At 35.2% G+C, this 273,163-nt stretch overlaps 1 protein-coding gene, 1 long non-coding RNA gene and 15 other non-coding genes across 19 annotated transcripts; 15 read left to right on the forward strand and 2 right to left on the reverse strand.

Annotated features, from left to right (window-relative positions):
• Positions 1-10,481: 10,481 nt before the first annotated feature.
• LOC149803698 (voltage-dependent calcium channel gamma-7 subunit-like) lies at positions 10,482-183,513 on the reverse strand. Of its 3 annotated transcripts, XR_016420248.1 has the most exons (6): positions 183,328-183,459; positions 125,997-127,151; positions 44,745-44,825; positions 24,914-25,051; positions 11,985-15,156; positions 10,482-11,908 (listed from the first exon to the last, which is right to left on the reverse strand). XR_016420248.1 is itself a non-coding variant. In XM_089953485.1 (5 exons), the coding sequence occupies exons 2-5, from the start codon at positions 126,229-126,231 to the stop codon at positions 14,903-14,905; spliced, it is 708 nt and encodes a 235-aa protein (XP_089809611.1). In that variant the 5' UTR covers positions 126,232-127,151; positions 183,328-183,459; the 3' UTR covers positions 10,482-14,902. The 3 variants fall into 3 exon arrangements, 2 of the variants coding, with proteins under 2 accessions (XP_089809611.1, XP_089809612.1); XM_089953485.1 differs by having other exon boundaries at positions 10,482-15,156; XM_089953486.1 differs by lacking the exon at positions 125,997-127,151 and having other exon boundaries at positions 10,482-15,156; positions 183,328-183,513.
• LOC149803699 (uncharacterized) lies at positions 99,083-101,288 on the reverse strand. Its single transcript, XR_016420249.1, has 2 exons — positions 100,903-101,288; positions 99,083-100,429 (listed from the first exon to the last, which is right to left on the reverse strand). It is a non-coding gene; the product is annotated as an uncharacterized LOC149803699 (long non-coding RNA).
• Positions 183,514-202,813: 19,300 nt separating the features above from the next.
• Trnae-cuc (transfer RNA glutamic acid (anticodon CUC)) lies at positions 202,814-202,885 on the forward strand. Its single transcript has one exon. It is a non-coding gene; the product is annotated as a tRNA-Glu (tRNA).
• Positions 202,886-206,010: 3,125 nt separating this feature from the next.
• On the forward strand, positions 206,011-206,082 carry Trnae-cuc (transfer RNA glutamic acid (anticodon CUC)). The gene has a single exon. It is a non-coding gene; the product is annotated as a tRNA-Glu (tRNA).
• Positions 206,083-211,634: 5,552 nt separating this feature from the next.
• Trnae-cuc (transfer RNA glutamic acid (anticodon CUC)) lies at positions 211,635-211,706 on the forward strand. The gene has a single exon. It is a non-coding gene; the product is annotated as a tRNA-Glu (tRNA).
• Positions 211,707-214,844: 3,138 nt separating this feature from the next.
• Trnae-cuc (transfer RNA glutamic acid (anticodon CUC)) lies at positions 214,845-214,916 on the forward strand. The gene has a single exon. It is a non-coding gene; the product is annotated as a tRNA-Glu (tRNA).
• Positions 214,917-218,020: 3,104 nt separating this feature from the next.
• Positions 218,021-218,092, forward strand: Trnae-cuc (transfer RNA glutamic acid (anticodon CUC)). The gene has a single exon. It is a non-coding gene; the product is annotated as a tRNA-Glu (tRNA).
• A 3,104-nt stretch (positions 218,093-221,196) lies between these two features.
• On the forward strand, positions 221,197-221,268 carry Trnae-cuc (transfer RNA glutamic acid (anticodon CUC)). The gene has a single exon. It is a non-coding gene; the product is annotated as a tRNA-Glu (tRNA).
• A 3,106-nt stretch (positions 221,269-224,374) lies between these two features.
• Positions 224,375-224,446, forward strand: Trnae-cuc (transfer RNA glutamic acid (anticodon CUC)). Its single transcript has one exon. It is a non-coding gene; the product is annotated as a tRNA-Glu (tRNA).
• Positions 224,447-227,538: 3,092 nt separating this feature from the next.
• Positions 227,539-227,610, forward strand: Trnae-cuc (transfer RNA glutamic acid (anticodon CUC)). Its single transcript has one exon. It is a non-coding gene; the product is annotated as a tRNA-Glu (tRNA).
• A 12,011-nt stretch (positions 227,611-239,621) lies between these two features.
• Positions 239,622-239,693, forward strand: Trnae-cuc (transfer RNA glutamic acid (anticodon CUC)). Its single transcript has one exon. It is a non-coding gene; the product is annotated as a tRNA-Glu (tRNA).
• A 12,003-nt stretch (positions 239,694-251,696) lies between these two features.
• On the forward strand, positions 251,697-251,768 carry Trnae-cuc (transfer RNA glutamic acid (anticodon CUC)). Its single transcript has one exon. It is a non-coding gene; the product is annotated as a tRNA-Glu (tRNA).
• Positions 251,769-254,924: 3,156 nt separating this feature from the next.
• On the forward strand, positions 254,925-254,996 carry Trnae-cuc (transfer RNA glutamic acid (anticodon CUC)). The gene has a single exon. It is a non-coding gene; the product is annotated as a tRNA-Glu (tRNA).
• Positions 254,997-258,126: 3,130 nt separating this feature from the next.
• Positions 258,127-258,198, forward strand: Trnae-cuc (transfer RNA glutamic acid (anticodon CUC)). The gene has a single exon. It is a non-coding gene; the product is annotated as a tRNA-Glu (tRNA).
• Positions 258,199-261,340: 3,142 nt separating this feature from the next.
• On the forward strand, positions 261,341-261,412 carry Trnae-cuc (transfer RNA glutamic acid (anticodon CUC)). Its single transcript has one exon. It is a non-coding gene; the product is annotated as a tRNA-Glu (tRNA).
• Positions 261,413-264,555: 3,143 nt separating this feature from the next.
• On the forward strand, positions 264,556-264,627 carry Trnae-cuc (transfer RNA glutamic acid (anticodon CUC)). The gene has a single exon. It is a non-coding gene; the product is annotated as a tRNA-Glu (tRNA).
• Positions 264,628-270,692: 6,065 nt separating this feature from the next.
• Positions 270,693-270,764, forward strand: Trnae-cuc (transfer RNA glutamic acid (anticodon CUC)). The gene has a single exon. It is a non-coding gene; the product is annotated as a tRNA-Glu (tRNA).
• The last annotated feature ends 2,399 nt before the right edge of the window (positions 270,765-273,163 follow it).

The following is a 273,163-nucleotide window of genomic DNA, read 5'->3' on the forward strand; positions in this document are numbered from 1 at the left end:
TTGTGAGTAGTAATGATTTTTCCAGAGCCTCTTTGCTCTGAGAACTGGAAGAATCCCGTCGTTGTTAAAAAGGGAAAGCAATTTTCCATGACTTTAGAAAACATGTTGCATGTGCATTTCGCATGACCATAAACGATAAATGCAGGAAGGAATGTATCTTTATCACAACGCCATTTTCTCAGGATGTGCTCCGGAATGCAAGATTAAATGGGCTCTGTCAAGTGCTAAATTATCGATGTAAGATGTAGTAGAAGGAAATGAGCACTGCCATGCGCTAAATCATAAATGTTAGCTGTAGTAGGTGGAAATGGGCTCTGTAATGAGCTAAATCTACTATACTTGCATGATGTACTTAATACAAAAATATAAATAAAATAATATGTGTGCACATCATATCATGGTTTTTTTTCCCAGGAAGTGCTCTCTTATAAAATTTTTATGGTGTGCTTAATGTTCGAAGTTTTGGCCTGTCATGTTTGCAAGTTAGAAAAAATCTTTATTGATATTTGAGTTCAAGGACTACCCTTATTTGTAAACATAGATAGTTCTGGAAGTGAAAATGAATCCATAACTTGGTCATTTTACTCTTCTTTAGGTTTTTATATTAGGTTCTGGTAAACAAATATTCATTTCCGTTTCCGTTTAGCCTGTGGAATTGTTTACTATTGTGCCCAGATAAATTTGAGATCAATCATTTATTGAAATTGTTCCTTAGAATTATATAGTGTTCATTGAATTTGTTTACAGCAATTCCTGGAAATGCGGTGACAGTAAATATATGGACCGAACACAATATTAAGATACCAAAAGTGATGTCCTATTATATGTATTATTCAGATAAGCACCACATTGTTCATCGACATAACATATTGTTTCCACCGAATAAGAGATATTCTGTTGTCGATCTATTTGTTGTCCTTTGATCTCAGATGTTATTATTGCAATTAAGAAATAAGTCGACATTGAAGAAAACAATATAATGCCTTTGAAGCTAAACGACATGGCTACATGGATAAACGTACCCTGGATGGCCGTTATTAAATCTTACATATTCCTTTGCCGGACATTTGAGTGTTCCAACTCTTTCTCATGTTTTGCAAATGACTTTTGTGAAATAAATATTTTGTAAGTAAATACAGATATGGCATATATTTACGTTGAATTCAGCATCTTATATGAGTCTCTAGGGCTTATGCAATTGCTAATAACTTGTATACGTATAGTATGTATTAATGTTAATGTTAACTTTGGGTGCTCTTTAAGAAGTATACATTTCTCTGACCTATGTGTCACTACAAAGCAATTTCGCTTAAAAAAATGAAGTTTGTCTGATTAATGTTTACAACTTATCAATATCTTGAAATTACCAAAACACTATATAGATGGTCCAATGTGGGGTGTCGGGTTGTTGTGCCGAGACTGTGGTAGGTAGTGATAGGGTGCTTCCAATATTTATTTAAATTATTATAGAAGTCCAACCCAGGCTCGATTTTGGTTGGAAATTAAATTAGTGAAAGATATATGTAAATCTCCGAGCCCCCAGTCAGCAATGCCGACGGTCGAATGATTGAATATACAAAAATGTGAAATTCAACGAATAAGAATTTAAATACAATTCAATAGTCAAATGATTAAATTTCCCAAATTTCCTGATCATGTGAGAGACTATTGCATCATTTGATTTGTAGTTTGAGATATCTTTCCATCTGTCCTTGTATTCTACTTATCAGTGTATTATTCTTTCCTATTCCTCCAATTCCTTCTCCTATTCCTCACGACTTTCTCTAAATTATTTCTCCTTCTCGACTTCTCTGTATTCCTCCTCTTTGTCTACTTCCTCATGCCCGACTCCTTTTCCTCCTCCTCATCGACTCGCTCTCTACTGACTAGACTTGTCGACTCCGACTGCTCTGCTAGTTTCACTTCCGTCTCCCCTCTTAGAGACTCGTGACTAAACCAGAAGTTCTGTCCCCTAAAAAGCTCCCTGTGAAAACACATGGACGGTACAATATTTTCCTAAGCCCTCTCATCCCACACTACACCCAGCCTATCATCAGATAACGGCTATTACATTTATTCGGTCACGCATTATGTTCACATTGAAATACTCATTTGTTATTGTTTGGTAAAACAAAGTCGTAATAAAAACATTGAAACAATTACTTCTCATACATACATCAATAAATTTCAGCATATCAGTACATATTCCTAATCCCTTTATGCTAAACAATATCACAGCAATCAGACACATTTCTTTGCATTACAACTCATACAAATTACACAAATATTCAAATCTCCATGCATCCATATTAACTAACCTTACATACTTCAACCATTTTCAAAATTCACAGTTCAAGCATGTGTAAAATGAAACATATCACATGAATAAACATGAATAAATGCACTAGATTACTACGAAGTATCTAATAGTGAATTACAAGCTAACAATCTACATAATTTTCTACATAATACTCAAATACGCCTATAAATGAACACTGCAAAGGTAATTCGACGTATTAAACGAACCAAGTAATTAGGTATACATAGTGCCCATAATTACAATTACAATGCCGTAATATTCTGCAAAAATCGAGCAAATGACCTACTGACCTTTGCGAACCATTGTCTTTCCTTATAATCTCCTCTCTAAGTTTACCCGCCAAATTACGAGTGGCTTTCTCGGAGTAATCATATTTGCTCAGCAATCTTCCCACGAGAACTAAATTTTCGCTTGCTAGTTAGAAGCTATAATTCGGATAGAAATTGTTACCACACCCTCCGTCACAATTCCGATTGTATGTCTCTTTGACCGGATCCAATCAACTTAGCGGACAATGTCCTTCTTGCTGTCTGTCCACATGAGGACGGATTTAGAACACGCCCCGTTTCTTGCGGGTTCCTCTGGTCTTTGGACAAAGCTGTAACACGTAGTTGGGAAGTCGCTAGATCTATTACGCCTATGCCGAGTCAAGATGCGGGGTCGTCTCTTTGATCACGGTAACCTTGCGCAAGAGATTAACTCTAGCCTGTGACATATTCAGACATCAAACACGGCTTGTAATAATAATACCCTAGTTTATACAAGACTTACGAATTGGGGTTGAGCAATCGTGACATCCAGTCGCTGCTAAAACCGCGCATTGTACTAATCTTTTCTTAACAACAGGTAGATTATCTTCACGATATCAATGTAGTGCTTCAACTTAAATCTCCAAGATATCCAAATTCAATCAGAACAAACTTAGAGGTTAGAGCGTCCGCCTCGGATGCTAAAGGTCGCGGGTTAGAAGCCCGGTCGAGTCATACCAAAGACTTATAAAAAGACTTACTAACAGCTGCCTCGCTATGCACTCAGCTTTAAGAGGTTAGTGTTAGAACTTGTTGGCCTGGTATCAGGATAATGTGACTGGGTGGGACATTATGCTACATGTCTGTGGCATGATGCGCCAGTGCCAGACATCACTATAAACTATCACACTGCAGACATCGTAGCAATATGACCGAAAACTTGTTAGTGCTACTTTAACAATCCAAATTTATATTAAGTTTCAAGCAATTCTTCAATTCGAAATCAATCTACGTTCCAGATATCATACTAGATGCAATATCATTTATTCTGACCTCTCCAGTACCACAAGTGGTTAGGGCGTCCGAGATGGTACGTAGCGGTGTCGAACCCAGCTGAGTCACACCAAAGACATAAAAATGGTATTAGCAGCTACCTAGGACAGGTCGGCCTTGTGTCAGGATAAAGTGACTGGACGGAACATGTCTTCTGCATGATGCCCCAGTGCTTTGCTATAAACTGCCACACTGCAGATATCGTAACGATATGACTGAACAATTGTTAAAAACTACGTTAAAAATACAATCACACCCACCCACCCACCCTCCCACCCACCCCACACACAAGCATACACACACGTCATATATTATTTCAAGGTATAGCAGTTGACGGTGAGTTGCAAGTCTTAAGATACTCCGCTGTTTGGAGGGTGATCTTGCCACTTGCATTAAAAAAGTGAATCACATGCCTGGTCTCTGTAAAGGTCACAAAGTAACAGATCATGGAATATTCATCCCTTTCCATATCTTAACTGATCAGAAAAATACAAAGAAATCAGCTTCCTGAAGACAATTGTATGTATATGCTTATAACTCAAACTGTATTAATAGCACATGTCCACCGTTTTTGTAAATTATTACACGCAAATCATAAGATTGAATCACACTGTCATTTTCATCTACAATGTACGCATACCCATGAACGATGCTACCAAGACTCCAGTACGGGATTTATTACTCGGCAACGTAATGTCTACACATTTAAGCTGAATTTATTCTGGTTTCAGAGAGTAAACGTTTAACACATTAACCTCTGGAGGTTTTTGTCGTTTTCGCCTAAATTCGAGTAGGAAACACATTTTGAAAGCTATTTCTGAATACATCCTAATAAATCAACTTTCAGATGATCTTCCAACAACATAATGCCTAGTTGTGTAAGAACATCCTTTTTCATTGGCTATTTGGCTCGCGCATGAGCAGAAGGGTAAAAGTTGGACTGTTTTGGGGTGTGGTATTTTTTTTTTTTTGCTTAACGGACCCATTAATTTTGTATCGAGACCACTCATTATTCCAAATGCCCATTTTATCCTACTGTTTGCAAAAGTTAATCTGTCTGTTTGCAGTTCATACCGTTTCTGCATTCGATCTGAGACCAAAAAGTCTAAACTCCGGAACACAAAATCAGATTCCGACCACGGGCCAATTTTGGGTGGAAAACAATCGGGTCCAAAAATGAGTTTTTTTCCCTCTGTATTTTGCAGTGCAACTAGAAATTAGAGATTATTTGGTATCATTGTAGAGATACATTTGTCTACCTTTCTATAATTCCACCCACATTAGTGTATCATACATGACCATGACGCTACAGAGCTCGGCAGTAGACTACTACTTCCTGCCACGTAAACTCGTCACCAGGGGTAATGTGTTAAGTGTATACTGGAGTGTTCTTCGTCGTAGCTGTAGCTTGACGTAGCTGATTAGTTGTTTAGCTACCCTCGCACATGTCTGGGCAGATCGTTTAAGGCTTGCATTCAAACGTTATCTGAAGCGTGTAGAAGATCTGCCACATTACAATATTTGCCTGGCAAACTTTACTGTGATCAAGTCCTCTTCTAACATATCAAAAACCTTTTGTCAAATTTGCAGAACCCGCAGCATTACTTAGTTCTTGTTTCACTTTAGTGTTCACTCTTTTTTTGTTCGGCTGCAATTTAGAATGGCATGCAATCGCGTATTTATACAGGTGATACAAATTGCAACGTGCAGCGCTCTTTGGATATTAACGTTTTGCTTATCTAGACGTTTTGTGCTTGATTACAGCAGGTATTCGAATGCATTATTTTTTTATTTATTTATTATTCCGCTATACAGATCCAAAAACCTATTGGCAGAAATGATAACACTAAAAGTATCATATAACAACTGATTTAAAAATAGATTGACATCTACGTTTTGCTGGTACAAATAACAGCGATAATAACCCGTGTATTTGTCCTTTCAGGAATAATACTGTATTTTTTAAGAGAGATTTTTTTTTATAAACGGCAATAGTGTTAGCCATAATATATTTCGTGTGCTTCCCAAAAATAGTTCCAAGTTTTTTGTACCCTATTCAAAAGATTTCCTGATGTTCAGATGAAGTTTTGTGCAGTGTAATAAATGTTTGCGTCTCAGATTCCTTTTTGGAATATTGCAGACTATTTGACTTACTGAACAAGGACAGTCAAACGATTGTGTACACTTACAAAAAGAATAAAATAGTCAATAATCTATATCCAGCTCTGTAAGGGTCGGAAATTAAAACATTTTCAGATTTGCTCTAAGTTGTTGTTGACAAAATCCAAACCTGATTTAAAACACATGAACTTCAAAACTTTGTGTTGAGCCGTTTTAATTGGATGGATCCAAACATAATAGAGAGGGACCAAATTTCTCAACATTTATTCACGTCTGCACCTTACAAATGATAGAATGTAGTTATGGCTGATATATTAACAAAGATTTAGCAAGTGCGTTTTATCAACGCCCAGATTTGCATTGTTTGGGATATAGTGGCCTTAACATGAATATTAATACAGAGGTACTTAGTCAGTCGCACACCCAAATCTTTCACACAACTCTCATCCAACTCTCATATTCCATTAAGTATCTCATTCATATAGGAATTGTATCGCTGGTAAACCTGATATCACAATACGACTCGTCACTCATGTCTGTCTCGAGAAGCAAGCAGTCGGTTATCTGTCAGATATATATATATATATATATATATATATATATATATATATATATATATATATATATATATATTCATGAAACTGTATATCATCAGAAAATAAAAGGAAGTCATTTATGTACAATACAAGTATTTATTTGGGATCCAAAACAGGATCCTGTTTGACCTCGTACCAATCTGAATTGTGATCATTTACAAAATCTCTTTGATATCTGTCACACAAGTACGAGTTAAACCTTCGCAATGTTACCTGTCACACAACAGGCGTATGGCGTATTTTAAAGCAACTTGTCAGACACGAAATGAAATGCCCCTAAAAAATCAATAAAATTTGCATCAACAAGTGACTTACTATAAATTTCTTTTAAACTAAATTAGTAAAACTTGCTAAATAGATTACTACATGCTTTTCTTCACATTATAGAGACTAAATTTGAATAATGTTTATCTTCAAAACAATTTTCAAACACTTTGGCTAGGACTAGCAACAGCAACAAATGTTAATAATTTGCGACCCAGTCTATATCACCTGATCTAAAAACTGTAATACCACCGGCTTTCTCTAACACATCAGGAAAAAATATCGGACTTGATAGACATGCTAAAAGTTTGCACACAGGTGTCCATTATTCATCAGTGGATGTTTTACAAATATTATTACCAAAACGATATATCGCATTATTCAGGCTTGAGACTGCTTGCATCAATACATTTAATATATATACTGCTGAAATGGTCAATGGATATAATTATCCGATCAATGATCCACAAGACTGGAGTTGTGAGACTTTTAAAGAAATTATTGTTCATGTATACAAAGTCTAAAGTAAAAGTCGAAACTCCGTCCGTAATTGTCTCTCACAGTAGTAATCAGATGATAATCATGCCGAACTAGAACACTTCCCCTTTTTGTCTCAGAGTAGTAATCAGATGATAATCATTCCAAATTAAAACACTTCCCTCTTTCTCTCGCAGTAGTAATCAGATGATAATCATGCCACACTAGAACACTTCCCCCTTTCTCTCAAAGCAGTAATCAGATGCTAATCGTGCCAAACTAGAACACTTTCCCTTTCTCTCACATTTCTAATCAGATGCTAATCATGCCAAATTAGAAAACTTCTTCTTTTCCCTCACAATAGTAATCAGATGATAATCATGCCAAAATAGAACACTTCCCTTTTGTTTCACAGTAGTAATCAGATGACAATCATGCCAAGCTAGAACATTTGTTCGTTATCTCACAGTAGTAATCAGATGATAATCATTCCAAACTAGAACACTTCCCCTTTTCTCTTACAGTAGTAATCAGATGATAATCATGCCACACTAGAACACTTCCCCTTTTCTGTCACAGTGGTAATCAGATGATAATCATGCCAAAATAGAACAATTCCCCTTTTTCTCACATTTCTAATCAGATGATAATCATGCCAAATTAGAAAACTTCTTCTTTTCACTCACCGTAGTAATCAGATGATAATCATGCCAAAATAGAACACTTCCCTTTTGTTTCACAGTAGCAATCAGATGATAATCATGCCAAGCTAGACATTTTTTCTTCCTCTCACATTAGTAACCAGATGATAATCATGCCAAACTAGAACACTTCCCCCTTTCTCTCACAGTAGCAATCAGATGATAATCATGCCACACTAGAACACTCCCCCCTTCCTCTCACAGTAGTAATCAGATGATAATCATTCCAAACTAGAACACTTCCCACTTTCTCTCACAGTAGTAATCAGATGATAATCATGCCACACTAGAACACGTCTCCTTTTCTGTCACAGTAGTAATCAGATGATAATCATTCCAAACTAGAACACTTCCCCCTTTCTCTCAAAGTAGTAATCAGATGATAATCATGCCAAACTAGAACACTTCTCCTTTTCTGTCACAGTAGTAATCAGATGATAATCATTCCAAACTAGAACGCTTACCCCTTTCTCTCAAAGTAGTAATCTGATGATAATCATGCCAAATTAGAACAGTTCCCCTTTCTCTCACACTTTTAATCAAATGATAATCATGACACACTAGAACACTTCACCCTTTCTGTCACAGTAGTAATCAGATGATAATCATGCCACGCTAGAACACTTCTCCTTTTCTGTCACAATAGTAATCATATGATAATCATTCCAATATAGAACGCTTCCCCCTTTCTCTCAAAGTAGTAATCAGATGATAATCATGCCAAACTAGAAAACTTCCCCTTTTCTCTCACACTAGTAATCAGATCATAATCATGCCACACTAGAACACTTCCTCTTTTCTCTCACAGCAGTAATCAGATGATAATCGTACCAAAACTAGAATACCACACTTTTTAAGTTTTTCAACTAATACACATTCAATAATAACCGAATTTAAGTGTTCATAATACAATTATTAAAAGCTTCAGTTCTAAAAATCTTTGCACACTTTTAAAATATGTGTAATGCAGTTCAAATAAACTGTTTTTATTATTATCTAAAATCAGTTTCTAGACCCCGACTATATGCACTTTCACGCATATGCATTAAATGATGCAGTTTGAAAGAACGTGTACTTCACATTCATGTCTCGAAGGGGATCGATATTTTTAAAAGAGGTTGAAGTCATTATTTTTTCGCCCAGAGTCATATTTAGTGTTTGGCCTTTAACCTAAAGTATTGCTTTCAGTTTGTCTGGGAGACCTAAAGAAAGAAATTAGAAGCGAGAAACATGGGTGGGGAGGCTTTTAGCAAAAAGAAATGTGCGAGACGAAATGAAGAGAGAAAAATAAATCAGTATTTTTAATTTTATTGAATGTAAGGACTGAATATGTTAAAGATAAAAAATATGGGATTTGGTGAAGGTGCTGAAAAGTAAAGGTATTAATGTATAAAAATGGTAAAAAATATAAAGATTTAGCATATTTAAGATTAATTAATGTGAAAAACACAAGTTACACAACAAATTACAAACATGGGAATATATATATATATATATATATATATATATATATATATATATATATATATATATATATATATATATATATATATATATGTGTGTGTGTGTGTGTGTGTGTGTGTGTGTGTGTGTGTGTGTGTGTGTTTGTGTGTGAGAGAGAGTGAGTGAGTATGCATGTGTGTGTGTGTTTGTTTATGTGTGTATGTGAGGGTTGATCAATGCATTATTGAAGAGACACTGTAACGAAAAAACTACTTAACTGTTTACAATAATTTTAGTTGTTTTTCTCAAAGTAATTTCCTTTCAATTTAATACAATTATCCACTCTAGTGCCCTATGTCCTGTCACGTGAATGAACTCGCAGGTGATTGCAGCCGTTAGTTTTTCACTCCTTTCATAATGGTTTTCTGGTAATGAACCGTTAAAGTCTGGAAAACCTCAGAAGTCGCAAGGACCTAAATACTGGTGGGTGACTTAAAGTTTGAAAGCCAAGTTGTATAGTCTACAGTACAAACTTACATGTGTGTACGGGAACGTTTCGCTGGTACAAAATGAAGACATCCCTCAGTCTCGACAGTTCTAACGAATAACCCGACATAAACTATATATGTGGCTTGGTACTGTTCATTTAGTTACGTGTTCTATGAGACCATGTGGTTCATGTTATTCTTTGTTTGTTGAAAAACATAAATTATATTATATTCGACAGAAATTACTATTTCTTTTGAAGTAGATGACCTTAGTCTGCTTTTACTTGTATCATCTGCAACAGCCCATACCATCTTTAAAACCTTTCATTCATCTGCTAATTCCGGATTGAGCATGTCCTTTAGGCCCAAAAATATATTTCATGTCCGATTTTCCATAAAAGTTTATAATCGCTCACTGTTCGAAAACGGACACATCTGCAATTTGCCACCGTGTCTCCTTATATGATGTCGAAATGGACGAAGTCGCTTAGCACATGATGTTATCAGTTTCAGAATAACGTCACGTCCGATATTGGAACGTATTTACTTATAAACGGATAACGTTTCTGACACTGAGTTGCTTTGTTTAGAATATATTTCGTTTGTTCTATAGCGTTTACATCAACCCTCATGTGTGTGTCTGTGTGTGTATGTATGTGTATGTGTGTGTCTGTCTGTCTGTGTGTGAGTGAAATTGGGAAAAGATATTATTCAGTACAGCGAAGTAATGATCGGACTTGCGTTACAGAAAACAAATATTAACAATAGGGCATAACCTAAGATTTTAATACGTTAGGTATGGTGATGCTTTACTGTAGCAATCGCTTAAATAGGCAAACGTTAATATAATTTCGGTAAAACTATACAGTTTTTATTTCAAACTCTGATACATAATACAAGGGGTATTTCAAATGTTCTGAATACTTTGTTATAATCGCATTAACTAGCTAATGAATTTAATGTCACCTGATAGACAAAACAAGGTTATATAGAATGATTTCCTGGCACACGTGCAGCACACCGGCCACCTGCAGATATACACTTATACAATAGCATAGGCAAATGAGTAACTGGTCAAAGGAGAATCATTCTCCAACTGAGTAAAGAGCATACTGTGAAATTAGACTGCCCTTAAGGTACTCTCTGACTGTACCTCTGAAATTGACGAATAAGTACCAGCATAAATCCTTCATCATGACATACGTCATAACGGAGCACAGTATCTGAACTGTGCAGCATCCTCCATACAGTCTTGATTCAGCTTCCAAGTGAATTTGGGCTGAATCCCGTTATCAACGATCCGCTGAGATGCAGACGGTTTGTAAGCCGCGGTGTCGTTGAAAGTGCATTTTGAAAGTGTATGTACAAAAAGACCAAAGATATATACAAAATTGCATTTGCTAATTGCATAATCAGAATGAGAAAGTGCTGATGTGCATTGGGACTAGTTTGAGGGTAGGAAATGAAGAGATGTTTGCTAACACAAACAAATGCTTTGTTGTACAGCGCACCGATAATCAGAACTTTTAAAATACCCCTTGAATGTCATATGTACTCTTAGCATTACTTACTGTAGATGTTTTACTGATAGAGTTCTGGACTCAATTTGACTTTTACTGTTGTTGTTGTTGTAGAGTTTATCGCCATTTTAAGCACAATATAGGCTATACATGGCGGCCAGTATAACTGGTGGAAGAAGAACCCTGGACAATCCCGTGAAGAACCACCGATACACGAGAAGCTACTGGCAGGCTTTCTCATTTACCCACGTTAGCCGAGCATGAGACTCGAACCCACTCAGACAGAGGTGAAATGGCAGTGTTCCAGAACGGTGTGCGCTTTAGACCACTCGACCACTCGGTCACTTGGGGCCCCCGATTTGGCTTTTAATGTTTCAAATGTAATATACGTCGAAAATAAAATACTGAGATGAAACTACGACAACACAATGCAAACACGTTGCTCATGCAGGTGCAGGGCAGTTATAGGATTGATTCAGGTGCACAAAACAATTGGTGTTTGTCATTAAATATTGATAAATAATTCCATACATGAACTTCTTGAAAACAGGATATGAACGATTTGATACTGGTGTACAATGTCTAAATGTATCTGATCAATGATAAAGAAGTTCAAAAACAATCTCCAAGGTTTAGTAGCGTAAGCATTGGTCCTTCTGTCTCCTTCACAGACTGACCTGAAACCTTGGTCCTTCTGTCTCCTTCACAGACTGACCTGAAACCTTGGTCCTTCTGTCTCCTTCACAGACTGACCTGAAACCTTGGTCCTTCGGTCTCTTCCACAGACGGATCTAAAGCTACTTAGTTCAGTTGTATCTTTCCTTGATGTTCGATTATTTCGCTAAGAGCCTCTTTGCTCCTCGTGCGAATGTGCAACACTCTGACGAACAACATTGCTTCCCTTTAACTCAAAACGTCCGTATAATGTAAATGGTGATAACAGTCTGTATTTATAATACAAAGGTTAGAAATTGAATGTTTAAGGAATAAAAATGGCAAATATCAGACATACAAATGCATCAAGTAAGTAAAATGGCAAGAAAAAGTTGCACAATGAAACAAAATATTTCATTAAATAAAACATTCAAACACATACCTTAAAAAATACTATCTGAGTAGGTAAATTAAACAAATCGTTATTCTCTCAGTTTCCAAATTTACAACGAAATATTTTACTTACAAACTGGAGCATTCTAATGCATAAGTTGTACAATTATTTGTACCATTTAAAACATTAGGCTTCTCTTTTTCCCATCAGATGCTTTTAATTGGTTAGAAACGTAAAAACATGTCAATTTACAATTTTATTAAAGACGAGAAAAACATTATTCCTAGCAAGCAACCGGATTCAAGTGTTTGCCTTTTTCAAAAAAGTGAAACGAAATCTTTCAGTAAATTATTTCGCTATCTAACAGATCCCATATTCACAACGCACTGCAAAGAAAAAGGTATTGTTTTCTTTCAAGTGGCCTTCCTGCGAATTTCGTATTCGTTTTCAGACTCTCTACCCCGGTTTGCATTTAGACGCACAAACAATAACAATGCTTGTTTCATTGTATTTACTCACACTGCATTCAATTTCAATATTTCATGTAACTATTTAGATATAATTTAAGTAATGTAACAAGAAGACTCTTCAATATTATTTTCATTATGTCATTTTCTAAATCTTGCCCTTGTCAGATGTTATGTACTGTATGTATTTGAAATAATAGCTTTATTTTCTCAGGAAATGGCCATTGGGGTTGATATAATGCAATAAAGTTCATGTTAGAATGTGCACACCCATATCTTCAATAAATTCAAAGGCATTTATTATCAACGAAATTATTTGCTCAGAATTATGAAGCACGAGTTGTTTCAATTGTTGGTGTTCCCCCCCCCCCCTTTCTTCCCGCCGTCCAAAATGGCTAAAATCATCATGCACAGAGTTAGACAATGCATTCCATGTGTATGATTAGGGATATGGGAGTGTAGGAAGACGAATGATAAATGGGAAACATACAATATCACTGACGGTCTGGCCTCAGACTTTACATTTCTTACAGTCAAACTTGAACTTTGCAGTAAATTATATTATTCTATTTACTAAAGTTTGTTTTTTCAGTCAAAATCGTCACAAAATTCCTTAAAGATTTGCAATTACGTCTCAGTTGACTCTTTGTGTAAATATGTTCACTGTAGTGTTTTCATTTTACTCTTAAGGTGTTATGTCCAGCGAGATAAAATATATGTAACCATTCTAAAACGATTAGTTACTTATCACCAGCAAACTTGAAGAATTTGTCGGGACTTTTTTCTCAAACCTTTAACGTTAGAAATATCGTGACGCTATTTTCGTAAGGTAATTAAATTCGTTGATTTTAGATGGATTTAAGCTAAGCTGTTACTTAGCAAAATTAACCGTGGTTCCCCGTTTCATATTAAATTTTTAAAAAAGAAAACATCGATATTGGCTGCATCAGGATTCATTAATATACCCTCAATTTCATCACAATACACTAAATTGCTGATTTACATGTTAACTAGTTCGTAAGAAACATACTGATTAAGCCTCGTTTGGCATCTCATTTCAAAACACATAATGCCACCCTAGTTGACAGCAGTTATAGTTCGATTTTATCCTATATAACTACATATATTTAAACAAAAATGTTTTACTATTTTCGATGCCCACAGCTAGCCGCATCCATTATCTGTTTTAGTTTCGGATTTGTCCTATGGAAGAATTAAGTCGGTCAGTGCTGTCCAACCTTTTGGACACCATGGGCTACTGAAAAATATTTTTCTTGAAGCTGAGGTCCGCAGCAGAAAACTGAAAAGCAACGACAATATAGCTGCTCGAGCTCTGGCGGGCCATTTAAAATCATGCGGCCTGTGGGCCACGGGTTGGACAGCACTGCAGTAGGTGATTATCCACGAAACATTATACTATTAAACTACAGTTTATCTACATTGCTTGTATCTACTCTATTACTTTAGCCTTCAATTTGGTAAGATATTTTTCTTATTTCCTCTCCTATCATTTTACTTTTAAGGCTGTTATTTTAAATAAACAGTTGCTTCTTAAATTATTTTTAGCATAGAAACAAAACGTTAGTACTTCATTTTGGGATCTAATAGATCAGAACGAAATTCTGGATTCTATTCGGTAACAGTTTAAATGTATGGAATGATTTTGTTCTTTAATCTCTGGACTTCTTCTTGTAAGATTAGTTTTTGTACATTTTTCATTACTGATTTGATATTTTTAAGAGCTATGATCACTGTCGTATAAGACCTCATAAAGGAAAGTCTTCCTTTTCATGTACAGAGGCACGCGCACCACCTATTAATGTGAGTTAACTTGCCAATATTACATCTATTACCTCTATTTTCGTTAATGTTTTTGTCAATGGGCTGACTTTTAATGCAGAAGCATGATTTTTAATGTCTCAAATGTCGCGGGAAAGACTATGCTTCTTATAAAAAGATAGCCAACATACGTTTGACAGTAATCCGAATATATTCCGATGAAACGTGATATTTCTTTTCCATTCAAGCTGAAACTAAGACAAAACTGAAATACAAATGTTTACATATTCCGAGTATTTATGAGCAAGATTATGTACGTTCAAAGGTATGTCTTCCCTGTACGTAATAGAAGTTTCTGAAACAGTTCCACAAACACTCTACCGCTTGAGTTGCATCGGCTCATCCTCCTCTGCCATTTTGTTCTCCATACCTGAGATATCTGGCTTCCGCTTGTGAGAAAGAAACAGGAATACGAGGCCTGCCGCCACGTAAAAAACAAACACAATCCATGAAATGACGAAAGAGTAGCCGTACCAATGAACAGCAGCTTTTGGTATGCGCCCCGGGAGATTGTCGGTAGCATACTCTGTTGTCCGGATGAACACTTCATTGGTAACGATTACGCAGGCAGCTGAAGAAATACAAGAAGAATTCATATAAACCTTTAGGCATAAGAGATGTCATGGAATGGAATTTATTCAAAACTGTCAGTAAGGCATACAAAATGTATGTATGTATGTATGTATGTATGTATGTATGTATGTATGTATGACGCTGACTTGTTTGAATCTGCATTAGCTCGTACGTGTTTTCTTTCTTTTTATATTGTATGCGCTTCAGCTGTAGATAATTTTAATGTTAAATGCTTCTGTACTCAGATACCATTCTCTTAATTAGCTGTTTCCTTCTACAATAGGTACTCAGAATTAGCCTTTGAATCCCTACTTTCCATAAACATCTACAATTCCGTACTATGGTCCGACGATGCTACACAAAGAACCAGAAAGGAAACACATTTTTTTTCCACGAATTTCTTTAGCCAAACGTCTCTGAACACATGTTGAAAATATTATCAAAACCTTAAGTAAAGGCGGTTCTTGCACTTAAAATACTTTCAATCCACCTTAATGATAAATAAATGTAAACAAAGTGCAACGCATCAATCTTAGGCATGCATTCGTTAGGTTTAACGGCTTGTTTGTTTTGAATATGAGATACGGCGATGAAATAATTGCCAATATAATCCCGAAACTTCTTTTACTGTTCATGTTTCTTGAAGAGCCAAATTAATGTGTTTCAAAATAAGGTTCCTAACTAAAATTTGCTGTGTTGTATTGTGATTAAATCCGAATTCAATGCACTGATCTTTAGAAGAATTCATATGGTGCATAAACTTTCAATATTTAAAGTCTTAGAAAACCTAAAATATTACTCGAGACGTCCTAAACGCTGAGATCATTGGCATCTTGGATTCTTCGTCGGGATTCGAACGTGAAATCAGTAGAACATTTTGTTATTAGGACTACTAAAATTGTATTCTTGGATTCTTCTTAGATCATTTTTGGATTTGATTCTATAAAACCATAAGTTCATATTTTTTTCATTTTTACAGAACTTTTTCAGGGAAATAAATTATTGTATATTTGTGAAATCTTGTTGTTTTCACTCTTTCTTGTGTTACTGTTTATTCGAGCTTAAACAGATGCCATAAGACGTTGGGGCTCGTCCGGAATAATGTTGAATTATGGATAAAATCTTTCAGAAAACTTTGTTTTTTGAAATTTGAATTCCTCTAGTTTTTAAAATCTTAGTGAATTCGGCAAACTTTTTCTAAATTGTCATCAAAAGTAAAATCTTTCTTTCAAATCCTACCCAGGTACAATTATATCTTTTCAAGAACGATGATTTGATTCAACTTGCCAGAAAATACGATCTTTCTGAAGTAAATGCTTCCTTAACGAAACAGAACATAAGAAATATTTTGGTTCATAATTCGGTAAAAAGAATGTTTTGGATAAAAGTGATCTGGTTTCAGTCAGTAAGTGTGTATCAGACTGTGACATAAAAATGAAGGAATTAGAATTAAAATACAAGATGGAATTGGAGTTGAGGAAGCTGAAGCTTCAGAAAGATAAAGAAAAACAAATGCAAATGCAGTTGCAATTGAAAAAAAAGAAAAAGAACAAATGAAATTGGAGAAAGAGAAAGAACAAATGAAATTGGAGACAGAAACAAAACAAACGTTATTACAAAAAAAACAACAAAGTTACACTTTAAGAAAGAGGACAGAGAGAGAGGAAAGAGAGAAAGACAAACAAATGCATTTGCAAGCAGAAGAAAAAGAGAAAGAAAGGCAAATGCAGTTACAAGAAAAACAAATGTAATTAGATAAGGAGGAAAGAGAAAAAAAGAGGGAATACCAATGTAGAATGAAAGAAATGGAACTGGCAAGTGAAAAGCACATTCATACTTTAAATCCAAATTTAAGTTTTGATGTTGCAAAGAATATTAGATTAACACCCCCTTTCAGAGAAAAAGAAGTAGACAACTATTTTACTCGTTTAGAAACAGTTACTGAAAATTTGAAATGGCCAAGGGAGCATTGGACTCAGTTTTTATAATGTGTACTCACTGACAAGGCTAGTGATATTTGCAATTCACTGTCAGTTCATCAAGGTGGTAACTATGATGTGGTTAAAGAATGCATCCTAAGGGGGTTATAAGTTAGTCCCTGAACCGTATCGGCAAAAATTCAGAAACTATAGAAAAGAAGCTGGACAGACTCATGTCGAATTTGCTAAAGAAAAAGAGCAGTTATTTGATAAATCGTGCTTAGCCAAGAATGTTGAACGCAATTATGAAAATCTCAAAAAACTTGTATTACTTAAAGATTTCAAAAACTGTGTCCATAGTGACATTAAGTCTTATTTTGATGAACATCAGATTGAAACGTTAGAAAATGCTGCTCGAGTGGCTGATGAGTATTCTTTAACTCATAAAGTTCCTTTTGTAAATAAGACTTATACAAGCCCTTCTAAAACTTACACTGCACAACTTCCAAAAATCAAACTTCAGAGAAGCGTGATTGAATATCATTGTCTCTTCCTATGCGTACCTATTTCAAGAAAAAAGGACACATTATTTCTGACTGCTACAAATTGAAAAATAGGTGTCAGAATCAAGACAGACCTATTTCAAATGCCCTTATTTCTAAGAGGTCAGTGTCACGGTCATGTATTGAATGCAATACATTTGTTGGGTCTAATAAACCCCAGTCTGATTTGATTATGGAGAATTATGAACAATTCATATTGAAGGGTTCTAAATCACTCTTGGGTGATTCGGCCAATAGAAACCCTATTAAAATATTAAGAGACACAGAAGCTTCTCAGAGTCTTTTATTGTCTGGTACTTTGCCATTATCTGATAAGTCTTCTAATGAGAGTGTTCTTATGCAGGGAGTAGAGTGCGGCTTTGATAATGTTCCTCTCCATTGTGTAAATTTGTCATCATACTATTATTCAGGGCAGGTGACAGTCGGAACTGTCTCTGTTTTAGCCGTTGAGGGAATTCATTTATTACTAGGCAACCACCTAGCTGGAGACAAAGTTGTGGTTAATCAGCTTGTAACTAACAAGCCTTGCTTGGATCAAAAAGTCGGTCCAATTGAAAAAGAATTCCATGATGTACTTCCAGCTTGTGCAGTAACCAGAGCTATGGCAAAGAAAGCTCTTGAGAATGATGTTGATAAGGAAAGTATTCTTGTGGCTGACACAAGTATTGGTCAGGCTTTTGATGAGGTCACTTTCACTCCTTGTTTGGATCAATCAGAAGGGTATTGATCAAAGTAATCCTCTTTTAACGACTCGTTCTCTTGATCACTTGTCGACGAACAAGAAAAAGATCATGAGATCTCCTATTTGCTTGAGAAGGCCATTAGTGACTCTGAAGTTACTGAAGTTCCTGTCTATTATTTCATTAAAAATGGAATTCGTATGAGAAAATGGTGTCCTCCCGAGGTACCTGCCGATGACTAATGGTCAGTGAACTATCAAATTGTAGTTGCAAAACCTTTAAAGAAAGGAAATACTTAGCCTGGCCCGTGAAACTCCATTGGCTGGTCATTTAGGGATCAATAAAACTTATCACAAGGTCTTAACTCACTTCTATTGGCCAAAAATCAAAAGTGATATTGGTAAATACTGTCACACCTGTCAAATGGTAGGAATAACAAAATCAGAAAATTCCCAAGGCTCATCTACATATTCCTGCCTTTGACGAACCATTCAGTAGAGTTATGGTAGATTGTGTTGGTCCCTGACATAAGACCAAGTCAGGTAACCAATACCTGTTGACCATTATGTGTGCGTCAACAAGGTTTCCAGAGGCAATTCCCTTTAGGAATATAAATCTAAAATGATAGTAAAAGCTTTGATAAAGTCTTTTACTCAGTTTGGCCTTCCGACTCTGTCCTATCGGGTCAAGGATAAAAATTTAGGTCTGGAACTTTCCATTGTATTCTGCTTGAATTTGTTATTCAGCAATTCAAGTCAGAAGTGAAATTACGGTTTGACAGAACTACAATGGAGAGAACTTTTGAGTTTTGTAATAATGGTGTTTTGTTTCTCTTGCTCATTCTTCAAATTTGTCTTCAGTTTATATATTTCGGCCCTTGAACAGTTAAGAAGAAAATGAATAAGTTACATTATAATATTGGTGCTTGTGGGGTCTAAATAAATTATAGGAGTACCAGTATATTGAAAGAGATAGCCCGGTTAAACATGCAATTAATTTAGTTGTACCTGTCCCACTCAGTGAAGATTTAAGTGAAGGAATATCATCGGATTCTACGGACATTGGAGTAGTAGATCTTCGGAATTCATAAATTATGAAAGATCTGGACCAGAAACTTTCACATTTGCAAGGGCAAGAATGAAATGAACTTAAACAGTTATTATGTGAATATGCGCACTTATTTCCAGATGTTCCTACAAGGACAAACATAATTTGCCCTGACGTTGAAATTGTAAATTCCAAACATGTCAAACAACACCCATACAGGATGAACACTCTCAAACAGGAACACTTGAAAAAAGAAATTCAATATTTGCTGGATAATGATTTTATAGAGTTCAGTAAAAGTGACTTAAGTTCACCATGCATACTTATTCCTAAACCAGATAAATCTTTCCGTATGTGTACTGATTATATGAAGGTGAATAGTGTGACAAACATAGATTCATTTCCAGTACTAAGAATCGATGACTGTATTGATAAGATCGTGAATGCCAAGTATGTCACCAAATTTGGCCTTCTAAAAGAATTTTGGCAGCTTCCACTAACGGAAAAAAAGAAAATTTCGGCATTTGTGATTCCAGATGGACTTTACCAATATAAAGTAATGCCGTTTGGGATAAAAGGATCGCCAAGTACATTTCAACCCCTCGTGACTATGATTAATTCTGGTCTAGACAAGTGTGATGCTTACATCGATGCTGTCATCATCAACAACGACACCTGGAAAGAACATTTAGCAACAATTCGGAAATTCTTTGACAGACTCACTGATGCATGTTTGACAATTTATTTATCTAAAATTGAGTTCTGTCGTGCAAGTGCAACTTTCCTAGGACACATGGTAGGATATGGACAAGGTAAACCTATAGATGCTAAGGTCAAGGCTATCTCTGAGTTTCCCGCGCCTGTATATAAAATGCAAGTGATGCGATTTTTAGGTATGGCCGGATACAATCGAAAATTTTGTTCCAATTTTTATATAATTGCTGAACCACTGACAAATTTATTATGAAAAACAAGTTCCTTTGGACTGAAAAATGTCGGGAGGCTTTTGACAAGTTTAAAGCCATACTTAAAAGCGCGCCAGTTCCTCCAGCTCTATATTGCAGCTAATCTTTTAAACTGTCTATTGATGCAAGTGATGTTGGCGTAGGAGCAGTTTTGATTCAAGAAGATGAATGCGGTATTGATTATCCAGTGTGCTATTTTTCCAAGAAATTAAATAAGCACCAAAGGAATTATTCAACAATCGAGAAGGAATGTTTGGCTTTGATATTGGCATTACAACATTTTGAAGTTTACCTTAGTTCAGCTCCTTCTTCGATTGTTCTATTTAGTGACCATAACCCCCTTACTTTTATCGGCAAGATGAAAAATAAAAATCAAAGACTATTAAGGTAGATTTATTTTGTTACAGGAATATAATCTTGACATCAGACACACCAAGAGGACCTATAATTTAATAGCAGACGCACTTTCCCGTGTATAACAATATATTATTTCATGTACACTGTGTAATTTATATAGTTCTTTTATAATTAGTCTGTGGTAAAAAGAAAGCTTTATGCATACGTTTTTCTTTTTTGTTATGGGGGAGTGTTATGCATATTTGATTTAATTATATCTGATTTAGTATATATTTATTTAAATTTATTTGTTTGTCAGTTTTATTCTTCATTACATGACATTGTAATGTAAATTTATTCACTAGAGATGATACATGTTTTAGAAAACAATTTGAAGTTAGTTTATAAACACCAGGTGTTGATCTAAATCCTCACCTTGTTTCAGAATTTGTAGCAACCTTCGTAAACAAGTTCTATTTATTTTAAAATGATTGGTTGTTTCCAAGGTCATGATGGGACTTTGTCTTTAGGATATAAACAATTTTTTTATATATATTATTTCTTAGAGTAAAAATTATTGGTTTTCATCAGGGTCACACTCGGTAAACATGATCTAACACGTACCTGCTTCAATAAACTTCCAGAAGATGATCACGTGACCCTTATTTACGTTTTAGAAAGACCGTATAACGTATGTTTTCGAGAATTAATCTCATTAGGGGCTGGGCTGTTAAACTGTTAGTTGTATGTTGTGCTTCTTTGGAGTTATTTCAAATTACTTGGTTTGGAGTTATTTCATATTACTTGGATTCAAAAGAATAAGTTCTGTTATTTTTCTGGAAAATAAGTGTAATATTGTGGAACAAGAACATCTTTTTAAAAATAAAAAATTATTCAGCTATCGAAACCGGAGTGATAATTCTTGTTTCTACAAGGAACTGTAGACTTCAACACCACCGATTGCAGCATACGTCATTGTCTTCCATCTTGGATTCTTCGTCGGGATTCGAACGTGAAATCAGTAGAACATTTTCTTATTAGGACAATTAAAAAATTTTTCCTGGATTATTCTTGGATTATTTTTGGATTTGATTCTATAAAAAACGTAGGTTCATATTTTTTAACTTTTACAGAATTTATCCAGGGAAATAATTTGTTGTATATTTTTCAAAGCTTGTTTTCACTCTTTCTTGTGTTACTGTTTATTCGAGCCTAAACAAGTGACATAAGAGCTAATTTATACAAGAAGCTACTATCGGAAGTAAGATCTAGACGTTGATAAAATAATGGCGTTTTAACAGTGCATGCTTGTAAGAAAAGCTGGTAAAACTAAAATATTCAGATCAATGTATCTGCAAGAAGGACTGGATGAGTGAATATATCATACAGAGACCCTACCATATGTTTTTATATTTTTTTATCATAGAGATTTCTGTACACCTCTGGAGATGTGGTATAACATTTGATGGTACACTCATCTGTTACAAATTCCAGCAACACCGAATATCTTTAAAATTTAGTTCAAAGGCGCTCTTTGACGATGGAACATATTTTCCATGGCCTTTGAAACCGTAACGACGCATATGCACTTCAGTAATCGTGGAGTTGATTATATCTCGATCGCCAGATTAAAATATTAAAATTCATCAATGACAGGAATGTATTTTACTTTATGGCTGGCTACTCGTAAATTTAAGCTTTTATTATTTACGACCGCTCCGGTGGCATAATGGTTAGAGCGTCCGTCTCGGATGCGGGAGGTCGTGGGTTTGAATTACAGGCCGAGTCATACCAAATACTTATAAAAATGATACTGATAGCTGCCTCGCTTGGAGGTCGGCATTAAGAGGTTAGTGGTAGGACTGGTCGACCTGGTGTCAAGATAATGTGACTGTGTGGGACATCATGCTACATGTCTGCGGCATGATGCCCTAGTGCTAGACATCACAATAAAGTGCCACACGGCAGACATAGTAACGATATGACTAAAAAATTTTAAAAACTACGTTAAAAAATTCAAATCACACACACACACACACACACACACACACTTATATTTATGAAGACTAACATTTTGCGCTGAAGGTGTTAACCAAAAGTCTATTAAACACACCTCAATACAATGAAAATTATTAGTTTTATGTATTATATTTATTATTATTTATTATTATATTTTCATTTTGAATTTGCTTCCTTAAATGTAATAAACTTCCGTTAACGCGATAAATTGTTTCATTTGCGATTGTTACGATAATGGCAATTTAATACACCAACGGGTTGAAGATTTCTTTAAATGCAATCAACTTCCATAAATGTAATAAAGTTCCATAAATGCAAATAAACTTCCATAAATGCAATACACTGCATTACATTGACATTTTTTACATTTATGAGAATTTATTGCTATACTTAATTATAACATTCCCGTAAATGTAAAAGCGTTTTCAAGATCTTTCTTTGAAAGTAATACATCCCGTAAGTCTAATGAATTATACTAACATCAATTATAATTATGTTATACTCATAAATGTAATGAACTCGCGTAAACAAGATGTATTGCATTGGCAGTTAGTATAATTACGGAAGCTAGTTATATATTTCATGTTACGATAAACTGTTGATAGCCAAATGGATACATTTGCAGAAACCGCACTGCACCACGTATCCTTGCGGTTTTATTCAAAGTTCACTAATGTCAGCCACTTTGAAGGTATCCTTACTTATAAAAACAAACAACCCTTCCGAATGATCTGTAGTTGAAGACTAATGTCATTGCCCCCATCTTATCCCAAAACATGAAATTTGTGAATTTGAAAATAAAAGCACCTTGCTTCTTCCATGTAATGTCAAGACTTTTGTATTTCCTACATGCATCTCAGTGTAATAAAATGCTGCAAAAAAAGCGCATTTAACTATTTTTTTATATTTACTGTGTAAACGCGAATACACCATGCAGTTTTCCCTACAGATAAAATTTTCATAAAGATAGCATTCATAACCGTTCATTATCTATAGCAAACTTATTGTATAGATCATCTTTTTAATGGGGGAAATTGCACATAATTCCTTTAGAATGTACGTTTGATACAACGTTAGGAGATTTTAAATGTACATTTATCATAAGAATTATAGCTACAAATAACACATAAATGTAAGCAAGCTGTGAGTTATGCGATATGAAAGAAGAAAGTCTTTTAATTTATTTGGGGAATGTAGATATGTTCAAGATTTGTATTTCGAAATTGCGTGATATTCTGAGCCAACAGAATATAACATTAAATTAAAATTAGTTTAATATATATATATATATATATATATATATATATATATATATATATATATATATATATATATATATATATATATATATGCCTACGATTCAATATTTGCTTTGTGGATGCTACCTTTTGCACAATAACAAAAACCCAACCTCCCACTCCCACCCCCAAAATAAAACAAACAAAAAACAAAACATTTCCTCAGTATTTACAAAAACGAGGCGTAAAGTAGTCATTCAACATAAAACGAAAGGACACGGTTAGCGCCTTTCTAACGTACATTCTGTTGCTGAGAAGGTATTTTTAGCATAGGGTAACACACTCTGGTCTACATGATATGGTAGTTTCAACACAGGGTAAAACACTATGATCCACATTATATGGTATTTCCAGCATCGGATAACACACTCTCGTCTACATACAATTGAAATTATCGTTCAAAGAATATGGAAAGAAACTCTATGATATGAATTTTTCACGCAGTGGTGTACATATGTCGCACAGTTAGTTTACCCATGTGAGAAAAGCATGTGATTCGCCAACCCTATACGAGTACACTCACTGACGCTATATGCATTCTATGTAATAAACGTCTACAATTTTTCCGGCACCTGTATTGCTGAAAGAAACATTTTTCAGGGCTATAAACAGCGATTCGATTTTGCTGAACAGACCTGTCTTAGTTCTGTTTTCTTTTCATTTGCATCAGACTTGGCTGTAACTGTATATTAATTTATTCACAGGCATATAGTCTGCGTACAGGATACATTGGGATCATATGACTGTCATAATCTAGTTCAAGGATAGCAATGTGACTGTGGCAACAAAACTCGGCATGCTAAAAAGTACAGAAGAAACGAAAGAAAGAAACAACGAATGCACTTCATTTAAAAGCTTTCCAAAATCAAGAAAATATATAAATCCATGTGCAGGGAAAATGTGCAAACCAAAACAAAGGTAATTTTACCTGTCATGATATGAAGTAATGCAGTTAGGCGTTTGATGATATATCTCGGCCTCCTGATGGTATAAAACGCAAATAAGTGTACCAAGGCCATCAGACACAAGCCGATTATACTAAATGCACATCCTGTTCGCATGTAATCTGTAAAGAAAGCAAAGAACAGTCTACATAAATAAATAAATTAGGGTAAAGTTGATAAATGTTCATTATTGGATGCGACAAGCAAATTCAATAGCCAAAGTATTATTAATACAACCAATAATAATAACGAGAAGATGCAATTTATGTTAAATAATATATAAATGATACACAATGCCTAGTTAATAATTCATTCTGCAATAAAAGATTTCAAAATGCAAACAATTTCCGCCATAGTATGCAACACGAAAAAGAAAACTATCCTGTCGAAGTGAAATGAACAGAAACGCAAAATAAAGTTACATTACACATACTGGGATGCGTAAGTAGTATAGATGTGTTATTCTGGATCAATCAACCAGTTTAAACATGTTGAAACAGGTTTAATACAGTCATTTTGTAAATTTAAAATACGGTGTGCTTGTATTAGAACATTACCTGGGTACTTATACCATGTACATATGCAGACAAAATCCCCAAATTCCGTGACCACTAATATCTATTTTCATTAATTACATTATGAAATCCAGTAAGGGAGATATTATTTCAATATATTGCATTCGTAGATTAGAACATAAAAAGCATCCAGTAAACAAATACTATGGAGTCTACTAGAATTTTATAGGCATATAACATAGTGCTTTTAGGTTCTGGCAACCGGCCAGGACAGCCGGCAAAACGTTTTGAATGTGTCCTATGAATGATGTCTGCAGCAAGGCTATACAATCTTGTGTTTGAGAGTCCTTCACTAACCTAGGCAGCATTATCAACCAGAAGGGTGACACAGACGCAGACGTTAAGGCAAGGATCGGAAAGGCGAGAGCAGCTTTCATACAGCTCAAGCATATCTGGAGCTCCAAAGAAATTTCCTTCACTACCAAGATCAGACTGTTCAATTCTATCGCGAAGTCAGCCTTACTGTATCGAACAGAGATCTCAAGCACCACCAGGTCGACCTAAAGAGAGTTCAGAACTTCACCAACAGCTGCCTAAGAAGAATTCTCCAGATCCGCTGGCCAGACACCATCAGCAACGCCAACCTGTGGCAGAGAACCTCCCAGCTTCTGGTAGAGGACGAGATCAAGAAGAAGAGGTGGGATTGGATAGGACACACCCTACGTAAGCCGCCAAGCAACATTGCCAGACAGGCATTGAGGTGGAACCCTCAAGGCAAGCGGAGAAGGGGCCGACCAAGAAACACCTGGCGACGTGACCTTGAGGCGGACATCATTAAGCTGGGTCACAGATGGAGTCAGCTTTAGAGGATGGCACAGGACAGACGTCTCTGGCGATCTTTTGTGGGTGGCCTATACCCCGGCAGTGGTGACGGGAAAAACTGACTAGGTAATGATACCATACAAAATACGTGGCAAAGCCTTATTGACAGGGCGTTACACAAAATCACAGAGGAGGAGAGGTATTCATCGGACTGTTGGTGAAGTAAAGTGATCATCCGATAAGCATCCGGTCACTAGGTGTATACTTTTGCACACTGAATAAAATGCATTATGCCAAACATCAAAGTTTAAAATGTTAAATGATATAATGATGAAATATATTTTCTGTTTTACATCACTATGTCTAAAGACATATTTGGATATCTCTGAAAATTACTAGTTGAACTGATATTGAAATGCCCTTAAAGAAACAAACTTGTGAAGTACATTTAACATTTGTATTTAAATAAATCAAAATCGTTCAATATTGATATTCTGTAGACTTATATAATTATAAACACCCACACACACATGTGTGTGTGTGTGTGTGCTTAAATAAATCAAAAGACTTAAATCACTGATCAAACAATATCAGAGTTATCAAAAAAATTACAGCAATCTTTCACACCTTTTCAAATAGAATGTAACATAAATGTAGGAACATGCAAACTTTAAACAGGATCATAACGAAAAGTTATATACATTCATTTAATATAAATCTGAACGAATATCGATTATGCATTGGTAACAATACAATTTAAAGACATTTAACCATATTTAAAAAAGATCATCTGTAGAAAAATATATAATTTAGCTCTTTGAAAGTTCAGTCTAACTTAACTATCAGGCATATAAAGAGATAAGGTCATACGGAGACCAAGATGAGTAAAGAATTTTTTTATCTCAGAAGAAGGCCTCTAAATATATCGATACGAAAATAAATGGATAATGCCATTAGATATTGAATCGAACATTTCCATGCCAAAGTTGAACAGGAAATGGAAAAAAAAAAAAACAAGACGAAAATTTCTTACATAGCTTTGTTTCCATGGGTTAAAATATAAGACACATACATAAATAGTATGCATGGTTGGTGTCTTTCGATCCTCTGAAATCTCTGTTAATTACACCAGATGCTCTTGCGGACGGAAATCAAAATACTACTTAGATTGATACCAATCATACTTTAAACAATATCATATAGAATATGATGATATTAAATTAATTAACAAAATGAATTTTGATATATCTGTAAATGTGTACGAACCATTGGAAGGGGAGAAAGTGGCATGGATGTCCATGACGCGGAAGCTAGTGCACCTGAAACCTGAGAGAAACTACATAATTCCTGTTTGAATTGCTGAATCACTTTCGCTTTTGTTGGTGTTAACGGCGCTTTAAGACATTATAAGCCAATAAAATGCATTGGAAATTAGAGGTAACATCATTTTCCTAGAACACACCGATGTAGCAGACACGGAGCTGTAGAAAATGCCGAAACAGATAGACAGATGAGTGTTGACGTGTTAATTTACGTTTCAATGTAGTGGTATGAAATATTATTCAGCTGGATGGTGGTATTTAGGTCGATTAAACAAGTTTTCAAAATTGTTGTCATTTAGTTAAACCCACACTAGAACGAAGATACTTTCGTACAAATAAATGCTCAATTCCATTATAAGCCAGACAAATATTTGAAAACAGAAGAATAGTTTACAACGTAGATAACTCTTTACAAAGAATGCGCAAAGAAGACATAGTTGTAAAATGTGAAATTTATTTACACCAATCAACAGATAAGTATTTTTATCATGAGTTCAAAAGTGTTATCGTTTCACAGGTGCGAGTGACAGACGATCCTCACCAAAGGTGGATACGGAGTTTACAACACAATCGTGAACAAAACAAAGAGATAAACACATTCCATTAGATTTTTTGTCTCTCAATGAACCCACCATAGTCATAAACCGATAGCTAGTTTACAGATTCATATATTGTACTAAAATAGTTAACAATAAGTTAGTTAAGATTGCAAAAATTTTCCATGGATAAATAAGATAATAAATTAAATAGCAAAATATATGGTGTTGAAAGAGAAAGGCGAAAGTCATTTTAACTCAACGAACATGTTATATTTGATGAGGAAAATAACGGAAAACAAAGAGAAAGCAATCCCTAAATAGATAAATATAGAGGTTCCTCATGTATCTAGTGCATTCTGAATATGAGATATCACAAATACATACAAACGTCCTCCTAAGCCACATAAGCAAAACGATCAATAGGAATGAGTAAAACTTCGCACAGGACAACGAATAGAGATGCAAATAATTCGGCAAGGATTTCATGAATGACGCATAACTATATGCAAAGATTTCAATCCTTGAATGAAATAGCTTCTCCTTAGATGTAAACACTGCAGTCATTATTAAACGATTTGAACATATTGCATATTGAATAATACGTACCAACACATTAAAGACGCCATACAACATTAGGCAAGCAATCCGAGGGAGCTTGGCATTGGATCTGGCGCAAGAAAGAGGAACAATAGAAAAGCTAATCGGTTCCGTGCTGAGTATAATCAACTCTATCCGCGCACCCAAAACGCTGTACGAAAAAGGACCCCCTTCTGATGGTAGAACTAGTTACAGTGATTTACTATATTTAAATATTGCCATGTATGCAATCCACAGTGACTGCTTGAAAAGGCTAATTGGTAAGTGTGAACAGAATGGTGACATCCAAAAGACTAATGCTAGTCTGGAAAGTCCGGTGAACAGTGTATGGTGACCAAACAAGACAGATTACATTTTCTGGGAAGAAGAAACATACAACAGAGCTATGAATATATATGTTGTGAGATATCCCATAGGTCGTGTGAAAGCAGGGAAGGATATCTGAGAAAAAAATCTAGAAAATGGATGCAAACAGGCTTTAGCAATGGACAAGGAACCAGAAAAGAGACTCATCTACAGTCTGCAGTTGTGGCAAAATATGTAAAAATGAGAGGAGACATAACAATCACTGCACCAGGATACACACCACAGAGTCCAGACACTCCATTTGCAAGAAGACGAAAACGAGTTCAGAAATGAGAGGGGAGAATATAGATGTTTCGATGGGTATTCAGGGAAGAGCTGCAACAGCAAACTAGAGTATAAGCCAACTTCAACTAAGAGCGCAATGGCCTTTGAAATTAAACAAAATAGCATGGGGACAGTTTGACGAGGGCGTAGACCAACTATTGGGAAGTAACATGGGCAGGACGTTCTGACAAAAAGGTCGAAGCAAAGGCCACATCATCTACAGATTGGGAAACGATTGGTTTGGGATGGAAGAACAGAAGCAGAGAAATACTTTTCCAAAATGAAAACCGTAGACTTCATAGGATTGCAAACATAAGAACAGAGCTGCGTAGGATTAAAAGAAGGTCTTCACATTGCCGTCGATGTAAAGAAAAAGAGGCTGAGTAACCACAGAGATAACCCACGTGAACGACTGAAGATAATGAGACAAGCAGGGAATATCATACGAAACAGATGGGAAAGTATGCAAAAGAGAGCTCACTTCATCGCCAATGCTTTTGGTTTTCTCAAAACCGCCAGGAGACAAATAATCAACGAGACTTTAATATTCGAAAGAGGAGATTGCAAAATACTTGGTAAAACCCCACAGTGATCCAGATAGAGGGAAAGACTCTGGAGAGCAGCTCAGACTTTGAAACCCAGAAGAATCAATAGTTCCAAAGAACAATTCAGAACCAAAACTGCAAGAAGTGAAGGACATTATTAAAGATGCACGGCAGCATCAGCTCCTGAACAAAATGGTAACCCTTAAAAGATTCACAAAGTACTGTCCATGACTGACCAGAAGACTTTGGATGCTAATATAGGTCATACAGAGAAGATAGATGAAAGTTAACATACAGCATACTTGGCTGCTTGCAGAGGGCAGCTTTATTCGAAACGAAACAAGTTCGTCAGGTCAATATCACTTCTAATCATGGAAATGAGGATAAACCTAGCCCTCCTTGCTTGGCGTCTGATGACATACGTGCTGACAAACTAGTGCGTCGATACTTTATTTCAGAATGGTGGAGTTCCAGGAGTACTTGAGCACACAAATGTCTTAAGTAAGATCATCCAGGATGTCTAGGTAAACTAATGCTATCTGACAGTGTTGTGGTCTAGGATAACAAATGCTATCAGACAGTGTTGAGCTTAAGGAAAATAAATGCTATCTGACAGTGTTGAGGTTAACCCTCGCCAACGCATATGGTGGCATTCCATACAAGCTGGTGAACCTCACTCTAGATCAATATTATGTACCAGAGAAGTTTAGGAACATGCGTCCAAAAACTACCTTGAAAACTTGAAAATGAGCTTCACCGTATCGGGCTTCACAAAAGTATGGTAGAGGGTGGAAGCTGATATAATAAATGAGTGTACCATTTCGGAGATACTATTTTCAGCTTCAGTGATATTCCTTGTGAAGTCAGCAGGATAGATGAGACGACGACCAATTATGTCATCTGGAGTTCGGCAGCAGCCTACAAGGTCATTCATGGATGATATAACAATTACGTCCAAGTGGGTACAAGAAGGTACATGGATGTTAGATAATCTTCGAGATATGATTTACTGGGCCAGGTCAATTTTCAGGCATATAAGTCAGGAGGGCTGGTCCTGAGGAAAGGGAAGGTGCAAGATAGATACAGGTTCAAAACAAGGAGAGAAAGTGACACAAACACTGAGCCAGTAACCAATTAGTAGCCTAAGCAAGTGGCTAAGACTTCCATATATATCAGTGAGAGTATGGCAAACATGAAGCGACAAGTCCAAGACTGGATGGAATCTATAGAACAGTTTGGGTTACCAGGGACGTATAAGGCCTGCTTTTACTAAGAATCCATTGGCCACTTTCAGTATATATAGAGTATTTAATACACATATGATACGATCAATGGGATTTAAATGAGCTACAGTATTACTTGCTTGTATAGTACAGTGAGCAATCTTATGTTGCCATTATCATTAGCAGCAGACGGGTTCAAGATGACTAAGGCCAGGCTGGAGATGATGTTGCAAGACAGTGCAGATAGGAAGGTGGGACAAGTAGCAGTGGATTTACGGACAGGTATAATGTTAGTGGTATCAAAAGCAGTTTAAAAAGCAGAATCCAGGCTGATATATAATGACATAGTAGGCACAGTATCAACAGGAATGTATGGGCATGGAGGTCTGAAAAGATGAGACTGTACAATAATCAGAAGTGGATCACGATATGGAAAAAAGTCAGTTGAAGAAACAAAATCCAGACTGTGACACAGTGACATAGTAAGCACAGTAGAAATAGGAAGGGCTTTGCTACAAAGTCTGAAAATATCTGCATGGCAAGCAGCAAACACCAAAGAATGCGTGCCATGATCAAAAGAGAGGTACCATTTTCAGAAGAGGAAGATGGCAAGTTAAGCTGTCAGCATGAGAAAGCAGGCGATTTGCTACCCTGGAAAGCTGCGAGGTACTGGGAATTGTCGTGTGGCTAGATCTGGATGGTTGATGCCAGGAAAATCAGCTTTCTATTGCGCTCTCAGTGTATGATGTACTCGAAAAACCCAATAAACATGAAGACGTGACCCCAAACAATAATTTTGTGGGATACATGCACATTACGAGCACGTGCTGTAATCCTGCAATGTAGCTTTGATAGATAATCGTTATCACTGGCTCTATGATGAAGTGCCTGATGAGATTGAGGCCAGTATGTATATGGCCATGTGAAAGAAACATTAAACGAAATTCGGTCACAACCTCATCATAGTTGTGAGGGAGGACGAGACGCAAAGGCATAATACTGAAGGAAGAAGCATCGTGACAATAACACCGGATTGGGAAATGCAGGCAGTTGTCAAAGGACAGCTGATGTTCCCAAGGGACATATAAATCCAACGTCATGCCTGGTATTGTACCGCGATCAGGTGGTAATAAACGGGTGGTTTTGTTGGAATAGCCAATACTATGGGAAGCTAGAACGTTGTAGAAGCTTGAGAGGAAATGGGCTTTGTATCAGCCACTCGCCCATGAAGTGTCAGGAGAATGAATGCAAGGCGTTGAATATACCTGTGGAAATAGGATCCCATGGCTTTAAAACAGAGACCTTTTCGCAAGCCTTAGGTGTCATCGGGATTAAAGGACTTAGCCGCTGAAATTTAGTCATCAGAATCGGCAACAGGTCAAAGAGCCCTCAGATTGGGCATAGCGAAAGAGATAGGAGCAATGAAACAGCTACTATCTTCCTGGCTCAATGTGATCAACGCAGTCACCGCACCCCTGCGGAGCGTTGTGGATCAAAGCCGAAACGGTTTAGGAAATGGGACCTCCACCTTTTGATGAAACTGGTTGCAGTGCAGAACTGTATTAATACTTTCTACTTGAAAACACTTCTTCAGGAATGTATTACTAATACCTTAAAATGCATTATTATGGTGTTTAGCACTTGTGTAAGTTTGTAGAAATCGTGTGTTTTATCTGAACATTTGATATGCAATGTTGTTATAGATTGATAATGGAAAAATTGGTGGAATGAACATGAGAGCATATATACGAGTAAGATATTTATTATAGATCAAAACTAATAGCACGAAAGGTCAATATTAAAGTAAATGATCAAATGCCTAAAGACACCAGTCTTTATGTTTAGAGCTTGACGCAAGACATGCTGGTTAACATGCTCTAGATGGACGACTGATATATACATTAAATGGGTAGAAGAAATATCTTCTCCACATCAAAGATATTTACCTTACTTTGGATTTGAAGATTCAAAAACACTGCATCAACATTTTAAGGACCAACCTTTAGCTCAAGAGATTTTCACTCTGCTGAAAATGACTTGTCAGAGTTAAAAAAAGAGGTGGATAATGACGATAAACTAGTACTAACTGATGTGACAAACAAGAAAATCAAACTAACAAAACGAATTTACAGGGGATTTAAAGTGGAAACATTTTTTAAATTAGCTGCAATTTGAATTTTACTACAAGTTAAATAAGTAATACTGTGATTTTTTGAGACTGTAATTGATCAATTCAGATTCATTGAGCATCTATCTTGAAACAGAATTCTTCAAGTGACATAAATGACAACTAAGGAAGCATCAAATTATATGACGTCATAAGGCATTGGATAGTTTTGTAAGCATTTTTGCTATATGTGAGCTATTTCAAATGGATTTATGAAACTCGTCGAATAATTTTTAAATCGTTTGCTCGCTAAATGGAAAAGATTGAAGATTTTCGATTCGTGTCGTGAAATTCATTTGAATCAAGCACAAATAAAATATTTACTGAATTCTACCAATTTGGATTTTTGTTGGTGATTTACACTGTGTACGATGTGTTTGATACATCTGACATCAAAGCACTATTTGCAGTGATTCCCACTTCGACTGTATTCAGCTACAAATTGAGGTAATAATAACCATACAAAATTAAAATAGTCATTGTTTTATTCTTTTAACTAGTGTAAAAGAAGATATTAACTTTGAATTCCAATGAAAACTTCTAACACCCAAAAACATAAGATAGTCTCTACAACGATTTAGATAGCTTAAAGTTTCTGTTATTAAGTGTATTTGTATTATACATATTAAAGTTTCTGTTATTAAGCGTATTTGTATTATACATAACAAAATTCTCTCAAGGAGTGAGTCTTTTGTAAGAAAGCTTTCCGTTTGCGTACGAGATATTAGCACAACAAAAAATGTAGCATTCCCAACTTAAAACCCTTCTCGTCAAAGTGTATACTTTATTTTAAATTTCTGTAGTAAATATGTCTCTTTCGGTTTCTTTTCTACGTCCACGTATAGGCTGTACCGTTGAATGTTTATTGTATATGGTTCTGCAATAGGTTTCCTTTGCACTTCTACCTAGAAACGTAATTGGGCTTTGGTCCACAAGTGCTCATAATGGGACATAATAACATGTTTGTTGTCGAAAGAAAATATGTATGTACATTAGATAGGATTTACAACTATTAGGTACCGTTGAACACCAAGTCAAATTGGATACAGTACACAAACCAACATACAACAAGAAAGCAAAATATAAAATGGCGTGTTAAACATACTGATAACTGCATGGAAGAAAACATAGACTACATTATACAAGGATATCGAAATAGCTCAAATGACAACAAGGAGAATTTTACACACACAGATACAAAATATTAAATCAGACATGATATTGAACCATCAATTGATTTATATTGAAGGTGACTAAACTTCTCAAACCCTGAACGTGTTAGTGGTGATAATTTATACGAATATCCTGTAATGTGTTAGTGGTGATAATTTATACGTAGATCCTGTAATTTTGAGTTCTCTTAATCTATCTGGTCAAACAACGGACAAATGTTATCACTGGCTAAACACTTGATACAAACACGGCCGGTTTACAGTCTTCCAGGGCCCTAAGCACTAAAATTATTACCCTGCTCCCCACCCCTTCGTACAAAATAAACATCTCCAAACAAGTAACAATATTAAGAGCTAAAAAGGTGGGAAAATACCGGTGTTGCCATCATTCCTTCCGTTTTATCATCAACAATTAATTTGAATTTTTTATGTGAGCACAAGTTTGGTTGGTGCCTTATTTACGGGCTTAGCGTTCTTAATGGGTAGTCCTGCCCTGGATACAAGAAAGATAGCGAACACATAAAAACGTAATAGAATTCCTTCCGAAAAAGATAGAAGAGGGCATGAAAATATTTAAATCACTGAAAGCATTGAAATTAAAAGAGAACAAATTATTGGAAATATTATACAGATGGAGAGAAAATTCTCAAAGAAAACAATGCAATTATTAATTAAAAATATTAGAGAATAATTACCGCTGACTAAAAGATTGAAAGAACTTTGTAAAGTAAAGGCTGTAATGATTGTTACTTTAACATAAGCGATAGCACTCATTATATCATCACTTGTTCTGTCTCAAATATATTGAAATATTTGTAACTCTTCCTGCTCCACCACAACCATCGACTAAACCTACACCTGCCAACCTAACCGCTTTTTAGTTAATCAGTGTTGACATAAAAAAAGGCTTGAACAATTGAGCCATTATTTAAGTTAGCGAATTCATTTGCATTAGTAGACTTGAGTATTATTAGTAGCTTCAAGAGTTTGCTACTTTACCGTTTTTGTCAAATTGTTTCTCTTTCTGCAAGTCATATTACTTGTTTCGGCATGTGTGGGCATCTTATTTGCATTGTTCATCAAATGTATAAACAAGGAATATAGTAGGAAATTAGAAAGCTTGTCAAAATAGATGAATTCATAAACAATTTCAGAAATCAAACTGAAACGCATTTTATGTGGCCATTAGTACCAATATAAATTATTCCTTGTTTACGTCATTACCAACAGAGCTTTAGAAGTCTGCATCACTTGTCCCTTAACGTCCAAGTATCGGATAAGACGTTCGGAACGGCACAGCATGTGCAAAGCACAACATCATCACCATAGACCTTCTATTCTACAATCATTTGAAGTAATTTATTTTACTTTTGAAATTTCTTTTCGTACTGTAACATATTACACTATTACTCTGGAACGCAGTTCTTGACTCAAATGACATGGTAGGGTTTGAGCCCTTTGAGACTAGTCCAGTATATTGTATCCGATGAAAAATGTCATACGATATATGGTAATTATCAACAATCATACTCCATTTTCACTTCGAATCTGGTATGTATTGTTTAAAGTTTTACCATCATGTTATTTTTTTATCGTGGAACAACCTACTTTTCATAAAATTATTAGCTCAATGAACTTTTTAATAGCGTCTGATACTGTCTCAACATATTATGCAATAGAGATTATTTTTGTAACTGTCTTACTGAAACAAATCACCGTTGATCATATGTTTTCATTTGATATTGATATACCTTCATCGGTTGACATTTTGCAGAAATAAATAAGCCCAGCCAGTAGGTTCCACTTTGTCATTTCTTATGTATATCTTTATTATGTGTTTAACTTTTATCCATTATTGTATATTATAAGGGTCACATGTAAACAACATATTACATAGCTAACGTTTGTCCATGATAGAGATTATATTTTAAGATAATGTTCATTTGTAAACAGCGTGTTTACTTAGATGTGAGTTGGGACATTGGTTTTTCCCTTGACAGGTTGTTTGTTAAAATTTAAGAAAAGAGACCCTACCTTATTAATGAATGTGATATAAATTTCAATTGAAAATGATCCGAAACCAGGCTATTTTGTAATGTCGTAAATCAGGCGATAGTCTTTATATAAAAATGACTAAATTAACAGTTATTCATTCCTATACTAAAATCAGTCGTTTGGAATCACTTTCAGTTGAGTTTAGATATAATTTGAGAAGAAATTTGTATTTATATTTATCATTGGCATTACAAAGTACTCATTGATTTTGGAATAAAACATTACTTTTGGATTATTGTGAATTCATTCAAAGTCATATTGGATTATAACATGGTGATACAGCACTATTGGCACATCGGCACATTCAATATTATTGATACATCGACACATTCAAAATTGCAATTCATTCAGAGCAAGTTTTAAAATTCTAACGTCGGCATCTATTTTAGCAAAAACCGTTGCAAATGAATATCTTGTCGTGTGACCAAATAAATTGATTTATACATCTGATGTATTTTCTATGATTTTCTTTCTTCCTTGCTCTTGTCAGGTTATGTTTGTTGATCTCTTGCCTTTGTTTTCTCAATCAGAGTTGCCAAACATCAACCCAGTTTCCGTTTTCATGTAACTTATTTGTACATTGCTGTCTTATGTGTTCTGTTTAATGCCATATACTTCAAATACTATTTAATCAGAGTCAGCTAAAGATTGATGGATGTTTCCTTATTTCTTTCTTTTCTCTTGCAATAGAATCCTTACACTTTCTGTTGTAAACTATATCATTAATCAAAATGTTTCTTGTTCAGGATTTCACTAGTAAATATATTTGTAAACGCATCATCTATGCCATCTCTTGTTTCCATCTTCGCAGCCCAAGAGTACTTTGAGAAATCATTTATCACTGTCAGCGTTATCAAGATATATTACTCATCAATCAGACTAATTAACTCGTTTGTACAATTTTTCCTCACTTGTCTGCGTTATTCGTCTTTCAATACAGCGTATTTCCTTTCCTTTTTGTCCGATTTATATATGTGGCAACGGGACGTTTGGGGTTTTAGAAAAGAAGTTTTAAATACAGCGCTTTGTAAGCCACTTTAAAAGGAATAAAAACATTAAGATAATACTTTACGCCTAATAAAATATCTTGATGTGTAATCAACTGACGAACTGAAGATGATTTGTCTTTAGGTGCAATCAACAGGCCATCAGAAGATCGATTGTCTTGATGTGCAATTAACAGACCAACATAAGATCAATTGTCTTTAGGTGTAATGAACAGGCCCACAGAATATCAATTGTCCTGATGTGTAATCAATGGACTAACAGATGATCAATTGTCTTGGTGCATAATAACAAAGACAAACAGACGATCAATTTCTTGGTGTGTAATCAACTATATAACAAACGATCAATTTTCTTTATGTGTAATCATCCGGTTAACTGTAGATCAATTGTCTTGATGTGTAATTAACGGGCCAACTGAAGATATTTTGTCTTTATGTGCAATCAAAGGACAACAGAATATCAATCATCTTTATGTATAATCATCAAGCCAACAAAGAATCAATTGTCTTGATGTGTAATCAACATACAAGAGAAGATCATTTGTTCTTATTATAATCTACAGGCCAACAGAAGATTGTCTTTATATGTAATCAAAAGGCCAACAGAAGATCAAATGTCTTTTTGTGTAAACAATAGGCCAACAGAAGTTCAGCTGTCTTTATATGTAATCAACGGGACAACTGAAGATCAATTGTCTTGAAGTGTAATCAACAGGTCAAGAGAAGACCAACTGTTATTATGTATAATCAACAGGCCAAACATACGATCAATTGTCTTCATGTGTAGTTAACAGGCAAACAGAAGAGCAATTGTCTTTATGTGTAATCATTAGGCCAACAAAATATAAATTGTCTTGATGTGTAATCAACAGGCCAACAAAATATAAATTGTCTTGATGTGTAATTAACATGCCAACAGAAGATCAATTGTCTTGATGTGTAATTAACAGGCCAACTAAAATGTGTAATCAAAAAGCCAACTGACGATTCATTGTGTTTATGTGTAATCAATAGGCCAACAGAAGATCATTTGTCTTGATGTGTAATCAACTGGCCAACAGAAGATCAATTGTCTTTATGTGTAATCAACAGGCCAACAAAAGATCAGTTGTCTTGATGTGTAATCAACAGGCCAACAGAAGATCACTTGTTCTTTGGTGTAGTCTACAGGTCAACAAAACTTCAAATGTCTTGATGTGTAATCTACAGACCAAGAGAAGATCAATTGTCTTGATATGTAATCAACAGGTCAACAAAAGATCAATTGTCTTTATGTGTCATCAACAGGCCAAAAGACGATTAATTGTCTTTATGTGTAATCCACAGGCCAACAGGAGATCAATTGTCTTGATATGTAATCAACTGTTCAAGAGAAGATCAATTGTTCTTAGGTGTAATCAACAGGCCAACAGAAGGTCGATTCTCTTTATGTGCAATCAACAGGACAACATACGACCAATTGTCTTCATGTGTAGTTAACAGGCCAACAGAAGATCAATTTTCTTTACTGGTAATCAACAGGCCACCAGAGATTAAATTGTCTTTATGTGTAATCAACTGGCAAACAGAAGATCGATTATCGTTATGTGTAATCAACAGGCCAGCAGAAGATCAATTGTCTTAATGTGTAATCAATAGGTCAAGGGGAGATCAATTGTTTTAGGTTTAATCAACAGGCCAATAGAAGATCAATGGTATTGATGTGTAATCTACAGACCAACGGAAAATCATTTGTCTTTATGTGTAATTAACATGCCATCATAAGAACAACGGTCTTTAAGTGTAATTAACAGGCTTACTGAAAATCAATTGTCTTTATGTGTTATGTACAGGCCAAAAGACGATCAATTGTCTTTATGTGTAATCCACAGGCCAACAGGAGATCAGTTGTCTTAATATGTCATAAACTGGTCAAGAGAAGGTCAATTGTTTTTAGGCGTAATCAACAGGCCAAAAAAAGATCGATTCTCTGTATGTGTAATCAACAGGCCAACAGACGACCAATTTTCTTTACGGGTAATGAACAGGCCTACATAGGATCAATTGTCTTTATGTGTAATCAACAGGCCAAGAGAAGATCAATTGTCTTAATGTGTAATCAAGAGGTCAAGGGGAGATCAATTGTTATTAGGTGTAATCAACAGGCCAATAGAGGATCAATTTTCTTGATGTGTAATCTACAGGCCCACAGAGCATCAGTTGTCTTGATATGTAATCAACAGGCCAACAGAACATCATTTGTTCTTAGGTGTAATCTACAGGCCAACAGAAAATAAATTGTCTTGATGTGTAATCTACAGACCAACAGAAGATCAGTTTTCTTGATGTGTAATCAACAGGCCAACAGAAGATCAATTAACTTTATGTGTAATTAACAGGTCAATCGAAGATCAATTGTTCTTATTTGTAATCAACAGGCCAACGTAATATTGATTGTCTTGATGTGTAATCAACATGCCAACATAGATCGATTTTCTTTATGTCTAATCAACAGCCCAACAGAAGATCAATTGTATTTAAGCGCGATCAACAGGCCAACAGAAAGTTCAACTGTCCTTACGTGTAATCAACAGGCTAACAGAGATCAATTTTCTTAAGGTGTAATAAACAGGACAACAGAGATCAATTGTCTTTACGCGTAATCAAATTGCCAATAGAAAATTCCTCTACAACAGGTTCTTTTATTCTCAATGATAGGCAAATTTCCAATGTATGAATGATTTTATATATATATGAACTCTATTGCATTTCCAATGTTTGTTCTAAAATGTGTACTTTATATCCCGATTCACAATTTGATACCTTAAATTCTAACTGTGTTCTCTATAAATTCTATGTGTCTTTTCATTCAGTGATTGTAGATTGGGATTTTTAAGTAGTACCGTGAATTAAACCAAATATAAATTTATGAATTTGCTCACATCAAATGCGTATTCCTGTCTCATACTGTGCCGTTTAATTCATCTTGCTATCGGGGTTTTGTTTCTTGCCTGTGTTATCATCAGGATACTAATATGCATATCAGAATATTTTCTAAACTATTGCCGGATATCATTTTGATATGTGAAATACAATAATCAGCATTTTTATTCCTCTTTAATGTTATTTTATAACATAACTGTGTCGTGATCATATTTACATCCCATCTTAACTTGGAAATAAACACACATTATCTATATTGATAAGGACATTATGATGTAATCATGAAATATCCTTTATTACCTCTAAAAAGTGAGTGATTATGCAAGTAAATAATATAGATATTACTAGATTGGTCCAGTTACGTCGGCGCGTATTTTTATTTTGAAAATAAATATGAGTGGTTCTTTATGTCAGTGTCAGATACAAAAACAATACATGTTATAGTTTAGTGACTTGGTGACACTTTTGTTTATAAGAAATATGAGTGGTCCAAAAGTGCTATCATCTGAGAATACAAGACTTTAAATTTCCAAACTGACTGATTTTAATCGGATTAAAGCGGTTCAGGCTGACTAACTTAAATCGGATTAAAGCGGTTCAAACTGACTAAAAAGTCTACGATGGTCATATCTATAATAATTATACTCTACCTCAGTCTTTACAAATTCTGATGGATTCAGAATTTTTTTTGCAGAGATGTATTACTCCAAGGCAGAATTAAGCAGGTAAATCAAGAACTGAATGTACTAAATGTATTATAGACACTCTGCATGATACGAATAACATAACTGCATAATTTTTGTCTCATCTAGAAAACATTCGAGGTAATTATTGCATGAAGAATCATCTGCTTTGTAAATTTTTGAGGAAACTTTTTAACCTGGATTTTAATGAACTGTCAGCTGTGGAATCAGTATGCAACTGCCTTCAATATATTGTCGAAATATATCTCATACCTACATGTAATATGACTGCCTTCAATATATGTTTGAGATGCATCTCATACCTACAAGTAACACGACTTGGAAGTTACTATATAAAATGTAAAATAACAGAGAGTTCAAAGCGCCTAAAGTAGAAGAAAGACCACGCCCCAAACATACAACCTAAAGTCCTTGTTTCTGATAAACGCACTTTCGACGAAAGTTTCCTTAGCATAACGACAACATGACTAATCTGATATAAACATGGTCACATTTTAGACTGGATTCTTCATAGACGTGATGATAACATTCTACGGTCCTCCCTGGTATCCCATGAACTTGCATCAAATCACCTCTGCATTATATGCCATCTTGACGTATCAGTCCCTAACCCTCCACCTTTATCTGCTACTAAAAGAAACATCCGTATGATAAATAGAACCAGACTAAAGCATGACATCCAAGCAAACCTAACAACTTGCTTACCTCCTACCGCAGAACAACCCAATAACTCAATGCGTTCATTGCTCGACAAACATGCTCCAACTACCAAGTGCAGAGTATCAATTCGAAAGTATTATCCATGGTATAGCAGTGTTAGGGTAAAGCTTCACACTGCTAAACGAGACCGCCGTAAAGCTGAGAGGTTTTGGCTTTACACCAGACTCACTATTCATAAGCAAATCTATAAAGCCGCAAAGAAGAATGTCACAAATATAGTTCATGCAGCGAAATCAGCCCACTACACTACTAAGATCATGGAAAGCTGCAGCTGCAAAGAGCTCTTCGAGATTACTAACAAGCTAATGTCAAGGAACACATGTACACCACTTCCAACTACCTTCTCTCCAGTCGACCTTCCGGACATGTTTGCAAATTTCTTCCGTGACAAAGTACAAACCATTAGAGATAAGCTTGACACCACAATTTCAATTGACTCGTTGTCACCATACAGTTGGGATACAGAATTTGAGCGGCAACCATTAGCAGCATTTGAACCTGTCTCTATGGATTTCGTACGTACAATCCTGATGAAGAGTGCACCAAAGTCATGTGAACTTGATCCAATTCCAACAACACTGCTGCTTGAGTGCTTAGATTCAGTATTGCCTTCACTAACTGATGTTATTAATAAATTTCTCTCTCATCCGGGGAATTCCCATCATTTATCAAAACTGCCATTGTAAAGCCTCTACTGAAGAAATCAACACTAGACTATAACGATTTAAAGAACTACCGCCCAGTTTCTAATCTCCCATTCTTATAAAGATTTTATCGAAAAGGTTGTTCTATCCCAGCTTGTATCTCATCTGAATTGAAACAGTCTTTTCAGCAATGTACAATCTGCATATCGCCTTTGCCACAGTACTGAAACTACTCTTCTAAAAGTAGTCAATGACATTCTCTCTGCTTTGGATAGCGGAAAGATTACAGTCCTCACCCTCCTTGATTTGTCTGCAGCATTTGACACAATATACCATGATATATTACTTCACCGTCTCTAGCATGTATTTGGCATTCATGATACAGCCTTACTGTGGTTCAAGTCCTACTTAGTGAACAGGACACAAATTGTGTCTGCAAATGGAATACACTCCAACCCAGTTAATCTATGTTGTGGTGTTCCACAGGGGTCTGTTCTTGGACCTGTTCTCTTCATTCTATACACTCAGTGCAATAGATCATCTTCCAGTGTCTCACCAATTGTACGCTGATGACACCCAAATATACAAATCTAGTCACCCAACTGAAGCTGATGCTACCATCCAAGGTGTAGAGAGGTGCATTTCTGATGTGAAATCATGGATGACATGTAACAAGCTGCAGATGAATGATGATAAAACTGAGGCCATTCTGAACACAACACAAAGACTTCCTTATTCACATCCTTTACCTCAAACAATAAATATTAGAACACCTACATTAAATTCACACAATCAGTACGAAACTTAGGTGTTACTCTAGACAGTACTCTCACGTTGCACCAACATGACATGAACATATGCAAAGCTGCATATTTTGAGCTCAGACGCATCAGCTCAATTCGCAAATATCTTTCAGTTGATGCCACTAAAACACTTGTGTGTTCATTAGTACTTTCAAGACTGGACTATTGTAACTCATTTATGTCTGGTTCATCTCAATATCTACTTCAGAAACTTCAAAAAGTTCAAAACACAGCTGCTTGGATCATACTTAGAGTACCACGATCAGATCACACATCCCCGCTGCTCTGTGCCTTACACTGGCTATCCATTCGATCCAGAATCAAACACAAAATTTGTTCTCTGTGCTACGTTTCATTGACGGACTCCAGTCCAACAGACCGATCCAACCTCACCCATGTGTACACACCAGCAAGATACTTACGCTCCTCTTCTGACAATCGTATACTCATTATTCCCACTATGAAAACAAAGTCATATGGACAGCGTTCTTTTGCATACCAGGGCCCAGCAACGTGGAATGAATTTCCCACTGAACATAGACACAAAGACACAGTGATCACATTCAAGGGTGCCCGTAAAACTCACTTATTTCGACTGCAAGAACAAACTTAAAGACCTAATAATGTTTCCTACCTTAAATATGTTCAGCATGTTTTTTATGTTTTCTAATTTCATGGTGTTTGTTTTTGTAAACATATGTTTTTATGTTATAGTTGTTATCTAATGTTGTAAAGCGCTTAGAGCTTCTAAAGAGTACGCGCTATACAAAGTCCTCATTATTATTAATATTCCGATATATGGTACACAAATAAAGGTTTCGAATTTACATGTGTTTCAGTTTTAATGAGAAGTCAGGTTACATATTAGGTAAATGTCATATAAGTTGGAGAGGTTTCACCACAATCTCCATGTGAAGAACTGACGATAAAAATGCAGGCCTAACTTAACTTTTGTTGCAACATTCGGTTCTTGGTTTCTTTAAGACAAAGTCCAATTATTATTCATCGTGCATACCACGCATAATTTGCCAGGTATAACACGGGAGGAAAATATTCAGGAACATAATTAACATTAACCCAAAATTATTTTATATATAGTACCGATGCACCCAATGTGCCTGCATGTTCTGCAGCCTTCATACTACCAGGTTTCTAAGCATTACCTTTCTTTCAAAAGTTACAGTTTTATTGTAGCTAAAAAAAGACTTCAGTATTATGAAAATAATATGGTTTGTATATACGGTCATCAAATGATGAGAACTTCTAAATATTTTAAGTTCAACCTATCACTTGAAAAACTAATAATTCTCTACACTCAGTGCATTATATCTATTGATAGTACTTCATTTGAGTAACCGCATCCAAGGGCGATATCTGCGTCAAGCTTCTAGTCGATACAAAGTTTCGTAATATAAGAAGGGTACGAACCTAATATTTGGTTGTCTATGGACTCGTCGTACATAATCTCTTGTCTCGTGGGGAAGAAATTGTGTACTTCACAATCCGTTTCTGCAAGAAAAAGACAAGTATAATTAATATAAGCGCTATGAAGCGCACTTTTTATGGTTTCAAAACATGCCAAGCAACGTGCTATTTCTGTTGCACAAACAATAGCACATACATACATACATACATACATACATATCTTACTTATTGGTCAAAACAGCTTGGTTCTTTGTGTCATAGACACGATAAACCCTTCTTTGAATTTTTTATACAACTTTGTTGGTCTGACGGCAGAACTAAATATATATGTATTCTCAGGTTTATTTCTTCTATTGTTTTGTCTCATATTTGTAGATTTTCCCCTGTCATTTAAACATTTATGAGTCAAGAATTACTCTAGACCTTTGAATCTAGTGTCTGTTTTGTGGATGCAAGTTGTTTTGTCGCCTAAGGAAGAGCATAGTTTTTGTTTCAACATAGGGAAACTGTTTTACATTTGCGACAACAACATAATTTTGTGTTTGTAAATATTTATTTTCTTAATGCTTCCAAGTTTGCCTCAGTAAATGCAGATCGAGATAAAGACGCAAGTGGACAGTGATATGAAGTTATGAGATTTTAAATTGAATGCCATTATAAAACTGTACACAAGGACAAAGTATTTGTGTTTTGTGGATATCTCCTTTTCAGAATGTTCTAGAAAACGGATACTGTCAGTTGATTCATAGACCTTGAAAGGAATATCTTGCTGAACCGTTGTACTGCTGCGTTATCTTGAAAGAGAGAAACTGCTCAAATGTTTATATTTAATTATTTAATAGACAATTAAGGTTAAGTAATGAAATTCCCTATTGTTAATAATATTATAAATGTATGCCCTAGATGGACATTCAAACTTAATTTTGAGGACTATCAAGGAAGCATGTTTCTGTAAGAGTAGCTTGAACTTAAAACGGGATTCGTGCAATAGCAAATGTTGCTCTTGTACACAGATATAAAATTATACAAAGATATATAAAGGTTGAAAATCACCTAAATATTTATGCTGATGTATACTTATTTATTTTCTTATTGTTGAGAATGTTCTCAAGATTTTTCTTGGCTTGCCGTTTCATTTTTAAAAAAATACGTCTGTGCTGACAGCAGACATATCTTTAAAGATATGTTCCCTCTAAGGCTGACCTGGAATTGCTGCTTTCTGTGATCTTTGTTTGCTCCTTAGATGAAAATAAAAACTGCAGAGATAAGACGTGTATTTTCTTAGCATAATTATGGCAACTATACAATTAGGGAGTCATCGTAGTAGAGTGGTTGCAGGGTAAAGCTTCCAGCAAATTAGCCTAGGTAATGGAGTAGAGCAATCCCAATATATCGGTGTTTCAAACCTATTGTTATTATGGATCATGCAATTATTATATCAAGATTTTAATGTCTTAATGAAAATAGAAGACTGACTATAATTCGTTAGTATGTGTATTATGAAGTAAGGAATTATCAGTATTACCCAAAGAATTCCTACGAATGACAGTAGAGAAAGAATGAATATCAGATTGCCTTTCAGACATGTACTAAGATCGATAAAGGAAGGCGTTATGTCGATACTTCTTGGATAATTCTATTAGTTTGTTGTAATAGACAACATCTGCATTGGAAGTTAAGTTTATATGAAATTTTAATTTGTCTGTTCTGACACGTTTATGCGCAATTTTTATAAGAACTAAGCCTCTTCTGGATTTGTTTTTTCGTAGTATTTTCGTCTTTACATTTTTTTTTAGAATATGGTGCAATTTGAAACATATCGTGTATTATCGCATAGTTGGTAAACATTACAAACAGTGTGTGCAGTTTAATGTTTTTGACATGTCAGCATGTTAATATAGAAATTTATGCTAATCGGATTGGTCCAATGTAGTCATGAAATTCTTTCGCAGTATTAACATTACTGATTGGCTGCGATCGTGAGAAATTTCCTTGCCCCGCCATCTGGAACATTACTTGCAGTATTGCTATCAACAAGTTGGCGGCCATCGTTCAATCTATTGCTATCGGGGTATTGGGAACAAATGATTACGTCTGTCTATTCTACACGGGATCGGTTTGCAAGTGAAATTAACATTGCAAATCATCAGATAGAGGGTGAGGATCCAAAGCTTTTATTCGCACCCCATTACAATGATAAACTTGGTTTAAATGTCAACATATAGAAGTAAATAAACTCACTTCGCTTTGAAATGAATGTCGACAAATGCCGGTATCCCAGCTGACAGAAAGATATCCAATCACATCATTCCTCCAAAACAAATAATGCATATTGCAAATATCTGGTCACAAAACATTAAGTTTTTAATCAGTATTAAACACAGCAGCACATTGATAGTATGGTTTGAGTACAATTTCTACATCAAGTAATCATCCCTTCATATGATTACCCATCAACTGGAATGCTACTGTAGTGGAATCACCACTCTTTTGGTGGAAACACAGTAAACAGTCTCAGAGGAAACTATGTATATGGGGCGTCAACTACTTAGAACGAGAGAACTATGTGAAATCACACAGGAATTTCCACTATATATACAGTCTTGGAAAACGATGTTGTCAAATGTACCAATGATTTGGAAGAACGGTTCATCTTTGTATTATAATTTGTAAAAACAAAACTACTTCTTAATGCTACTGTTTATCGAACCGTGCAGTGTATGACTACTTTTCAAGCCCAAGAATTTAACGGTCTGATCTAGAATTTAGTGTCAGTTATTCTTTTAACAGAACTCTTTCCGCTCACGTAAAGACTATGTGAAAAACATAATGCCAAATGGGTAATGATTTAATATTACATATACTAATCTCGTTGAATAATTTCCAGATTTTGCGAGCCAAAAGCTGGGAATTATTGAAATCGTTTCATAAATTAAATACTAAATCATTATCTATTTGCGATCCTCTATTTATTAGTTCATTTATCGGCTCAAATTCGTTGTGTATCTGCCGAAATGAATACATAAATTGCTTCACCTAGGAAACAGCGAATAAAGACATTGATTTCTACTTTAAGTTCCTGTGCTTAGGTTGTACCTAATGAATGCAGTATGTAAGTAGGTAGCCCTATATAGCCATATATCAATGCGACTTTTGCTTCGTAGATCAATATAAAGTAGTCGTGTTTAAACGAAAAACTTGAGGTTAACATCTTAAAAAATTTAGGACTTTGTTATAAAACCAAGTCGAGTTTTAAAAGCATGCTCACTCAGTTTAATGCTGGTTTTGACATTTACCTCGTTTTTTGGCAAGATATGATAGAAAGACACATTTATTATTAACTATTTTACAAGAAAAAGAGCCAGCTTATGAAATTAAGTTTGCAACTTTGAGGTACAGAAAATGGAAGCAGCAATTAATCTCCGAGTCACAGTAAGGATATAGATGTTTTAGCTTATTTAATTTTTTTGCAAACGCAGCCATAAGATGTCTTGATTATTTTTTGCAAAACTGAACACTGAATTCGTGATACACTGATATGACTCAGGCAAAGGAATAGGCAATATAAAATGAATTTATAGGATAGCACGTACTAATTTATCAAGTTCAAAGCATGAAAGGTAATTAAGTGTCATGTGATTTTCATCCCACCCAAAAATAAAGCATATTCTTATAAAACAATTAGCCCTGGATTAAGGACGGACAAATTCTATTTTTTAACAAAAGCCATCCATAATATCTTTGTGTTAGGATAGATATTACATCGGCCCTATGTATCATTTCCTTAAAAAAAAATGACCCATAGGAACAACAGAAAAACAGAAGGTGGTATTAATGAGGCCAGGCATGAGTTACGGAGCAATGTTACCTACAGTATCTGATACTTTGGTCTACAATTAGGAAAGATGCTTCCTGGTCGAGGACGTCCGCATCAGGTAAGAAAGCAAAATGGTTGTTGTGATATTCAGTAAGTAGTGGAGTCATAGTGTTCATTATAGTGAATATACATGCAATCCATTTAATCTTTCCCGTGAAAATTTATACATACCTCCAGTACGCACAATCTTCTCGTTATCTATGCTTTTTTTCATATCAGTGCCGCAGAATAAAATTCTTTCAAAAAACGTTTGGTTGTTTTATATGAGGTGATAAAATTTCACTTTACATTTCCCCAAAGTGTGTAAGGTTTAAATATGTTATACTTAAATTTCCTTGCAAATCACAACCTTGAAAATAAACGATTGCATTTACATTTAAGAGTTGCTTTTATTAATATGTGTTCTTTGGATCGTGAACAAGAACCTATATACTATTCTTTTTTTCTTGTGAGTTCAGCTGATCCTTGGTCTGAACATCAAATTGTTTATCTTGATTTTTGACCAAAGCTGAGTTGATAATATCAAGTGAGACTAAAGTCTTTTACATTATGCTTTTTAGGAATGGCGTAAAGAATGTTACGAGTAACTGCTTCGAAAAGTCTATAATCAATTAGATACTTTTACGTTTAAGTTTTGTCCTTACATCGATGACCATCCAGTGTAATTTTAGACAGGAAGCGGAGATAAAGATGGTACAACGATTAAGTAAAATTATTAAGTTTATTGATGATCAACTGATTATTGGCTCAAGCAAGAAATACTTTCTTACCAATGAGTTTACAGGAATGACTTGTTCAGGTAAATGACGTTAATACAGTGTAGCTCGTATATGGTTACAATAACCAAAATGAATATGTCATTAGTGTCTGAAAACTGACATATTTGTCTGTCCCTGAAATATAAATTACCTTGAAAACTATGTTCGTTACCTGGCGTGTACCAAACAAATTGGTATCGACCAGCAGGTTTTAATGTTGTGTTTTTTAAAGGATAAACCTGAAGATAATAAGTCAAATATACGTGCAATAATAAAAAATTTCCCCTGTACAATTTCTTTGTTTTTCTTCTGTTACCGGTGTCAAAATGGTCGGCATATGGTTTACAACTATACCATGACAAATAAACCAACGCTCCATGAAACAACAAATTGCTTCCTTCCTGAGATAACCAGCAACAGGATATCCTGATATGTTTATTGACATTGATCTGTTTTATATTTTGCTTCCCATTTTATAATTAATTTACTCTAAATATTGTAACACGCAAGAAGGTTTTACTATCGAGCGATTGAAACAACTGCTGCTGGAGTCTGACTTGAGGTTCATGTTTCCCCAACAGGGATCTAATGACAGCAGTGTTTTTCAACTAAAAGGGCCCTAAAAGCCTAAATGATATCATAACGTTTCTCTAATCGCATAAAGACCACACATCACGCAACATTAATTTCATGATTGCATGTTTAAATGTTTGTTTTTTTTCGGGGATGGAGTTGCTATCTCGAATTGTTAATAAATTATTGAGGGTCAATATTAAGAAATTAAACTACGCTACCATAAAGTCTCGTGAATAAAGTGTATGTCTAACTTACGCTCCTAACAATTAGCTAATTACTCGGTATAAGAAACATCTTCCCAACGCAGATTACCCATAAGCAGCAATTAATCACTTAAATCTAATAAGTTTATGAGAATTAAATACTAATAGCAATATATAGATTTATTGCAATATATTTTATGGATATTTGTTTTTAAATTCATATTTAGTTGGCAGCTATGGCAAATATTGTGTTGATGTGCCCTTAAACGTCACTACATTTATGCATACAAGTTACTATAACATCAGTTGTAGGGCATGTATTATTTTACAAACTACCGGAACATATCAGAAAAACGAAATGAGAGCGTTTTTCCTTTATACAGTTTTATGAGAACTACTACTGCTGGTCAAACTCATTGCTATCTTAACGATATGATAATATTTAAAACAAAAGTTCTGAGACACATAAATGATGTCTAGGATCATGCAACGATTTATATTGTATTTGTACTAGTTTTCTTCTGATTGGATTATAGATTGAGCTGTTTGAGGAACATACAAAATTGGCCTCATCCTATAAGTTGCAACAGTGTTTATCTGCAAAAAGCTTTTCCATTTTTTTTTTATAGAAAATGCAATACGTTTTGTCCCAAGTTAACCCGTAAAGTCAATGTCAACGCTCATCTGAATTTCCATCAGATGGTTCTTCGTGCAAAGAAATGAATACATCAATGCAATTATGCTTACAGTACATGCAACACTAACATGACAAATATGTACTAAACGCAGGGTTGATTTCATGCACAGCGGGCATATACACTATTGCAGTTGCTAGAAGAACTCGATATAATTGGAAGCCATTTGCACGTATTCAAACGATATTTGAGATTGCATGTGTTGTGATTATGCAATTAGTTTAATGAGATTACGAACCGCTGATTACAATCCAATTGTTAATATTATATAAATTCAATCTAAATTCAATTAGAGACAAGAGAAGTCGTAAAAAGTTAATTTAATCTCAAACGATAAAGGCATTACTCGTAACTGGAAACACTAGTCATTATGCAGGCCAAATACCGTCAACATCTCTTTCCACAACACATTAATAGATATCTTAGATGTTATTTCTTTCCCGCCTTTCATGTTTCATACATCATTATCTGTAAACAATTTACGAAACCACAAACGTGTTTTTCCAGGATTGATTTATATTTATTCTTGTTATTTTTAAGGAAATTCGAGGCTGTTTGCTTTGTTACTGACGTTTTGTGGATAAACATCATTGTATGTTAACGCTTTCAGAGTATATCTAGACTACATGGTGTTTCTGCGTGTATGTGTGTGTGGTCGTGTGTGTGTGTTTGTGAATCTAAACTTATGGGAGGGATATATAGCCCAGATTTCTTACGCCATATGATGTAGTGCATAAAGTGTTGCAGATTTATGGCTAAAGAATATATGTGATACCAATTTCTCGTATTCTCAAGATGACTCACTAAAATGCATTCCCTTGGAGGGTCTTCACTTTGATTATAAGTTATAATTGACGTTTCAGGGAATTTTACATTCAAAATTGTCGCATAAGTACGAATAATTGTTTTTAAATTTTTCAATAAATGTAATAAATCATAATTCTTTACCTTGGTTATTTAAATGACACTTTCTATTTTTCTTCTTTTGGAACGTTCATTGCAGTGATGTTATTATTATGCACACCAGTATGAATAGACTACCAGTTAATTAAACAAAGACATTCATTTAGTGGCCATATGCGCAATTCTTTATTCTTTAAACACGTTTATCGTCTGTTTTTTTCTTTCTCTTTTTTTGACCAATTTGTTCACAATTACCGTTGCTTTCTTTTGTATTTGATTCATTAAAATGAATTATATTTTGGTACGTGAACTCATTTAAGGGAGATATATCATATTGTATGACCAGATAAGCAGTCCTCGTAAAAAGGACCCCAAATCAAACGTCGGGTTCTGTCCCGTCAAGTAATGCCTATTAAATTTGCAGTCCTTTCCCATGAGGTCCCCAGTAAAACGTTAGGTTCAGTATCATAAAAATGACCATTAGATGTTTAGTCCTTGTCAATGTGACTCTCAATGAAACAGGTTTCCTTTTCTTATAAATATCACTTAAAACTATGCCCATTCGATGTAAAGTCCTCGTAAAGTCCATGTTATACGATCTAATCTGCGTATTGATCTTGTCTGGTGTGACGCTGAAACGATGGTTCAGAGAGCACGAGTTCATCTTATGCAAACGTTAGACGCATGGATAAGAAACATAGTACAGCATTAGAATCAGGAGCTAGCTTCCTTAAAAACAAAGGCGATTCAATGACATGGTATATTATCGACTTGAGACATCCATATCAGAAGCCACATGACTTTCTTATGTAAAGTTGCACCTTACTTTAATCGGTAATCGTTTTTTAAAGGATCGGCGACTGTTTCTTTGGAGATAATGGTCGCACGGCCTCTTTTCTAAGAATACTTCCACACATTATCGTATGCTTGTATCGCTTTCAGTCCAACTGACATTTAAGCTCGATATCCTCTAGAAGACAGAAGACATTTTACAGTTTCACTGGATATAATCCAAACGACAGACGACATTATCAGGTCGATAGACCACAATAGATTACATTGGCTGCCAAGGAGTCACATTACTCTCTCTCTCTCTCTCTCTCTCTCTCTCTCTCTCTCTCTCTCTCTCTCTCTCTCTCTATATATATATATATATATATATATATATATATATATATATATATATATATATATATATATATATATATATATATATATATATATATATATATTCTTATGTTGTTACGTGTTTAGGCTCGAATAAACAGTAACACAAGAAAGAGTGAAAACAACATGCTTTGAAAAATGTAACAAATAATTTATATCCCTGGAAAAATACTGGCCAAATAGAAAAATAAGAACTTACTGTTTTAAGAATCAAATCCAAAAAGTAATCCAAGAATACTCCACGAATACAATCTTAGAATTCCTAATATTGAAATGTTCTAATGAAATCATGTTCGAGTCCCGACGAAGAATCCAAGATGGAAGGCGATGACGTATGCTGTATCCTGTATTGTGTTGTGGTCTACAGTTCCTTGTAGAACACAAGAAGTAATTCGGTGGTTGAAATCGAATAAGATTTTTAAGAAATGTCTTTGTTCAAGAATTCTGTATGAGTACTCAAAATATTTTCAGAGAAACGAATTAATCCTTTTGAATCCAAATAATTTGAATGAACATTACAATGTAATTCTCAAAATGACACATCAAAATAAATATCTTTACATCTCAGTGTTTGGAAGCCTAACTGAGAATATTTCTCTAAACAATGGTTTAAAACTTGAATTTTACGCAAAACAGATGCACGGATGAGGGTCACGTGATCTCGTTTACATTTTAAAAAAATCACGTAGCCCGTGTATGTCCTTGATAAGAACCAATCATTTTACTCCGAGAATAAAAGTTGTTTAATTCACTAAAAACTATTTACAGTTCGAGGGTCACGTAACCATCACAGCTTCGATCTCAACCTTATTATTCCCACAATAAAAATAATTAAAAAAAAAAAAAACTAGTTGACGTGACTGTTACTAAACTTGAACTAAGGTCGAGAACCAGGTCAGCCTTATGTGTTTACAGAATGAACAGTCAAGGTCAAACTATTTTCTGGAAAAAGTACGCGTTCCTAGAAAACAAAACTACATTATTTTGACATATAATGAAATTTAAAAATAAATAGAAAGATTTTAAAACTTGCAAACAATTAAGTCAGATATGAATTAAATCAAATATACATTATATATATATATATATATATATATATATATATATATATATATATATATATATATATATATATATATATATATATATATATATATATATATATATATATATATATATATATATATATATATATATGTGTGTGTGTGTGTGTGTGTGTGTGTGTGTGTGTGTGTGTGTGTGTGTGTGTGTGTATGCAGTTCTTATGACCTTTAAATAGACTGAATAATTTACACATGAATCTGGAAATCTCAACCTGGCAGCATTTGAGTGCCACAACAAAAAATACGAAATGCATGGAAACATCATTCTATCACATTTGCAGTGTTCGCGTGCGCTTGTGTGTGTCTGTGCGTTGGAATAAAACCATCACATGTAATGTCTTGTTGCTCCCATTGATGTGTTAGCTGATACAACATGTTCCTTCAGTGCAAAGATGCCGTATTCAAGTCGCATAACATTATTTTAAAACAAGAAATGTAAGAGCATTTAAAAATTTGACAAATAGTATCCACATAATGCTGATTGGCCAATCAGCATCCATAGTCTGACATCACTTGTGACGAATCAAAATTATAATTATTTCTGAAATACTCACATGCCTTTAGAAATTTAGTAATTTAAAATGTTTTATTTTAATAACAGTCATTCTGATCCAGATTATATCTGACTAAATACTTACACATGACTTTATATTCATTGGACATATGTTTTCCAGTCAATTGCTGTTGTTACGTCAGTGAACATAGAGCGACATAGTTTTTATACAAATCCGCAATACAAGAATAAACAAACGTAAAACTGCAATGAATAATGGATTCACTGTAAAAATACTAACCTGCTCTTAATCCCACCCTGGAAAATGTTTGCATAAGGAATATAAAAATGTCACCAACTGCAGTCCATTTTCACTCTTGTTACCAAAACTGGTTTGCGCTACAGCCTATGCGAATCCAGGTTACACTTAATCCAAACACATTTCCATTATAGAAAAATATTGCGCTGCTCAATCCCAGTGCACTATCCATACTAAAATCTCCCATTTCCCATAAATGTATTTCATAGCATGAATCCATTTTAGGCAAACACAGGATAACTGAAGTTGGTCCACCATTTCACATCGAAAACCATAACTGGAATGCCGTATTTAACACCAAAGAGCGGGGGAAAATAATCACGTGCATACAACGTGAGTCTTCACTGGTCAATTTAATATAGTCATTCATGGACACGGGACATGATTATTGCTTCTGAGTCATTACCCACAAGTTTAGTCCCATTATATTTTGGGATATTTCCTCTCTTTTCATGATGTTGTTTTTTGATGTAGATTTAAACATTCTTGGTATTGGTTTAAAAGGTGATTATGAGCATCATTTTGGGATTATCGGTGTGCGTTTTGGCAACACTGCACAGTGTCTGGTATTAAAGGATTCCCGAAAGTGAAATCTGTGACCCATGACATATTTTTTTATTATTTGTTTACAGTTTAGTCTCTAACAGTTGCCCTATGACAAGAACTTCGCCTTTAGTTGATCTTTGAAGATTTTCAGTTTAATATATGACACTGGAAAGTTCAATGCCGATTTGGAAACCCTGGAAAGTTTAGAGCTGCTAAGCAAACGTAGATACTATAAATAAAGTAATAATTGTGACATGAAATCTTAAAATTATAATTTGAATGGGATGCACATTAATTAAGACGGACATCAGAGTTTGATATTTTTGTATACCGACAGTATATGGAATCGTATGAAAATATGGAATTAAAATGTGAAAATTGTAATTTTTCTTTAAATTTTGCAAATTAAAACTGTTTTTTTCCCTCTTAAATATCACAATTTATTGTCTCTGTGGGTTAATGCTTATTATTATCACAATGTATACATTACGATACCATACAAAAGTTCAAATGGTGTATTGTATTCAAATTATGTCAGATAAAATGTCGTTGAGAGTCAAAACGAACCCGTTATTAAGAGCACGTGAAGGCATCTTTCTGATTTATACTGTGTTTGTAGTTCGTTTACACTGTTTGTCGTGGTTCAAAGCAGTTACTTTATATGTTTATGGAGGTGTGATATGCGAGTAATACATATCTGCTAATCTGGCCAACAATAATTGTTTATAACCATATTTACATTGTACTGCCAACGCATGTTCTTCACTGTCCACTGTCTGGCTTAGAACATCCTGAAACTTGTTGCCAAGTTTTATAATATCCTCTCTTTGCTCTATTGTCAAGTTTACCACCAGCTGAACGCAGCGTCACCTTCACATGCTGTTGGTGGAAAATCAATATCCACACCATTTGTCTTGTCTGCTTGCGTCGGCAGCAGCACAGCACGCTTATATCCGCGCAGAAAGTGTACATGATAGGTTACCGTACCGAGCCTATCGGATACAGATACCTGTTAGTTAACATCGTTTACCTTTCGGACCATACGATAAGGTCCCTGCCATTGTGACTTCATGTAGGACGAACATGATGGCAAAAGAATAAGGACTTCATCCCCTGGACTAAATTATCTTGTCTTCATGTGACGATCGTACAATGCCCTGATTTTCCTTTGGCGATTTATCTTTGAGAAGAATTCCGATGTCGTCCATCTTCTCATGCATATTCACAATATGCTCCACAGCTGAGTTCTTACATTCATCTTTTTCTCCCATAAGCAAGCCTCGAACATTCGGCATTGGCCCTCTACTTGGCCAACCATGCAACACGACTGGGTCTTTCTCAAAGGGTGCGAATCCAGTCTCCTCATGTGGGTCTTCGCGGTATGCGAACAACAAATATGGTAGCATCTCATTCCATTCATTATTGTTTTCTGTACAGAATGTCCGCAAAATTGACTTCAACGTCCCGTTAAAACGTTCCACCGTTTTATTCGCTTGTGGGTGATAAGGCGATGTTGTAACTCCACGGATACCCAATAGATCATATAACTATTTCAATAAGGTGCTAGTGAAGTTGATCCCTTTGTCTGTTAATACGACCCTTGGAAAACCAACAGAGCTAAACAGTACAATCAGTGCTCTACCTACACTCTTAGTCTTCATATCCTTCAAAGGAAAAGCTTCGGGATACCTCGTTGCATCATCAACCACCATCAGAATGTATTTGTGTCCAGATTTCGTTCTAAATAACGGTCCAACAATACCCATTGTAATTTTTGAGAACGGTACTGTTATCACATGTGGGCAAACCATTTGTGCTTTTTCACCTGCAGTCCGGTTTGCTGTCATCTGCCATTAATGTCACGATACACAATATCGTTTTACATCCGAAAACATTCTAATCCAAAATAAAAATTGGGGAATCCTCTCTTTTGTTTTCTCCAAACCCATGTGACCTGCTAGGAGTCGATCGTGTGCCAGCTTCATTACCATTTTTCGTAGTCTTGCTGGTACAAGACTTTGCTCCCCTCCACGCGAACAAACAACAGATTGGCATTTCCTCCGCAAAATATCATTATCAACTTCAATGTCATCACGCTGATCAGTATCTTCTGTCTCCATGATGTTGTTGACAACTTCATTCGTATCCTCATTCTCACATAGGTCAGTATTTTCCACAGTCCTATCATCGTCGAGTCCTTTTACCTACGACCTCGTAACAACAAGTGACCCTTTCTTGCTAAATATATCCATCCCCAATAGGGCTTCAGCCGCTAAATGTGAAACAAGTCCCACTTGCACTGGTTCCTTATAATGCAGTGTGTTTATATTTACTACAGACAACTGTGCGGTAAATGGCTGACCCACTGCTGTGTATAACGTAACTTTGTGCCCCTCCAGCTTGCAACTCTCGTCATAAGATCTTCTCTTATCAAGGTCATAGCAGAGCCAGTGTCCTTCACAAACATGATCTTGCTCCCATTTACGCCTCCTGTTTCCGAAAAAAGCCGTTCACCAATTGTTGGATTAACAAAGCAAGTAGCTGGGCTGCCACGATATTTCATATCATCTGTTAGACAACACCCTGCAATATGTCTTCATTGCTTGCATCGATATCACTGCCCTTATTTGTGGACTGGTCATTCGTCGATGTTAGTTTCGCTTGCTGCTCTGAATATTCGTCTTATTACTATTTACATTTATCTTTTGAAAAAACATTCTTCTGCCATTGTTGTTGTACTTTATTGGGAATATAATCTTCCGCAGCTTCTTCAGCTGGACTAGAGCCCTTGTTCCTCCTAATCCACTGTGCTTGATCTTGTGGCAAGGCTTTCAAGAAACGTTCCTCACGAAGACAAATAATTGGGTCACGATCCTCCAAGAAACGCTTTATGTGCTGACCAATCCTGGTCATCAGACCACGATACATCTCGGTGCTTTCCTTTTTCATGCTCACCAACGCAGTGAAATGTTCATGCAGTCTCTTTCCAAAGCGATCAGTCAGTCCTTTCCTGAGTTCCAGGTAATCGCCACAAGCTTGAGTTGCAATATATCTAGCCTCACCTGTCAAAAGAGTTCTTAGCTGTAATACTTTCAACTCGTCAGATCACTTAGCAAGCTTCGCAATAGATTCAAACGCTGCTAGGAAAGTCACAATATCTTCTCCTCGTTCATGGTTATATGCATGAAGCTTTAACTTAAAAGGCATGGAAAATGTTTTTTCTGTCACGTTTTCTTGATGTTTTACTCTTTCTAACTCAAATTCCAAACGCTTCATTTCTAATCTTATATCATCTCTTTCCATTCAAACCCCTTCTGTCTTAACTCCAATTTTCTTTCGTTTTTCTTTGCACTAGGATTTTGCATTGTTTCCTTTTGGTGGTTGCATGTGCTCAAGGTTAAGTTCATCTTCATACTCCAGAATCTCTGTAGCTGTAAATTCGTCCTGAAGCAATCGTTGCGCCCTCAACTTCGACGTCATCAGAAACCGACATAATGATAAACTATATGTAACTACTGTAAGTTCTATCACTGTATTCACATCCACTGGGCTAGTTTTTCTTTTCTACGAATTTATGGCTTTATACGTGTACGCTCGTTACAGTGATACACACTTTGCACTTACCAATCAACAACTGTACATTATACACACAGTACTACCAGTCACTTCTAGTATCATACACAGATTAGCTGAATTCACAGCTTTCAGAATTGTCAAACAAACTTTCAACGTATTGAATAATTCCAAATAAATCACACAGAATTCTACCACTGCCACCAAAATGTTATATTCGGGTTCAAAGGACAAACAAACATGAAGTAAGTGTCCTACAACATTATGTAAAATAAAGCTAAAATCTTCGCAGAAACTAAAAAAAAAAACCAATGTCGCTTACAGTAACAAGCCCAACTAAAAACTACCTGCTCTACCAATCTGCTCGTTTTAGTAAGGGTAAGAGATTAGTTATCTTAATTAATTTCACAGTTGTGCCTTATCCAAGGGCATGAACTAGTTCAGGCTCAGTTAGCCATTGGAAGATAAACAAAAGAACGGAAAGTGTTGACAGTCTCTGGTATCAAATATCAGAATGCTGGGAATAATGTTCTGGCCAACTGTTACTGCTAACAGCTAGAATCTGATACAGTATTTAGGATAAAATCATACTTATAACACACACACACACACACACACACACACATATATATATATATATATATATATATATATATATATATATATATATATATATATATATATATATATATATATATATATATATATATATATATATATATATATATATATATATATATATATATATATATATATAGTAGTGTTGAAGCTGATTTCTAAATTTTGCCCCAAAAGAATTTCTTGTCAATTCTCTTCAATTTTTTAAGAACAGTTTTTAACTCTATTCCATGCAATAATATCTTGACTTTTTACTGCCTATCGTGTACTTGAAAATGACTGCACACTTCCTAACGGGTTCGTGTTTAAATATATTCTTTTAGCAAATCCGAAAAAAATAAATAGACTGGAAACTAATTTGTATTCCGTCTTACGTTCGAAAACTCTACTGAATTCTGCAATACCAAAGAGGCTGATCATATGTCTGTTAAATGAATTATCTTGATATGCAGACGGGAGAAAGCGAAAACGTGTTGATATAGTCAGTAGGTTAAGGTCAGGAGGATGCCTAATTTAGCCATTACTGACTCTTAGAACTGATAAAGATTTCTTTCTCAAATATATTAGTTCCTCTGTGTGTTTTGACTCCACCCTTATCGTTTCGTAACTTGGACCATTAGTACAAGAACGAGTAGGTATATTAAATTCATTATAATTGGAGGTTCTCTAAAGTAGCACACACACACCGCAACTATTGCATTACACTTAATGCTGACTCTGTTTCCTATTCACTTTGAGAACTGAAGAATACTGGCTGTATAAGTGAGAAGGACGTCATAGGGAAATATACGTTAAGTGAAAAGTGACAATAGGAAATTGAGACACCATTTGGATATTACAAAAAAGGTTGGTTCGGGGAAGTGACCGTAGTGCAAGGTTGAACTGTATTTTTTATCATTACTAATGCCTTCTGGCCAGGAACAAACCATTTGTTATACTTAAAGAATGAATAAAGAAAGGCTCAAAACAGTTTTGTAGTCTTATGTTTTGTGCATCAAGCTGAGATCACCAAATGCGCTACTTCAAACTTATGAAAATTCCGTTAACATCTCGATTAAGCTGTACCTAATTGCAGGTGAAAGAAAGAGACTTAAAGGCGCCACATTTATAACTTTGCCACAGCATCATTCCCTTCAAACTATCGGCCCTGTCCCGTAAAGAATGAATAAATCATGAATTCATGGGGAGAATTGGCCCTCTGAAACACTACATCATTTTCTTTAAATTAAAAAAGTTTAGATCTCTTTTTCATTGTAGTAATAAATATAAAACACATTACACCGTTGAAAAATTGAGACGTCATAGATTTAGTGATTACTTTTCAATCAAAACTGATTGTGTTGCCAAGTATATGATCAAGTTTCGCCAATGTTTCACCATTTTGCTGGTGTAATGAATATTGGGTTTGTTTTCAAACAACCGTCGAAATCGAATTCGATTATTACTTGAGTATTTGCATGATTGATGTGTTTTGTAAAATTAATCAATACAGTCCATACTTTGATAATCGTGTTTCGATGTTCTCATCCACTTTACAAATATTAAAAATGTGCTGTATGGCGAATCTATTCAGTTCAGTTCATTACCATAGCTGATTTTGCAGGGGGGGGGGGGAAGGAAAAGGAGAGGGAGAGAAGAAAAGCTTGGGTTACACATAGGTTCTTATTAGCGATGCATATTCGACTTTAATTGACTTTCGAAGTCGATCAGATAATGTTTGCAAGTAGGTGCTACAAGTCCATGATCATTTTACCAAATTTAAACTTGTTTACCATATATAAAAACTCCAGCTGAAATGGCCTGATGTCTAAGAGGTTAGTTTTACATACGTGGTCCTCAGCTTATCCTTCGTACTGACTATAGTTGAAACTTTACAGCTGAAATTATTACAACGCTGAGAAACATCTGATTGAATTGCACAGTCATACATGGTAGATTAGATATCCTCGTATACAAGATGACTTATTACATGTTTATATTTTCCATCTGTTTAATGTTATTCACTACATAATTTAATATATCTTTGAATTTTACGGGATTTTTTAAACAATATAACACGCGCTTAATTACATTTTTGCATATTTTGTTGTACATTTTAGGGGGGTGCTATATAGATAGTACGTACTTCAGAGGGGGGTGGGGTTGTAAGGTGAACTTGTTTGCATTTGCAATATACACAGTTAAGAGAATGTTACCATACCTCTATGTTGTTTTCATGTATTGTGGCTGAAATTTCTTTACATATTGTTCTTGTGTAAATTGTACATGATCTACGCACACAACTAACCAAAATGGTCGCTATCATGTGCTCGAAAAAGCATCCTGAATTACTCTAAAGCACGCTATCTTTAGCAGTTATTAAATAAGAATAACGACCTTTGCCAGAGAAGTTGGTGCCAGCTTCTTAACGCGAATGATTGATTTACAGTATATATATATATATATATATATATATATATATATATATATATATATATATATATATATATATATATATATATATATATATATATATATATATATATATATATATATATTCAAGTAAAGCCAAGCAGTACGCTCTATAACACAAATTACACCCATCAATCAAACGTCAAAATAACTGCAATTACCAAGTTCTGTTAATAATTAAGATATACAATATGTTTTTAATAGGCATGGTAACCAGTGAGGACATACCAGTGTAGCAGGCCAAATTAACCCCTGCCCAGATTAAACCCGGGTATAGTTTGGCCCAGGACAGAGTATACCCCGGGGGATAAAGTGTACTAGGCTAAACTATGCCCGGAGGTGTAAAATAGCCTGGGCCAGACCATACCTCTTCAGGCCAGAATATGCCCCACTTGTATATTAAATTAATATTTACTTATCGTTCTGGTCTTTACTTGTAGCAGGAAAACATGAACAACAAGCATCACCGCCTTTTCTGAGTTTATTGAGGTATGTTTTAGCTTCAGGTTAAAGAAATAAGAATAACATTGTGATTTATAAACTAGAACATATTGATGGGAGTGTTGGAAATATAATAGTTAATCAATACAATTGGACTGGAAGAATGTGAGGTATATATTGCATCATGATTCTTGATTCCTTCTTCAAGTTGTCCACAAAAAGTTCAAATTGCTGTGCTTTGACACTACCACGATAGTGTACCACATGATTAACACTGTCTCTGGACATGAAGAGTGTATATATATATATATATATATATATATATATATATATATATATATATATATATATATATATATATATATATATATATATATATATATATATATATATGTATATATATATATGTGTATAGATATATATAGATATATATATCTATATCTATGTATATATATCTATATATATATATATATATATATATATATATATATATATATATATATATATATATATATATATATATATATATATATATATATATGTATATATATATATATATATATATATATATATATATATATATATATATATATATGTATATGTATATATATATATATATATATATATATATATATATATATATATATATATATATATATATATATATATATATATATATATATATATATATATATATATATATATATATATATATATATAATCTTATCTTGTATGCATATACCTTGACCCATCTCATTTCTGTCTGCGCCGTTTCCAGCCTCGGATTCAGCCAATGTGGGTATGTGAGAAAGCTTGCCAGTAGCTTCTCGTGGGTCGGTGGTTCTTTCCGGGGTTTTCCCGGGTTCTTCCTCCACCATTAATACTGGCCGCCATGTATAGCCTATCGTGTGCTGAAAAATGGCGTTAAGCCCCACAACAACAACAACAACAACAAAAATATACCTTGACAGACCACGAAAACGACTGAGACATGTCACTTAACTTACCTGACAAAGCTGAATCCTTAATAAAATGTTGAAAAATTAAGTAATTCTTGTGTATGTCGCTCAACACTATTGATATCATGGGGGTATAATTTGGCCTGAGGGGTATGAATTTGCCTAGGTTATAATATACCCCAGGGGTATAAATTGGCCCAGGCCATAATATACCCGGGTATAATCTAGCCTAGGCCGCTTTAACCCCAGGTATACTCCGGACTGGGGGTATGCTATTGCCTGTTACACCGGTATAATCGTTTTCTTTTATAGTCGAACCCTATGCAAAACACCATTATAATAATTTGTTCAAATTTTATTCTAATTTTGATATCATTATGTATGATTTTAAGATTGATGTTATGCATGAAAGATTTTGTTTCATTTCATTTACGTGACAGCGAAAGAACATTTGACGTCTCCTGAAAATAAATATACAAGTTCGATAATATTTCAATATTTCGACGATGTTACTAAATCCAGTCTGAAGCGTGGTATTCAATACACATTTACCGTTTCGCCGCATGACAATAAGTAACCGATTTATTTTTGCAAATATTAGCTACCATAGAAGTTAGCTTCCTCTTGTGGAAGACGGGAATCAGGGTCAATACTCGGATAAATCGACATATCATTCTTTAAACAATACATTTGTATGATGTAGTCCAATACATATGGTAAACATTTAAATGTGGAAATTGCCCAAAGAATGTTGTGTTTGAATTCGCGGCATTTCGTTCGAGCTATTGTATTGAAAATCAATGCTTATCTGATCGATTTTGTCCTCACAAACGTTTGTGTCTATTTACACTGATTGAACGAAATGTTAAAGATGGAAAAAAACTACAGCTCGAAGGGGGTATATTGACTGTTCGGTTATAATCAAGTTTCAAACGGAGATCTCGGTGAATATTTGAATTGTCCTTCAAACATGCGTAACACAGAATTTGTTTAAAATTGCATCTGTAAATTTTAATCCCAGCGTATTAATTTGAACAGATTTGATTCAAACAAAACTGCAGGTAAAGTACATGATGAAATATTTTGCAGATTAATGTCTTTATTTTACAAACATCATAGGAATTTCATAGCTCTTATCCCAAACAGTTTGCGAAATTGCTATATAATTACCGACAAAATTCAGTAATTCATCCTATTAAAATATTGTTCATCTTTGCATTAGGATTTTGAATATACATTGCCAAGATAAGCAGTCATTTTTCATAATTAATGTTCTTTTTAGTACCAAAATTTGTGATGATGAACTTTTACCTCGCATGTAGCGCCATCTGCGGATATGACATACAAATTACATGATTAGAAATATAATAAATTTGATTCAAGCTTGCACGTTCAAATCTAAAACAATCTCTTAAGATTTCTTCGGGGTAATATAGAGAATATAACATAATGGATATCTTACGACGCAATTTAAATTGGCAATTTATGAAAGTTGACATGTGCGTGGTCATCCGAGAATCCTCGATTGTGCTCCAGGCAAGGAATTGCTATGACCAAGGAATGATGGATTAGTTTAGATATTAATACGATCCAGCATACGAGAATTTGTTATCAGTCGTCAATTGTTGTCGAGACAGAGCAACATTCTTTGACTGCTCTAGTCTGTAGCATTCTACACCTTGAATTTAACCAATGTAAAAAATATTGTTTCATATTGAAAACGTCATGGCCCAGTCTGTTGACCAAAATAATTAGACGGATACATACAAATGTTCTTGAGCACATGATTATTTAAACTTCAAAAGTCTTGATATTTGTGGGGGGGGGGGGGAGAGGAGGCCACTGAAACTATACTTTCTACATTTGTCTGTGTTTGAGATCGTATTCCAACCAATTTTGAACGTATGTTTGTCAGAAGATATTTTATGAATCACAACAATAACTAAGACACATTGGCTGTTATTGCATCATTATGTATTCCACAAGAACAAACTATTCGTTCCCAGATTTCCCCTGAAGATTTACTGACACTGAAGAGTCCTACTTGCATTCATCAGAAACATTATTTAGGCCTAAACAGAACAACAAATGTGTAATGGGTTCGGCCACTTGGCATTTGCCCAGGGTGACAGAGCATATAGGTATGGTAAAGGTTACTGTTTGAACTAAATAGTGCTGCAGTGTCGCTGAAATGTAATTATTTTAAGAAAAGATAAGATAGGAAAGATGGTCTTGTTGGAACTAAACATGTAACTAATGGACTATATTACAAATAAATGTAGGAAACTTAAGAAAATACTTAAATAATTTATTTCGTGTAGTGATACGGTGAACAGCGTAAGTGGTATAACTCATATTTTGTCAAATAAACTTTCCTGGTGTAATCATAGCAAAGTATTTAATTGTGATCTCCAACGTTTACTTTGTCTATTAAAAAAGATTATTCCAGAAACACGTTAGTCATCATCTTATTATTTATCTAATGATAAATAAAACGGTCTTGTTCCTGCATATTATGTCTTTTACTTTTCCATGAGAAACATGTTACAGGCAAACTGTGAATTCCATAACTTTTCCGACTTCATCTTGTATGCTGATATTCAATATGTTAACTATATTCTTCTGTAATTGCTTTACTTGGCCATTAGCACTGTTTGTATCAAAGACCCCCTCAAAACCTTTTAGGAGGTAGGGACTCTAGAGGACGATTAATCAGAACAATTGATTTGATAAAATAAAATGTATAAATGGTTACATTTCAATACCCCACAAACAATATCTGATTCGGTTGATGTCAAGGTTGACTGGTAGTTTATTTTATAACTTTGTTCTTCAGCAAGAAAGTTAAAGGTGTAGTTTAAACTTTCAAATTTTTAAGCTTCTACTTTGCCATTTATAGCTGTTACTCCCTAATTTACCTTTTGCATTTACTTTTAAAGGTTGTAACATACATCGTGAATTACAACTCATTGTTTCATTCTTGTCATTTGCACAAAAGATGGTCTTTCTGAGTTCATAGTGAATTGTGTGATGTCCAACACCAAAATATATTCTCTGCTTGCCTGTTCTCATAATGTAATATAATTTTTCAGGCTTAAATCGATCATTTTCACTAAACAGGAGAAAATAGAATTAGTGGTTTTTATATATAAATATTGTAGAAATCCTTAAACAGAAAATAGAATCCATGATAAAAGGTTGTTCAAATGTATGATTGACAGATTGAATAGTTGAAGAAAGACATCTGCAGAAACGGACTCAGAATAACATATGTATTGCAAGAACAGTTGGTATGTGTTGAACGTAGAAGAGCACGAATTGCTAGACGCCTACGAGTGATGTAGATATATTTTAGAGAAACATCAGATCAAAAGCTAGAGAAAATGCCATTAGGAGAAAGACTAAAAGAACTGTTAACGAAAAGGTGCAAGCTTAGCAACTATAATTATTTTTTGTTTGGGTGGGGTATTGCTCCATCCAGAGGAAAGGATGATTCAATTATTTTCACAATTAGAAAAGTCATAAGAAATACTGGTAATTATTTATTTGAAGAAAACAACAAAGCAGCCCCATCTTTGCCTGTAATTATTGGCAGTGTAATAAGCTGGCCTCTGAAAACAGCTATACAGGTTGTTTCTATCATTTATCATGTGCTGCTTTACTTATCGTGGCATTAACGTGATGGGCTTTTGCATTTCTGATCAGAGGTGCAGACACGCGTCCAAGAGGATGAAAAGTTAGTAAACGTCATCGCTATAAACTATTTCAAAATGTAAACTATAGTCTTGTGTCATCGGAATGTATAAGACTCGAATCGTTGTAGTAGGTTTGAGAGTAGGACCACCGACATCATAAACCTTCTATTCTAGATAATTTTAATTTCTTTCTTCCCCTCATTTTTTTTTCCTCTACTGTTTTCTCTCTGACTGTCACAGTTTATCGCCTTTTGAATACCGCTCCTACGTACCTCGTATTTGTGCTGGGGCGGGGGGCTTGAATCCACATTTTAAAAACTCTTTAGACCTATGTATATTGCTGATGTATCTAACGCTGAAGCCATTTTCATAGCCATATCATTTGATAACTGACTCCTTCGCCACCAAAATAATGATCAAATTTTACATTTAATCAATTATACCTTTTGGACAATTCGACGCAAATATAGGTCGCAACCAGAATAATTGTCTCCTAAAGTATACAACTATTCTTTGTCCCTTCAGATCTATCTTGGAAAGTAGAACTCGCTTCTGATCTGGACGTTGATATTCATAGAGCGTCCGCCTATGATGCTGATGATTTGATTAAAACTGGATATGTAATCATCTGCTAATCCCTTACCCTCTTAAAGAGGGGGCGCTCACCAGTTATTATGTCCTTGTGAGAGCGTGACGTAAGTAATGTGAAGTTGTTTGCACTCGTAACGTGCACAATGGAGAGAATATTGACATAACTATTTGCTATGTTGATGAACCGTGGTTAACATTTCTTTTTATATTGTACTGGTGGAAACTGCGCACGATCTAAGCACACAGTAAACCAAAAGTGGTTCTCATTTATGCTTGTAGAAATAATGTGAATATGTCAAAAGAGTATTCACTTTAGCAGTTATTAAAATAGGGAAAACGAATTTTGACAAAGTCTGCAATACCAGCTTCTGAAAGTGCAATGAATGAATTACAAAATATCATAAACGTAAAAGGTTTATAGGCTTTTTTGTGCAATTTACCCCTGAAGTACAGGAAGTGAAAATGACCAAGTCGGAACATGAAGTTTTTGAGAGGATCACAAATGAAGTAAACCCAAGCTGTGTGCTCTAGAACTCAAATTACATTAATAAATCGCACACCAAAATGAAGGGAATTAAACGTTCTTTTAACAGGATCTAGGATACGCTATGTCATTTATACATAGCAGGTACAAAGCGTTAGGAACCCAGGGAAAATTATTTTTCTTTGAAATTCTAACCCTATGCAAAAATAAGAAACTGTGGACAGCCACCTTAAAACAAATCTGAAAATGTATACAATTATTTTTCCTATTTGCATATTATTACGTATGATGTTCTGATCAAAGTGATACATTAACACTGACGTTATGCATGAAAATAAGATAAGTATTGTTCTTGCTTAAACAATATGCCTTGATGCAGTTTTGTTTGAACACTGACCTTAATTAAAATGAAATTAGAAGTCTTAGAATACAAGAGTGAGATCAACTTAAATTTAAAACTGTTGCATTAAGCAAAAGAAATATATAGTGAAAATGTTTATTTTCATCTATTTATAAGACACAAATGATGAGAAAGCAAATTCGCCTTTCGTCCATATTAAACAATAAGCAAATATTGTAGCCATCAAGCTTTGACTTATATATATATATATATATATATATATATATATATATATATATATATATATATATAGAGAGAGAGAGAGAGAGAGAGAGAGAGAGAGAGAGAGAGAGAGAGAGAGAGAGAGAGAGGAGAGAGAAAGAGAGAGGGGGAGAGAGAAAGAAAGAAAGAAGGAAAGAAAGAAAAAGATAATGGATCCGCACAAAGTTTAGCACAAGACAAAAATAAAAATCACTGGTTTAGTTTGTAAATTAATGTCAGCTCCCAAATTGTTAATCCCGTGGGGTTTTTAATCTCTTTAATTCAATTCGCCTTTGACTAGCCGATGTTGTTTTCACTACCAATCGCTCTCTTATTAAATTTGCTAGAATATTTTTATGTTCTGACAGATGTTCTGTTGGTCTTAAGAGTTGTAATAATATTTCACTAGACTTGTCCTTACAGTCGTATTGATAAGTCACTATACATGTCATTACAGTCGTATCAATGCCATTAGTCATGTCTTTACATTCAGCGTCTGCCTCTGATGTGGGAGGTCATGGGTTCGAACCGCCGTTTGAGTCATACCAAAGACTTGTAAAAATGGTACTAGCATCGTTATGCGCTCATCATTAAGAGGTGAGTGTTAGCTATAAACTGCCACACTGCATACATCGTAGTGATATGAATGAAACATTATTCAAGTTATGACAAAAATCCAAATAAAACACACACACACACACACACACACACACACACACACACGTCGTAACAGTCGTATTATTATGCCAATAGACATGTCTTCACAGTTTATATGTCATTAAACAGGTGTGAAATGTTTTGCAAAATGAGAATATATTAAGATATGAGATAGTTTTCTTTCATTTCAGAAACCTGAAATTTAAATTTGTTTAAAAACAAAATTTAAACCTGTTTTTGTCAGTAAGTTAAACGATATTTATTCCCTCAAATATATTTATCTATGTATGTATTGTATTGGAAATAGAAGGAAGAAAAGGCATTTTAGTAATATTTTATTATTTTAAGTCACTTGCATATGATATCATGATAATCCATTATGGCAAGAGCTACCATTCCTGAAAAATCATTAAATTCTCATAACTTCAAATCTACTTGACAGATTTTGATCAAAATTTTCACCATTGTTTATGTCACAAAATCTGCTTGAATTGTATATGGTTGTTCATACAGCTTAACAATAAACATCAAGTTCACACTGAAAACAGGGAAATGCCGTAATTTCAGCTAAACTTAAGAGAAACGAATGTGTAAATGTTACAAAGATATATATATATATATATATATATATATATATATATATATATATATATATATATATATATATATATATATATATATATATATATGATAGCGGAATCTCGGGCTGATTTAGCGGGTGATAACGACAAAGTAAAACATTGGAAACAATTCTCATTGTTATTATTACTATTATTATTATTATTATTATTATCATTGGTGTTGTTGTTGTTGTTGTATCTACAGCTTGCTGCTAATGTTGTTCCCGCTGCTGAGACCAAACAATTGGCACTAAAAATGATATCGTACTGAATACTAATTTCGAGGAATATTTGACTTATTTCAGACAGTCTTTATAAACAAAGTTTTGGTTTATTTCAGACAGGTTTTATAAATAAAGTGTGTCATTATTTCAGATAGTGCTCACAAATAAAGCGTTGCCATTATTTTGGATAGTTATATACAAATAAGTGTTCACAAATAAAGTGTGCCATTATTTCAGGTAGTGTTTATAAACAAAGTTTGTCGTTATTTCAGATAGTGTTTACAAAGAAAGTGTACTTTTATTTCAGATAGTGTTTGCAAAGGTGTGCCTTTATTTCAGATAATATTTACTAAGAAGGTGAGCCATTGTTTCAGATAATGTTTGCAACGAAAGTTTGCTTTGCTTCCGATAGTGTTTACAGTAAAGTATGCAATTGTTTCCGATAGTGGTTACAAAGAAGGTGTGCCATTAAAGTGCATACTTGTGCACTTAATTGAGGCTTACATTTCACTTATGATATTTGTTAAGAAACAAGATGCAGATATAATGATTGGTTTTGACAATCGCATCGCTTACTGACAGTGCAATTTACACGTACGGTGTATTAATGTTGACGTTTTAATCATGGTATCGGCCACATTGGCCAATACAAGAGATAACATCTGCTCAAGGGAAATAGAGAACTGATAAGGACAACGGAAAATGTTGGCGGCGAATAGTGACGGGGATTCTTATTAATCCAGTAGCATAGTCAATATCTTAGCAATCCTGTAAATTCAATGAGTGTAATTATGTCAATGATTCGTGACACTGACATGATTACACTTTTTCCATTAAAATGTGTTGTTTTTTTTCCTACGCATTAATGTATAGGCATAATAAAGGAACTATAGAAAAGAGGCAGGACTGAAAAGCGCATGCTCAACGTAATGGATTACCTTTTCGGTGCTGAATAATGGATTATTATTATTATTATTATTATTATTATTATCATCATAATCATCATCGTATTATTGTTGTTATTATTATTTTTATTAGTATTATTGTTATTCTTATTATTATTATTTGTTGCTGTTACTATTATTTATTGTTTATCTCATGTTATCAAGAGAAAGATGTTTGCATAATGTTACCGAAATATAAGTATAAAATAATTAACCAATGAATTAAATGCATCTAAAAAAAACTTAAATGTGTCATGACTGAGTCAATATTGAATGGAAGCACCTTGCCGGGACGGATATATTGAATTAGGTGTTCGATGATCTGCGCTTTTGAAAATATGTTAGTGCAGTTCTGATTACACAGGTGTCATTCTGGTGCGTTTGTGTATGAATTAGTGCGTAAAGTAGAATTACCACATTCATAATGTTAGTGAATGAAGAATTCTTACATTAAATTAAAAATACTTAAATACAGGGTTGGGTAATGACTACAAAGAAAATGACAGGCGGCTTGTAAATAACAAACGATAAGATAATATTCATGTCTGGATGAATACTTGAATTGCAAGCCATTGACCAAACAAGTCAGGCGGATCTAGTCTACTTATCTGTCTGGCAGTATGGATTACATACTGTTGTCGGAAAGAAGAACCCCATAAATTCAATAAAATCTGGGAGATAATGTAACAGGGAGAGAAGAACCTAATATGTAATATGATGTCCTAGATGGTTGTACTGAGACAAGTGCTGAATTTAACAAAGACGTGGAATCTCTGAATGTCGATTGTATATTTGCAGTTCGTTGATTGTATATTTGCAGTGGGTCCATTGTATATTTGCAGTAGGTCCATTGTATATTTGCAGTTGTATCAAGACTCCCAATATTAAGTAGAGTCAGAATGCATCATGCGCTGTCTCTTTTGCACACAACAAAGTGTTCAATCGATATCCATGCAGCACATAAAGCCGCACTTTGTCGATTAGAGCAAGTTCAATTGGAATAAAGTCTCTATCGTGCTTGTCTATCGGAATCGATCTAAACCGTATATACTCGCTTATAAATCAAGTCAAAATGCAACAACAAAGATCTAATCTGCCATATCATAATGCGCTTGCACATTAGGGTTTATTTTGCTTGTCGTACTGGTTCCTCCAAACAAATTGCATAGATCCAGATCTGTTGGTGCATTATAAAAAGGCAGATCTGGTTCTGTGCCATTTGCAGTTGGACTCGTCGTATAAGTGAGTAAAAACGGTATCTTGATTCTGTCTCGGTTTCCATAATTTTTCAATAAAAAGAGTTAGCGCTTGGCTTTCTATGTTTAACTCCGAAGTTGATTAAGGCCAGGTTCACATAGTACATCTGGTTTTACAAATTTGTGCATGATCTGCACGAATTATCTTCAGAAATTTTGAAATAGAATGTCGTTCCCAAAAATGTAATGAAGATAACGAAGAATCAAACTATCGTACCTAAATTTTAAGTTAAGAGTGCAACGTTTTTGAGGAGTGTTCTTGTCCTCGTCGAATTCACGTATACCTACAATCCACGCGGCAACAAACCACATATCGACCAATAGTCGTGATAACATCTTAATTAATGTTTTCCTTCATCATACTAATAAATTATCAACATTGTAACTACAGATCCAACGTTATATCAAGATATTTCTAACAGCCAGCTGAACGCGTTTTTAACCCACTCGACCAATGTTTGGAAATCACTTATTTTAGATCCTGACCAAACGAGCTGCATCATCGAGAAACAAAATGAATATCGACAACCATGCACTGAACACTGACAACCCTAAACCCTAACATAAATATCAACTGCCATATACTGAACATTGACGACACTAAACCCTAAACTGAATTTCGATTACCATGCACTGAACACTTACGACCCTAAACCCTAAATTGAAAATCGACTACTATGCACTGAACATCGACTACCCAAAACCCTAAAATGAATATCGACTACCATGCGCTGAACAATGTCGACCTTGTACCATAAACTGAATATCGACTACCATGCACTGAATACTGATGACCCTAACACATAAAATGAGCATCGACTACTATGCACTGAACATTGACGACCCTAAACCCTAAACTGAATATCGAATGTCATACATTAAACATTGACGATCTTAAGCCACAAACTGAATATCAACTACCTTGCACTGAACAATGAAAACCCTAAACCCTAAACTGGATATCGACTACAATGCACTGAACACTGACGATCCTAAACCCTAAAATGAATATAGACTACCGTGCACTGAACGCTGACGACCCTAAACCCTACACGGAATATCGACAAGCCTGAAGTGAACGAATCACAGCAATGGATTTTACAATTATTTCAGCCCTTACGGTTTTTAATTAAGGTCTTTACAGCGGTCCAGTATGATCATGCGTCCATTACCATATTGTCATATGGTTTAGGGATGGTTGATTTCAAAATCCTATAATTATAACGACATTTTTCCACACATGAATTAATTTTTGAACAATACTTATGAATTGTTGGTACTTATTTCCGTAAGTTTCCAGCTCCTTTGTTATTTAACAAATGTACCCAACAGTTCTTCATTTATATTCATGAAGCCCGCATCTTTTCCATTCTGATTATTTTGCATTCTTTGAGATACAAAACTTGGACTCGATTATTCATTAAAATTTCCATCCTTGTCCCTAATGTCGACAAAATGCCCGTAAGACCATACGTTGAATTGATGTTTTAAATCAATCACATCTTATCTTTTATCGGAAATGCCCATTGTCCCGTGTTTTATCCTATGCTTGTTCTAAAATCCAATTCAGCGTAGCTTTAAGTCAGTTCTTAGCAGCATTTTCGGGCTCTGGAGTTTTCATAAGCAGCTTATAATGATCAGACATCAATAAAAAGCCATTAATAATCCTAGCTTCTTTTCAAGCCAGGTAACAAGGCTGGGTCCCAAAATTGCAACCTCTTATTATTGACTTCCAGATACAACATCGTTACACAGGCAAAGGCTCCTCTCAACGTATATTTGCAGTGATAAATATTAAGTGGAAATATAACGTTTAATAGAAAATTGCAATGTCATCTGTACTTGCATATAGGTCGAGTCAAACTGCAAACAACAAAGATCCTAATGTGCCGTAGCATCAAAAGAACTCAGATCAGGGTTATGATGTTTGTGGTACTGAGTAATACTCACAAACTTAACAGACCCAGATCAGCCGGCGCAATATTGGATGGCACATCTGGGTTTGTGCAATTTGCAGTTGGACTCGACTTATAAGAGAGTACATACAGTATAACAAGAATACTTCGTATGCAAGTTTAATACCCAAAAGGTATGAAATCATAATTGTCCAATTGCGATAATTTGAAGCTATGTAATCTGAAGTGAAAAACGATGCAAGAATCTTTCATTAAAATGAAACATTTCCTGTGAGATATATAAATACAGACACTACTTCTACGTGATCTTCGTCCCATCGAATAACAGCTTCTCCAATGTATAGGTTTCTGGTTTCGATGAACCAAATTGTTTCTGAGATAAAGTCTCGGGGATAAAACATTTTCCAGACACGATCAACAAAAAAGTCGTGTTTTTGTCCAACAGAATTGTGAGTACTTTCAGTCTAGAATGAGTGTGATGAGATGTTTGTACTTCAACAAAGAAACCCTGGAAGTGACTTGAGAACTGCTGTGGAGTCGCATGTGTTAACCATATCGAATCTTTACATTACAAAACTAATGTCAATCAACGTTTCCCAATAAATATATCGGATTCGATGAATACGTTACAGACAGCTAAACATACTCTCGCTCTTCCAACACGTATATTTGCTGCATGGTGTATACATGAGTAAGGTGCAGAAACATAAAGTAGAGATTACTATACATACGTATATATGTATACATGTAGAGCCAGTGGCTAAAACATGTAAGCTGAGACTTTTCAAGAGCAATGTTCTGAGTACCCTAGCATAATAAGCAGAATCTTGGAAAATGACCAAAACCGTAACCTTAAGTCATAAGTTAGAAGTGTTCCAAAAGAGATGCCTACGCATAATTCTTAACATCTATTGACCATATCAAGACTCTATGGTCTTAATATAAGTATTAGAAAAAAGTGAGAAGCAACAAGCCTTGTAAAATTCAACAAAAATGTATTTCCTATGAATGTAGAGTGAACAAGCAAAAAGAACTTACGGTATTGAGAATTAAACCCCAATCAATCCTAAAATTACCAACCTATGTCCCAATTATTAAAGTTCTGAAAGATCTTTAGGGGTATTCCAAACAATTTGCAACGCGGAAGGTGTTGATGTGCCTGTAATGACCTGTAGTCTCTCCAATGTACCAATGGCCTGAATTGTGATGATGTGCCAACAGTCTTTGTTGAATCACAGTAATATAATCCACGGTTTCCTCGTCTGATTTAACTATAATTCCCAGTTAATATCTCTTTCCAAGAATAGTATAGAGCACTTTTTATTTCCAGAGAAGAACAATTAGAATTAAATAATTTCAGCTAAAATCAAACACTGACACTACAAATGTTTCTGCTCAATTTCTTATAGTAGGATGAATAATTGCTAGATAAACAAGATTATATACAATTAAACAAATTAAAACACAAAAGATAAGCCATGATGTGGGACAAAAGTTAATTTCCAACTAAAGAGACCTGGTAGATGACAGTGGAGAAGAAGATGAAGGAACAAAAGTGTACATGGAGAACACACGATATTATTAATGACATGGGAAAATGGGAACCAGCCTGGAAATGGGTGATCATAAAATAGAGTATATTTGGGTTTGGCTGACCAGGATTGGTTAATAATGTATGTTATGTTTTAGGTGTGATTTGGGTGTGTGAATTGGATTTTTAACGTAGCTTTAACAATTTTTTGTCATATTGCTACGATGTATGCCGTGTGACAGCTTATAGTGATGTCTAGCACTGGGGCATCATGCCGCAGACATGATGTCCCACCCAGTCACATTATCCTGACACCAGGCCGACCAGTCCTACCAAAAACCGAGGCAGCTGTTAGTACCAGTCTTTGGTATGACTCTGCCGGGATCGAACCCACGACCTCCGCTTCCGAGGCGGACGCTCTAACCACTAGGCCATCGGAGCGATCTATGTTTTGAGAGCTTGTCCTAGTTGTAAGTGGAAAACATATATAGAGACATTGTTTTATTGATGAAATTTCAGCCCATTAACAGTCTTGAGTTTGGAACACTCATTACTTCAATTAGCACCTGACTCTTTGGTGCGGAATTGAAAGCACATGATTCAAACACATGCAGGTCCAGAAAATGCCGCGGCTCATATCCTTTTCCTTTATACAGAAACTGACATCCAGGTTTCATCTAAACTGATAAATATAGGTTTGATCATGAGCACTCAGAAATTTTAAGCTATTGGATTTTTAATAGCATGATGTTTGCATAGGTTTATTATGGGAACTAAATTAGTACCGTGAGTCCTAGAACACTTAGAGATACGTGCATGAGACAGACCACGGTGGCGAGCTCTGTTTACGGCCTTAAACGTTACTCCGTGTGAACAGGATTAAAGAAAATATATTAATAATTAATAAAAAGTTCTCTCAATCTAAAGATGAAGAGAATGTATACCCGTATTATTCCAATATTTTTAAAGGGGTCGAGCATTTACTTCTTGTTGCAATTCTTAAAAATTACAGTCTATCAACTGTTGTCTAAACTGCATAACAAATATATCAACATCGCAAATATCCGGTGATATCCACACAGAACCAAGCTCATATTTATAAAGTTTCTGTCTAACATAATTTGCCGAAGTTATTCTCTCGCTATCATCTCATGCCTTTAACGTCATGTATCATTGCAAGGGACATCTATAGCTATCTACATGCAAAATAATTAGTACTAATATTTTAAACATCTAATATAATAGTCAATGTATATATTATAATGTCCATATTCACCAAGAGGTCCGTTGTTTAAAGATTGTATTTCAGGAGACAAATAAAATATACAGGACTGTTGATGGAATTTCTCTACAGAGTTTCTTTTCTTGTATCGCCAAATCTCATATGAATGGAGAAGAATGGACTTAATACGAACATCAAATAATTTTGAACACTATGTTCGGTGATGAAGATTCGAGTTTCTTATGACGTTTTCAATGGAATTAAAACTATTAGCCTGTAAAACAAGTCTTTGAAGTGCTGTTGACAAATTCAATCTGCTCGAAAGCATTATTCCGAAATAATTGTATTACGTTACAAGTTTGATATTCTCATTACCATATATCCACCTTTTAAACTTCTTACATCTCCCAGAGTTTCTTTGAAAAAAAAATATTTGTCTTGTTCATGCTTAACAGTAAAACCCCATTTTACACAAAAGAGCTCCTGTGTGTCTATCTCTTTGTATTTTTTAAAAACAAAAGTATCAGCACACATACACAAGTCATCATCACAAAGTAACAGAATCATATTTTGCTTTTGATTGTCAGCCAAGAGTTTCGTTCATGATTTATAATAAATCATATTTAAAAGGTGGTAACAGATAAAGTTTAATGTAGAACCTTTAATTATATTTATTTAGATACATTATATTTCCATACTTCATTTAAACAAATTATTTCATGGAATCTTACAAATGAAATGAAATCAAATTTACACAATTTTCTTTTCATGCACTTCATATTCCAAGCTATTAGACTGACAAGGTGATTATACATTTGGAAGGCATGCTGGAATTTAGTATTTTCTGAGCATAATTGATTAAATTTGTTACTAGTATTTATGAAATTACATGAATTTGTATCATCAGCAATATTAGAATGAAAAACTAGTTATTCGCTATCTTCGGAGTTTTGATGACCACCGCCAATTCTGGGCCGGCATTGCCATGATCTTTCTGTGTACATTCTACAACACTACAAGACAATGCAGGGAAATACCGTATGTATACATGTTGTCCTTAGTACTGACTTTGTCGAAAGTCAATCTTTGTACGATACCATCCTTCTTCAAATGATCTGAGAATTAACTCTTTCAGCTCGTCCCTTACCATTTGCAAAAAATTTGTCACTAATTTCCATTCCCGGTCCTTTCAATTCATGTAGTCTGGATATAGCAAGATTTCTGTTCCTGTGTTGTTCACGATTATAATGTCGCTTTTAGCCATATGTGCGTTTTTTCATATTCTCTCTCTCTCTCACACACACACACACACACACAATATATATATATATATATATATATATATATATATATATATATATATATATATATATATATATATATATATATATATATATATATATATATATATATATATATATATATATATATATATATATATATATATAGTTGAAGATTATGGATGCCTCATGGGAATAGTAAGCGAGAGTTTCAGATGTATATCCTGCCTACCTCAGTACCTGCCTACCTATTTTTAATACTACCGAAATACCTACCTACCAACCTACAAATGTACGCACGTGTGTGCGTGCGCGACGACAGACACACATACATGCATGCATACATACTTACATACATACATACATACACAAACCATGAATTGGTACACATTATAATGATTTACTGACTAAAAATAGAAAATATGATGACATAACTTTTATGATGGTACTGATTCTCTTTTCCATCCCTCCCCTGCTTTCATCCGTTTGAGACTCAGCGACAAGGAAGAAAGGGGGTAGGTGGCGTAGACCACTACTGCCTAGAGTATTGGTCCTGTCAGTCGACAATGCCTACACCCAACGCTGTAGAGTGAACTGTCATTTATAATTTAGCTTTTGTATCTGGGAGAAAATTAAATTTGGGTGAAACACTTCAGCTGCGTTCTGCTTTCAGTATCGATTTATATCACTGATATTGCTCTGCATCGAACAATTTAGCATTAAATAAATTTGGCGTTTACATTCGCCTTATCAAAACACCGTCTGGGTATCATCTCAAGATCTCACCAGCTAGTTTCGTATTTCGACGTTCTCATCATTTTAACATATTCACACAGAAAATAAATCTGTAATCTGGTTTACGTTTTCTTTGAGTTATACTTGAAAATGGATTGGCTTGTTTTGTGACAACTTTTCATAGTTAGACTAGAACAGGAGGCATCAAATTCATAACTTCGGCTTAAGATAAACAGGTAACTTACGTGTCTATGTATATCTGCTACAGATGTCAATAACTCACAATCGAGGCAATGGATGAGTATTGACAAACATACCAAATTGGTATAACTGAACAATATTGATGCTTAAAATGGGCATTGAAAGAGGGGTTGGGTTAATGTTGGTTCAGTATAAACGTATACCTTAATTAACGTCACAAAGCATGCTTTCCATAAACTTGATTGACAATTTTTTTAATTGTATCTTCAATATAGAATCATCCTATTTTTTCCAATATATTATCATCTGATGAAAATTCACAAAACGCTGTCCACTGAGACCCCAATAGGGCTCAGCGCAGAATATAATATCATAACATAATCGCTTAACGTATGTTGAAAAAAACACCACATTATCGCATAACATGAGAACCAGGCTGAGAAACGTTTCTAGAAACAAAGCACATGACATAATGACAAAAGGGCACGGCTGAGAAAGGTATGTCGACATCCAGGTATCCAAAATCACAGAAACCAGCCAGAAAAAGTCCATTGGGGACAAGAACTATTCTATCAGTGCAAAGTCCGGTGCAATTAACCGCGCAGAGCGGTTAGATTAAGGATTGGTTAAATAACGGCAAAGATGTGTAGACATCAAGCCATAAATTGATTACCCTTTGCTTTGATTTGGAGAATTTAAAGCCAAAGGCGGAACCTTTTTTGAGGTCTTAAAAGTAATAAAGGGATCGATAATAAAAACATTCATTTTGAAGGCCTTGTTTGAAAAGGGGTCATAAGTGGTTAAAGTTGTACATGCTGAAACTTATTTTTACGCATTTTGTGGTTGGGTAAAAGTTACCATTTTTTTTCATTTAAGATTATTTTACCAACTACTGTGACAGAAAAATTTAAAATGTATGTAGGAGTCAGAAATTCCGTGTCATAATTATGAATACATAGTGTGGCAAAGTATGCACTTATTTAGTGTCCACCCCTTAAACACATAAAAAGTTATGTCCATATAAGATCTTTTGGTTCAGAAGTCAATCTGCGTATTAATGTTTATAATCTACTGATTTGATGTAATGGTTCTGTCACATGTACGCATATTATGCCTTCATGTTCGATGTAAACACTCCATTTATCTTGCAATTTATTCTAGCTATGATTGTGAATGAATGATCTGAAGGGCAGTACTATTATGCTGGCCATAATGACTGTTTGTTTTGTTTTCCGCAGGATTGTTTATTGTTGTTGTTGTTGGTGATGATGCCGGCCTTTTCGGTTCACAAAGGTGTAAATCAGAAGAATTCAAAGATCCTTTACTAATTGCAATGCTGAAAGTTATAACAAAAAGAAACAAATTCATTATTTAATCAATTAATATTAACCTTAAATTGACTAACTATATACTGGTATGTATATCTATATTGTGTGTTTAATCTGTGTCCATGTTTATAAATTGTAGTAATCATTTATAAACAAAATATTATATAAACAAATTTTGTCCATGAGTGTAGATTCTATTTTAAGATGATTACACGTATATAGAGCCAGCCTTGATAATGAACCTGTTTACAGTTTGGTGTGATTGAGTATTGCCACATATGTCACGTGGGGAAGTATTGTGAAATATGTCAGGTATGATGAACTGTGACATAAAGTCCAAGGACTGTCGTTGGGATGTATATAAGGTGGAAGAAGAGAACACTACATTTATTCATAATTCTTATTTGCATTGCAGTTATAATTTTATTTTAAGTCTGCAGACATGCTAAATATCGTGTTTACATTTAATTTGAGAGGAATTATTTATTTACATTATTGGAATTGCAAAGTGCTCATATGTCTGTGTTTACTAAGTAGTATTTTTGGATTATTTTGAATTCGTTCTATGGAATTCTGGATAATGCCATTGTGAGACATAAACACTGTTATCAATTGAGAACATTCAAGGCTATAGCTACATCAGCACATTCAAGGCATGAAATTCATTTGGAACACACTATTCTGTTGGACTGGTGATAGCACTTTTAAGATTCATTTGGATATAACTCACAATACTGTAAGTTCCTCTAATCATTTTATACATTAGAAAATTAAATCATTTGTTAAGATTAACAGAACTTGTTGGCTTTTCTTCTTTCTGTTACTTAGTCTAAGGCCACAGAGTCGTAACAGCACTTACAATTTTTAAAAATGTTTTGATTCATAATTTTAGCACCACTATTGTGTCCGAAAAATAAATCCTAAGAAATGAACTCGACTACGACTTGATTATATAAATATAATGTAAATATCAGCCCATAAAACAATTTTCTAGTTATTATTCTTTTAATTTTTAATGAAAGAGCTGATCCGTTTTCGAAGAAACAATTTCCCCAGAGCATCAATAACAGCAGGAAGGAACAATTGTAGCTGTCGTTGTCATGGCTGGTAATGCCAATTCTATTAATCCACCACTCGTAGTAGTAGTAGTTCCAGTACTGCTTTGCAACTAGTACCAATGCTACTACATCTAAGTCTAAATACTATTACATTTTAACACGTTTCTCGTGGCTTACAAAAGGTATTGAATTTGCTTGTTATCCACCAATAGAACCATATAAGTGCACTAATAGTAAAGTTGTTTGTACACGCACGTATGCAATCACTGTATTGCTGTAGCTTTCCATACGACTCGGGTTTCTAATTCAGTTAACATAGTAAACCTATACAAACACTATGATATAAAAAATTCAATAACTTTTATTTTCTGAATGCTCATGATCAAACATATATTGATTAATATAGATATATCCTGGATGACAACTTCTGTGCAGAGAAAACCATATGAGCCGCGACATTTTTCTGGATGTATGTATGTTTGAAGCATGTAGTTTTAATTACGCACTAAATAGTAAGGTGTTAATTTCTGTAATGAGTGTTCCAAACTCATGTATGTCTGTTAAAGGATTGAAAATTCATCTATAAAACAATGTCTCTATTTTTTTTAGTTAAAACTAGGATAAGCTCTCAAAATGTTTTGTTTACTAAAATCAAACTTTCGTTATCAACCAATTCTGGCCAAACACATACATTGTCTATTTTATGTTCATCCATTTTAAGACTGGTTTGTATGTTTCCATACCATTAGTACCGTGAATTCTCTGGCAGCCGTTGCATTGAAATCGACCCATTTCTTAGGAAATATACGATATAAGAGTTGGCGCCATTATTCTAGGAAAGAGAAGAGAATTATTGTTCGATATCCCAGTTTCACTATAAATATCCTGACACTTACAGGAATATTGATATACAGGATGTTTTTCTCTGGTTTCAAAACAATATCTCTTGTTTGGTACCGAAGGAGAGAATGGGTTCGATGTACACTTAACGAAGAATACATTCTTAGAAAGCGTGAACTTTCGTCTGAATTCTGTCTGGAAATGGGGTTTCGTAATATTAAAATGGCATATTTAATGAAACTATATTTACACTTCAAACACTGAAATGATATGAATACGACAAGAACAATCATTATCATATGCAGTCGAAATGAATCGCTTTACTTTACACTAGATTGGAAATATAAACCGATCCAAAGCAAACGGCTTAACAGAAATGAATATACGCGTGGGAGGTTTACATTTACTCGGCAGATGCCGGAAAATAAATTGCAAAGCGAAAGAAGAATGAGTAATCAATAAACATGATTTGTCAGAGGACATCCGTGCTTGTTAATAGCATTCATCCAGAAATAAAACAAACAGGTTTAGCACATTGAGCGTAATAGGGAAGTCTGATTGTTGAGTTGGAAAGTGATGCTTAAACCCTCATCTTCATCCTATCAGAGTATATAATAAAATTTACGCAAGAGTAGAAGCCTCGCTTGGAACAAAAACTGCCATTAACCGAAGTAGCTAAGAAGTTGAGAGTTCTTGAATATTGTATTTGTTTTAAAACATTAATATAATTTTATCTCTGAATCTTTTAAACATTGCACATTTCAGCAACCCTCATAGTTGCTCCTACCTTTTAAAGTATTGTCCAGACCAGGATTCCATTGTGCAAGAAAGGTTCAGCTTCTTAACTGCATAACTGAAAAGCAGTCCTGGCCTATATGATCGAGAAATATTGATCTTCTAAAAACCTTTAGCGTGAACGAAAACAATTCAGACAGATACATATGTTGCATATATTTAACAGCGATCTCTTTTCGTTTATGTACTCTCTTAAATATCTCATCAAGCTGTTATGTTTATCTTGCTGAGTGTTTTTAGGTTTTTTTTTATTGTATTATATAATTCGTTTACCTTTAAAACAACGAGATGTGATCCTGAATTTTATTGACACATAACACGCACAATTATGTAATGAAATGGTGTTAATGTTTTCCAAACTATATATACAGCAATTTTAATAATATTAAAATGCCAGGAGGTAATATAGGTACACCATGCAATAATAACACTGCGAGAATTAAATTCATAGGCGTAGTACATAATGAAATACAATACATACCAGATTTTGTCAATGCGGCAAACATTGTAGAACAATGTAGATATTGTAACCAAGAATACTAAACTGAAAATCATTAATAGCATAAGAATATGTTTATATGACCAGGTATTAAATTAGACGCCATCAAAAGGCCTATAGATAGGTTTCGTGTAGCAACTGGTTGAAATAATTATACAGTATCCTCAGTAGACATCCTATAACTGAATAGTTTTTTCAAGTTACATATTGTAACTAACAATTAGTACTATGGTTAAAATTGCTCTGTACATTATGTTGATGATTGTTTATTTCATACCGTTTTCTGTTAATATAAACTGGCCAAGAGGTGGATAAGGTTGCCTCACATTTATTGTAGACAGATATAGTGTGAGAATACTGCTACTTGTAAAGTATCATCAGCGTAGGTAAAACTACACCATTTCAGAGATGTAGTAATTACGTCTTATAGAACCAACGTTTCGCTGCGTTGCCGTACGCAGAGTTAGCTCCAGTACTGTAAACGACATGTTTTGTAGGTTCATTGTTGTTGTTGTTGTAGGGTTTAACGCCATTTTTCAGCACACGGCTATACATGGCGGCCAGTATTAATGGTGGAGGAAGAACCCGGGAAAACCCCGGAAAGAACCAACGACCCACGAGAAGCTACTGACAAGCTTTCTCACATACCCACATTGGCCGAATCCGAGACTCGAACTCACGCAGACAGACGTGAGATGGCAGTGATCCGTAACAGAGAGCGCTTTAGACCACTCGGCCACTCGGGGCCCCCGTTTTGTAGGTTCATGCTCCGTTGCTGTGCTCCGTAGAGGCTCTTCTGCGTTACTTTATGCGTCGTGATTATTTAAGGCCTTAAGTCAAGCCACAGATTTGTACATGATGTAGCCGATGCTGATAAGCAGGAGAACATTTCATATTTTTCTCTTGGAATTTTTCATTTGTTAGACAATAGTCTGAATGCATCTTCGGTTGCACTTTCTTATTTTTACCTCACTTTAATTTAGAATATGTTTCAACTCCAGTTTGGTAAATATTGTATTGCTCTTGATCTTTCTTCTTTCAATTTCTTTCGTTGTTGTTAATCGAATTAATTTGTCTTGTTAGGATGCTTGCATAATGATAAATATTCCGCATTTACTTCAATGCATGAGTGCAGTCACAGTTCTGTTGGGAATCCTTTCTTATGTAAATAGGTAAAAGTAAATACTTAGTCACTAACAATTTCTAACTAAAAGTGACCAAAAGTGTTACAAGTTACTTATAGGTCGCTAAGAAACATGCTTTCAGTTGTAACTTTTTATTACCTAGTTACTTTTAGTAACAGGTTTGTTTAATATCGAAACACTTGTGGTGAAAAGAGCCCTGATTTGTGCAGATACAAATATGATTGTTGATTGTTGTGCATTACGATTTCGAGTCAATATATGAAAAGATACAAATGGCTTGTAGGAAGAGCAATGAAAATTAGTTTCCACACGAACTTGAGAAAAGAAAATGCGGATGTATTAGACGTGCAGCACGTGCGAGAAAACAGAAAGTATTTAAGTGGAATAAAAATTAGGATGGAGCTAGAACGGAAAACCATTCAATAATTGGATCAAAGCACTCAAAATCAGAGATCGCCAAGCAATAATTGATGCTTCAGAAAACGAAATCGTGTAATAGACCCCGGAGAACTGAACATGAATTGCAGCGAAAACAAGAGGAATTCCAGTAAAGAGGACGTAATGAGGAACTTAAATATCTTTACATACACTTGATGAATTCCAACATTAAATTTGGGAATAACAAATTAGTGATGAAGTTGAAGCAATTTTCCAAGCACAGTGTCTTACATCCTCACGACTAAGCAAAGCTGACAATATTAAATTATGTGTGCAAAGCAAAGAACAATAATTTGTAAACTGAATTCATTTCATCAATACTTGGGAAAAATTAGCAGAGCACGAATGACTGTGTATTATTGTAGGAAAACAAGATAAGTATCACGAATTATTGTGTTATCTTATATATATATATATATATATATATATATATATATATATATATATATATATATATATATATATATATATATATATATATATATATATATATATATATATATATATATATATATATATATTGTGTGTGTGTGAGAGAGAGAGAAAGAGAGAGAGAGAGAGAGAGAGAGAGGATGTAATGGAACTCTTCAGCATAAAGACTCTGGTTCTGCATTAATTTTTTTTAGCAGTTCAGAATTGAAGCGTTTATATCAAACACTACAAACTCCAGCCTGCTCACTATTCCAGTGCACCAGGCCAAGGTCATGAAGCAGGCTGGAAACTAAATGACGTAGAACTTGAACAAGTAACGTATTTACGAATGCTTATGAATGACTAAGATTTGAATTTAAGGTGAAATTAGGATGTTACTGCACCCGTCTTTAGAAGCTGGTAAGGTACATTCTGCATATTTTTATGGAAAGATTAAGCTTGACTGTGGGTACGACAAATGCAAACCGAAGTCCACCATTATGTACATTACTTCTAGCAACCTTTATGAAAGGGCGATGTGAAAATATATGGCAGCGGGAGAAAACGTTAGATCGACAAATACAACACAAATCAGACGGACAGAAAATATCTGAAAATATACCGGATGACAATGAACTAAATACAGTTTTGATTCGAAAATGCTGAAAGAGTTGCAAAGCTATTTTAAGGACTATCCTGACCACATCTCGAAGAAATTTTAGAATTACAAAATAAAGTAACTCAAGCATGGAAAGAAACTTTAATCGTCTTTACTATAAATACTGTTTACGCTGTGCAAACCAAATTATGTGATCCACTACAGAAATTTAACGCTGTTAAAACTAACACTGAAGCAGTGCACGGAATTGTCCTTTTTTAACAACAGTCGTAGCAAAAATTATGGATAGAAATCAATAACACCTTCAGACAAAAAAGAAAGACACTTTTTAAAGGATTTTTTAAAAAAAATCCGATGAATGGCAGTTTGCCGTGTATTCTTGTGCCTATTGCAGATAATATATTCCGCATGTTCACTAGTTATTGAAACATCAATAGCCTCACCAAAACAGATTCATTTAAATTCCAAGAATTAGCAATTGCGCAGGAAAAAAAAGATTGGAAATGCAAAATATGTCACAAAGTTTGACCTTTTAAAAGGCTTTAGGTAAATTCCGCTTACCGAAAGAGGGAAAAGAAATTTCGGATATGGCTGCATATTATAGGATATTTTGTTCACATTTATCCGTATGTTCCGGGCCTCTGACAAGTTTGTTGGATAAGAAATTCATGTTTCTTTGGTCTGACAAGTGTCCGGAAACTTTTGACAAATTAAAGGCCATACTAAAAAGTGTTCTGGTTATTTTAGCTCCGAAGTTTAGTCAATTAATTAAACTATCTGTTGATGCAAATATAGTAGTGATTGGTGGAGTGTTGGTTCAAGAAGATACAAATGGTGTAGATAATGTAGTGTGCTATATTTCTAAAACAAAAATCACTATGCAAGCACCAGAGAAATTATTCCGAAATCAAGATGGAAATTTGGCGCCGATATTAGCATTGCAACATTTTGAAGTGTATACTAGCTCAGCTTCTTTTTCAATCATTATACTCAGTGATCACAGCCCATTTACTTTCATTAACAAAATGAAAAACAAAATCAGATATTGTCAAGGTGGAATTTAATGTTGCTAGAATACAATATTGACATTAGACACATGAAGGGAGAAAATAAACTGATTGTAAATGCACTCGCGCGTGTATAAAATTGTTATATTCATTTATGAATATTTTGTGTAATTAAAACTGAGGGTCTTTCATAAGATATCTTCCTACGTAATTTTAATTATTGTAATATATGTTAATTTGACTAATATCTAAAAGAAAGATTTATTTTTTAAAATCTTTCTTTGTCTTTATGGGGGGGTGTGTGTGTTATGCTTATATCATTTATCTTTTATATCTAACGTTTGTCATTATGACGGTTGTGATTACCTTATTTATAACATCTCTTTCAAGATATTTACTAAAATTTGAGTTCAAGGCCTAGCCTTGTTTACCATTTTAAAATGTTCTAGAAGCGAACTTGTTGACAATTTGTTGGAGGTTTGCATCAGAAATTTACTATATCTTTTGAGTCATGGGTCAAGGGACAGTTTATATATAAATTGAGGCTTTGTAAACAAGGTCTTCATTCCTGTTTAACGATCAGTCATGGTCTAGCCTTATTTACATGCTTAGAATGTTTTGGAAGCGAACTTGTGACTTACGTCCTGGTCATTTCATTGCGTCGTAGGTTTTTATATAAGGTTCTGGTAAAGAACATTATTCATTCCTATTTTAATATCAGTATGAGGAATCACTTTCAGTTTTGTTCAGATATAATTTGAGAGGAAACATTTAGTTAAATTATTCACTAGAATTTCAAAGTGCTAATTGACATCTTGGACTAAATCACTAATATAGGATTATTGAGAACGCATTCAAAGACATACTGAATCGTATCATTATTGTACATCAACGCATTCAAGACTACTGGAACATCAACACATTCAAGACTATTGGAACATCAACACATTCAAGAACATTGGTAACTCAGCACATTCAATAATATAGGAACATCAGAAAATTCAGGAGTATTCGAATTCATTCGGAACATTCTATTTTTTGGGGACGGGGCAGTGATCAAACCTTTATGATTGCTTCAGATCAATTTCACAATACTGTAATTTCCTCTGAAATTTTCACTTTGTAGCTTATATAAATACATCGTATGTTGAATTTTAATCTAATTATTGGTTTCACTTTATTTCTGTTTCATATTTAAGACATAGAGTCGTAATAAGAAATATGTATTTATGTTGTCAACTATTTGTGATAGAATTGTAAAAGACAAAACAACAAAAGATCAGTAAAAGTTACACTATAACACAAATTTTGAATATCTTCTGGGAACTAAAAATGAACAGGACTAAAATGAGAATTTCTATGACTACCACTATACGAAGGATCATCTATTATAAGATTATGAAGTTTGGTTTTCTACAACCCTTTAGTACCCAAAGAAATTTGAAAATAAAATGTAAACTCGTTGGCAAAGCAGAAACTCTGCCGACCAGGGGGACAACTAACTTAAGAACAAGAAAGAAACTAAGTACACACAGATTGAAACTGCTAAAACAGCAATCGGTTGCGGTCAGGTGGTTTTTAAAAATATCGACCAGGCGTCATCCGCCGCCACGTTTGAAAACCCTGAGCTCTAATAAAACTATAATAAGATCGAACGAAAGTATTTGGTAATTAGCTGAAATTGAGTGCAGTATTCGAGCTAAATAATTTATACAAAGACCAAACAAATATTTTCGTCATATTTATTATTCCGTTTGTGGAGAGATGATATGCACAAGACATGAATAAACTTGTAAACATTAACGTGGGTAGACAACAGTTTAGTAATGCAAATATCGAAGCATATATATTCACATATATGTTTCTGTAGGAAAAATATGGTACTATTTGTGGATTATACACCGTCTTCTGTAGATGAAAACACAGCCTAATGATTACTCGCAGTTGGACTGATGCCAAAATATGGTGTCAAAACTTTGGTAACTCTATCAAAATTAATTATTTCTTTCCTTTCCATTCCATCTGATAATCTTTTATGGCTTGTGCTTGGTACATAATCTATGATCTTACAGGTGATCCAAGTTCGCACTATAGCAGGATGGTCCAATGAGACATAGTAAACATCATTTCACAAGTTGTTGTTCTTGGACCGAGTAACCATTCCACACTAATCCAATATACATGTCCGATGAGTGACGTAAATACCATACCAATGCTCAAAAATGGATTTTAAACATGACATAATGCACTGCTCAAGTTAATATCAACTTCCCCTAAATGGCCCAGTCTATCCTAAGCTTTTCATACTGGCGTGGTGTGCTTACCCTGGGCTGACCTTGGATCCTGGACTGGATTTTGACTACATTCAAGAGGTGCCGCTATTACACAGCCCCTAGTACCAAGGCTATCCTTACTTGAAAGTGTGTAATGAAAACAGATCCAATGCAATGCCAAGGACGACCATCAGCTAGCCTAAATTGTCATTGTGTAAAGCATATTTCTTTTTATAGATAGTTGTGTTATCAATTTATATGCCCATTTGTTAACAAATTCTAGGCGCGAGAATTATTTGATCTGTTATTGATGTTTTTTATCTTCTTTCTAACCCGTAGTAGGAATAAACAACATTACCTCGGGTAAGAAAGTGAGGATATAGTTTAATTTTATATCAACGCACAAGGAAACGGTTCATAATGATTGAAGCGACGCACATTCATAACTAAATATAAAACATAAGCCTAAATCATATTCTAGCATGATCCATGTATGGAAATTTCTAACCATAACGTTAAATTCAAGCTTAAAATATTTATTAACTGTATGTAGTCTAATTCCTCAAAGAATCGCTTCGAAGCTAAAAGTATATCAAAAAGGTTTCACGGGTTGGATGGGTGGGGCTGGGACATGTTTTTAAAAAACAATTACGGGTCACAGTTAATTATCTTTAAATTTACAAAAGAAAGAACCAATATTACATCTATTACATTCGTTAAAAAATAGATTATCTTGATATTAAGGAGAAAAAGATAATCTTGGTCGAAAGAAACTCCCCCTTTTCGCCAAGATTAAATATTTGGCCCTTTGCTTTGTGCATAGAGTCAAATGATGTTACTAATTTACTCCAACACCATCCCCTACTAGTTAAGGTTGTTGCAGAGGCGTATATCATTGGTCTGCAAATCACGGAACAAACTGATTTGTTTCTTCTAAAATCCTTGATTAGATGAAACATCAAATTTCCACCAAAAATAAATTAGTGCAAAAAGTAAAAGCGTATTATTGATATTTTACCAAGGCAAAAACCGTTAGATGAGCACTGAGCTTGCAGGAAATCATTCTGTCATTTACTTCTATCTTAACAGATGTTACTGCATTTGCATTCGAACGGATGTTTCCGCAGACAAACTAAGTTGGTTAATTATTCACCATCTGTTTCCACATCCTTAGCGCAGTCAAGTAAAAGTCAAAGTGTCACAGGAATTCAGTGTTTTGATGACGGCTGGAGATAGAAATATGAATATATGTCTGTGCAGGCATGAAAAAGAAGTCGAACACAACACAGAAGAATATTTGTATATGACGAACGATACCGCAATACGCATCAGTACAAATTTAAATATTGCAAGTTTTAACCAGTAGACAGATGACGAGTCACAGCTGCAGTCCTCTCCTTTGTGTATGTGCATGGATCGTTGCAGCTTCTAAAAACCGTACAATGTCATAAGTGAGAGAGCTGTTGCGAAAATGTATTTACAACGTGTGCGAGACCTTGCCAGAAACATGCAGAAAACTCGTGAAAATACTTTATAAGTTGTTTTGTTACACGCAAAATATAGCGATGACTTGTATAGTCACATTTTATCTCAAGTAATACAAAAATTGAGCACGGTTTTGACCTCTTTACCACACGTTTCCTCCAATGAGCGTCGCCATTTAAACAGCTTTAATTTATGATGACCCTAATCTCACTTTCCGGTTATATTTTGCGATGTATACACAATGGGTAGCTTTTTATGTGGTTTTCTTTTTATCTCTTTTAGTGGTGTTCGGGTGGGGTTACTTAATTAGAAAGTCAGTTATATTAAATATTTAAAGCTGTATTAGGTAAGATTACCATAGAGAATCAAAATCCTGGCTTCATTATATTTCAGCTAGACCTGAAGTAAGTTACCTTTTTAACCCTCGAAGTTATGAACATTTTATAAGCCGATCAAGAGTTTTGAGACACTTTCGTGTAACCATCAGCAGTCTCTGTCACACGATTTAATTAGGCTGGCCCCATGCCATTTAAAATTCCAGACACTACCTTATGTGGCCCCAGGTCATTCCAAACCCCGATAACTGCCCAACACATGATATCAATATCAGGCTGGACCCGATCGTCGCAACCTAAGGGGGACAATCTTCTACCCTTCTCTGTCCCCCTTGACTGCTTATGCGCAAATTGCCTCCTTTCTCATGAGTGTCACACTGTGTTGTTGATGATACTTTTTGGTTTTTAATTATTCACGAAAAAGAGGAAATCTCCGCACAGGAAGTCACGGGTGATACAGAAACGTAACGGATTAACGGATTGTCACACGTGGCTTGCGAATATTGCTAGCCCCGTGTTATTCCAGACCCAATACCTTACCTAGACACGATATTAATAAAAGGCTGTCTCCAGGTCAATAACTGCCCCATACGGGATAATAACGCTACGCTCACCCCTAAGCCATTCCAGACTTTAATAACTGCCGCAGACGTGATATTAATATTAGACTGACCTCAGGCCAATCTAAACTTCAGTAACTGCCCCACACTTTATACTAATATTTGACTGGCCACATGCCATTCCAGACCTCAATAACTGCCCCACACGTTATGTTAATATTGGACAGGCCCCATGTTATTACAGACGTCAATAACTGCCTAACCGTGATATTACTATTACGTAGGTCTCAGGCCGTTCTAGATCCCAAGGACTACCCCAAATGTGTGATATTTATATTAATTTGGCTCCAAAACATTCCAGAAAACATAACTGTCCCAAAAGTGTTCTTCCATGATTTTTTTTTCAAGCATAACGCAAGCGTGATCATAAATATTAATGGAACATTATGATAAATTGGAGAAACACAATGCAGTTTTTTAATATTTACGGAGGTTATTCATTGCTGATTTTAGTATATATTATCACTGCAACATCCCATCGAATTTCAGTCAGTTATTATGTTGGTCAAAGTTCCACAAATATTAGCTTTTCAATAAGCTTGAAAGTGAATGCTCCGCTATCGATCCAATGATTGGTATGGAAAGCAGGAGCGGAAGAAGTGTGTTTGTTTGCTCTTAGCGCAAAGTACATGGAAGAAGAACCCGCACAAAGGTAAGAACCGCAGACCCACGGGAAGCTACCGACAAGCTTTCTTATATACACAGATTGCCTGAGCCAGAGGTGAGATGGCAGTGATAGGTAAAGCCGAGCACTTTATACCACACAGCCACCCCGGCCGCCGGCGGGAGAAGTAGACGGCCAGAGAAGAACGGCGTGCCATCTATTTCAAACAGAAGAAATCTTTTCATGTTGAAGAGGTGTATATCTTTTATCTTATCGTTGTTGTTGTATACGGCTATAAAAAAGGTCCCAATGCTGTGTATAGCCAAATAATCAGTGCACAGATTGGATAACATACAAAGGTTTGTGGTATGACGCCTCTAATGCAATGTTGTTTCTTGTTGGCCCCAGAAACATGGTTGAAAAAACTGGCATCTACGTTTCTTTATGTTTGCTTTAGCGGGTCACGAACCTTGCATAATGCTATGTGATTTCAAATTGTTTCATGAATTGGCAGATAGTACCGTTACCTTACTGTTACACAAGCACCTGACAACCGATTTACAAAAAAGGATGGGGACTTTTTTCAAAGTGAGGTGTAAAAAGGTATGGTGGACCACTTCAAGAGGCTACAGCTTCATTAAATGTTTGTACAATAAATGAATTAATATTAGTCATTTATTTTTTGTTGAAAAATCTGCAGTCTGATGTGTAGGAAGATCTTCTTGATTTTAATTTTCTTTCTTTTGAATATTTTGAAATTAATTATACGATGATATCGATTCAATTCAAAGAGTGTTATGAGACCTGTAATTGGCAAGTTAGTGCTATGGAATGTTCCTGCACTTGCACGTGCACAAAAGTCACATGACTAATGCCAAGATTGCCGATGCCGATCCTGTTGATGTTCTCTCACTAACTGTCAAGAATGGACTATTTGGTATGTGCGAATGCAGCGTAGAGTCACATGGCAGGATCTCATAAATATGCAAGCCAGCACATTAGCACTTTTATCATACACACAAAATACACGTGATTTTGCACATGTCAGCGATCATAAACCCTTAGCTAGCTGAAACTGTTATAGGAAAAAGTAGACGGAATAACATCTCCAAACCAGCATGAAGCCAGAAAAAAATTCGATGTATAAGACGGATTGATTTCCCCAAACAACGTTTAAATCTTAATCTTTCATACACACAGTGACGTAATATTACATAACGTGATCCCATTCGTGATGACCGAAATTCAAAATGGCTGCGTCTGCAGCACATATAACATGTTTCACGGAAAAAGCGGAAAATGCCATGGTCTCCCGATACCTGACAATGATTTAGTTCAGCACCGGTATTTCACTGTGTCAATTAACCCATTAGAGGTCCTTTCCCATAAGGATTTGGGGTACATTGTCATTACAAAGAATGTTTCAACTATCGTTTAAAATTAATGCTCCTCAAACCTAATAATCAATGTTTCATAGATAAATATCTTACAATCATGCAGATAACTGATAATAAAAGTTAATGTTCAACCTTTCTTTGAATTATTGCATCATCGTCCCTACAACGATTTGGTATTTTGGTTATGGGCCGTTTCATTGTTGGAAAAACATGAAAACGTCTGTGCAATATTCAATAAGAACAGCAAAAAGTAATTTCTCTAAAAAGCATTAATTATAGGCTTTTATCTGAATCCAGTGGGTGTGGGACCTAAACCCATCGATGTATGGGGTAATACGCATTTCATGACATGAAATACTTTTTTATAGGAAAGCTGTGATACATCCAGTTTCAAACGTTAATACAATACTTGAAGTAGAATTGAAACAAGGAAATAACTATGAATTTCAAAGTCAAGAACATCTACAACGAAGCAAAACCTTTGAATTTCAAAGTCTTCGAATACAAACGCAGGCTAGGATCAGAAATGCCTCACTGGAATATAGTGAAAAGCTATTCAACATCAAGCTGTGTTGCTCACTAGATTTTACTTATGCTATATTTCTCGTGTTGCCATCCTGACAACACGTGCTCGTAGCAAACAGAAGCACAGGTAATCAAAACTAATTAATAACAAACCATTATATAAACGATTTGATGTGCGTTGGCACCAGGCTGGTACACCTGCAAGATAACTAGTTTAAAATGCTGAGGCATTGATCAAAATCTCCAGAGTATGTCAACAGAAGGACGTTACCAACAGTGAGTTTTGCAATAGGAGATAATCCACCTTTGTTTCAACCTGAACCGAACATTTAAGAACTGAACATGTTATTTAAATAATCATGAACTCATGAAACTTGAAAATCGATTACATATTCTATGAATGAAGGCAGCGTGTGTGCGTGTGTGTGTGTGTGTGTGCGTGTGCGTGTGTGTGTGTGTGTGTGTACCCGTGCGCTAATAAACTTTTGTGGTGCCATCATTTTATTACAAAGAACAGCTTTTGTGCCAGTTACCAACTCATTCCTAACACCCCACCCCAATCTTCCTACATTTCACCCATTACCCTAAGGTCAAAGTTAAATTTCACCCATTATCCTAAGGTCAAAGTTAAATACTATAAACATTTAAGCTGAGAAAAAAGCTCCGGACAGTGTCCCCTGTGTCTAGTTACCGGGGCAATTTCCCAACCCATAATCCTCTTGCCGCCATTAGTTATTTCAAAAAGATTCAAAAAAGAACTTTTGATTTCGACGATTTTATTTTCAGAAGACGGTGTGCCTGAGTGTGCGCGCGTGTGTGTCTATGTATGGATGTACATGGTGAAGGTTTGGTACCAGTTACGTATAGGAACTGAAAATTGTTTCATGCTAATTGAAGATCTCCCATATGTATGATTGTCAGTACATTTAATGTCAGTATCAACTTAAAATATGTATACATGTGACTGGTAAAATGTTCAGAGTGGTGACTCTAACAAGCCCATTAGCTACATTTCAACGGCAGGATGGGGGCTCCGACAAGGCCACTGACAACATATGAACGGTGGCTCGAACCAGCCCACTGACAACATTTCAACAGCAGGATAGTGACTTCAACAAGGCCACTGACAACATCTGGACGGCAGGATAGTGACTCTAACAAGCCTACGTGCAACATTTGAACAGTATGATATTAGCTCTAATAGGAGTTATGTATATTTAAATTATATTGTGATTGACCTTTGTCCGTGCTTGAGTGTAAAGATTTGACCCTAATGACTTTTCTCCTTTTCTATAAAGATTTTCGCTTCAATTTCAGTTCAAGGTGAAAACTTATTTACAAACGTAGAATGTTCTGGAAGCGAACTTGTTTACAATTTGATGGAATGTTTCATTTAAAATGACCCACATCCTGGGCATTCTATTGCGTCTTAAATCAAGTGAAATTCATTCATTCATGTTTTTAAGTTCAGTCTGTGGAATCATTTACTGTTATATTCATATATTATAAATTCGAAATACCCACAGTAGGTAGGGTTGTGGTAGTCCACGTACATTTTAAAGAATAGGCTGGATTATTCCCTAAATCTTCCGTCAGTATCAGTAGAGGTTTGGGGCTAATTGACCGGCCTAAGGTATAATTCAAGAGGATTCATTTGTTTGAACTATTCATCGGAACTGAAAGGTGCTCATTCACTTTTTGGTCTAAAAACTGCTTTTAGATAATTGTGAATTCGTTCAAAGACATTCTGGGTTTTATCACTGTGATACATCAAGACTATTGGTACATCAGCACATTCAATTTCGAAATTCATTCGGAACTTTCTAAACGTTTGGGCTTATGATAGAACATTTACGATTATTTGAAGAGCATGATGGTGTCTTCGAACAGGGGATTGTCTACATTTGAACTATAAGATCGTGGCTTCAACAAGGCCACGGGCTACATTTAAATAGTAAGATACTGACTTAGCAAGGCCATTGGCCTCTTTTGAAAGTATCAAAGGTCACATAAATCACAACATACTCATTTTGATCCATTAGAATTGTAATAAATGCATCTTCCTGTCACTGATCTATACTGACCCCCAAACTATTTTCTACTAGTATTTATTCTACGACAATAAACCGTTGTGAAACTTTGCTATGCCTGCATGATCCGTTTCACATTTAAAAGTGAAAATTACATACATCAGATCTGTAAATAATGCATGTCTGGGTTTCAGCTTGACACGTGGAGTTTTCATTTTTAACCACGTGTGACATAAAATCTCATGCGCAGATCCAAACTCAAAGGTTATGTGAACTCCATACCAGTACTTCCAGAAAGACTTGCAAATGTCAATACACTTATTTTGCTATATCTCATTAAAAGTTTAAATGTGTAGGGTAGATTTTGAAGAATAATGCATTTCCATTTCTCTTATGTATTGAGAGAGAGAGAGAGAGAGAGAGAGAGAGAGAGTGATGTAAAGCGAACATCATGATTTGAAATCACCAATTGTAAACCTTATAAATTAGAGGAAATATTAATTAGTAAATACTTTAAAATTCAAAAACTGAATCGAGTCTATTGCATCAATAAAATCGGACCTATGTACTCATTGGATATACGCTTATATTCAGCAGACGCCGGCAGGTTAATTACCAAACAGAAAAGTACAATTAAAAATTCGAGTTAACACAGGATACCACATTTATTTAGTACTTAAAATGTTAAGACTAAAAGTAAAGAAAATGAATCATACACAGTGTAACAGTAGCATATGTATAACAAGATCAAAAGTTGTAATCAAAATATCGTCAAGATAGCGACTGTTAAATATAAAGATTAGATTTCTTTATAAAGAAAATACGAGCTAACTGAGAACTTCGTGGCATTATAGCATTTGTTATAGCAGTCCGCAATACACTACCTTACTATATAAGCAGTAGCAAATGTAAAGGAATGTAAAGGTATCGTTTGTAACGGCATCATTTAAAACGGTATCCTTTGTAACAGTATCCTTCATCGTTTGGTTTGCTTTTCCAAACGCTTTCGGTAACCTTAACACTCAAGTCATCAGCTGAACCAATTCATCAGCCGCCCCGGTCTTACAAATATTTCACAACACTTTTGCCTCGCAACACGAAACAGTTTGCATGCAGTACGAAACATGATCTTCAACCTCAACAGCATTCTCTTTCAAGAAATCATCAGCCATATGCCTGATGAAAATGCATATGCCCTCTGACTAGCTGACAAAATGTTATGTTCGGAACAAGAGCATAACCTTCACTGTAACGTAATTTTCATTGAGGTTATCCCCTAGAGGAATATATGAAATAAGGAAAAAATGAAAGGTTTACAGTGGCAATAAGAGCAATCAATGAACAGGCTGACGGAAGAATCAAAACCAAAGGCAATCTCTGCAAGAATATGTGAATATGTGCAAGTGGCGGTTCATATATAGGTATATAGGAAAGTTTCTTAATTCAACAGGACATAAGTAATATGTTCCATTCGTTATTATAAAGCTATCCTTTTTAACAAAGAATGAATATTTTGATGATAACCTGTTGAATTAAGATATAGTTAACACACACACACACACACACACACACACACACACATATATATATATATATATATATATATATATATATATATATATATATATATATATATATATATATATATATATATATATATATTAGAACTTTTTGTTAATTCTAGTAGAAGTGTGTACTACAATTGTTCTTGTACTATTTTATTTTGTTTATCTAATTAATTAGATTATTATATTCTCTATACGTGGCTCGTGTTGTTTTATTCTATATCGCTGCTCAGATCTCCATTTATTTCATCCATTCATTTCATATTTTAATATTCGCTCGGTCCGGGTTATATAACCGTGGTCGGTCATCTTCTATACATCGATAACAAATATTTTAAAGCAACAAGCCGTCACACGTTTTTAAACCTAATTATCATTTGCTAAAAAACATTTAATGTATAGCTATCAAATAAATTTTTGCAATTTGTATTGTGATTCACTGGAACTTTGATAATAAATTTTGCACTAAAGTTGATTATTTTATGGAATCCGATGGGACCGTATTTATCTTTTTCATGCACTCAATTCAGCAGACAAAAATGTTAATTGTAACATATACATAAATTAAATATAAATGTTTCTGGCATCGCTTTTCTGCGCTGGCATTTTTAAGACCATCCTATATTATGGCAACATGTAGAAGAAAAAGCTTCAGTCTATAAAATCTAATTGGATGCAAACAATAATCATAGATTATGAATATTCTTTTGGAAGGGAGCAAGAGATGCATGGGAAGTTATATTTTTGAACCAAGAATATATTCCCCACCATGTGGGCAAGTAATGTTTGAGGAATCACATTTTCCACCAAGAAAATATGAGATTATGAGAATCGGATCTAAGACAGGTGTTACGGATTTGGGAGGGGTTGTACATATGTTCGAAACAAGGTCATGCTCGATTTGAATGTCTAACATACATTTCTGTAAAAATGCAATTTGCTGCTCGTGGAGTGTATGAAAATGCGATGGGAAAAAATAGCAGCCATCTCCTCAACGTTTTAACAAGATCTTTAAAATGCTTGAGTTCAAGAGAAGTACGGAATGATGACGCAGCCAGAAATCATTACGAGCTGAGAGTCAACATAGTATGCTTCATTATTCTCTGCTGAAGATCCCCAACCGTACAGGTGTATAACTTTGGTGGAAACAATGGGGTAATTATCTTTGAATTTCTACATGTCTGTCGTAAGACTCGGCCGGGATTGGAGCCCGCGATCTCCCTCATCCGAGTCGGACGCTCAAACTACATAGACCACCGGAACGGACAAGTGATCTGTAAAAGCGAGCGACTTAGACTACTAGGCCACCTCCAGCCTCACTTCCATCGCTCAAATAGAATGGTCTGCATGTATAGCCTCTCTTCCATCACCCAATAGAATGGTCTGCATGTATAATTTCTCCTTCATCACCCAATATAAGTATAGCCTATAAAGGGCTGAAAACTGGCTTTAAAAACGTCCACAAAACCAAACCACACTAAAATGAAAAAAGCAGATGTTGTTTCAGTTCCCTCGCAAAGATCTACACTGTCTCAGTCTGAAAACCTTGAAGTATAGCAAATGTAGAGCTGATAACTGGGAATAAAATTTGAAAATCTGTTTGAAGGTCTGTTTTCTGAGATTACAATTCCATCAAATCTTGAATGCGTATCGAATATTTAAAACTTCAGCTTCGAAAAATGCTTCACTTTGTATTTCGTCAGGAAATATTGATGGGCTCTGGCCAGATTTGTATCTCATCAACTTGAATGAAATTCAGATTTGCAAACATAACAATCAAAGAATCTGGAAGCTGTGCGATCAAAATCCAATCGAAGATGAATATCATTTTGTAATATTGAGTCCTGCCTTGAATAAAATAGAAATTCATTACCAAGATAGTGTCATGTTAATCCCTTATTAGGAAACTGAACGATTTGCCAGCTGTGTGCGCTGTGATTCTAAAGAATAAAACAACTGTTTCTTTCACGGAAAAGACTTAGGATTAGTGTCTTAGGCTTGGATTATTGTCGTAGACTTAGGATTTATGTTGTAGATCAGGACGGATTGTGCAATACCCTCCAATAAGTGCGAATCTGGAATACATAAACCAATATCTCAATACAACAAACAAACCTGAAGTTAGACGAAAGAAGCACATGCGTTTACACCTTTATGTCATTATTATACTGACTTTATTTAAAAAAGGGCTAAACAATTAGTTACATGGAACTAATCCTCTTCGCGACACTCAATTATTTGCATATTTTCATAAACAATACATTCTTGCATGCACAATGAAGAAAGGCACAAACAAGTCTTAATTCCTTATGAGGAAAACAAACAATATATATAAGTTCATCCCCCTCCCCCCAAGAAACCAAAATAAAACATTTTTAAAAATACAATAATAAGAAGCTACATTTACATATGGACTTTATAAATAAGTTATAAGCACATGGTCTACATTTATATATGGACTTTATAAATAAGTTATAAACACATTGACCAACTAGGTTTACTCTGTACAAAAATAGTGAGACAACAAAGTGAATGCGTTAAGTTTGACTTTAGTCATGGTGACAGTACACTCGTCAATATTGTCGGAAATCCTAATTTTCCAATCAGTCTCAGTCAGTTCCTGGCGCTAAAAATCGTGATCTGTATCATCAGACCTCGATATAGGTATCATAGGTACATGCATTGCACTGAAAAACATTAAGCAAAGAAAAACAAAATGAAAAAGAATATTGCTTGAAGGAAAGCTGTTTGCGAGTCTACACGAGATTAAAGAATAAATAGTTTATTTGTCCATACGCTATCATGGTCTACATAAATGATCACCACTCACCCCACCAGAATATCACTATGTGTAAGTAGAGTGTGTAATATTTAGAATAAGTTTGATCAGTTATCACGTATACAGTTTTGCCCATGTTAGTATGGCTGAAATGTCCATAAGTTTTTCACCACTGGCTGTAATTTGACACCGTCTTCAAATTACAAATATTAACAATTATCTACTTAAGATAATAATAACTTACACGTGGAAGTGAATTTGTACCACCTATGAAATTAGATATTAATCTCTCATTGTCAATAACGAGAGAGGGAGAGAGAGAGAGATGACAGCTTGGTAAGCAAACTTATACTTTTGAAACACACGCATGTAACACACACACACACACACACACTTCGCACAACATACAATTCAGGTATTCTCAGCAGAAGACAAGGATAGCGACAAGGGCAAAGTATCAGTAATCTCTAATCTAAAATTATAATCATTTACAACTGTGATTGTTAAAAGTATAATATAAAATATCGTTTAGCATTTTTTCATTGACGTTTAAATCCAATTCTTGTAATCAAAATGTATGCATGATTTGAAAATATCGCAAATAAATTACACATATGATAGTCATACCATCTATTTCAATATAAACGTCATGAAATTCATACAATCTATCGATGTATTCATGTATACATCATGACATTCATACCATGTATCGATGTGTTCATGTGTAAGTCATGACATTCATACCATGTATCGATGTGTTCATGTAAAAGTCATGACATTCATACAATCAATCGATGTGTTCATGTATAAGTCATGACATTCATACAATCTGTCGATGTGTTCATGTATAAGTCATGACATTCATACCATGTATCGATGTGTTCATGTATAAATCATGACATTCATACCATCTATCGATGTGCTAATGTATACATCATGACATTCATACCATGTATAGATGTGTTCATGTATACATCATGACATTCATACCATGTATCGATGTGTTCATGTATAAGTCATGACATCAATACCATGTGTTCATGTATACATCATGACATTCATACCATCTCTCGATGTGTTCATGTATAAGTCATGACATTCATACAATCTATCGATGTATTCATGTACAAGTCATGACATTCATACCATGTATCGATGTGTTCATGTATAAGTCATGACATTAATACCATGTGTTCATGTATACATCATGACATTCATACCATGTATCGATGTGTTCATGTATAAGTCATGACATTCATACAATCTTTCGATGTGTTCATGTATAAGTCATTACATTCATACCATGTATCGATGTGTTCATGTATACGTCATGACATTCATACCATGTATCGATGTGTTCATGTATACATCATGACATTCATACCATCTATCGATGTGTTAATGTATACGTCATGACATTCATACCATCTATCGATGTGTTCATGTATACATCATGACATAAATACCATCTATCGATGTGTTAATGTACACATCATGACATTCATACCATCTATCGATGTGTTAATGTATACATCATGACATTCATATCATGTATCGATGTGTTCCTGTATAAGTCCTGACATTAATACCATGTGTTCATGTATACGTCATGACATTCATACCATGTATCGATGTGTTCATGTATACGTCATGAAATTCATACAATCTATCGATGTGTTAATATATACATCATGACATTCATACCATCTATCGATGTGTTCATATATACGTCATGACATTCATACCATGTATCGATGTGTTAATGTATACATCATGATATTCATATCATGTATCGATGTGTTCATGTATAAGTCATGACATTAATACCATGTGTTCATGTATACATCACGACATTCATGCCATCTACCGATGTGTTCATGTATAAGTCATGACATTAATACCATGTGTTCATGTATAAGTCATAACATTCATACATCTATCGATGTGTTCATGTATACGTCATGACATTAATACCATATGTTCATGTATAAGTCATAACATTCATACCATCTATCGATGTGTTCATGTATACGTCATGACATTCATACCATCTATCGATGTGTTAATATATACATCATGACATTCATATCATTTATCGATGTGTTCATGTATAAGCCATGACATTAATACCATGTGTTCATGTATACATCATGACATTCATACTATGTATCGATGTGTTCATGTATACGTCATGAAATTCATACAATCTATTGATGTGTTAATATATACATCATGACATCCATACCATGCATCGATGTGTTCATGTATACGTCATGAAATTCATACAATCTATCGATGTGTTAATATATACATCATGACATTCATACCATCTATCGATGTGTTCATGTATACGTCATGATATTCATATCATGTATCGATGTGTTAATGTATACATCATGACATTCATATCATGTATCGATGTGTTCATGCATAAGTCATGACATTAATACCATGTGTTCATGTATACATCATGACATTCATACCATGTATCGATGTGTTCATGTATAAGTCATGACATTCATACAATCTTTCGATGTGTTCATGTATAAGTCATGACATTCATACCATGTATCGATGTGGTCATGTATACGTCATGACATTCATACAATCTATCGATGTGTTAATATATACATCATGACATTCATACCATTATTCGATGTGTTCATGTATACGTCATGACATTCATACCATGTATCGATGTGTTAATGTATACATCATGACATTCATATCATGTATCGATGTGTTCATGTATAAGTCATGACATTAATACCATGTGTTCATGTATACATCATGACATTCATACCATGTATCGATGTGTTCATGTATACGTCATGACATTCATACAATCTATCGATGTGTTAATATATACATCATGACATTCATACCATCTATCGATGTGTTCATGTATACGTCATGACATTCATACCATGTATCGATGTGTTAATGTATGCATCATGACATTCATATCATGTATCGATGTGTTCATGTATAAGTCATGACATTAATACCATGTGTTCATGTACACATCATGACATTCATACCATGTATCGATGTGTTCATGTATAAGTCATGACATTCATACAATCTTTCGATGTGTTCATGTATAAGTCATGACATTCATACCATGCATCGATGTGTTCATGTATACGTCATGACATTCATACCATCTATCGATGTGTTCATGTATACATCATGACATTCATACCATCTATCGATGTGTTCATGTATACGTCATGACATTCATACCATATATCGATGTGTTCATGTATACATCATGACATAAATACCATCTATCGATGTGTTAATGTATACATCATGACATTCATACCATCTATCGATGTGTTAATGTATACATCATGACATTCATATCATGTATCGATGTGTTCATGTATAAGTCATGACATTAATCCCATGTGTTCATGTATACGTCATGACATTCATACCATGTATCGATGTGTTCATGTATACGTCATGAAATTCATACAATCTATCGATGTGTTAATATATACATCATGACATCCATACCATGTATCGATGTGTTCATGTATACGTCATGAAATTCATACAATCTATCGATGTGTTCATGTATACATCATGACATAAATACCATCTATCGATGTGTTCATGTACACGTCATGACATTCATACCATGTATCGATGTGTTAATGTATACATCATGACATTCATATCATGTATCGATGTGTTGATGTATAAGTCATGACATTAATACCATGTGTTCATGTATACATCATGACATTCATACCATCTATCGATGTGTTCATGTATAAGTCATGACATTAATACCATGTGTTCATGTATCCATCATGACATTCATACCATGTATCGATGTGTTCATGTATACGTCATGAAATTCATACAATCTATCGATGTGTTAATATATACATCATGACATTCATACCATCTATCGATGTGTTCATGTATACGTCATGACATTCATACCATGTATCGATGTGTTAATGTATACATCATGACATTCATATCATGTATCGATGTGTTGATGTATAAGTCATGACATTAATACCATGTGTTCATGTATACATCATGACATTCATACCATCTATCGATGTGTTCATGTATAAGTCATGACATTAATACCATGTGTTCATGTATCCATCATGACATTCATACCATGTATCGATGTGTTCATGTATACAACATGAAATTCATACAATCTATCGATGTGTTAATATATACATCATGACATTCATACCATCTATCGATGTGTTCATGTATACGTCAGGACATTCATACCATCTATCGATGTGTTCATGTATACGTCATGACATTAATACCATGTGTTCATGTATACATCATGACATTCATACCATCTGTCGATGTGTTCATGTATACGTCATGAAATTCATACAATCTATCGATGTATTCATGTATAAGTCATGACATTCATACCATCCATCGATGTGTTCATGTATACGTCATGACATTCATACCATCTATCGATGTGTTAATGTATACATCATGACATTCATATCATGTATCGATGTGTTCATGTATAAGTCAAGACATTAATACCATGTGTTCATGTATACATAATGACATTCATACCATGTATCGATGTGTTCATGTATACGTCATGAAATTCATACAATCTATCGATGTGTTAATATATACATCATGACAATCATACAATGTATCGATGTGTTGATGTATAAGTCATGACATTCATACCATCTATCGATGTGTTAATATATACATCGTGACATTCATACCATCAATCGATGTGTTCATGTATACATAATGACATTCATACCATCTATCGATGTGTTAATGTATACATCATGACATTCATATCATGTATCGATGTGTTCATGTATAAGTCATGACATTCATACAAGGTGTTCATGTTTACATGATGACATTCATACCATGTATCGATGTGTTCATGTATACGTCATGACATTCATACAATCTTTCGATGTGTTCATGTATAAGTCATGACATTCATACCATCTATCGATGTGTTAATGTATACATCATGACATTCATATCATTTATGGATGTGTTCATGTATAAGCCATGACATTAATACCATGTGTTCATGTATACATCATGACATTCATACCATGTATCGATGTGTTCATGTATACGTCATGAAATTCATACAATCTATCGATGTGTTAATATATACATCATGTCATCCATACCATGTATCGATGTGTTCATGTATACGTCATGAAATTCATACAATCTATCGATGTGTTAATATATACATCATGACATTCATACCATCTATCGATGTGTTCATGTATACGTCATGATATTCATACCTGTATCGATGTGTTAATGTATACATCATGACATTCATATCATGTATCGATGTGTTCATGTATAAGTCATGACATTAATACCATGTGTTCATGTATACATCATGACATTCATACCATGTATCGATGTGTTCATGTATAAGTCATGACATTCATAAAATCTTTCGATGTGTTCATGTATAAGTCATGACATTCATACCATGTATCGATGTGTTCATGTATACGTCATGACATTCATACAATCTATCAATGTGTTAATATATACATCATGACATTCATACAATCTTTCGATGTGTTCATGTATACGTCATGACATTCATACCATCTATCGATGTGTTAATGTATACATCATGACATTCATATCATTTATCGATGTGTTCATGTATAAGCCATGACATTAATACAATGTGTTCATGTATACATCATGACATTCATACCATGTATGGATGTGTTCATGTATACGTCATGAAATTCATACAATCTATCGATGTGTTAATATATACATCATGACATCCATACCATGTATCGATGTGTTCATGTATACGTCATGAAATTCATACAATCTATCGATGTGTTAATATATACATCATGACATTCATACCATGTATCGATGTGTTCATGTATACGTCATGACATTCATACCATGTATCGATGTGTTCATGTATACATCATGACATTCATATCATGTATCGATGTGTTCATGTATAAGTCATGACATTAATACCATGTGTTCATCTATACATCATGACATTCATACCATGTATCGATGTGTTCATGTATAAGTCATGTCATTCATATAATCTTTCTATGTGTTCATGTATAAGTCATGACATTCATACCATGTATCGATGTGTTCATGTATACGTGATGACATTCATACAATCTATCGATGTGTTAATATATACATCATGACATTCATACCATCTATCGATGTGTTCATGTATACGTCATGACATTCATACCATGTATCGATGTGTTCATGTATACGTCATGACATTCATACAATCTATCGATGAGTTAATATATACATCATGACATTCATACCATCTATCGATGTGTTCATGTATACGTCATGACATTCATACCATGTATCGATGTGTTAATGTATACATCATCACATTCATATCATGTATCGATGTGTTCATGTATAAGTCATGACATTAATACCATGTGTTCATGTATACATCATGACATTCATACCATCTATCGATGTGTTCATGTATAAGTCATGACATTCATACAATCTTTCGATGTGTTCATGTATAAGTCATGACATTCATACCATGTATCGATGTGTTCATGTATGCGTCATGACATTCATAACATCTATCGATATGTTCATGTATACATCATGACATTCATACCATCTATCGATGTGTTAATGTATACGTCATGACATTCATACCATCTATCGATGTGTTCATGTATACATCATGACATAAATACCATCTATCGATGTGTTAATGTATACATCATGACATTCATACCATCTATCGATGTGTTAATGTATACATCATGACATTCATATCATGTATCGATGTGTTCATGTATAAGTCATGACATTAATACCATGTGTTCATGTATACGTCATGACATTCATACCATGTATCGATGTGTTCATGTATACGTCATGAAATTCATACAATCTATCGATGTGTTAATATATACATCATGACATTCATACCGTGTATCGATGTGTTCATGTATACGCCATGAAATTCATACAATCTATCGATGTGTTAATATATACATCATGACATTCATACCATCTATCGATGTGTTCATGTATACGTCATGATATTCATACCATGTATCGATGTGTTAATGTATACATCATGACATTCATATCATGTATCGATGTGTTCATGTAGAAGTCAGGACATTAATACCATGTGTTCATGTATACATCATGACATTCATGCCATCTATCGATTTGTTAATGTATACATCATGACATTCATATCATGTATCGATGTGTTCATGTATAAGCCATGACATTGATACCATGTGTTCATGTATACATCATGACATTCATACCATGTATCGATGTGTTCATGTATACGTCATGAAATTCATACAATCTATCGATGTGTTAATATATACATCATGACATCCATACCATGTATCGATGTGTTCATGTATACGTCATGAAATTCATACAATCTATCGATGTGTTAATATATGCATCATGACATTCATACCATCTATCGATGTGTTCATGTATACGTCATGACATTCATACCATGTATCGATGTGTTAATGTATACATCATGACATTCATATCATGTATCGATGTGTTCATGTAAACGTCATGACATTAAAACCATGTGTTCATGTATACATCATGACATTCATACCATGTATCGATGTGTTCATGTATACGTCATGACATTAATACCATGTGTTCATGTATACATCATGACATTCATACCATGTATCGATGTGTTCATGTATACGTCATGAAATTCATACAATCTATCGATGTGTTAATATATACATCATGACATTCATACCATCTATCGATGTGTTCATGTATACGTCAGGACATTCATAGCATCTATCGATGTGTTCATGTATACGTCATGAAATTCATACAATCTATCGATGTGTTCATGTATAAGTCATGACATTCATACCATCTATCGATGTGTTCATGTATACATCATGACATTCATACCATGTGTTCATGTATACATCATGACATTCATACCATCTATCGATGTGTTTATGTATACGTCATGAAATTCATACAATCTATCGATGTGTTCATGTATAAGTCATGACATTCATACCATCCATCGATGTGTTCATGTATACGTCATGACATTCATACCATCTATCGATGTGTTAATGTATACATCATGACATTCATATCATGTATCGATGTGTTCATGTATAAGTCAAGACATTAATACCATGTGTTCATGTATACATCATGACATTCATACCATGTATCGATGTGTTCATGTATACGTCATGAAATTCATACAATCTATCGATGTGTTAATATATACATCATGACAATCATACAATGTATCGATGTGTTCATGTATAAGTCATGACTTTCATACCATCTATCGATGTGTTAATATATACATCGTGACATTCATACCATCAATCGATGTGTTCATGTATACATAATGACATTCATACCATCTATCGATGTGTTAATGTATACATCATGACATTCATATCATGTATCGATGTGTTCATGTATAAGTCATGACATTCATACCATGTGTTCATGTATACATCATGACATTCATACCATGTATCGATTTGTTCATGTATACGTCATGAAATTCATACAATCTATCGATGTGTTAATATATACTTCGTGACATTCATACATCTATCGATGTGTTCATGTATACGTTATGACATTCATACAATCTGTTGATGTGTTAATGCATACATCATGACGTAAATACCATCTATCGATGTGTTAATGCATACATCATGACATAAATACAATCTATCGATGTGTTAATGTATACGTCATGACATTCATATCATCTATGGATGTGTTCATGTATACGTCATGACATTAATACCATGTGTTCATGTATACATCATGACATTCATACCATCTATCGATGTGTTCATGTATAAGTCATGACATTAATACCATGTGTTCATGTATACATCATGACATTCATACCATGTATCGATGTGTTCATGTATACGTCATGACATTCATACCATGTATCGATGTGTTAATGTATACATCATGACATTCATATCATGTATCGATGTGTTCATGTATAAGTCATGACATTAATACCATGTGTTCATGTATACATCATCACATTAATACCATCTATCGATGTATTCATGTATACGTCATGACATTAATACCATGTGTTCATGTACACATCATGACATTCATACCACGTATCGATCTGTTCATGTATACGTCATGAAATTCATACAATGTATCGATGTGTTAATATATACATCATGACATTCATACCATCTATCGATGTGTTCATGTATACGTCAGGACATTCATACCATCTATCGATGTGTTCATGTATACGTCATGACATTAATACCATATGTTCATGTATACATCATGACATTGATACCATCTATCGATGTGTTCATGTATAAGTCATGACATGCATACCATCTATCGATGTGTTCATGTATACATCATGATATTCTTACCATGTGTTCATGTATACATCATGACATTCATACCATGTATCGATGTGTTCATGTATACGTCATGAAATTCATACAATCTATCGATGTGTTCATGTATACGTCATGACATTCATACCATGTATCGATGTGTTCATGTATACATCATGACATTCATACCATCTATCGATGTGTTAATATATACATCATGACATTCATACCATGTATCGATGTGTTCATGTATAAGTCATGACATTCATACCATCTATCGATGTGTTAATATATACATCGTGACATTCATACCATCAATCGATGTGTTCATGTATACATAATGACATTCATACCATCCATCGATGTGTTAATGTATACATCATGACATTCATATCATGTATCGATGTGTTCATGTATAAGTCATGACATTCATACCATGTGTTCATGTATACATCATGACATTCATACCATGTATCGATGTGTTCATGTATACGTCATGAAATTCATACAATCTATCGATGTGTTAATATATACATCATGACATTCATACCATGTATCGATGTGTTCATGTATACGTCATGAAATTCATACAATCTATCGATGTGTTAATATATACATCGTGGCATTCATACCATCTATCGATGTGTTCATGTATGCGTTATGACATTCATACCATCTGTTGATGTGTTAATGCATACATCATGACATAAATACCATCTATCGATGTGTTAATGCATACATCATGACATAAATACCATCTATCGATGTGTTAATGTGTACGTCATGACATTCATATCATCTATCGATGTGTTAATGTATACGTCATGACATTCATACCATCTATCGGTGTGTTCATGTATACCTCATGACATTAATGCCATGTGTTCATGTATGCATCATGACATTCATACCATCTATCGATGTGTTCATGTATAAGTCATGACATTCATACCATCTATCGATGTGTTCATGTATACGTCATGACATTAATGCCATGTATCGATGTGTTCATGTATACGTCATGACATTAATACCATGTGTTCATGTATAAGTCATGACATTCATACAATCTGTCGATGTGTTCATGTATACATCATGACATTAATACCATCTATCGATGTGTTCATGTATAAGTGATGACATTAATACCATCTATCGATGTGTTAATGTATACCTCATGACATTCATATCATGTATCGATGTGTTCATGTATAAGTCATAACATTAATACCATGTGTTCGTGTATACATCATGACATTCATGCGATCTATCGATGTGTTCATGTATACATCATGACATTCATACCATCTATCGATGTGTTAATGTATACATCATGACATTCATATCATGTATCGATGTGTTCATGTATAAGTCATGACATTAATACCATGTGTTGATGTATACGTCATGAAATTCATACAATCTATCGATGTGTTAATATATACATCATGACATTCATACCATGTATCGATGTGTTCATGTATACGTCATGAAATTCATACAATCTATCTATGTGTTAATATATACATCATGACATTCATACCATCTATCGATGTGTTCATGTTTACGTTATGACATTCATACCATCTGTTGATGTGTTAATGCATACATCATGACATAAATACCATCTGTCGATGTGTTAATGCATACATCATGACATAAATACCATCTATCGATGTGTTAATGTATACGTTATGACATTCATATCATCTATCGATGTGTTCATGCATACATCATGACATTCATACCATCTATCGATGTGTTCATGTATAAGTCATGACATTCATACCATCTATCGATGTGTTCATGTATACATCATGACATTCATACCATGTATCGATGTGTTCATGTATACGTCATGACATTCATACCATCTATCGATGTGTTCATGTATACGTCATGACATTCATACCATGTATCGATGTGTTCATGTATACATCATAACATTCATACCATCTATCGATGTGTTCATGTATAAGTCATGACATTAATACCATGTGTTCATGTATACATCATGACATTCATACCATCTATCGATGTGTTAATGTATACATCATGACATTCATATCATGTATCGATGTGTTCATGTATAAGTCATGACATTGATACCATGTGTTCATGTATACATCATGACATTCATGCCATGTATCGATGTGTTCATGTATACGTCATGAAATTCATACAATCTATCGATGTGTTAATATATACATCATGACATTCATAGCATGTATCGATGTGTTCATGTATACGTCATGAAATTCATACAATCTATCGATGTGTTAATATATACATCGTGACATTCATACCATCTATCGATGTGTTCAAGTATACGTTATGACATTCATACCATCTGTTGATGTGTTAATGCATACATCATGACATAAATACCATCTATCGATGTGTTAATGCATACATCATGACATAAATACCATCTATCGATGTGTTAATGTATACGTCATGACATTCATATCATCTATCGATGTGTTAATGTATACGTCATGACATTCATATCATCTATCGATGTGTTAATGTATACTTCCTTTCATTCAGACCATCTATCGATGTGTTCATGTATACGTCATGACATTCATATCATCTATCGATGTGTTTATGTATACTTCGTGACATTAATACCATCTGTCGATGTGTTAATGCATATTTCGTGACATTAATACCATCTATCGGTGTGTTCATGTATACCTCATGACATTAATACCATGTGTTCATGTATGCATCATGACATTCATACCATCTATCGATGTGTTCATGTAGAAGTCATGACATTCATACCATCTATCGATGTGTTCATGTATACGTCATGACATTAATACCATCTATCGATGTGTTCATGTATACGTCATGACATTAATACCATGTGTTCATGTATAAGTCATGACATTCATACTATCTATCGATGTGTTCATGTATACATCATGACATTAATACCATCTATCGATGTGTTCATGTATAAGTCGTGACATTAATACCATCTATCGATGTGTTAATGTATACCTCATGACATTCATATCATGTATCGATGTGTTCATGTATAAGTCATGACATTAATACCATGTGTTCGTGTATACATCATGACATTCATGCCATCTATCGATGTGTTCATGTATACATCATGACATTCATACCATCTATCGATGTGTTAATGTATACATCATGACATTCATATCATGTATCGATGTGTTCATGTATAAGTCATGACATTAATACCATGTGTTGATGTATACGTCATGAAATTCATACAATCTATCGATGTGTTAATATATACATCATGACATTCATACCATGTATCGATGTGTTCATGTATACGTCATGAAATTCATACAATCTATCTATGTGTTAATATATACATCATGACATTCATACCATCTATCGATGTGTTCATGTATACGTTATGACATTCATACCATCTGTTGATGTGTTAATGCATACATCATGACATAAATACCATCTATCGATGTGTTAATGCATACATCATGACATAAATACCATCTATCGATGTGTTAATGTATACGTTATGACATTCATATCATCTATCGATGTGTTCATGCATACATCATGACATTCATACCATCTATCGATGTGTTCATGTATAAGTCATGACATTCATACCATCTATCGATGTGTTCATGTATACATCATGACATTCATACCATGTATCGATGTGTTCATGTATACGTCATGACATTCATACCATCTATCGATGTGTTCATGTATACGTCATGACATTCATACCATGTATCGATGTGTTCATATATACATCATGACATTCATACCATCTATCGATGTGTTCATGTATAAGTCATGACATTAATACCATGTGTTCATGTATACATCATGACATTCATACCATCTATCGATGTGTTAATGTATACATCATGACATTCATATCATGTATCGATGTGTTCATGTATAAGTCATGACATTGATATCATGTGTTCATGTATACATCATGACATTCATGCCATGTATCGATGTGTTCATGTATACGTCATGAAATTCATACAATCTATCGATGTGTTAATATATACATCATGACATTGATAGCATGTATCGATGTGTTCATGTATACGTCATGAAATTCATACAATCTATCGATGTGTTAATATATACATCATGACATTCATACCATCTATCGATGTGTTGAATGTATACGTTATGACATTCATACCATCTGTTGATGTGTTAATGCATACATCATGACATAAATACCATCTATCGATGTGTTAATGCATACATCATGACATAAATACCATCTATCGATGTGTTAATGTATACGTCATGACATTCATATCATCTATCGATGTGTTAATGTATACGTCATGACATTCATATCATCTATCGATGTGTTAATGTATACTTCCTTTCATTCAGACCATCTATCGATGTGTTCATGTATACGTCATGACATTCATATCATCTATCGATGTGTTTATGTATACTTCGTGACATTAATACCATCTGTCGATGTGTTAATGCATATTTCGTGACATTAATACCATCTATCAATGTGTTAATGTATATGTCATGGCAATAATATCATCCATCGATGAGTTACTGTATAGCGTTAATGTATACATGATGACATTCATACTATGTATGTGTTTATGTATACAACATTACAGTTGTGCCATGTATAGATTTGTTAATGTATACATGACATTCGTATCGGCTATGGATTAATATATCCATCGTGACATTCATTCCATCTAATTATGTACTAACTTATATAGCATGACATTCATGCCATCTATGTGTTAATATATAAATGACATTCGTATCATCTATGGGTTAATGTACACATCATGACATTCATTCCATCTAATTATGTCCTAACGTATACATCATGCCATTCATACTATATATGTATTAATGTATACATCATGTGCCCATCACATAATTTGGACAAAGTTCATCAGTCACTTTAATAATACAAAGCAAGACACACCTAGTAAGATAATAGTTAATCTATACATATAAGGGCAATCAATCATATCTATATGGAAAAAAAAATTAATGTACAAATACATGCATGTATATATTCTGTCTAACAGTATGCATTACACGGCAACATAAATATACATAAAATGATAACTTTTTGAATTCATAGACATACAGGTACATAATAAATGTTTCAGTTTTGTGAGCTAATTTCCAGTTCATAAAACAGGTATAATATCCTTGTGAAAGCACATATAATTTGATGGCACATATATAATTTATTATGTATCGAAGGCCTAATGTCATTGTGGTAGCACATATAATTTATTATGTATCGAAGGCCTAATGCCATTGTGGCAGCATATATAGTTTATTATGTATCGAAGGCCTAATGCCATTGTGGTAGCATATATAATTTATTATGCATCGAAGGCCTAATGCCACTGTGGTAGCACACATTATTTATTATGTATCGAAGGCCTAATGCAACTGTGGTAACACACATAACGTATTATGTATCGAAGACCTTATGCCATTGTGGTAGCATATATAATTTAATATGTATCGAAGGCCTAATGCCATTGTGGCAGCATATATAATTTATTATGCATCGAAGGCCTAATGCCACTGTGGTAGCACACATTATTTATTATGTATCGAAGGCCTAATGCAACTGTGGTAACACACATAACGTATTATGTATCGAAGACCTTATGCCATTGTGGTAGCATATATAATTTAATATGTATCGAAGGCCTAATGCCATTGAGATAGCACATATAATTTATTAGGTACCGAAGGCCTAATGCAATTGTGGTAACACACATAATTTATTATGTACCGAAAGCCTAATGCCATTGTGGTAGCACACATAATGTATTATATATCGAAGCCCTAATGCCATTGTAGTAGCACATATAATTTATTAAGTATTGAAACACTTTTTATTTCACCTACACTCCTTTTCATAATGCTGCGAAAGGTAAGTTGCGATTTCCTGGAAAAGTCATCTCCCCTAACCCTTACTCCGAAACAAATAACATTACAGTAGTAGTAGTAGTAGCAGTAGTAGTAGTAGTAGTAGTAGCAGCAGTAGTAGTAGTGTTGTTATTATTAATTTTGAATGCCGTATTTTTGTTGTAATAATAACATTGTGTACGAGTTCCATGTGAATCTATTTCTCTGTATACAACAAAAATACTTTCACTTGTATATCATTTTATCTACTTCATAACAAATCTTTGCTTCATGTTCACACATACAAATTACACATAAATGATTAGTAAACTAAACCATACAGATTATCAAAAAAGAACGATAAGTACAATTTGAAAAAGTAAAGAAAACTTATAAATACATTTGTCTTGACTTCATCACACTGTGGTAAGTCTTCTGCCCAGTCAGCTTTCTGGTACTGTGTACGTCACTATCATCCCTGACATGACTGGTTGTGGATGGGAGAGAGAAGATTAAATTACAGCCGGCAGCCTAGAAACAGCCAAATATTAGCGGAACCTACATTACATATCTTTAACTGTATTGTGTGAGAGATAAGAACTATTTGAGGCAAACTCTTGGCTAACTAAGGCGAGCTACCGAATAACGCCCACAAATAGCAAACAAGCTTAATCCTGCCTTCAGATATGTTATCACTATATTTATACTTTTTCATTGTAATTCATTTTTGCCAGGCTCTTACATGTTTAAAAGGTTGGAAAAGAAACATTTTAATTTTAATAAAAACAGCGTTTTTCGGATCTTATTCAATGTGCAAACTGAAATAAACATTTCCAATGTTTTATTATATACGAATGTGTGCAATGTAGAAACATATTACCGAAACATTTTTATCCTTCGTCAATGTTCACGTGTGATAAATTTGTCCTTATTTTTTCACATATGAAAATATACTATTTCCAATCATGCCATGCGACGCTTGATTGTGCGTGCCTACATATGTTATCCCAGTAGCCAAATACACCAACATGTTGTGAGCTAGAACAAATAAACATACACTGTATTACAGGTCAGATAAATTATACTGACATAAGAGATTTTACTCGACGCCATTAGCGTCTCTAGGAAGTTATTTCCCCTTACTGCCGTGACAATAATGGTAACTCTGTGATGCATTACTGAATCTAACGTTGTAGTCAAATACGTTCAGATAGTTGATCATGTCAAACTAATCTTCACACCCTCTTATATCACTAATATTTTAGTGAAAGTGATGTGAATTAACGAAAAGGGCTAATGATGTGTTGTACTGAAGATAGAGTTTTATATTCTATGTTTACATTCAGGAGCAAGTTGGTTATATAATAAAATACAATTTTCTTTTCCAGAGTAAACACAAAATATATTCCATCTTGTTGTGTCAAAACTATATTTCAATTCGTGGTTTCGCCACTCATTAAAATATAACGTTTTTGTACCACACAATTAAATATATCAAATATTAATGTCGGAAACTAAACTAACTTCTATTTGTTGATACCGTTCCAATCCTTTTTACAGACTTTTCTGAGGAAAACTCAATACTGAAAGTAGCAACTGATATTTTGGATGCGGAATGGGAAATACTTGTTTCACACACATGCAAATAAAATTTAAAACGATGCCGCAATTCATGTGGTTTTCTCAACACAGAATATTGCATCAAAGATGGGCCTAAAGTGTAAAATTGATCACGAGCATTTAGAAATAAAAAGTTATCAGATTTGTAACAGTACGAAGTTTTCATATGTGTACTGTAGAACTTTAATTAGTGTTGTGAATCCTTTATAGGCACAGGAACTCGCCATATTGGCTTTATTAAGATACTTAGAGACAAGCTGAATTATCTCCCTTCCTCTTCCGGTGAGGCCTGACTGGCATATTTCGCATTTATAATTTTTTAATTGCAAAGTTAATGGACACAAACAGAGGTAAAAGGTATTCGACGCTCAGATTCGACCTGTTTCTTATACTCTACATCACCATTTATTAAACAAATATTAATCAGGTAATTATATTATTGAATGAGCGAGGGTGTGAAGAGTCTATATAGTAATTAAGAAATAATCAAAATGGCTGAAAGGAGTACTGAGACCCGAAGTAGAAGACTGTAAAGAACGAGCCGAATTAGAGAAAGTATCATAACCATGTTTATTGAATAGGAAAAAAATGTCCGTATATAAAATTTAAAATAACAAAACTTTGTACGATGAGGACCGGATGTAACTTCTCAGAAACAAATGCATGGCCACGAATCTATTGGTTAGGCTAAATGTTAAGAACTAATTATATTATGAAACGACTCAGTCTAACACATGTACTGCGCATGGTAAGGGTTACAATAAACACTTTTGTATGACTGTCTGTGGTAAATTTTCCGCTGAACAGGCATCAATATTTTATCTACCTGATTCTCCTTCGTAATATGCAGTGGTGTCAAAAAATACCTGATTTCATACTGGATGCACAATGTGACAATTCTACAGCACAAGCATATTTTTCATAAGTATCTCTTCGTTAAAGTAATCTCAGGGACGCATTAATAATAATAATAATAATAATAATAATAATAATAATAATAATAATAATAATAACATATCATAGTTCATAGACGCATACAGTATATCAAAAGCAACGAGTTCAGAGTAAGAAAAAAAACTTGAATTCGAACAGGATGTATCCTTTTCCTCAATAGTATAATAAAATTATCAACAATGTTATGGACAAACATTCTCAAAGCATTATGGCGCCTTCCATACACCGTTAGAAAACAGAATCCGTTATTGTTACACACATTCAAGCGCGTCAGTGTATAAAGTGAAATATGCGTCGATAGGAGCGCACAATGCACATTCATGCATTATGATTTAAATAAAAACTCGGACATCAGCTGAACGTGATCTGAATAGCGTTAAGGGAATGTTCACTCATAAGTAGAGAGGACGAAGTTTTCTCTTTATATCTGCATCATCGGACAACTCGGAGAAAATATGACCTAAATACACGTTTATTAACAAATGAAAACTTGTCGCTATAAAATCGATCGCCTTGTATAAATAAAAGCTTTCTGTATATACTCGCTAATAAGTTGAGTCAAACTGCAAACAACAATGATCCTGATCGACTGTAGCATAATGAGCCTGCTGATCACGGTCTATGTAGATGTAGTCTATTCTACTGATTATTCCAAACAAACTGCACAGACACAGATCTGCCGGCTCGTTATACAACGGAAGATCTGGTCTGTGCAATTTGAAGTTTGGACTCGACTTATAAGCGAGTAGAGACGGTTCATTTTAATACTCGCGATCATTCTCAAATGCGAAACGTTACATAGTTTCAGCACTTTTCGTAATCAGTCAATATATGCGCTGATATAACTCCGATTTTCTTCAGTATTAGCTCATTATATGATCAAAATTAAATTTGAGACGGGGATTTTTTCACTCATAATGCTGTGGACGTTGGTATGACCCCATTATGGGTAAACATAGAAGATCAGCTTTGCCATGGCAATGTTTTCACTGATTCGATTTCTCTATTTGTTGACGAGTTGGGAAACGTACATGTTGATGATTATGGAGCTGTATTATGATAGCTGGTCGCTTCAGCGTGGGCGGGTACATCCTTGATCGCGGAAATAGCTGGAAACTGTAGACTCGGTGTATGTGTGTGTGTGCGTGCGCATGCTTACATCAACTTATAGGTTGAACCCGTTGAATCAAAGTAAGAAATCGTCTGACTTATTTCCAGCGTTTTTTCCTACAGTGTTAGTTAATTGAATTAAAGAGGCTTGCGCACAAATGTTCATGTGCCTCTGTTCCTACAGTGGATTGAACTGACATTTTAAATTAAGCGTCAATCAACGAAAGTTAATTAATTTGGATGTAGTGCTAGAGTCCTACTTTCGTTCCAGATGGTCCGTTATACTGCTTTGCAGCCAATAACTTCACGCATAACCCAGTCAGCGTTCAATCTTCGTATATCAGCATCGTATCTAAGTCATATTTAAAGGTGTCCCTTTGTTCCCAAAAAAGAAAGAAAATAGTTATCTGCGATTTAATTTGACACGCGTAAAAAGCAGTGGGAGGGGCAGGGCAATTTAACCGGGGGGGGGGGGGTGGCGGTCGGTAGAAAGCGGCCACATGCACTGGGGTAAGAAATACCCAAGCCTCTCCTAGTGTTGTTGTCCTATAGAGCCCGGGCTCCGGGGATATATCCCCGGTTGCTCCAGCCCCCCTTTGTCGGCCCTGGGTGGGGGAGCGATGCACTTACGATATAGATCTACACATACAACCGGAAAGTTGTCCTTAAACTGTCCTTACATGTGTGTGATTATTTTAGCTGAATAAGAGTACATATCATATGTTTTAGACCGATATATGTTTTATTTAAATACATGTAATTTTATGTACGGGAGTGGGGGGGGGGGCATGACAAGGGAGGTGAGCGTGTTTGGTGTGGAAAACTTATGTGTACAATAAGAATAAAACGAATCAATGCGTCTTATATACAATACATCTTATAATATTTTTTTCGTTCCGACCACCAGCTCCAATGTTTGTAAAACTTTCATTTTTTTTTTCTTTGCGTACATCAATTTATTTTGATGAGTTTAGACCATTTTTCAGCACAAGATAGGCTATTCGTTGTGGACAGTATATCTGGTGGAGGATAAACCCGGGAAATATCTGGGAAGAACCACCGACCCAAGGGAAACTACAAGTAAACTTCTCACATTTCCACGTTGACCAAGCCCGAGACTCGAACTCAACCAGGTCAGAGGTGAGATGGCGATCGGTAAAGGCGAGCGCTTAAAATCACCCGGCCACTGGGAGCCCCCTTGCATGCTTCAATATAAATGAATCAATATTTAACACCAGAAAATGTCCATTTATAAATATCATTCTGTCGTGCTTCTTTTATTTTATATTCAGATCCTTTTGTTGATCTGTATTTAGAACAAAAAAAAAAAATGCAAAGTGATAACCACATTTGTTCTATTACTTCTATTACTTCTTTTTATCCTATCATCATTGCTAATTTTCTAATTACCGATGGTGGCAGCAGTAATAATACTACTAACAGTAGTAAACATGGAGTTAGTGTCAGTGCTAAGATTAATAGTTGCGCCACTGACATGTTAACCCTGCGCATGGATGAACTATTTGACACTGACCGAAATATTTTGGGGTCAGGTTTGCAAAGACACACACACACACACACACACACACACACACACACACACATATATATATATATATATATATATATATATATATATATATATATATATAGAGAGAGAGAGAGAGAGAGAGAGAGAGAGAGAGAGAGAGAGCGAGAGAGAGAGAGAGAGAGAGAGAGAGAGAGAGAGAGACAGACAGTCAGAGCAGAGACAGAGACAGAGAGAGAGAAAGAGAGACAGAGACAGAAAGCGTCTTCTTTTGGACATAACGAGTACCATTCATGGTCATTTCGTGAAACTGACAGATATTGTATCATCAACATTAAAAATAACTAAAGATAGGTTTTTTTTTTAACGTGAGGATGTTAATTACGAATAAAATCCTTTATTATATCGTTTAAAGAAAAATACCTATTACAGTATATGCACTAAAGGCATAAAACAAAATGTTCCTGTCACTATTAAATCTGAAAGCAAAAAATAAATAGTAACATGGGCACAATTAGATAAGGAAAATATATTAAATGTCAGTAAATGTTCTTATTGCAGTAAATCACCAGCTTTACATAATATGGAGATTTATATATTAGTACAATTTCCATATTTTTGTTGAATAATTGTTTGAGGGTGGGACATCTGCGGTTCATTTTCATTTTGTGATGGTATTTTGACTTGTCAGCAATTTCCCTTTGATGGAGTTATCTCATTTCTGAAGGTGAAATACTTATTTAATTTACGCTGTGATTCAGTTTTCATTTTTCTTATCATCATAGTCATTATCATAAGCATCATCATCAGCATTAGCAGCAGATATGGTCTAGCATATAATAATTATAGATTTTTATGATAATCATATTTAACTGTAACTAAAATGAAAGAAAATGAGGATCTACAGAGTTTGAGTTCTTTTCATTTTAAGGTCATTTTCACAATATTTAAGAAAATCGATGTACAATTTCATATATCCTCCACTTAGCTATTATAATGATTATTATTAATGGCAAAATAAATAATATGAAACCATGATGGCAATTTATCACGAAGGCTTAACAATAGTATCCCATACATTTTCTATCTTCCTCTGGTAAACATTAAGTCTGGGACTTCATCTTTGAAACAAATTTATTTTATAAGCGCAGATTCATCATTACACAAAAAAACATTATTATGCGCACATAACTCAGCCCAGATAAATTTGAACCTAGTCGCGCGCTAGACATAACTTTAGAAAGAAAATGGCGTGTCTAGTTAAAATTTAAATTTGGAGCCATATTTTGAATGAATGTGCACTGAATCAACTTTTCAAATTGATTTAGAATAAATAGATTTTGGTATTTTTGTCGATTCTAAATTTTCGTGATTATGGACTTGATTTATACGTGCCAATTCAACATGAAATGCATCGGATTGAATAAGCGAGGGAGAAGCGTGTTGACATCTGCAAATGTGTTTCTGTTTCTGTCAGTGAATGTTTGAAATCATAATGTGGCAAATATATGAAGTCTTTCAATTGCAATTATCAAAAAGACGCCATGGAATTTAATGCTTATTTCATTTTGAGTGCAGTAAAGATGACGTAAGTGCACTTGGAATATATTCGAATTTACAGTACAATTTCGAAATGTTTAATCAAGATTGAGAACCTATGACATGGCTCATGCAATTCGGATTTGCAGAATGAAGAAAGTACATTCTGAGGAAATTCAAGATGTAAAACTGTAAGTATATTTTTTGCCATTCTTATTACCAGCTAAAGAAGACAAGTTTATGCCTTGGCACTTGCATTTTATTTGTAAGGACCCTGTCTGGCGTCTACTGTATAGCTAGCCTAAATCCGAAACGTATAAAAAAAAGTTAGCGCTGAATGTGCCAAAGCAGCTGGTATGTGCAGTCCACGAAACATCTGCTTTAGTTCATTCAGAAACAAATTCAATCAACCAAAATGTAAAGCGCCTACTAAGCGAGTGTACATGATTTGTTTACATATCAAAAGTGCTGGCGTCTGCGTCCATCGTTTATTTACAATGGAAAGTAGTTCCTTTATGCACGTGAATGCAATATGAATTGCTCGCGAGTTCAATATCGTAAAATACTGCACGATTCTGACAATGTAAAGTTAACGGAGAAAAAAATTAGCATATAATAAAACAACTTGTGCATAAATATAATAACTTGCTGATGAATATATAACTTACGGATAAATATAAAACTTGTGTCTGAATATAATAACTTGCGGATGACTATGAAAACTTATGTATCAATATAATAACTTGTGGACGACTATGGCAACTTGAGTATGAATAGAACAACTTTCTGGATTACCATGACAACTTGTGCATGAATATAATAACTTTTGGATGACTATGACGACACGTGTATGAATATAACTACTTGAGGATGATTATGACTGCTATTATTATAACATGTGTATGAATTTAGTAATTTATAGATAAATATAACAACTGGTATATTAATATAGCAATGTGTGTGAATATAGCAAATTGTATGTGAATATAATAACTTGCGATTAAATATAGTAGCATGTGTATGAATATAACAACTTGTGGATTAATATAACAACCTGTGGATGAATATAACAAAATGTATACAAGGATAACAAATTGTGGGACAATATAACAACTTGTAGGTAAATGCAGTTGCTTGTGGAAGCATGTGACAACTTGTAAATATAATAACTGCTGTATGAATGAATACAGCAAATGGTGTTTGTTTTTGTTGGGTTTCTTTATTGTCGTTGTTGTTATTGTTACTTTTCAACTTATTGAAAAGGAAACAATACCAAGAAAAGGAAACGCTAACAAGAAATACATTCAGCACATAAAACGAATTTAATGAAATTGTTTCGAGTCGATGTTCTTTACACGGAATTCGAATACTAAATCGAATGTAATCGCCACTATGACTAATTGAACGTAATCTCAGTTCGATATTATTCAATGTAATAGCAAGTATAATATAATCGAATATAATCACCAGCATGATATAATATAATGTAATCACAGGTATGATAACATTGAATGTACTCACCAGTATGTTATCATCGAATGTAATCACTAGTATGATATTATCGATTGTAATCATACTTATGATATCACTGAATGCGATCACAAATGTGATATCATCGAATGTGATCACCAGTATGATAGCATCACATATATACATAAGACATGATTGTACTCATCACATGCCATGAAGTGAATAACTAAACAAGCAGCAACTGTGCAATAAATAAACTTGATTTGTCGAAAGATATAAATCATGTTAGTATTGAATTTCTACTGACAGGAACATAAATGGGTATAAAGCATTCACAGTAACAAGGTCCTGTGTTTATGAAGTATAACTAGTCATGCTTCAACAGTCTTCACATCAGAATGTTACGCCACACGGTGGTGATACTCTATAATATATATATATATATATATATATATATATATATATATATATATATATATATATATATATATATATATATATATATATATATATATATATATATATATATTTATTTATTTATTTATTTATTTATTTATATGAACTGTCTAAATGATAAGTAACAACATTGGTTACATTATACTGCTAAACAATACAATGGAGAAATTGGCATTTAAATGAGGGATAACATCATTTATATCATCATGATAGATAACAGAGGAGAATGATGCGAGATAATCATTCTTTACATATTGATTTCAAGATATAAGAACCCCTCTAGTTTTCACATTACCACTGAAAACGATAAATATACAATAGTTGGTGGTTTTACCAGACACTTAATCTGTTTGACACACATTTGTAGATACCACATATATACACATGTATAAATATTTTCATCCTTTACAAACTTGCAAAGTAAACCAGTTAACGCGTTATTCCCACTTCCTGGAAAGGAAATATGATCTTGAACATCAACCATATCCTATACGAAAGGTGCCAAACACAGACCTTCTTTTTACACTGGCACTTACAAACATGATTGCTTGCCTGGATTCATTCAACCGCGAGGGGAGGGGGGTTGGGAAAGGTGATTGAACTCAAGCGTCAACAAGGAGACATAACACGAAGGAGAAACTGAATGCGTATTTGAGAAGGGGTAGTGGGCTACCTGAGTGAAAGAGATGGATGGACAGACATACAGAGATACACGAGTAATTACACATGTATGAAGCCAGCCGGGAAAAAGTGATTTTGAAAGGCAAGATGCTACTGAATTGTTCTGTTTCTAAAATTATGCCAACATACATAAGAATGTAGAATATACTTACTTTCAAGGGATGAATCCGATTGGTTAGGGGTTGTTGTCCTACAAACTCTCCATAATCCACTTTGTACTCGAAGGAGGAAAGTATTCGTCTTGTTCTGGTAAAGTCCATCTACTATATGGAAATGCAACCAGGAGTCCGTACTCACTGCTATTACTTCAAGGAGACAACCGAACAAAGTTACACCTGTGCATCCCATTAGCATTTTCTTTTCGAACACTGCATTAGCCCCAGCCATGGTGAAAATAGCAGTGAAATTTAAATCCTTGATTCCTCTTATGATACTCGATAAAACAATGTAACAGAATAGGAGTAATAGTTATCGAGTCGTCGTGCTTTCTATGTAATCAATCTGGATATACTCCCATAATATACTACGAAAAATTTACAGACATAGAATGATTAAAAATATGAGCAAATTTTAAGCACTATATGAAGAATAACTGCACTCTGTTCACTAACTGGATGTGTTTTCCAAAGATTCTTAGATAATATCCAAAAGGGAATTCGCTGGCGAAGACCTCCGAAATATTGTGTTTGCAAAATGCTGCAATCTCACCAAAGAATCAATCCACTATCTCTTTCCAGCATCCTCGTGCACTGACTTAGCCTACTGCGCTGTTTGAGTTGGTAGTTGAGTAGGGGCGGATTATTTGATTCAGCAGCCACTTCTTAAACAGCCTAAGAGCCCTTTCTTCCGTGAGACGAAAATACAAACGTTGCCCTTCAGTGCCTATCCGAAATTCGATAAGGAACTTGATTACTGAAAGTGAACTACAGAGTTCAGGCTAAGGCCACACATATTTTCTCTGGGTCATCCAATTCAGATGATAAAAGAAACTTTATCCATGGTTCCAAGAGCCAAATAATTATCCGTTAGTTGTGTGTCATTTACCAAGTCTGAAGAGGTGCTGAGACATGTATATCTTACACTAAATCTATTGTGCGCCTGTTAATGTTTTGCGAGACCACATGTACTACAAGCCGCGGATAGCAGAATGATAATCATGATGGCATTCGTAACATTTCTTGTATCTACCACTCAGCAGCTACAGCATGTACGATACGCAACAGTCACTCTGAATGTAAGATTAATCAATTCCCTGGGAGCTGGCTTCATCAATTATTTACCCACCTTCCATAAAAAATTAATCCAACCTGAAAAAAGATCTTTTGCAGAAATTACTGTGTTGCTTTAATAATAGATGCTTAACAATGCGTGTTGTTTCGCGTAGCATCGATTTTCCACCAAACCAATCATTTGATTTTGTATGCCAAGTTATTTTGTTTAAATATTCACGAGTCAGTTGCGTAATGGTTGGGCAAAAGTTTGATAAAAGGGAAAATATTGAGCCTAGCTAAATAACCAATACATGTTACTTTAATGTATTTATTCATTTTCCCCTTTTCCCTTCGTTTCAATATAACTTTTTAATACAGGCCTGATTGTTAAAATCTGACATACGATAATGTTTTCTTTACTGTCGGTGTGTTTTCCTGAGGACATTTTCCATCTCTGCCAAAATCTGACCTTCCTATCATCAAAATGTAAACTGTTATAAAATATCATTTGTTCTAACTTTCTGTAGGAAAGAATTCTTAACATCATATCTTCATCTGTGGAAAAACACAAGGCATTACGTTAAAAATGTCACCCAGGAAACGGTGTTTCTGGCCGATGAATTGTTGTAACTGTTTGACTAAACCGTGCACGCTGCTCATCTTTTTCACACAAAACGCGGTTAGCAAATATTTCATAACAGACTCTATTATACAATTTTGCAACCTTGTGAAATCTACCCAACTTAATGTTTATAATTTGATATCTATATTTCTGTCCATGATCAATAGCTACTGGCATGTGCGGATGAGAGAATATTAATAAAAAGTTGCTATTAAATTGTATGTCTTGGTCATAGAGGCATGACAGTGTCACCTTGGACTAAAGAATGTATATGAACTCAGTCCATTTGACACATAATTGCAATGAGACACATTTATGCAACATATTTATTATTGACAAGTTATTCCATCTCAACAATGACACAAAAGTGACCAGAATGAAATGTATACTTGTCTGACAGCTAATATCAATCGAACAGACAGATCAGTCAGGCCAGTCTATTCATGGCCGCGGATAGGATAAGATTTTTTTTTTTTTTTCAGTAGGCCCCTGTGAAGTACAGATTGTAACGTTGGTGGGGCCCCTGACCCTTGCGACCCCCGGAATTTCGTCCTAGTTGTCCTACCCTGTCCGCGGCCCTGGATCTATTATAAATCGTAACCAAGTCTTGCCCTGCCAGTTTAATATACTGTTTTGTTATGACGTGATAACAAGTATTTTAAATTATATTATAGACTGTACTGTTTTGAGAGTCGTAATAATCACAAGAATGGACGAAATATGAACGAAGTATATGAAAAAGACGAAAGCTTGTACGAAAGATACTGAGGAGACGTATACATTTTACGATGATGATGATGCCAGGATACACATGAGTTAAAAGCACTGGTACCTGTGATCATTAGGTCCGAGTCATCCGGGATCACTACAGTTCGAATAATCTTTCGTAGAGGTGCACACAAATGTTCCATGTGCATAGTACCTTTCATCTGGGTTAAATTATCGATAAGATATTGTATTCATTAATGATAGTTTTTGAACAATTTCCTCGTACAATTACGCTTGAGAATGAAGCAGACTGATATCAGATTCTTCTCGCTTAGTAAAGAAATCTACTACGTATGCCTAAGAAGGTAATAACCTTTGTTTCAAAATCAGTCTGCTGAGTCTGTCGGTCGGTCGGTCGGTCGAGATCGAGGTCGAGGTCGAGAGAGAGAGAGAGAGAGAGAGAGTGGAAAATGAACACAAATTGATATTTGTTTTCTTGAACTCGTATATCGTTAGGGATCATACAGAACGGTAAATATGGTACGTAAAGTAACCAAAGTTGTGAAATCAATGCTTCATTTACATCAGCGTTACCATACTTAACAATTTTATCACTTCATTTATCAAAGACACCAGTGACTCTAAATATCCTATTTCATGACAAGCACAACCCGTACTCTCCTCCGACATTATTAATTAGATACTCAAAGTGGACTCAATTCTGGCGGTAAATAGTTTCATAGTCAACACATATGAAGCGGAGTCGATACTATGATTGGGATAAATACAGCACTGTAACTTAATCATGAATCAAACGAAAGCTGACAATATGTTTTCACAACAATGACTCCGCTACGGGTGTTGACAGCTAACTGAACAGTAGATCAATAAATCTTTTCTGTGCTGCAAGAATTAAAGATTGTGTTTTTATTTACTACATTGATTTCGGTTGAGATTGTTGACGTTTAATATGTAGCTTAAATACAAAATCATTATATGGCTTAAATAAAACATTGAAAAAATCATTGCATAACTTAAATAAAAATCGTTATATTACTGAAAAGAAAAGCAACGTATAGCCTAAAGAGCAAACTTGCATTATATAGTTTAAACATAGATCATATTTGTGACTTAAATAAAATTAGTTGAAACAATCATTTCATTATATAGCCAAAATAAACACCAATACCTTATTTGAATACAATAGTACAAAAGGTATTCTATCAGTAAACACTTCACAAGGGATACAGGAATTAACACTCAGGCTCGGTCCTAGGGTAAGGCGAACGAGGCAACCGCCTTAAGCCACTCGCTTTCAGAAAATGGATTTTTTTTTGCTTGAGGCCCCGCGCTCATCGCTTGGGGCCTCGCACATCCGGGCCTGTTAACACCTCTAACAATATTGATTTCGTTTACAGAATTTTCTTCAACCACACAAAGCTTTTATCCACACATCAAAGATAAAATGACTATTCTAGATCTCGGTAGCCAATCCTTGGTGATTTTTTTTCCAAACATCAAAGATAAAATGACTATTCTAGATCTCGGTAGCCAATCCTTGGTGATTTTTTTCCACACATAAAAGTTAAAATGACTATTCTAGATCTCGGTAGCCAATCCTTGGTGATTTTTTTCCACACATCAAAGATAAAATGACTATTGTAGATCTCGGTAGCCAATCCTTGGCGATTTTTTTCCACACATCAAAAATAAAATGACTATTCTAGATCTCGGTAACCAATCCTTGGTGATTTTTTTCCACACATCAAAAATAAAATGACTATTCTAGATCTCGGTAGCCAATCATTGGTGATTTTTTTCCCACATATCAAAGATAAAATGACTATTCTAGATCTCGGTAGCCAATCCTTGGTGATTTTTTTCCACACATCAAAAATAAAATGACTATTCTAGATCTCGGTAGCCAATCCTTGGTGATTTTTTTCCCACATATCAAAGATAAAATGACTATTCTAGATCTCGGTAGCCAATCATTGGTGATTTTTTTCCACACATCAAAAATAAAATGACTATTGTAGATCTCGGTAGCCAATTATTTGTGACTGATTAGAGAATTTATTAATTTACAATGTTGTTTTGCTTTTTGTTTTGTATTTTTTAATTTGAATGTATATTAATTTTACATTTTAAAATTTACCGGTCCATTTCTTGCCCATTCTGCTACAGATATTGATTGAATTCGTAATGCTTTCTTTGAGATACATTCGAAGCATACTTTAGGACTTTTCTTAACTAACGTTTGTTAATCTACGAAACGATTGCTCCTGCCTTGCACATTTTTTTCGTTTGTTTTCGAGACTCAAGGACAGTCCATCATACCTCAAAGTACATAAATCAGTCGTGTGTGAATTCGGATGCGAGTTAGTTTTCAGTGTTGAGAACGAAGAAGCTATGTTTGGAAGAGGAATAAAAATTTATATGAATGGCAAATCATTTTGTTTTCCTTGTTATTATTTTTATATTTAGTACAGTTAGCAAGGGATAAAGAACACACAGACGTCACCTTTGGTTCTGAATCGAGCAGCTCACAGTAAATGATTCATTTAAATATCAGATATGTATGGAATAAGGTGGTCGAAATTGAAAAGGAAGTCAGAAATATCACTATAGCGCAGATATATCGCCAACGACTGAGATAGGTATATTTTGGCAATTCTCAAATCGATAGAACATTACGATATATTTATTGTGATCAAAATAATGTTGAGAAGGAACAGTACTTCTTTTAGTCTGTATCATCTGTTTTGAAAATCCCCACTTAACATATGATTATTTTTTTTTGCAATTATACAACCGGTATCAAATGTATAGTGCTGACGAATGGTAGACAGAAGAGACCTAAATATATTGGCAAAAGGATTTATCTAGTATTTGAAATGAGAAAACAAGTATTGTCTCTTGCTCGTCGTCAATTAGCAGTCCCTAAATTAATTTATTTGAATTTATTGTTCAGTTTGGAATAATTGTTTACGTATTTCATCCATATTCACGTTAGACTGCCTTTCGTACTCCATGGCATACTGTGCTTCACAGTAATTACAGACTGAATATGAATTTCATCTAATTCATTTACATTAACTAATCATGTTTTATGTTGAGTCTGGCGATGACTTGAGATTTCCCGCTTATTTAAAGCAGCACAACCACAGCACACAAAAAAGGAACGAAAACAACAAGAAAAAAAAAACAAAACAAAAGAGAAGGTACAAATTGGATTAGGGTCTGCTTTTCAACAAACACAAAAGTTTCACATTTGTTATTCTGGTCTTATATTTTAATATTGAGGAACTATGTATCGTAAAATGTGGTGAGAAAAAAAAATTAATTAATTTAGACAACCAAACATCATAGGAGGCCAGGATACCAGGTTAATACGGCAGTATTCCTGGATTCAGTCGAATCACAGAAAATGAACCAGGCTGGTGCACGTACCAGCTAATATGACGTGTGTATTGTTTGGACACCATCTGTAACCAAACCCTAGAAATGTACGTGGTAATTTAATACCATTATTGCGTTCATCATTTTTTTCTTTCTTTCCATAATTTTATTTTTGTTTTTTATTGATGTTATTTATTTATTTATTTATTTATTTATTTAATAGGCGGGTGGGTGGATAAGTTGTACATAATTGATTCATATTGTTAGTTATCCTGTGAAAATAACTATCATGGTCCGTGTATTGTATGCAAACATTTGCATAATGCACATGTCAATACAATAACTTTGTGCAACAATGAATATTGCCTTATCTACTGCTCCGTATGTGAGAAAGCTAGCCAGTAGCTTCTCGTGGGTCGGTGGTTATTTCCGAGGTTTTCCCGGGTTCTTCCTCCACCATTAATACTGGCCGCCATGTATAGCCTATCGTGTGCTGAAAAATGGCGTTAAACCCTACGACAACAACAACAACAATCTACTGGTCCGGTGACCGAATTGATTAGAGCGCCCGTCTCAGATGCTAGACATGACTATAAACTGCCACATTGCTGATATCGTAGCGATATGACTAAAATTGTTAAACCTACGTTAAAAATCACACACACAGACACACATAATACCACGAACCACTTATCTTGAGACAGGCTTGTTTATGAAAACTAACAGAGCCGTCTAAACTATCACATGTTTCATGTGAACAGTACAGAGAATGAGTGTGTATTCTTTCCTCACGATATAATACCGCCTGCCCTATCTTTTCTTCACCAATCAAAAGTGCTAAAATGTAAGACTAAGTCTGTAAGTCATAAACATAAGAATTAACAGGCTAAACTAAAACAGGAAGCGTATTAGAGTATTCACCATTGTTAGAAACTGTATACAGGTAGATATGTGTCCATAAAACACTAATACCCATGCCAATGCAAGCTAACTAAAGAAACAGAAAAAAAGGAATTTTATGACCTGACCTCGATATACTTCACATAAAATACTCATATCACATCTGGCTGAAATATGCAGAGTCCCAGAATGCTTTCTGAACTGAAAAGAAAACATTTGTGACGGACGGGATGAAACTGGCCTGCACGATTCTTAAAGTTGCTCCATATTCCCCTCAATAAAAAATGACGAAACGAGACGGACGAACACAGGTCGTACAGTTGCGCCATATTCCCATATACAGACTCATTGCTCAGATACTAGCTTAAATTTCCACCCCACCCCCACCTCGTTTTTGGAATTATTAAATACAGGAAACAGAAAATAAAATGTACAGTTTAGCAATGTCGAGAATGAACTAATGACTCATTATTACCTCCAGTTATTGCCTTTGAAACTACTATACCCATAAAACGAGATTTTAGACCTAGTGTCCATCTTCAAATCCAGAAGATGGCTGCTCTATGGGAATATCTTCTTCCAGATCATATCATTGTTGGCCCCAACCTTGGTCTGTAAACATCGTACATCAAGGGAAAGACAAAGTATAAAGTTGGCCTTATCCATCCACACATAAAAATTCCATTCGTTGTAACAAATATTAATTTAGTGTGCAATGCAGCCGACGTGTTACCGTTCTAACAAGAATACCGTTCATTTGACGTACCGTGAATGCTCGTGAAAAGTTATATCCCTTAGTCTAATAGCCAGATGATGTACGTGTAGGGTAGGGCAACAACCTTATTTTTAATCTTGACATGTGCCGTATTTATGACGTTGGCAAGAATAAAAATCTATTCAGCAAAATTAATTTTGAGCTTTAAAAAACACCAAGTAATGGAATGTAAGACACATAGTTATAATGAAATGTGTTAATAATATGTATGGACGTAAAATGTCGAAAATCACTTAACTTTATTTAATTTGCAATGTTTTGTTTTTTAAATTACGTTTTAGATTGATGAATGAGCATTCTAAAGGTTTTAAGTAGAAAGACTTATCCTTCGATTTTGAATAATCCACCTAAATAGATTAACAGCAAAGTTACTCCTTCATATTCTTAGCGAATGTAAACTGGCAAACCCAGAGTACTAAATAACACTATTGAATTATATTCGTTACTGTTGCACTGGAGTACGATAAGCAGGGAAGATCTCGCTAAACCATATTTAATGCAATTACAATAAAACTCAGATTCCTATTCTTGCAGACCTATTCAATAACGAATGCTTTGCTTACATATATGAAACGTTTAGGCTGTTACTTTTTTATGTTTAAACGAAATACATTCGTGCTACACCTGAAAATGTGTACACCACCTTCCTTCTTTTTAAACGATTATTAAATCACGTGAAAAAATTAATATAACTTTACGTATTGAAAATGACTGATAATAAGGATGGCAAGCGATCTCCATTTTGTAAGTATTCCACAATTGTTGATGCTGGCTGCAAACAGAACACTAACTGTAACCTCATCTCCGCTAGCCAAGGTTCCGATATATTAACCTATACACTTTGGCGGATCGATAAGATATTTTAATGCCTTGTTCTAGCGACATCTATTTGAGTTCATGAGTTGCCTCCCTTAGAATGTAATGCCATCTAAACAATAGCGTGTAACAGTGGTGCATTGTATATCGGCCGAAAACGGTAGGGGCAATTGACTTCAAAAGGATCCTTTATGCATTTAATATCGAAAGTATAATTACGGACCAGAAAGAAGCCATTGCATGTGTAGCTGAGGGAAACAATGTATTTATACAAACACGGATCGGCAATCGAAAAGTCTTTATTTATGAGTCCATTCCAGTTGTGCGCTCCCCCTGTCTCGATCGTGTAAGAACAGTTTTCAAATTTGATAAACTTGATTTTGATTGGATGCGATGGCCAAATTGTGTACCTTTTGGTCTACATGTGCAAATGATGTTGCAAACTGTATGTACCAGCACAGCTTTAATTCCATTTGATATGGCAGTTTAAATTTGATTCTTGCTTTAATCTTAAAACAGTAAAGTAATTCATGGAATAATTAGAACATCAGAGCAATGGTCAGTCCGTATACCGTACTACTCTTCGGCGTGTTGAAGTTTCTTGACACATGTAGTCTAGTTTTTTCTGTCAAACTTTGAGTTGTAAATTGTTATATCAAGTAATCCGAGTTACAGTTAGAAATATTTATTTTCAGACTTAATTCAGTCTTATGTTACATGTTTAGGCTCGAATAAACAGTAACACAAGAAAGAGTGAAAACAGCAAGCTTTTAAAAATTTAACAAAAAATTATTTCCCCGGAAAAATAATGTAAAAATGAAAAAATATGAATCAAATCCAAAACTAATCCAAGAATAATCCACAAATTAAATTTTAGAAGTCCTAATATTAAAATGTTCTGGTCATTGCAAGTTCGAGTCCCGACGAAAAATCCTAGATGGAAGGCGATGACGTATTCTGTGTCCTGTATAGTGTGGTTGTTTACAGTTCCTTGTAGAAACACAAGAAATATCACTCCGATTTTGGAAATCGGAATACAAATTTTAAGATATGTCTTTGTTCAAGAATTATGTATGAGCACTCAAAATAGTTCCAGAGAAAAAAAGAATTAATCCTTTAGAATCCAAGTCATTTGAATAAAACATTAAAATGTAATTCCCAAAATGATACAACAAAAGAAACACCTTTACGTCTCAGTGTTTAGAAGCCCGACTGATCTCTCTCTCTCTCTCTCTCTCTCTCTCTCTCTCTCTCTCTCTCTCTCTCTCTCTCTCTCTCAGCAATGGTATAAAACTTGAATATCTCGCAAAACAGATGTCCGGATAATGGTCACGTGATCATGTTTACATCAAGTACTCTCAGCATGGCCCTGACAAGAACCAATCATTTTACTCAAAGAGTAAAATTTTAAAAAAGTTGTTTACTTCAGTAAAGATATTTACAAGCCTCGGGTCACATATTCAATACAGCCTCGATCTCACTCTTATTATTCCCACTATAAAAAACAAATTTTAAAAAAAATCTTGTTGTCGTGACTGTTACTATTTACAACGTCAAACTATTTTCTGGAAAAGTATCCAGTTCTTAGTAAACGAAACTACATTATTTTGACATATGATAAAATTAAAAACATAAAAGATTTTAAAACTTACAAACATTTAAATCAGATATAAATTAAATCAAATATACATACGATTTTATTTTTCCTGTCGGTATACATAATGAAACATCTCACATCTGCTTCAAATTGATAGTCATTTTATCAAACGGATTAATCACATTGCTTTGTAAACGTGACAGTCTTAGTAAACGTTCGTAAGTACTAATGTGAAAACCAAATTCAAATCATATTTACTAGTTGCCCACCAGTCTTTTTCTCAACATGTTAACAAGCAAAAATAACATATGCTGGCTTTGAACAAAACCCTTCAAATGTCAGCCTCTGATAACGTAAATCTAATTTTATTTATGTTTTATTTGATGAGCTCGAATATATATTATATGCGAAAACTCACGGGTAATGCATACAAGAAAATGTGAAAACTAACGGGTAATGCATACAAGAAAATGTGAAAACTGACGGGTAACATACAAGATTATGCGAAAACTGACGGTAATATATACAAGATTATGTGAAAACTGGTGGATAAACTACATGATTGTTTGAAAACGAAGGGACAACATAAAAGATTATGTGATAATTGACGGATAATATAACAAATATTCTGTGATAATTGACAGATAATGTAAAAAATAGTCTGTGAATAATGAGGAAAAACATTCAAGATTCTGTGAAAACTAATGGATAGCATATAAAAGATTATGTGAAACTTATGAATAATATGTACAAAATTATGTGAAAACCATTGAATAATATGTACAGAATTATGTGAAAACCATTTAATAATATGTACGAAATTATATGAAAACTGATGAATAATATGTACAAGATTATGTGAAAACCATTGAATAATATATACAAAATTATGTGAAAACTGATGAATGATATGTACAAGATTATGTGAAAACTGATGAATTATATGTACAGATTTATGTGAAAACTGATGAATAATAATATACAAAATTATGTGAAAACTGATGAATGATATGTACAAGATTATGTGAAAACCATTGAATAATATGTACAAAATTATGTAAAAACTGATGAATAATATATACAAAATTATGTGAAAACTGATGAATGATATGTACAAGATTATGTGAAAACTGATGAATTATATGTACAAATTTATGTGAAAACTGATGAATAATAATATACAAAATTATGTGAAAACTGATGAATGATATGTACAAGATTATGTGAAAACCACTGAATAACATGTACAAAATTATGTAAAAGCTGATGAATAATATATACAAAATTATGTGAAAACTGATGAATGATATGTACACAATAACGTGAAAAATGATGAATGATATGTACAAGATTATATGAAAACTGATGAATAATATGTACAATATTATATGAGAACTGATGAATACAATAAAACGAGAATTGAGAACAAAAGTCATACAATATCTATTAACAGTTTTTAATGATATCAAGTACAATTTGGCAATTTTTCTATCGGTAGCACGTAAAAAGGAAATAATTTTACATTTCAACATGTTAAAATACTTGTAATGTGTTGCATCTATGATTACGAGGTGAAGTCATGCGTATGGGTCACCTGAATATTCGAGGAATAAGAAGAGCAGGTAAACTTGATAAAATTAAACTTGTGTTACTAAAGAAAATAATATCTCACTGCTTTGTTTGAGTGAAGGCAAAGATGGGACTGATCAGCTAGACAATGCTTTCCAAATTGAACTCTTTCCGATTTTTATTAAAGACAAAATCGAAGGATCAGGAAGTTTGGCAGTCTATGTGTGTGAGGATATTATATGTAAGCGAAGCTAGGATTTTTGGCACCTGTCGATTTTTTAAGCAGGTGGTTAGAAATTTCACCTAAGAATAGCAGATCTTTTCTTCTCGGTTATCTCTACATGAATCCCACTTCTATTATAGAATGGAATGTAATATTTGAAGATCAGATTGAAAAAGTTCTAAATGAAGAAAAAGAATTATTCCTCAGTGGTGACATTATCGGGGACTTACTAAATCTAATAATTAAAAATCACTGGTTTAAATACATGACCTCAGTTGGAATTGTTCATAATGTGACCAAACCTAGTATGATTGTCGCTAGATAAGGTCAAATTCTAACTGACCATATGTATTCCAATTCCTGGAATAATGTGAATTTTATTAATGTCCCCTGAGTGACCATTACACCACATTTCTGACACACAAAACAAATGTTTTCACTACAAGATTATTTCATCATACAATTTCATATCTGATCTTTTAAACATTATAATGAGACTAAGTTTCAAGAGGAATTCAGTTATGATCTGTGGGACATTATTAAAATGTCTGATGATGTCATTGTTGCTCTAGATTCGCTGTATTCACTCTTTATAAATGTCATTGACAGGCACTCTCCTTTGAAAAGCACACAGTTAAACGTATTCTTCAACGAAATGGGATTGCACCAGAAATCACAGAAGCAATAAAAACACGTGATCAATACAAAAACATTAGGAAACACCGACCAGTACAAGAAAGTGAGAAATGATGTTGTAAGGCTCTTAAGGTTATCAGGATGGTCTCATTACCAACAACTGATTGATGTATCAAAAGAGAAACCAGGAAGCACTAGCAAAATTTTAAAGAACATAGAGCTGGTAAAGGTTATTCTCATTCACCTTCTAATATAATTTTATGTCCGTAATAAAAGCTGGTGAATGCATCAAGAACAATGAAGATATTGCTATTGAGTTCAACTTTTACGTCAGTCTTACCGATAATACTAAAGAACCAATTACTCATTACAGTCATGTTGAATATTCACAACTTTGTAATCCAAAAATTCTTAACAGCACTTTTCATGAAATACTCTTCATAACGGACGATAAGTTATTGAAATATCCGCAAAATTTAGAAGTTATAAAATCCCTAGCTCCGACTTAATTTGAACCAAGATTATGAACGTCGTCATTTCAGAAAGCATAACATATATATGTAATCTTAGTATTAAAACCGATACATTTCCTGACAAAAGGAAGGATGCTAAAGTGAAATCTCTTCATAAATCTGGTCCTTGTAATGAAATAAATAATTTTAGACCCATCTAATACAAACATTCTCATGACTCCCTAAAGATTTCTCTTGATTATATATATATATATATATATATATATATATATATATATATATATATATATATATATATATATATATATATATATCAACCTATTTAGATTGCCATCGCTGAGGAATTGCAGGGCGTGGCGAGGAGAAGACGGGTGGAGTTGGGAGTGGGAACATTAGACAAGAATCATTAAAATATCCAGTCAGTGCCAAGCAGGGATAAGGTTGAAAGTGTGCAATCTTCATGATGTTGCACAATAACAGTTTTTGTTACATACCCATTAAATCTTATATGTTTGATCTCGCTTTCGATACAACTGTTCAATCCAAATATATGTATCACACGTGAAGTTTTGAACTATTTATGTGCTTTCTTTTGTCGTCCGCGCATAAACATTTTTAGATTGTGAATCGAACTTGTATAAATCAAAATTCGCTTCATTAATACAGTAAAGCCAAAACAATTCTGGGAAAAGAGCTCGTTTTACATGGCTCTTGAATACTTCTCGGCCTGGCGGTGTTTACGCATTCCTAAACCATATCAAACTCGTTCTTTCCTCCGATTCAGAACACAACAAGTATACAGTTTTGTGTATATATCATACATAATATAAATTATGAGGAGTTTTTGTAAAGGAACCGTATGCATTTTCAATAACAATGATTTCTTGTGCTCACACATTCGTGCCTTTTAAATGACAAAAATCAGCATTATTCATCATCAATTAGTTATTCAATGAAATTTTAAATAATTAAAATGATTAGTAATCCCATATATTGTCTGCTAACAAATCCTTATTGCTCTAAGGGTAAACGCTTTGGGCGATCGCTTACTTGGGACAGTTCGGCATGAATACATCTTTTAAACAATTACAGTTTTAAAGAATGCAATTACTGGAAAGAAAGAAAGGAGCGAATCGGGAGAAACTTCTTAATGTTGTAAAGTAGATATTTATGCTACTGCATAATTTAAATATTTTACATATACTAAATCAGTTTTAACTTGTCAAACAACATCCATACAGACGCCTTTATCAGAAATCTTTCGGTAGTCTATAATTTACTGTATTTAGGTTTTAAATATTTAAAGAAGATTTTAGAGCATAAAATTAATTAAATCAATGGTAAACGATTTAAATCTGAAGGATGTCTGATGTTGGTCGGTAAGTCTTTACATAAAAATGATGTTAATGAAGTGAAAATCAGATTAAGACAATTTTCTTTTGTCACATAATTTCCAAACAAAGAGACACACGCTATTGACATACATCTTTGTATTCAAATTAAATCTTATATCTCTCACATACTGTTTTCTGTTTGACTGAGAGTCTCTGATATGTATGTGGCCTGTAAAGACGTAAAGGGCATAAACAATAAAAAATATAATTATAATTAATTTCATAGGACGGCAAAAGTATACGGATATTTTGAAAAGCATAAGTAATAAATCAAAATTCAATAACGAACAAAATGGATCGAAGAGGCCACGAGAATGAGACGAGTATAGACGTCTGTAACTCATGAGTTCAATAGTAGTATATATTCAATGTGCCCCCCCCCCCCATCTCCTTTTCCTATTGATCAAAGCTACTGTTCTTGATTTGACTTAAATTTAAATGATAATCCAGAAATTCGTTCATTTTTGTTTTCTATCCTACGTGGTTGCTGCCATTCATCTTCTGCATGTCATGAATTCTCGCTTGTCACGGGATTTAGTCGCATGCTATGTGTCAGCTATTAATATCCTTTGATGTCAGCCTCCGTTTCCTGTTATTTAGATGGACTAAGATCACAATTAATTTTCCCATATAGTCTCTACATTTATTTATCATTACTGAACTTTCTACTGTGTGACAATCAGCGCAAATCACATGTTAATCTAAAATACTTTCAAAGATGTCTTCACGGTGAAGTTCTTGTCATAGGTTTACCTGCATTTCTTTGAGGGGCTGTACTGTAAACAGATCCCTGATTATATTCAGTGGCAATACGACAGGAATTTTAAAAACTGACATCACTAATTCAAGTCCCATAATAAACCTATGAAAACAATAACATTAAGTTACTCTCTGCTCATGACCAACCGTATATCTCTCAGCTTAAATATAACCATGCAGCACTTTATTGATCTACATGTGTATGAAATGCGTTTCCCATAAGCATAACAAAAGGCAAATGTTCTACGTTCATTAAATCTTTGCTAGTCAAGGGCTGACATCTACTTTGCTGCACATCAACCATCGGCATACATGGCTAGATGAAGCAGTCATGGTACTAATTCATCTCACATAACAAACCTGTGAATCATGAAAATAACTTCACATTTCTCAACGCTCATGATCAACCCTATATCTATAAGTATAGACATTTCGTTAATCCATGCTTTGTGTACGGAAAAGTCATATGAGTTGGGCTATTTTTGGATTTAAGTGTGTTTGAAACGTGTTTTCAATTCCTCACCAACAAGCTAATTTCAAATTCAAATCTGCAAAATGAAATTTCATTAATAAAATAGTGTCTCTGTTTCTTCAGTCACAACTAGGATAAACTTTTAAACTATTCTTTTTGCGAAACTTTTACTTTTATTATCAGCAAATCCGGCCAGCCAAATCTCTATATGCTCTGTTTTTTGTTCACCTATTTCAAGACTGTTTTCCATTCTCAGCAGCGTACTAATGTCGGGGAGGGGGTGGGGGAGTCTGGTCGGTTGCCCCGATCGCCAGAGGTCTAAGGGCGCCAAAACCAAAATATTTTTCTATACGATGTATAACCTTGGCGATTGCCGTAACTCGAGCATATGTATTTTCACTGGAGGAATTCTGCATTGTAAATCACTTTTGTTCTACCGTTTTCGAAGGTGAATATTCTGTGGATTGTTTTCTAATTGCATGCATCATTCGTCTTCAGAATGAAAGATTTCTTTTTATACAAAAATATTTATTTCATTATCATCCAATACTGGCCTACCAAAACCATACCTAAGCTATTTTATTTTCAATAATTTCCAGACTGGTTCCCATTTTTCCACACAATTAGCACCGTGAGTCTTATATCCACCCTTGATTTACTTGACAGAACTAGGAATATAGTTCAGTCTATAAGTAAACAATGCGGTTCTGCTTGTAAAAGATTACATTAAGTGAGTATTAAATTATAGTGCAAGCTCATGAACACCAATATAGCAATTTGTGCATTTCAAGAAACTGATAAGTATTTGAGATTTATTGAAGAAAATAACAAAATATTTAAATAAAGCTGTCCAATCAAGAGTCATCTTTCTTTACCATCTACATTTATATATCTTCAATTTAATATTACCAGCCTTGTCATATTACGTAATTAATGAGTAAAGTCAAGATGACCATCTATATTTCCCCAGAACACATAATTTAAAAGTAAGGTAGGCAGAAGTCAATTAAAATACAGAATATGAAGGTTCTAAACATTCCTTGAATAAAAATGGTGGGACACAACGTCATAAGGGGTCATCACCATTAAGCATGGTGGAAGACACCTAACTGATCATATCTGAAGCATAATGTTTCAAAACATAACAATGAAATATCACATTGCTGACCATAATTACTCTATAAATGGTAAATTGTATAACCTTTGTATATGTGATTACATAAATATAAACCAATGTGAAAAACACTCCACCTAGAATAGCCAAATCTACACACTCTTCACAATACACCCAGCAGCCCACCTTGGCAACACTTGCCATAACTGCATTTGTGTTTAATATTCCACTGAAAGTCACTATGAGGTTTGCAAAAGGTATTAATCATGCTTGTTATCGACAATTAGAACCATATGTTTGCCTTTACGTAAAATTAATTGTATATGCATATATGAGGTCACTGTATTTCTGTGGTTATCTATAGGACTCACGGTACTAATTCAGTTCCCATAGTAACCTATATAGACTCCATGATATTAAAAATTCAATAACTTTAAATTTTTGTATGCTCATGATCAAACCTATATTTATCTGTATAGATACATTCTTGATGACAACTTCTATGCAGAGAAAACCAAATGAGCCGCGGTATTTTCTGGATCTATGCGTGTTTGAAACATGTGCTTTCAATTCCGCACCAAACAGTTAGGAATACAATTTTAGTAATGAGTGTTCCAAACTGAAGTCTGTTAAAGGACATAAATTACATCAAATAAACATTGTCTCTATTTTATTTTCAGTTAAAACTAGGATAAGCTCTCAAAAGATTCTTTTTGCAAAAATATATCTTTTATTATCAACCAATCATGGCCAAACCCAAACTATGTATAATTTATTTTATCTTCACCCATTTCCAGGCTGGTTCCCATTTTTTCATAAAATTAGTACCGCGAGTCCGATAGCATATAGCAATGTAGGAATGACGGTTCTAATTCAAGTCCTAAAGTACATGTATGCAAAGACCATTATATTAAAAGTTCAATAACTTTAAATGTCAAAACGATCATGGCCAAACATATATCTCTCAGTACAGACACATCCTTCGTGCACGTTTCTGATTGGAGGAGGCTATATGAGCATATTTGTTTTATTCATGTGAATGAAACAAATGTCTTTCATCCCGTATCTAAAGATTCAGGTGCTGCTTTCATTATTGCGTTCTCCTAAGTCAAGTCTTTAAAACTAATACATTTGCATCAATAGAATAAAATCTTTGTCCATTGTGTAGCGAAACCCAATAAATATAATAACAAAAGCAAGGAAAATTTTAAGTTCTGATGATGAAGAAATTTTGACAGCAAGACTAACTATCTAAGCCAATTAAGAAACCCTGAAGCCACGCGATAGTTACGTTTAATGACACCATCTTGCAATATTTGACTGTTTTAATGGATGGATTGGTGGATATATGAACTGGGTCTCGTGAAGATGTTCGTTTTTATTATCTCTCCGCATACTTTAGATAAATTTACAGTTCTGAGTGTGAATCATGAGACAATTTTATGTGCAAATGACATACCAACTAGCAAGCGAAGAAACAAAGGATTGAAGGAGAAATTTCTACACACTGATGGACAAGTTGGCGGGGATGGGGATAAAGAGTCAGTTATTGGATCTGAAGTTTGAAATATTCATCCGACTCTGTGATTCTAAGCGTAAATTGTTTTCAAATCCATGCTTTCGTTTTCTATGAGGATTTACAATCTTCTAACGCCGTCATTTTTTCATCACCAGTTTATATCATTGTAATTCCACACGTGATCAATACAAGCAATATCGACTGACCAATAAAATTTCCGTTCGGAAGCCCTCATAAAGGGTACACAGGTGTACACACTAGAGCATGGTCAGTACATTATCAGTAATCAATGTTTCAGCTAACTCACTAAAACGTTAGTCTCCCTGCCTCCTGTGTTCGGCTTGAGCTACCGTGCGTTTAAAGCATATACGATTTTTATTAATGAAATAAGTGCATGCTACCCCCGACCACCCACCCCTTGGACCAAATCAGTATAGAACTGAACCAGTTAGGCGCAAATTGTGTTGGTCTGCAGGGGTTTGTATGTGTGGGATCGATGGATGAAAAAGTGGAATCAGTGGAATACAGCTGTTCTTTATTTTTAGTAGATATGAGGAGCATGCATTGACCAAGACAAATTAGACCTCGAAAACGTTCATACGTGGACATTAATACAGTCATAAAGCACAGAAAGAAAAATCAAAATCAGAACTGTGGGTTATCGACCTGGAAGTTAGGATCATGAGCAGAACGTAATTGGTTTTCTTTGGTATTGGTGATGCAGATAGAAATAACTGTACTGCTATGGAGAGAGTTGTATCTAGTCTGAAGCATGGCGAAGTAAAGAAGATTGATACAGAACGAGCTCATATGATCGATATGAAACCTGGGACAATGAGGGATAGAGTAAAATATTGGATGCGTTAAGATCTTCGAAAAGTTTCCAGATAAGATTTATTTCCAGAAATTAATCTACAGTAATATATTGTCTTCCATTCCTTGATAAAGACGTTGCCTTGTTTCGCCATTTTTAAAAAATTCTGCCAGTGAATTTTTTGGTGACAGAAATTACACACTTTGCTAGGTATTCTTATATCATCAACGTGTACCATTCATTTTGTCTGTCTCACTCACACTGTTAAACGTGTTCATTAAGTAAGGATACAAATCCGTCAGACCAAACCTTTAAAGCAATGCCAAGAGTCATAAAAATGACCAGTTCTGAAACACCGAGGATAGCTCGTGAAAGAACAAATTAATTGCTATAGAAATGTTTGTAACATCTGAATATGATATTTTCATCGGTAATTTGGTATGGATTGACGAACTGATTTCGCAGCACGCAGACCGATGGTAGTGACTTAAGAGTTTTGCGAGATATAATGATTTCGGATACGGACTGTGAGTGAAGGGTGTAAATGTGATCAATCTAAGCAGATGTCAACCCAGTTAGCCATGTTGGTTTATTAGCAAGTTGGTTAAGATTATGAGAGAGAATCATGTCCACCATTATTTTTTAACGATTTTCATTCAAGAGATCAATGTTAAAATCGTCCGTTATGATAAATTCCATATTAGGTGTGGCGAGAGTGGCACGTTAAATTTCTGTATTGTAAATGTCGTTCCTAGCGGAAGGCTAATTAGATGAACGGTGATCTAAGTACAAAAGAATAAGTTTTGATTTAGGAAGGTTGTTGTTGTTGTTGTGGGGTTTAACGCCATTTTTCAGCACGCGATAGGCTATACATGGCGGCCAGTATTAATGGATTTAGGAAGGTAATTCTCTATCTATATAGATACTATGGTATCATTTTCTAGATCTAATCAACTTTTGCGCTTTAAATGAATGGAAATATGAACAAGCGTTCCAAGCAATTGCTCAATTAAATGCATGTGTGTTGGTGTGTGTTTACCTAAATCGCACCGAAAAGTCGGCTTTATTTACGTTATAATAATATTGATCAACTGGATTTATTGGAAATTTGTACTGCGAATATGATCGATTAGGTAAGGTATTTGCTTTATAAGATTTCAATGCTATTGTAGGACTTAACAAATACCTGAATAATGATATTTGCTCTGAACTAAACATATACCCGAATACTGATATTTGCCCTGAACTAAACAAATACCCGAATACTGATATTTGCCCTGAACTAAACAAATACCCGAATACTGATATTTGCCCTGAACTAAACAAATACCCGAATACTGATATTTGCCCTAACTAAGAAAGTACCTGAATAGTGATGTTTGCCATGTACTAAACAAACACTTGAACACTGATATTTGTCCTGCTACGCATCTTACTAATAGATAAAAACAATGATCCTGTAGTAAATAAATGGAGTCAAAGATTAATCGATCTATGTAATTTCACGGGGTTGGCAAATATACAGTTATGGTACGGTGGAATAGGCGAATGCACCTTCAGTTCCACCAATGAATGGAGTGTGTTGGATTATATTCTTTCTATCGCATCTAGATTTTATGTGCATATAGGAGTTTCGTTCGCTGCCCTTCGGTGCAATTTTCTAATAATGCACTACTGCATTTCAATATAAAATCTTTGAAAGTAAGAGACGGTAGTTCTTCAGTAGTGGAAGTCATCGACTACAACAAAAAGTAATTTGGTGATAAAAAAAAAAAAATAAGGGATTATGATGACAAAAAAACTCATTAACATCATGTTTGTATGATGCGTATAAAGTGATACGTGCCCTAACATCACGTTTCGACAGTATAAAGAACCCTGATGTATTATTCATATTGCTGATATTTATTTTGTTTTAAATAATTATTTTCGAATTGGCACTTCCATTGTTAACAAAGGAATAATTTACGCGTTCTCATCAAGCAAACCTATTAAGTGACGATGTGTGGCTTGATGAAATTTGTCAAAAGCCCGGATTGAGTTTAATGTCCAGAGTATCATCGGAATAAAACCTTTGCAAAATCGAAATAAATATCCTGTAGCTAGATTAAATTTAATAAATCTAAGAACAAAAGAGTGTAACAATTTATTCCATTTATCTAACTCTAATCCGTAGAGACGTTTGGAGAGAGATTAATAAAAACCATAAAGGGAAAGTAAGCCATTTTGTTAATTTTATTCAAATTAATTTTCTTTAGTATTTTAAACTGTTATGGTTTTTGTGAATTAATAATTAACCATTCTCGATGTGATGAGACAGTGTCAGAAGATATTGAAATACTTCATGTAGATCTATTGTTATTTCACCAGGTAAAACAATACACCGTTAAATCATTGAAAAGAATTAAATAAACAGAGCTCGAAAATGTTCTATCAAAAATTATTTGTTATCTTTGGTTATGTTATCATCAACTTTATCGCAGAGTTTGCAATGTTATTGTCCGATGGGGACAATACCCAGAATTATAGAATAAGGGTGTTATCGTACCTATTAGCAAGAAATATACTATTGATGAATTTAATAACTATAGAGGTATTCCACTTTTTAGCACGCTATAAAATATTTGCTCAGATATATTGAATGGAGGATTATGTAAATGGGCTTACAAGTATTAACAAAATAACTGAAAACCAATATGATTTCTAGAAGAAAAAATGCACTATAGATTGCATATTTGTAATCAATGCAGTTATTTCCTGTGTGCTGAGTTCCGGTATAAATTTGATTTTTACCTGTAACAGGGTAAGTTCGGTATTGGGAAAGTCTTTATGTGCTAGTTATAATTCTGTAAATGATTCTATAAGACACAATCATTTTTTTTTATTCAAGGTTTCTGTCGCACGATATGGCATGAAGCAAGGGGAAACTACATCACCAAGTTTGTTTGTATTTTATCAACAATATTGTTAATATGCAACATATTGTAAATGTAGATGTTTTCTCAGTTGATGACTTTTTTTTTGTTATTACATGCAGACGATATCGTAATTTTCGTAAAAAAAATAGACAAACATAACAGAACACGCACAACCCAAAAGGACTTAGTCATTACAAATCATGCAGAATAATTTGGTATCGTTACATGTTCTTGGAATCTTAACGTCAACACTACTAAAATAAAACTTATGTTGTCTGAAAGCCGCAAAAAGACAAAGTTATCACTGTGTTATAAGAACACGTGTATTCATATTGGTTCTTAACTACGAACACAAAGGTAAATGAATGTTCAAGGGAATTTAGCTCTGTTAAATATATTTTAAGTACAGTGTTCTATATGTAAGGAAGGAATGCATACGTTTTGATACTCTCGCATGTGCACAAGCTTTAAAGGTAATAATGTAAATGAATACAAATTTAGACAAGTTTGAAAAGTACATGCAGATGTAAATTATGGAATGTTGATTTCGTTAAGTTTAACATATCTTAACTATGTTGAAGGCCAAACTTTTGCTGTAGTTTCGGTGAAAATAGATTTATATCTGTGTCTAATCTGGCTCATAAAGAATAATACATTGATATTTGTTCTTAAATGAGCTTGTTTTCGTATAAATATGCATAAATATAAAATATTTTTCAGATAAACACTTCCCAAGAGTCCAAATATAGTACATGCATTTTATTTAACTTCCCTTAGTGCCTAACTTAGGGTGACGGCAGAGCTGAGATGGCGTCGTCCGATTAACAACGTGTATTTCATTTTTGGTGGATTATGGCAAATTATTATGCCTTTTACTTCTCCTTTATTGATGAAGAGTGACGTATATACTTACAGATTGGTGCAATAATTTATACTTCATTGAATCTATTGACAATTTAGCATGTGTCTTTATGTAAAATTGTGAGTTCCCGAACGAAGACAAAGCCTGTTAAAGTCTGCTGAATGGACAGGGGTCAAGAGGTTTATAAATATAAGATTATGGGTAATCTTCATCTTTAAAAAGTATATTGCCATTATAAAAATGCCAGGTACATGAACATATTTTTCGTTACGTCCTATTTGCTCAATTTTATTTTACATTTATGATTTTGGCATTGCTACATATCCACTACGTGTAGTAGACCTACAATGAAAGAGTTGGACCCTGATATGTACAAATAGTTAAAACATGCATTGTGCTCACTGTTTGCTTCATCCTAAACAACTGTTCAGTGTCAAAACTCAGATTTCTCATAAATTTGTACACACTTATATTACCAACAGGTTTTCAGTACCTTAAGCCAGTATCTGTTTACAGCAGCAGTCTGCACTCGCCTACGTATAAAAGAAAAACATATAAAGGATAAACTTGAATAAGTTCAATTATTGATTACTCATAGAAGATGCGGCATACGAGACTTTACGGAAAATAAAATAAATATTGTATTTTGCAAAAAGAGTATTTAAAAGCCATTTTAAATAATATATGCAACATTTGATAAGGAAATAAGCTGATCTGCTATAAAATGTTCTTCCATTTTTTCCCCTTTTTACTCAAAAAGCAGGTATGTATTCAAGCATATGTGTGCTACAAAAGTCAAAAAGGAATTGTAACAACTTAAACACTCTTTACGACATGATTTCACAAGGCCACGTGGTATGCGCGAACCTCAGACTTACAGACAATGAGCCGGATGGTTGGCAAGATCTAGGAAAGAGATACAATTAACAAATAAAGTGCTCTCGGCTTCAACCATTGCAGATTGGCTAGAAAGTTTGAATATAATCATATCTGGTTCTGATACTTATATCAATATTAATTCTTCATTATGACCGCATTTAATTTAAATAAACGCGTTCATATTAAATTGAGTCTAGCGATTTTCTAAAACATTTATCAATTAGATATTTTTATATTTAAGCGATCAGTTATGGAAACAGTCACACCTCTCAGCAAGACAATCTTTATAATGGATTCACTTAAATAATCACAAAAGTTTGATACAAATTTCAAGAAGTCATGGAAGTATACATGAAGTATAAACTAAAAGTGTGAAGTTCAATACAGACATACGGACGTACAGACATACAGACAAACAGGCGAATATACACCAAGAGTCAAATAGATCATATTATTATCGAAAAAATAAATTTTTCTTTAGAACTGAACTTATAGAATGCACATTTTTTCAAAAGAACTAAATATCCTTTAAGCTTCATTAAAAAGCCAAGTTCATCTTCATTTCTAATGAAATGTCTTCCATATATTACGTGTGCATGGCTCTGGCTAGAACTTCATCATCCACCGCTTAGTGGGGTGAACATTAAAACTGTAATTTTTTGTTTTGTTTCTTTAAATTTTCCACAGATCGTCCTTGCTTAAGCAAATTGTTAAGTCCTATTTTAAGCCCATCCGTCCATGAACAAACTGGAAACTCCTGGAGCGTATCATTTTTCGTCGTTGCGTTTTTTAAAACCCTATATTGCTAACAGCCCAGGAAAAGTAATCGAGAGCACCCATTTCCTACTGTTATGCCACTACCTAAGCATCAAATCGACAACCAAATGTCTTGTGAATAATTGAACACTGGTCGCATTTTTTCTTCTCTTTTTGCATCCAAGTCTATGTAAAGTTTTGACGCACCATATATTTAGATGAAATCGACAATCAATATGACCACGCTTTTCCAGTTAAGGGATACTTTCTCTAAAATGTAGGCATTCTTATGACGGGTTAGTAATCAGGGCTTCTAATATTGTTTCAATCAAATATGTGTTAAAGTTTAATCTTTACAAGATCGTAAGAATTCAACTTATCAACTTTGATCCCCGAATTTCTTGCAACCTATACGTTTTCAAACGCTGTAGGTTTTAAGTGTTTTGTTTTAAATTAAACAAATTAACCGTGAAGCTCTTTCTTACAACGGATGAAAATAACTTGGATATTAGCGTGCTGTTTCAAGTACTGGGTCATGATTGATGTCAAACGGGCTTACTGATAAAGTACTCAGGCAACACCGTTCTCTATTACAATTATAAGATAGTACAAAGATTCACTTATAGGATGTACTTCCTGTCAGTGCCAATATCCTCCAATGTTGTATCAGTTTATATAAAGACATTGCCCTTCAACGACTTTAATTACATCAATGAATTATGAGTATTTTGACAATTACATTTTGCAATTGAAGAAGATCCTGGATAAATGTATAGATTAAGCAATATTTTGACGTGAGTTGCCCAGGTAGTGCCCGTAAGTAACTTAGCACACTCAGAGAAGCAAGTAGTGAATACGTTGTCCAGGGCAACGAAACCGAAACCCTCATGATCTGGTTTTATGTCATAAGCTGTTGATCAGTATAGGTCACGTGGTAATAGAAGACAAGTGTCTCCATGAAATTTGTCGTTCTGATAGCAAAATGCAAGGACGAAACACAACCATATAATTTAAAAAAGCGGGAACTCTGTTGAATGAATTTGAATTATGCAAAATGCGTGCTTTCGATTGGTTCAAATATGGTTAAAATTAATAGATGGAACAGTACAACAAAGTTCGATTACAAGGGACACAATGAAACGGGTAAATACATTAAACAAAATTAAATATATAAATAATTAACTCATACATTGAAAGTACAAACTACCAGTATTCACTGATATTTTACATTTCACTCAGTATTTGAGAGATTGCTTCCCATCTTTTTTTTACTATCGTTGTTATGAAATTGCCAGCAGCAATAACTTGAGTCGGTAATCATGCAAATAACGGTAACTCGAGTGCATGACATTATGTAAAAAGATGCCGACCATTGAGATAATGAGATAACTTATTTACTACCGTTGATATCAAATTGTCATCAGCATAACTTGAGGGTTTCAGTTTCGTTTCTTATTTAAGTCGGAATCAGACAAAGTCTGGAGAATAGTACTATATGTAAAACGGTTGCTTCCTGTTGAGATAGAGAACCAGGATGTCGCATCATGGAGCATGAAACTTGTACACACAGTCCTATGCTGCATTTCTGTTAATATTAAGACGCCTATAAAAAGTAACGAAAGTGATCTTACGTCTTCATGTATAAGAAATGACAACATATGCATAAAGCATTTCTTTAGACTAAACTTGAACTACCCTCTAATTAGTCAAACATAAAAAAACATAAGAACTATGAGTCAGTAGAGTTCATTCAATCGACAATCCAAATCCGAAGGAAAATCTACGTTGTAATGTTAATAATATCGTTTTTATCCATTATACTAGTTAAAAAGAGAAAGATTGTAAGATAAAAGAAAAATGTCTCGGCACGAAAGAAAAGTCCACCCCACTCTGCATAAAGTAAATGGTTGATTCCCTAAACTCATTGGAGTGCAAAGTCCTAAGAAATGTTCGCATTACCTTTTGGAAACGCAATATTCGAGAAATGCAAATTATGAACAGTGGTATACATGGAAGAGTTTTGTAACTACTGTGCGCGTTTTCGTCGTGTGCAATATAGTGTGTGTGTGTGTGTGTGTGTGTGTGTGTTCCTTTTCTGGAGTCACATACCCGAGCTATTAAAATCAGTGCCAAATTCCTAGTAAGTCGTGCTCTGTGTTGGCATCGTATAATACAAATTATTGAAATCTGTATGGACATTGGCGCGAAAAACAATAAATCAATGGCTCTACATTGATACAGGGACACTGAGAAAGATTTGATGATAAGCTAAATTTTTCAGCCGATGTATTTCATATTTACTTGTATAATTTACTATAAGTCATGTTTGTTCCTTTTTCAACGTTCTAGACCCGTTTCTAAGATTTTTCATTCTTTTGATATATTATCATTTTCATTGCGTTACGCGTAAAATTTCTCATTCTTTCCATGCTGCATTCCTTTTCTTTTATTGCGCTATAAGAATTGATTTTTAATGTTTGACACTTTACCATTTGAGTTTGATTTTTCATTTTCATTTTTTTTTATTCCACATTTCTTCCAATCTCGTCTCTTTTGTTTTATGCTGTCAGTTGAAGTTACACTGCATTATTAGTTGTTTCATTATAACCAATTAAATTAATATTTTTAAGGTGACTAATCTGCAAGAGACAAAAGCGATTAATTCAGTTTCGTTACAGAAACTTATCACATTTAAACCAGCCTAGGCATTCATCGGCTGCCATTGTAATTTGAACAAAAAAGTGCATGTCGAAAACGTTTCCACTTCCTTGAGTCAGGATTTCATTGCAACAGGAAAAAGACCTGGTAAGTATAGTCCGACTGAAGCAAATATATTTTAATCTTTTGAGCTATGTCAATACAGGCTGCAAGTGTCAATACGGGCTACGAAGTATGTGAGATATTGGTCCAAATTTGGTCACTTTTTCCTAGGTGAGCCGACCGGGAGACACGCTGTACAACACCGCGATTCCAGAACAATTTGGCCTATAGCAGCGTCGGTCCACTAACATTTTCGGCTCATACAGAATTAGGACTACCCAAATCTGCCCATTACATGCCGGACACATTAAATAATTTATTATCACTGTATGAGGGAAATAAATAATACATATAGATCCTACATGTTGATGAAACATTGTTCATAATTATGTACATATCCAATGCTTTGATCTCCCCTACTGACATAACGTACAGATATAATGCTTTGATCTCCCCATCTGACAGAATGTACAGATCCAGTGCTTTGAAAAAAAAACCTAGCGACAGAATGTACAGATATAATGCTTTGATCTCCCCTAGTGACAGAATGTACATATATAATGCTTTGATCTCCCTTAGTGACAGAATTTACAGATATAATGCTTTGATCTCCCCTACTGACAGAGTGTACATGTATAATGATTTGATCTCCCCTAGTGACAGAATGTACAGATATAATGCTTTGATCTCCCCTAGTGACATAATGTACAGATCCAATGCTTTGATCTCCCCTAGTGACAGAATGTACAGATATAATGATTTGATTTCCCCTAGTGACAGAATGTACAGATCCAATGCTTTGAAAAACCCCTAATGACAGAATGTACATATATAATGCTTTGATCTCCTCTACTGACATAATGTACAGATATAATGCTTTGATCTCCCCTCGTGACAGAATGTACAGATCCAATGCTTTGATCTCTAGCGACAGAATATACAGATCCAATGCTTTGAAAAACCCTAGTGACATAATGTACAGATCCAATGCTTTGAAAACCCCTTAGTGACAGAATGTACAAATCCAATGCTATGAAAAACCCTTAGTGACAGAATATACAGATCTAATGCTTTGAAGAACCCCTAGTGACAGAATGTAAAGATCCAATACTTTGAAAAACCCTAGTGACAGAATGTACACATCCAATGCTTTGAAAAACCCCTAGTGATAGAATCATACCTAATTCATAGTTATGTAAATCATATACTTTGATATATTTGATGATAGATTAAATAGTATCCATGGTTGTGTTGTGCACATCATTTCGTTAAATCCATTGTAAGACGTTGTCAGATTCATTCAGCGTTGGATTACATTATAAATAAACATCCCAAAATTGCTTTCAGCGTCTTCGCTAAAATCTTAGCCAAACCCGGCCTCGTCATATTCCAAAGTCAAAGGTAAGGATCACAAATAACTATAATATGTTGCCGAAACCGGCATTGTTGAATGGTTTGGGCCGACCGTGACACTAAATTAAAATTGCAAATTGAATGGATCGAATCTGTAATGGGCAGACTTTGTTACAGGCCGACTACGGAATGGGCCGACCGACAGTCATTATTTCTAAACGAAACTTGTATAGGCCAGATCTGTAAGGGGCCGACTCTGGAATCGGCGGAAATATCCAATCACTTAACACCACTTGTCATTATGTCAGATATGGTCTTCTCACCCATTCAAAAGAGAAATTTAGCTGTTTTGCAAACCTTAGTTTTCTTATTTCAGTCGTTTTGTCTAAGGTCATCTCAATCATAGTGTCCACGCACTAAGAACTACTTTTAAAAAGAGGAAACCTTTCTGCTGTGCCTGGCGGACTTCTAAAATAAAACAACAACATATATATAACACAAAAACCATATAGCAACTTTTAAGGTCTCTCCAGCTCTGAGAACACATATAAAATATTTTGAGAGAGACAGACACGCACACGCAACCGAAATCGAGCTTTTTGGTATTATGCTAGAAACTATAGTGCATTCACACAGCATGATGAATTTTAACCTATCTGCAGACCTAAGTCAATACATTTTCAGGTCAACGGTATTAAATGTAGCTAAAACTACCTAATTAGTTATAAATACTTCGTGTCAAACGAATTAGATACTGTAGCTATATTTAATAACGCTGACATGAAAATTTACTGTGCTAAAGACAGGATAAGTTCGCGATGCTGTTATTGAACGAACTATAACACAAAACACTGTTTCAGGCACACATACAATACAACATCACCAACTGTAAAACCTCGGGCGCTAATGCTCAGACACTCAAGACATCAAGACTGGCCCTCTGTTATTCGACAGCCGAGTATTACGCTCCTATCTAGGCTCGATCATCCAAAACCAAGTTAGCTGATGGCCAGCTCAACACAACAATGCGCATAATCTCTGGGACACTACGTCCTGCTCATTAACCATGGCTACCGGTACTCAGCAACATTCTTTCTCCACATCTGCGTGGCCACGAAGCAACCACAAAAGTGTAGGTTACGGTCTTTGCTAGTGAGAAACTTCCACTGTACATGGAGATCACCTCACATTGTGAACAACTGTCCACTGACAAAATTCCCCTGTGGACTGCGCACTCTGCACCTTGCTAAAGATGATGCTGTTAAATGGGTCAAATTCTCTCAAGATCTAGCTCAAAGACCTCAACAACCAGAAATATGTCATATTAGACGTGCCTTCTTAAAATGTTGTCAAAGACTCCCAAACAGCGCCACTTGAATAAAAAATTGTAAACAAATGAAAATTCTTGTACTTACCAATCAGAGCAGTTCATTCATCAGTCCACACGCTATTCCACAAGATTACAATGTAGGAATCATTCATTGCACAAGTAATAGCAACACTTGCCATATTCCACGAAGGAAAAAGAGATGAATTTCCAAGAATATCATGAATTAGAAATCTGATTCGTCAATACACATTTAGTTAGAAATGTATAGGAGTCTGTACCCAATATTGTAATGTATCGTACCGTTGCCTAAATTAGAACTTTATCCAAATTAGAACTGATGAAAGTTAAGTTATCCGTATAAATGATATTAATTGCTCATTGTTATTTTCATATGACACCTATCTAGTAAATGTCACAATACAGCAACACTAATAGCAAGTGGCTCGAGAGGCTCATTGCGCAATACTTCCAACACCTAAGAATTATAATCTTTATTTTGATTTATTTCTCTTTTCTAAGAACGGCATATACAGCCAGATTCAACTTAGATAATTATTCAGATTTTCATTAAAACGTACAAGGCCTGATGATCTTTAAATAGAGTGACAAGTAATAAAATAACTTGATGAATAATACCGTATTTTGAATCTGTTAACTAAATTGCAAAGGTGCATGGTTATTTTAATTTAATTGGAAAGCACTGGGTGATAAAATAATTTATGCTGGTATTTGTACTAAGACAAAGAAATCCCAGTTGTGGGGTTGCATTTTTTGTCTCTATCCTCTGCAGAGCCTCGTGGGGATATAAATAATGTAACTCCTTGACTGGGATTTCTTTATCTCGGTGAAAACCCCCAACATAGACTCTCTTAATATCCTCATTGAACAGACACTAAGGCTAATATGGGTCAGTTCGCAGCCTGACAGCTGATACGCAAACCCTAGTACAACAAGATTAATGGCTCTCCCTAACAGGCTATTCAGTATCCATAACTGAACTAACATAATCATGACACAATAAACCGTACGCCCTGTGTCAACTACAAATCATTACCTGGCTTAATCTGTTGGCCAGAAGGCGCTCGATTTCTCGGCTAAAAGAATTCACTTATTTTTATACAACTGAATCAACGAAATTCATTTCTTGTCTGCACTAAAATATTTTCTAACTATCAATTCATTGACATAACATTTCGAAACATAGTAATATCAATTCCTAGCCTACGCGATAAGTTCAACAATTACTTCAAGATTCTTTTTCAAGAAAATAATTTATGAAATTTTTAGAATAAAAGAGTCATACGATTCAAGACGACTGAATGCAAACAATTAACTTCCAAACATATCAAAATCGATGTATGAATTTAAAACAAATAAATTCAAACAAATAATTATTGACTTATATCAATGAACAAATTGCATAAGATTAATGCAAATCCATGTATCAAATCTCTCTGTACCTTTAAGGTTCCGTGTCCCTCTAATTTCCAGACACCTGTCTCGCTGACCGCGGCAATATTCACTTAGTTATACGTTGCCATAACATCTTACAAAACTCATACGGTTACATGGTACATAATTTTAACCATCTAACCGTAAATAAAACTTACTTTTGGAAACGTTCCGGTTTCTTTCGATGATTTTTTTTTGGGATGGGTGTGTAGCAGGTCCCACCCCTATTATTTGGGACACATACCGAAATACTGTCACATACAAAGTAACATCGTCAGCAAACCAAAGACAGTCATTTGAAGCCTTTTCGTCAAGTGCAGAAAACAAGTTAAATTTACATATACTTGGTGAGAAACTAGGTCACTATCAGCTCACCTCTGTCTGCGTGGGTTCGAGTCTTACGCTCGGCAAATGTGGATATGTGAGAAAGCTTGCCAGTAACTTCATGTGGGTCGATGGTTCTTACCAGGGCTTTCCCGGGTTCTTCCTCTACAAGTTACACTGGTCGCCATTTATAGCCTATCATATGCTGAAAAATTGCGTTAAACTCAAAACAAGTTTCATTATTACAGACAGCTTATATTAACAAGCATTCACTTAGCAAAGAAGGGCTCGTATTATACGACGAAGAATTATATATGAAGCCATTCACTTCCTATCTGCAAGCAAATTGTAGTCACATGCTTCATCGTCTTCGTACCATAATCCTTACACTAAACGAGAAATGCATTTGCAGCCTTAAAACATGTTTACTTTTTTCCATTCTCTTTGGAGAAGGGTTTCTCTTATAACTGTTCTTTTGCTGAATCGCAATAATATAATCCAAAAATATATCCTTATCTGAAATTTCACAATAAATTCAAGTGTCTATTTAAAAAAATATTATTTTGATGAGCTCTTTGTGTTTCAAGTGAATAAATAATTTGATTAGACAAATGCCAACCCAAATGTAATACTGGACACAACAATGATTCTGCCTCAGAATCTTAAAGCACGAATGAATAATTTCTAGAAAACAAGATTATATAGTCCTCTACTTGACCTCAGGTCGCAATTAGCATTTTCTAAAATAAATATATTACCTAATGTAATATAGCATTCTGAAAGGTTGCTCATACTAACAAAATAAAATAGTAGCTATAACTAGAAGGTTTCTTACTATAATTATAGTATAGAATGTGGATTGCATAAAGTAGGCTAGATATATGTATAGTGGAATTACAATAACCTACACCCAGACCCAAATAAATATATTTACTCCAATTGATAATAATCCTAATCTTAAACCCATACTCAAGAGAAAATATTGTCTATGTATTAGTTGTTTACAAATTGAAAAAATCAATGATTCAGGTCAGGTAGAAAACGAACTTGATCTTGGACAAGGTCAAGTCCAAAATACAATTATTCAAAACATATAATGAATAAAAAGATTAAAAAATAAAAGAAAAACATTGCAAATTAAATATACATAACACCTTCCCTCATATAAAGAAAGATTTATGCATTCAAACCTTCTCTTAACTAGTAGTCAAATGTACAGGTAACCCAAAGAATACACTAAAAATATTATATTTCTATTACTCACTCAAGTATATCTGTTATTAAATTGTGTTATCCATTGAAGTGCCTGGTGTCAATATTGTATTTCTGCAGCATCAAACTCAACCTTAATAATCTCTGATTTTTGTTTTTTATCTTGCCAATGAAAGTAAAGGGGTTGCGATCACTAAACATAAGAATCGGAGAAGACGTGGAACTAATATACACTCCAAAGTGTTGCAAAGCCTATTCAAAGCTAAACAGTCTTTCTCGACTGTGGAATGATTTGGCTGGTGCTTGTTTAATTTCTTAGAAAAATAGCACAATTGATGAATCAATACAGCTCCATCCTCAATATCTCTTGAATCGATAGTCATTTTATATTATTGACCGAAATTTGAAGATTAAAAAAACTTGTGTACTCCTAAATATGGCCTATATCTATCAATATCATCTATCAATAGCCTCCTGACATTTCTCAGACAAGTGAAACTTGGCTTTCTTAATAATTTGTCAGTGGTTAAGAAATTATCAAATAACCGGAACAAAATTTCCGATAGTGTCCAGTCAAGCCTAACAATCGCATCAGCAGCTCTTTACTGATAGGCACATAGAATTCAGAAACAAAATGTCCTAGAAAGTAACATAAGCACAATAAAATTCACTGTGCATGAAAAAAATTCTCAAATTTACATCAGTAGTCTGCCACTGATGCAAATTTCTATGCCCGTTTCGTCAGTGTAATTTGCCCTAATCCTTTCAGAAGGTCAAATTTAGTAACATTTTAAAATTTTATTAGTGCAGTCATCGACTGTTGGCAACGGAAATGAATCTTTTTGGTAACTTTTTATCTTTCTATAGTCTGTACACATGCGGAAAGTATTGCCTGGTTTCAGTTCAGGTATACATTGTGGACTCCAGTCACCTTTCCACGGTTATATGAAATCATTATCCAGTAAATACGGAATTAATTTTTTTCATATTTTTTTATAAGAGGGTACATTCTGTATGGATGCTATCGTTTAAGTGCGAAATCAGCAATTTCAACATCTGGAAACAAGTACTCATATTCAAGTAATAGCTTTTTTAGTTCATTCTTTTTTAGTTGCTGCAGATGTGAAAGTATCTGGTCCAGATTATTTATAATTTCTGAATTCCAAATATTGCTTAAAAAATCACAACAGTCCGATTGGATTTCATCGCTTTAATCATCCTTACGTGTGCCAGGTACAATTAAATTGATTGCATGATTTAACTTGGATACATCTTTCACCATATCGGCACTCCTTTAATACTTTTACATCCCTGGAGTACTAATATTGATAGTTAACTCATTCGTTTTCTTTCATACTTTGTAAGGACCAAATCACCCACTCTGAAGACCATTTTGAATAATGAGCAAGAGAGACAGAACCCTATCACCAGACTGAAAAGTTCTCTCCATTCTAGTTCTGTCATATGTTGATTTCGCGTTTGACTTCAACTGATGGATGCCTATTCATTCATAAGTTGCTGAAAAATTCATGACATAAAATCTGGCACTTGATCAGATTTCGACAGATTTCGACAGGACAAATTGAGTGAAAACTATATCAAAACTTTTACTATTGTTTTTGTTTTAATATTCCTAAAATGAATTGCCAAGGCAATCTTGTAGATGCACACATTAAGATCAAAACGTATTGGTTGTCTGGCTTTATCTTAGGTAAGAGACCAACACAGTCTACCATTATTCTTCTAAATGGTTCTTCAAATGCAAGATTAGGTTGCGATGAGCCTTAGGTATCTTCTGACTGGGTTTTCATACAATTTGACAGCTGTTACAAGATCTGTAGTTTTACAAACATCAATTTGAATTCTTGGCCAATAAAAATGATTTAAGATCTTGTGGTAAGTCTTATGTATCCCAAAATGACCAGCCAAGCAGTTTCGTGAACTAAACTAAGAATTTCCTGTCTATATAACTTTGGAACTCCGATATGAAACCTCACTGACCACTCGTCACCAGCACGCACCTCAGATGGTCTCCATTTTCTCATACGGACAACATTTTTAACAAAATAACAAATAGGAACTTCTGCATCTTCACTTTCTTTCAAAGCTCTCTGAAACCAGCAGAAGATCTCAGGACCTTTGGTCAGTGTTGTGCCAGACTAAGATTAGGAAGTGCTCGTATTAGGCTGGAATAGTTTCTTACCAGACGACTGCTGAGTGGAGAACTTACGGATCGAAGAAATGAGCTAAGAATACTTGCCAGCCACATGAGCAGCATTTTCTAAAGTTTAGTCATTATGCACATAGGGGTAAGTTTAACGTCACTATTGACGCAATTCTTGAAATCTTGAACTAATATGAGTTGTCTGATCTTGACCACATTATAATCAGCACATTGCTGTACTGGTACGCAACTGTAGATATCAGGAGCTTTGCCAAAAAGTGCACTTGGTAGTAACAGAGTCCAATGCTCTCTGGAAATTTTCAAATTTTCAGGATTCTCTTTTCAAAAATTAGGAAAATATTTATCTTCTTCTTTTTCTTTAAAATGGGGTACCTAATATTTTTAGTAACATCAAAACTTAAATCTGTCTGTAAAGTGCGGCTGTGCTTTTCACTATCCAGCCGTAATTCGTTTAATCTAAGTTGAAAGTCCCTTTCCCCTTTTTCTCTTTCGCACTGTATATATCTCCCTTCTTTTTTACATTGCATTTTATTTGCATTAGCCTTTTCTTCTTGTTCTCTCTCTCTCTCTCTCTCTTTCCTCTTTCTACAACTTCAATTGTATGTGTATCTCTCTTTCCTCCTTCTGCAACTGCATCTCTCTCTGTCTCTGAAGCTCAAGCGTTCTTAACTCGATTTTATTCTTGCATTTTAATTTCCATTCCATAACTTCTAAAATGTGAAATAATACCCGCGACTTAGAAAATTCCATTAAAAGGTGAATTTAAATTTCAAATACAAAGTTTTCTGAAATATTTCACAGAAATTCGTATTCCAAGGACGAGCCTCCAATTTTCTAATACGACTATTTGGTCTTAAAATAAGGAATGAGCAGCAACAAGCTTTGTAAAATTCTATCAATAATTTATGTCCATTGAATACAAACTGACAAATGTAAACAGACCTTACGGTATTTCGAATTAAATCCCAAGAAATCCTAGAATTACAGACACATTTCCGAATGACTTAAGTTCTGAATAGACTTTAATGTGAATCCAAATAAATCCAAGTGTTGATGTGCTTGTGGTGGACTGTCACCCAATGGAATGTTTCATTCTGGAAGTTTCCACGCGTTTACAAAATAAAATCTTAGTTATAACTAGAAGGTCGGTATCTAAAATTAAAATATAGAATGTGGAACTCGTAAGATTCACAAGGTATATTTTATGGGGAAATCCAAATAACGAGAGCCAAACCTAAATAATTATGTTTACTTCTGGTGATACAAATCCTAATATTAAACCCATAATCATAGGGAAAATATTGGTCATATGTTAGTTGTATACAGAATAATACAAATCAATGATTCAGGTCAGGTAGAAAATCGACTTGATTATGGACAAGGTCAAATCAAAATACAATTATCCATAGTATATAATGAATAAAAAAAATAAACAAATTTGCAAACCAACAATGAAAATGAAATATACATAACATTAGAAAAAACATTGACCATACTTCCCGTTAATGTAGCTGTAAGAATATTTACAATATATTTACCCAATGGTCACTTCATTTTACTTGTCTCTGGTTCGACCGCAGAAATATTATTTCCACCTTCGATGAGAAAGAAACTAGTAATTTCTCTTGGCTAATTATAATCGCACAAGTCTCGTCAAAATTCAATTATATATACTGTGTTAGGGTATCGGTAGGCACAAACCTTTGAAACAGTCCGCCTACACCGTTCCTATTATGATTAATTTACGGTCAATACAACACGTATGCATATGTTAGATCATATGTAGATATCGATTTTTTTTAATGCGAGAATATAAGTTAACTTAAGATGTTCAGCACGATCGCCAAACAATAATCTTTGCATTAACTGAGAAATCCCGGTGGGAAAGAGGGACTGGATATTGACAACAGCATTATTGCAATATCGTATTTTGATTTCGCAGAATGTAACCTAGCGAAAATGTTTTAATTAAGCAACCTTATTTACTGGCATTGCTAACGATTTATGTGGAAGGTAATTCATCGATTTATGCTTAAACCATCTTATATTATTGACGTACCTCATGAACGGTTTTATAACAAGTTCATTTATATGTCAAAGAATACCGAAACAAGTTGCGTATAAACTACGTTCGCATTAATTCAGAAGCTCGATAGGATCAATTTCCTTCCTTTATATTTATGGTTTCGTTTATATCGTTTAATGTTAATAGCCCAAATACATGCATTATTTTGCTGACATGTCGTTACATATTCATTTTTTTTCCTCAATAATATGTACTATTGCTTTTAAATAACTGAAGTCTCCTGACTTGTTTTTAAAACGTATATTTCGTTCCTACAAAATATTTATTAGGAATATATAATGCTGCACAAATAAGTTGACCTTAACAGATCTGTGCGTTTGCTTCAATACCCAGACTGAAAGCGCATACAAATGAGTGACAGACGGAGTGAGAGACTGAATAAAAGTGGTAATTACGCATATGAGAGAGTTAGTTATTGTTTTATATGTGTTTAGCAAATTCGAGTCGCAAAGTGTTTGACACGATAAACAATTTTTGGAAGCAATCAGCAACATACTAAATTAGCCATGGTTAGACTTGCGCATATGTAATAGTACAAGATACAATGAAAACTATGTCATCTTGTCCAGATTTCCTGTCCTGTATTTAAATAATAATTTTGCTAACAAGAGAAACTGTGACTACATAATCATATAGACTTTAAATGCAAAAATTCTCACACAAATCGTAGAAGAGTTTACCTAAAATTTATGTCCATAAACTATAAAATACAAACATGCTTGATCAACGGCAATGAACCAGAATACTAATACATATAGAGTCTGCAGTTCTGGCAAAACTTAGAAACAAGAGGGGGCTTAAAATGCACCGTACAAAGACGGATGTCTTCCTCTCCTGGATATAGTGCAAAACAAGGGCAATCTGGTGAGACGGAGGAGGAGATGGACCAAGATGCTAGGAGCCAAAAGATCGGATAGACTTTAATGTCCGAAGGAGGAGGCAGAAGAGCACTGGAGGAAAACCCACAGTGATCAAGAGAGAGAGAGAGAAAGAGAGACAGAGAGACATAGAGAGAGACAGCGACAGAGAGACAGACATACAGAGAGAGAGAGAGAGGCAGACAGACAGACAGACAGAGAGTTAGGGGTGAGCAGCCCAAATATATTAATCATGAAGAATCAGCAGTCCCATTTGACAGTTCTGAACTAAGACTGCAGGAAATGAAGGAAATTATAAGAGACAAAAGGGCCGCGAGAACCCCTGGATCAAATAGTGTTTTTACAAGGTTAACAAATACTATCTAAGACCCACCAGAAGACTCTGGAAGCTAACAAAGGTCATATGGAGAAGAGGTAAGCTGACAGAGTGTTTTCTGCTTGCAAAAGTTTGCTTTATTACTAAGGGAGGAAATTCGTCAGGAATACAGGACAATACAACTTCTAACTAGGAAGGGAAGATATGCCAAGCCATCCTTGCCAGGTGTCTGACGAAATGCATTGTTGCGAATAAGTACATCGATACTTCATTTCAGAAATATTGAATTCCAGGATTGCCTGGTTACCTTGTGCAAACAAGTGTCTTAACTAATATCACCCAGGATGCCAAGGAAAACAAAAGCGATCGGACAGTGTTGTGGTTAGACCTCGCAAAAGCATATGGTAGCATTCTACACAAGTTGGTGAACCTGACTTTAGAGAAATATTATATACCAGAGACGTTCAGAGACATTCTTCAATACTACCTCGATAATTTCAAAATGCACCTCAACGTGTCGAGCCTACACAACAGCATGGTTAGATTAGAAATGTGCATCAAAAGCGCACGTACCAATGCGGGGTTACTATTTTCAACTTCAGTGAATCTGCTTGTGAAGTTAGCAGAGATGATCCGAGGTCATTTATGTCATTTGGAGTTCGGCAGTCTCCTGTGAGGAGCTTCATGGATGATATGGCAATTGCATCCAAGTCAGTGTCAAAAGGAAGATGGATGTTAGAAAATATTTGAGACCTGATTAACTGGGCCTAGGATGAAATTCTTGTCATCGAAGGCAAGAAGTTTGATCCTGAAGAAAGGGAAGTTGCAAGATAGATACAGGCTCAGAATAGGAGAGGAAGTGATACAAACAGAGTGAGCAAACCAATTAAGAGCACCGGTAAATGGTTTAAGAACTCCATGAATGACAGTGAGAATGTAGACGATATGAAGTGACACGCCAAAGACTGGATGGAAGCCAAAAAAAAGAGTGGGCTACCTGGGAAGCACAAGGCCTAATTTTATCAGCATGGTATTCTACCAAGAATACGTTGCCCACTTCTAGTATACCAAGTCACATTGACGGCCGGAGAAGCAGTCGAGAAAATGTTTAATACACATCTGCGACAATGGATGAGTGACAAATAGCTTCAGTAATATCGGCCTCTACAGTATTTGAAGCAACTTTCAGTTACCATTTTCGTCTTGTTCTTAAGTGAATTGATTATGTGGATCAATGTAACTGAAATGATCAGAGAACTGAATGTGTAATTCAGTTATGGTAACATCCACATATCTGAAACACATCCACAGTGTGTTTATGGCCGATTCCAGTGCTTTTTTCTCTCAAAACAATCGATGTATCAGTCGGCAACTATTGGTTTAACTGGTGGTAATTATTGGTCTCTGATCTTTTGGACAATGTGTACGCTGTTGATGATATGGTTTTCAGTCTTGCCCACTAGAGGCCTTATGGCAGAAGTTAGATATTTGGCCAAAGCACACTATACACTGCACAAATATATTCTTTTATTTCTTGAAATAAAAATCAAATACTTAAATTTGATAGACTTGTACCATTGCTAGTGTTGGTGTGCATGAACTTAAGCTATACTTTAATAGTCAATAATGTAAAATTTCGATGTCGAGGAAAACTATGCGCAATGTTTACGTAAGCATTCATTTTCTATAGATAGGTATGTCAATTAAATCAATGGGACTCGATGTATTAATGATATGAAACAATGGGAACCAGTCTAGAAATGGGTGAAAATGATTAATATAGGATTGATCATGAACATTCCGAATTTTAAAGTTATCTTATTTTTAATAGCACGATGTTTGCATAGATTTACTAATATAGTTGAATTAGTACTGTGAGTCTTACTATGGTCTATTACATCGCAACGATTTACCTTCCCATAATCTTCACTATGAATGTGTGGCTTGAGACCAAACGGACTACTAAGTATAGACGAAATATTGAACAGGGCTTTTCGCGTAGTGTTATATATGTCTGGCATGCATTGATACGAAAATAATTACTTCAGAGTGCCATAAAAACTATTGACTACATCTTCAACCTTTACATGGGAATATATTTCTTTTGAAATGATGCAAACTATTATTTTATATGTTTTTCCCCCAGAATGTAACAAGAACAGATACAATCGTGTTATTGTTTCTTAATTATCAGCTCTTGTTGGTGATGTCCGCAAGATCTAGATAATTTCAATATATTAAAACAGTTTTTCACTGCAGTTGAGTCCATCGTCAGATGGGATCCCCTTTCTTACAGCGTTTCGGCACTGATCCGCTACATAACTAAGGTTTGCGCCGACTGAGTCGATCAGGCCCAGGCCCGAAGCCGATTAGCTTACCCATCACTGCTCTCTTTTCCGCCAAATCAAATTTGAGGCTTCCTCGGCCTGTTTGCCAAACTTTGTGACTAACTTCATGAGGCTAGCCGCTGTAATTCCCATATCGCACCAAAAGGTCTGTGGTGCAAAGCCATTGCATCCTATTTCCACTGGTATATTCCAGGCCATCCATCTTTTCTGCTGACACTTATGGATGAGTGGCTGATTCTTGGCCAATTTCTTTACATGTGTATTCTCTATTCTAGCTTCACATAGCACTATATGTTCTAACAAAATCGACTGTTTGGTACCTCCTGACTAGACTACAATATCAGGTCGGAAGTTGGTAATACATATGTTTTCTTGGGAATTTCAGCTGGCTTTTTACATATTCCAATCCTGCTCTGATGTCAAGATGTCTCCTGCTTCAGTCTTTTGTTTTTGTGTTTTACCGATTTTCACAAAGCAGACGAAATTTGGACCACTTTTCACTTGCTGTTTCTTTCTCCTGGCTAAATCCAAGCTGGCAGCAATCTCAACAAGCCTTTGCTCATGGCGCCAGCGATAACGACCGTCTGTTAGAGCTATATTGCAGGATGACAGACAATACTCCAAATTTTCAAGTCTGCCACAACATTTACAGGTTGGGTCATCAGTTAGTCTCCGCAGCTTCATTTGTGTTGATGTAGAGAAAACATCATACACTGAGCTTAAGAGGAAGCAGATTTTCGCGGCAACATCTCTCTAGATGTCACTCCAAAATAGTTTCCTGGAACTGGACATTCCCAGCGTAGCCAAACCATATCACCCACCCCATCACCACCACCCGATTCCTCATGCTGACAGCTATGATTCTGCAAGACGTTCTTCTTTCGGGACCATGTAGCGCTTTCTTTGATGTTTCTTGCTTGATAAATAAGTCTTTTCAGAATTCCCAGCCCTAACATTCCAGTTGCTACTGTGCCTACTATGTCACTGTGTCTCAGTCTGGATTATGTGACTTCAAGACTTCAATTGCCCTTGCTGCCACCCTTTATTCCCCGTCATATCTACGGTTCTGCTTCTCTCACCGTCTCATCTGCACTGTCCTTCAAAATCATTACCTGCATTTCCTTAGTCACCTTGAACTCCTCTTTTTCCAATCACCATCTGGAACAAAGAAGTCAATAATGAAATCCTAAATACACCGATCTAACTTCCTAGTCACGATCAGAAAGCTCGAATGGAAGAAGTAGTGCATGTGAAAGCTGCACTAAGGGTAAATGGTTACCCAAAGTGTATTTTCAAGCCTCCAGAAAATCGAATAAAAAAAGCAACAACAAATAAAACAAGCAAGACTAGGACTGGCCCAAATAGAGCTAAACTGGGTATGCCATTTCCATGGTACAGCAAACGTTCTAGCTAGAGTGCTCAGACAATAGCGGATCAACGTATATCATAAATCATACATCTCTTTAAGAAAACAACTTACACGTGTCAAGGACAATGCAGAAAATTTGAAGAAAGATGATGTGGTTTATTATATCAAATGTAATGATTGTGAGAATACAATTGGAAACAAGTAGAATGTTAGAGAGAGGGATCAAAGAACACAGCAATAGAGAGTCATCAGTCATGCAAGTCATACCATCGTTTCCAATCAGACCAAGATTATACCAAGATAATCACACCAGAGGACAACACATGGAAAACAAATGTGAAAGAGACGGTTGAAATAAGACAGCGGAGGTACATACTAAACAGGCGACGAGGGGCTTGAATTACCACCCATCTACACCAGTCTCAATGTATCAAGTGACCATTATAAATCAGTCACGTGATCAACATTAGTCGCTGATGAAGGCAGTGATGAAATTGCCAAAAATGTCAAATCTTGAGATACTTATGCCATAAGTATGAGAAATTATTAATGATCATGGATTAGTTCAGATATGGTAAAGATTTTATGTGCTATTTATAATTTTGTAAGATAATGTGTTTCATATAATAATAATAACTTAGAAGATTTTTCTTGCACACATTATTGATTGAAACAAGCAGAATCTCGTTCACCAAACCAAACGATAGTACTTGTATGTACCACTATGTTCTATCATAATTATTTTAGCACTCGTAGGTTAACATGCGTGTGATACTTGGGGACATGGGTGTCACACTGGAAATCCTATTTTAAAATGGTCCATATGTTTAACGTGTGAATTGTAGTACGCGCTCAAAAGTGTTTGTATGGTCAAAAGTGCTAATGGGATCAAACTTGTTTATCTGAACAAACGGGAATGGTACACACGACAAACCAGGCCTAATTTTGGATTACTATCCAAACACACACGACATATACATTAGAGTACTTAATTTTGACTATTACCCAAGCAAACCACATATACGAAAGACCCGCAGTTTGATTACTATTAAACCCATATATGTCTCGACGGCAATTTAACATTGAAAACAAAACGTCAAACATGTATAGTTTCAAAGGGTCGCAGTACATGGGGGTTTACGAGAATTTAACATGTAAATAGTTACATAGTCTCCAATTACCTAGTTATCTACTATCCGATACTAAGTTATCTTCTATCCGATACTTAGTTATCTACAATTATATTAATTATTTATCTACTATCCAGTACTCCATTCACACTGTTCAAAACTCCTTATATATTCTCTGAAATCACCACACCTACTATCAGACGAAAAGGATAGAATGTGGATGAAAGGGATGAAATGACACATATTACACACACCACATTTACTATCCAACACCCCACACAGGCTACCCCAAATGCCTTGTGTCGTGTCCATAAATCCACACCTACTATCAGACAAAAAGGATATGATACAAAAGAAGTGGATGATATCACACACTTGTACTATCCATCAACCATCTTTTGTTACTATCCAACACTCACATTTTTATCCTATCCAACACCCATTTTTTTATTTATATCAAACACGATGTGGGAGATATGAAGACTTCATACATCTACTAACCAACAAAAAGGGTAGGAGCGCTTTACACAAATTATACTAGGCCACAAACCTACTATCACATAACAATTGTAAAATGTAAAAGAAGGGATTAAAATACACACAATTTCGTTCACAAACAAGTGTTGATGGCAAATTAGCCCCATCTGTTCTGGATAAACGTTGCAGGACGAATTACGGAATGCATGGCAGGCTTCGAGAAGTAGTAAGCACGCCACTGCTGCCACTCGACACTTTAACTCATGCAAAGCGTGCTTCTCAGTTGATTGTCAGGTGGGAATAGAGCCACACACCTCACAACAGCATGTTTCGCGAATTCACGTAAATATATAATTTAACTTTCACTTCGCGTGGGAAAAGGGCCACGCTCACGTCCATTGTTTATTTTGCATGCAACCAGATAGTCAGGCCTGCATGGACGCAGAATAGTGTTCTTTGATCTAGAAAAATCTTATGATCTTATATGCTTGAATGTATTCTTTGCTAAATCTAACCATTACGAATTAACAGGCTGCATATATAAATTAAATGCAAGTTTCCCAACAGGTAGAAAATACAAGATAGAGTAGGTGACCACTTATTTGACATAATCGAGCTTGAAAAATGAACTTCACAGGGCTGTGTGCATACTCATACAGTCTTCAACATAATGATAGAAAATAGATACCACGGATTTACTGAACGAAGGACTCATTTTGATGTTTTTGTATTCTGATGTCGCTGAGTATAACATTGTAGAAAATACAGATGTTCCGTTTCTGAGAGTTATTTCTTTCAAAGTGGATGTGCCATTGCTAGTTACAAGAAAGGAGGGGACACCGATAATTTTTATATCATCATTATCGTCCTGTCCGTACATCTTATTTAGACAGTGTCAATATTAGTATAACAAAGTAGACTTTGGACAAGGTATTATAGTCTCGAAACAAAAAGTCACGGTGAAACTGTATTTTCGAGAAAGAGTATCTAGCGAAGTGTACAAACAGATGTGATGTGTGTACCGAGGAGGCACTCCAAAATGAGGACATGGTTTAAGAGAGATGCCAATATCAGTGTGTGTACGGTAATACCAATTTTAAAATCAGAATGGGGGTGCCATCCGGGTGTGATCGTCCTTTTGATGGAAAGGTCGAAGGTGGCACTACGGGGAAGGACTCGTCCAACCTATCCGGATGAACTCAAACCACGGAGAAACGGTTTGCAGGCCAGCGGGAACCATCGGTGTGTTACCAATCTAAATGCCCAGGTCATTTTGCCAGGGAGTGTCTTAAGGTAAAACCGGCTCATGAGAATATCGTTGCCAAGGAGAAATTTGGTAAGCCGGTATACCTTGCGTCCGCTACCATCGACGACGCCACCATCTTGTACGACACTGGGTGAAGATGTTCTTTAAAATGGAAGACTACATGGAGGAGGATATAAACGTACAGTATGCAAACAGCACGCCCGACTCGATGTTAGTCGTGATCATTGACCTCGACTCAAAGGGAAAAAGAAGTCGTGTGTTTATCAGGATTGTCACACAACCTCATCTTGTGTTGTCGCTATGTGTTACCATGCCGAAACCGGAGACCTGTACACCAGCACCAGTGAGCGTCGTGGACATCAGGTCCAAGGATCGCCAGGCAAAGTGGACGCCAATGGAAACGACGAACTCGCCTTTTGGTAACTTGCTGACAACCGAGCAAAAGAAAATACAGCAGGAATTTGGAACACGGTTGCAGAAACACGCCGAGAAGAAACCCCAGATTGTCTACAAGAAAGGAATCTTGTACCAACACAAAAAGAAAAGTCGAAAGCACTTCAAGCGAAGTACTATGAACATAAAGGTAAACAACGCCATTCGAAATCGGAGACAAGGTCTTGAGGTGTTGTTGCTGTTGCAGCAAGAACACAAAAAACCTGTAAGTCTCGTGGAGAGGACCGTATGTCGTCACCGAGAAGGTGTGGGGTCATCACGGTCGTCACCAAGAAAATCGAAGGCATGAACATGGTTCCAAGCTGTCCGCATACAAAGGAAGATACATCATCAGACAGGAAGTGCGACCCATCGCTGTCTATAAATCAACAGGACGCGGTACAGACGCTGTTAGCAGGATATGCCGATGTATTAACGGAACTTCGAGGGAGAACATCACTTATAGAATTCAGCTTGAAACTGGTGTTAAACAAGCCGATTCAAATCCAACCTTGCCCATTACCTCACGCGAAGTTCGAAGTGGTGAGAAAGTAGAAGAAATGGTTGCTTTTGCTGTAATCGAGCCTGCAAATTCTCCATATACAAAAGAAAGGTGGTACTCGTCGTTTCTGCGTTAACGATCGTAAGTTAAACCAGGTGACGGAGTTCCAGTTTTGAAATGTTATCGGATCCTGAGCACATTTTCGTCACCATGCCTAAGGTAAAGCGTTTCTCCAAGGTGGATTTGACCAAGGGTTATTGGCTGATCTCGGTGATGGAAGATGATAGATCGAAACTCGAGTCCAGAACGCACAAAGCGTCATTACAAGAACGATGAGGATGTTATTGGAACCATTGCGCGATAGGGGCGTATTCAACTTCTAAACATCTACTGGCTACGGAAACGAAGACTGAGCAGATGTTCTATAACGATTTCGTCAAACGGGATTGACTTCTCACTCATCAAAGTGCCACATCAGATTCCACACGTAGACTATTAGGGATATACCTTGAACCAGGACACACTGTCACCAGAGAAGTCTAAGGGTGAACAACTTCAAAACGCAACAAACCCCACTACTATGACCGAAGTACGATCGTTCGTACGATTAGCCGCTTACTACCGGAAGTATGTGACGAATTTCAGCGCGATTGCTGGACCGTTGTCAGACGTGACCAAGAAGAGGACCCCAGATAAGGTTATTTGTACCGATGCGTGTGAGAATGCCTTCCAAAACTTGAAGAACAGACTGCGATCCGAAGCCGCGTTGCTGAAAGAACACGATGGGACTTTTTTTCCATTGACGTATGACAGTCGGAAACTGTCCTCTGTCGAGAAGAACTATTCCGAATCGGAAAGGGAATATCCAGGAATCGTGTTTGGCACGGTATTTGTTTTTGGAGAAAGCTCATTTTGGAGACAGATCGTCAACGATCAACCACTTGCATATCTGACGCAGGTAAAACTCTCGAATGAACAAATGACGATGTGGTCTATGTTCATTCAATAATATCGGATGCAGACAAGGTACATCAATGGTACTGAGACCGTGCAGAGGTATATCTTCCCATGTCGATATTAGGATTAAAATAGAGTTTATGCTTAGTTTCTATCAGATGGCCCATATTGGACTACAATCACCATAAAGGGCATATACTTGCATGCTTTAAAAAAGTAATAGCAAAATAATGAAATGAGCTTATCCAAGTGGATATTTAAAGCAGATTGTATAACGGAGATGATTTCGAAGATAATATAGCACCATTTTACAATCTGTCCTTTGTGCTATGTATTATGTTTTTTTAAGCTGCCATGCAGTTTCTGTAGATTTTATATAATTGTGAGTAGGTGTGCTTCTTAGGTCAATCCTGGACTAAAGTGATGGTCCAATTGTTGCAATACAAAATATACAGTAGGTTCAAGGTTGATGCAGTACAAAATATACAGAAGGCACAAGGTTGGTGCAATACACAATATAGAGTAGGTACAAGGTTGTTGCAACATATTTTCAGCTGAACATCTGGACTGTATAATATACATTTTAGTATCTGGCAATAATTTACAATTCGAGAAACATACTGGAGGTCTTGAGCTGTACAACCTTGAAAACTTATGTTTGATAGTGTTTTATTAAGCGGAGGGGGGACTGGCAAATTCTCTAAACATTCTGCTTATCAGTCACGGATTATCCTGGTAACAAAAGTAGCATATGCTACGGGCCCCACACTTTCAAGGGCCCCGCGTAAATGCTTTCAAGCTATCGATTACCTACATGTAAATAATACTGTTACTGAAATGTCAAACATATTTGTCATTATCTGGCTGTATAGCAAATGAAAAAATACAATTAACTTAACTATGCAAGTTAAAAATTTATGTGGGAATTTTTTTTTATTTAGGACCCCTTTATAACATATGCTACAGGCCCTGCACTAGCATTTTAAAATCCGGCACTACTGCTTATTTACACTTTTAGCTAATGCAGTAACAATGAAGAAGCTTTTTGAACTATATAGCAATATCCCGTGTGGTCTAGTGGTTGCGACCTCTCATCGCGGTGGCAGGGATTCGATTCTCCGCTTGGAAATACTTTTGCTTGATTACATGCAACGCTGAAAAAAACAAATGTTGTGCAAGCGTTCTTTGCGTGTTATTTTATGACCGTCGTCAAACATATATAATATTACGTTTTAAATTTGCAAAATTAAAAGTATTTGTATTTGTAATGGCTGTTACCTTAGTAAGCAAAGGAAGAATTATTTTTATTATTATTTTTAAATTTCGCTGGCTATGTCTAAACTTTCTATCAGCTCTTATGAACGTTGCACGCATATCAATTGTGACGAACAGTGTCAGTTGTAGGGACAGACTTGTACCTGGTAGGCACGGGTCAGTCTTGGTTTGTGGTGCAAAATAGCCTCGAAACTTTGGTAGAGGACATAATAATATAATTAAAGATGAAATAATCGATAAAAGTCTCTCAAAATACAGAACAATTTCAGAGCTGCTATCATATGTAACTGTCCAAATTTGGAAGAATTAAGAATGCTATATAATGCTCATCATCTCCACCCCACCCTACCCCCAGTCCTAACTTCGAGACAGGATGTCCTGCTCAATTAGGAATCAGTGGTAAGAGCTATCTAAAATCCGCTGACAGAGGCTGTTCGTACTGTTCTATATGGAGCGGTGGTAAGATGAAACTTGCCTTGCACTAAAAATAAACTCTCTCATAGATTTCTCTCATCATCTGGTTCCCGGAATAATGCTATCAATGTTATTGCACCAGCTAATCTAATTTGAAGCTGCTATGCCGGTAGAGAGTTCTCGGCATATGAGAGAGAGAGAGAGAGAGAGAGAGAGAGAGAGAGTACGTTTTCTTCGAGTACATCAACGTGTGTATTTGTGTGTTTGTGTGTGCTGGAATGTTGGTTTGTGGATGTGTATATGATGTGTCATGTGTCATGATGTGTATATATCTGTGTGCGTTTGTGTTTGTAAGAGAGACAGATGGCAGGGGAGACTTAATTACCTAAGTGACTTCTCTCCATCTGCTGCTGCAGCTGACCGCACATAACGTTTATGACGAATCAGTACAGTAACCGGAGAGAGTGGTTTAAAATTTCACATTTCCTTATTTGTCTGATGCACACACACACACACACACACACACACACACACACACACTTTGGGGTTCGCACTTTATTAAGGTCAGAAAAAGTGTAAAGATTCCTGCAAACAAATAACCAAATGATACTGGTATGCAGCACGATTAATGTGTCCCCTTACAAGTAACCAAACCATACTGGTATGCAGGACGATTAATGTGGACCCTTACAAGTAACCACTCGATACTGGTATGCTGCACGATTAATGTGGCCCCTTACAAGTAACCAAACGATACTAGTATGTTGCACGACTAATGTGGCCCCTTACAAGTAACCAAACCATGCTGGTATGCTGCACGATTGATGTGGACCCTTCTAACAAGTAACCAAACCATATTAGTACGCAGCACGATTAATTCGTCCCTTTCTTAATATAAACGAAAAATTCAATGCAGCTTGCAAAATTCAGTCCGTTAAGGGCGCCAAGGATAAACGTTTAATTCATCACTTTCACATCCACTCTGTTGTTCAGTAACGTGTTAAAAATTATATTCTTGCAAATAAAATACATTACTTACTTCGCTTGTATTATTTGAATCATCCTTTCTAATAATAATAATAATAATAATAATAATAATAATAATTGCCACGCTTAAGATTAGATATCATGATTCTGATAATTAATTAAAGTAAATAAGCAAAAATAAATCAAAATAGTCACGAAACAAATGTACGAAATTTAAAACAAAGGTAACAAAATGATAGACACACATACCCCACCACCACTATTTACCAAATTATTTTGCCGAGGAAATCAAGAGTATATTAAGAGAGGAAACGTCTAGCATGCACGGGACTGTACAATTTCTATAAAAAGAAGAATTTTGATTTGCTTTATGTCTAACGTGTCTCAAACAAATATAAGCAAAAGTGTTGAAACTAAATCGCATTGAAGTAGTAGTTTTTGTGTCGACTATGCCACTATAGTTTCGTGGTAGAGCAATGATAATTTCAAAAGAAATTCAAATAGTAAAGTTGGGGACCGTTTCGGTGCTTTGAAGTATTTACATTTACTATTAGGTCTAATTACAAACTCTTATATCTGCAATAATTTCTCTAAATGCTTGAAATGCAGATGAGAATTCGGAGTGATGTGCGATTCAGCCCCTAGGCCCTAACGGGGGTTCCATTCCACAGACACCTCTCCAACCTTGTTTTCACTCTCCCATAGGATCAGCCCTTGATATACCCCAACTGGCTAATTACACGTAGAATTTGTTTTCGATGCCAATTAATGTAGAACCAAATATTATGTACTTACAAAAACACGTCGCAATATTAGTGCAAAGACACGTCACAATATTTAGTGCAAAAACACATCACAATATTAGTGCAAAACACGTCACAATATTGATATTCTCCATCCACATAACAACGCATTTTCTTCATGGCCTTGATCTCATTTTCTCGTGTTGTTGTATTGGCCTATGGAGCATATATATATATATATATATATATATATATATATATATACACAATCCGCTTTGAAGACTGCAATCACGTGTAACTGTGGAGTGATCCTTGTATAAGTTCAGCTCACTTTATCATAACCTTACTAGCAGCACTTAGCTCACACAGGGATTGAGTTACCTTCCAAATGGAAAATTGATGTGCATACCAGTGATCTTAGCATGTGGAAATGTTGATGCAATCGTGCAATAGCGGTTTTATCCGATGACAATCAATAGTTATGTTTTGTCTTCTGGTCTCAAATATCGATTACTGATACCATAAACTTATTTAAAATACTGAGAAACAAAATCACAAGTTATATATGTAAACGTTCCGACTTTCATGCAATGTTAAGTACATTTCATTTGTCTTGTTTGTTGACGTTCTATATCAGTATTTTATAATTTACCTTTTCCCGAAATCAAGGTAATGGTGTACCTGACCAGGGACATTTATTTTGTTAACAACATAGTACATAGCTAATATTTATCTATAAAAATAGATTAAATAGTCAGCTCATTATGAATGGAAGTTAGCAAGGTTACTTCTATCTGAAGGCAGGCTATAAGTTTTTAAATGGCGCTTGTACTGAAATCTATCTTGTGCTAAAAATAAACCATGATGTCACTGTGCCCTGCTGCCGCCATGTTGTTTTTGGATAAAGCACCGTGAGTCGCTTAGTCATCATTGGCGACTCAGTCTCGAAAGGCCATGCGAATAGCGCCCTTGGGGTGTTGTCTGTCTTTGTTGGCATCGTTTGCTGTGGCTGTGCAGGCCTATACGTGAGTGACAGTCCCTATTGTAGTTGGTGCAGACATACTGGGAAGACTGCGTTACAGTGGTTGCTCCCGGGTTCTTCTTTCTCTTACGTTTCTCTGCCGCCAACTGGCCTCTCCTCGCATCAGCGACTGATATGCCATTGTTTACTGTCAGTCTCCAGGTGCCTCGGTCCTCGGCCAGGTCTTCCCAGCCATCGGGTGAAACGTAGGATGCCTTCATGTCCCTCTTGCATACATCCTTGAAACGGAGTTAGGGGCGGCCGACTCTTCTCATGCCAGTGGCCAGCTGTCCATATAGTATGTCCTTTGGCAGCCTTCCATCCTCCATGCGTCGGACGTGTCCCAGCAATCGAAGGCGGCGTTTGCTCAGCAGGGAGTACATGCTGGGGGTACTTGCACGCTGCAGAATCTCGCTGTGTGGAACACGGTCTTGCCAGCTGATTTTCAGGATGCGTTTTAGGCACCGTATATGGAAGGAGTTGAGTCGGCGTTCTTGCCTCATGTAGGTACTCCAGGTCTCACTTCCATATAGAAGGGTGCTGAGAACGCAGGCCTGGTAAACTCGGACCTTGGTGTGGTCTGTCAGCGCGTTATTTTCCCACACCCTCTTCGCTAATCGAGCCATGATGGTGTTTGCCTTTCCATGCCTTCTGTCCAGCTCCATATCAGTCGAGAGAGTGTTGCTGATGGTTGATCCCAGGTAGGTAAAGTTGTTGACTGCTTCCAGGGTGACACCGTTGATTTTGATGGAAGGGGTAATGGTGGTATCTTGCACGCTGACATTTGTTTTTTCCAAGCTGATGGTGAGACCAAACTGCGTGCAGGCATCAGCAAAATGGTCTCCCAGTCTCTGGAGGGCTTCCTCGGTGTGGGTCACAAGAGCTGTGTCATCTGCAAAAAGCATCTCCCTGATGAGCACAGCTCTCACTTTTTTCTTTAAGCGGAGTCGTGCCAGGTTAAACAGCCCCCCGTCGGATCTGGTGTGTAGATATATGCCATCCGTGGACGTGTCGAAGGCGTAGGACAGGAGCAGGGAGAAGAAGATCCCAAAAGGTGTTGGTGCCAGCACGCAGCCCTGCTTCACGCCGCTGTTAATTGGGAAGGAGGTTGAGGAGGATCCATCATACAGGACTGTTCCCTTCATATCTGCATGGAAAGAGATTATCACGCTGAGGAGTTTTGGGGGGCAACCGATCTTACTCAGAAGTTCAAAAAGGCCCTTCCTGCTGACCAAGTCAAAGGCCTTGGTGAGGTCGATGAACATCATGTAGAGTGGTTGACCTTGCTCTCTGCTCTTCTCTTGGAGTTGTCGTAGGGAGAAGATCATGTCTGTCGTCAACCTGCCTGCTCTGAAGCCGCACTGGGATTCCGGGTACACACGGTCCGCCAGCAACTGCAGCCTGTTGAGTATGATGCGGGCGTACACTTTACCAACGATACTCAAAATCGAGATCCCTCTGTAATTATTACAGTCACTGCGGTCGCCCTTGTTTTTGTGAAGGGTCACAATTGTGGCATCGCGCATGTCTTGGGGGACTACTCCTTCCTCCCAGCAGAGGAAAAGTAGATCATGCAGTGGTTTAATCAATGTTGGTTTTCCGTGTTTGATAGCTTCGGGCGGGATGCTGTCACTACCTGGTGCTTTGTCGTTTGGAAGGGAGTCGATTGCTTTGCTGAGCTCCTCTAAGGTTGGCACTTTGTCGAGCTCTTCCATGGTGGGCAGATTCTTTATGCTGCTGAAGGCTGCATCGGTGACTGACGTTTCTCGTAGTTCTGAGTAGTGCTCCACCCATCTGGCCATCTGTTGCCCACGGTCTATGATCTTCTCTCCCATCAGAGATTTCAGACGAGCGACCCCTTTCACTGTAGGGCCTAGAGCCTTCTTGATGCCACTATACATACCTTGGATGTGTCCGGACTCGGCACTGCGCTGGATCTCTTCACACAGTTGTTGCCAGTACTCGTTCGCACACTGTCTAGCGATGAGTTGGGTGTTACTTCGGGCACTTCTGAGAGCAGCAAGCTTCTGTTAATTAGAGCAGTTTTTGTAAGCTATGAAGGCTTCATTAGAGCAGTTTTTGTAAGCTATGAAGGCTTTTCGTTTCTCCTCGATTTGTGGTTCCATCCTTGATAGATGTGCGTTGAACCAGTCCTGGCTGGGTCGTTCCTTCTTGCCAAACTTTGACATAGCTGTGCTGTAGATGGCACCCTTCATGGCGTTCCACTTGGGCCACTTGGCTGTAGCGTCGTGCTCAGGCAGGTCCTGAAGAGCCTTGTCCAGGGCGGACACATACTCATCCACCTTGGCGGGGACTGACATCTGCGCGGTGTTTATGCGAGGACGTCCTTTTGGTTTTGAGCGGTGTAGTGTGTGTGGCTGTAGTCGTACTCTGCTGCTCACGAGGGCATGGTCGGTGTCGCAGTCTGCACTGTGGTAGGTTCTGGTGGAGAGGTCGCTGTTAAGGGCAGAGCGCCTGGTGATGACCAAGTCGTGTTGGTGCCAGTGATGAGATCTGGGGTGTTTCCATGACACTTTGTGTTGTGGCTCACACTTGAAGAAGGTGTTTGTGACGTACAGGCCATGGTAGGTGCATAGTTTCAGCAGTCTCTGACCGTTTTCGTTGGTCTTTCCAGTGCCATGATATCCGAGGCAGGTAGGCCATGACTCGTGGTCCGCACCTACTCTGGCATTAAAGTCGCCGAGGAGGAATAGTGGTTCGTTTTTGGGGCATCCTTTGATCTGTTCGTCCAGCTGCCCATAGAACTGATCCTTTGCGTCTTCTGACGACGTGAAAACAGGCGGCCCCGCGTGAAGGTGCTGCTGTGGACACAATAGTGTAGGAGAGGCCATATGCAAGTAACCTCCTGCCCCGCAGAGCGAGACAGTGGTCCTGCGGCGATCGCTATACCTGGGACGGAGAGGCTATGAGAGACGCTTCACTTTCCTTTGGCAAGCGGGATGTCAGGCCCAGACCTCGCACACCCCTTTAGTAACACGTAGTAATTTACGACATAGGGAAAAAATAAGGTTTTATTTGCACTTCCCTCACAATGTACTGTTTCGATATAATCAACTAGAATATAATTATACAGTAATAATTTTGTACATTTTAATTTCTTTGTCATCCTTTTATATCGTTTGAAAATCTACGTTGACTAAAACTCTTGTATGTACACATTATATATATATATATATATATATATATATATATATATATATATATATATATATATATATATATATATATATATATATATATATATATATATATATATATATATATATATATGTGTGTGTGTGTGTGTGTGTGTGTGTGTGTGTGTGTGTGCGTGTCCCATATGATTGTGTTGAAACCCCAAAAAGTAATTTAATTCTACTTTGTTTGCATTTCAGTTATTTATTTTTTTTGTAAAATGAGTATCATTTTAAGGGTGGCTGTCATCAATAGGGACAGCTGTTTTTGTATTGCTTTTCCCATCAATACATGCATACAATTATACTTCCCGACAAAATTTGAAGTGCTGCTCTTTTCAACGCTATAACCCAAATGAACATAATGCATTCTTATATGTTTTAAACTGTCATTCGAAATTATGATTCGTTTGTAAAACTGACATTGAAATAAACATATAAATTTTGTTACCGATTAACAACACATCAGAATCAGAAAAGGGTAATAAAATCAATAATGCATAATGCAAAACAACAACAAACAAAAAGCAAATTTTTTATAATTTTGTTAAAAAATATATGGAATATATATGCAACATTTCTAGATATTACATGCATAACATCACATTAACTAAGCAATGAAACTGTATGGGCTAAGCAAAATATAAGAAATAGTCACTTAATGACATACGCTCCTCTCTATTTATATGTTAAAACTTGAATCACATATCAGGAGATCTCATCGGCATTATTTAATGGTTAATAGGGGAGGGGGCAGTTCTCTTGGAATTTTCATCTCAAAATATTCTGCACATATATCGGTGATGAAATGTAAGCAATTTGTGTATTATACTGAACCACAAAGATTCATCAAATTTGATTATATGAGCAATACAGTCTGCAGACTTAACCACCACTCTAACTAAATATTGGACTGCACATATATATTCAGATGAACAAATTTAGCAACCGGTACTGGTTTTCAGGAAGAACAATAACACGGAAAAAATCAATGAAAGCCATTAGGCCGGTTCGCCTTGTCCAAAGGGCTATTTTTAGAAAGTGATATCACTGAATGTGACGTTATGCAGAAGTAAAAAGGTGCAAGGGCCATTGGAAATTCTTAATCTTGTAGACAACTTTAAATGTTATAAGAAGGAAACTGATATACATCCTCGCTACGTTATTGTGTCTTAGCTTTTTATATAATGTTGTTTACTTGATTAATTATTCACTGTTTTTTGAACATCCTTAACATCCGATGCAAAACCAATGTTATTGTTGTTTTCGGTTTTCAATTTGATTTGACTTTTTAATTCGAATTATTGTTCACTGGAATTACAAAAATCTCAATAATATTCTTGGACTACAACATTAATTTGGAATATATTGAATTCAGACGAGCACAGTTGGATTATATTATTGTGATATGCATGTTGACACATCACCACATGCCAGGCCATTGGGAGTTTAGTACGCTCGATACTACATGCATTAGCACATTGAATAGTGAAATTTATTTAGAAGATCATTTGAATTCAATTGAAACTTCACACATTTGAACTTGACATGTGATAGAACTGTTAGGACTACTTAGGATTTATTTTCACAATACCGTAAGATCTTTTTAAATTTTCAATTTGTATTCTAGGGAAATAAATTATGTTTTTAATTTTACAAAGCTTCTTGGTTTCGCGCTGTACAGTTTTCTACATTGTATTAACCGATTGTTAAGGAAAATTCTATCAATTTCGTTTGTAATTAAATTTTGTCATTAAGGTAGCACTAAACTATTTCGTAATTTATGATATGGGGGTACACTTTGATGATAGATACGCCTATACTTTATATTTATCTTTAGTTCTAATTATTTACGTGATTTCATTTGGTATGCACAATGGGACGATTGTAGTACATATAATTTTGTGTTTGCACGATTGAAGATTGAGTTCCAGCACTGTGCAAGAGCTGATGTCAAGTTTCCTGTAGACTTGCTTCTCGGTTGTGGAAAAATTCGAAAACAGCTGCAATATATCTAATCAAATATGAGTCCATTGTTTGTCCATGCATTGACCCTTGCCTTAATCGATGTTACATCGCTTTCATATTGTTTATAGATTTGTGGTAAGCAAACTACTAAAGACATCATTTGATAGGTTGTTAATAATAAGCACGTGCGAGGTATCATGATGTCACATTCATGCCATTAATGAGTGCCATATTGCAATTTATAAGAGTCGATATTTATTTTCGCATAAGGAGATTTAAATTGAAAAGAAGAACATTAATACACCAGAAAAAAGCGTTCATTCATATTTGTTTCATATGAAATAAGAGTATTAAATATTTTTATCATTTGCCGCGTAAGTTTGTAACTGAATAAAATTGTTCAGAGAGCTTCATAAAAATCAAACGAACTGAAAAACCTATGAAAATTCATCTATATATTACACTAATTCGCTGAACGGAATAAATAAATCTCAGTATTGAAAATGTTTTCCTGTTTCTTAAATTATTTTTGGGCGAGAATATAAGCTACATTTCAATTCTGGCTAAACTCATTCATCTGAGATAAATTGACTTTGATGAGAAAGTCAAAATTTGGATATAATTTTGTACATTTCTGACTAAAAATGTTTTGTGATGTTACTTTTCAGTGAGAATGACAAAGACAAAACGTTCCCAAGCGGGGAATCGAACCCCTAACCACTAGACCACCTGGGATATTATGAATGTTCTTTCTTGCTACTTGTTTATATTTATCACGGGAAGATGCAAATTATTTCTTTCTCAAACATTGTGCTACATAATCTAAACTATCTACAGACATCGGAAATTTCAAGCAGCGTGCAATCAAGTTTGACCCTTAATATTATCTAAAATTTTGAGTTTGAGTTTGATCAAGCGTCAACAAATTCGGGACCTATCTTGCGCAAACCTCTCTGAGCTTGCAATGATTCTTAAAATATTAAAAATAGTTGGCGAAATGATACATGTGATAATATAAATATCTTCCACTGCGTATCTAGCATCGTCATCAATTGCGTATTTAACTGTAGCCACGGCCACTTACCGCTCATCAATTGCCGGCAACAGTGTTCCAGAACGTGGGTCATCTTGCATGGATTACGGCCATCTTTAAAACGATGAAACCATAGAAAAAAAATTAGGATGGCAGAGAATTACATCGGTAAACTTGATCTAATTCGGCGTTGATATCATTTGGAGAGTATACTGAGAGCTCCTGGATTTTACAGTATGTTGCTTGCTCAGTGGCATAATTGTTCTCCTTCTCAGACATTGTATCGTAACTGTATGTTACCTTGGTTACGTCACATGCACATCTCTGCAGTTGCCCAGTGTGCTGCATGTGCATCTGAAGATCATTTTATAGAGCGTTATTTTGTCTGTCAATCTATATTACATGATTGACATATTAGTAGGTTATGACAAAACAATGACAAACAAAATGGTTATTAAAAAGAGTTAGAACTTTGAAAATAACTATTAGAATTTTAGGGAAATGTGCCATATTTGCGTATGTATAATGTAAGCCAATGCAAAGAGCATCTACTCAGATCCGTTGTCACATAATGTGTTGTCAGATCTAGGTCTCCCATTTATTCTGCCTGTCGCACACCGACAGAAGTGACTTCGCCCAATTTTCTCATAGAAAATATTTATTTTGCACGTGTTCACTTGTTTAATCAACTATCAATATGTATGGGGAACATTGAATAGTTTAATTTACTGTCAGTGTGTATTGGGCAACATTCAATAGTTTAATTTATTATCAACGTGTACTATGGACATTGAATAGTTTAATATATTATATCAGTATGTATTGGGGATATTGAATGTACTATCAATATGTATTGGGGACATAGAATTGTTGAATCTACTATAAACATGTATTGGGGACATTGAATAGTTTAATTTACTATAAATATGTATTGGGGACATTGCATAGTTTAATTTACCATCAGTATGTATTGGGGACATTGAATATTTTAATTTACCATCAGTATGTATTGGGGACATTGCATAGTTTAATTTACCATCAGTATGTATTGGGGACTATCAATATGTATTGAATATACCGGTGCGCGTACTTATCTGCCAGTTGGTATAAAACGTATCTCAATGTTGCCCAGCTGTTTACAGTTAACTTGTGGATACATGACCTGAACAAAAGAGAATAGCTAATTGCATTTCATACATTGTAATGGTCAACGGCAAATGACAGTAGAATAATGAAATTATTAACAAGAAATAAAAGACAAATATAAATTAAAGGTCAATAAGATCTCACCAAAAAATCGTCCCCGTCATTCAAAATACGACACAGCGAAGCATATTCCACTGTGACATTTGTGATAATATTTAGTGAAAAGAATTCACGTGGGCTTTTAACCTTTACAATAAAGTCAGAGTCCTATTATGTTTCGGAGAAAATTGAAATTATGTAATTATCCCTTAGTTCTTTTTCTCCCCTATAGATCCACAAGATATATAATTAGCATGTTCATTTGGTTTTGTTACAAAGGAAAAAAAAAGATATCATGAAAATTTTGGCCATGTTGGCTTCTATTGCAGATTCTATAGAAGTTAGGTTTTGGGATATATCTATCAGAAATTGCTTCACTTGTTATTCAAACTATGCGTGCTTTCTATATACCTTGTTTCCCAGCACTCTACACGTGTTGTAGATTTCGTAACAGTTTGCTTATATATTTGACAATCCTGCCAGAATATTAGAAACAATGGATCCACAATACACAGCAAATATAACCTACGATGTTGTTACAATAAATTTGCAGTTGAATTTCTGGATATTATTCTGTACAAATAAGTACCTGGCAACATACGATCTTCTAAAAATGACAGTATAAACGTCTTGAGTAAGTGAGTCTTGAAACGATTTGTTGGCAAGGAGGAATGGCAAACTGGGCCATTTGTTTTCATGCTGAACTCGTTATTACAATGACAAAACGGGGATTTTGAGCAAAACTACCAGAATCCCAAGTGGTATAGTAGATGTGAGTAGGTATTCCGGTTGTGACATTAGAAGGGAAACAAGTTCGATGATCTCTCCGTGAATTTTCAGGTTTTGTTCCTTGAATAGTTTGTTTTTATGTTTAATTTAGTAACAGGTACTTTATGATATATATATATATATATATATATATATATATATATATATATATATATATATATATACAATCGTTCTTTCTGCAAATCATAACTCATATATATATATATATATATATATATATATATATATATATATATATAAGTGAGTTATAATTTGTGTGTGTGGAAGAGTTTATCCACCACACAAAGATCGATTGTTTGTGATAATGAATTTCGGGGCCCGGTCGTGCTGCACATGCAGCACTTGGAGCTGATTCAAATTCCAATGACACCAGTGGGTTAGCTAACAACCAGCAGAGCATGTCGAGTCACATAGATAGAAGGCCAGGAGTCTCTCTCAGTTTTGGAAAGGGATGTACAGTTGTGACTCGTGTGGAAGATGTAAAGAAGATCAAGGCAAGTGTTGTTATCAAAAGTGTAGAAGAAAGCAATGGAGATAGTCTGTTTATGCAGTTTCATCCAAATGTGAAATTTGTATGAGGTTACTTCACCAAATCAGGAAGCAGCATCTTGAGCGGTATTGATATGGACAGTGATCACTACGATTGTCCTCTCTTATATTCTGACAATGGTATTGTGTCGATACTTCATTTGCCAACATACGTTTCCGACGAAGAGATATGTATGAAGCTAAGAGGATGCAGAGTAGAACTCCTATGTCCAGTTCAGCATAGTTGCATTTCATACACTGTAATGCAATTAGTTATTCTCTCGTGTAGCAGATGGGACACGTTATGTAAAATTTAAGTTTCTACAACAGATAAAATTCTTGCCTTACAGTCTGAAGTGCGTTCCAGATATCAAGATCCGGGCCATGTTATGAAAATTTGACATGATATTGTGTGCTATAAGTGTGGGGGGCAGGGCCGTGTAGTTAGGAATTGCAAAAGGCAACGATGTGACAGTTGTGGAAGCTTTCTTTTGATGTGTACATGTGGGATATGCGACATATACTACAAAGATGCCCAAACATGTACATGTTACATATAGGACATTGTGGAAGTTAATCCGCAGGTTGGTGATGTTGCGAGAGAGGAAGAATTATTGGAGCTACAGAGTGCCGAAGGTGATGAAGAAGAAGTTGAGAATGCGATACAGGATCATTATAGTGGAGAAAGGGGATGGGAGAATGAAGGAAGCAGAGTCGATAAGACCAATGAAAAAAACAAGAATCGAAGGAAGAACTAGACAACAATTTTACTATTAGTTATAGATCGGTGACAGAACCAGGAAGTGATGACAATAGGATGGTGGTTGAAGTCGCTGTTGAAGGATCAAATGATACTAAGAGTTCTCAAGAAAACGGAAACGGAAATAACAGTACTGTTACAGAAACTTTCAAAGTCGTACAGAGGAGAAGGTTTAATACAGTACCTATCCTGAAAACGAATAGCATGCGACGACAACCCATTAAATAATTCTTAGTATTCATGGAGATGATAAGGCATTCGACAATATTTAATACTTTCAACACACTAATCATTCAAATGGCTTTAAATATTACATCTCTAAATGTCAATGGCTCGCATAATTTGAATAAACTAAAGTATGTTTTAGAATTATTTAAAGAAAAAATGGGCCATATTTTATTGTTACAAGAAACCTTTTGGGATGATGAGTTTGCTGAAATTATGAGAGAAAATGATATTTGTAATGGTGACATATTTTACAGTAATGCGAGGGTTGATGTGTAAGTAGTGAGAGAATTGAAAAATCAGGTGACACAAGAAATGTTTGAAAAGAGTATAATGTTACATCTTGAAATATGTATTGATGATATAGTGATTGATTTAATCAATATTTATGCTCCAAATGTTGTGTGTAAAGCTTTTTCATGTGATTAGACACATATTTGCATAATAATACTAGTGATAGCTGGTGATTTCAATACAACCTTAGCTGGAATTGATCGATATGGCAAAACCCTACATATTGATGATGTAGCTGATCGACAGCGTTATAAAAGTATATATGATAAGAATATGCCCGATCTGAGGAGATCAAGAAATCCTGGTACTCGTATTTGCTCCAGAAAACAAGTTGTACTAGGCGGAATGAAGCAGGGTAGGATAGATTATTTTTTTATTTCCTCGAAATTGTATTCCAGTGTGCAAAACATTTACTATACAGATACCTCCTTTAGTGATCATTCTTTCGTGTACCTTAAATGAAATACATGCAAAGTGGAGACAGGGCCTGGATTATGGATACTAAATAACAATGTTCTTTGTGAGGATGACTTTGTACAGAGAGTGAAATCAATTTTTGCCGAGGGAAAAACTGAAGAAATGTGTTTCAGTGAACCGCTCATTTGGTGGGATAATGTAAAATACAAAATTAAAAAAGTATCGCATGTATACTGTACAAGAAGAAATAAGAAAAGATTACAAAATATGTTAGGCTGCAAAATAAATTGAAATCATTTTCAGAAAAAAAGTTGCCTATAACGGGTCATATAACATGAACAAATATGAAGAACTAAAACATCATTTAAGTGACTATGAAACTGAATTTAGTCGGGGTGCTTTATTGAGATCTAAGGCGAAATGGGCGATTGAAAGCGATAGAAATACTAAGTACTTTCTAAATCTTGGAAAATATCGACAGAAGAAAAAAAGTAAACAATGAATTGATTGGCGATGACGGTCTAATTATTTCAAATACAAATGAAATTATAGATGAAATATATCAGTTTTATAGTCATTTGTATTCTTCGGTAACTGTTGATGATAATTGTACGGATTCATTTTTAAATTTCGTAAACTGTTCTGTACCTGATTAACATAAAGATTTGTGTGATGCCATTATAACATTTAATGCAGTATATACAGATATAAAAGGGATGGCTAAAAATAAAAGCCCCGCCCCGAATGGATTGCCAGTAGAGTGGTATTGTACATTTTATGATTGTATATATGATATTCTGTTGCACATTTTTTAGAGTGTTAAGAATGACAATATTTTGTCGAGATCAATGATATTTGGGGTTATATCGGTTTTTTTAATTATTTTATAAAAACAAGGGAGATAACAGAAGGTTGACAAATTGGCACTATATAAGTACACTTAGTGTAGATTATATAATTTTAGCAAGGATTTTATCGACACGTTTGAAACTGGTATTACCCAAAACTATATCTCTAACTCAGACATGTTGGGAGAGATATTGCTGATACTATAGTCACTGTAAGAGATATTATGTATATGGTTGCCAGAGATAATCTTGAGGGATATATCTTAAAAATTGACCAAGAAACAGCGTTTGACAGAGTTACCCGCTCATGTTTGATGTCTGTTTTACGAAAGTTCGGGTTTGGTGACAATTTTATTCAGTGGATAAAGATCTTTCATAGTGAAATTAAAAGCAGTGTTAAATGCAATGTGCATCTAACAAACCCCTTTTTAATTAAAAATTCAATCAGACAAGGTTGTCCTATATCAGCAATGTTGTATGTATTATCAGCAGAACCCTTAGGGCTCGCTATCAAAGCATATCCTTATATCAAAGGTATTCCACTCCCAGTGTCAAGTAATACAAATGGACATATAATCCATTAATCAATCTTTTAATGTACTTGACTTGTATTGTAAAGGATCTGGTGCAAAAGTGAACAAGGAAAAAACAGAACTTCTGTTAACTTCTGGTAACCTTACTGATGAATATTGCAAAAAATTACAAATTCAAATTTGTGATCAAGTCATCTTAATTTTGGAAGCTTATGTTGGAAAATGTGCAAAGTTACGTGAGCAACTTAACTGGAATGATATATTGTCTAAAATTAAAAACTTATTGCAACTGTGGACACAGAGATATCTGACAATACAAGGAAAAGTAACAGTAGTTAATACCTTATGAGTTTCTAGAGTATGGTACATAGTGTCATTTCAGTCTCTTCCTGATATGATTGTTGATGAAGCAATTCTTACTCATAGTTGTCTGGTCAGCAATGTCCCATTTGGTCCACTATTATACCATAATTGGTGATAAGCAAAACGGCGGACAACTGTTAACTGATATAAAGATGAAAACTTATGCATTCAGACTAAAAAATTTGAAAAGATACTTTGATGTGAATTGCCATGCTATGTGGAAAAGTACCTTTGATCACTTTTTATTTACTGTTCTGAACATGAAGTTGACGACATACTTGTTTCTTGTGTCCTTAAATAAGCAACAATTGAATACCCTCCCTGCATTTTATAAAGAAATGTTTCATGCATGGGAAAAACGTAGAAATAACATCGACACAAATATTGATGTGAGGAATGTATTTGAACGATCTCTCTTTTTAAATCCTATTATTACATGTGCTGGTAAAACGTTGTTTTTCGCAGAATTTATAGAAGCAGGAATTGTTCGTGTTCAGGACATTACACGTGATTTGTACCTGGAATATTACCTTATAGAGCCATCCAAGAAATGATATACGAATCAAATTCTGAGATCAAAACCGATAAGATAAAAAAGTCTACAACTGCATAATATAAAGTATACCATTAGGAAGGATAAATATTGTTGCAACAGAATCAAAACCCACTGTAACCAATGGGAGAAATAATATGTATCTCAAAGGTGATACCAAATTGTATGATCTCTGTTTGAGTACAGCACAAATATTTTACACGTTTTTATGGGCATTGATTTTTCAAGAACCAGCTTCTGTTTCCTTTTGGAGTAAGATATTTAGTTTGGAAACGCTTAAGCACTGGAAATTGATACACTTGCCTTTCAAGACCCCAGATTGTGTAGATTTGGATTACAGAATACACAATCAAATATTTACAAAAGAGAGACTGAAATACTATGGCGAAACTGATATTGACTTTTGTCCAGTGTGACAGTTGGAAACAGAGGATTTATTTCACACGTTTTTGAAATGTCCTGAATTAATCTTTTTTAAGGATTGTGTTGTATATATAGTTAAAATTCTTTTTAAAAATTGTAGAGTTGATGTTCTTAATTGCACTTCCTTTGAACAAATGCTCATAATAGGATATAACAAAGAAACAACATCAGTCAATAGTTATTTTTTAAAACTACATTCTGAGCATTGTTCGATTGTGTATTTACAAAAGTTGAAACAGTATGTCGTTATTGGGGGAAACATAGACATCGAAAGATTGTTTCAGTATTTGACTAGGAAATACATAGTATATGCGTATCAACATTACAAAGACAAAACTCGGGCTTTGATTACAAAATATTGTGTACACGATGATCCGTTAATGACAATAGAAGAGGAGAAATTCTTTATCACTTTGTAGAATTAACGTTTTGGAATATAGCATTCATTACAAAATACTATGTACATACTGACTATATACTTTTAACTTGCATGTTGTATAGAACGTTTCTTAAATAAACAAAGAAAGAAACAAAGGATTCTGCACTCTCACCGCGGCGGCAGGGTTCGATTCTCCGCTTGGGAAACTTTTGTCCTAGTCGGTCACACACAAAGGTAACATTTTGTCGCAAAAGTTAAATTAATGTAATTAGGGAAAATCATGTTCTTATTTTGAAACAAATTTTTATTGATAAAATAACGTTTATCATAGGTTATTTTCTCCAGTCATGGGACCTATTCACTTTTAAGACTTTGAGAGATTTTCCATCATTTTTATTCGAAGGTAACATCAGTAAACATTTCTTGTAACTCAAACACATTAGATAGGTAAAGTGCAAATTCAAGAGGCAAAGAGCAACATCATCATGTCGGCACATCATTCAGACCACAAATATCTATGACGTTTCCTACCTTTAATTTATTTTATAAAATAAAAACTATTTCATGCCATTAATTTTCCATCAAGATTAATAGTTCAAATTTTTCGAAATGTATTGGTTATTGTCAGCCTGAAGTTTACTTTAGTCTTATTACAACCATAAGATGACAAAATAACGAATACAAACTCCAGACGTTTCAGGCGTCTCTTGCCTCCTACGAATACGATCGTTAGATTTTTAATGTAAGATCAATAAATTTATTCTGCTAATGCTATTCGAACAGAACGTTTAGTGATAAATTTGGCCGTAAGTAAGAAGGGAATTTCAGACTGGTTTCATGGTGAACTGAAGAGTCTAAATAATTGCTAAAGGTCGAAAATACAAGTATCCAAATAAAATTCCATACCAATCACAAGTCTATCTTTTCAGTTTGAAGACTGTGTATCCTGAATCAATTTTCTTCAATGTCATCTATTGAGGAAAAAATATAACAAAAGTGTATTTCTGCAACGGACTATGGCTGGAATTGGCAGAGGTCGAACCCTCAACCCTTGAATTACGAGTCTGAGTTCTACCAAATTAGCTACCGCACGTACCGACATTGAGTTAGTGAAACGTTAGTACATCAGAGCTATCGATCGATGATTACGTCATTCATAGTCGCCACAAAACCATCCCTCCCCGCAACATGTTAAAAGTCTCTCACGGTCAACTGGGTAGCATATATTTATTTAATTAATAGGATAGTGTTCCCTCTTTAAACATATGGACATGGGCTTGAAGTGCAATCACCCTAATAATTACTTGCGCTATTATACATTGACGCAGTAAATCATGATAGACACAGGTTTTTGTACTTATCGGCCAATTGGTATAAAACTTATCCCACTGTTTCCCACCTGGCTACAGTTACCTTGTGGGAATTATAATCTCGAAAGGCAAATGACGGTAATTAAATTATCAACAGAAAATCAACGAATCCATGAAAGGCCAGTGAAAGCACAACAAGAATTCGTCCCGTTATTCAAAATACTACACAGCGAAGCATGTAACCTATCATTCCACTGTAGTCTTTGTGAAGAAAAAATTGGTGCGAAGAATTCACATGGGCTTTTCGCTAGTTCAATACAAGATGCCTGCCCATGTTTCAGAGAAAAATCAAATTATGTAATTTTCCCTTAGTGCTTTTAGTCCACTATAGATCCAGAAGATATATATTAGGATATATTAGGCATATATATTTTCTTGTTAAAAATAAAGAACAAAACAGATATTGAGATAGCTTTATCTATGTAGGTTGTATAGCAGATTATATAGAGGCTAGGATTTGGGAAATAATGTATCAGAAATTGCTACACTTGTTATTCATCATATACATGCTTTCGACATGCTTTATGTTTATTAGCTGCCTGCACTTGTTATAGATTTCAGAAACTGTTTGCTTATATATTTGATAATCATGCCAGCCTATTAGAAACATAATAGATCCACATTACCCACTAAATAAAAGCTACAATGGTGTTACAGTAAATCTGCAGTTTTCTGCATAAAATAGAACCTGGAAACAATCGACCAATAAAGAAAAACAAAACATGAACGTTTTGAGTAGGTAACAATTACAATATTTTTTTGGCGAGGGGGAATAGCATATTAACCATGCTTTTGGTTACGTGCCGAACTCGTAATTATAATAACAACAAGAGAGTTTGGAGAGAAAGAAATACCAGAATTCCAAGTGGTCTAGTGGTTAGGATTCCGCGCTCTCACCGCGGCGGCCGGCGTTCGTTTCCCCGCTTGGGAATATATCATTTTAGTCGACCCCACTCTCAGATAACATCCAAAGATGTTATATAAGAGGTCACCACGGAATTTTTCATTTTGGTTAGACATCTCAGAAATGTTAAACAATATCATCGCCTTTACTGAACAAAATATGTACATCTGTTTCTCTCCTTCAAGCAGGCAGTAAAACAATAAGGATTAAACCTTCCATCAAACCGGCAGAGCGAATTTTCCAGAAACGGAACGACGTGCACCACATACTGAATGATTAGACAGAATATTCTCTTAATTTAAACAATTTCAATTCTAGACAGATTTAATAGTGCCAAGAACTGACCATGAACGTGCTCAAGTGCAATACTTCGGGAAACAATCAAAATCGTGAACGATTAAGGTACATGAAGGTACCTGAGTAAGTTTTCGAGTTAGCTATTGCGATTTCAGCAGAGACCTAGTTGAACGATTTGTGGGGAATTTCAATAACACGCTGCGTCAGCCGGACAAAGTTAAACGTTTCCTTTGCCATAAGACATGTGCACACAAGAAATTTATTGTGTTTGATGAATTATAGAAATATTACATACTCTGCTATTAGTCGGATGCTTACAGGCATGATTCACTTTACACGTGATGACAATGACACATGAAATAATTTTGAATCTATGGTGTTTTGGATTTACAATGCGAGTAACATAGTGGAAATGTGAGGAACAATTTCATTCCTTTCTTTCTTTTTATAACTAGGATTACACTGAGGTAGATTCATCTTACTGGACAAAGACTATCATTCAAATATTGGCGATTTTCAATATGTGATTTAGGCAGAGAGAGAGAGAGAGATTCGTTTGATTTTAATACGATGGACACATACCAGAAATGAGAAGTTAAAAGATTTAAATAAGAGGGACACAACCTTGCACCTATTTTGATAAGGAATGGAACTATTTTCATTCTTAAACAATTCCTTTTCTTTCTAATTGATGTCACAGATTAAAACACTGTTAGCACTATTTGAAACTATTTGAGATCGCTCTGCAGATTACCCTCATTTTTATAATTGAATGTGGTAAGTATGCCTCAGAGATGATGGTAGCTAATGTTTCACCATTTTATTTAATACAAAGGGTCCAATTTGCTTTTAGTCTGCTTGAAATTCGTTTCAGATGACACCAGATAATGTGGATTACGTAGCTGCATATTTGGCAAAAATAATTATTTGCATCTACCTGTGCCATGACATCTTCATATCCAAGTATCAAGAAAGGACACTCATGGTATCCCAAGTGGTCTAGTGGTTAGAATTATCTAACTCTCACCGCAGTTGCCTGAGTTCGATTCCCCGCATGGGAAAATTTTCTTAGTCGATCACATACGATTGTAACTTTTTGTCGCAAAAGTTAAATTAGTCTAATTTTGGGAAATAATCTTCGTAATACAAACGTTTTACTTATAAAAAATGAGTTACAGTGTATCACTCTTTTCAAATACTTAACAGGTATGGTGACTATACAGAACCCCATCTACTTGTGCCATGACATATTGATACAAACGTATCAAGAATGGACATTCATTGTATCCGAAATGGTCAAGTGCTTCAGATTCTGCGCTCTCACCGTGGTTGCCGGGGTTCGATTTCCCGCTTGGGAAACATTGGTGTTAGTCGGTCTCATACGATGGTAACATTGTGTTGCAAAAGTTAAACTAGTCTTATTCGGGGAAATCATCTTCATAATACAAAAGTTTACTTATTAAAAATAGGTTTAGTGTTTCACTCTTTTCAAATACTTAACAGGTATGGTGACTATACAGAACCTCAATCTTTGAATGTGCTGGTTTGGGAATTTTAAAACTTGTTTGCATCCTTTATAACTCGTGTCTCTAAAAGTACAGCAAATAATCATAGACAGAAGCCAATATGTTGCAAAAGAATGTATTATTTTCACTTATTATATTTCTTACCATTATCAAACCAATTTATAAATAATTGGCCAAAATAAATTACATATCGAGATTCTCTTAAGCTTGATTGAAAATTTACTGTTAAATAAAATTGCTATCATATTAATTATGGAGGGGGATTACCGCATCAATTCTATGCATGTATTTTCTAATCTTCCTTGATGATCCATTGTAAATGGCTGTTTGCAAGTGCTACTTTCATAATTCTATCAATGTATATTGTATTCGTCATTGATGCAGATTGTACGTGGCAGTTTGCAAGTGCTACTTTCCTTCTACATTATTGTCAGTGGCTGGTTGCAAGTTCTATATTCATAATTCTAGTGATAATGTTCTATTCTTCATTAATGTAAGCTGTAAATGGCTATTTGAAAGTGTCTAGATCTACTTTGCCAACTAATGAACTGATTATGTAGTTTGCCATACTAACCAAGTCTTTTGCTTAGGCGCTGAACTCGTAATTATAATGATACCAAGAGAGTTTGGAGAGAAGGAAAAACCAGACTTCCAAGTGGTCTAGTGGTTAGGATTCCGCGCTCTCACCTTGGCGGCTGGTGTCCGATTCCCCGCTTGTGAATATTTCATTTTATTCGACCCCACTCTCAGAGATCATCCAAAGATGTTGTACCACGGAATTTTTAATTTTGGTTAGACATTCAGAAATGTTAAACAATAGCATCGTCTTTACGGAACAAAATACTTGTATTAGCAATTTTTCTTTGATTCTCATCCTTTTCTCTTCTCTAACTAGGTTGTCAAACAGTAAGGACTAAGATCTCACTCAAACCAAAACGCGAATTTTCCAGAAATGGAGCGACATGCAAAGTATATTTAATGATTGGATAGGAGAACCTCTTAATAGAAACAGTGGTAATTTTGTAGACAATATACTGAACAAATTAATCATGGACACGCTGAAATGAAATACGTCTTGACATATAAATCCTTAATAAGAATTTTTCTGAGTAAGTTTTTGAGTCCGGTCTTGCGATTTCAGCAAGGACCTTGTTTAACGATTTGTGGGTACTTTTCAATAATGTGAGCGTCCGCCGGGCAAAGGTAAACTTTCCTTTCCTTTATGATGGCGGCACAAAATTATTGGTTACAGAAATGTTACTTGCTCTGCTTTTCCTCAGATGGTTACAGACCTGATTCATTTTACACGTTCACAATGACACATAAAATAATTTTAATCTATAGAGTTTTGGATTTACAGTGAGAGTAACATAGTGCAAACGTGAGGGAGAATTTCATTCCTTTCTGTCACTTTGCAACTAGGATTACTCTGAAGTAGATTCGTCTTTCTGGACAAAGAATACCATTCATATGTTGGCGAATTTCAATATGTATAGATGTGATTTTGGGAGTTCGTCACTTGATTTAAATAGGATGGACACATACAAGAAATGAGGAGTTGAAAGATTTGCATGTTTTCAAATTTGCAAAGTTGCGGATATTATAGTAAGGAATGGGAATAATTTCTTTCTTAAATAACTCCATTTCTTTTTAATTGCTGGCACATAGCTAAAAACACTGTGATCACTACTTGAAACTATTCGAGATTGCTCTGCAAATTACCCTCATTTTTATAATTGAATGTGGTCAGTATGCCTCAGAGATGATGGTAGCTAATACTTCAACATTTTAGTTAATGGCTAGGGCCCACTTGGATTTCACGCTGCTTGATATTCGTTTCACATGACACCATGTAATACTACTACTACTACTACTACTAATAATAATAATAATAATAATGAGGACATCGTATAGCGCCTAATCTTTAGAAGCTCTAAGCGCTTTACAACATTAGACAACACTTATAAGATAAAAAAAAAAATAAAAAGATATGATTACAAAAACACACACCATGAAATTTGAAAACATTAAAGCAACATACTCAGAATATTTAAGGTAGGAAACATTATTAGGTCTTTAAGTTTGTTCTTGCAGCCGAAATAAGTGAGTATTAAGAACACTCTTGAATGGGATCACTGTGGCAATTCATTCCACGTTGCTGGGCCCTGGTATGCAAAAGAACGCTGTCCATATGACTTTGTTTTCATAGTGGGAATAATGACTAAACGATTGTCAGAAGAGGAGCATAACTATCTTGCTGGTTTGTACACATGGGTGAGATCGGATAGTATGTTGACTGGAGTCCGACAGTGAAACGTAGCACAGAGAACAAATTTTGTGTTTGATTCTGGATCGAATGGATAGCCAGTGTTGGATACAGAGCAGCGGGGAGGTGTGCTTTGATCGTGGTACTCTAAGTATGATCCGAGCAGCTGTGTTTTGAACTTTTTGAAGTTTCTGGAGCAGATATTGAGATGAACCAGACAGAATTGAGTTACAATAGTCAAGTGTTTTAGTGGCATCAACTGTAAGATATTTGCTAATTGAGCTGATACGTCTCAGGTCAAGATATGCAGCCTTGCATATGTTCATGGCATGTTGGTGCAATGTGAGAGTACTGTCCAGAGTAACACCTAAGTTTCGTACTGATTGTGTGAATTTAATGTTGGCGTTGCTGATATTTATTGTTTGAGGTAAAGGATCTGAATGAGAAAGTATTTGTGTTGTGATCAGAATGGCCTCAGGTTTTTCATCATTCAGCTGCAGCTTGTTACATGTCATCCATGATTTCACATCAGAAATGCACCTCTCTACACCTTGGATGGTAGCATCAACTTCAGTTGGGTGCTAGATTTGTAGATTTCGGTGTCATCAGCGTACAATTGGTGAGACACTGGATGATGATATATGACACTGAGTGTACAGAATGAAGAGAACAGGTCCAGGAACAGACCCCGTGGAAACCACAACATAGATCAACTGGGCTGGAGTGTATTCCATTTGCAGATACAATTTGTGTCCTGTTGACCAAGTAGGACTTGAACCACAGTAAGGCCGTATTATGAATGACAAATACATGCTGGAGACGGTGAAGTGATATATCATTGTCTATTTTGTCAAATGTTCCAGATAAATCAAGGAGGGTGAGGACTGTAATCTTTCCGCTATCCAATGCAGAGAGAATGTCATTAACTACTTTTAGAAGAGTAGTTTCAGTTCTGTGGCAAGGGCGATATGCAGATTGTACATTGCTAAAAAGACTGAATTTAGATGAGATACAAGCTGGGATAGAACAACCTTTTCTCAGATTTTTTTTATATGAATGGGAGATTAGAAACTGGGCGGTAGTTCTTTAAATCGTTATGGTCAAGTGTTGGTTTCTTCAGCAGAGGCTTTACAATGGCAGTTTTGAAAAATGATGGGAAATCCCCGGATGCGAGAGAATTATTAATAACATCAGTTAGTAAAGGCAATACTGGATCTAAGCACTCAAGCAGCAGTGATGTTGGAATTGGATCAAGTTCACATGACTTTGGTGCACTTTTCATCACGATTGCACATACGAAATCCGTAGAGACAGGTTCAAAAGCTGCTAATGGTTGCCGCTCAAATGCTGTATCCCAATTTTATGGTGACGACCAGTCAATTGAAATTATGGTGTCAGGCTTATCTCCAATGGATTGTGCTTTGTCACGGAAGAGATTTGCAAACATCTCCGGAAGGTCGACTGGAGAGAAGATAGTTGGAAGTGGTGTAGATCTGTTCCTTGACATTAGCTTGTTAGTAATCTCGAAGACCTCTTTGAGCTGGAACTTTCCATCATCTTAGCAGTGTAGTGGGCTGATTTCGCTGCATGGACTATATTTGTGATATTCTTCTTAGAGGCTTCATAGATTTACTTATGAATAGTGAGTCAGGTGGAAAGCCAAAGCCTCTCAGTTGTAGATTATGTAGTTGAATGTTTTGCTACATTAATTATTTGCATCTCCTGTGCCATGACATCTTGATATCCATGTATCAAGAAAGGATACTTGTGGTATCCCAAGTAGTCTAGTGGTTAGAATTCCGCGCTCTCACCGCAATTGCCTGAGTTCGATTCATTCCCCGCTTGGGAAACTTTTGTCTTAGTCGGTCACACGCGATGGTAATATTATGCCGCAAAAGTTAAATTAGTCTAATTTGGGGAAATCGTCTTAGTAAAACAAATTTTTACTTAAAAAGGGAGGTTTAATGTGTCACTATTTTCAAATACTTTACAGGTATGGGGACTATACAGAACCCCAATCTTTGAATGTGCTGTTTTGGGAACTTTAAAACTTGTTTGCATCCTTCATAACTTGTGTCTCTGAAAGTGCAGATAATCAATACAGTGCTTCCTTTAGTCACTCGGCCAAATCGTGTCATATATGAATGATTTTATATACGCTTTCAAATGATTCGATTTTTATGAAGCTCTCTGAACAATTTACAGCGTTTGCCAACGTTTAAGCATATTTAACACTAATTAATTTTATATTTAACGAAAATGAATTCACGATTGATATTGGTGTATCGAGTTCATCCTTTCCAATTTCAATCTTCTTGAAGTATCATTGTGATAATATCGATTATTAAATAGATAAAGAACATTGAATCTTGTTAATAGCAATATGACGCATATAATTAGTATGAATGTGACGTCATAATATTACGCAGGTGCCTAGTATGAATAACGTCTGACATGATGTCTTTAATATGTATCGTACCGCAAATTTGAACATTGTAAAAGCGATGTAATATTGATCAAGTCATGAGTCTCTGCAGGGACAAACAATGAACTCTTTCGATTTATTAAATATATTACGATATTACGGCACTTTGTACTTGAATAGCAAAAAAAATTGACGCTGGGGTGGGGGGGGGAGACTTAGGCAACATGGTCTTTAAATAAAGCGTAATCCTAGTAGCTTGAAAGTAATGTCACTGGAAAAGCTAACGATTACTGCCATTTTCTTTAGTGTCCTCCGCATGATTGTTTGCGGAACAGAAAGAATAAAAACATGTACGTTTCCGTTACGTTTATCCTATGTTCTTTTCTCAGTCATAAGAATTATTCAGATATGTCCCTTATTTATTTTAATTCACTGATAAAATCAATAAATATTTCTTATAACACATGCACATCAGACTGCGAAAGAGCGTACACAACAAGCAAAGAGCTACATCTGTATGGCGTCACGTGACATCATTCAGCCCAAAAATATTTAAATCGTTTCTTACTTATAATTTCTTTATACAAGTTTTATTTCAGACTGGTTTTATGGTCAATTGAGGTTCACAAATAATTGCTAAAGGTCGAAAATACACGTATCCAAATAAAGTTACATACCAATCAAAAAAACTCTATATATTCAGTTTGAAGATTGTGTATCCTGAATCAATTTTCTTCAAAGGCATCTATTGAGGAAGAAATAGAACCTAAGTGTAATTCCTAAAGCCACAGGTAGAGAACTGACTAGGGCTGGAATGGCGGATGTTGAACCATCGACCCTTGAAATACGAGGTCTGCGCTCTACCATACAAGCTACCGCAACTACCGACATTGAATTAGTGAAACGTCAATACGTCAAAGCTGATCAATCAATCAATACCCCATTTGTGGTAGCTTCAGCACCATCACCTCCCCGATACATCTCGCAGTGTCAATAGCGTAACATATATTTATTTAATTAACAGTGTGCTACGAACGGACGGATATTCACTATATGATGCAGTCTCCATTGAGGCCCATATGACGATTGAAAGAATAGAAAACTGGGCCATGAACGGAGGTTTAATGTGTCACTATTTTCAAATACTTTACAAGTATGGGGACTTTAAAGAACCCCAATCTTTGAATGTGCTGTTTTAGGAAATTTAAAACTTGTTTGCATCCTTCATAACTTGTGTCTCTAAAAGTGCAAATAATCAGACAGAAGACAATATGTTGTAGAAGAAGGTATTATTTTCAGTTATTATATTTATTACCATCATCAAACCAATTTATAAATAATAAACCGATCAAAGTAACTTAAATATCATTGTTCTCTTAAGCTTGGTTCAAAATTTACTGCTAAATAAAATTGCTATCCTATTATTAAGCTGTAATATACTTGATATTATTGATTCAGTTGTGAAATATATCATAAAATTATATTCCATGTCTTTTATCACAACTTATAATCAGTTAAGTTGTTGTTGTTATTGTAGGGCTTAACGCCATTTTTCAGCACACGATAGGCTATACATGGCGGCCAGTATTAATGGAGGAGGAACAACCCGGGAAATCCCGGGAAAGAACCACCGACCCTCGAGAAGCTACTGGCAAGCTTTCTCACATATCCACATTGGCCGAATCCGAGATTCGAACCCATGCAGACAGAGGTGAGATGGCAGTGATCCGTAACGGAGATCGCTTTAGATCACTCGGCCACTCGGGCCCCTAATCAGTTAAGTACCAAATCAAATACTCAGTAACGAGAGATACACATTAAACTTTATAAGTTGTACATCTTTCTCAAGCAAGTTAGAGATGCAATATCAGCTGTTAGTCACGTGGCTAACACATGTTAAGTAGCAGCATGGATGCTTATTTATGGCGGGAAGTTGATTTTCGCCTTTAGAATAGCTGATAACGCTTTTTATGTGGACTTACTGATTGGAAAAAATCGAATTAGTGAAATGCAAGATGAGTACAGATTCTTGTTAATAATGTTCATAGCAAAAGTGCAATCACCGAAGGAATTCAAGAATGTATGAAAGGCTTTTAGCTTTTTCTACTGAATTATATGGAGGTCTTTATTTAAATAGAATTCAGTTTCAGATCCTGTAGCATTTTCGCGGTCTTTCTTAGTTCTCAGTATGTGGTCTCTTATTGAATTAATGTTTCTTGAAGTGTTTTATGGAACCTATTGATTGTTTTAACAAATCACTGTTGCCGTTTAAACCCGTCATTTCCATCTTCAGAGAGTTTTCAGTTTATTTCTATGTTTCTTTCGTTCTCTTCTTTTTCTCTTCTGTATCAATGCAGTAAAACAGTTAGAACTTAAACCTCTTCAAACCGGCAGAGCAAATAATCCAGAAATGGAACGATGTGCACCACATATTTAATTATTAGACAGTATAAACTCTTAATTGAAACAATGGAAATTATGGACATAATGTTGCCAAGAATTGATTATGGGTGTGCCCAAGAGGATTACTTCGTGATACAATTAAAACCTTTAATAAGGAAGATACCTAAGTAAGCTTATTGAATAAGATAATGCGATTTAAGCTGGAATCTTTTTGAACTATTTGAGGGCACTTCAATGATGTGATGCGACAGACGGACAAAGATAAACGTTTCCCTTCTATTATGATAGCGGGACACAAGAACTTTCTTGTTCTTCATGAATTATAGAAATGTTACCCGTTGATATGCTTAAAAGCATGATTCCTTTTACACATGGCCACAATGACAAATGAAAGAATTGTGAATCTATAGTGTTTTTGTATTTAAAATATGAGTAACAATGGAAATGTGAGGAAATAATTTCATTCGTTTTTTTCTCCTCATAGAATTACATTGAAGCAGTTTCATCTTACTGGAAAATCAATATGATTCAAATATTGGCTATTTTCAATATGTATAGATGTGATTTTGGCCGTGAGTTATTCATTTGGTTTAAATATACCGACACTTACCAGAAATATGGACTAAAATATTTACTTTTTTCTACTTTGCAACATTCCACCTATTTGATAATGAATGTACACATTTATTGTCATAAATAAGTCTCCGTCTATTTAATTCATAACCGATAGATAAAGAGAGTATTTGGACTATTAGAAATTATTCGAGTTTGCCCTACAAATTACTTTCATTTTTAAAAAAAGAATGTGGTCAGTTTATCTCAGATACTTCAAAATTTTAGTTTATAGCTAGGCGCTGATTCAAATTTGTATTTTAGATGTCTAAAGATACTGTAGATTATACAGCTCAGTGTTTGCGAAATACATTATGTGCATCTTCCATTGCCATGACAACTTGATATCCATGTATCAACAAATCATATCCATAATATCCCAAGTGGTCTAGTGGCTAGGATTCCGCGCTCTCACCGCGGCGGCCGGGGTTCGATTCCCCGCTTGGGAAACTTTTGTTTTAATCTACATCGTGCAAATATAACATAAAGTTTTATCTTTATAGAGATAAGAAAAATTGTAGAAATTATATCTACGTTTCGACTTTCTGATCAAAAACAGTTTTTCTTAGGTGAAAGAGATTAATCACAATCAAAGTATCTGATTAAACATTACATTTATTCTCGCAAAAATTTAGTGTAAACACCAAAGGAAAACATTTTTAATACAGTGCTTCCATTATTCACTCGGCCAAATCGTGTCATATATGAATGATTTTATATACGCTTTCAAATGATTCGATTTTTACGAAGCTCTCTGAACAATTTACAGCGTTTGCCAACGTTTAAGCATATTTAACACTAATTAATTTTATATTTAACGAAAATGAATTCACGATTGATTTTGGTGTATCGAGTTCCTCCTTTCCAATTTAAATGTTCTTGAAGTATCATTGTGATAATATCGATTATTAAATGGATAAAGAATATCGAATCTTGTTAATAGCAATATGACGCGTATAATTAGTATGAATGTGACGTCATAATATTACGCAGGTGCCTAGTATGAATAACGTCTGACACGATGTCTTTGATATGTATCGTACCGCAAATTTGAACAATGTAAAAGCGATGTAATATTGATCAAGTCATGAGTCTCTGCAGGGACAAACAATGAGCTCTTTCGATTTATTAAATATATTACGATATTACGGCACTTTGTACTTGAATCACGAAATAAATTGACGGGGTGGGAGACTTAGCCAACGTGGTCTTTAAATAAAGCGTAACCCTAATAGTATGAAAGTAATGCCACTGGAAATGCTAATGACTACTGCCATTTCCTTTAGTGTCCTCCGCATGATTGTTTGCGGAACGGAAAGAATAAAAACATGTACGTTTCCGTTACGTTTATCCTATGTTCTTTTCTCAGTCATAGGAATTATTCACAGATGTCCCTTATTTATTTTAATTCCCTGTTAAATTCAATAAATATTTCTTATAACAGAGGCACATCAGACTGCGAAAGAGCGTACACAGGAGGCAAAGAGCTAGATCTGTATGGCGTCACGTGACATCATAAAGCCCAAAAATGTTTAAATCGTTTCTTACTTATAACTTCTTTATAAAACTTTAATTTCAGACTAGCTTTATGGTGGATTATGGTTCACAAATAATTGCTAAAGGTCGAAAATACAAGTATCCAAATAAAAGTATATACCAATAAAAAAGCTCTGTATTTTCAGTTTGAAGACTGTGTATCCTGAATCAATTTTCTTCAAAGGCATCTATTGAGGAAGAAATAGAACCTAAGTGTATTTCCTAAGGCCAAACCTAGGCAACCGACTAGGACTGCAATGGCGGATGTTGAACCATCCACCCTTGAAATACGCGGTCTGCGCTCTACCATACAAGCTACCGCACCTACCTACATTGAATAAATGAAACGTCAATACGTCAAAGCTGATCAATCAATCAATACCCCATTTATGGTAGCTTCAATGCCATCACCTCCCCGATCCATCTCGCTGTGGCAATAGCGTCGGATATCTTTATTTAATTAACAGTGTGCTACGAACGGACGAATATTCACTGTATGATACAGTCTCCATTGAGGCCCATATGACGATTGAAATAATAGAAAACTGGGCCATGAACGGACCGATATTCTAGAAAAAATCCGCCTTCGAATGTTCCACAAGCGAGAAACAACAAGCTACAGGAAACTGGACATCAGCTCTTGCACAGTGTTGGCCGGAACTTGATATTCAATCGTGGAAAGACAAATGCTATTCTTTACTAGAATCGTCCCATTGCGCATACCAAGTGAAATCAAGTACATAATGAGAACGAAAGTGAAATGTAAGTTACAGAAATTCCAAGAGGATAGTAAGTAAAATATAGTCCAACTTTCATCAGTTTCGGTGTAGTGCACGAGGTGTATATATGTCTCAAAATCAATTAAGTGTCGGCTGGAATCAGATTAGTAATAATATCGCCTCTTTCAGATGTAAGCTGTGATGACCCTGCAACACTGGCGACATATAGTTGTTTTCGGTCGTTTTTATTCTGTTTCTTCTGAATTTCATCTGAATTTGAGACTTCAGCGGTCAAATGATTTGTTTCACCAATTGCAAATATGCTTATTACCAACTTTAATAAATGTTCATAAAGATTACAAATTGTTTCAAAACCTTATGTATGATTTATTCGTGCATTTATATGATGTGTAGTTATCGAGTGAACAATGAAGCATATCAATTAAGTATCCCTGGCTTTTGGCATTGTTCAAATGAAAGATTTGCAACTTTCAATTGTTTTTGTAGTTAGCACCCGTTTTTCTTTAATCGAAAAATGCCGCCTTTATTACCAGATTCACAACAAATAACTTGTAAAGGTTCTGGTAATGTATCAGATTATTTTGTACTGGACTATATAAACGAATCACATCCATGTTAAACTCCAAACGGTTAATTAAAGATCACATATCTCTCTCTCTCCATCTCTCTCTCTCTCTCTCTCTCTCTCTGTGTTCTTCTGTAAAATAGTATATGTTTTTATGATTTTATTTCCCGTTATCTCCCCAATACCAGTTTTGATCGCAAGAGCAAAACAATGCATAGGATCAAAATTATCTACCCAGTGTAGCCACCAAACCTAATTATGGTCATTTAAGACGCCTCGACATACTTGATATTCGGGAAGACAATAGAAGCTATCGAGAAATATATGTTCAATAAAAGACTACTCAAGTAGACTTAAGTGTTGTTCTTAAAAAATATTTCTAACGATTCAAAATATACATGTTTTCTTTCCTTAAATTTTTAGGAAATAATGTCTAAGACAGGGGTGGGAAACTACGGCCCGAGCGGCCCGCCAAGGGCTTTCATGAGGCCCGCCAAAGGTTTTCATGCGGCCTAAGAACAAGTCATCATTCGCACTGACTCTGTTTATCTTACCCTGTTCATCAAATAAATGTGCTTCTTTTGTTTATAGTTAGGCGCTGATTGAAATTTGTATTTCAGATGTCTAAAGATACTGTAGATTATACAGCTCAGTGTTTGCGAAATACATTATGTGCATCTTCCATTGCCATGACAACTTGATATCCATGTATCAACAAATCATATCCATAATATCCCAAGTGGTCTAGTGGCTAGGATTCCGCGCTCTCACCGCGGCGGCCGGGGTTCGATTCCCCGCTTGGGAAACTTTTGTTTTAATCTATATCGTGCAAATATAACATAAAGTTTTATCTTTACAAAGATAAGAAAAATTGTAGAAATTATATCTACGTTTCGACTTTCTGATCAAAAACAGTTTTTCTTAGGTGAAAGAGATTAATCACAATCAAAGTATTTGATTAAACATTACATTTATTCTCGCAAAAATTTAGTGTAAACACCAAAGGAAAACATTTTTAATACAGTGCTTCCATTATTCACTCGGCCAAATCGTGTCATATATGAATGATTTTATATACGCTTTCAAATGATTCGATTTTTACGAAGCTCTCTGAACAATTTACAGCGTTTGCCAACGTTTAAGCATATTTAACACTAATTAATTTTATATTTAACGAAAATGAATTCACGATTGATTTTGGTGTATCGAGTTCCTCCTTTCCAATTTAAATGTTCTTGAAGTATCATTGTGATAATATCGATTATTAAATGGATAAAGAATATCGAATCTTGTTAATAGCAATATGACGTGTATAATTAGTATGAATGTGACGTCATAATATTACGCAGGTGCCTAGTATGAATAACGTCTGACACGATGTCTTTGATATGTATCGTACCGCAAATTTGAACAATGTAAAAGCGATGTAATATTGATCAAGTCATGAGTCTCTGCAGGGACAAACAATGAGCTCTTTCGATTTATTAAATATATTACGATATTACGGCACTTTGTACTTGAATCACGAAATAAATTGACGGGGTGGGAGACTTAGCCAACGTGGTCTTTAAATAAAGCGTAACCCTAATAGTATGAAAGTAATGCCACTGGAAATGCTAATGACTACTGCCATTTCCTTTAGTGTCCTCCGCATGATTGTTTGCGGAACGGAAAGAATAAAAACATGTACGTTTCCGTTACGTTTATCCTATGTTCTTTTCTCAGTCATAGGAATTATTCACAGATGTCCCTTATTTATTTTAATTCCCTGTTAAATTCAATAAATATTTCTTATAACAGAGGCACATCAGACTGCGAAAGAGCGTACACAGGAGGCAAAGAGCTAGATCTGTATGGCGTCACGTGACATCATAAAGCCCAAAAATGTTTAAATCGTTTCTTACTTATAACTTCTTTATAAAACTTTAATTTCAGACTAGCTTTATGGTGGATTATGGTTCACAAATAATTGCTAAAGGTCGAAAATACAAGTATCCAAATAAAAGTATATACCAATAAAAAAGCTCTGTATTTTCAGTTTGAAGACTGTGTATCCTGAATCAATTTTCTTCAAAGGCATCTATTGAGGAAGAAATAGAACCTAAGTGTATTTCCTAAGGCCAAACCTAGGCAACCGACTAGGACTGCAATGGCGGATGTTGAACCATCCACCCTTGAAATACGCGGTCTGCGCTCTACCATACAAGCTACCGCACCTACCTACATTGAATAAATGAAACGTCAATACGTCAAAGCTGATCAATCAATCAATACCCCATTTATGGTAGCTTCAATGCCATCACCTCCCCGATCCATCTCGCTGTGGCAATAGCGTCGGATATCTTTATTTAATTAACAGTGTGCTACGAACGGACGAATATTCACTGTATGATGCAGTCTCCATTGAGGCCCATATGACGATTGAAATAATAGAAAACTGGGCCATGAACGGACCGATATTCTAGAAAAAATCCGCCTTCGAATGTTCCACAAGCGAGAAACAACAAGCTACAGGAAACTGGACATCAGCTCTTGCACAGTGTTGGCCGGAACTTGATATTCAATCGTGGAAAGACAAATGCTATTCTTTACTAGAATCGTCCCATTGCGCATACCAAGTGAAATCAAGTACATAATGAGAACGAAAGTGAAATGTAAGTTACAGAAATTCCAAGAGGATAGTAAGTAAAATATAGTCCAACTTTCATCAGTTTCGGTGTAGTGCACGAGGTGTATATATGTCTCAAAATCAATTAAGTGTCGGCTGGAATCAGATTAGTAACAATATCGCCTCTTTCATATGTAAGCTGTGATGACCCTGCAACACTGGCGACATATAGTTGTTTTCGGTCGTTTTTATTCTGTTTCTTCTGAATTTCATCTGAATTTGAGACTTCAGCGGTCAAATGATTTGTTTCACCAATTGCAAATATGCTTATTACCAACTTTAATAAATGTTCATAAAGATTACAAATTGTTTCAAAACCTTATGTATGATTTATTCGTGCATTTATATGATGTGTAGTTATCGAGTGAACAATGAAGCATATAAATTAAGTATCCCTGGCTTTTGGCATTGTTCAAAGGAAAGATTTGCAACTTTCAATTGTTTTTGTAGTTAGCACCCGTTTTTCTTTAATCGAAAAATGCCGCCTTTATTACCAGATTCACAACAAATAACTTGTAAAGGTTCTGGTAATGTATCAGATTATTTTGTACTAGACTATATAAACGAATCACATCCATGTTAAACTCCAAACGGTCAATTAAAGATCACATACACTGGACAACAAATTTTTACAAAAGTCATGTTACTGAAATAAAATTAGTCAATTCTTATCAATTTTTATGTGCTGAACACGAATATGACAGTCAAATTGCAAAATTGGCTCTAGTTTTTTTGTAATCTGCAAGAAATTAATGTTTACATAACGAAATGCATTCCAATAGTAAAAGGTCAACTGTAATAGCCTACCTATAAAAAATCAAGTCATTGACTACATCTTAGATTTCTTCGCCTGTCTCTTGTACAGCTGTTCGGGAGCATCTCTGAGGAGTGTCCAGCAGTAGTCAGCCAGCATTGTAGTGGACCATTTTCCCTGGTATCTTTGTTCCATTGTTGCGATATCTTGATGAAAACGTTCGCCGTGTTCATCACTAACAATACCACAGTTGCTAGGAAAGAAATCCAAATGGGAATGAAGGAAGTGAATCTTTAGAGACATATTGCAGCCAAGTTTCTTATACTTCATCAACATGTCTTCTACTAGTTCCTTATAGTTTTCTGCCCTAACATTTCCGAGGAAGTTTGTAGAAACTAGGCGAAAAGCATTCCATGCTTGTTTCGCGTCACCTTCCAGCAAGTTGTTGAACCGGTCATCTTTGAAAAGCTCTCGAATCTGAGGACCCACAAAAACTCCCTCTTTAATCTTTGCTTCGCTGAGTCGAGGGAATTTTTCATGCAGGTATCGGAATGCTGGCAAAGTCCGGTCAATGGCTTTCACGAAGTTCTTCATCAAACCTAGTTTGATGTGAAGGGGTGGTAGCAAGATTTTCTGAGCCTCAACCAGAGCTGGGTGTTGGATATTCTTCTCTCCAATGGCTACATTCTGCCTGTGAGTCCATTCCTTCCTCATGTAGTGCATTTCCCTTGCTCGGCTATCCCACTCGCATAAGAAACACATGTATTTTGTATATCCTTGCTGCAGTCCCATTAAAAGGCCAACTACCTTCAAATCACCATAGAGGTGCCAGCTGTACTTGTTATACTCAATGGAATTCAGTAGCTGCCTTAAGTTATCGTATGTCTCTTTCATGTGGACAGCATACGCTACTGGAATAGATGGAAGAATGTTTCCATTGTGCAAAAGCACAGCCTTGAGACTCAGTTTCGAAGAGTCCACAAATAGTCTCCATTCTTGTGGGTCATGAGTGATTTTTAAAGCATTCATGAGGCCCTCAATATCGGAACAGAATATCAGATTACTTTCCTTTCTGAAGAAAGGCTCCAATTGCTGGTGGCGCTTTCGATATGCAGTAATTGTGACATCTTCTTCTAGAAGATTCCATTGTTGGAGTCTTGATCCTAGCAATTCTGCCTTGTTCTTTGATAAGTCCAAATCACGAATCAGGTCATTTAGTTCTTCCTGTGTTATTCTGTGTGGGGTTGATGATGCACCACAGTGAAAATCTGGATCACTGCATGCTGATGGACCAGGAGAAGAACAGGTCGACTCACCTTTGTCTTCGTCAGATGAATCAAGAGAATATTCTGCTGGAGGTTCTGGAATAGGAAGTCCCTCACCATGTGGAACTGGTCTCAATGCAGACGGAATGTTTGGGTAGACTATTCTCGACTTCTTTCGCTTCGTTATTCCGCCGGAAAGAGGAGGAACCAAGCAGAAGTAACAGTCATTTAGGTGGTTGCTTGGCTCTCTCCACACCATTGGGACCGCAAACGGCATTGATGACCTTTTGCAATTCAACCACTGTGAAAGCTGTGTTGTACATGTAGCACAGCATATATGCGGAGCCCAAGGCTTGTCTTGGTCACCAACCTTGCATCCGAAGTAAAGATGATATGCCTTCTTCACTTGAGAATTGATACTTTTCTTCTGGTTATCAAATGTCACTTCCCCACAAATATAGCAAAAATTGTCCGCGGTATTAACACACTTTCGAGGCATTACTGTTCTTCATTGTACGTAAATGGATAAAATAATAAGTTTTATGTAACAGTAGCTTGAACTGTCTCGCACAACGTCTAAAATATTTTAAATGCTGAACCTATCTGATTGGGCTTTATATAGTACACTGCTTACGTCAGCTTCAGCAGCCGCCTGGCATTAGTATAATAGGCCTACACATGTATAGTACACTGCTGACGTCAACTTACTTCAGCAGCCGCATGGCATTAGTATTGCATTGCATCAGAAAATGATGTAATCAACTGTGGATGATGTGAGCATGATGGTATTATGCAATGTTACATCATTATTCCGGATGTTGCTGCAGTCCTACTGGAGAAATTTACACAGTGAAACATAGAAAATGAGGTATATGAATATCTTCAAAACGAGAGCCAATACAAATTTTTCACGGTTATATTCGTGTTCGGCACACCAAAATACTACAGATTAGGGCCTTTTCAAGTCAGTAATGATTTCACTGTTGACCAGTGATATCTCTCTCTCTCCATCTCTGTCTCTCTCTCGCTCTCTCTCTCTCTCTCTCTCTCTCTCTCTCTCTGTGTTCTTCTGTAAAATAGTATATGTTTTTATGATTTTATTTCCCGTTATCTCCCCAATACCAGTTTTGATCGCAAGAGCAAAACAATGCATAGGATCAAAATTATCTACCCAGTGTAGCCACCAAACCTAATTATGGTCATTTAAGACGCCTCGACATACTTGATATTCGGGAAGACAATAGAAGCTTTCGAGAAATATATGTTCAATAAAAGACTACTCAAGTAGACTTAAGTGTTGTTCTTAAAAAATATTTCTAACGATTCAAAATATACATGTTTTCTTTCCTTAAATTTTTAGGAAATAATGTCTAAGACAGGGGTGGGAAACTACGGCCCGAGCGGCCCGCCAAGGGCTTTCATGAGGCCCGCCAAAGGTTTTCATGCGGCCTAAGAACAAGTCATCATTTGCACGGACTCTGTTTATCTTACCCTGTTCATCAAATAAATGTGCTTCTTTTGTTTATAGTTAGGCGCTGATTGAAATTTGTATTTCAGATGTCTAAAGATACTGTAGATTATACAGCTCAGTGTTTGCGAAATACATTATGTGCATCTTCCATTGCCATGACAACTTGATATCCATGTATCAACAAATCATATCCATAATATCCCAAGTGGTCTAGTGGCTAGGATTCCGCGCTCTCACCGCGGCGGCCGGGGTTCGATTCCCCGCTTGGGAAACTTTTGTTTTAATCTATATCGTGCAAATATAACATAAAGTTTTATCTTTACAAAGATAAGAAAAATTGTAGAAATTATATCTACGTTTCGACTTTCTGATCAAAAACAGTTTTTCTTAGGTGAAAGAGATTAATCACAATCAAAGTATTTGATTAAACATTACATTTATTCTCGCAAAAATTTAGTGTAAACACCAAAGGAAAACATTTTTAATACAGTGCTTCCATTATTCACTCGGCCAAATCGTGTCATATATGAATGATTTTATATACTCTTTCAAATGATTCGATTTTTACGAAGCTCTCTGAACAATTTACAGCGTTTGCCAACGTTTAAGCATATTTAACACTAATTAATTTTATATTTAACGAAAATGAATTCACGATTGATTTTGGTGTATCGAGTTCCTCCTTTCCAATTTAAATGTTCTTGAAGTATCATTGTGATAATATCGATTATCAAATGGATAAAGAATATCGAATCTTGTTAATAGCAATATGACGCGTATAATTAGTATGAATGTGACGTTATAATATTACGCAGGTGCCTAGTATGAATAACGTCTGACACGATGTCTTTGATATGTATCGTACCGCAAATTTGAACATTGTAAAAGCGATGTAATATTGATCAAGTCATGAGTCTCTGCAGGGACAAGCAATGAGCTCTTTCGATTTATTAAATATATTACGATATTACGGCACTTTGCACTTGAATCACGAAATAAATTGACGGGGTGGGAGACTTAGCCAACGTGGTCTTTAAATAAAGCGTAACCCTAATAGTATGAAAGTAATGCCACTGGAAATGCTAATGACTACTGCCATTTCCTTTAGTGTCCTCCGCATGATTGTTTGCGGAACGGAAAGAATAAAAACATGTACGTTTCCGTTACGTTTATCCTATGTTCTTTTCTCAGTCATAGGAATTATTCACAGATGTCCCTTATTTATTTTAATTCCCTGTTAAATTCAATAAATATTTCTTATAACAGAGGCACATCAGACTGCGAAAGAGCGTACACAGGAGGCAAAGAGCTAGATCTGTGTGGCGTCACGTGACATCATTCAGCCCAAAAATGTTTAAATCGTTTCTTACTTATAACTTCTTTATAAAACTTTAATTTCAGACTGGCTTTATGGTGGATTATGGTTCACAAATAATTGCTAAAGGTCGAAAATACAAGTATCCAAATAAAAGTATATACCAATAAAAAAGCTCTGTATTTTCAGTTTGAAGACTGTGTATCCTGAATCAATTTTCTTCAAAGGCATCTATTGAGGAAGAAATAGAACCTAAGTGTATTTCCTAAGGCCAAACCTAGGCAACCGACTAGGACTGCAATGGCGGATGTTGAACCATCCACCCTTGAAATACGCGGTCTGCGCTCTACCATACAAGCTACCGCACCTACCTACATTGAATAAATGAAACGTCAATACGTCAAAGCTGATCAATCAATCAATACCCCATTTATGGTAGCTTCAATGCCATCACCTCCCCGATCCATCTCGCTGTGGCAATAGCGTCGGATATCTTTATTTAATTAACAGTGTGCTACGAACGGACGAATATTCACTGTATGATGCAGTCTCCATTGAGGCCCATATGACGATTGAAATAATAGAAAACTGGGCCATGAACGGACCGATATTCTAGAAAAATCCGCCTTCGAATGTTCCACAAGCGAGAAACAACAAGCTACAGGAAACTGGACATCAGCTCTTGCACAGTGTTGGCCGGAACTTGATATTCAATCGTGGAAAGACAAATGCTATTCTTTGCTAGAATCGTCCCATTGCGCATACCAAGTGAAATCAAGTACATAATGAGAACGAAAGTGAAATGTAAGTTACAGAAATTCCAAGAGGATAGTAAGTAAAATATAGTCCAACTTTCATCAGTTTCGGTGTAGTGCACGAGGTGTATATATGTCTCAAAATCAATTAAGTGTCGGCTGGAATCAGATTAGTAACAATATCGCCTCTTTCATATGTAAGCTGTGATGACCCTGCAACACTGGCGACATATAGTTGTTTTCGGTCGTTTTTATTCTGTTTCTTCTGAATTTCATCTGAATTTGAGACTTCAGCGGTCAAATGATTTGTTTCACCAATTGCAAATATGCTTATTACCAACTTTAATAAATGTTCATAAAGATTACAAATTGTTTCAAAACCTTATGTATGATTTATTCGTGCATTTATATGATGTGTAGTTATCGAGTGAACAATGAAGCATATCAATTAAGTATCCCTGGCTTTTGGCATTGTTCAAATGAAAGATTTGCAACTTTCAATTGTTTTTGTAGTTAGCACCCGTTTTTCTTTAATCGAAAAATGCCGCCTTTATTACCAGATTCACAACAAATAACTTGTAAAGGTTCTGGTAATGTATCAGATTATTTTGTACTGGACTATATAAACGAATCACATCCATGTTAAACTCCAAACGGTCAATTAAAGATCACATATCTCTCTCTCTCCATCTCTGTCTCTCTCTCTCTCTCTCTCTCTCTCTCTCTCTCTGTGTTCTTCTGTAAAATAGTATATGTTTTTATGATTTTATTTCCCGTTATCTCCCCAATACCAGTTTTGATCGCAAGAGCAAAACAATGCATAGGATCAAAATTATCTACCCAGTGTAGCCACCAAACCTAATTATGGTCATTTAAGACGCCTCGACATACTTGATATTCGGGAAGACAATAGAAGCTTTCGAGAAATATATGTTCAATAAAAGACTACTCAGGTAGACTTAAGTGTTGTTCTTAAAAAATATTTCTAACGATTCAAAATATACATGTTTTCTTTCCTTAAATTTTTAGGAAATAATGTCTAAGACAGGGGTGGGAAACTACGGCCCGAGCGGCCCGCCAAGGGCTTTCATGAGGCCCGCCAAAGGTTTTCATGCGGCCTAAGAATAAGTCATCATTCGCACTGACTCTGTTTATCTTACCCTGTTCATCAAATAAATGTGCTTCTTTTGTTTATAGTTAGGCGCTGATTGAAATTTGTATTTCAGATGTCTAAAGATACTGTAGATTATACAGCTCAGTGTTTGCGAAATACATTATGTGCATCTTCCATTGCCATGACAACTTGATATCCATGTATCAACAAATCATATCCATAATATCCCAAGTGGTCTAGTGGCTAGGATTCCGCGCTCTCACCGCGGCGGCCGGGGTTCGATTCCCCGCTTGGGAAACTTTTGTTTTAATCTATATCGTGCAAATATAACATAAAGTTTTATCTTTACAAAGATAAGAAAAATTGTAGAAATTATATCTACGTTTCGACTTTCTGATCAAAAACAGTTTTTCTTAGGTGAAAGAGATTAATCACAATCAAAGTATTTGATTAAACATTACATTTATTCTCGCAAAAATTTAGTGTAAACACCAAAGGAAAACATTTTTAATACAGTGCTTCCATTATTCACTCGGCCAAATCGTGTCATATATGAATGATTTTATATACGCTTTCAAATGATTCGATTTACAGCGTTTGCCAACATTTAAGCATATTTAACACTAATTAATTTTATATTTAACGAAAATGAATTCACGATTGATTTTGGTGTATCGAGTTCCTCCTTTCCAATTTAAATGTTCTTGAAGTATCATTGTGATAATATCGATTATTAAATGGATAAAGAATATCGAATCTTGTTAATAGCAATATGACGCGTATAATTAGTATGAATGTGACGTCATAATATTACGCAGGTGCCTAGTATGAATAACGTCTGACACGATGTCTTTGATATGTATCGTACCGCAAATTTGAACAATGTAAAAGCGATGTAATATTGATCAAGTCATGAGTCTCTGCAGGGACAAACAATGAGCTCTTTCGATTTATTAAATATATTACGATATTACGGCACTTTGTACTTGAATCACGAAATAAATTGACGGGGTGGGAGACTTAGCCAACGTGGTCTTTAAATAAAGCGTAACCCTAATAGTATGAAAGTAATGCCACTGGAAATGCTAATGACTACTGCCATTTCCTTTAGTGTCCTCCGCATGATTGTTTGCGGAACGGAAAGAATAAAAACATGTACGTTTCCGTTACGTTTATCCTATGTTCTTTTCTCAGTCATAGGAATTATTCACAGATGTCCCTTATTTATTTTAATTCCCTGTTAAATTCAATAAATATTTCTTATAACAGAGGCACATCAGACTGCGAAAGAGCGTACACAGGAGGCAAAGAGCTAGATCTGTATGGCGTCACGTGACATCATTCAGCCCAAAAATGTTTAAATCGTTTCTTACTTATAACTTCTTTATAAAACTTTAATTTCAGACTGGCTTTATGGTGGATTATGGTTCACAAATAATTGCTAAAGGTCGAAAATACAAGTATCCAAATAAAAGTATATACCAATAAAAAAGCTCTGTATTTTCAGTTTGAAGACTGTGTATCCTGAATCAATTTTCTTCAAAGGCATCTATTGAGGAAGAAATAGAACCTAAGTGTATTTCCTAAGGCCAAACCTAGGCAACCGACTAGGACTGCAATGGCGGATGTTGAACCATCCACCCTTGAAATACGCGGTCTGCGCTCTACCATACAAGCTACCGCACCTACCTACATTGAATAAATGAAACGTCAATACGTCAAAGCTGATCAATCAATCAATACCCCATTTATGGTAGCTTCAATGCCATCACCTCCCCGATCCATCTCGCTGTGGCAATAGCGTCGGATATCTTTATTTAATTAACAGTGTGCTACGAACGGACGAATATTCACTGTATGATGCAGTCTCCATTGAGGCCCATATGACGATTGAAATAATAGAAAACTGGGCCATGAACGGACCGATATTCTAGAAAAAATCCGCCTTCGAATGTTCCACAAGCGAGAAACAACAAGCTACAGGAAACTGGACATCAGCTCTTGCACAGTGTTGGCCGGAACTTGATATTCAATCGTGGAAAGACAAATGCTATTCTTTACTAGAATCGTCCCATTGCGCATACCAAGTGAAATCAAGTACATAATGAGAACGAAAGTGAAATGTAAGTTACAGAAATTCCAAGAGGATAGTAAGTAAAATATAGTCCAACTTTCATCAGTTTCGGTGTAGTGCACGAGGTGTATATATGTCTCAAAATCAATTAAGTGTCGGCTGGAATCAGATTAGTAACAATATCGCCTCTTTCAGATGTAAGCTGTGATGACCCTGCAACACTGGCGACATATAGCTGTTTTCGGTCGTTTTTATTCTGTTTCTTCTGAATTTCATCTGAATTTGAGACTTCAGCGGTCAAATGATTTGTTTCACCAATTGCAAATATGCTTATTACCAACTTTAATAAATGTTCATAAAGATTACAAATTGTTTCAAAACCTTATGTATGATTTATTCGTGCATTTATATGATGTGTAGTTATCGAGTGAACAATGAAGCATATCAATTAAGTATCCCTGGCTTTTGGCATTGTTCAAATGAAAGATTTGCAACTTTCAATTGTTTTTGTAGTTAGCACCCGTTTTTCTTTAATCGAAAAATGCCGCCTTTATTACCAGATTCACAACAAATAACTTGTAAAGGTTCTGGTAATGTATCAGATTATTTTGTACTGGACTATATAAACGAATCACATCCATGTTAAACTCCAAACGGTCAATTAAAGATCACATATCTCTCTCCATCTCTCTCTCTCTCTCTCTCTCTCTCTCTCTCTGTGTTCTTCTGTAAAATAGTATATGTTTTTATGATTTTATTTCCCGTTATCTCCCCAATACCAGTTTTGATCGCAAGAGCAAAACAATGCATAGGATCAAAATTATCTACCCAGTGTAGCCACCAAACCTAATTATGGTCATTTAAGACGCCTCGACATACTTGATATTCGGGAAGACAATAGAAGCTTTCGAGAAATATATGTTCAATAAAAGACTACTCAAGTAGACTTAAGTGTTGTTCTTAAAAAATATTTCTAACGATTCAAAATATACATGTTTTCTTTCCTTAAATTTTTAGGAAATAATGTCTAAGACAGGGGTGGGAAACTACGGCCCGAGCGGCCCGCCAAGGGCTTTCATGAGGCCCGCCAAAGGTTTTCATGCGGCCTAAGAACAAGTCATCATTCGCACTGACTCTGTTTATCTTACCCTGTTCATCAAATAAATGTGCTTCTTTTGTTTATAGTTAGGCGCTGATTGAAATTTGTATTTCAGATGTCTAAAGATACTGTAGATTATACAGCTCAGTGTTTGCGAAATACATTATGTGCATCTTCCATTGCCATGACAACTTGATATCCATGTATCAACAAATCATATCCAAAATATCCCAAGTGGTCTAGTGGCTAGGATTCCGCGCTCTCACCGCGGCGGCCGGGGTTCGATTCCCCGCTTGGGAAACTTTTGTTTTAATCTATATCGTGCAAATATAACATAAAGTTTTATCTTTACAAAGATAAGAAAAATTGTAGAAATTATATCTACGTTTCGACTTTCTGATCAAAAACAGTTTTTCTTAGGTGAAAGAGATTAATCACAATCAAAGTATTTGATTAAACATTACATTTATTCTCGCAAAAATTTAGTGTAAACACCAAAGGAAAACATTTTTAATACAGTGCTTCCATTATTCACTCGGCCAAATCGTGTCATATATGAATGATTTTATATACGCTTTCAAATGATTCGATTTACAGCGTTTGCCAACATTTAAGCATATTTAACACTAATTAATTTTATATTTAACGAAAATGAATTCACGATTGATTTTGGTGTATCGAGTTCCTCCTTTCCAATTTAAATGTTCTTGAAGTATCATTGTGATAATATCGATTATTAAATGGATAAAGAATATCGAATCTTGTTAATAGCAATATGACGCGTATAATTAGTATGAATGTGACGTCATAATATTACGCAGGTGCCTAGTATGAATAACGTCTGACACGATGTCTTTGATATGTATCGTACCGCAAATTTGAACAATGTAAAAGCGATGTAATATTGATCAAGTCATGAGTCTCTGCAGGGACAAACAATGAGCTCTTTCGATTTATTAAATATATTACGATATTACGGCACTTTGTACTTGAATCACGAAATAAATTGACGGGGTGGGAGACTTAGCCAACGTGGTCTTTAAATAAAGCGTAACCCTAATAGTATGAAAGTAATGCCACTGGAAATGCTAATGACTACTGCCATTTCCTTTAGTGTCCTCCGCATGATTGTTTGCGGAACGGAAAGAATAAAAACATGTACGTTTCCGTTACGTTTATCCTATGTTCTTTTCTCAGTCATAGGAATTATTCACAGATGTCCCTTATTTATTTTAATTCCCTGTTAAATTCAATAAATATTTCTTATAACAGAGGCACATCAGACTGCGAAAGAGCGTACACAGGAGGCAAAGAGCTAGATCTGTATGGAGTCACGTGACATCATTCAGCCCAAAAATGTTTAAATCGTTTCTTACTTATAACTTCTTTATAAAACTTTAATTTCAGACTAGCTTTATGGTGGATTATGGTTCACAAATAATTGCTAAAGGTCGAAAATACAAGTATCCAAATAAAAGTATATACCAATAAAAAAGCTCTGTATTTTCAGTTTGAAGACTGTGTATCCTGAATCAATTTTCTTCAAAGGCATCTATTGAGGAAGAAATAGAACCTAAGTGTATTTCCTAAGGCCAAACCTAGGCAACCGACTAGGACTGCAATGGCGGATGTTGAACCATCCACCCTTGAAATACGCGGTCTGCGCTCTACCATACAAGCTACCGCACCTACCTACATTGAATAAATGAAACGTCAATACGTCAAAGCTGATCAATCAATCAATACCCCATTTATGGTAGCTTCAATGCCATCACCTCCCCGATCCATCTCGCTGTGGCAATAGCGTCGGATATCTTTATTTAATTAACAGTGTGCTACGAACGGACGAATATTCACTGTATGATGCAGTCTCCATTGAGGCCCATATGACGATTGAAATAATAGAAAACTGGGCCATGAACGGACCGATATTCTAGAAAAAATCCGCCTTCGAATGTTCCACAAGCGAGAAACAACAAGCTACAGGAAACTGGACATCAGCTCTTGCACAGTGTTGGCCGGAACTTGATATTCAATCGTGGAAAGACAAATGCTATTCTTTACTAGAATCGTCCCATTGCGCATACCAAGTGAAATCAAGTACATAATGAGAACGAAAGTGAAATGTAAGTTACAGAAATTCCAAGAGGATAGTAAGTAAAATATAGTCCAACTTTCATCAGTTTCGGTGTAGTGCACGAGGTGTATATATGTCTCAAAATCAATTAAGTGTCGGCTGGAATCAGATTAGTAACAATATCGCCTCTTTCAGATGTAAGCTGTGATGACCCTGCAACACTGGCGACATATAGCTGTTTTCGGTCGTTTTTATTCTGTTTCTTCTGAATTTCATCTGAATTTGAGACTTCAGCGGTCAAATGATTTGTTTCACCAATTGCAAATATGCTTATTACCAACTTTAATAAATGTTCATAAAGATTACAAATTGTTTCAAAACCTTATGTATGATTTATTCGTGCATTTATATGATGTGTAGTTATCGAGTGAACAATGAAGCATATCAATTAAGTATCCCTGGCTTTTGGCATTGTTCAAATGAAAGATTTGCAACTTTCAATTGTTTTTGTAGTTAGCACCCGTTTTTCTTTAATCGAAAAATGCCGCCTTTATTACCAGATTCACAACAAATAACTTGTAAAGGTTCTGGTAATGTATCAGATTATTTTGTACTGGACTATATAAACGAATCACATCCATGTTAAACTCCAAACGGTCAATTAAAGATCACATATCTCTCTCCATCTCTCTCTCTCTCTCTCTCTCTCTCTCTCTCTGTGTTCTTCTGTAAAATAGTATATGTTTTTATGATTTTATTTCCCGTTATCTCCCCAATACCAGTTTTGATCGCAAGAGCAAAACAATGCATAGGATCAAAATTATCTACCCAGTGTAGCCACCAAACCTAATTATGGTCATTTAAGACGCCTCGACATACTTGATATTCGGGAAGACAATAGAAGCTTTCGAGAAATATATGTTCAATAAAAGACTACTCAAGTAGACTTAAGTGTTGTTCTTAAAAAATATTTCTAACGATTCAAAATATACATGTTTTCTTTCCTTAAATTTTTAGGAAATAATGTCTAAGACAGGGGTGGGAAACTACGGCCCGAGCGGCCCGCCAAGGGCTTTCATGAGGCCCGCCAAAGGTTTTCATGCGGCCTAAGAACAAGTCATCATTCGCACTGACTCTGTTTATCTTACCCTGTTCATCAAATAAATGTGCTTCTTTTGTTTATAGTTAGGCGCTGATTGAAATTTGTATTTCAGATGTCTAAAGATACTGTAGATTATACAGCTCAGTGTTTGCGAAATACATTATGTGCATCTTCCATTGCCATGACAACTTGATATCCATGTATCAACAAATCATATCCAAAATATCCCAAGTGGTCTAGTGGCTAGGATTCCGCGCTCTCACCGCGGCGGCCGGGGTTCGATTCCCCGCTTGGGAAACTTTTGTTTTAATCTATATCGTGCAAATATAACATAAAGTTTTATCTTTACAAAGATAAGAAAAATTGTAGAAATTATATCTACGTTTCGACTTTCTGATCAAAAACAGTTTTTCTTAGGTGAAAGAGATTAATCACAATCAAAGTATTTGATTAAACATTACATTTATTCTCGCAAAAATTTAGTGTAAACACCAAAGGAAAACATTTTTAATACAGTGCTTCCATTATTCACTCGGCCAAATCGTGTCATATATGAATGATTTTATATACGCTTTCAAATGATTCGATTTACAGCGTTTGCCAACATTTAAGCATATTTAACACTAATTAATTTTATATTTAACGAAAATGAATTCACGATTGATTTTGGTGTATCGAGTTCCTCCTTTCCAATTTAAATGTTCTTGAAGTATCATTGTGATAATATCGATTATTAAATGGATAAAGAATATCGAATCTTGTTAATAGCAATATGACGCGTATAATTAGTATGAATGTGACGTCATAATATTACGCAGGTGCCTAGTATGAATAACGTCTGACACGATGTCTTTGATATGTATCGTACCGCAAATTTGAACAATGTAAAAGCGATGTAATATTGATCAAGTCATGAGTCTCTGCAGGGACAAACAATGAGCTCTTTCGATTTATTAAATATATTACGATATTACGGCACTTTGTACTTGAATCACGAAATAAATTGACGGGGTGGGAGACTTAGCCAACGTGGTCTTTAAATAAAGCGTAACCCTAATAGTATGAAAGTAATGCCACTGGAAATGCTAATGACTACTGCCATTTCCTTTAGTGTCCTCCGCATGATTGTTTGCGGAACGGAAAGAATAAAAACATGTACGTTTCCGTTACGTTTATCCTATGTTCTTTTCTCAGTCATAGGAATTATTCACAGATGTCCCTTATTTATTTTAATTCCCTGTTAAATTCAATAAATATTTCTTATAACAGAGGCACATCAGACTGCGAAAGAGCGTACACAGGAGGCAAAGAGCTAGATCTGTATGGCGTCACGTGACATCATTCAGCCCAAAAATGTTTAAATCGTTTCTTACTTATAACTTCTTTATAAAACTTTAATTTCAGACTGGCTTTATGGTGGATTATGGTTCACAAATAATTGCTAAAGGTCGAAAATACAAGTATCCAAATAAAAGTATATACCAATAAAAAAGCTCTGTATTTTCAGTTTGAAGACTGTGTATCCTGAATCAATTTTCTTCAAAGGCATCTATTGAGGAAGAAATAGAACCTAAGTGTATTTCCTAAGGCCAAACCTAGGCAACCGACTAGGACTGCAATGGCGGATGTTGAACCATCCACCCTTGAAATACGCGGTCTGCGCTCTACCATACAAGCTACCGCACCTACCTACATTGAATAAATGAAACGTCAATACGTCAAAGCTGATCAATCAATCAATACCCCATTTATGGTAGCTTCAATGCCATCACCTCCCCGATCCATCTCGCTGTGGCAATAGCGTCGGATATCTTTATTTAATTAACAGTGTGCTACGAACGGACGAATATTCACTGTATGATGCAGTCTCCATTGAGGCCCATATGACGATTGAAATAATAGAAAACTGGGCCATGAACGGACCGATATTCTAGAAAAAATCCGCCTTCGAATGTTCCACAAGCGAGAAACAACAAGCTACAGGAAACTGGACATCAGCTCTTGCACAGTGTTGGCCGGAACTTGATATTCAATCGTGGAAAGACAAATGCTATTCTTTACTAGAATCGTCCCATTGCGCATACCAAGTGAAATCAAGTACATAATGAGAACGAAAGTGAAATGTAAGTTACAGAAATTCCAAGAGGATAGTAAGTAAAATATAGTCCAACTTTCATCAGTTTCGGTGTAGTGCACGAGGTGTATATATGTCTCAAAATCAATTAAGTGTCGGCTGGAATCAGATTAGTAACAATATCGCCTCTTTCAGATGTAAGCTGTGATGACCCTGCAACACTGGCGACATATAGCTGTTTTCGGTCGTTTTTATTCTGTTTCTTCTGAATTTCATCTGAATTTGAGACTTCAGCGGTCAAATGATTTGTTTCACCAATTGCAAATATGCTTATTACCAACTTTAATAAATGTTCATAAAGATTACAAATTGTTTCAAAACCTTATGTATGATTTATTCGTGCATTTATATGATGTGTAGTTATCGAGTGAACAATGAAGCATATCAATTAAGTATCCCTGGCTTTTGGCATTGTTCAAATGAAAGATTTGCAACTTTCAATTGTTTTTGTAGTTAGCACCCGTTTTTCTTTAATCGAAAAATGCCGCCTTTATTACCAGATTCACAACAAATAACTTGTAAAGGTTCTGGTAATGTATCAGATTATTTTGTACTGGACTATATAAACGAATCACATCCATGTTAAACTCCAAACGGTCAATTAAAGATCACATATCTCTCTCCATCTCTCTCTCTCTCTCTCTCTCTCTCTCTCTCTCTGTGTTCTTCTGTAAAATAGTATATGTTTTTATGATTTTATTTCCCGTTATCTCCCCAATACCAGTTTTGATCGCAAGAGCAAAACAATGCATAGGATCAAAATTATCTACCCAGTGTAGCCACCAAACCTAATTATGGTCATTTAAGACGCCTCGACATACTTGATATTCGGGAAGACAATAGAAGCTTTCGAGAAATATATGTTCAATAAAAGACTACTCAAGTAGACTTAAGTGTTGTTCTTAAAAAATATTTCTAACGATTCAAAATATACATGTTTTCTTTCCTTAAATTTTTAGGAAATAATGTCTAAGACAGGGGTGGGAAACTACGGCCCGAGCGGCCCGCCAAGGGCTTTCATGAGGCCCGCCAAAGGTTTTCATGCGGCCTAAGAACAAGTCATCATTCGCACTGACTCTGTTTATCTTACCCTGTTCATCAAATAAATGTGCTTCTTTTGTTTATAGTTAGGCGCTGATTGAAATTTGTATTTCAGATGTCTAAAGATACTGTAGATTATACAGCTCAGTGTTTGCGAAATACATTATGTGCATCTTCCATTGCCATGACAACTTGATATCCATGTATCAACAAATCATATCCAAAATATCCCAAGTGGTCTAGTGGCTAGGATTCCGCGCTCTCACCGCGGCGGCCGGGGTTCGATTCCCCGCTTGGGAAACTTTTGTTTTAATCTATATCGTGCAAATATAACATAAAGTTTTATCTTTACAAAGATAAGAAAAATTGTAGAAATTATATCTACGTTTCGACTTTCTGATCAAAAACAGTTTTTCTTAGGTGAAAGAGATTAATCACAATCAAAGTATTTGATTAAACATTACATTTATTCTCGCAAAAATTTAGTGTAAACACCAAAGGAAAACATTTTTAATACAGTGCTTCCATTATTCACTCGGCCAAATCGTGTCATATATGAATGATTTTATATACGCTTTCAAATGATTCGATTTACAGCGTTTGCCAACATTTAAGCATATTTAACACTAATTAATTTTATATTTAACGAAAATGAATTCACGATTGATTTTGGTGTATCGAGTTCCTCCTTTCCAATTTAAATGTTCTTGAAGTATCATTGTGATAATATCGATTATTAAATGGATAAAGAATATCGAATCTTGTTAATAGCAATATGACGCGTATAATTAGTATGAATGTGACGTCATAATATTACGCAGGTGCCTAGTATGAATAACGTCTGACACGATGTCTTTGATATGTATCGTACCGCAAATTTGAACAATGTAAAAGCGATGTAATATTGATCAAGTCATGAGTCTCTGCAGGGACAAACAATGAGCTCTTTCGATTTATTAAATATATTACGATATTACGGCACTTTGTACTTGAATCACGAAATAAATTGACGGGGTGGGAGACTTAGCCAACGTGGTCTTTAAATAAAGCGTAACCCTAATAGTATGAAAGTAATGCCACTGGAAATGCTAATGACTACTGCCATTTCCTTTAGTGTCCTCCGCATGATTGTTTGCGGAACGGAAAGAATAAAAACATGTACGTTTCCGTTACGTTTATCCTATGTTCTTTTCTCAGTCATAGGAATTATTCACAGATGTCCCTTATTTATTTTAATTCCCTGTTAAATTCAATAAATATTTCTTATAACAGAGGCACATCAGACTGCGAAAGAGCGTACACAGGAGGCAAAGAGCTAGATCTGTATGGCGTCACGTGACATCATTCAGCCCAAAAATGTTTAAATCGTTTCTTACTTATAACTTCTTTATAAAACTTTAATTTCAGACTGGCTTTATGGTGGATTATGGTTCACAAATAATTGCTAAAGGTCGAAAATACAAGTATCCAAATAAAAGTATATACCAATAAAAAAGCTCTGTATTTTCAGTTTGAAGACTGTGTATCCTGAATCAATTTTCTTCAAAGGCATCTATTGAGGAAGAAATAGAACCTAAGTGTATTTCCTAAGGCCAAACCTAGGCAACCGACTAGGACTGCAATGGCGGATGTTGAACCATCCACCCTTGAAATACGCGGTCTGCGCTCTACCATACAAGCTACCGCACCTACCTACATTGAATAAATGAAACGTCAATACGTCAAAGCTGATCAATCAATCAATACCCCATTTATGGTAGCTTCAATGCCATCACCTCCCCGATCCATCTCGCTGTGGCAATAGCGTCGGATATCTTTATTTAATTAACAGTGTGCTACGAACGGACGAATATTCACTGTATGATGCAGTCTCCATTGAGGCCCATATGACGATTGAAATAATAGAAAACTGGGCCATGAACGGACCGATATTCTAGAAAAAATCCGCCTTCGAATGTTCCACAAGCGAGAAACAACAAGCTACAGGAAACTGGACATCAGCTCTTGCACAGTGTTGGCCGGAACTTGATATTCAATCGTGGAAAGACAAATGCTATTCTTTACTAGAATCGTCCCATTGCGCATACCAAGTGAAATCAAGTACATAATGAGAACGAAAGTGAAATGTAAGTTACAGAAATTCCAAGAGGATAGTAAGTAAAATATAGTCCAACTTTCATCAGTTTCGGTGTAGTGCACGAGGTGTATATATGTCTCAAAATCAATTAAGTGTCGGCTGGAATCAGATTAGTAACAATATCGCCTCTTTCAGATGTAAGCTGTGATGACCCTGCAACACTGGCGACATATAGCTGTTTTCGGTCGTTTTTATTCTGTTTCTTCTGAATTTCATCTGAATTTGAGACTTCAGCGGTCAAATGATTTGTTTCACCAATTGCAAATATGCTTATTACCAACTTTAATAAATGTTCATAAAGATTACAAATTGTTTCAAAACCTTATGTATGATTTATTCGTGCATTTATATGATGTGTAGTTATCGAGTGAACAATGAAGCATATCAATTAAGTATCCCTGGCTTTTGGCATTGTTCAAATGAAAGATTTGCAACTTTCAATTGTTTTTGTAGTTAGCACCCGTTTTTCTTTAATCGAAAAATGCCGCCTTTATTACCAGATTCACAACAAATAACTTGTAAAGGTTCTGGTAATGTATCAGATTATTTTGTACTGGACTATATAAACGAATCACATCCATGTTAAACTCCAAACGGTTAATTAAAGATCACATATCTCTCTCCATCTCTCTCTCTCTCTCTCTCTGTGTTCTTCTGTAAAATAGTATATGTTTTTATGATTTTATTTCCCGTTATCTCCCCAATACCAGTTTTGATCGCAAGAGCAAAACAATGCATAGGATCAAAATTATCTACCCAGTGTAGCCACCAAACCTAATTATGGTCATTTAAGACGCCTCGACATACTTGATATTCGGGAAGACAATAGAAGCTTTCGAGAAATATATGTTCAATAAAAGACTACTCAAGTAGACTTAAGTGTTGTTCTTAAAAAATATTTCTAACGATTCAAAATATACATGTTTTCTTTCCTTAAATTTTTAGGAAATAATGTCTAAGACAGGGGTGGGAAACTACGGCCCGAGCGGCCCGCCAAGGGCTTTCATGAGGCCCGCCAAAGGTTTTCATGCGGCCTAAGAACAAGTCATCATTCGCACTGACTCTGTTTATCTTACCCTGTTCATCAAATAAATGTGCTTCTTTTGTTTATAGTTAGGCGCTGATTGAAATTTGTATTTCAGATGTCTAAAGATACTGTAGATTATACAGCTCAGTGTTTGCGAAATACATTATGTGCATCTTCCATTGCCATGACAACTTGTTATCCATGTATCAACAAATCATATCCATAATATCCCAAGTGGTCTAGTGGCTAGGATTCCGCGCTCTCACCGCGGCGGCCGGGGTTCGATTCCCCGCTTAGGAAACTTTTGTTTTAATCTATATCGTGCAAATATAACATAAAGTTTTATCTTTACAAAGATAAGAAAAATTGTAGAAATTATATCTACGTTTCGACTTTCTGATCAAAAACAGTTTTTCTTAGGTGAAAGAGATTAATCACAATCAAAGTATTTGATTAAACATTACATTTATTCTCGCAAAAATTTAGTGTAAACACCAAAGGAAAACATTTTTAATACAGTGCTTCCATTATTCACTCGGCCAAATCGTGTCATATATGAATGATTTTATATACGCTTTCAAATGATTCGATTTTTACGAAGCTCTCTGAACAATTTACAGCGTTTGCCAACGTTTAAGCATATTTAACACTAATTAATTTTATATTTAACGAAAATGAATTCACGATTGATTTTGGTGTATCGAGTTCCTCCTTTCCAATTTAAATGTTCTTGAAGTATCATTGTGATAATATCGATTATTAAATGGATAAAGAATATCGAATCTTGTTAATAGCAATATGACGCGTATAATTAGTATGAATGTGACGTCATAATAGTACGCAGGTGCCTAGTATGAATAACGTCTGACACGATGTCTTTGATATGTATCGTACCGCAAATTTGAACAATGTAAAAGCGATGTAATATTGATCAAGTCATGAGTCTCTGCAGGGACAAACAATGAGCTCTTTCGATTTATTAAATATATTACGATATTACGGCACTTTGTACTTGAATCACGAAATAAATTGACGGGGTGGGAGACTTAGCCAACGTGGTCTTTAAATAAAGCGTAACCCTAATAGTATGAAAGTAATGCCACTGGAAATGCTAATGACTACTGCCATTTCCTTTAGTGTCCTCCGCATGATTGTTTGCGGAACGGAAAGAATAAAAACATGTACGTTTCCGTTACGTTTATCCTATGTTCTTTTCTCAGTCATAGGAATTATTCACAGATGTCCCTTATTTATTTTAATTCCCTGTTAAATTCAATAAATATTTCTTATAACAGAGGCACATCAGACTGCGAAAGAGCGGACACAGGAGGCAAAGAACTAGATCTGTGTGGCGTCACGTGCATCATTCAGCCCAAAAATGTTTAAATCGTTTCTTACTTATAACTTCTTTATAAAACTTTAATTTCAGACTAGCTTTATGGTGGATTATGGTTCACAAATAATTGCTAAAGGTCGAAAATACAAGTATCCAAATAAAAGTATATACCAATAAAAAAGCTCTGTATTTTCAGTTTGAAGACTGTGTATCCTGAATCAATTTTCTTCAAAGGCATCTGTTGAGGAAGAAACAGAACCTAAGTGTATTTCCTAAGGCCAAACCTAGGCAACCGACTAGGACTGCAATGGCGGATGTTGAACCATCCACCCTTGAAATACGCGGTCTGCGCTCTACCATACAAGGTACCGCACCTACCTACATTGAATAAATGAAACGTCAATACGTCAAAGCTGATCAATCAATCAATACCCCATTTATGGTAGCTTCAATGCCATCACCTCCCCGATCCATCTCGCTGTGGCAATAGCGTCGGATATCTTTATTTAATTAACAGTGTGCTACGAACGGACGAATATTCACTGTATGATGCAGTCTCCATTGAGGCCCATATGACGATTGAAATAATAGAAAACTGGGCCATGAACGGACCGATATTCTAGAAAAAATCCGCCTTCGAATGTTCCACAAGCGAGAAACAACAAGCTACAGGAAACTGGACATCAGCTCTTGCACAGTGTTGGCCGGAACTTGATATTCAATCGTGGAAAGACAAATGCTATTCTTTACTAGAATCGTCCCATTGCGCATACCAAGTGAAATCAAGTACATAATGAGAACGAAAGTGAAATGTAAGTTACAGAAATTCCAAGAGGATAGTAAGTAAAATATAGTCCAACTTTCATCAGTTTCGGTGTAGTGCACGAGGTGTATATATGTCTCAAAATCAATTAAGTGTCGGCTGGAATCAGATTAGTAACAATATCGCCTCTTTCAGATGTAAGCTGTGATGACCCTGCAACACTGGCGACATATAGTTGTTTTCGGTCGTTTTTATTCTGTTTCTTCTGAATTTCATCTGAATTTGAGACTTCAGCGGTCAAATGATTTGTTTCACCAATTGCAAATATGCTTATTACCAACTTTAATAAATGTTCATAAAGATTACAAATTGTTTCAAAACCTTATGTATGATTTATTCGTGCATTTATATGATGTGTAGTTATCGAGTGAACAATGAAGCATATCAATTAAGTATCCCTGGCTTTTGGCATTGTTCAAATGAAAGATTTGCAACTTTCAATTGTTTTTGTAGTTAGCACCCGTTTTTCTTTAATCGAAAAATGCCGCCTTTATTACCAGATTCACAACAAATAACTTGTAAAGGTTCTGGTAATGTATCAGATTATTTTGTACTGGACTATATAAACGAATCACATCCATGTTAAACTCCAAACGGTTAATTTAAGGTCACATATCTCTCTCTCTCCATCTCTCTCTCTCTCTCTCTCTCTCTGTGTTCTTCTGTAAAATGGTATATGTTTTTATGATTTTATTTCCCGTTATCTCCCCAATACCAGTTTTGATCGCAAGAGCAAAACAATGCATAGGATCAAAATTATCTACCCAGTGTAGCCACCAAACCTAATTATGGTCATTTAAGACGCCTCGACATACTTGATATTCGGGAAGACAATAGAAGCTTTCGAGAAATATATGTTCAATAAAAGACTACTCAAGTAGACTTAAGTGTTGTTCTTAAAAAATATTTCTAACGATTCAAAATATACATGTTTTCTTTCCTTAAATTTTTAGGAAATAATGTCTAAGACAGGGGTGGGAAACTACGGCCCGAGCGGCCCGCCAAGGGCTTTCATGAGGCCCGCCAAAGGTTTTCATGCGGCCTCAGAACAAGTCATCATTCGCACTGACTCTGTTTATCTTACCCTGTTCATCAAATAAATGTGCTTCTTTTGTTTATAGTTAGGCGCTGATTGAAATTTGTATTTCAGATGTCTAAAGATACTGTAGATTATACAGCTCAGTGTTTGCGAAATACATTATGTGCATCTTCCATTGCCATGACAACTTGATATCCATGTATCAACAAATCATATCCATAATATCCCAAGTGGTCTAGTGGCTAGGATTCCGCGCTCTCACCGCGGAGGACTTCCGGTTATGACATCATTCCCCGCTTGGGAAACTTTTGTTTTAATCTATAGGACTTCCGGTTATGACATCAGAAGGAAAACACGTTTGATGATAGCTCCGTGAATTTTCAAGTTTTTTTCCTTTAATAGACATTTTTGCTGTTTTAATTTGTTACAGGTACGTTTATAAGATTTGTGTGATCGCGTTCATATATAAGTGTGATATATTTTGAGTGTGTGGATAACTTTATCCACCACACAGAATACTATTTTCTGTGACAATGAATACAAAGCCTGGTCGTGCTGCACGTGCAGCACAAGGAGCTGACTCACACTCTAATGACACCAGTGGAATAGCTAACAATAAGAATGGCATGTCGAGTAACATCGATAGACAGACAGGAGCTTCTCGTCGTTTTGGGAAAGAATGTACCGTGGTGATTGATGTAAAGGATGTGAAGAAAATAAAGGCAAGTGATATTGTTAGAAGTGTAGAAGAATTAACCGGAGATATGTCGGTCTATGCAGTTGTGCCCAAAGGTGCAAATTTGTATGAAGTCACACTGCCGAGCAAGGAAGTAGCATATAATACCTTGTGTGGAATTGATATTGGAAGTGAACACTTTGATTGTACTCTCTTATATTCAGACACTATTATTGTGTCAATTCTTCATTTACCAGCATACATCACCGATGATGATATAAGTATGAAGCTCGGTGAATACGGAGTAGAACTTCTTTCTCCCATTCAACGCAGATATTATCCTGGGACTAGTGTGGCTGATGGGACTCGTTATGTCAAATGTAAATTTCCACAGCAGGTAAAATCCTTGCCTTACAGTCTGAAATTTCAGACTGTCAATGGTCAGCAATACTTTAGAGTATTACACGATAACCAAGTTAAGGTATGTTCTAGATGTCTAGATCCGGGACATGTTATAAAAGACTGCCCTGATTTTGTATGCTACAAGTGTGGGGAGCAAGGCCATGTAGCAAAAAATTGCTCAAGGCAAAGATGTGACAGTTGTGGAAGTTTTCCTCTAATGTGTACATGCAGGATATGCGACAAATGCCACAAAGAGGCGCAAACATGTATATGTTACAGAGAGGCCATTGCAGGGGTTCATTCGCAAGTTGATGATGATACTAGGGAAGACATATTGGAGTTACCGAGTGACGAAGATGATAAAGAAGAAATTGAGAATGCAAAACAAGATAACGAGAGTGGAGAAAGTGGGGAAGAAAAAGAAAGAAGTGGAGTTGATATGACCAATGTAGAAATAGAATCTGAGGAGGAAGTAAACAACAATCATACAATTGGAGATGGATCGGGGACAGATTCAGATGATGACAGGAAGATGGCTGCAGACGTTGTTGAAAGATCAAACGAATCACGTACATGTCAAGAAAACGGTACTAATATCGAAAATTTCAAAGTAGTACAAAGGAGAAGGAGAAGGTTTAATCCAGTACCTAACCTGAAAATGAATAGCATGCGACGAACACCTATTAAGAAATGATCAAACACTCATCATTTTTTAATACTTTCAATACACTCATCATAATCATGGCTTTAAATATTGTATCTCTAAATGTAAATGGCTTGCGTAATTTGAATAAACTAAAGTCTGTTTTAGAAATATTTAAAGAGAAAAGAGGCCATATTTTATTATTGCAAGAAACCTTTTGGGATGATGAGTTTGCTGAAAGTATTAGAGAAAATGAGATTTGGAATGGTGACATATTTTATAGTAATGCAGACAATAGGAGGGCAGGTGTTGCTGTTTTAGTAGTGAGAGAATTGAGAAATCAGGTGACACAAGAAATGATTGAAAAGGGTAGGATTTTACATCTTAAAATAGCTATTGATGATAAAGTGATTGATTTAATCAATATTTATGCTCCAAATGTTGTGAAGGAAAGGTTTAACTTTTTCATGAAGCTAAATACATATTTACATAACAGTACTAGTGATAGCACTATCCTGGCTGGTGATTTCAATACAACTTTAGCAGGTATTGATCGACATAACAAAGCCTTACATATTGATGATGTAGCAGTGCGTGAACTTTATAAAATTATTCATGATAGGAATATTACCGATTTATGGAGATCACGAAATCCTAGTACTCGTAGTTTCTCCAGAAAACAAGTTGTACTAGGCGAAATGAAGCAGAGTAGAATAGATTATTTTTTGATTTCCTCAAAATTGCATTCCAATGTGCAAAATATTTATTATGCAGATACATCCTTTAGTGATCATTCTTTTGTATACCTTAAACTAAATACCTGCAAAGTGGAAACAGGGCCCGGATTATGGATACTAAATAACAATGTTCTTTTTGAGGAAAAATATGTACAAAGAGTGAAATCAATTCTTACCGAGGGAAAAACTGACGAAATGTATTTTAGTGAACCACTCATTTGGTGGGATAATGTAAAATACAAAATTAAAAAATTTTCCCAAGTATACTGTACAAGAAGAAATAAGGAAAGATTACAAGAATACTTTACATTGCAAAATAAATTAAAATCATTTTCAGAAAAAGTCGCAAATAAAGAATCATATGACATTAACAAATATGAAGAACTAAAACATCAGCTAAGTGACTATGAAACCGATTTTTGTCGGGGTGCTATATTGAGATCTAAGGCGAAATGGGCAATTGAAAGCGATAGAAATACTAAATACTTTCTAAATCTTGAGAAATATCGACACAACAAAAATGTAATCAATGAATTGATTGATGATGATGGTGTAATTATTTCAAATACAAGCGGAATCTTAGATGAAATACATCAGTTTTATAGTCATTTATATTCTTCGGTAACTGTTGATGATAATTGTACTGATTCACTTTTAAATTTTGTAAACTGTTCTGTATCTGATGAGGATAAAGATGTGTGATGCCATAATAACAGTTGATGAAATACATACAGCTATAAAAGGGATGGCTAAAAATAAAAGCCCCGGCCCGGACGGATTGACAGTAGAGTGGTATTGTAAATTTTATGATTGTATATATGATATTCTGTTGCACATCTTTCAGAAGGTTAAGAATGACAATATTATGTCGAGATCAATGAGATTTGGGGTTATATCACTTATTTATAAAAATAAGGGGGATAATAGAAGATTGCAAAATTGGCGTCCTATCAGTTTACTTAATGTAGATTATAAAATTTTGGCAAGGATTTTGTCTACACGTTTAAAAATGGTATTACCCAAAATTATTTCTCAAACTCAGACATGTTGTATAGTTGGGAGAGATATTGCTGATACTATAGTCACTGTAAGAGATATTATAGATATGGTTGAGAGAGACAATCTTGAGGGATATATCTTAAAAATTGATCAAGAAAAAGCGTTTGACAGAGTTTGCCACTCATATTTGATTTCTGTTTTACGAAAGTTCGGTTTTGGCGACAATTTTATTCAGTGGATAAAGATATTTTATAATGAAATTAAAAGTAGTGTTAAATGCAATGGTCATCTAACGAAACCCTTTTTAATTAAAAATTCAGTCAGACAAGGTTGTCCTATATCAGCAATGTTATATGTATTAGCAGCAGAACCCTTAGGACTCGCTATCAAAGCAAATCCCACTATCAAAGGTATTCCACTCCCACTGTCTAGTAATACAAGTAAAGTTTTTCAACATGCAGATGATACAACCTTGACATTAGCGGACACACAATCCATTAATCAATCTTTTAATGTACTTGACTTGTATTGTAAAGGATCTGGTGCAAAGGTGAACAAGGAAAAGACAGAACTTCTGTGTATTGGATCTGGTAAACTTACTGATGATTATTGCAAACAATTACAAATTCAAATGTGTGATCAAGTCATCTTAATTTTGGGAGCTTATGTTGGAAAATGTGCAAAGTTATGTGAGCAACTGAACTGGAATGATAGATTGTCTAAAATTAAAAACTTATTGCAACTGTGGTCACAGAGATATTTGACAATACAAGGAAAAGTAACAGTTGTTAATAACTTATTAGTTTCTAGAGTATTGTACATAGTGTCAGTTCAGCCTCTTCCTGATATGATTGCTGATGAATTGAAGCAATTATTTCTCAGATTTATCTGGTCAGGAAAGTCCCATTTGGTTCACTATTATACAATAATTGGTGATAAGCGAAATGGCGGACTACAGTTAACTGATATAAAGATGAAAATGTATGCATTCAGACTAAAATTTTTAAAAAGATACTTTGATGTGAATTGCCATGCTATGTGGAAAAATACCTTTGATCACTTTTTATCTACTGTCCTGAACATGAGGTTGACCAAAGAGTTGTTTCTCATGTCTTTAAATAAGCAACAATTGAATACCCTACCTATATTTTACAGAGAAATGTTTCATGCATGGGAAAAACTTAGAAATAATATCGATACAAATATTGATGTGAGGAATGTTTTTGAACAACCTCTCTTTTTAAATCCTAATATTACATGTGCTGGTAAAACGTTGTTTTTCGCAGAATTTATAGAAGCAGGAATTGTTCGTGTTCAGGATATTACATATGAATTTGTACCTGGAATACTACCTTATAGAGCTATTCAAGAAATGATATACAAATCAAATTCTGAGATCAAAACAGATAAGATAAAAAAAGACTATAATTGCATAATAGAAAGTATACCATTAGGCTGGAGAAATATTGTTGCAACAGAGTCAAAACCCACTGTAACCAATGGGAGAAATAATATGTTTCTCAGAGTTGATACAAAATTATATGACCTCTGTTTATGTACAACACAACTATTTTACAAGCTTTTATGTACGTTGATTTTTCAAGAACCAGCTTCTGTTTCCTTTTGGAGTAAGATATTTAGTTTGGAAAAGCATAAATACTGGAAATTGATACATCTACCTTTCAAGACCCCAGATTGTATAGATTTGGATTACAGAATAATGCACAATCGAATATTTACAAAAGAGAGACTAAAATACTATGGCAAAATTGATAATGACTTATGTCCAGTGTGCCAGTTGGAAACAGGATTTATTTCACATGTTTTTGAAATGTCCTGAATTAAGCTCTTTTAAGAATTATATTGTATATATAGTTGAGATTCTTTTTAAAGAATGTAGAGTTGGTGTTCTCAATAGCACTTCTTTTGAACAAATGCTCATGATAGGATATAACAAAGAAACAAAATCAGTAAATAGTTATTTTTTGAACTACATTCTGAGCATTGCTCGATTGTGCATTTACAAAAGAAGAAACATTATGTCGTTATTAGGGAAACAAACAGACATCGAAAGATTGTTCCAATATTTGACTAGAAAATATATATTATATGCGTATCAACATTACAAAGACAAAAATCAGACATTGATAACGAAGTATTTTGTAAAAGATAATCCTTTAATGAGAATGGAAGAGGATAAACTGTTTATCACATTGTAGAATCATTGTTTTGTACTATAGCATTAGAAAATATAATTTTAGAATCATTGTTCTGTAATATAGCTTAACAAAATACTATTGTAGAATCATGGTTTTGTAATATAGCATTACAAAATACTATTGTAGAACCATTATTTTGTAATATAGCATTACAAACTCCTATGTAAATACTGACTATATACTTTTAACATATATACTGTACAAAACGTTTTTTAAATAAAGAAAGAAAAAAAAAAAAAGGATTCCGCGCTCTCACCGCGGCGGCCGGGGTTCGATTCCCCGCTTGGGAAACTTTTGTTTTAATCTATATCGTGCAAATATAACATAAAGTTTTATCTTTACAAAGATAAGAAAAATTGTAGAAATTATATCTACGTTTCGACTTTCTGATCAAAAACAGTTTTTCTTAGGTCAAAGAGATTAATCACAATCAAAGTATTTGATTAAACATTACATTTATTCTCGCAAAAATTTAGTGTAAACACCAAAGGAAAACATTTTTAATACAGTGCTTCCATTATTCACTCGGCCAAATCGTGTCATATATGAATGATTTTATATACGCTTTCAAATGATTCGATTTTTACGAAGCTCTCTGAACAATTTACAGCGTTTGCCAACGTTTAAGCATATTTAACACTAATTAATTTTATATTTAACGAAAATGAATTCACGATTGATTTTGGTGTATCGAGTTCCTCCTTTCCAATTTAAATGTTCTTGAAGTATCATTGTGATAATATCGATTATCAAATGGATAAAGAATATCGAATCTTGTTAATAGCAATATGACGCGTATAATTAGTATGAATGTGACGTCATAATATTACGCAGGTGCCTAGTATGAATAACGTCTGACACGATGTCTTTGATATGTATCGTACCGCAAATTTGAACAATGTAAAAGCGATGTAATATTGATCAAGTCATGAGTCTCTGCAGGGACAAGCAATGAGCTCTTTCGATTTATTAAATATATTACGATATTACGGCACTTTGCACTTGAATCACGAAATAAATTGACGGGGTGGGAGACTTAGCCAACGTGGTCTTTAAATAAAGCGTAACCCTAATAGTATGAAAGTAATGCCACTGGAAATGCTAATGACTACTGCCATTTCCTTTAGTGTCCTCCGCATGATTGTTTGCGGAACGGAAAGAATAAAAACATGTACGTTTCCGTTACGTTTATCCTATGTTCTTTTCTCAGTCATAGGAATTATTCACAGATGTCCCTTATTTATTTTAATTCCCTGTTAAATTCAATAAATATTTCTTATAACAGAGGCACATCAGACTGCGAAAGAGCGTACACAGGAGGCAAAGAGCTAGATCTGTGTGGCGTCACGTGACATCATTCAGCCCAAAAATGTTTAAATCGTTTCTTACTTATAACTTCTTTATAAAACTTTAATTTCAGACTGGCTTTATGGTGGATTATGGTTCACAAATAATTGCTAAAGGTCGAAAATACAAGTATCCAAATAAAAGTATATACCAATAAAAAAGCTCTGTATTTTCAGTTTGAAGACTGTGTATCCTGAATCAATTTTCTTCAAAGGCATCTATTGAGGAAGAAATAGAACCTAAGTGTATTTCCTAAGGCCAAACCTAGGCAACCGACTAGGACTGCAATGGCGGATGTTGAACCATCCACCCTTGAAATACGCGGTCTGCGCTCTACCATACAAGCTACCGCACCTACCTACATTGAATAAATGAAACGTCAATACGTCAAAGCTGATCAATCAATCAATACCCCATTTATGGTAGCTTCAATGCCATCACCTCCCCGATCCATCTCGCTGTGGCAATAGCGTCGGATATCTTTATTTAATTAACAGTGTGCTACGAACGGACGAATATTCACTGTATGATGCAGTCTCCATTGAGGCCCATATGACGATTGAAATAATAGAAAACTGGGCCATGAACGGACCGATATTCTAGAAAAAATCCGCCTTCGAATGTTCCACAAGCGAGAAACAACAAGCTACAGGAAACTGGACATCAGCTCTTGCACAGTGTTGGCCGGAACTTGATATTCAATCGTGGAAAGACAAATGCTATTCTTTACTAGAATCGTCCCATTGCGCATACCAAGTGAAATCAAGTACATAATGAGAACGAAAGTGAAATGTAAGTTACAGAAATTCCAAGAGGATAGTAAGTAAAATATAGTCCAACTTTCATCAGTTTCGGTGTAGTGCACGAGGTGTATATATGTCTCAAAATCAATTAAGTGTCGGCTGGAATCAGATTAGTAACAATATCGCCTCTTTCAGATGTAAGCTGTGATGACCCTGCAACACTGGCGACATATAGTTGTTTTCGGTCGTTTTTATTCTGTTTCTTCTGAATTTCATCTGAATTTGAGACTTCAGCGGTCAAATGATTTGTTTCACCAATTGCAAATATGCTTATTACCAACTTTAATAAATGTTCATAAAGATTACAAATTGTTTCAAAACCTTATGTATGATTTATTCGTGCATTTATATGATGTGTAGTTATCGAGTGAACAATGAAGCATATCAATTAAGTATCCCTGGCTTTTGGCATTGTTCAAATGAAAGATTTGCAACTTTTAATTGTTTTTGTAGTTAGCACCCGTTTTTCTTTAATCGAAAAATGCCGCCTTTATTACCAGATTCACAACAAATAACTTGTAAAGGTTCTGGTAATGTATCAGATTATTTTGTACTGGACTATATAAACGAATCACATCCATGTTAAACTCCAAACGGTCAATTAAAGATCACATATCTCTCTCTCTCCATCTCTGTCTCTCTCTCCCTCTCTCTCTCTCTCTCTGTCTCTCTCTCTCTGTGTTCTTCTGTAAAATAGTATATGTTTTTATGATTTTATTTCCCGTTATCTCCCCAATACCAGTTTTGATCGCAAGAGCAAAACAATGCATAGGATCAAAATTATATACCCAGTGTAGCCACCAAACCTAATTATGGTCATTTAAGACGCCTCGACATACTTGATATTCGGGAAGACAATAGAAGCTTTCGAGAAATATATGTTCAATAAAAGACTACTCAAGTAGACTTAAGTGTTGTTCTTAAAAAATATTTCTAACGATTCAAAATATACATGTTTTCTTTCCTTAAATTTTTAGGAAATAATGTCTAAGACAGGGTTGGGAAACTACGGCCCAAGCGGCCCGCCAAGGGCTTTCATGAGGCCCGCCAAAGGTTTTCATGCGGCGTAAGAATAAGTCATCATTCGCACTGACTCTGTTTATCTTACCCTGTTCATCAAATAAATGTGCTTCTTTTGTTTATAGTTAGGCGCTGATTGAAATTTGTATTTCAGATGTCTAAAGATACTGTAGATTATACAGCTCAGTGTTTGCGAAATACATTATGTGCATCTTCCATTGCCATGACAACTTGATATCCATGTATCAACAAATCATATCCATAATATCCCAAGTGGTCTAGTGGCTAGGATTCCGCGCTCTCACCGCCGCGGCCGGGGTTCGATTCCCCGCTTGGGAAACTTTTGTTTTAATCTATATCGTGCAAATATAACATAAAGTTTTATCTTTACAAAGATAAGAAAAATTGTAGAAATTATATCTACGTTTCGACTTTCTGATCAAAAACAGTTTTTCTTAGGTGAAAGAGATTAATCACAATCAAAGTATTTGATTAAACATTACATTTATTCTCGCAAAAATTTAGTGTAAACACCAAAGGAAAACATTTTTAATACAGTGCTTCCATTATTCACTCGGCCAAATCGTGTCATATATGAATGATTTTATATACGCTTTCAAATGATTCGATTTTTACGAAGCTCTCTGAACAATTTACAGCGTTTGCCAACGTTTAAGCATATTTAACACTAATTTATTTTATATTTAACGAAAATGAATTCACGATTGATTTTGGTGTATCGAGTTCCTCCTTTCCAATTTAAATGTTCTTGAAGTATCATTGTGATAATATCGATTATTAAATGGATAAAGAATATCGAATCTTGTTAATAGCAATATGACGCGTATAATTAGTATGAATGTGACGTCATAATATTACGCAGGTGCCTAGTATGAATAACGTCTGACACGATGTCTTTGATATGTATCGTACCGCAAATTTGAACAATGTAAAAGCGATGTAATATTGATCAAGTCATGAGTCTCTGCAGGGACAAACAATGAGCTCTTTCGATTTATTAAATATATTACGATATTACGGCACTTTGTACTTGAATCACGAAATAAATTGACGGGGTGGGAGACTTAGCCAACGTGGTCTTTAAATAAAGCGTAACCCTAATAGTATGAAAGTAATGCCACTGGAAATGCTAATGACTACTGCCATTTCCTTTAGTGTCCTCCGCATGATTGTTTGCGGAACGGAAAGAATAAAAACATGTACGTTTCCGTTACGTTTATCCTATGTTCTTTTCTCAGTCATAGGAATTATTCACAGATGTCCCTTATTTATTTTAATTCCTTGTTAAATTCAATAAATATTTCTTATAACAGAGGCACATCAGACTGCGAAAGAGCGTACACAGGAGGCAAAGAGCTAGATCTGTATGGCGTCACGTGACATCATTCAGCCCAAAAATGTTTAAATCGTTTCTTACTTATAACTTCTTTATAAAACTTTAATTTCAGACTAGCTTTATGGTGGATTATGGTTCACAAATAATTGCTAAAGGTCGAAAATACAAGTATCCAAATAAAAGTATATACCAATAAAAAAGCTCTGTATTTTCAGTTTGAAGACTGTGTATCCTGAATCAATTTTCTTCAAAGGCATCTATTGAGGAAGAAATAGAACCTAAGTGTATTTCCTAAGGCCAAACCTAGGCAACCGACTAGGACTGCAATGGCGGATGTTGAACCATCCACCCTTGAAATACGCGGTCTGCGCTCTACCATACAAGCTACCGCACCTACCTACATTGAATAAATGAAACGTCAATACGTCAAAGCTGATCAATCAATCAATACCCCATTTATGGTAGCTTCAATGCCATCACCTCCCCGATCCATCTCGCTGTGGCAATAGCGTCGGATATCTTTATTTAATTAACAGTGTGCTACGAACGGACGAATATTCACTGTATGATGCAGTCTCCATTGAGGCCCATATGACGATTGAAATAATAGAAAACTGGGCCATGAACGGACCGATATTCTAGAAAAAATCCGCCTTCGAATGTTCCACAAGCGAGAAACAACAAGCTACAGGAAACTGGACATCAGCTCTTGCACAGTGTTGGCCGGAACTTGATATTCAATCGTGGAAAGACAAATGCTATTCTTTACTAGAATCGTCCCATTGCGCATACCAAGTGAAATCAAGTACATAATGAGAACGAAAGTGAAATGTAAGTTACAGAAATTCCAAGAGGATAGTAAGTAAAATATAGTCCAACTTTCATCAGTTTCGGTGTAGTGCACGAGGTGTATATATGTCTCAAAATCAATTAAGTGTCGGCTGGAATCAGATTAGTAACAATATCGCCTCTTTCAGATGTAAGCTGTGATGACCCTGCAACACTGGCGACATATAGTTGTTTTCGGTCGTTTTTATTCTGTTTCTTCTGAATTTCATCTGAATTTGAGACTTCAGCGGTCAAATGATTTGTTTCACCAATTGCAAATATGCTTATTACCAACTTTAATAAATGTTCATAAAGATTACAAATTGTTTCAAAACCTTATGTATGATTTATTCGTGCATTTATATGATGTGTAGTTATCGAGTGAACAATGAAGCATATCAATTAAGTATCCCTGGCTTTTGGCATTGTTCAAATGAAAGATTTGCAACTTTCAATTGTTTTTGTAGTTAGCACCCGTTTTTCTTTAATCGAAAAATGCCGCCTTTATTACCAGATTCACAACAAATAACTTGTAAAGGTTCTGGTAATGTATCAGATTATTTTGTACTGGACTATATAAACGAATCACATCCATGTTAAACTCCAAACGGTTAATTTAAGGTCACATATCTCTCTCTCTCCATCTCTCTCTCTCTCTCTCTCTGTGTTCTTCTGTAAAATGGTATATGTTTTTATGATTTTATTTCCCGTTATCTCCCCAATACCAGTTTTGATCGCAAGAGCAAAACAATGCATAGGATCAAAATTATCTACCCAGTGTAGCCACCAAACCTAATTATGGTCATTTAAGACGCCTCGACATACTTGATATTCGGGAAGACAATAGAAGCTTTCGAGAAATATATGTTCAATAAAAGACTACTCAAGTAGACTTAAGTGTTGTTCTTAAAAAATATTTCTAACGATTCAAAATATACATGTTTTCTTTCCTTAAATTTTTAGGAAATAATGTCTAAGACAGGGGTGGGAAACTACGGCCCGAGCGGCCCGCCAAGGGCTTTCATGAGGCCCGCCAAAGGTTTTCATGCGGCCTCAGAACAAGTCATCATTCGCACTGACTCTGTTTATCTTACCCTGTTCATCAAATAAATGTGCTTCTTTTGTTTATAGTTAGGCGCTGATTGAAATTTGTATTTCAGATGTCTAAAGATACTGTAGATTATACAGCTCAGTGTTTGCGAAATACATTATGTGCATCTTCCATTGCCATGACAACTTGATATCCATGTATCAACAAATCATATCCATAATATCCCAAGTGGTCTAGTGGCTAGGATTCCGCGCTCTCACCGCGGAGGACTTCCGGTTATGACATCATTCCCCGCTTGGGAAACTTTTGTTTTAATCTATAGGACTTCCGGTTATGACATCAGAAGGAAAACACGTTTGATGATAGCTCCGTGAATTTTCAAGTTTTTTTCCTTTAATAGACATTTTTGCTGTTTTAATTTGTTACAGGTACGTTTATAAGATTTGTGTGATCGCGTTCATATATAAGTGTGATATATTTTGAGTGTGTGGATAACTTTATCCACCACACAGAATACTATTTTCTGTGACAATGAATACAAAGCCTGGTCGTGCTGCACGTGCAGCACAAGGAGCTGACTCACACTCTAATGACACCAGTGGAATAGCTAACAATAAGAATGGCATGTCGAGTAACATCGATAGACAGACAGGAGCTTCTCGTCGTTTTGGGAAAGAATGTACCGTGGTGATTGATGTAAAGGATGTGAAGAAAATAAAGGCAAGTGATATTGTTAGAAGTGTAGAAGAATTAACCGGAGATATGTCGGTCTATGCAGTTGTGCCCAAAGGTGCAAATTTGTATGAAGTCACACTGCCGAGCAAGGAAGTAGCATATAATACCTTGTGTGGAATTGATATTGGAAGTGAACACTTTGATTGTACTCTCTTATATTCAGACACTATTATTGTGTCAATTCTTCATTTACCAGCATACATCACCGATGATGATATAAGTATGAAGCTCGGTGAATACGGAGTAGAACTTCTTTCTCCCATTCAACGCAGATATTATCCTGGGACTAGTGTGGCTGATGGGACTCGTTATGTCAAATGTAAATTTCCACAGCAGGTAAAATCCTTGCCTTACAGTCTGAAATTTCAGACTGTCAATGGTCAGCAATACTTTAGAGTATTACACGATAACCAAGTTAAGGTATGTTCTAGATGTCTAGATCCGGGACATGTTATAAAAGACTGCCCTGATTTTGTATGCTACAAGTGTGGGGAGCAAGGCCATGTAGCAAAAAATTGCTCAAGGCAAAGATGTGACAGTTGTGGAAGTTTTCCTCTAATGTGTACATGCAGGATATGCGACAAATGCCACAAAGAGGCGCAAACATGTATATGTTACAGAGAGGCCATTGCAGGGGTTCATTCGCAAGTTGATGATGATACTAGGGAAGACATATTGGAGTTACCGAGTGACGAAGATGATAAAAAAGAAATTGAGAATGCAAAACAAGATAACGAGAGTGGAGAAAGTGGGGAAGAAAAAGAAAGAAGTGGAGTTGATATGACCAATGTAGAAATAGAATCTGAGGAGGAAGTAAACAACAATCATACAATTGGAGATGGATCGGGGACAGATTCAGATGATGACAGGAAGATGGCTGCAGACGTTGTTGAAAGATCAAACGAATCACGTACATGTCAAGAAAACGGTACTAATATCGAAAATTTCAAAGTAGTACAAAGGAGAAGGAGAAGGTTTAATCCAGTACCTAACCTGAAAATGAATAGCATGCGACGAACACCTATTAAGAAATGATCAAACACTCATCATTTTTTAATACTTTCAATACACTCATCATAATCATGGCTTTAAATATTGTATCTCTAAATGTAAATGGCTTGCGTAATTTGAATAAACTAAAGTCTGTTTTAGAAATATTTAAAGAGAAAAGAGGCCATATTTTATTATTGCAAGAAACCTTTTGGGATGATGAGTTTGCTGAAAGTATTAGAGAAAATGAGATTTGGAATGGTGACATATTTTATAGTAATGCAGACAATAGGAGGGCAGGTGTTGCTGTTTTAGTAGTGAGAGAATTGAGAAATCAGGTGACACAAGAAATGATTGAAAAGGGTAGGATTTTACATCTTAAAATAGCTATTGATGATAAAGTGATTGATTTAATCAATATTTATGCTCCAAATGTTGTGAAGGAAAGGTTTAACTTTTTCATGAAGCTAAATACATATTTACATAACAGTACTAGTGATAGCACTATCCTGGCTGGTGATTTCAATACAACTTTAGCAGGTATTGATCGACATAACAAAGCCTTACATATTGATGATGTAGCAGTGCGTGAACTTTATAAAATTATTCATGATAGGAATATTACCGATTTATGGAGATCACGAAATCCTAGTACTCGTAGTTTCTCCAGAAAACAAGTTGTACTAGGCGAAATGAAGCAGAGTAGAATAGATTATTTTTTGATTTCCTCAAAATTGCATTCCAATGTGCAAAATATTTATTATGCAGATACATCCTTTAGTGATCATTCTTTTGTATACCTTAAACTAAATACCTGCAAAGTGGAAACAGGGCCCGGATTATGGATACTAAATAACAATGTTCTTTTTGAGGAAAAATATGTACAAAGAGTGAAATCAATTCTTACCGAGGGAAAAACTGACGAAATGTATTTTAGTGAACCACTCATTTGGTGGGATAATGTAAAATACAAAATTAAAAAATTTTCCCAAGTATACTGTACAAGAAGAAATAAGGAAAGATTACAAGAATACTTTACATTGCAAAATAAATTAAAATCATTTTCAGAAAAAGTCGCAAATAAAGAATCATATGACATTAACAAATATGAAGAACTAAAACATCAGCTAAGTGACTATGAAACCGATTTTTGTCGGGGTGCTATATTGAGATCTAAGGCGAAATGGGCAATTGAAAGCGATAGAAATACTAAATACTTTCTAAATCTTGAGAAATATCGACACAACAAAAATGTAATCAATGAATTGATTGATGATGATGGTGTAATTATTTCAAATACAAGCGGAATCTTAGATGAAATACATCAGTTTTATAGTCATTTATATTCTTCGGTAACTGTTGATGATAATTGTACTGATTCACTTTTAAATTTTGTAAACTGTTCTGTATCTGATGAGGATAAAGATGTGTGATGCCATAATAACAGTTGATGAAATACATACAGCTATAAAAGGGATGGCTAAAAATAAAAGCCCCGGCCCGGACGGATTGACAGTAGAGTGGTATTGTAAATTTTATGATTGTATATATGATATTCTGTTGCACATCTTTCAGAAGGTTAAGAATGACAATATTATGTCGAGATCAATGAGATTTGGGGTTATATCACTTATTTATAAAAATAAGGGGGATAATAGAAGATTGCAAAATTGGCGTCCTATCAGTTTACTTAATGTAGATTATAAAATTTTGGCAAGGATTTTGTCTACACGTTTAAAAATGGTATTACCCAAAATTATTTCTCAAACTCAGACATGTTGTATAGTTGGGAGAGATATTGCTGATACTATAGTCACTGTAAGAGATATTATAGATATGGTTGAGAGAGAAAATCTTGAGGGATATATCTTAAAAATTGATCAAGAAAAAGCGTTTGACAGAGTTTGCCACTCATATTTGATTTCTGTTTTACGAAAGTTCGGTTTTGGCGACAATTTTATTCAGTGGATAAAGATATTTTATAATGAAATTAAAAGTAGTGTTAAATGCAATGGTCATCTAACGAAACCCTTTTTAATTAAAAATTCAGTCAGACAAGGTTGTCCTATATCAGCAATGTTATATGTATTAGCAGCAGAACCCTTAGGACTCGCTATCAAAGCAAATCCCACTATCAAAGGTATTCCACTCCCACTGTCTAGTAATACAAGTAAAGTTTTTCAACATGCAGATGATACAACCTTGACATTAGCGGACACACAATCCATTAATCAATCTTTTAATGTACTTGACTTGTATTGTAAAGGATCTGGTGCAAAGGTGAACAAGGAAAAGACAGAACTTCTGTGTATTGGATCTGGTAAACTTACTGATGATTATTGCAAACAATTACAAATTCAAATGTGTGATCAAGTCATCTTAATTTTGGGAGCTTATGTTGGAAAATGTGCAAAGTTATGTGAGCAACTGAACTGGAATGATAGATTGTCTAAAATTAAAAACTTATTGCAACTGTGGTCACAGAGATATTTGACAATACAAGGAAAAGTAACAGTTGTTAATAACTTATTAGTTTCTAGAGTATTGTACATAGTGTCAGTTCAGCCTCTTCCTGATATGATTGCTGATGAATTGAAGCAATTATTTCTCAGATTTATCTGGTCAGGAAAGTCCCATTTGGTTCACTATTATACAATAATTGGTGATAAGCGAAATGGCGGACTACAGTTAACTGATATAAAGATGAAAATGTATGCATTCAGACTAAAATTTTTAAAAAGATACTTTGATGTGAATTGCCATGCTATGTGGAAAAATACCTTTGATCACTTTTTATCTACTGTCCTGAACATGAGGTTGACCAAAGAGTTGTTTCTCATGTCTTTAAATAAGCAACAATTGAATACCCTACCTATATTTTACAGAGAAATGTTTCATGCATGGGAAAAACTTAGAAATAATATCGATACAAATATTGATGTGAGGAATGTTTTTGAACAACCTCTCTTTTTAAATCCTAATATTACATGTGCTGGTAAAACGTTGTTTTTCGCAGAATTTATAGAAGCAGGAATTGTTCGTGTTCAGGATATTACATATGAATTTGTACCTGGAATACTACCTTATAGAGCTATTCAAGAAATGATATACAAATCAAATTCTGAGATCAAAACAGATAAGATAAAAAAAGACTATAATTGCATAATAGAAAGTATACCATTAGGCTGGAGAAATATTGTTGCAACAGAGTCAAAACCCACTGTAACCAATGGGAGAAATAATATGTTTCTCAGAGTTGATACAAAATTATATGACCTCTGTTTATGTACAACACAACTATTTTACAAGCTTTTATGTACGTTGATTTTTCAAGAACCAGCTTCTGTTTCCTTTTGGAGTAAGATATTTAGTTTGGAAAAGCATAAATACTGGAAATTGATACATCTACCTTTCAAGACCCCAGATTGTATAGATTTGGATTACAGAATAATGCACAATCGAATATTTACAAAAGAGAGACTAAAATACTATGGCAAAATTGATAATGACTTATGTCCAGTGTGCCAGTTGGAAACAGGATTTATTTCACATGTTTTTGAAATGTCCTGAATTAAGCTCTTTTAAGAATTATATTGTATATATAGTTGAGATTCTTTTTAAAGAATGTAGAGTTGGTGTTCTCAATAGCACTTCTTTTGAACAAATGCTCATGATAGGATATAACAAAGAAACAAAATCAGTAAATAGTTATTTTTTGAACTACATTCTGAGTATTTGCTCGATTGTGCATTTACAAAAGAAGAAACATTATGTCGTTATTAGGGAAACAAACAGACATCGAAAGATTGTTCCAATATTTGACTAGAAAATATATATTATATGCGTATCAACATTACAAAGACAAAAATCAGACTTTGATAACGAAGTATTTTGTAAAAGATAATCCTTTAATGAGAATGGAAGAGGATAAACTGTTTATCACATTGTAGAATCATTGTTTTGTACTATAGCATTAGAAAATATAATTTTAGAATCATTGTTCTGTAATATAGCTTAACAAAATACTATTGTAGAATCATGGTTTTGTAATATAGCATTACAAAATACTATTGTAGAACCATTATTTTGTAATATAGCATTACAAACTCCTATGTAAATACTGACTGTATACTTTTAACATATATACTGTACAAAACGTTTTTTAAATAAAGAAAGAAAAAAAAAAAAAGGATTCCGCGCTCTCACCGCGGCGGCCGGGGTTCGATTCCCCGCTTGGGAAACTTTTGTTTTAATCTATATCGTGCAAATATAACATAAAGTTTTATCTTTACAAAGATAAGAAAAATTGTAGAAATTATATCTACGTTTCGACTTTCTGATCAAAAACAGTTTTTCTTAGGTGAAAGAGATTAATCACAATCAAAGTATTTGATTAAACATTACATTTATTCTCGCAAAAATTTAGTGTAAACACCAAAGGAAAACATTTTTAATACAGTGCTTCCATTATTCACTCGGCCAAATCGTGTCATATATGAATGATTTTATATACGCTTTCAAATGATTCGATTTTTACGAAGCTCTCTGAACAATTTACAGCGTTTGCCAACGTTTAAGCATATTTAACACTAATTAATTTTATATTTAACGAAAATGAATTCACGATTGATTTTGGTGTATCGAGTTCCTCCTTTCCAATTTAAATGTTCTTGAAGTATCATTGTGATAATATCGATTATCAAATGGATAAAGAATATCGAATCTTGTTAATAGCAATATGACGCGTATAATTAGTATGAATGTGACGTCATAATATTACGCAGGTGCCTAGTATGAATAACGTCTGACACGATGTCTTTGATATGTATCGTACCGCAAATTTGAACAATGTAAAAGCGATGTAATATTGATCAAGTCATGAGTCTCTGCAGGGACAAGCAATGAGCTCTTTCGATTTATTAAATATATTACGATATTACGGCACTTTGCACTTGAATCACGAAATAAATTGACGGGGTGGGAGACTTAGCCAACGTGGTCTTTAAATAAAGCGTAACCCTAATAGTATGAAAGTAATGCCACTGGAAATGCTAATGACTACTGCCATTTCCTTTAGTGTCCTCCGCATGATTGTTTGCGGAACGGAAAGAATAAAAACATGTACGTTTCCGTTACGTTTATCCTATGTTCTTTTCTCAGTCATAGGAATTATTCACAGATGTCCCTTATTTATTTTAATTCCCTGTTAAATTCAATAAATATTTCTTATAACAGAGGCACATCAGACTGCGAAAGAGCGTACACAGGAGGCAAAGAGCTAGATCTGTGTGGCGTCACGTGACATCATTCAGCCCAAAAATGTTTAAATCGTTTCTTACTTATAACTTCTTTATAAAACTTTAATTTCAGACTGGCTTTATGGTGGATTATGGTTCACAAATAATTGCTAAAGGTCGAAAATACAAGTATCCAAATAAAAGTATATACCAATAAAAAAGCTCTGTATTTTCAGTTTGAAGACTGTGTATCCTGAATCAATTTTCTTCAAAGGCATCTATTGAGGAAGAAATAGAACCTAAGTGTATTTCCTAAGGCCAAACCTAGGCAACCGACTAGGACTGCAATGGCGGATGTTGAACCATCCACCCTTGAAATACGCGGTCTGCGCTCTACCATACAAGCTACCGCACCTACCTACATTGAATAAATGAAACGTCAATACGTCAAAGCTGATCAATCAATCAATACCCCATTTATGGTAGCTTCAGTGCCATCACCTCCCCGATCCATCTCGCTGTGGCAATAGCGTCGGATATCTTTATTTAATTAACAGTGTGCTACGAACGGACGAATATTCACTGTATGATGCAGTCTCCATTGAGGCCCATATGACGATTGAAATAATAGAAAACTGGGCCATGAACGGACCGATATTCTAGAAAAAATCCGCCTTCGAATGTTCCACAAGCGAGAAACAACAAGCTACAGGAAAATGGACATCAGCTCTTGCACAGTGTTGGCCGGAACTTGATATTCAATCGTGGAAAGACAAATGCTATTCTTTACTAGAATCGTCCCATTGCGCATACCAAGTGAAATCAAGTACATAATGAGAACGAAAGTGAAATGTAAGTTACAGAAATTCCAAGAGGATAGTAAGTAAAATATAGTCCAACTTTCATCACTTTCGGTGTAGTGCACGAGGTGTATATATGTCTCAAAATCAATTAAGTGTCGGCTGGAATCAGATTAGTAACAATATCGCCTCTTTCAGATGTAAGCTGTGATGACCCTGCAACACTGGCGACATATAGTTGTTTTCGGTCGTTTTTATTCTGTTTCTTCTGAATTTCATCTGAATTTGAGACTTCAGCGGTCAAATGATTTGTTTCACCAATTGCAAATATGCTTATTACCAACTTTAATAAATGTTCATAAAGATTACAAATTGTTTCAAAACCTTATGTATGATTTATTCGTGCATTTATATGATGTGTAGTTATCGAGTGAACAATGAAGCATATCAATTAAGTATCCCTGGCTTTTGGCATTGTTCAAATGAAAGATTTGCAACTTTTAATTGTTTTTGTAGTTAGCACCCGTTTTTCTTTAATCGAAAAATGCCGCCTTTATTACCAGATTCACAACAAATAACTTGTAAAGGTTCTGGTAATGTATCAGATTATTTTGTACTGGACTATATAAACGAATCACATCCATGTTAAACTCCAAACGGTTAATTAAAGATCACATATCTCTCTCCATCTCTCTCTCTCTCTCTCTCTCTCTCTCTCTCTCTCTCTCTCTCTCTGTGTTCTTCTGTAAAATAGTATATGTTTTTATGATTTTATTTCCCGTTATCTCCCCAATACCAGTTTTGATCGCAAGAGCAAAACAATGCATAGGATCAAAATTATCTACCCAGTGTAGCCACCAAACCTAATTATGGTCATTTAAGACGCCTCGACATACTTGATATTCGGGAAGACAATAGAAGCTTTCGAGAAATATATGTTCAATAAAAGACTACTCAAGTAGACTTAAGTGTTGTTCTTAAAAAATATTTCTAACGATTCAAAATATACATGTTTTCTTTCCTTAATTTTTTAGGAAATAATGTCTAAGACAGGGGTGGGAAACTACGGCCCGAGCGGCCCGCCAAGGGCTTTCATGAGGCCCGCCAAAGGTTTTCATGCGGCCTAAGAACAAGTCATCATTCGCACTGACTCTGTTTATCTTACCCTGTTCATCAAATAAATGTGCTTCTTTTGTTTATAGTTAGGCGCTGATTGAAATTTGTATTTCAGATGTCTAAAGATACTGTAGATTATACAGCTCAGTGTTTGCGAAATACATTATGTGCATCTTCCATTGCCATGACAACTTGATATCCATGTATCAACAAATCATATCCATAATATCCCAAGTGGTCTAGTGGCTAGGATTCCGCGCTCTCACCGCGGCGGCCGGGGTTCGATTCCCCGCTTGGGAAACTTTTGTTTTAATCTATATCGTGCAAATATAACATAAAGTTTTATCTTTACAAAGATAAGAAAAATTGTAGAAATTATATCTACGTTTCGACTTTCTGATCAAAAACAGTTTTTCTTAGGTGAAAGAGATTAATCACAATCAAAGTATTTGATTAAACATTACATTTATTCTCGCAAAAATTTAGTGTAAACACCAAAGGAAAACATTTTTAATACAGTGCTTCCATTATTCACTCGGCCAAATCGTGTCATATATGAATGATTTTATATACGCTTTCAAATGATTCGATTTTTACGAAGCTCTCTGAACAATTTACAGCGTTTGCCAACGTTTAAGCATATTTAACACTAATTAATTTTATATTTAACGAAAATGAATTCACGATTGATTTTGGTGTATCGAGTTCCTCCTTTCCAATTTAAATGTTCTTGAAGTATCATTGTGATAATATCGATTATTAAATGGATAAAGAATATCGAATCTTGTTAATAGCAATATGACGCGTATAATTAGTATGAATGTGACGTCATAATATTACGCAGGTGCCTAGTATGAATAACGTCTGACACGATGTCTTTGATATGTATCGTACCGCAAATTTGAACAATGTAAAAGCGATGTAATATTGATCAAGTCATGAGTCTCTGCAGGGACAAACAATGAGCTCTTTCGATTTATTAAATATATTACGATATTACGGCACTTTGTACTTGAATCACGAAATAAATTGACGGGGTGGGAGACTTAGCCAACGTGGTCTTTAAATAAAGCGTAACCCTAATAGTATGAAAGTAATGCCACTGGAAATGCTAATGACTACTGCCATTTCCTTTAGTGTCCTCCGCATGATTGTTTGCGGAACGGAAAGAATAAAAACATGTACGTTTCCGTTACGTTTATCCTATGTTCTTTTCTCAGTCATAGGAATTATTCACAGATGTCCCTTATTTATTTTAATTCCCTGTTAAATTCAATAAATATTTCTTATAACAGAGGCACATCAGACTGCGAAAGAGCGTACACAGGAGGCAAAGAGCTAGATCTGTATGGCGTCACGTGACATCATTCAGCCCAAAAATGTTTAAATCGTTTCTTACTTATAACTTCTTTATAAAACTTTAATTTCAGACTAGCTTTATGGTGGATTATGGTTCACAAATAATTGCTAAAGGTCGAAAATACAAGTATCCAAATAAAAGTATATACCAATAAAAAAGCTCTGTATTTTCAGTTTGAAGACTGTGTATCCTGAATCAATTTTCTTCAAAGGCATCTATTGAGGAAGAAATAGAACCTAAGTGTATTTCCTAAGGTCAAACGTAGGCAACCGACTAGGACTGCAATGGCGGATGTTGAACCATCCACCCTTGAAATACGCGGTCTGCGCTCTACCATACAAGCTACCGCACCTACCTACATTGAATAAATGAAACGTCAATACGTCAAAGCTGATCAATCAATCAATACCCCATTGATGGTAGCTTCAATGCCATCACCTCCCCGATCCATCTCGCTGTGGCAATAGCGTCGGATATCTTTATTTAATTAACAGTGTGCTACGAACGGACGAATATTCACTGTATGATGCAGTCTCCATTGAGGCCCATATGACGATTGAAATAATAGAAAACTGGGCCATGAACGGACCGATATTCTAGAAAAAATCCGCCTACGAATGTTCCACAAGCGAGAAACAACAAGCTACAGGAAACTGGACATCAGCTCTTGCACAGTGTTGGCCGGAACTTGATATTCAATCGTGGAAAGACAAATGCTATTCTTTACTAGAATCGTCCCATTGCGCATACCAAGTGAAATCAAGTACATAATGAGAACGAAAGTGAAATGTAAGTTACAGAAATTCCAAGAGGATAGTAAGTAAAATATAGTCCAACTTTCATCACTTTCGGTGTAGTGCACGAGGTGTATATATGTCTCAAAATCAATTAAGTGTCGGCTGGAATCAGATTAGTAACAATATCGCCTCTTTCAGATGTAAGCTGTGATGACCCTGCAACACTGGCGACATATAGCTGTTTTCGGTCGTTTTTATTCTGTTTCTTCTGAATTTCATCTGAATTTGAGACTTCAGCGGTCAAATGATTTGTTTCACCAATTGCAAATATGCTTATTACCAACTTTAATAAATGTTCATAAAGATTACAAATTGTTTCAAAACCTTATGTATGATTTATTCGTGCATTTATATGATGTGTAGTTATCGAGTGAACAATGAAGCATATCAATTAAGTATCCCTGGCTTTTGGCATTGTTCAAATGAAAGATTTGCAACTTTCAATTGTTTTTGTAGTTAGCACCCGTTTTTCTTTAATCGAAAAATGCCGCCTTTATTACCAGATTCACAACAAATAACTTGTAAAGGTTCTGGTAATATATCAGATTATTTTGTACTGGACTATATAAACGAATAACATCCATGTTAAACTCCAAACGGTTAATTAAAGATCACATATCTCTCTCTCTCCATCTCTCTCTCTCTCTCTCTCTCTCTCTCTCTCTCTCTCTCTCTCTCTCTCTCTCTCTGTGTTCTTCTGTAAAATGGTATATGTTTTTATGATTTTATTTCCCGTTATCTCCCCAATACCAGTTTTGATCGCAAGAGCAAAACAATGCATAGGATCAAAATTATCTACCCAGTGTAGCCACCAAACCTAATTATGGTCATTTAAGACGCCTCGACATACTTGATATTCGGGAAGACAATAGAAGCTTTCGAGAAATATATGTTCAATAAAAGACTACTCAAGTAGACTTAAGTGTTGTTCTTAAAAAAATATTTCTAACGATTCAAAATATACATGTTTTCTTTCCTTAAATTTTTAGGAAATAATGTCTAAGACAGGGGTGGGAAACTACGGCCCGAGCGGCCCGCCAAGGGCTTTCATGAGGCCCGCCAAAGGTTTTCATGCGGCCTAAGAACAAGTCATCATTCGCACTGACTCTGTTTATCTTACCCTGTTCATCAAATAAATGTGCTTCTTTTGTTTATAGTTAGGCGCTGATTGAAATTTGTATTTCAGATGTCTAAAGATACTGTAGATTATACAGCTCAGTGTTTGCGAAATACATTATGTGCATCTTCCATTGCCATGACAACTTGATATCCATGTATCAACAAATCATATCCATAATATCCCAAGTGGTCTAGTGGCTAGGATTCCGCGCTCTCACCGCGGCGGCCGGGGTTCGATTCCCCGCTTGGGAAACTTTTGTTTTAATCTATATCGTGCAAATATAACATAAAGTTTTATCTTTACAAAGATAAGAAAAATTGTAGAAATTATATCTACGTTTCGACTTTCTGATCAAAAACAGTTTTTCTTAGGTGAAAGAGATTAATCACAATCAAAGTATTTGATTAAACATTACATTTATTCTCGCAAAAATTTAGTGTAAACACCAAAGGAAAACATTTTTAATACAGTGCTTCCATTATTCACTCGGCCAAATCGTGTCATATATGAATGATTTTATATACGCTTTCAAATGATTCGATTTTTACGAAGCTCTCTGAACAATTTACAGCGTTTGCCAACGTTTAAGCATATTTAACACTAATTAATTTTATATTTAACGAAAATGAATTCACGATTGATTTTGGTGTATCGAGTTCCTCCTTTCCAATTTAAATGTTCTTGAAGTATCATTGTGATAATATCGATTATTAAATGGATAAAGAATATCGAATCTTGTTAATAGCAATATGACGCGTATAATTAGTATGAATGTGACGTCATAATATTACGCAGGTGCCTAGTATGAATAACGTCTGACACGATGTCTTTGATATGTATCGTACCGCAAATTTGAACAATGTAAAAGCGATGTAATATTGATCAAGTCATGAGTCTCTGCAGGGACAAACAATGAGCTCTTTCGATTTATTAAATATATTACGATATTACGGCACTTTGTACTTGAATCACGAAATAAATTGACGGGGTGGGAGACTTAGCCAACGTGGTCTTTAAATAAAGCGTAACCCTAATAGTATGAAAGTAATGCCACTGGAAATGCTAATGACTACTGCCATTTCCTTTAGTGTCCTCCGCATGATTGTTTGCGGAACGGAAAGAATAAAAACATGTACGTTTCCGTTACGTTTATCCTATGTTCTTTTCTCAGTCATAGGAATTATTCACAGATGTCCCTTATTTATTTTAATTCCCTGTTAAATTCAATAAATATTTCTTATAACAGAGGCACATCAGACTGCGAAAGAGCGTACACAGGAGGCAAAGAGCTAGATCTGTATGGCGTCACGTGACATCATTCAGCCCAAAAATGTTTAAATCGTTTCTTACTTATAACTTCTTTATAAAACTTTAATTTCAGACTAGCTTTATGGTGGATTATGGTTCACAAATAATTGCTAAAGGTCGAAAATACAAGTATCCAAATAAAAGTATATACCAATAAAAAAGCTCTGTATTTTCAGTTTGAAGACTGTGTATCCTGAATCAATTTTCTTCAAAGGCATCTATTGAGGAAGAAATAGAACCTAAGTGTATTTCCTAAGGCCAAACCTAGGCAACCGACTAGGACTGCAATGGCGGATGTTGAACCATCCACCCTTGAAATACGCGGTCTGCGCTCTACCATACAAGCTACCGCACCTACCTACATTGAATAAATGAAACGTCAATACGTCAAAGCTGATCAATCAATCAATACCCCATTGATGGTAGCTTCAATGCCATCACCTCCCCGATCCATCTCGCTGTGGCAATAGCGTCGGATATCTTTATTTAATTAACAGTGTGCTACGAACGGACGAATATTCACTGTATGATGCAGTCTCCATTGAGGCCCATATGACGATTGAAATAATAGAAAACTGGGCCATGAACGGACCGATATTCTAGAAAAAATCCGCCTTCGAATGTTCCACAAGCGGGAAACAACAAGCTACAGGAAACTGGACATCAGCTCTTGCACAGTGTTGGCCGGAACTTGATATTCAATCGTGGAAAGACAAATGCTATTCTTTACTAGAATCGTCCCATTGCGCATACCAAGTGAAATCAAGTACATAATGAGAACGAAAGTGAAATGTAAGTTACAGAAATTCCAAGAGGATAGTAAGTAAAATATAGTCCAACTTTCATCAGTTTCGGTGTAGTGCACGAGGTGTATATATGTCTCAAAATCAATTAAGTGTCGGCTGGAATCAGATTAGTAACAATATCGCCTCTTTCAGATGTAAGCTGTGATGACCCTGCAACACTGGCGACATATAGCTGTTTTCGGTCGTTTTTATTCTGTTTCTTCTGAATTTCATCTGAATTTGAGACTTCAGCGGTCAAATGATTTGTTTCACCAATTGCAAATATGCTTATTACCAACTTTAATAAATGTTCATAAAGATTACAAATTGTTTCAAAACCTTATGTATGATTTATTCGTGCATTTATATGATGTGTAGTTATCGAGTGAACAATGAAGCATATCAATTAAGTATCCCTGGCTTTTGGCATTGTTCAAATGAAAGATTTGCAACTTTCAATTGTTTTTGTAGTTAGCACCCGTTTTTCTTTAATCGAAAAATGCCGCCTTTATTACCAGATTCACAACAAATAACTTGTAAAGGTTCTGGTAATATATCAGATTATTTTGTACTGGACTATATAAACGAATAACATCCATGTTAAACTCCAAACGGTTAATTAAAGATCACATATCTCACTCTCTCCATCTCTCTCTCTCTCTCTCTCTCTCTCTCTCTGTGTTCTTCTGTAAAATGGTATATGTTTTTATGATTTTATTTCCCGTTATCTCCCCAATACCAGTTTTGATCGCAAGAGCAAAACAATGCATAGGATCAAAATTATCTACCCAGTGTAGCCACCAAACCTAATTATGGTCATTTAAGACGCCTCGACATACTTGATATTCGGGAAGACAATAGAAGCTTTCGAGAAATATATGTTCAATAAAAGACTACTCAAGTAGACTTAAGTGTTGTTCTTAAAAAAATATTTCTAACGATTCAAAATATACATGTTTTCTTTCCTTAAATTTTTAGGAAATAATGTCTAAGACAGGGGTGGGAAACTACGGCCCGAGCGGCCCGCCAAGGGCTTTCATGAGGCCCGCCAAAGGTTTTCATGCGGCCTAAGAACAAGTCATCATTCGCACTGACTCTGTTTATCTTACCCTGTTCATCAAATAAATGTGCTTCTTTTGTTTATAGTTAGGCGCTGATTGAAATTTGTATTTCAGATGTCTAAAGATACTGTAGATTATACAGCTCAGTGTTTGCGAAATACATTATGTGCATCTTCCATTGCCATGACAACTTGATATCCATGTATCAACAAATCATATCCATAATATCCCAAGTGGTCTAGTGGCTAGGATTCCGCGCTCTCACCGCGGCGGCCGGGGTTCGATTCCCCGCTTGGGAAACTTTTGTTTTAATCTATATCGTGCAAATATAACATAAAGTTTTATCTTTACAAAGATAAGAAAAATTGTAGAAATTATATCTACGTTTCGACTTTCTGATCAAAAACAGTTTTTCTTAGGTGAAAGAGATTAATCACAATCAAAGTATTTGATTAAACATTACATTTATTCTCGCAAAAATTTAGTGTAAACACCAAAGGAAAACATTTTTAATACAGTGCTTTCATTATTCACTCGGCCAAATCGTGTCATATATGAATGATTTTATATACGCTTTCAAATGATTCGATTTTTACGAAGCTCTCTGAACAATTTACAGCGTTTGCCAACGTTTAAGCATATTTAACACTAATTAATTTTATATTTAACGAAAATGAATTCACGATTGATTTTGGTGTATCGAGTTCCTCCTTTCCAATTTAAATGTTCTTGAAGTATCATTGTGATAATATCGATTATTAAATGGATAAAGAATATCGAATCTTGTTAATAGCAATATGACGCGTATAATTAGTATGAATGTGACGTCATAATATTACGCAGGTGCCTAGTATGAATAACGTCTGACACGATGTCTTTGATATGTATCGTACCGCAAATTTGAACAATGTAAAAGCGATGTAATATTGATCAAGTCATGAGTCTCTGCAGGGACAAACAATGAGCTCTTTCGATTTATTAAATATATTACGATATTACGGCACTTTGTACTTGAATCACGAAATAAATTGACGGGGTGGGAGACTTAGCCAACGTGGTCTTTAAATAAAGCGTAACCCTAATAGTATGAAAGTAATGCCACTGGAAATGCTAATGACTACTGCCATTTCCTTTAGTGTCCTCCGCATGATTGTTTGCGGAACGGAAAGAATAAAAACATGTACGTTTCCGTTACGTTTATCCTATGTTCTTTTCTCAGTCATAGGAATTATTCACAGATGTCCCTTATTTATTTTAATTCCCTGTTAAATTCAATAAATATTTCTTATAACAGAGGCACATCAGACTGCGAAAGAGCGTACACAGGAGGCAAAGAGCTAGATCTGTATGGCGTCACGTGACATCATTCAGCCCAAAAATGTTTAAATCGTTTCTTACTTATAACTTCTTTATAAAACTTTAATTTCAGACTAGCTTTATGGTGGATTATGGTTCACAAATAATTGCTAAAGGTCGAAAATACAAGTATCCAAATAAAAGTATATACCAATAAAAAAGCTCTGTATTTTCAGTTTGAAGACTGTGTATCCTGAATCAATTTTCTTCAAAGGCATCTATTGAGGAAGAAATAGAACTTAAGTGTATTTCCTAAGGCCAAACCTAGGCAACCGACTAGGACTGCAATGGCGGATGTTGAACCATCCACCCTTGAAATACGCGGTCTGCGCTCTACCATACAAGCTACCGCACCTACCTACATTGAATAAATGAAACGTCAATACGTCAAAGCTGATCAATCAATCAATACCCCATTGATGGTAGCTTCAATGCCATCACCTCCCCGATCCATCTCGCTGTGGCAATAGCGTCGGATATCTTTATTTAATTAACAGTGTGCTACGAACGGACGAATATTCACTGTATGATGCAGTCTCCATTGAGGCCCATATGACGATTGAAATAATAGAAAACTGGGCCATGAACGGACCGATATTCTAGAAAAAATCCGCCTTCGAATGTTCCACAAGCGAGAAACAACATGCTACAGGAAACTGGACATCAGCTCTTGCACAGTGTTGGCCGGAACTTGATATTCAATCGTGGAAAGACAAATGCTATTCTTTACTAGAATCGTCCCATTGCGCATACCAAGTGAAATCAAGTACATAATGAGAACGAAAGTGAAATGTAAGTTACAGAAATTCCAAGAGGATAGTAAGTAAAATATAGTCCAACTTTCATCAGTTTCGGTGTAGTGCACGAGGTGTATATATGTCTCAAAATCAATTAAGTGTCGGCTGGAATCAGATTAGTAACAATATCGCCTCTTTCAGATGTAAGCTGTGATGACCCTGCAACACTGGCGACATATAGCTGTTTTCGGTCGTTTTTATTATGTTTCTTCTGAATTTCATCTGAATTTGAGACTTCAGCGGTCAAATGATTTGTTTCACCAATTGCAAATATGCTTATTACCAACTTTAATAAATGTTCATAAAGATTACAAATTGTTTCAAAACCTTATGTATGATTTATTCGTGCATTTATATGATGTGTAGTTATCGAGTGAACAATGAAGCATATCAATTAAGTATCCCTGGCTTTTGGCATTGTTCAAATGAAAGATTTGCAACTTTCAATTGTTTTTGTAGTTAGCACCCGTTTTTCTTTAATCGAAAAATGCCGCCTTTATTACCAGATTCACAACAAATAACTTGTAAAGGTTCTGGTAATATATCAGATTATTTTGTACTGGACTATATAAACGAATAACATCCATGTTAAACTCCAAACGGTTAATTAAAGATCACATATCTCTCTCTCTCCATCTCTCTCTCTCTCTCTCTCTCTCTCTCTCTCTCTCTCTCTCTGTGTTCTTCTGTAAAATGGTATATGTTTTTATGATTTTATTTCCCGTTATCTCCCCAATACCAGTTTTGATCGCAAGAGCAAAACAATGCATAGGATCAAAATTATCTACCCAGTGTAGCCACCAAACCTAATTATGGTCATTTAAGACGCCTCGACATACTTGATATTCGGGAAGACAATAGAAGCTTTCGAGAAATATATGTTCAATAAAAGACTACTCAAGTAGACTTAAGTGTTGTTCTTAAAAAAATATTTCTAACGATTCAAAATATACATGTTTTCTTTCCTTAAATTTTTAGGAAATAATGTCTAAGACAGGGGTGGGAAACTACGGCCCGAGCGGCCCGCCAAGGGCTTTCATGAGGCCCGCCAAAGGTTTTCATGCGGCCTAAGAACAAGTCATCATTCGCACTGACTCTGTTTATCTTACCCTGTTCATCAAATAAATGTGCTTCTTTTGTTTATAGTTAGGCGCTGATTGAAATTTGTATTTCAGATGTCTAAAGATACTGTAGATTATACAGCTCAGTGTTTGCGAAATACATTATGTGCATCTTCCATTGCCATGACAACTTGATATCCATGTATCAACAAATCATATCCATAATATCCCAAGTGGTCTAGTGGCTAGGATTCCGCGCTCTCACCGCGGCGGCCGGGGTTCGATTCCCCGCTTGGGAAACTTTTGTTTTAATCTATATCGTGCAAATATAACATAAAGTTTTATCTTTACAAAGATAAGAAAAATTGTAGAAATTATATCTACGTTTCGACTTTCTGATCAAAAACAGTTTTTCTTAGGTGAAGGAGATTAATCACAATCAAAGTATTTGATTAAACATTACATTTATTCTCGCAAAAATTTAGTGTAAACACCAAAGGAAAACATTTTTAATACAGTGCTTCCATTATTCACTCGGCCAAATCGTGTCATATATGAATGATTTTATATACGCTTTCAAATGATTCGATTTTTACGAAGCTCTCTGAACAATTTACAGCGTTTGCCAACGTTTAAGCATATTTAACACTAATTAATTTTATATTTAACGAAAATGAATTCACGATTGATTTTGGTGTATCGAGTTCCTCCTTTCCAATTTAAATGTTCTTGAAGTATCATTGTGATAATATCGATTATTAAATGGATAAAGAATATCGAATCTTGTTAATAGCAATATGACGCGTATAATTAGTATGAATGTGACGTCATAATATTACGCAGGTGCCTAGTATGAATAACGTCTGACACGATGTCTTTGATATGTATCGTACCGCAAATTTGAACAATGTAAAAGCGATGTAATATTGATCAAGTCATGAGTCTCTGCAGGGACAAACAATGAGCTCTTTCGATTTATTAAATATATTACGATATTACGGCACTTTGTACTTGAATCATGAAATAAATTGACGGGGTGGGAGACTTAGCCAACGTGGTCTTTAAATAAAGCGTAACCCTAATAGTATGAAAGTAATGCCACTGGAAATGCTAATGACTACTGCCATTTCCTTTAGTGTCCTCCGCATGATTGTTTGCGGAACGGAAAGAATAAAAACATGTACGTTTCCGTTACGTTTATCCTATGTTCTTTTCTCAGTCATAGGAATTATTCACAGATGTCCCTTATTTATTTTAATTCCCTGTTAAATTCAATAAATATTTCTTATAACAGAGGCACATCAGACTGCGAAAGAGCGTACACAGGAGGCAAAGAGCTAGATCTGTATGGCGTCACGTGACATCATTCAGCCCAAAAATGTTTAAATCGTTTCTTACTTATAACTTCTTTATAAAACTTTAATTTCAGACTAGCTTTATGGTGGATTATGGTTCACAAATAATTGCTAAAGGTCGAAAATACAAGTATCCAAATAAAAGTATATACCAATAAAAAAGCTCTGTATTTTCAGTTTGAAGACTGTGTATCCTGAATCAATTTTCTTCAAAGGCATCTATTGAGGAAGAAATAGAACCTAAGTGTATTTCCTAAGGCCAAACCTAGGCAACCGACTAGGACTGCAATGGCGGATGTTGAACCATCCACCCTTGAAATACGCGGTCTGCGCTCTACCATACAAGCTACCGCACCTACCTACATTGAATAAATGAAACGTCAATACGTCAAAGCTGATCAATCAATCAATACCCCATTGATGGTAGCTTCAATGCCATCACCTCCCCGATCCATCTCGCTGTGGCAATAGCGTCGGATATCTTTATTTAATTAACAGTGTGCTACGAACGGACGAATATTCACTGTATGATGCAGTCTCCATTGAGGCCCATATGACGATTGAAATAATAGAAAACTGGGCCATGAACGGACCGATATTCTAGAAAAAATCCGCCTTCGAATGTTCCACAAGCGGGAAACAACAAGCTACAGGAAACTGGACATCAGCTCTTGCACAGTGTTGGCCGGAACTTGATATTCAATCGTGGAAAGACAAATGCTATTCTTTACTAGAATCGTCCCATTGCGCATACCAAGTGAAATCAAGTACATAATGAGAACGAAAGTGAAATGTAAGTTACAGAAATTCCAAGAGGATAGTAAGTAAAATATAGTCCAACTTTCATCAGTTTCGGTGTAGTGCACGAGGTGTATATATGTCTCAAAATCAATTAAGTGTCGGCTGGAATCAGATTAGTAACAATATCGCCTCTTTCAGATGTAAGCTGTGATGACCCTGCAACACTGGCGACATATAGCTGTTTTCGGTCGTTTTTATTCTGTTTCTTCTGAATTTCATCTGAATTTGAGACTTCAGCGGTCAAATGATTTGTTTCACCAATTGCAAATATGCTTATTACCAACTTTAATAAATGTTCATAAAGATTACAAATTGTTTCAAAACCTTATGTATGATTTATTCGTGCATTTATATGATGTGTAGTTATCGAGTGAACAATGAAGCATATCAATTAAGTATCCCTGGCTTTTGGCATTGTTCAAATGAAAGATTTGCAACTTTCAATTGTTTTTGTAGTTAGCACCCGTTTTTCTTTAATCGAAAAATGCTGCCTTTATTACCAGATTCACAACAAATAACTTGTAAAGGTTCTGGTAATGTATCAGATTATTTTGTACTGGACTATATAAACGAATCACATCCATGTTAAACTCCAAACGGTTAATTAAAGATCACATATCTCTCTCCAACTCTCTCTCTCTCTCTCTCTCTCTCTCTCTCTCTCTCTCTCTCTCTCTGTGTTCTTCTGTAAAATAGTATATGTTTTTATGATTTTATTTCCCGTTATCTCCCCAATACCAGTTTTGATCGCAAGAGCAAAACAATGCATAGGATCAAAATTATCTACCCAGTGTAGCCACCAAACCTAATTATGGTCATTTAAGACGCCTCGACATACTTGATATTCGGGAAGACAATAGAAGCTTTCGAGAAATATATGTTCAATAAAAGACTACTCAAGTAGACTTAAGTGTTGTTCTTAAAAAATATTTCTAACGATTCAAAATATACATGTTTTCTTTCCTTAAATTTTTAGGAAATAATGTCTAAGACAGGGGTGGGAAACTACGGCCCGAGCGGCCCGCCAAGGGCTTTCATGAGGCCCGCCAAAGGTTTTCATGCGGCCTAAGAACAAGTCATCATTCGCACTGACTCTGTTTATCTTACCCTGTTCATCAAATAAATGTGCTTCTTTTGTTTATAGTTAGGCGCTGATTGAAATTTGTATTTCAGATGTCTAAAGATACTGTAGATTATACAGCTCAGTGTTTGCGAAATACATTATGTGCATCTTCCATTGCCATGACAACTTGATATCCATGTATCAACAAATCATATCCATAATATCCCAAGTGGTCTAGTGGCTAGGATTCCGCGCTCTCACCGCGGCGGCCGGGGTTCGATTCCCCGCTTGGGAAACTTTTGCTTTAATCTATATCGTGCAAATATAACATAAAGTTTTATCTTTACAAAGATAAGAAAAATTGTAGAAATTATATCTACGTTTCGACTTTCTGATCAAAAACAGTTTTTCTTAGGTGAAAGAGATTAATCACAATCAAAGTATTTGATTAAACATTACATTTATTCTCGCAAAAATTTAGTGTAAACACCAAAGGAAAACATTTTTAATACAGTGCTTCCATTATTCACTCGGCCAAATCGTGTCATATATGAATGATTTTATATACGCTTTCAAATGATTCGATTTTTACGAAGCTCTCTGAACAATTTACAGCGTTTGCCAACGTTTAAGCATATTTAACACTAATTAATTTTATATTTAACGAAAATGAATTCACGATTGATTTTGGTGTATCGAGTTCCTCCTTTCCAATTTAAATGTTCTTGAAGTATCATTGTGATAATATCGATTATTAAATGGATAAAGAATATCGAATCTTGTTAATAGCAATATGACGCGTATAATTAGTATGAATGTGACGTCATAATATTACGCAGGTGCCTAGTATGAATAACGTCTGACACGATGTCTTTGATATGTATCGTACCGCAAATTTGAACAATGTAAAAGCGATGTAATATTGATCAAGTCATGAGTCTCTGCAGGGACAAACAATGAGCTCTTTCGATTTATTAAATATATTACGATATTAAGGCACTTTGTACTTGAATCACGAAATAAATTGACGGGGTGGGAGACTTAGCCAACGTGGTCTTTAAATAAAGCGTAACCCTAATAGTATGAAAGTAATGCCACTGGAAATGCTAATGACTACTGCCATTTCCTTTAGTGTCCTCCGCATGATTGTTTGCGGAACGGAAAGAATAAAAACATGTACGTTTCCGTTACGTTTATCCTATGTTCTTTTCTCAGTCATAGGAATTATTCACAGATGTCCCTTATTTATTTTAATTCCCTGTTAAATTCAATAAATATTTCTTATAACAGAGGCACATCAGACTGCGAAAGAGCGTACACAGGAGGCAAAGATCTAGATCTGTATGGCGTCACGTGACATCATAAAGCCCAAAATGTTTAAATCGTTTCTTACTTATAACTTCTTTTTAAAACTTTAATTTCAGACTAGCTTTATGGTGGATTATGGTTCACAAATAATTGCTAAAGGTCGAAAATACAAGTATCCAAATAAAAGTATATACCAATAAAAAAGCTCTGTATTTTCAGTTTGAAGACTGTGTATCCTGAATCAATTTTCTTCAAAGGCATCTATTGAGGAAGAAATAGAACCTAAGTGTATTTCCTAAGGCCAAACCTAGGCAACCGACTAGGACTGCAATGGCGGATGTTGAACCATCCACCCTTGAAATACGCGGTCTGCGCTCTACCATACAAGCTACCGCATCTACCTACATTGAATAAATGAAACGTCAATACGTCAAAGCTGATCAATCAATCAATACCCCATTGATGGTAGCTTCAATGCCATCACCTCCCCGATCCATCTCGCTGTGGCAATAGCGTCGGATATCTTTATTTAATTAACAGTGTGCTACGAACGGACGAATATTCACTGTATGATGCAGTCTCCATTGAGGCCCATATGACGATTGAAATAATAGAAAACTGGGCCATGAACGGACCGATATTCTAGAAAAAATCCGCCTTCGAATGTTCCACAAGCGGGAAATAACAAGCTACAGGAAAATGGACATCAGCTCTTGCACAGTGTTGGCCGGAACTTGATATTCAATCGTGGAAAGACAAATGCTATTCTTTACTAGAATCGTCCCATTGCGCATACCAAGTGAAATCAAGTACATAATGAGAACGAAAGTGAAATGTAAGTTACAGAAATTCCAAGAGGATAGTAAGTAAAATATAGTCCAACTTTCATCAGTTTCGGTGTAGTGCACGAGGTGTATATATGTCTCAAAATCAATTAAGTGTCGGCTGGAATCAGATTAGTAACAATATCGCCTCTTTCAGATGTAAGCTGTGATGACCCTGCAACACTGGCGACATATAGTTGTTTTCGGTCGTTTTTATTCTGTTTCTTCTGAATTTCATCTGAATTTGAGACTTCAGCGGTCAAATGATTTGTTTCACCAATTGCAAATATGCTTATTACCAACTTTAATAAATGTTCATAAAGATTACAAATTGTTTCAAAACCTTATGTATGATTTATTCGTGCATTTATATGATGTGTAGTTATCGAGTGAACAATGAAGCATATCAATTAAGTATCCCTGGCTTTTGGCATTGTTCAAATGAAAGATTTGCAACTTTCAATTGTTTTTGTAGTTAGCACCCGTTTTTCTTTAATCGAAAAATGCCGCCTTTATTACCAGATTCACAACAAATAACTTGTAAAGGTTCTGGTAATGTATCAGATTATTTTGTACTGGACTATATAAACGAATCACATCTATGTTAAACTCCAAACGGTTAATTAAAGATCACATATCTCTCTCCATCTCTCTCTCTCTCTCTCTCTCTCTCTCTCTCTCTCTCTCTCTCTCTGTGTTCTTCTGTAAAATAGTATATGTTTTTATGATTTTATTTCCCGTTATCTCCCCAATACCAGTTTTGATCGCAAGAGCAAAACAATGCATAGGATCAAAATTATCTACCCAGTGTAGCCACCAAACCTAATTATGGTCATTTAAGACGCCTCGACATACTTGATATTCGGGAAGACAATAGAAGCTTTCGAGAAATATATGTTCAATAAAAGACTACTCAAGTAGACTTAAGTGTTGTTCTTAAAAAATATTTCTAACGATTCAAAATATACATGTTTTCTTTCCTTAAATTTTTAGGAAATAATGTCTAAGACAGGGGAGGGAAACTACGGCCCGAGCGGCCCGCCAAGGGCTTTCATGAGGCCCGCCAAAGGTTTTCATGCGGCCTAAGAACAAGTCATCATTCGCACTGACTCTGTTTATCTTACCGTGTTCATCAAATAAATGTGCTTCTTTTGTTTGTAGTTAGGCGCTGATTGAAATTTGTATTTCAGATGTCTAAAGATACTGTAGATTATACAGCTCAGTGTTTGCGAAATACATTATACAAGTATTTGATTAAACATTACATTTATTCTCGCAAAAATTTAGTGTAAACACCAAAGGAAAACATTTTTAATACAGTGCTTCCATTATTCACTCGGCCAAATCGTGTCATATATGAATGATTTTATATACGCTTTCAAATGATTCGATTTTTACGAAGCTCTCTGAACAATTTACAGCGTTTGCCAACATTTAAGCATATTTAACACTAATTAATTTTATATTTAACGAAAATGAATTCACGATTGATTTTGGTGTATCGAGTTCCTCCTTTCCAATTTAAATGTTCTTGAAGTATCATTGTGATAATATCGATTATTAAATGGATAAAGAATATCGAATCTTGTTAATAGCAATATGACGCGTATAATTAGTATGAATGTGACGTCATAATATTACGCAGGTGCCTAGTATGAATAACGTCTGACACGATGTCTTTGATATGTATCGTACCGCAAATTTGAACAATGTAAAAGCGATGTAATATTGATCAAGTCATGAGTCTCTGCAGGGACAAACAATGAGCTCTTTCGATTTATTAAATATATTACGATATTACGGCACTTTGTACTTGAATCACGAAATAAATTGACGGGGTGGGAGACTTAGCCAACGTGGTCTTTAAATAAAGCGTAACCCTAATAGTATGAAAGTAATGCCACTGGAAATGCTAATGACTACTGCCATTTCCTTTAGTGTCCTCCGCATGATTGTTTGCGGAACGGAAAGAATAAAAACATGTACGTTTCCGTTACGTTTATCCTATGTTCTTTTCTCAGTCATAGGAATTATTCACAGATGTCCCTTATTTATTTTAATTCCCTGTTAAATTCAATAAATATTTCTTATAACAGAGGCACATCAGACTGCGAAAGAGCGTACACAGGAGGCAAAGAGCTAGATCTGTATGGCGTCACGTGACATCATAAAGCCCAAAAATGTTTAAATCGTTTCTTACTTATAACTTCTTTATAAAACTTTAATTTCAGACTAGCTTTATGGTGGATTATGGTTCACAAATAATTGCTAAAGGTCGAAAATACAAGTATCCAAATAAAAGTATATACCAATAAAAAAGCTCTGTATTTTCAGTTTGAAGACTGTGTATCCTGAATCAATTTTCTTCAAAGGCATCTATTGAGGAAGAAATAGAACCTAAGTGTATTTCCTAAGGCCAAACCTAGGCAACCGACTAGGACTGCAATGGCGGATGTTGAACCATCCACCCTTGAAATACGCGGTCTGCGCTCTACCATACAAGCTACCGCACCTACCTACATTGAATAAATGAAACGTCAATACGTCAAAGCTGATCAATCAATCAATACCCCATTTATGGTAGCTTCAATGCCATCACCTCCCCGATCCATCTCGCTGTGGCAATAGCGTCGGATATCTTTATTTAATTAACAGTGTGCTACGAACGGACGAATATTCACTGTATGATGCAGTCTCCATTGAGGCCCATATGACGATTGAAATAATAGAAAACTGGGCCATGAACGGACCGATATTCTAGAAAAAATCCGCCTTCGAATGTTCCACAAGCGAGAAACAACAAGCTACAGGAAAATGGACATCAGCTCTTGCACAGTGTTGGCCGGAACTTGATATTCAATCGTGGAAAGACAAATGCTATTCTTTACTAGAATCGTCCCATTGCGCATACCAAGTGAAATCAAGTACATAATGAGAACGAAAGTGAAATGTAAGTTACAGAAATTCCAAGAGGATAGTAAGTAAAATATAGTCCAACTTTCATCAGTTTCGGTGTAGTGCACGAGGTGTATATATGTCTCAAAATCAATTAAGTGTCGGCTGGAATCAGATTAGTAACAATATCGCCTCTTTCAGATGTAAGCTGTGATGACCCTGCAACACTGGCGACATATAGCTGTTTTGGGTCGTTTTTATTCTGTTTCTTCTGAATTTCATCTGAATTTGAGACTTCAGCGGTCAAATGATTTGTTTCACCAATTGCAAATATGCTTATTACCAACTTTAATAAATGTTCATAAAGATTACAAATTGTTTCAAAACCTTATGTATGATTTATTCGTGCATTTATATGATGTGTAGTTATCGAGTGAAGAATGAAGCATATCAATTAAGTATCCCTGGCTTTTGGCATTGTTCAAATGAAAGATTTGCAACTTTCAATTGTTTTTGTAGTTAGCACCCGTTTTTCTTTAATCGAAAAATGCCGCCTTTATTACCAGATTCACAACAAATAACTTGTAAAGGTTCTGGTAATGTATCAGATTATTTTGTACTGGACTATATAAACGAATCACATCCATGTTAAACTCCAAACGGTTAATTAAAGATCACAGATCTCTCTCCATCTCTCTCTCTCTCTCTCTCTCTCTCTCTCTCTGTGTTCTTCTGTAAAATAGTATATGTTTTTATGATTTTATTTCCCGTTATCTCCCCAATACCAGTTTTGATCGCAAGAGCAAAACAATGCATAGGATCAAAATTATCTACCCAGTGTAGCCACCAAACCTAATTATGGTCATTTAAGACGCCTCGACATATTTGATATTCGGGAAGACAATAGAAGCTTTCGAGAAATATATGTTCAATAAAAGACTACTCAAGTAGACTTAAGTGTTGTTCTTAAAAAATATTTCTAACGATTCAAAATATACATGTTTTCTTTCCTTAAATTTTTAGGAAATAATGTCTAAGACAGGGGTGGGAAACTACGGCCCGAGCGGCCCGCCAAGGGCTTTCATGAGGCCCGCCAAAGGTTTTCATGCGGCCTAAGAACAAGTCATCATTCGCACTGACTCTGTTTATCTTACCGTGTTCATCAAATAAATGTGCTTCTTTTGTTTGTAGTTAGGCGCTGATTGAAATTTGTATTTCAGATGTCTAAAGATACTGTAGATTATACAGCTCAGTGTTTGCGAAATACATTATGTGCATCTTCCATTGCCATGACAACTTGATATCCATGTATCAACAAATCATATCCATAATATCCCAAGTGGTCTAGTGGCTAGGATTCCGCGCTCTCACCGCGGCGGCCGGGGTTCGATTCCCCGCTTGGGAAACTTTTGTTTTAATCTATATCGTGCAAATATAGCATAAAGTTTTATCTTTACAAAGATAAGAAAAATTGTAGAAATTATATCTACGTTTCGACTTTCTGATCAAAAACAGTTTTTCTTAGGTGAAAGAGATTAATCACAATCAAAGTATTTGATTAAACATTACATTTATTCTCGCAAAAATTTAGTGTAAACACCAAAGGAAAACATTTTTAATACAGTGCTTCCATTATTCACTCGGCCAAATCGTGTCATATATGAATGATTTTATATACGCTTTCAAATGATTCGATTTTTACGAAGCTCTCTGAACAATTTACAGCGTTTGCCAACATTTAAGCATATTTAACACTAATTAATTTTATATTTAACGAAAATGAATTCACGATTGATTTTGGTGTATCGAGTTCCTCCTTTCCAATTTAAATGTTCTTGAAGTATCATTGTGATAATATCGATTATTAAATGGATAAAGAATATCGAATCTTGTTAATAGCAATATGACGCGTATAATTAGTATGAATGTGACGTCATAATATTACGCAGGTGCCTAGTATGAATAACGTCTGACACGATGTCTTTGATATGTATCGTACCGCAAATTTGAACAATGTAAAAGCGATGTAATATTGATCAAGTCATGAGTCTCTGCAGGGACAAACAATGAGCTCTTTCGATTTATTAAATATATTACGATATTACGGCACTTTGTACTTGAATCACGAAATAAATTGACGGGGTGGGAGACTTAGCCAACGTGGTCTTTAAATAAAGCGTAACCCTAATAGTATGAAAGTAATGCCACTGGAAATGCTAATGACTACTGCCATTTCCTTTAGTGTCCTCCGCATGATTGTTTGCGGAACGGAAAGAATAAAAACATGTACGTTTCCGTTACATTTATCCTATGTTCTTTTCTCAGTCATAGGAATTATTCACAGATGTCCCTTATTTATTTTAATTCCCTGTTAAATTCAATAAATATTTCTTATAACAGAGGCACATCAGACTGCGAAAGAGCGTACACAGGAGGCAAAGAGCTAGATCTGTATGGCGTCACGTGACATCATAAAGCCCAAAAATGTTTAAATCGTTTCTTACTTATAACTTCTTTATAAAACTTTAATTTCAGACTAGCTTTATGGTGGATTATGGTTCACAAATAATTGCTAAAGGTCGAAAATACAAGTATCCAAATAAAAGTATATACCAATAAAAAAGCTCTGTATTTTCAGTTTGAAGACTGTGTATCCTGAATCAATTTTCTTCAAAGGCATCTATTGAGGAAGAAATAGAACCTAAGTGTATTTCCTAAGGCCAAACCTAGGCAACCGACTAGGACTGCAATGGCGGATGTTGAACCATCCACCCTTGAAATACGCGGTCTGCGCTCTACCATACAAGCTACCGCACCTACCTACATTGAATAAATGAAACGTCAATACGTCAAAGCTGATCAATCAATCAATACCCCATTTATGGTAGCTTCAATGCCATCACCTCCCCGATCCATCTCGCTGTGGCAATAGCGTCGGATATCTTTATTTAATTAACAGTGTGCTACGAACGGACGAATATTCACTGTATGATGCAGTCTCCATTGAGGCCCATATGACGATTGAAATAATAGAAAACTTGGCCATGAACGGACCGATATTCTAGAAAAAATCCGCCTTCGAATGTTCCACAAGCGAGAAACAACAAGCTACAGGAAAATGGACATCAGCTCTTGCACAGTGTTGGCCGGAACTTGATATTCAATCGTGGAAAGACAAATGCTATTCTTTACTAGAATCGTCCCATTGCGCATACCAAGTGAAATCAAGTACATAATGAGAACGAAAGTGAAATGTAAGTTACAGAAATTCCAAGAGGATAGTAAGTAAAATATAGTCCAACTTTCATCAGTTTCGGTGTAGTGCACGAGGTGTATATATGTCTCAAAATCAATTAAGTGTCGGCTGGAATCAGATTAGTAACAATATCGCCTCTTTCAGATGTAAGCTGTGATGACCCTGCAACACTGGCGACATATAGCTGTTTTGGGTCGTTTTTATTCTGTTTCTTCTGAATTTCATCTGAATTTGAGACTTCAGCGGTCAAATGATTTGTTTCACCAATTGCAAATATGCTTATTACCAACTTTAATAAATGTTCATAAAGATTACAAATTGTTTCAAAACCTTATGTATGATTTATTCGTGCATTTATATGATGTGTAGTTATCGAGTGAACAATGAAGCATATCAATTAAGTATCCCTGGCTTTTGGCATTGTTCAAATGAAAGATTTGCAACTTTCAATTGTTTTTGTAGTTAGCACCCGTTTTTCTTTAATCGAAAAATGCCGCCTTTATTACCAGATTCACAACAAATAACTTGTAAAGGTTCTGGTAATGTAT

The sequence above is a fragment of the Sinohyriopsis cumingii genome, chromosome 3, assembly GCF_028554795.1.
Source record: "Sinohyriopsis cumingii isolate HCF-2022 chromosome 3, ASM2855479v2, whole genome shotgun sequence".
Taxonomy (NCBI): Eukaryota; Metazoa; Mollusca; class Bivalvia; order Unionida; family Unionidae; genus Sinohyriopsis; species Sinohyriopsis cumingii.

Bases quoted from the DNA above. Each gene is read 5' to 3' on its own strand.
- LOC149803698 (XM_089953485.1), bottom strand. From the start codon at position 126,231: ATGGCTGGGGCTAATGCAGTGTTCGAAAAGAAAATGCTAATGGGATGC. The intron at 44,826-125,996 runs GTAAGTATATTC...TTTTTCTTGCAG, and splicing joins ATCGGATTCATCCCTTGAAA to AAACGGATTGTGAAGTACAC. The intron at 25,052-44,744 runs GTTCGTACCCTT...CTTTCTTTACAG, and splicing joins CATAGACAACCAAATATTAG to ATTACATGCGAACAGGATGT.